This window comes from Genypterus blacodes, unplaced genomic scaffold (assembly GCF_046128005.1).
Source record: "Genypterus blacodes isolate CSIRO-AG114 ecotype Tasmania unplaced genomic scaffold, CSIRO-AGI_Gbla_v1 ptg000112l_1, whole genome shotgun sequence".
Taxonomy (NCBI): Eukaryota; Metazoa; Chordata; class Actinopteri; order Ophidiiformes; family Ophidiidae; genus Genypterus; species Genypterus blacodes.
The window spans coordinates 2,304,141-2,585,843 of record NW_027466916.1 but is presented as its reverse complement, the minus strand read 5'-3'; the positions used below and the strand labels follow the sequence as shown (position 1 = coordinate 2,585,843).

Below are 281,703 nucleotides of genomic sequence, written 5' to 3'. Positions count from 1 at the left end.
GCGGAGCGTCTGATGCCACCATCCACTTCGGTGAATACTTCTGATAAAAAAATGTCTCCTCCTCCTCCTCCTTGTCTCCTAGGTGACCGGCGATTACACGGACGAGGAAGACCCTTGGAACGGTCGTGGTCGAGGCGGGGAGGAGGAAGAGGAAGGAGCCCTGGAGTACTTTGTTCTGCAGGAGAGCACGGGCTACATGGCGCCCACGCTGAGGTTTCTGGCCATATTACACACCCTCATATCCTTCCTGTGTGTGGTGGGATATTACTACCTAAAGGTACAGTAACACACAGTCACACACACACCTCAGCACACACATCAGCACATGTTGAGCTTGATCACCGCGTGTGTGTGTATGTTATTGTTATCAAGGTGCCCCTGGTGGTGTTCAAGCGGGAGAAGGAGATCGCCAGGAAGCTGGAGTTCGCCGGCCTCTACATCACTGAGCAGCCGTCTGACGATGACATCAAGGGACAATGGGACAGGCTGGTCATCAACACCCCGTAAGTCCTCACAATGCTGTCTATCAGTTCTGAATCTGTACGTGTCATGACCTCTGAACTCTGACCTCTAACCTCTGTCTGCGTTTGGTGTTTAACAGCTCCTTCCCCAACAACTACTGGGATAAATTTGTCAAACGCAAAGTAAGCAGCTTCTAAGATCTCACTGTTGTCGTCTATTTAAAACAAACCTGCAGATGTTTTGATACGAGTGTCGTCCATTTTCTCCATCAGGTGATTAAAAAGTACGGCGACCTGTACGGAGCAGAGAGGATAGCAGAGCTGCTGGGCATGGACAAGAGCGCGCTGGACTTCAACCCCACGGAGGAGGCCGTCGCCAAGGAGGCCTCGCTGGTGTCATGGTGAGCCAGGCACAGAGGCCATGCAGGTCTAAGTAGAGCTCAGATTAGATTAGAGACCTCACATGGACTCGTCTCTGTCCACAGGTTGAGCTGCATCGACACTAAATACCACATCTGGAAGCTGGGCGTGGTTTTCACCGACAACGTGAGTCCAATCGCTCGCTTTGCGTTACATTGTGTTTGGTGGACAGCGTTCCAGTGATTGATGGATCCTTTGTTCCCCCTAACAGTCGTTCCTGTATCTGGTCTGGTACACCACCATGTCCATCCTGGGCCACTACAACAACTTCTTCTTCGCCGCTCACTTGCTGGACATCGCCATGGGCTTCAAGACGCTGCGCACCATCCTGTCCTCCGTCACGCACAACGGCAAACAGGTGGGGGAGGAGCAGAGGCTGCAGGTTTCAGGCTGCAGGTTGCAGCTCTTTGTTTAGAGCAGCAGGGGTGGCTGCAGAGTGGAGGTTTGGGTGTAACAGCAGGTGCAGCTCGGTCAGGCTTTCTTCTTCATTTGTTCGTACTGATGCATTTCAAAGCAAAACCAGTATCGATTTCTTTCTTCCTTTTAGAAATATTGTAACACGAGTCATCAACAACATGTCACTGTTTCACCACAGGGGGCAGCACTGAGTCTAATGTTGATCTGCTGGCTGATTTATTATTCAACTTGAGTGAGAAATTACATAATTACATGAAAGTTTAAAGCGGATCAGATAAATATAGCAGCACTCCGGCGAGGGTTCACCTGCGTTTGTATACGTTTGGTCTCATGTTTAGGCTAAATGCTGCAGGGACTCTATTCTATCTATTTACATATGTTAATCTGGCCAGTGTTTATACGCTGTGTGCCTGTGTGTGTGTGTGAGTGTGTGTGTGTGTGTGTGTGTGTTTGCTCCAAATATGTTTTGCCAGTGTTTATGCTGCAACACTGAGCCACAGACAGATTTCCCTGCAGGGGCAGTAAAGTGGAATCTGCAGCCTGATCATGAGACTGGAGGCTCCGCTCTTCTTCAGGCTTTGTTCTTTGCTCCTCTTCACCTTCACAAATCCATCAAAGGCCACCAAAGATTTACTGAAATCCCAGAGGAGGGAAGGAGCGAGGGAGATATGAGCATAAATCCATATACATATTTCAAAAAATAGCTTTTGATTGACACTCATATCTGTTCTGTTCTTGGGCTGGGAGACGCTTTATGCTACAGAACAATCAGGAAGGTGTCTTAGATTGATGAAGGTCGTGTCGTCTTCCTATCTAATCTTTCCATCTCTTCCCAGCTTTGGAACATGAGGGAGAAGATGAATAAAGGGGAATTGAGATGCGCCAACATGAGCGACATTTAATTCAATCTAAATTCAGGATTAAAGCTTTGTGTTGATCATTAGTATGTTGTTTTGTTTGTGTTCGTGTGTAGCTGGTGTTGACGGTGGGCCTGCTGGCGGTGGTGGTCTATCTCTACACCGTGGTGGCCTTCAACTTCTTCAGGAAGTTCTACAACAAGAGCGAGGACGAGGACGAGCCCGACATGAAGTGTGACGACATGATGACTGTAAGCCTCCAGGTTTACAGGATGATGAGATTGTGTGTTGAGTTCAGTCGTTGTTGTGAAGTGAAGCTGAGGGACTCTCTCTCCTCAGTGTTACCTGTTCCACATGTACGTGGGCGTGAGAGCCGGCGGAGGAATCGGCGACGAGATCGAAGACCCAGCGGGCGATCCCTACGAACTCTACCGCATCCTCTTTGACATCACCTTCTTCTTCTTCGTCATCGTCATCCTCCTGGCCATCATCCAGGGTGGGTAACTCTCTTCTCTCTCCTCTCTTCTTCTCTCTCTCCTCTCTTCTCTCTTCTCTCTCCTCTCTTCTTCTCTCTCCTCTCTTCTTCTTCTGCTGCCGTACCTCTGCTGCTCTCCTGCTGTGAGTGTGTACATTATGCTGTGTGTGTGCAGGTTTGATCATCGACGCCTTTGGAGAGCTCAGAGACCAGCAGGAGCAAGTGAAGGAGGACATGGAGGTGAGAGCAGATCTCACTCTCAACGTTTTCAAAAATCTGGGAATGTTGGCAGGAAGCACAAAGTTCCAGGCCAAACGTCCCGGACCGACCGCGTCTGCTCATGTGTCCTCTCTCTGTCCGCTCTCTGTCCTCCTCCACAGACGAAGTGTTTCATCTGCGGGATCGGGAACGACTACTTCGACACGACGCCTCACGGCTTTGAGACTCACACTTTACAAGAGCACAATCTCGCCAACTACCTGTGAGTATCCTTCCTTCCTTCCTTCCCTCCTTCCTTCCTGCCTGCCAGCACTAAATCCGATCTGCCGCCGCTTCCCTTTTACTTTCTGGGCGCCATAACAAAATCATTTTGTCTCTCTCCCTATTCTTCACGCGCCTCACTAATTTAGCCGCCTGGTTGATGGCTTCAGTGCGTTACAGTGGCGCCGAGGCCCCCAGTGATCCGGAACGCCGGCTTCCCTTCAGGCGCCTGTTCTGTCCCTCCTCGTGTCTCATCCTGCGCTCCATCTCTCCCCTCTGGTCCCTCTCCTTCCATAATACAGAGCGTCTCAGTCCATTTGCACTGGCAGTCACCCGGCGCTGAGAGGAAGCGAGGCCGACCTCATTATGTAGCTTCCATTACTATTTAATGCCGGCGAACTTCATTGGAAAATAGGTTTGCGATAGCGCGCCCTCATACAGTATTCATCGCGATTTGGCACGCTGCGATGCCCACTGAGATACGACGGAGGCCTGTTGCCATTTGCACAGGATTTTTCGGTGGCCGGGCGGGCGGGGAGGGGAAACAAAAAGGTGATTCGGCGATGGAAATAGGACGAGACGTGTCAGAGAGCATGAGGCCTGCCGGTAACACGGAATGTTGATTTGTGAATGCCGTCACAAACGCAGAAAGTATGTGTGTGTGTGTGTGTGTGTGTGTGTGTGTGTGTGTGTGTGTGTGTGTGTGTGTGTGTGTGTGACTAAGCAGATTGATCTCCTCTGTGGTTTGACTGCGAGATCGGCGCTTTTGGATGTGACAGAACTGCTGAGAATGTTTGTTTGATTTTGTCTCACTTGCTTTTCATTGGAATCTCTCCAAAGGTTTTTCCTGATGTACCTCATCAACAAGGATGAGACAGAACACACTGGCCAGGTGCAGTACTCATGCTCCCAAAAAACACCTTAATACACAATGAATTGTTGACTAATCTGATGACTTTGATGTTTCCCGTGCCTCCAGGAATCCTACGTGTGGAAGATGTACCAGGAGCGCTGCTGGGACTTCTTCCCGGCAGGAGATTGCTTCCGTAAACAGTACGAGGATCAGCTCGGGTAGTGAAGACGTTTAGTTTTCCTCTCTACATAACGACAACAGAAAACGGGGCTTATGGGAAATCTCTCACACTCACACACGCACAGCTGCAGGACTAACACAACACACCGTCGCTCCACACTGGCAGCACGTGTGTGTGTGTGTGTGTGTCCTGGGCGGGACGAGAGACATGTCCCCCGTTCTGTCCTCACCTAATTTGGTGCGGCGTTCCCGTCAGTGAGACAAACGTTGGACATTTTTGTGGGTTTTTTCATTTTTGGACAGCGTGTTGCCTTTTTACTCCACATAACAACGGAAAATACATCATCGCACAATTTTACTTTGAGTCTTTTCTGGACAAACACTGGGTTGTGTGGCGTTTACGGGACAATGTGTGAGTCATATTATGCACAAAAATCTTAAATTTAATATTTTTTGAGAATGTTGAACTTGAGACTTAATGCCAAAACACGAGCGGGGGAGGACAGAAGAAGAAGAAGAAGAAGTATATAGTGCGCAGAAATGTGATTTGTTTTCTCTTCCAGATGTTGTAATCTTGCATATTGAGATGTCTACGAATAAAAAGGTGAAAGGTTTATTTATTATATAGGGTCAAATGCCTAAAATGTCTCATGAAGTGCCTTACAGAACTGTATCTACATTACAATGAAGCTATGCAAAACCTTTGTTCTTTTCTTTATTGGATGTAAGAACAGTCGTTTTCTGGATCAGTAGACGTGTGGAAATTTGGAACGAGCAGCATCGGTTTGAATCTTTCCTTTTCCTTTTCTTTTCTTTGCTGAATGCAGCATAACAGCAAATGTTTAAGGTACAAAGAGGAAACACGTCACAGAGATCAAACCCCCGCAACCACAATTCACTGAGGACCTTCAAACTAAATATGAACTTTGCTCTTGTATGGCCATTTGTATGTAGTCGCTTTGCTGATGTGTGCATTTGTTTTGATGGAAAAATAAAGAAATGAACGCAGAGCACGTCTGTGTGGCTGAGGTCAAACAAGCTGAACCTTCATCACAGCTGGAGAGGATGATGATGAGGATGCTGGAGGATGCAGTAATGGATGTGTGTGTCTCTGCTCAGGTCTCAGCAGGCTGCATGATGGGAGTTTTAGCCTCATTCCCCACAGTGCCACCTGTCAGCTGGCATCAGGCGGCCTAACCTGAGGCGTCACGCAGGGCCGCAGGGGGCCACTGGGGGCAGCGTTAGCTCAGTCCAGCCCTTTTTACCGCCTCGTCTGTAGTAAAACCTGAGCGATTGCAGCCATTTGTTTCCGTGTAAACAAAAGCAGCACTCGCATTAATAAGACCACATCCCTCACACGCCGCATCATCATTTAACCGTTATTGTTTTAGTTCCAGCAAAGGCAACGACGCAGGAAACTCAATTTCAAAGTTTTTGATGTTCCACGCTTGATGAATGGAGGTCTTCCTGCATTATTTAGCATATGTGACTTTTATGGCAATGAGGGAAAACAATAGCGTTGAAGAATGGCAGACGTGATCCTTCTCAATAATACCACTTAATGAAAACTGTGGGAAGTCGTTCTCAACGTGAAACGCCGACGATTAAGCAATTAAATATCTGGAGACAAATTACACCTATTAAATCAGATTCATTGTAAAGAGGCTGCGGATGATGAAGAGCTCACAGCAGCTGCTTTACTCTCACACACTTTCTGCACATACACAAACACACACACACACACACACACACACACACACACACACACACATTATTGACCATCAGTCTAAAGTGCACCTTCACTTTTGCTTTTCACTCCGGCTCCCTAAAAATGCCTTCAAGCACCTCTGCGCAGTTTTGACATCATGGCGGCGTGTTTGTTCAGGGAAATTGGACAAGATAAGAGACGGAGTGTCGGAGGGATATTCAGCGGGCAGCTTCAGAGCTCCTGACACGTGGACACCTGCGGCTGGACACGTTTTAAAGCGACACCCGAGCAGTTTCAGGTCGTTTACGAGAGACGAGGTCACCGATGTTGTTCTTTTTGTAGGTGGCAGCAGCACTGTGGAGGAGTTTGGTCTTTGAATGCCTCGTTCGTCCATGTGAAGCCCGCTGAGGTGTTCAACAGTTCATACAGCTCTGGTTTTGTGTTTCTCTTTTGCTTTACATGTCTGGTTGAAGCTCTTTATTAAATCGCAGTGGGGTGAGTGTAAGTTTGGACACGCTGCCTCCCTCCTGCACCGGTCGACCCCTGTTCACCTTCCCTCCACAGGTGCTCCAAGTCATTTACTGCTGATTTAAGGTGGCGGCAAGCTGTCCTCGCTAATGACACATAGGCCTGCCGTCTCTGGGGCTCGGCGTGGTGCACCGTCCACTGTGGAGTGACGGATAGGCTGAGAGGAAGAGAGAGAGAGAGAGAGAGAGAGAGAGAGACTTGAGATGCATATTACGTGCGGTCACCTGCAGCTGGCGACCTGCAGAGAGGCGAGACTCGGCGCTGCATATGCTCCTGTTGATGCGTCCTGCCGGTTTGATCCGGTTACGTGTCATCACGCCACAAACAACACCTCACAGCCCCACCGGGCGCAGAGGTTGATGGTCCATCTCCTTCTGTCTTTAAATGAACGTAATCAGCTCTGATGCTCTTTGCAGCGTTGATTGCATTTCTGAACTCCAAGATTAAAGCTGAGAGCTTAATTTTCATCAAAACGGATGGCCGGCCGCTGTGACCTTTAAGAAATCCCCCGCCGTGCTTAGATGGAGATTTGCATATGTATTTATCATTCAGCTCCACGTTGGCTCTAAGGTTGGTTGCCAGGTTCGTGAGTTTCAATGAGAAGGAGAATAATGAGATGGATTTATAAAATGATTTCATTCTACTTTTTAAAACAATATTCATCTCTGATCAATGCAAGTGATCAAATCAGAGGACAAACGGCATGCTCATCGTATAGAGCAGGAGTGTGTGTGTGTGTGTGTGTGAGGGTTTAATCTGTGTAGAGTGCAGTGAGAGCAGATGAACACTCAGCTGAGATCTGCTGTAAAAACATGTTAAGCACTTTTACCACTAAATAGGCAAAATTAGAAAAGCACTTCTACTGTGTGTGTGTGTGTGTGTGTGTGTGTGTGTGTGTGTGTGTGTGTGTGTGTGTGTCAGTGAGTGTTCTTCCACAATAACAGAATTCCCCTCAGTTCACACGCTGTTGTGCTGCGCTGGCATCCACTTCTTTGACAGATGTGTTCCCCTCTGAAGCACACGCATCAGCACAGAGGGGGGGTGTGTATGTGTGTGTGTGTGTTTATTATGTGTGTGTCAGAGAGCGAGAGAGAGAGGTAGAGAGAGAGAGGAGCATCCAGCCTCATATCAGCAGGACCCTTCCTCAGCAGCTTCACTCTGGATCCCATGCAGCTTTGTCACAGTTCATCTGAATGACGGATGAAACATCTCCGGGTTGTTTTGTTTCCTTTGTAGCCGGTAAATCACCACGGTGACGGATGGACACACATATCTGAGCAGAAGGTGCAGCAAAGCTCAAATTTGGGCTTAAACACAGCTGGGGAAGTTTCTCCCCACAGTTTTCTGGCACTCACATGCTGAACTAAAGCACTTTGCTGAATGATTTGGAGTGAAACGCCTCTAACGCTCATTCAAAGCATCAAACTGAGCTCAGTGTGAGATGTTTATGTGCATGGAAACAGAAAGAAAGCACATTTACTCTTGAAGCACTGAAATTAGATGATTAAACAGCCTATTTTCATCATTCTGTGCCTGAAATCATCTCTGCTCTGACGCTCGATCCTGTCCTTGGATCAGGCCTGGAGCAGGGAATCCGGGGCCCTCTGCACCTGGCGGATCCGTTACAGGTTCCCAAGGTCAAGCGGAGGTGGCAGGGGCCGGCGGTGGGGAGAGCGGCGAGCTGAGCCGGGCCGTGCTGAGCTGGGCTGCTCTCCTCGGGGTGTTCTATTGCGCTGATGTGGCAGCAGGCGAGTGTGAGTGTGAAGCCTCAGTGTGACAGAGCGCCAGACGCACCTGCAGAGGACAGAGAGCCACCACAGTGCCAAAGTCTGACTTTAAATATGGATGTCTGGGCTGAGGTATGGATTATAGAGGAGCGCATTATGCATACAGGCGTGCGTCTGTTTCTGGTGCAGCTCTGCTCCTCAGCCTGTGATCTCCAGAGACACACGGGTGCAGCATCAGAGCAGCAGAAGATGAAGGTGATAGTGAAGGAGAGGATGAGAGAGAGAGATAAGGCATGTGAAGAGTGACTCCAGCTTTAACTTCTGTTTCTATCTGGAAACTATCTATGATGTATGAGCCAAAACCTTCTCCTCCAGATAACAGAAGGGATTTGATGTCTGAAGGTCTGGGTTTTGATGGGATGAGCTTATCAAATGTTTGGTTACGATTCATCCCAGATCCTCACATTCCAATACAAATTTATTTAGTTATTTTATTAAAGTTATTTTTAGGATTTTCTAGAAACGAGGGTAAATAATATAAACAGTGTAGATGGCTGCAATAGAATCAAAAAACGTTTAATTTGATTGTGACTCGTTTTAGATCAAATCCCTCCTGCTGTTGCTTTTGAAGTTAACCTTTAAACCCTAAACATGCATTCATTCAATCTTAGTTTGTTTGACTGTTTTTATTCATTAATTCTCCATTTTAACGGTAGATTCTGTTGATCTGAACCGAGATTCCAGCTTCTTCTGCAGCACAAATCTATGTTCTGTGTTCTTCAGAGGAGTTTGGATCCCATTAACATACAGCGGCTGATAGACGCGTCAGAGTGATCTCCTGCCTGCCTGGGAAACAATTGGCCGGCTCTGATCAAGGTAATGACGGGGGAGGATATAAGCAATTAGCATAAACATGTCATTTGCCAGTTGGTTCTCATCACCTGGGTGTCATTCAGGATGGAGCCTCTTCTCATAAACACACTCACACTCACCGTGGAGGATTGGCTGAGTGGTAGCAAAAAAATCTGCAATAGCACTCGACGCAAAGCAGATAGAGGTGATTGTATAATTTCATCCCGAATTCTGCCTCCTTATGTATGAATAATGCACGAGGTAATCAGCGCTGGAAACGAATGAGGGCGACACCGATGCTGACTGATGGGAGCCGTCTGCGGAGCGGCTCCTCCTCCTCCTCCTCCTCCTCCATACTGTGCACCTCTGGACTGACACCTCGCCACATGTTTCCAAACAGAATCAGCTGTAGATGCATGTGTGGGCTGGATATGGGGGAAAGTGGAGCCAGCGGAGCGTCTGCAGGCTCAAAGTGCTCGACCTTTGACCGCACGATCTGATCAAAGTGGTTTGCAGAAAGTAAATAAGGTGATATTTGTCCTATTATTGTATTTTTACTACAAACTGCTCATTCTGGTGCAAACACCCACAGTCTGCAGTTTGTTCTCCACCCGAGGCTCCGACACTCTGAGTGATGGATGTCAAAAGGGACAAGTGAGCCTGGAAAACCCGGCACGGTGGATCGGCTCCGGCTCCGGCTGAGCCTGACACCCCAGAGCCCGTAAAGAAGCGCGTGATTTAATGTTATTTAGCCCTCGACGGCACAGAAAAGGGAAAAGAGAGCGGATAATGTCATCAGGTCGTTAGGTGGGAGCCTGCGGTTTGTTCCACAGGTGATTTCAGAAAGATATGAGGTTACAAAGGCAATTTACTGTTGTTTTTCACTCAGCTTTATTAGATTTGGTGCCCTAGGAGTTAATGCAGCGGTTGTTAGCTCACACAGCTTTAGGTTATTGTGCACATTAAAAATAAAACAGCCAGTCGTCTCCCAACCCAAAGTCAGCGTTGCTTATCTGAAACAGAACTGAAGACAAATGGAATGAGACGTTACGCCTGCAAGATACAATCACCCACTTGTGAATCTTGTACTTTTATTTTATTTACTTTATTTTTTTGGACAGGGGATGAAACATGAACATCTCAGGCAGCAATCAGCGTCAGATTGGGGACTGGTGCCTTCCACTCCATCTCCGCTCGGCTCGGATAAACGACCTGCGGTGATTTGCTCTGTAATCGCTGCTGCTCCGCCTCTGATTTTGACCTCCGCTGATCAAATGATGCAGGAGGGGGGCTGAAGGTGGACACGACACGACGAGCCCGGGAGGAACGGACCGCCAAATCTGTCCTCTGCTCCATAAACCTTCTCATCCAAAACAAACACCCAATGCAAACAGCTGACAGATCAAATGAAAAGTTAAGATCTTTATCCTCCAGGTTGATATAAAGCACGAAAGCGAGCGAGCGTGTGGGTGTGTGTGCGTGTGTGTATGTGTGTGTGTTCAAATCAAGTCCAACCCAGGCCTCACACTTGCCTCTTTACTTTGGTGTGGCCCTGATTTGTGTGTATGTGTGTGTGTGTGTGTGTGTTCAAATCAAGTCTAAACCAGGCCTCACACTCGCCTCTTTACTTTGGTGCGGCCCTGATCTGAGTGTATGTGTGTGTGTGTGTTCAAATCAAGTCTAAACCAGGCCTCACACTCGCCTCTTTACTTTGGTGCGGCCCTGATCAATTAGCACACAGCACCGCAGGAAAGAGACGCTCATGAATAAACCACCTCACGTTATTTAGGATGAAATTAAACATTAATGCTCTGAAACTCCTATAAAAGACAAGTTTAGCACCACAAACCATAAACTGAACTTTTACCAAAGAAGCATCCCGGAGCGTCGATGCAGCTTTCATATGAGATGTCACGTTTTATATTATTGCATCATCGGGGCTGAATGACTGACAGGTGGCGAGCAGCAGAGGAAGCCGTCTGTGTTTGTTTTCCATTAAGTCCATTAATCTCTCATCTCATCTCATCTCTCTCTGCTCTTATCAGGCCTTCACTCTATGATATCCGTATTGATTAATTAATTATTCAAGCACGTACAGAAAGTGTACCGCTGATCCCGCTGTAATTGTTTTGCTGCCGTGGCCTCGGGCAGGAGAGCCGGAGAGCCGGAGAGCCCAACGACACGCTGAGACAATACGCACCCGAATCAGCGGTTTGCCCTGAGTGTGGAATTCAAAAGGGCTTTGTGTGATTTAAAACCAAATTATGAGTGATGAGCGAGACACCGGCGTGTGTGTGTGTGTGTGCGCGTCGAGCCTGATCGGAGCGCGTGACGGGGGGAAAGGCCCAAAATAAACACCCCACCAGAGAGTTTGGGTGAAGCGGGGTAAACAGCCTGCAGGCGTCGGCCCGCTGAGGACTCCTGACAGACATCCGCTCCAATTAGCATACGGCACCTCGCCTGCCGCTTCAGGCTGCAATGAACTACTATTTTAAAAACAACACAAATATACTTCAAGAACAAATAGGGAGACTGCAGTTTGAGCTCAGAGTGAAGGGGAGTTCTGTGTGTGTTGGTGAAGGGGTCAAAGGGCGGGTGTTTACAGTGGTGAAGGTTCAATCTACCCACTACGTTTCATGAAAATTGGTAGTGGTGCATTCAAGCTAGCTCCGACGCCTGAGGATTTGAGAGGTTGGATCTTTCGTGACGGAGGTTCCTTGAAGGCAGCAGCAGTGAGGGAGACTTAATAATAAAGCAGATGACCTCTCCGCTGGTTGACCTTCACACCGCGGCGATATGAAACCCAGTGGCCGCCTGAAAGCTTCCTATCTGCAGAGGTTTAGTCCATTTTCTTTCCCCTTATATGGGAATTCTCAGAGCCTTTTTCTTGTTTTCCTGGAGAGCTCCGGCTTCATTCTCAGTATTCACACGTGCTGCTAATCCATTTCATCTTTCACCTTCGGGATTGAACTCAAATTGTTTTGTTCTGAGTCTGTGAGAGACGGCAGAGAGATCGGAGGTCGGGGAAAAGTTATTATTTTGTCTGAAACGCCAGCGTCTGCCTCATTCATTGTTGTTTAATAAAACAATAGTCGGGTTAATTAAGCTGTGGGCTCTTCACAAATTAGGAAATGTTCAATCTGAGCAGCTGGAGGAGCCTGATGACATAACAGCAACCTGAGTTTAACAGTGGGTGAAGCGTATTAATTGAATTATGTTGACTGAGCTGTGCTGTTGTGCCTGTATGAAGACTGTGAACGCCTCACGTCCCAAACTTTGCTCTAACGCGACATATAAAGTCGATCCTTCATCCCTTGGGCGCCATTAGAAATTTAGGCTGACTAAGTTGCTCCCCCGGCCGCAGTGAGGGGCTAAGCTGCAGTAATCTGTGGCCCGGGTGTAGCGAGCGGAGGAGCCAGGGCCCCGCCGCCGCTGTGTGGCCCCGCCTGATGGCCCCGCCTGATGGCCCCACCTGGGCCTCTCAGAGCTCTGATAATGAGGCTGGGTGTCTCATTAAAAGCCATGCAGCCGGCACACAAAGGGAGCTGACATCAAAAGCCTTCACATGGCTCCACGCACGCACGCACGCACGCACGCACGCACGCACGCACGCACGCACGCACGCACGCACGCACGCACCCCTCCAAAGCTACAGTATTAAAGTCCAGCACACACCTCTCAGTTTCGGCTCCTGCTCTCCTTTCTTGTGGTCTGGCACCCAAACACAGGCGTGGAAATAATGACTCAGTGTTTGACATTTTTTTCCACTGAGAGTAGAAAGAATTGAATGTTGTAAGAACTTTAGGGCCTTTGTGTGTTTTGTCGTCTTCTTCATGGTAACACAGCTTAGATTCCCTCTGTGATCCGGAGGAAGAAAAGGTCTTCACTGCCAGTTGCTGAGCTTTTAAAGAATGACTCTGTCTTCTTCTTCTCCTTCTTCTTCTTCTCTGTTTGCCATTGAGCTGTATGGCGTCGTGAGGGGGATTGATGCGGCCCGAGTGTGTGACAGGGAGCAGATGAGATGCGGTCTGACAGCTCAGCTCCACCACGGCTGGACGGCAAATGTCAGGAGCCAGACAGCATATGTGGGAGCGAGGCCTGTGTGTGTGTGTGTGTGTGTGTGTGTGTGTGTGTGTTCTGTTAGTTTTAAAAGAGCATGTGTGTGTGTGTGTGTGTGTCTGTGTGTGTGTGTGTGTGTGCTTGTCATCTGTGTGTGTTTTTGACAAAAGCGTGGTGCGGTTCCCAGTGTGTTTCAGCTCAGCAGCTCATGTGGGACTTTGTTAGAGAAGTCAGGTAAAGTGATGGCAGACACGTCGCAGACCGAACCTCAGACTGGGTACGATGCGCTCGGACGCAGATGGAAAGACAGAGAATGGAAGTGACAGAGAGAGGAGGAAGGAGAAGAGAGAAAGAGAGAGACAGAGTGAGTCACCGCGCAGGACACGAAACATATTCTATCTGCTCTCCTGCGGATGAGTCACGGTGAATAAATCCACGCTGCCATTTTTAACTTATTTTCCCCCTTTTGTCACGTTGTAGGTCTGTGGCGTTCACCCGAAACAGGTCAGATGTCACCGTGCCAACGCCGCTGTTAGAGGGCGAATGGCTGCACGCTGTGATTCAACGTCACACACACACACACACACACACACACGGCAAATGTTCATCTGTCTGATTGAGTCTTTACTCATCTGGAGACGACATGAGGCAAAGAGTAACGAGAACTGATGAGAGCAGAACAATAGGAAGCCTCGTCATGGCCTGTGTGTGTGTGTGTGTGTGTATGTGTGTTTGCTTCTGCCTTCATGTCTCAGCTGGAGGCCAAAGGGAAATCATCCATGCCGGTACACAAACATTGTTGTTGTGCGCTCCCAATCGTCCCATTGACGTGATTTCTGTGGATGCCTGACTGTGTGTGATGATGATGATGAAGATGAATATACCAAGGAAAGCAACAGCACTTTGCTCCTTTGTTTCTCATTGAAAGGTAGGAAACTGCGGCAGTAGGCGAATCAGCTAAATAACTTTCCCAGCTCGTTCTGTGCCTCTTCCACATCCATCCCGACGACATCACGGCGCTGCGATCCGCTTGTAGAGAAAGTGGCAAAAGTGAAAAATACTTCTTACCGTGAAATGAAATGTGACCCCTGTTCAAAATCCTCCGGCAGTCAATTTAGCAAACAATCTGCAGATCCTTGAACGCAGCGCAGTCAACAGAAAGCAATCACTGAGGGAATATATCGGAATGATTTCAGACGGGAGAGACGCCTTTCCCGAAAACTGCATTCCACTTTATAAATGGCACCGGAACGTTTTGATGCACTCTCGGATTTCTGCCTTTATGGGGATTTGTGCTGTTGAGGAAGAGGAGGCACTAATGGATGAGATACAAAAGTGCCAGTTGGAGCCTGGTATGCATTTACACACACACGGGCACCTACGATCTAAATATTTTATAGGTTTCATTTCGGGGTAATTACAATCGGAACGTTTGGCTCTACAAACAAATTGAAAACTTTATTGTAGTGCGTCGTAGCCGGAGACGGATGGCTGCGAAGAAGAAGACGACTCCTCCATGGTTTTCCACCACGGGGCATCACGCCTGTTCCATTCATCCCCATTGATTAAACCATTAGATCAAGAAGAGGGAACGGACGTTGTAATCTCGCCGCTAAATCACTGCCGCTGCGTTTGTCTCCCTCACCTCCCCCCTCGTCCTCCTCTTCCTCGTCTCCCCGCCGTACCTGTCCGTGGCGTCTCCCGCTCTGGGTGTGTTATGTATGTTGCACACTTCTGCTCATGTGTCCCCACGTGGCCCTGGAGGTTTTTTTTTTCTCGCAGCTCGTAAATGGAATCACCGCCGAGTGTTTCCACCTCATCCCTGCTGAGTCGTGAGCCTTTCGCTGCCTGCTTTCGTCGTATAATCGCCCCGAGAGAGAGAGAGAGAGAGAGAGAGAGAGAGAGAGAGAGAGAGAGAGAAACGTTATTCTGACAAAAGCGTGAACCGTTTGATGCCACAAATGGTTGGATTTCCCTGATAAGCGTGAAAATGAAACATCTGAAGGCAAATATGATTATGATTATGCAAATGTAGCCGTAGCTCTTTGGATATTGTCGGCGGGTGTGTGTCAGGTGTGTGTTCCGCACAAACTGACCAATCAATCCACCGAAGAAGAACGACAAACAGGACATAGGAGCAGCGATGAAGACATCAGAGTGCGTTAGATGCTCCGGCTCAGGCGGTGGAGGCAGTTTGATGGCAGGTTAATGGTGTTGACGGCTCACGCTCACCTCTCGTCACACTCACCTCTCTCTCTCTCTCTCTCTCCTTGTCTTTGCAGAGCGGACACGCCCTTTTGTTCTCCGCTCTCCAACCAAATCCTTTACCACAGTTGTCAAATTCTTTAATGTGGAAAGTTTGTGCAGAAACTGAGGAGTCCACTGGCTGTTTGGGTTGTTTTGTAAACTTTGATATTCCGTGGCAGTGACTGTGGTCTCTTGGTTGTGAGTAACAGTGAGGGAGCAGGAAGCTTAACCTCACCTTACCAAACGCCTTGACTCCCTAAATGTAATTGATCTCAAATCGGAACGACAACAATCAATCATCATCAATCGCTGGATCGTGCGGACTCACATTTAAAATCAAGTGATTGAAAAATGACATATTTTGGGCCGTGTGAGTGTGTGTGAGTGTGTGTGACAGTGAGTGATGCTTAGCCGGCTGCTTGTAGGCGGTGGGTGGACTCAGTCAGGGAGTTGACGGTGCTAATGTGCCATAAATCTGTCATAAAATATATGAACTGCCTCACTTAGGCGGGAGAACAATATGAGGCGTTTAGTCCTGTTTCACATTCTGATAGATGTGAAGCAACCACAAAGGGGTCGATGCCCACACACACCCACACACACCTACAGCTGCACCGCCCCGTCAGGCTAAAGATTGTGTTTTGAGTTACATATTGATTGTAACATTTCCTTACTTACAATTGAGGGATTCAAATGACAACAAGCAGGAAAACTGGATTCAGGAAGAAATAAAAAAAAGTTGAAACAGCAGGTGAAATAAAAGTCAGGAAAATGATAAAATAAAATGGAATAGGCTAAAATAAAATAAAATAAAATAAAATAAAATAAAATAAAATAAAATAAAATAAAATAAAATAAAATAAAATAAAATAAATAGAGCAGACCAAACTCATTTGCATCTTAGGTGTGTTTCTGACTTTGTGCCTCCACACTCGTGTTCTTCTTCAAGTGAAACTAAAACACCTGTTGGGGGAGACACACATCCTGCCCGTCCTTCATCTTGACTCATCCTTGTTAATGCAGCTGGAGTCTGTCAGAACTGGCAACGCTGGCAAAGAGAATATCCCAGGATGTGTGTTTGTGAATGAGTGTGTGTGCAGATCAGAACCGTCTGAAGTCTCTCAGTGTGGGAGTGTGAAGGTTCCAAACCCAGATTCTAAACTGGGTCGGGCTGTTTTCGGTTGCAGGATCTAATGAGACGGAGTGGGTGTTTACATTGAAACGCTGATGAGAAGGTAGAGACTGTGTGTTTGTGTGTGTGTGTGTGTGTGTGTGTGTGTGTGTGTGTGTGTGTGTGTGTGTGTGTGTGTGCATGTCAATTGTACCTTTAGTGTATCAGTAGCGGCAGAAATAAAGTAGAGGTGTAAGAAGTTGAGATAAAAAACGAAAAGTTCCCAAATAACTCGCACTTAACAACACTTGGTGTCCACTTCTTGAAGTTGAAGCTCCAGATTCTCATCATGGTGAAATAAAGGAAAAATCAGCAGAGAGTAAAATTAAAAACATTGGCTGGCCCGCACAGGTGATGCCAATTATTCTGCTGACTGGATGTTTCCTCAAGCTTGAATTGGTTTCTCAGCGTGTAAACTCAGCTTGAGAGGATCTGAGGAGGTAATCGTGACGACCACCTCCACACCGCGCTCACCTTCATCCTCTTATTCCTCGTCTCGTCCAGCTTCCTAGGCAAACACGGATTGAATCCTCCCAACATGGGATCAAATCAAATCCCTCACTAACCTGTTATCATCGCCTGCATTCTACAGATCAGCCCGCAATCTCATCGCCTGAGCTTAAGGTTAACATATTGCCTCCAGCACGCGAATGAAGCAGATGAGATTAGAACTCATTCTCACTCAGGGAAGAATAGGACTAGTTTGAGTCCCTTTTGTCCCCAGTAGATGATTAATGAACATGTTTTGTCAGAGGATCTATTTTGGTTCTGCATGGAGGGTTTTGTCTCTTGGCGGATCCTCTCGGTGCACAGCGAGGCAGATGGACGCCGGTCCTGGAAGCGGCGTCGTTAGAGGACGCAGACGGGCCGAGACATCAGATATTGACCCAACCTTTATCAATTTATGTCCCGTCGCTTTCCCTCCCTCCTTCCTCCCCCGGGGGGGTCGAGCGAGGGTCAGCCCGGTTGTTAAAGCTTTTTTAATTTCTCTCCCTCGCACGGTGGAAATTTGCCTGCGGCTGATAAGATTCTCTGCAGCGTTCGGCTCGAGCTCATCTGAAGCCTTTACAGCTTCTGTGTTTTAGGAGACGGTGCGGCAATTAGGATGGACAGCGACTGGTCCAGCTGATAGGGAGTCTGGACGTTTGTGTGCGTGTATAACATGCGAGCACGTACATGCCTAGATTAGGACGCGGAGATGTCGTCGGTGACAAATGTGAGAAGAAATCCAATTTCAGCCCCGCTCGGTTATTAGATGAAGCTTTTCTCTGGTGTTGTTCTTTCATATTCTGTCTTGTCCAGGGACCCGGGGTGGAATTTACTTTATGCTATAATCTCAATGTGCAGGACATCTTTTATTCCCCCGATCACCTATTCACCTACTGGCACAAACAAACAAGCAGAGATGTCAATAAATAAATAAATACATTCATTTCCTTTATATATAGACTCATTTCCCCTGATGGCGGCAGTAAAATCCAAAGAACAAAATGGATATGGATGTCATCTAAATGTAAATCTATCAGTAATAAAATTGCTCTCCACAGTGTCTCGATAGGTAATTATAGTATTTGGCTCAAATGGGCAAATTCTATTAGTATTTCATTTATATATCCATTTTTTGTTACACATTCATCAACTTTATGATGGAAAGAATTGCGGTTTATATTGAAATACTTTAAAACACAAACTTTCTTATATGCGTGTTTGATTGAACTCTTCAGACAATGGATGAACATATCTTTCTCTCTCTCACACACACACACACACACACACACACACACACACACAGAGTTTTCCCTGATGCCCGGGCCAGACAAGGTCAGTGTTGTTGACGCAGGCGTGTCTGAGGAGTGAGTGTTGGGTGTCCTTAAAGGAGAGCACGCCGCCCGCCCATAATAACAGCTCAATCAAAACAGCAACCACCTAATCCGCGCTGCCATGGCAACATTAAAGTTGCATTGCCGGCTCGTGTGGTGCAAACTGAGGCTCTGAGAAGACTCATGTCCACTCAGTTGCGTTTTGGGATCTGGGTGACATGGATACTACACGGATGATTACGTATTCATGAGCCTGAAAATAGCTTTGACTGAGGAGCTTTGATCAAACACAAACTTTAGATTTAGGCTTTTATAACCATAATTTAATAGAGTACAGTTTAAAGGGATTTCAGATGTCAGGCAGTGGCTTTAATCATGGTTAATAAATATTTCATTAAAGCCTAATAGATGTTTCATTAACTATTCAGTACAAGGATGAAATAAATGTATAATAAGTAAATGTAATAAAGGGATTCCACTGAGAATCTACCAGTAAATTATAATCGTTAACAGATTATCAAAAGTTATTGGCCCATCTGTCATATCCCCATAGTGGCACTGAGTTTGTAAACAGGGTATTTGTACAGAAAATTGGCTGTAATAGGAAGTAAGTTTTGTGCTGTGTGTCGATCAAACTGGCCTTTTTCTTTTTCCAGAAAGTTGCACAGCGGGGGGGGACTTGTAAATCCACTGAACCAGTCCAAGGTATTGGCAAAGCGTTATGTCAAACCCAAGCTGCTGCTCGGGGGCTCACAGGGGGAGGGGAGGCGAGGGGAGGCGAAGGGAGGGAGGCAGAGGGAGTCGATTCCACCAGACGGCGAGTGGAGATACGGCCAGGATCAACCAAGATTAAAAAGCGTCTCTATCATCGGAGGAATATAACACATATGCATTGTAGCGCTGGAGCTTTTCTGCCAACATATGGGTGCACAATTGGGTCACAAGATGAGAGAGCGAGTGAGCGGGCGAGTGAGGGGGCGGACGAGCATCTGTAGGGACAGATGCGGACAGATGAGATCCAAACCCGCCCCACCGTCCCCTCCTCCTCCATCTTTTTCTCACTCCCTCAGATTGCAACCTGGGGGGACAAACAGGAAGCAGATCCATCTTGTTACCTGTCCAACCAGAGAGAACGACATTGAGTGGGCGGCATCAGAACTGCCTTGTTTCTTTGGGCTGTAATGTCAAAGGTCACACGGCCCATTTCTGCTGCTGATCTGTTATCAATTCTCACTGGCAAATTTCATTAGCAGAGTTAATAATGCATGAGATAATCAATATTTCATAATGACTTTAAATGGCAGAAAAGTTCTAATCAATAAGCGGCTTGTAATGGGTTTTGATGCAGGAGGAGAATTGGGAGGAATGCGTTTTCTGACATGCATACATATCTGTCAGTGTGTGTGTGTGTGTGTGTGTGTGTGTGTGTGTGTGTGTGTGTGTGTCTGTGTGTGTGTGTTTGTTATCATGTGGAATGCGATCATGCTGCGGCCTTTGCAGCAGGTCGGGGATAATGATGATCCAGGTGTCTGCCTCTTGGCCCGCCGCCTGGGAGCCGCATTAGATTAGACTGTCAGGCGGCGTGGAAGGTAAAGGTTGGGAAGAAGAGGGATGTACTGTACACACGCACACACACACACACACACACACACACACACACACACACACACACACACACACACACCCTGCCACTCTGGGATAGATGCATGGAACGCATCAATCATGTCATTGGTGTGACCTAGTGAGGGAATCACTCCTATGCAAAATGTGACTTTGATTGACAGGAGGGGCGGAGCTTTGATTGTCATGTGTGGCTTGGTAGGATTCATATTTGTGTTTCTTCTCTCTATCGTGTGTGTTTCTACTGACACTACTGCGACCGTGATGTGTCTGAGACCGCAAAACACCCAAACCGTCTGTTGACACTTAATCTTAAACTTCTGTCTGTCCGGAATGCCACAGAATTCCATCCTTGCTCAGTCTGGACTGGAGCTCCTCTGCCTGCTCTGTAACCTGCAGCTGCACCTGCCTCTGTGTATTTCTGCTCCTTTTCCTCTTCCTCCCTCACTATTTTTACCTCCCAGCCTCTCCCATTCTCTCGCTCCTCTGTACTCTCAGCACTAACTCCACAGTTACCTACCTACCTCTCTGACACACACACACACACACACACACACACACCTTCCGACCTACCGGGGTTGGGTTTCGCTGACGCCTAACGTGCCACACTTTGGCAGGTAGCACCTCTTGCACTTTATGAAGCCTCAGCGAGCGGATGAGAGGATGGGAGGAGGAGAGGAGGAGAGGAGGAGAGGAGGAGAGGAGGAGAGGAGGAGAAACCCCCCCTTGGCCAGATTCCCGCGCTGGGGAGACACGACCAATTATGTTCATTTGAATTCCCTGTTAATTAGAAAGCCCAGAGGCATGGCTGGTGTGGTGTGTGTGCTTCTGCTTCATGTTCATCAGCCAGATGTTGATGTCATTCCCTGTTGGGTTTGGATCTTTAACATTAATGCTACAATAACTTTATTCACCTGTAGTATGTCCTTTAACATGGCAGCTGATGATGATGATGATGATGATGATGATGATGATGATGATGATGATGATGATGATGATGATGGTGATGGTGATGATGATGATGAAGATGATGGTGATTTAGACGGAAGCTGGTCAGGGAGAGATGATCCGGATTAGAATGATCTAAGGACACAATGCCAGAGCGTCTGCCTAATTCCAAATGGACAGTTCGCCAATCACCTGAATGACATACATGCTGCACACACACACACACACACACACACACAGACACACACACACACACACACACACACACACACACACACACACACACACACACACACACACACATACAAAGGTCCCCAATGAAAAATGTCTGTCACTTCAGCAGTCTGCTTATCTGGTCGGGCCACGGCGGCTCCCCCCCACCCACACACACACACACACTCCTGTCCCCCCCCCCCCTCCGCTGTGTGAGCACAAAGGGGCGGCGGTGAGTTTTTTTTTAATGCCGCACAGATGAGTTTGCCGATAGCCACAGTGCCTTTGAGCCTGAACGCTGCTTAAACAGTGACAGAAAGTGTGTGGAGGCGATAACCCCAGCCTCTGTTCATACCTGCTGCTTTGTCACACACACAAAAGACGTCGGAGGTAATTAATGTTTGGTGTCACACACAAACAAGCGCACAAAGACGACTGATCTGATCTGACTAACGCCAACTCCACCACGCTCAAACTCCTCCTCTCTCTCTTCCACCCACACCTTCCAAAATGAACCCCTCCTCCTCCTCTCCCTCCTCCTCTTCCTCCTCCTCTTCCTCCTCCCTCCCTCACACTCACTGGCCTGAGCTGCATGCTCACTGCCCCGAAACATGATGAACCACACAGTCCTGTGGGAATTTCTCCTCCCAGCAAGCAAGCAAGCGTCAGCTACATCTGTGTGTGTGTGCTTGTGTGTGTGTGTGTGTGTGTGTAAGCTGGAGTAGAGGCAGCAGCGGCGGCGGCAGCAGCAGTAGATGAGGCAGTGGCTTGGCTCAGGCGGCAGGCAGCCTCTCTGTGACGTCCGGCTCTAACCTGACACACATTTACATCAGGAGGGAAAGTTCTCTGGTTTCTTCTCTCCTGCCGCTCTGTCGTTGCCTTCTGACGGATGCTCTGTAACTTAAGGATACTTTCCTCCTCTGGTCTGTCGATGGCTGTTCTGAAAGGATGAGGGGCACCTGGACCTGCTGATGTCCTCTCCTCCTGAGCAGGGATGACCAAACGCCTCCCGCCCTCTATCCTCCTCCTGCTCTTCGTCCTCTCTTTCCCCTCTAACACCTCCGACCTCTCTGGCACGCAGGGGTCAAGCCGGTAGGATTTGTCATCCACTTCAATCCCCCTCTCCAACTGTGTTATGATCCCGTTCCTCAGCGCCACACTTGACCCGGCGGCTTCTCAGGCAAAACAAAGGGATTAACCATGAACTTTGTTCTCAGCAGGGGGCAGCGCCTGCCTGCACCCAGACGCCTGTGAGAGCTGCTGAAGTGCACGGTGAGTACACACGTCTTTATCAATCAGCGGCTTGTTCGGAGTCAGGAGTGATTGAATAAGCATTTTCTGATTAATGCACAAAAGTGCGACCCGGATTGAACAGGAAGCAGCAGCATCATGTGCATGTCTGAGAGGTCTCAGCATGTATTTTTAATGTCGCCTTTTACCTTAATGAAAGCAGCAGAGAGGATGTGACTCAGAAAGCACGGATGTATGTGTGTGTGTGTGTGTGTGTGTGTGTGTGTGTGCGTGTGTGTGTGTGTGTGTGTGTGTGTGTGTGTGTGTGTGTGTGTGTGTGTGCGCACGAGTCTGTTCTTCTGGAAGACTGGCTGAAGAGCAGAGCACCATAAACCAAAGCCCATATGGATCTGTGTTTGGTCACATATTGCTCCATGAATTATTGGTAAATAAATGGCAGAAAGGTCCAGGTGTGTTGTGATGACATTAACGCTCAGCTGTCTGACTCCATATGTGTGTTATGATCATATTGCAGTTCATTCTGTTGATGTCTCCAGTAGTTCAGAAGCATGCAGCATCATCTCCCCCCCCCACTTCTCTCTAAATGAAATTGTGCTGATAATTGTGTGCACAGTCAGACGGCGGCTTCAGTCTGTTGCCTTCATCAAAGTTGACATTTAAACATGTTAATTCACCCCCCCTCTCCCCCCAGACACCCCCGCCCCCGCCCCCACCCCCTCCCCCTCCCCTCCCAATAGTCATTCAGTGCTGATCTCAGGAGGTGAACTCACCCTGGCTCTCACCTCCTTTCCCCCCCATCGTCCCCCTCCACCATCTTTGATTAAGTGGAAATGACAAAACAGGAAAGGATTAAGCAGCGGAGCGTGACTTTAACGAGACCGTGCAGTCCCCAGAGACGCTTTGGGGCCTTTCAGCAAATCAGGAAAATTCTGGTACGCAGGTGAGACACACAAACAATCGGCTGAGCTGAGGAGGGAAGAAGTCGTGACCGGGAGAGACGGAACAGTTTAGCACCAAGCCCAGGGAGTCCAGAGCTGGGTTCAGTTAATGTGGTGTGGTGCCTGTGTGTGTGTGTGTGTATGTGTGTGTGTGTGTCGGGATGCCGCTGTGCCTTAAGATTCATGTTGTTACAAATTTGATACCACAGAATAATGATGTCAGCAGAGATGAATAGCGAGCAAATGGAGGACTGAGATTGCATCGTGTCAGGGAGGAATATGAAAGAGAATGTGCTGATGTGTGTGTGTGTGAGTGTATGTGTGTGTGTGTGTGTGTGTGAGATGCTGACATGTGATAATTCCAGGTGTTTGTGTGCAGCCTCTGGTGGGTTTGTGCACATCTGGCTGTTTGGGAATAAAACCACACACAGAGAGAAGAAGAAGAATGAAGAATCATATTTAGGACAAAAACACTGTCGGGTGATTTTCTAAATGATGGGACAATAAGCAGAGTTTATTCTCTCAAACCTGCATAAATGGAACATAAACGCCGTCTAATGATCACATTCATTATGTCCCATCGGAAATAAGACGGCGTGTAAGTCTCAGTGTGTTTGAAACGGTGTGTGAGGGGCACACAGAGGCAGAGACACACACACAGAGATTACGCTCCATTCCTCATCCTCCATCATCATTTCCAGGAATGGCGTGCCAAGCACAGGAACCAAACTCATCATCATAAACGCTGGGAAACATTTAGTGTTCTCATGTTTCGGGGGCAGAGCTGATTTCTTTTACATATTCATCATCTCCTCTTTCTTTCACTTCCAATTACTGAGATTCCTCTGTTTTGTAGTTTGTTTCTCGGAGAACGCCATGTATGCAGGCGTCTCATCCACGGGTCACTGCACACACACACACACACACACACACACACACGGACAAGCCGCCTTTTGCCTTATTTTGCTTCTACTCTATCAGAGTTGCTCTCTCTCTCTGTCCCTCTCTCTCTGTCTCTCTCTGTCTCTCTTTCTCTCTCTCTCTCTCTCTCTCTCTCTCTATCTCTCTTTCTCTCTCTCTCATCAAAATGCCATGCATTGCTATTCACGCTCATAGTGCCGCCGTGCAGACGAGTTTGCTGTGCCTCGGCCAAAGGAGAGAGCAGAGAAAGGTTATGTGTGACCGCAAGGCTTAGTGGGGGTCATTAGTGTGTGTGTGTGTGTGTGTGTGTGTGGAGCCGATGGCCGGGCGCCAGAGGACCTGCAGGAGGACGGCCTCGCTCTCTAACACGTCCCGGTTCCTTCCGTGCCACTACGCACACCGGGAAGCGTTAATCACTGGATCAGTGACCATTACTTATGCATGCCGAGCTAACAGGATATTTCATAGTGTAGTTTGATACTTAAAGGGTGAACATAAAGTAATGTAGCTCTCTTATTGCTCCTCTCTTTGGCAGCCTTTCCTGGTGACGCCCCGGTTTGGGTGTTTTGCGGTCTCAGACACATCGCGCTCGCAGACGTGGATCGAATCTCTCGGCTGAGTATTGGGGAAAAGATGCAAAGCTAAAGTTCTGCAGCCGTATCGGGTTTTCCCAAAAAGCTCCTGTCTTCTTCTCTCCCTCTGCCTCGCTCCGCTCTCTCTCCCCTCTGCTTCACATTCGATACCAGGCCACACCTGCGATAAAACCCCCAAAAAACAAGAGCGGGTTCACTATTTATAGCCATGCGGCGTCCACGTTCACACACACACACACACACACAAAGAGTCTGAGAGCTTCAAAGCAAACATGCCTGCAGAGAGAAAAGGAAATTAGAACACGAACTGGAACGGCAACACATATATATACTGTCACGACTCAAGCTGCCATTTTACCTCATCAATAAATCTGTGGCTGTGTTTCCACGTCGGTAAGCAACGGATCAGAAAATGGCAAAAGAATACATTTGTGCGTTAAATGAAAGAAGAAGGATTTTCGTTATTTTCTCCAGACATTCTAAAGATGAAGGGATCTGAGTGATGTGATGTGAGACACGGCGGCGATGGCGGTGGCGTAACGAGCTGAGGGACAATCGTAGGAGCCTGGAGGAGTTTACCCCCCGCTGTGACCAGAATGCTATTTGTGTGGGCCTCAGGCTGCCTCTGGCACTCCTGCTATCCTGGCACCATCAAACGGACGCCGACGAGCGGGAAGTTATTTCTAAAGCGCCGGCTTAATGCTGAGCCACATTTCCCTGAGGTGTGGAAGAAGCTCTGTAGGTGAGCGGGCGCGTACACGGAGCTAAAAGCGCCCCGGAACGGCTGCACACGTGTGAGCCAACCAAGTGTATTAACGCAGTGACACAGGCGGCTCCATCTGAGGCAGGGGGAAGCATTAAATATGCAACAGGAGTATTTAACGTAAGCGTGCAGTCCTACTTTGGCATTGTGAGGTCCAGCATAACCACCACACACACACACACACAGACACACACACACGCACACACACGCACCACGCCGGCCTCATTACGTTGCCGTGGCACCTGGGAGCCTCTGTGTGCCTTAGATAAAACGCTTCTCTCTGCTCCGTGAGAAGGAGGGACGTGCAGTACATCACAGCGTTATGAAGGAGCCGGGGAAACATAAAGTTGCCTACATAATGGCCGCAGTCCATCATTTGTGTCGCGGCGCACATAAGGAGCTACACGGGAGCTGGGGCGATGCAGGCAGAGCCCACAGATCTGTGCATAAAGGGAGCAAGCGGGGCAGTTTGGCCTGAGCCCATCCTTCCACACCATAATGGAGCTAATAAAATCACTGACAGCTTGCATTGCTCCGCTCTCGCCAAGGTTGAGGGAGGGGGGCGGCAGGATTTGAGCCTGTGTGTGTGTGTATGCGCGTGTGTAAAGCAATATATCTGTCAACATGTGTGCCAGTGGGCATCGTCCACACACCCAACAGCCATTTGCCAGCTCTGTCTGATGGCCTGAAGGTCCAACTGCTGTTCTCCATATGGTGGATTGTCTCCAGAGGGATTCACTTCACACACACACACACACACACACACACACACACACACACACACACAAACACACACACTCTCGCTCACCGCATCTATAGAAAAGATGAACACCACCTCACATTAATCTGTGTGTGTGTGTGTGTGTGTGTGTGTGTGTGTGTGTGTGTGTGTGTGTGTGTCTCCCTCCCTGAAGGTTGATTTGTGCCACTGTCGCCCATTTTCAATAGAAATAGGAGACAGACGACGCTAGAGAGTCATTATTGATCCTTATTGGCTTCTGGACAGATCCATCAGTGGAGTGTTTAATATCACTACAATCTGTGTTTTTGACTCTTTGTTGTATTCATAGTTTCTCTAACCGTGTCTAAGGAAGTTTAAAATGTAACTTTCAACTCTATTAGGTTGGCGTTTGATCCTCAGCTTCAAAGCCGTCGCGTCTCTTCTTTCACAACATTAGTCGTGATTGTGCTGCTTTCATTTACTTTGTCATTACAAAGCTTGATTACTTTTAACCGCGTTTCTGTCTTTGAGGGAAAATGGCGAGAGAACACAGAAATCACAGCAATTTCTGCCGATCATTTCATCTAATTTGACGCTATGATTGCTGCTGTGGGACTCGCCCGTCTGTGATCATGAGGTCAATGTAATCACATGGTTTCCCTTTGATGTGGACGCTGTTTTGATTGGTCGGGTCAAGATGTGCATGCTGCATGCTGCATGTCCCGGGAGGCGTCGAGATGAACTGGGACCCCAATTAAGTCAAACTGGTGGATCTGAAGCTCTAACTGGAGACTGGAGTCTGTGTAAATCATGATCATCCTGTGAGGTCTCAAGTGGGCGTATGAGAATAAGAGATTAGTTGGAGGATTGGAATTTTTGCCACCAATTTTCTGATTTTGTGGATTCACCTTGCGCATGTTGAAGCCTGAAACACTTTGTCTCTGATTCATACTGAAATGATGTCACCTAGTGGTCATTAGTGGAACTTCTCCTTGCTGATATAAAGAACTTGAACCACATTTTCTCTCTGTTTCCAGGATATCTCACTGTAAAAACAATGATAAATCCAAACACTCTGGTCGTGGTTGGATGCCAGTAAACACGAGACGATGGAGGGCGAGAACCTGCTCAACTCCACCAGGAACGCCAGCGCCGCGGACATCCACCTGGTCACACACAGCCTCTGGGAGGTGATCGCCATCGCCACCGTGTCGGCCGTCGTCAGCCTCATCACCGTCGTGGGGAACATCCTGGTCATGCTCTCCTTCAAAGTCAACAGCCAGCTGAAAACTGTGAATAACTATTACCTGCTGAGTCTGGCTGCCGCAGACCTCATCATCGGCGTATTCTCCATGAACCTCTATACCTCCTACATCCTGATGGGCTACTGGGCCTTAGGGAACCTGGCCTGTGACCTGTGGCTGGCGCTGGACTACGTAGCCAGTAACGCCTCCGTCATGAACCTGTTGGTGATTAGTTTTGACAGATATTTCTCCATTACCAGGCCGCTGACCTACAGGGCCAAGCGGACTCCCAAACGTGCTGGCATCATGATCGGTTTGGCCTGGCTGGTGTCGCTGGTTTTGTGGGCACCGCCGATCCTCTGCTGGCAGTATTTTGTGGGTAAGAGGACGGTCCCTGAGAGACAGTGCCAGATCCAGTTTTTCTCCGAGCCTGTGATCACATTTGGCACGGCGATTGCTGCCTTTTACGTTCCTGTTTCAGTCATGACAATCCTATACTGTCGGATCTACAAGGAGACAGAGAAGAGGACCAAAGACCTGGCAGAGCTTCAGGGGGTGTCCCATCCTGCAGAACCTGGGGTGGTCCGGCCCCAGAAAGCAGTGATCAGATCTTGTTTTAGCTGCAAACTAAGATCCACGTCACACGACCAGAACCAAGCCTCGTGGTCCTCCTCCAGCAGGAGCAATGCTGCCAAATCAGCAGCCACCACTAACGATGAATGGTCCAGAGCTGGACACATGACCAACTTCAACAGCTATGCGTCCTCAGAGGACGAGGAGAAGCCAGTGTCTCCGGCGGGCTTCCAGTCGTCCTTCAGGAACCAGGCCTGCGAGACCAGCAAGGGGGCGGTGGGCGGCGGAGGTCAGCAGCTCAGCACCTATGAAGAGGACAGCTTCTTCCAGACGCCGCCCAAGAGCAGCTCGCAGAAGAGCGGCAAGTGTGTGTCGTACAAGTTCAAACCTGTGGCCAAAGACGCTCAGGTGGAGCAACAGAACAAGAACGGAGACACCAAAATGGCCACGTCCACGTTCTCCTCGGCCGAATCCATGAGCGTCCCGTCCATGTCCTCCACGTCTAAGCCGATGGACGCCACGCTGAAGAACCAAATCACCAAGAGGAAGAGGATGGTGCTGATCAAGGAGAGGAAGGCAGCTCAGACTCTCAGTGCTATTCTACTGGCCTTCATCATAACGTGGACTCCTTACAACATCATGGTTCTCATCTCCACCTTCTGCTCAGACTGCATCCCTCTCTCCCTCTGGCATCTGGGCTACTGGCTGTGCTACGTCAACAGCACCATCAACCCCATGTGCTACGCCCTCTGCAACAAGACCTTTCAGAAGACCTTCCGCATGCTGCTCCTCTGTCAGTGGAAGAAGAAGAGGATCGAGGAGAAGCTGTACTGGTATGGACAAAACCCTGTGGTCAGCTCCAAACTGACATGAAGCTCTGGATCCTCTCAGCAGGAATGAATAAATGAATGACGGTGGCTGTAAATCTGATAGGAAGATGTTTGTGGATAGTCTTGGATTTCTGGAGGTAAATGATACATATTTAGACGATAGTGAGGGTAAAAACAAACTGTTGGATGATTTATTGTGTTACAAAATTACAAAAGATGTAAAAGATCATCATGAAATTGCTTTATCTGGGCTCAAAAACATTTAAAAATACCAGTATGTCCCCCAAAAGGTGACGCTCTTACACACAAAATATCATATAAAATCAGAGTAACACAGTATTTATGTTGTAAGTATGTTCGTACTCAAAAAGCACAATTTGACCTTGGAAATTGGCCAAATTGGATCATTTACATTGTATACAGGTTGAAATGTTTAAAAAAATGTGTCCATGTTGGAAGTGAAGCACACAAGCTGTTTATGTGTATGTTCCTCTGTGAGTGTCGTGTTTGTACTGAGAATGCACATGTGGGACTTGTGGCTGTTTCATCTTAAAGGGCTAATACGTGTCGTCATGGTGTCAGAATCTGCTTGCAAAGTCACGATTGTAACGACGCCTCTTCATGTTGTCACTGTCATCGGTCCGGTTACGTTCTCAGCACTGTTTTCTGTCATTTTCTGTCCAAAGACTCATCATTCCCTCAACTCCACTACAGGATAAACACACGTAAACAAACTCAGTGTTACAAAGTTAATGAAGTGGAGCGTTTAAGAGCAAACTGTTCATCTGATCTTCATCGCCATGGTTTTATTTCTCTCCATTCTCAGGATTTTCCTTTTTTCTTTGTGCGTTGAAATACAAATTTTGGATTTTTCTGAATTGGCTTCGTATGTTCTCTGTATTTCTGGCAGTTTTGTATCGTAGTGTGGCAAAAATGCTGGTTGTTTGTGAAATGGGCCATTGAACCTCTGTACGCACTGGAGGGAGGAGGACATGCAGGGGACGTCTGAACTGATACATGTGACTGTCTGCACTTGCAATTTGGGAAATGAAACAGTTGCTTCGCTTCAGTATTGATACAATGTTTGATGATTAAGATAAAAAAAGAAGAAGTCTACAGCTAAAACACCCTGAAATGCATTTTGATACTGTCTTGCAATTTGTGATGAATTCGCTCTTTTTCTTTTCAGTATTTTGCCATCATGTCCATGGATTCCTCAATAAAATGTGGTGAAGTGTATGTGGACCATAACAGTGATGAAGAGTAAACATGGCGTCTTTCCCTCTCAGTCCATAGTGAGACACTCTGTCCATCTTTACTTAGTAGGACAAAGTTTGTCCTCTCATAGCTCGTCCTTCTTGCAGTCTGCACCCTGAATGAGCTTCACAGTGTCTGAGGGTCTCACCATCATCCAGGCGTATTTACACAGCCGCTCCTTGTTGCAGTCCTTCTGCCAGTAAATCACGTTCCTGCGGTTGAGATTGGCGCCGGCGCAGGCGTCGTACCACCAGCCGCCCCCCGGCACACCCTGGAACTCCAGCTTGGCGCAATTCTGAAAGTAGTTATCGTTGTCTCGGTCTTTGGTGGTGAACTTCTGGTTGTCGTGCAGGTAGTTCTCCGTGTCCTGGGTGAGGGCGTCCACAGCCGTGCCCTGGAACAAGCCCAGCCTCAGCCTGTACGCCGAGGCCTCGTCCTCCACCAGGAACGGGTCGTACTCGCCCGTCTTGGTGATGGCGTCTCGATCCACCAGCTTTACCCCCAGCTTATGGCGCCCGGGGCCTGTGGTGAGCTGGTGCAGGTACTCGTTCCCCAGCCAGTGGTCCCCTGTGAGGACCCCGAAGCCGCGCTTGTACTCATCCCAGGTCCGATCGAAGCTGACGCTGCTGTTGACGGTGATGTGCTGCACCACGGTCCAGCCGCCCTCCTGCATGGAACAGTAGGCCAAGAAGGAGGCATCAGCTGGCCGGATGATGTAGACTCCATCTCTAGCCTGGCCAGCAGACATCATCAGCATGTCATGGCAGTCTCTGGGCAGCACTGAGGACATAGGGACACATCAGACATAATGTTTGGGCCTGTCTCAGTGTAGTCTTAAGGAGGCCAGAGTGGATTATAGATTGCAAAACAGGCTTAACACACTCAAACCATTACAACTGTTTGTCGGGGGATGATACTTATCACCAGTGAGTCATCTTGTTATTGAGGCGTGGAATTTGACCCACACTCTCAGGAGAATCAAAACAGATAATGTGAGACAAAGGTGATTCTACTGTTTAAAGCAATCACAGTGATTGTCTCACACATCATTAGTCATTGATTCTTATCTTTGAGTGCCCAGTTAGTGACATTCTCCATGCCTCCTGCTCGCAGAATCTTCCTCAAAAACGCGCAATAACGGGCATTTACAGCATTTTGAACAAAGGCGACATAATAAAAGTGAAATCCTCACCTCTCATTCCACGGTTCAGCACCAGGTTGTGCTCCTCAGGGGGGAGCAGATTGAGGTTCTCAGCTTGGAGATGCTCCGTGTTCACTCCAGCCAGACTGAGCAGCAGTGGGACCAACAAGCATCTCAAACCAGCCATCCTTTACTTTCCTTTGGCAGAACAAAAACAAATACTGTCAGGGATAGAGTCCTGCTACAAACGGACAACAGGTAGAATGTATTTGGGAATATAAAACAATGTTCTCACCTTCAGAAGCAGATCTTCTCTGTAGTACCTGGGTCTTCTCCCAGGCTCCTACCTGCTCTGTGCTGACTGAAAACAGAGCAAACAGGTCTGCAGCTCCTTCCACACAAGCCTCTGCAGCCCTATCACCGCTGGACTTCAGCCCCCAGGTCCACATCGCACAGGGAGGGGGACAAACCTCCACTTATCTCTGTCAAGGCAGATAGTAAACCCGTCGCTCTCGCTCACTCAAAACGCTTCAAACAGGAGTGAGGCTGAAGTCCGGCTGTGCTTAGATGTACTTTGATTTCTATAGGTACTGTGTATGTGCTTGTGTTCTTGTTCCAAGGCAAGTGTGCTCAGTGATTCTGCTGCTGTCTGATTGCACAAACTTTATTGGTCTTTATTACATTACCAGCAGAGGGCAGCATTTACATTCTTACATTAGCAAAAAGCTTCAAAAATCAATGCAGGACACTCATTTAGCTGATGATTATTTGTGTAACATCCCTGCAGTTAAAGCACGAGGTGACTGAAGACACTTCGTTAATACACACACATTACACATGTACAGTCCATGATCTGGCTCCAAACAATACATTTAATATGAGGTTAAATTCAGGCCTGTGGTTCGTTTCATTGGTTCCGATTTGGGCAATGATGTTTACAAACACTCCTTGATTGGATTAGTGTTCACACGTGGACGTTTACCGGCGGTCCAGAATTAGTACACAAACGCCACGCGCTTGCAAACTGTTATTTGATTGGTCAGATTTGTGCAGGAAGTGACCCCCTCACCTGGAACACGTTTTTTTTCCACGACAAAAATCACAAACACAACCGGAAATTGATCATCAGCACCATGTGTGTATAATTAATTTGCTTGACATTGTCTCGTTGATTTAACGACGTTTGATCGCGACTGAGGAATAGAGGCGCTCTGATGGATTCAAACTAACAAAGATTCACACACACTTTCTCTTCTGAAGACGGATCAGGTAAGATTGTTTAGATATTTATGTTTATCAGCTTGTACACATGATCAACAAACTCTTTCATAGCATTTTCAGTACAGGAAGTGATTCGGTTATTCAGTCTGTTGCGTTCAATACAGCCTCAATGTTCTTCATTGCCTCTTGATCCGTGATTCTGCGGCTGATTGAAGCCACTCAGCTTATCAGGCTTCTTGTTTGCTTTTAAAGCTGATTTTGTCTGGTGCATTCCTTTTCCATCTTCTCTTATTGTTTAGTCCTCTTGTATCCTTTTCTCTGGTTCTTCCATTTTCATTCTTCTTCCAATCAAATGTTTTCTCTCTTTCGCTCATGTCTTGATGTTGACCTCCAGCCTCAGCATTTCTTTCTTCTTTTCCATCTTCATGTTCCTCCATCTTCTCATATCCTCTCTCCTCCTCTCAGTGTGGTCCTTCAACCTCTTGATTGCACTTCTTTGCTGCTGCACTTCTGGTTTGCTGCTCAATCCAGCCACCATGTGTTTTCCCTCATATATATATATATATGTTATCAAATCCCTCCTGACGAAATTCGAACACTGACTACAACAATCACACAAGGACACTTAATACAAATAATGTTTCTATGGAAACAAAAGCAGCGGCTGTTTATCAGTCAGCGACTGTGTTATGTGGCTCTTCATTACCACGAGAGTTGAGACAGGAAAGAATCAATGACCTGTGGGAAAGAGGATGATGAACTTGAGATTGGATGGTAAAATCATTGACATTTCTGATTGTCTCGTCATGGTAACAGTGCTGACCTTTGCCATGTCTCCTGTGACTCCCGGGAGGGATTTGAAAAAAGGTTCCTGGTGCCACAACTCCAAAAGCTGCTTATTGAAGATCTGGAAGTTTCTGTAAATAAAATTAAGGTCATAATGATGACCATCATGGTCATATTCAACCATCATTAGCTCTCATTAGAACTTGTTGTTATCCTGTTTTACTGTATCTATGATGTCATCACTTACTTATCCAACAGCTGATTAGTTGATCCACTGAAGCCACTTGCTCTAAGTTGCTCCGACCAGTTTTTTAGAACTGCATTTATCCATTTAAACCCGACTATAAGATACCTGTGAGATCAAACGTTAGCCTCAGTATTGTATATAGCTGCATTGTATTGCAGAAAGGTTCACTGTAATCAGGAATACTCACTCTTCATACGGACTGGTCAGGACTTTCTTAACTAATGGGAAGAGGTCGACACAGCAGCCAATGGTGACACCACGAGAGTCCTCATCAATGCTGTGGGGACAATGAAATAGAATAACAGTTGTAGTCCACATGTAGTTGGTATTATGGCAGCCAAACCCAAGTTGCTCACCATCTGGTTATCAACGGTAGGAAATCCACAAATACGCCAGTGTCTTGGATCCTGTAGAAAGATGATGAAATGTCATTTTTGAAACATGAGCGAATGTTTCATTGTGTGGCTTCTAAGTGAAACCAGCTACAAGGAGCCTCTCAGAGTACGTACCTCAGAAAATATGTCAGCACTTCTCCAACATTTCTTTTCCACAAGGTTAAAGCTACTTTCAGTCTCAGGTTTCTTCCAAACAGCACGTCAGTCATGCTGCCGTGGTCTCTTGCGAGCTGAAATGCATTGTCCAGTTGAGATTGCTTTACATGCATATTAGTAGCACAGTGAATCATAACACAGCAGCTATACACTGAACAGGACAGTGGATTGTTACATCGTTTCTGACCTCAGCGAGTGCAGAGCCGTCAGTCTGACTGGAACCAGTTCTTCCAGTTCTGTGGTTATTATTGACATTTGGTGGGAACTCCCAAGGGTCCATTTCAAATATCTCCGGTTGCACGTCCTGTACGGAGTTCCTCTCATTCTCCTTGTTGGCTGTATCATAAGTCTTCCCAGACACGACCTGCTTCTTCCTCGCCACCGTCAGATGATGGGTCTTCCTCTTACAGGACACAACCCGCTTCACTCTGCCTGGGTTGTTGCCAGAGCGACCGACTGGACACCTGGGTGTGAAGTGTTCAAACATACTGTGGGAAATGAAAGCACACAATCCACGCTTTAATCGTGATGTAACCAACAAAACATGACCTACCTCTTTTTGTTGAACTCATCCTTTCTGTCGTAATCCACCTGGAGTGGTAAACAATACGGTTATATGGAGCAGAGGAGGTGTGGCACACAGGCATACATGCGTGGATTAGTGTAAAGTAAAGCGCTCACCTCCCTGGTGGTTCTCCCACGAGGGTAACTCACTCTGTACTGGGCCGCCTCCTGATCTAGACTTTTATACTGCTCCTCTTCACTGTCGGAGTCCATTAGACCTGGGAAAACATGAAACCACTTATTGTCAATTCGTGCCATCATAATGAATAATAAGTGACCTGGACTACTTTTGTAATAATGAAAAGATGACAGGTTTACAAATGACAAATTATTTCATTAAGAACAAGAAATTATCCTGTGAGAAGCTGCAGCACTGAATATAAGAGACGGGTAATATAATATTAATAATAATGATGATAATAATAGAAATAAAATACATGAATTGTGTTTTTGAAAACCTATATTAGATTCTTGCAGACATTCCAGGAGAATAACACCAACAGATAATAAAGTAAAAACAAATTAATATAAATGTCAATAAAAATGGAAGAAAAAAATTGTGGAAAATAAAGTGGGAAAACACAATTACCCACAATTCACGTGGTCATCGTTGTTTTGGTCATACAGTGACGTAGACAGGAAGCGTTCCTGAGCCAAACAGCTGAGAAATGTCGTGAGTGTTTACATCGCCGCCTTTACGTTAGCAGAGCCGCTACCTCCGCTCATATGTGCACTACGGCGTCCTCTCTGCCTGAGGAGACGAACAGACTGACTGTCCGTTGAATACAAGCAGCGAACGTTTAACGCTAAAAAGAATAACTTGGAAGAGCTAAGCTAAGACTCAATCAGAAGTTGTCGGTTTGTGGCTCGCGACGATGCCAACAGCGACATTTAAATCCATGAATATATGAACTTACCCCGGATAGTTTAGCTGCTGAGTAGCTGTTCACCTTATTCTCCTCTGCCGTGACGCTTTTAATAGAATTAAACTTCCACCTTTTGCTCATTTAGACTGCGACTAACTACCGGTTTGAACTGAAGGGCAGACTATAAAGCGTTCTATTCATATTCATGCAGATTAGGTCATTTGCGCCCCCTAGCGGCCGTTGACACACGTGGCGTAAACAATAGTGGCTTTCTTGGCTCCTTACAGTCACCACAGCTGCTGATCGCCCACTGATGCATAATCAAACATCTCCAACAAGAGTGTGAAGCCATGGGAGAACATATTGTTTGGTCCCTAATCAAGTCCAGTATGTGCTCTAGTCCCGATGACAACATCTGAGTCCTGATTAATGAAGCATCTGAACATTGTGTTGATTAGAGACAGGTCTGCGTTGTTGTTGTTGACGTGCACCATGACAGCAGAGCCTCTGAACGCACCACGAGAAACAACATCAGCTGCTTTTATTGAAACGTCATCTGTTTCCCTGTAGCTCTTGCTGACTCGCTGCTTTTGCCGTTGCAGTTTCATCATTCCAGATGACTGATTTAGAGCTGCTCTTCAGAGACACAAACACTGTCTGCGTGTGTGTCTGTGTGCCTGTGTGAGCCTCTGTTGCCGTCCTTGAGGTCAGGTAGGTTACTGGAGGGCTCTAACCCACACTTTGTTAGGGAGGCAAAGTACATTCATCCGCTTTGTTTGCACATTGTGTCGTATGACTAAGCTTATAAAGTCATGTGACTGCAAAGATGTAATTGTTTTATTTCCTGTTTGCTAAGATACTTTAACCAGTGTTGTGTTCCTGCAGTCCAGTGTGATCATGGTGCCTGCTTGTGTTGTGTACACCGTGCTGATCCTGGCACCCATGCTGGTGCTGGGTGTTCCTCCTATCTGGACCCAGCCGGAGCAGGTCCACCTCTCTTATCCTGGTAAGTGTTCCGGTGGAAGCACTTTGCCTCACACTGCTACAAACCAGGCTCTAGCTCATATCGATTTGCATTGTATCTTTTAATAATTCAATCTCTGAGAGTACCGGTGCTGTCGGGAAGTTGAACCTTTCTCTTACGGTGCCGTCGCTCTCAATCGGCAATAGAAAGAGAATTGTGTTCATCAGTTCTCCTGCTGTTAATCTAAAGGAGTTTCACATGGAGTCAGATTGGAGGCTTTGAGTGTCCCAGCATAATGAAACTCTACCTTGGCAGTATTTGTTAGCCATCCGGGCTGAAATGCTCCTGTTCATTCCTTGTGAAGGTGAAACATGTGGTCTCAATGAAAGCGCGTACCTGGCCAGTGAGTTGTTTTTGTGCTGGTTGTGTCTGGCCAAAGGCGAGATCAAAAGCAACGCTCTTATGCAATGTCAGCCTTTTCATGAGCGTCTCCTGGCTCTCACAAATGTATCAGTAAGTGAATCCAGTAGTTCTGTCGGATTCATCTTCTTCATTCTCCTAACCATTGTTTTCTTCACAGGAGTTCCGGGCTCCATGGTGGTGACCTGGACCACCTTTAGCGAGGCGGAGAGCACGGTGGAGTACGACCTGCTGGGGGGTCTGCTCTTCAACATGACCGCTAAAGGCCACGCAACTCTGTTTGTGGACTCTGGGAAAGAGAAAAGGAAAATGTACATCCACAGAGTCGCACTCACGGGCCTCAAACCCGCTGCTACATACGGTGAGTGGCCTCCTCTGGGCTCGTCACAGAGGTAATACGTCACATCCTCGTCCGTAAACACTTAACAGAATCTGTCCTCGTCCGTGTGAAATCTCAGTGTACCACTGCGGCAGCGACGCGGGCTGGAGCGACGTATTCTCCTTCACGGCCCTGAACGACAGCCTCGGCTTTAGCCCCAGGTTTGCCCTCTATGGCGACCTAGGCAACGAGAACCCGCAGTCTCTGGCCCGACTGCAGAAGGAGACGCAGCTCAGCATGTACGACGCCGTCCTGCATATAGGTGAGTGAGGCTGATCATCATCTGGTCCTTTATCATCAAGGCCGTATATATGTGAGTTGGCAGGAAGGGACCGGAGTCCTTGGATCTCTCACTAAGTCTTTGTTGATTTTATGCCAGCAAAGAGTAAACATCTATTTCATTTAGCTCTATTCCTGGATTTTCATCGTAAAACCTCACTTGTATGCCTTCATCATGTCCTGTCTTTGTCTTGCTGCCTCACAGGGGACTTTGCCTACGACATGCATGAGGTAAGTCTCTCTCTCTCCTCTCTTCCCATTATCATGAACCCTGATTGAATTAGTGCCCGGTTAAGAAACATTGACAGCAAATGTCTTTCATCAGAGGGTTTAAGTCTGAAAAACCGCTCAGATATTCGGCTAATTCCCACAATGACAGACGAGAGAAAACAATTCACCTTTTCTCTGGCGCTCCCGCTTTCCCCAGGACTCTCTGCTGTTTATTATCAAGAGCCTGGGCTGTGGTTAGGACACACAGCATTACAGTGAAACGCCATAATCCCGTGGTGAGAGACGAGAGACGCGGTCAATGTCACCCAAGTATTCGGGTGAATAAAAATAGGAGCATTAAAAACCTCAAATTAGAAGTCCAAATAACATATTGCCTCATCTGAATGCCTCCTGGGTGCCATATTTGATATTCAGAGGACAAAACTCGGTTTCTGGATGACAAATATCAACTAATATCCCCTTTCCTGACATGAGATACCAAATTACTAACTTCCTGTGCTGCCTGTGCTGCTTGTCACATATGGAGAAAAGGATAATGCAGCCGGCAGATGACTGAAAGAACTAATTACCATCATTCATTCTGTGATTTTTGTGTAACGTCCAAGAACGTCCTGCGGCTTCACTGAGATTCCAAATAGAAAAACAGGAAAAGGGGGGAAATGTCGTCTGTAACGCTTCCGTGCGATGACGTGTAAACGGCTGACTGATCGTTCTGATACTGTTCACAGGACAATGCCAGGATCGGAGACGAGTTCATGAGGCAGATCCAGTCCATCGCCGCCTACGTGCCCTACATGACCTGCCCCGGCAACCACGAAGCCACATAGTAGGTGGAACGCAGAATGAGGGGGGGGAGTGTGTGTGTGTGTGTGTGTGTGTGTGTGTGTGTGTGTGTATGTGTGTGTGTGTGCAGTCAAGACGCACGTGTTGCTCATATTGGTGTGCAGCAGATGCGTTTCTCAGCAGTGACAGCAGCGTGTCTAAAGAATTCACAGGCTGAGTTAATCAACATGGACCCGTCTGTCTGTCTGTCTGTCTGTCTGTCTGTCTTCTGCTCCTTATTAGTCAACCCCCCCGCCCCCGACAGGATTTATTGACAATAGGCTACTTTAAGTGTGTGTGTGTGTGTGTGTGTGTGTGTGTGTGTGTGTGTGTGTGTGTGTGTGTGTGTGTGTGTGTGTGTGTGTGTGTGTGTGTGTGTGTGTGTGTGTGTGTGTGTGTGTGTGTGTGTGTGTGTGTGTGTGTGTGTGTGTGTGTGTGTGTGTGTGTGTGTGTGTGTGTGTGTGTCTTTTTTTTCCTACAGTCGAGAACACATTGCTCTGTCGAAAACGATCCAGCGGGAACAGACGGGAGTTATTTCAGTGTTCCGAAAAAGCTGGAGCGGCGTCAGGAACCGCCAACATCTAAACAAGTCCACGTCCTCCAAAACAAACATTTATCCCACCGCGAATCATCGCCTCTCTATCTGTTTTCCTGCTCTGTAAAGACGGCCGGGGGAGGCGGGACGCAGCTCTCGTCACTCCAAATGGATTCTCACTGTAAATCTGAGGCCTGAACTTTGACTTAATGTAAGGAGAGCAGAATCTGAGTCCAGACCAAACCCCCACACACACTCAGCTAACGTGTGTGAGAATTATAGAAGCCTCCAAATGCCACATTTTGCTTACTGTCTCTAATTTAGAATTCAAAACAAGCTGATTCCTTCATAATCATGAGTTCATATCATGTTTTTGCTTCCTTATTTGAGTTTTATGGGTAAAAATGTGGCGCAAGTCATTTCCTTCACTGACACAGCTCCATTAAAATGAAAGAAGTGAGCTGGAGACCATTAATCGGGACATGTGGCTAACATGACAGCGGCCTTGATTGTGTTTGAACCCAACATGGTTTCCTTGGGGCTAAATACAATACGGCACCTTGTCTGTCAGATAGTCTCGATCCATTTCAGACTGGAGCTCAATGTTGGTTGTAAAAACCGGCAAGGGTGAGTTTGTGTCCTCTCAGGATGAATCGCAACGTAATCCTGCTGGAATGGCTTGTGTTTGTGCTTTAATGCATTGCGGAGGATTTCTTGGTGCTATAATATCAGCATGTCGCTGGCTGGAACCCTTAGGCGGTCCTGGTCCTGGTCCTGGTCCTGGTCCTGGTCCTGGTCCTGGTCCTGGTCCTGGTCCTGGTCCTGGTCCTTCCATGTGTTACGTGACTATACTGCCTGGACTTAATCAAGGAGCTGCTAACAGTAGCCTCTTTTTCTTGGCCCTGTGTCGCGACATAAGAACCCGATATGAGGCAGCAGCAGCTCGGTGCATTACATAAGCAGAGATCTTAGCTCCTGTCTCGCTCTCCTCCATGTAAATGTGTGTTTGGTTCTGCGGTGCTGTAAAGAATCTACATTTCCCAGCAGCTGCTCTCCGCTGCTTCCCTCCCTCCCTCGCCCGCCTTGCTCAAACTTCTCCTCTCTCTTTCCAACCTCAGAACCAAACGGGGTAAATAAAAAGCGATTTGAAAAACGGGGGCCGACCGCAAAAGTTTTCAGTCAGCATTCCAGCAGAATGAGAGCAGTGTTTTCTGGAGAAGATGCTGAGGCTCCAATCAAGACCGTCTTTGTTCACCCAGCACAATGAATATCTCATCCAGCCTCAGAGGGGATGGGAAGTAAACGGTTGCCATGTGCAACAATGGCCTCAGATGGGACCCAGAGATACGCTTCCTGCAGACTGCAACTGGTTCCTGTAATTTCACTAACTGCCTGGATTAAGTGACGATCCCGTGGACTCTAAAGCTCATCAGATGATGAAAGGGAAGATCTGATGAGGAGGGAAAGTCCTGCTGCGTCGATTTAGCGCCGCGTCGGGCCGTATTGGAGTTGACATCTCCCAAAGCTTGGAAACGTGGGGCGGATTTTGATCTCAATCTCGTTTTTATGGAAAAGCAAACACACATGGAAACAAGCGTGCGGAGGGTTGGAGAGTTAGTGACTCACGTGTTATGTTAAGGTCCCGTAATGCAGATTAATCAAACAAATAGAAGCTTATTGTATTTGTACTCAATCAGATTTTCCACCGCCGAGCCACTAAATGAGACTTTGAGGCCTCGTGTTTGGTTTCTGTGGACAGCCTGGTCCTCTGCCTCTGTTTGGCTCCCTGGTGGGGCTGAGCTGCTTCACAGAACCAGACATTGATTGTTTGTAGAGATTCCACCCAGACGACCACCAAAGACCCTTTTAAACACACACTGCTCTGTGAAGTAAAGGTGCTGATTGGAGGTCAACGCTTTCACGTCTGAAGTGTCGTTAAGCAAACTGAGGCTGCTGCTATTCCTGACCACAAGATGGCAGTATGAACCCAGGGACACATGACTCTTTCTGCTGTCACACTCTGGCTGTATTTTAGTTTGCATAGGGCAAATGTCTCGTTGGTTATAAATGTAACAATTCTGGTTAGTGTATCATAGTTGAAAGATATGGAGAACTGACACCAACAGACACAAACAAAGAGCTGCTGACCTCAACACTTCTCTCCTCTTCATGTGCTGATGAAGGAGAAGTGTCGAGTGATCACAGATCACAAGATGACCTGCGAGCATTATGACACCGGCCTCACCCGTCTAATCTTGACCTCCAGATCCATAGAAGTCCACACGTCTCGTTACTTTGTAGATGTATTTAGCATCAAGTCTCTGTGATCCTCCCCCTCCCCCTTTCTGACCTTTGACCTCTGACCCAGCTTTCTTCTGATCACCCCAAAACCTACCTTAGCCCAGTCACATGACTTTTCAATCCAGCATCAATGCTTGTTACTCGGCTTTGCCACAGAACTCTTTTCATGTACAAGATCTTCTGTGTTGTAAAATGCAAAAGTTGATAAATCAGTAATAGCCGACGTGGCATTAGGAGTGATGATCTATCTGGAGGACTTGTTGTAATTTGTATGATGGCGGTCAAGTGGTTAAGAGGGGACATGCGGAGACTCCGACCTCAGCTCCTCCCAGGCCTCCACCATCCCTCAAATTTAGATGTTCGGAATCAAGAAACTGACAAAAAATGGCGGCAAGTGAGTGATACGCCCAGATCCAAAGCTTTAAAAATACCCCCTGTGATGTCACTGAGGCCGCGTCCATGTTTTTCTGCAGTCTCTAATCTGCGCCAGCTGATAGTTTGGCCGCGGCGCTGTGTACCTTTTTCCGACGCATGTCTAAATCGGGCTTGCGTACGTGCGTACGTGCGTACGTGCGTACGTGCGTGCCATGATCTACCATCCTGCAGCTCGGCTCAAGGGAAGACTGAAAAAGTGAGGATAACAAAAGGTGCTCAACCAAACTTAGAACTTTCCAAAACCATGGCGGCGATGTTCCGTGTGTTTTGAGTGGATCATTGTAGCTCAGCTGTCACAAAATGAGGCAGAAGCTTTGTGGTGTTTCTTAGATATTCAGGGATTGCAGATTGCACAGTCGCTCCATCCAGTGACTGAGTCTGTTTGTTTGTCTGTTTGTTTCTTTGCAGCAATTTCTCCAACTACAGAAACCGCTTCAGCATGCCAGGTCAGACGGAGAGCCTGTGGTACAGGTGAGCAACTTTCTATTCTTCCTATTTTCTATGAGAATGCTTCATATATCACACAACAGATCGTGGAAAGAGAAACGTTGCCTCTATGTAACGTATCACGTGAAAGTCGACCGCACCTCCCGCTGCGTTTCAGTAACCAGTAATGAGCCCAGAGAGGCGACCCCAGAAGGATTGGCTCCATCTCTCTCTCTCTCTCTCTCTCTCTGTCTCTGTCTCTGTCTCTGTCTCTCTGTCTCTTGGTTTAAGTTTGCCTCTCCCTATCTGGGGGGACGAGGCGGCCACACAAAGACGCTATACATCTGCCCGGGGTGACTCATACAGCCGCTGCAGGCCTCATTCTCTCAGACAGTAAGATAATACGGCGGTAAACCACAGGCCGGCTGCCCACTCCCTGGTCCCTGCAGGCAGACGGGGCCCGCTGGCAGAGAGCCCCTCCGTCACGTGCACAGATAAGCACACGGTGGGAGGCAGAGGCTATACGTTTCATGACATTACACACAGAACACACGCGTTTCCACGAACCCCGCGGCTACCCAGTGTAAACATGTGAAATTTAAAGAAAAAATGAATGAGACAAGTTGGGGATTTCGCACGGCGGTGATTTATCTCTCACAGCGTGCGGAGGGGAGAGAGTGAAGCCCGGCGTTTGTTTATGTCGGCGCTATTTGCACGCACGCTTCCTCTCGCCCCGTGTATCATTTTAACAACGTGTGTCCGCAGCTGGAACCTGGGCCCCGCCCACATCGTCTCCCTGTCCACCGAGGTCTACTTCTATCTCGAGTTCGGCCAGGAGCTTCTCTTCAGGCAGTACGAGTGGCTGAAGAAAGACCTGGAGGTGAAATACCACACAAAGTCGCATCAAGGACTCACAGCTGAATTCACACACACAGACAAACACACACACACACACACACACACACGACTGAGGTACAGAATAGACTAATTTTTCCTCCTCTTTCATCTTCATCTCATTCATACACTCTCATCCAGGAGGCCAACAAGCCAGAGAACCGAGCGGCTCGTCCGTGGATCATCACCATGGGACACAGACCGATGTACTGCTCAGACGACGACCAAGATGACTGCACCAAGTTCGACTCCTATGTACGTTGCTGCATGATATGATATTATAAAGCACATTGAATGAGTAGATGGAGAGTTTACAGCTTACATAGAGGGGAATGTAGAGAGCTCAGGAAGTGGCGAGGAGCTCTAGAGTCTCGGCCGGGTTTAGGGCCGAGCCCCCGCGTCCCTGCTTGGTCCTCAAGTGTGATCATTCCTGTTTTGATGGCTAAACTTAATTACCTCTAACACCTTATTATTTGCACAGGCCAAGCAGGGGAAATGATGTCATTGCAATCACACATTTAGTTCGTAACTGGTTAAAGGTTTTTGCTTCGATACGTAAACATATTTGTACTTTAATTGCCCCTCGGTAGCAAAGCCGTGGTGCCCAGTCGCAGTGGCCTGGCCAGTCTGGAGCTGCGGCCCCTTAACGCTGTCGTAATCACCGCAATTTGGAACAAATAGTTTCCACTTGGACCCGGCCGCCCTCAGGCTTGGCTCTGCTCTGGAACCAGGCTGGCAGGGTCGTAACCGCTCAGGGTACCTGCTGGAGCCTTTCCTCCGATGTTAACGTGCCAGGTTAGGCTGATGTTTGTCCCTCTCTGGTCCGTCTCAGGTCCGACTGGGACGAAACGACACCAAACCTCCGGCTCCTGGTCTAGAGGATCTATTTTACCGCCACGGTACGATTCTCTCATTTCACAACCAGCTGTGCGTGCTGCTAATGGGTGTTTAAGATTGCAAATTTGCATGCTCAGACAGACTAATGCCCCAACAGTTTCAGGGAGCGGCACAATCCAAGCAAGTTCCTTATTAAGAAAGCAGGCCCTCGGTCTGGAAGACGTCCAAACTGCACATGTCCAAATGTTTTCCCTGCATTACCTCTCTCACGTTTCACATTTGTTTGTTGCTCTAAAGGGTTTAAATAGTGTATTTTGATGGTAGTGATGGCTGAGGAGGATTAAAATGAAATGGGCTGGAGATCTGAGAAAGTGACATCACGCTACAAATCAATGGATCCGCTGTCGTCTGTAATTCTTTCAATGACGAGACTTGTGTTTGTGTGTGAAGTGGCTGTCTCTCATCAAATGTCTCTTCCCAGGAGTGGACGTGGAGTTGTGGGCTCATGAGCACACATACGAGAGGCTTTGGCCCGTCTATGGAGACAAGGTCAGGTCCCGTGTCCTTAAAGGGCCGCATTCTTTAAATGTTTATCATTCCCTCTGGAGCCTCACCGTCCCTCTCTATGTGTAGGTGTACAATGGGAGCAGGCAGCAGCCTTACGTGAACCCCAAAGCTCCGGTGCACATCATCACAGGCTCGGCTGTAAGTACGCTCACGCTGCTGATCCACGCATCTGTTGACCTCAACATAATCAAAAAATAATGTTATGCATATTCTACTGCGGCGCTGTCTGTGCAGCAGCTGCTCTGCCCCGTGAGTTCAGTACCAGCTGTTCCTCTAGTTAAGTGTTTTCTGATGTGGTATTCAGCGGCACAGGGCATGTGTCGTCATCAGACCGCAGATGGATTAGTCACTGGCACATCAGACACGAGGCACTGCACGGTTGTAAATGTCACACACACGACTGTGTGGAGAGAAAGGATTCAGTCTAATCACGGCTGATTCCTCCTTAGGGCTGCAAAGAGAGGACAGACAAGTTCAATCCAAACCCCAAAGACTGGAGCGCTTTCCGCAGCACGGACTACGGCTACGCCCGCATGCAGGTGGTTAACTCCACCCACCTGTACCTGGAGCAGGTCTCTGACGACCAGGTGAGGTTACACGGGATAGACGCACGATCAGGTCAGGAGTGTTTTCCTCTTCTGCTAACGATGTCTGTTTGTCACAGAACGGAGATGTGATTGACAGCATCTGGGTGGTGAAGGAGAGACACGGCTTCTCCGCCTGGTTCTGATGTCCGCCGCTTTGGATGGAGACGACACACTCAGGAAAATGCACAAGCTCAAGCACCTTTTCTCCCGCCGCAGAACAACTACAAGCCATTCATGATATTTCAAGCATGTGCAGCTCTTCAACCTAATCAGTAGTGAATCCTTTACTTTCCACAGTGTCCAGACACGACCAAGCAAACTGCATGTGAGCCAATGTAACATGTAAATCAAAAGTCTATGTATATATTAAAGGCCTGTAACTGTAATTTTCCGCATGTCTATACATTCTCTTACGTCTTAATAAATCCTGCTTTTTCTATTCATTCCTGGATGGGATTCTCCTGAAACTTCATCCCACACATCTCATTTCCTTGGCAGTGAATAATGGTCAGTATAGATTTGGCACTGAGCTCTATCTTATTAGATAGATGGAGAAACCAGGTGGCGTTTGTGTCACCACATCAAGATGACAGATTGTCCCCCGAGCAATGAGGATATTGGATATTTGTTGCGATCGCAGGGTTCAAGAGACAGAGACACGTGGAAAGTGTGTGTGCAAGTGTGTGTATGTGTGCTCAAAGGCCTGTTGTGTAACGCAGGGGATGCTTGTGGCTATGGGCGCATCCAGAGCGGGAGATGTTCGCACTGTGACTTTCACCGCTTTGCTGGTATTCATTCCTAATAGCATCAATCTGCCCACATGAATAGCGACAGATGAGCAATGTGTGTCTGGTTTCAGTTGTGGAAATGCGATTGTCTCTTTTTGCTTGATGCTGTCGGCACAATCCAGAACACATACACAAAGCCAGTGATGGTCCACACATCAGCTCACACACACACACAAACGTCAGGTGTCAGTGTTGGAGTGTAATCTGGGCCACGGCTGTGTTGAACTTCACTTCACTTCACATGTGGAAGCTCCCGCGGCGTTGTGGTGTCTGTCTGAAGCCGCTGCGGCACTCACGCCTCACGCTCACGTGCTCCCGGTGCGCTGACACGCTGGTAGCTGCCAGTAAAATGTGCTGAAGCTTTGTGGCCAGGAAGGCGGCGTACCACTGAGTTCTGACCTTTTGACTCGCTGGTGTTGTACTCGGTGTACTGCAGTATCCCACTGAGTGAGAACGGCGGAGTGTGGACCTAAGAGGAGCCGCTGCCAGAACCTTTATACTTCATTAAGCTACAGATTCATTACTTTAAATTTAACTGAAAAGCTGAAAGCAGCTTTAATGTAGTTGGCTAATTTCGCTCAACGGGCTTGTAGTGTATCTAACTACATTCTTAAGAGAGTAGCTTGTCTACAGCTTCACTACTTAAAATGTTGTTAAAAAGCTTAAAGGAGCATTAATGTTGTTGGCTACTTTCACTCAAGGGGCTTGTAGTGTAGCTAACTACTTCAGTAAGAGTAGTTTGCTGTAGCTTAGTAGCTTGTCTCCACCTCAACTACTTTGTATTTACTTGAAAAGCTGCAGTTAGCTGAAAGTAGCTTCCCTGTCTCTTTGTATTGGGCACCAGTATCCACTCTGAATCCGTCTGCCTTGCATGAGGATCTTTCCCTTAATAGAGAGAACATCCCGTGCCCACAACACGTTCCTTCATTATTGGGTTCATGTGATCTTTACAAAAAGCAGAAAGAACATTGATGGCAATCCAGGAAAAAGGAGCAGCGGGAAAATAACATGTCGCTTCAGCTAGTCTGCCTGTAGCTGAAACCTGATGTGCTTATTACCCGACATGATAGGGACACAGCAGGTCTGTGGTGTTGAGGTTCAAGAGCCTTTGTTGACAGATGTGGATTCTTGCCCTCGTCGGGACAACGTCTTTTCTAATACTGTCACCTCTGCTCCTCATTGGTCTGTTGGTTTCTGGAAAGCCACGATTTTATCAGGTCAGAGGTCAGATCTATTTGCAAGAGCGAGTCAGACAGGCGGCGATCCTCTGCGGTCTCGCCATTGGGTTTGCTGTGGCCTGTGTTGTAAGACCGGCGAGCAGATATGATGCCTTCATGCACGCTGACACTCCTCCTTGATTGATGTGTTACATTTGGCTGGACTTGTCCTGTTCGCCTTGATCCTGCAAGCTTGACTTTAGAATCCGTTCCCAAATAGAGACTCACTGCCTTGTTTGACTCGTGACCTTCCTCGACGTATCGCCCTCTTCCCTACAGTTGTCTTCATCTTAGCGGCATGCTGATTTGTAATGACACATCTTTAGTAATTTCCTTTTCCCGGGCTTATGGCTTCATAAACCCAAAAGGTAATGAATCCTCATGAACCCACATGTGAGCTCAGGAAGCAGATGTCTCCTTCTTGACAAAGAACATGAAGGCTGAGTGTAAGAACACTCAGGCTTTGTGGCTTACCAACGTGATTTATCTATTTTCAAGAGTCTCGAGTCGCTCTCACACTCCACACAACAAATTCCCTCTGTAGACGGGAGATGGCTTCTGTGTGGTATTTCTCTCCACGGGCGACCGAGGAGGCGGCGCTCGATCACGGGGCTTAACTGTGGATACCGGGAGGGGGACACGTGTAATGAATTCAATGCCTGGGATGCCGGGGACGGTTCATCAATCCAGAATCTCGGTGTTCTTCCAGAACCAAAGCGCCACTGTTAAGAAGCCTCAGACGACCACCAAGACAAACAGCCGAGCGTACAGGCTGCTCAGGCACACTGCTGCACATTCTTGCTATGGTTCCACTCACAACATCAACACCACAATGACTTACAGGACTGGAGGATCGGGCAACGCCGCAGTAAATTTGCAAAGTAAATCAGAGATGGTGGTTTAGAAAATCCAAAACACGTGTAAAGTGATATCGATTTAAATTGGGATTTGATGAAAGCTGTGCATTAGCTGTGCAGAACGGGGAAGCGGGCTGCCTGCAGGTCAGAATAACACGGAGAGCTCGTCAGAACCGTCCCTGATAAGCCGCTGACGGGGAGGCGTGCCGCACGTGTCCCGTCTCCTGGCAGCACACAGGGTTTAAATCACATCTGTACAACGGGGAGACGTCCACTTTCAAATCACGCATTGTTTTGATTGATTGTCTCAAACATGTGCAAGTTGTTACCATTAGTACGTAGCAGTCAAGGATAACGTTGTTGTAGTATAAATGTCAGTGCGCTAAATGCTACGGTTAGCTTCCCTTGTTAACCTTCAGCTTCAGCAGAGAGTAATGCACAGGAGCGACGTGTGGAGTGTAACGTGCTGCGGGTGATTGTTTACAGATGGAGAAGTTTCCGAGGCAACTCAAACCCAAAATGGAGCTAGCGGGTGTCTGGCGTTGAGATATAAGGTTAACTGCTCACGTTTAGCCATGCAGCAAGAGCCATTAGCTTGCACGGCGCTAATTACCGACACCTCGCAGATCGATGGTGAAAGGGATTCCTCCTTCACCCCTCCTCTCCCTTCCTCTCCTCTCCCTCGTCTTCTCAGTTTCAAGTCATCTATCTTCCCTCCCACGGCCGGGCAGAAGAATCGCAGGAGACATTTGGCCGCGTCGCCGCTACATGAGCGTCGTCCTGAGAAGCTGCGGCGGGCCAACCTGAGACTCCTCTTAGTCTGCAGGAAGCGGCGGCTTGTGCCAAAGGGCCGCGATGCAACTCATTAACGTTGAGCCTCAACACTTGAGAGCTGAGCGACAACAGTGGTTGGCTACCTACTTAGCTGCTTGTTGGCAGGCAGCGTTGGGTCGCGTCCCTCTTGCTTCAAGGAGGCCATGTTGGGTTTGTGTTTGAGCCTGGAAGATTCTCATTCAGCTGCCTGAGATGAAATATGCCGAAGTAAGCTGAAATAAGCTTCTTTCTTCCGTACTTTCAAGATCCCGTGTGTGTGTCTCTGTGTGTGTCTGTTTGCATGAATCAGCTGATCACATTGTCCCTAAAATGTTCCGAGTAGAAGCTTAATGTCTATGACTCACTGCTCCTCACAAATTCTCCGGATCTGGACTCCAGAAGCCAGAGGGTTAATGGTTCAAATCCCAGCTCAGTTACTTCCTTCCCCCAGCTTCACAAAGAGCTGATTGAGGTGCAGTTTCTACATCATTCTTGTGATCCCGTCCTTCTGCGGTACATATAGTTTAATCGTGTCTTCATTTAAATCAAACATGTTGCTTGTATCTCTCTGTACTCATGTTTCCATAGCTCTTCTGAGAGTTCCTTCCTGCACTGAGACACTGCGTTTTCTCTCAGCCTGGCACAGCTGAGCAGAATGCTTTCACTGCGGCTCTGAGAATAAGGCCAGACTCATTATACATATCCTGTGTCCTATATGTTGCTGCAGCCAGGTAGTCTGTCTGTCTCCATTACCTCCGGTCACTGTTCTGTCCTCACGCTTGGCTCCAAACATAAACGGTGGAAATTTAGCTTGCTGTGTAATGCATTTGTTGATCACCGTCCATTTCAGAGGTGAACGGAGGTGACCGGTCCTCCTTTGATTGATCTGGTATCTGAGCTGTTGTGTAGGAGAGTTCAGTGGGTGGCGAGTGTTTTGGGATTGGAACACAATACGCCCTGCAGACTCTGATTTATAAAACCATTCAGATAGGAATGAGGTGATAACGATCCATAATGGATTTCGTCCTTGAATCTCTCAACATTCCAATTTTGAATGTTCAGTCTGAGGATTTCTTGGAGTGGCTGCAGTGTCCCGGGCACGTGTGGAGGCCACGCTTCATCCTCCTCACTCTGGGAAAGGAACATTTTGAACATTTTTAAACACTGCCTGCTGCCACGATTTGACACAACACTCATCCACTGGTAAGCAGTCCCAGAGCAGTGCCCAGAGGAAACCGTTTAGCTCTGTAAGAGTGTTATGACAAGGCCATAACCCGACTCTCCACATTAGGCCGTGTTTCAACACCTTCTATCCCCTCGGGGAGTCCATTTGGACTCTAGCGGTATCCACCGTGCTACTGGCCGGGGCGAGCAGCTACTGATGGATCTTTTTGAGCCTGCAATTGTGATCATAGCCCCTCCAGTCCACCTGAGGTCGAAGTCGAGAATATATGAACGTCCCTTCGTCACCACAGACCGATTCATGTGTCAATAGAAGAGGCCTCCACTGGTTTGAAGGAGTGTGTTCTAGTGGAGACACGGGTCGAATGGGATGAAGGTGTCTCAGAAATGTAAGCATGTGTGTGTGTTTTTGTGGGTGGACACACGTTTCTTGTAAATGAGCAAAGGGGGGAAAATAAAAAGGGATGAAGTGCAACGCTGAAAGCCGGCTCTGTCCTCAAAGCCACATTTGGGGCTGTGAAGGTAATCATCTCCAGGAGACAGTATCCAGTGTTGTTTTTGAATGGGTGTGATCACACTCGACTGTCTCGCTGATGGTAAGGTGGTTTTCAGTGTTTACGGAGAGCTCAGAGGTCCAGAGGAATGGGACGGGTAGACCTGCAGTGTACCGTCCTCAACAGGCTTCTGCGCGGTGACGAAGTGACTGGATCGCTGCAAAAACACAGATGTCTCAAATCCCAGAAGAGAAAATATTCAGAGAATCCGTCCAATACTGGCAGGCGCTTTTGTCGTCAGAGCACCTTGATGTCTTTGGCCTTTTGGACTCAGTCAGACAGACAGACAGGCAGGTATGTCCCCTAGTCTAGACCCCGGGCGGCTACTTTACATGCGTCTATACCTGCACCATCTGGATGAATCGGGATAGGATTTCTCATGGCCTTTATTGGCATTTATTGACAGAAGTGCAGCAGACGTGGTGGTATTTTCTACGGTTGAGTTTCATTCTCTTGAACTCTGCAGCAGTTAAGCCAGTAAATCGTCTGTAAACGTCTCAAAGTGACTGAAATTGGCACAAATCAACGTGTGATTAGTGCGAGTAACCGACCTGGATTATGTGACATTAAATCTGTGCACTCAGGCATGTAAACATCTTAAATTAATTGTGCTGCGATTACGCAACACATCATGTGTATTCAGAGCGGCAGAATCCTATTGAATGTGTGGTTTAAAGGATAAGTTTTGTTTTTTTCCTTTCTCTATAGCTCAGTGTCGATCGGGTAAAAGATTACAGTGGTTGGACCGCAAAGTGCAAAGAGTACAATTTCATAAATGATGTAATCAAAATGCTTTCAATGTCCACGGAAAGTAGTAGAAGGGATTTGTGAGCACACGTTTTTTCAGCAGTTTTGTAGGAGTTTTAGAGAACTCATTGAATCACATTGTTTGGCTTTAAGCGCTGTAATCCCTGCATGTCAGCTTCCGTCAGTCTGGGTTCTGTTTTCAGGTTACTAATAAACGATCAGATCAGATGTAAACATTTGGGTTTCGAACAGAATCTGCAAACACGGCGTTCACCCACACACAGACAGGATCACATTCCTCTGTGGTGATAGCAGAAGCAGGTGGTTTCAGCCTTTGTATCCTTTCAAGAAAGCGAACAAAACCACGGCGCGCAGTGTTTGTTCTATACTTACAGTAAGTACGTTTGACGAACCATTAAATGGACCCAGAACGCGAATCGGAGTGGATTGAGGCAAACCTCCGCGTGCCTGGGATCTGGCCCTGCGTGGCCACCAGAGGAGCTTGTTTAAACAGAGGCAGACTGAGAGACTTAATGGCCACGCTGACAGCAGCCATACAAGATGTAGTGTCTGCTGAGGCCGAGGTGCTGCGGTCCAGAGTGCTAAACCAGGAGGGAGAGAAAAGCGATGGTGTGGTCGGCGTCTCAAATGCGTAAGCTAGACATCCTTTCTTAAAAACCCGTCTTTAATATTTGTTCTCCTGTTCGACCAAAACCAAAAGAGTTATAGGATCCACGGCCCAAAAGCAGCCTGCTGTGTTTTTCTTGCCACCTCAAACCGGTTCCATCGTTGGCTCTGATGTCACCTCAATTAAATCAGAGTTTGCAGAGAAAGAACATCGTGGAGTTAAAAAGTAGGTTTTGTGTTTTTGTAAGGTAGTGGTGAGTTTGGATCCCGTCCTAAACACCTTCAAACACATGTTTCAGAATGCATTTGGCTGAATGATTTACCAAAACCCAGGAGCCGTTTACACGTGCGCGACACGTGCGGGCGGCCGGCGCATGATCGTGCACGTGTAGGAAATAGAGACATTTAGAAGAGAGAGAGAGATGATGGATGATGGAACAATTCTGTGAATGGCTCAGTAACCTCACTCATGGTGCCTGAGACGTTATATCTTGTCCTCTGGGTTCTCTCCTCAGACCACATGTGAGTCCGAGCCCCCCAAAATGACCTCAGGTCTTCGGTTATCACACAGAGACGGTTTGTTGCTGTTTTGATCCCTCAGACATGGACCCGGCTGGATGGAAAGACAACATTCCGGATATCAAAAGCACTGATGATCCACTTCATCCGCTCTCAACCTCGCTGGATATTGAGGAAATCAAACCTTTTCGTTGCAACAAGATGTTATTGATTCCATGCCAAGTTCAAGTCAAGTCAAGTCCATCACTGAGCAGTGACAGAGCAATGCAATGTGGAGATTCTGTCTGTGTAAAGAAAGATTCTGTCTGAGGCCCTGTGCATCTTCTTTGTGCAGTTATCTAGAGCAGCTGTGAACACAACGGCTGCTGCGAATCACAAAATCTTACCAGAGACGTGCCGCAATAACAGCTCAGGTCAGCGTCAGTGCGGCGTAACGGACGATAGTGCAAAGGCACGAAAAGGGAGAATAAACAGAGGAGAGTGAAAACATGAGTCTGCAGAATATCTGTTGGTGATTTAAGACTTCCCAGTCTGCACAACCACACGGCTACTAGCCACATTCCAGCCAGAACCAGAGCCAGACTTTGGGAGATGGATGCTGGCTGTCCCTTTGTGCCGTCGCCTTCAAAAAGAATTGAAGGTTTTTGTGATAAAAGTCAAATCTGTTTTGCTTTAGTTTCGATAGTGAGTAAGCGTCTGTCTCAGTGCGACGCCCCCCGACCAACAATCAGGCTGATTCTACATTTGATTCTGCATTTAAGATCTAACAACAGATTTAAAATTGTACAGTTAAAACACACACAAGCAGCTTTAGGAAGTAACGGAGGAAACAACCCTGTCCTCTCAGCTTGTCAGCAATGTGTCTGCTCCAATCAGAGAGCAGCTCAGGGGTCAGACTGTGGCCTAGCGTGAAGGTAAGATCTTCCCCCTGTGTTTGGCTTCATGCTTCCTGTCTGCTCTCCGTGTCCACATCATCTGTCTCCTCTTCGGTATGTAAACTATGATAGATGATAGATGACCGACACACTCGTCTCACAAGAACTGAAGGCAGTTAATGTCAGAAGTATGGATTATATCCAACACCCGGCGAGCAGCTTCAGAGGATGAAAAGATCAGATGGCCTCGCTTATCACTTTCAACGACAGGATTCGTGGCCCAATAAGGGGAAGAAAAACTCCAAAAAAAAGCCGACACACAGTCCTGACGTAACCCCGCAGGGCCGTGTCGTGACTCAGCTGACTCAGAGCAACATGAACCACGCTTCAGTCCACTCCACCAAACCATGAATGACCAATACTCACTCTACCGTTTCAGCTCTGTTTTGATCTCCACCAACTCCTGATTACAAAACACAAATCTTCCCTCTCTAACCTTCTTCACCAACTTTCACCTGGTTCTGGTTTTTAACTCACTGTGGGTTCACGATTTGATTCAGTGTGAACGTTTTACACAACACTCATTGGGAGTTTAATTAGCATTTCTATTAGCATGCATGAGAAATCAATATGCTGGTGCAACATTCATCACCGGAGACACGTGTGCATATTCATGTGCACACACGGTCGTATGTTTTGACTGAAAGAGTGTGTGGGCTCATCAGCGCACACTCCCGTCAAGTATACACATGTGCAGCCATGTGGAGTGGCTCTCCGGCCGTGGCTCAGATTCCCATCTTTTCCACGGCTGGGATGGATCCAAACACCAGTCACTCAGCCGGCTCTGCACAGGCGTGATTCACTCCTTTGTACTGCGTGACTCAAAGCTGCAACCCTCCCCTCTCCTCCCCCTCTCGTCCCCTTCCCGTTCCCGCCGTTCCCCGCAGAGATTAGGCTCGCCATCTGACCCGCCGCCAGCCCTCCGACATCCTTCCCCGCATTCATCTGTGTGTGGGATTGTACGATGTATTTCTGCATAGCAACATTATACAAATAAAAGGCGCTGACTTCCTGTTTTAGCACACAGCTTCCATATCTCCTTAATCGATAATGAACCAAAGTCCCTAAGTCCCTCTGATACAGGCGCAGCTCTGTCAGCTCCAGTCAGCCTCAACACGTGCGTCTTGTTGCCTTTGGAGAGCGAAGAACTGAGTCTTTCATGAGGTGGCAGCCGAGAAACAGTCAGTGAAATTCCTTCAAATTGGTCCAACAATGAAGAAAAAAAAACAGGAAAAGCCAAATATTAAAGAGTCCAGCTGAAGTATCACACGAGACTGAACCCAAAAGCGGGAGGATCTGCTGCTGGGTGTTAAGGAGGACCAGATGAGGAGGCAAAGGTGTTTTCAGCCACGGGGTTTCCGATTGCCTTATTTCTGAGAAGATGGGAAGAGAGCTGCAGATGTTTGGGCTCTGCTGCCCTGAGGTCCTGCTTGTGTTTGTCTCCATCCAGCCTGGAGCCCGAGGCGGATTATGCAACGCCGGCGGCTTTTTTTACTGATCTACCACTTTAACATGGGCGTGAGGTGATGAGACAGATGAGAGTCCAGAGATGGTAAAAGTTTGCGTCCCGAGTTCCTAATGAGACATTTTTGAAAGCTTTCCTGTTTGGTTCCTCAAGAGCTTTAAGGTCATTTCATCACTTGTCACCAGTAAAGCACTAAATGGACGGTAGAGCTGTCATAAAAAGCAACAAGCCAAAGGGGAAAGGGTCTGGTCAGCATACAGGGAGATGGTGTCACCTTGGCCCGGGAGCCAAGGGCTACACGGCAGCACGGCCCAGCCAAGGAGGGAGGGGCACCCGAGGCTCCACACAGGCCCAGAAGTCCCCTTAAACTCTGGTAATGGCCCACATTAGGCTATTATTTAAGTTAGTCAACATCCAACAATAACATCAGGATTATCAGTAACCGTTGCTGATTGAGATCTCGACACAATCAGCGTCCCCGAGTCCCGAAAATTACACTTAAGCCACCATTACGTGTTAATGGAGTAGCCATTACTGCTGAGAACAAGCTTTAACTGGAGAAACGCGGCCAAGCCGGTTTTCGTCTGAAATCCACCCAGATGTCGTCGTGATCAAACCCAGACTGAGGTCAAATTATGCTTTAATGTAGCCGTTAATGCAGATTCTCTCATTCTGTCAGCGTTGCGACCCAGAGGAACTGTTTATAGACGTGGAATAGTTCCTGGCACGAGTCATCAGAGTGGATAAGCAGAGAATGTTGTGTGTGTCTCAGCGCTGGGAAACAGAATCCAACATAGTTTATGATTAATTACAAACTGTTGCATAATGTAAATGGGATTATAGAGAATCTAACGGGGCTCCCTTTCTGGCAGACGGCGCTCCGGCCTGAGTGATTGATTTATCCGCTCGCTGCAGGTTAACAGCGTAGCATTTTCATTCATCACAGACTCTCTGACAAAGGAACGATCTGTTGAAATGAAACGGCGCCCAGTCATCCTCAAACTTAATTTTTTGGATCAACGACTTGTCTTGGCTCCGGGGGGAACATGGGCTCGCTAACAATGGTGCCCTGTATTCCGACGCTGAGATGCCTTCAATTTGCCAAAGTCAATTGCAGAGAAAACTTCAGTTAACCAGCAGAAGGTCCAAAGAAACATTTTGTAACAATGTTAGCGATTTTTTATCTCCGGCGCTCCAGAAACCAAAACACTTTCAGGTTCTTTCCAGTACTTTTTGTCTGAACACTTCACTTGAGGTGACGGCTGATGAGGCGAGGAGATAAACTGCCCAAAGAAAAGTGGAGGGAGAGAGAGAAAAGAAGAAGGTGAAGAGGAAGAGGAAGAGGGAGAGGGGCATCTGGTAGGTCTGAACAGAGCTCTACCTGGAAAATAAAACAGGTGAGAGGATGGAGAAGAGCTCATTCTGTATTTTCCACCAGGTCCCGTGGATAAACACGTGGCCGCCCCTCCCTCCCTCTCTCCCTCTCTTTCTCTCTCTACCAAAACAGAAGGGACAGGAGATTCCACCACGACTCCTCAAATAAGCAGAGTATGGATAGAGAGAGAGAGAGAGAGAGAGAGAGAGAGAGAGAGAGAGAGAGAGAGAGAGAGAGAGAGAGAGAGAGAGAGAGAGAGAGAGAGAGAGAGAGAGAGAGAGAGAGAGAGAGAGAGAGAGAGAGAGAGAGAGAGTGGAAGTTGAGATGGGAGCGAGACAGAGACCCGACTGTCCTCTCAGGCCGGCTGGAATGGGAAAACTAAACACCTCGGGTCTAAACATTCAATAATGGAGCCCACTCATCCGTAATCAACAGACCAAAGACCCGGAGGCCTCGCTTGTTTTCACGACTGCTTTTAGGAGCCTGTGCGGGAAAATCTCCCACCAAAAAAAATGTAACACAATTTTCCAACTCTTATAAAAATGCCGGGAAGATTGTTTATCTGTGTGACCTGGCATGGGAAAGTATTCAAGTACAAGTCCAGGGTAGCTTACTTGAGTATTTGGGGTATTCCACTGCATTTATCTGATGGTCATAGCAAGAATAAAGTCAATTGAGTGGTTAAGTTGTGAAGCCAGTGCAAAATTCCGAGCACATGAACAATAAAAGAACAAAAAAAGTAAGAATAATATCATACTGACGGTCCCCAGTGTATTGAAAAGACTTTCTCATTTGACTTATTATACACTTGAAATTCCAACGTGAGGACAGCCTGTAACACACACATACACACACAATTTCTATTTGGGAATTTGCAGACGTTCGGGAATTTTCATGATGTAATTTACAGCTATCAGGAAACTCTCTTTGAAATACGAAATCTTTCACGCTGTAAAAAGCTCCAAATTTGGGAATTTCCGTCACTGATGCTTGAATCAATACATGAGCAATACAGGAAATGTGTCCTGGGATTATTGGGGTGATTCTTTACATTCCAGAGTTCATGCTCAGTTACTCTGCAGGACTTTTAATTTGAAATCAACACATTTTGGTTTTATACAAAGTAAACCACAAGCTGCGCAGTCAGTGTGTGTGTGTGTGTGTGTGTGTGTGTGTGTGTGTGTGTGTGTGTGTGTGTGTGTGTGTGTGTTGTGTGTAGGTGGGCTGAGGGACAAACACCGTCTGGTCTGCGTGATGTCGCCGTTACCTCGAGGGAAACAAACTGTGCGAGGAGGCGATAAATCACCGAGCCTATGACCGTTTCCCACGGAGAACACACGCAGGATTCGTTTGAACAAACAAAACAAAAGAAGCTATTTAATCTTCAACAAAACAACTCATACCCATACATCAAATCCCTTTTTTTGGGATGAGAAGAAGAAGAAGACTTTGTCCATACAAGGATAAAGAGGAAGTGATGTTGTCAGAGTGCAGCGATTTCGGCAGCTGGTGTTCTATGGAGTCCTGGGAGATATTGGGGGAATGACGAAGACCAGCTGCTGAGTCAGTGACTCATATTTACCTCAGCGGGGAGAGAGGGAGCGAAGAGGAGGAGGAGGAGGAGGAGGAGGAGGAGGAGGAGGAGGAGGAGGAAACAGCAGCAGCAGCAGCAGCAGCAGCAGCTCTGACCCAGACAAAGAACAGACGCGGGCGGTTCCAAATCGAGGGACACAGGGCCAAGACGACGCTCTGGTCTGCTGTATCAGTTTGTCCCGTCCTCTTCCTCCTCTGGCATCGCCATCTGAACATTTCTCCCTAGCCGTTACTCACTACATAAACACGATACGTCGACATGTCACCTTCTTCTTCATCTATTTTGCTTACTGTTGGTGACATTTCGTGTTTTCGTGTCAGCACAAACACCCTCAAACATCTCTGGCTCTACTTCTTCTTCTAAGTCTGTGAATGAGTTTATGAGCGAAGGCCGCCGGCTCCACGCGGTCATTAGATTCTGGCAGATGAAGGCAGGATTAGCGGTTCTGGATCTCCGCGCCAAGGCGGCAGTGGCGTAGAAGCGCAGGTCAAAGTCCGATCAGGATACAGCAAAGAAATCGACTCTAGTAGAAGCAGAAAGCAGAATAATATTGACAGTAATACGTCTGGAGGTCCCAGATGTTGTGGAATGGCAGCTGTCTTCTTCTACTGCGAGAAAGCTTTTTCGCAGATTTCCTTACGAGGGGAAAAAAAGGGAAGATTTATAGCAAAATTAACTTAAAATGGAATATCCTCCTGCCTGCCATGGCAGCGTTTCCACAGGCTCCTCTGTCATCGGCGGCCCTCTCAGAAGTCGCCGGGCCTGACACCTCGTAAAGATCTATTTGCGTAGACGTCCAGTGACTTTGAGAGGTGAGAGAGAAAATGTTTGGGTGTCGTTTACGGTAACTGGAGTGTCTGCAGGCCTGCGGAGCCGCTTTGTCCCGTTTGTAAATCAGTCCCCTGGTTTAAAAGTTGAGAATGAGAACAGCAGGAGAACCCAAACACCCTACCTGAACCCTGGAACACCTCACACACACAGACACACACGTCACATGAACCTTGAAATCGTTCCCGCAAAGACTTCCGTACGTGTTTGGACCGCAGCTCTGGCTTGGCTTTAGAGTTGATTTCTTCATTCCTCTGCGATGGCGTTTGCCCCAGATTCAGGACAGACCTCATCAGGTCACTCGAGGTCAACGCTCATCTTTGTCCAGCGGTGACTTTCCCTCACACTCTCATCCGCACCCCAGCCGCTTCCCCTTTACACCGAGCTGACCAAGCCACTTTAGAAACCCCAAAGTCGTCCAACGACTCAAATTGCACAACGGTCATTCCTGTAATGGTACGACTTGGCAAGGTCGTGCCGAGGTCGTGATGAGGTTGTGGCATCTGAGGTCGTCAGATTGTCCTGGTTGTCGTGTGTTCATACTTGAAGCATCTGTTCTGGTTTCCTTCCTGTTTGAGTTGTTTGACTTCTGTTTTTCTGCGTCCCTGCATGTTGTAATTTTGCTCATTATCTTGAGCTCCTCTGAATTGTTATCCCGTTAAAGCAGCAGACAGAAATGACGACCGACTCCCTCTTTCCTCCTTCCTACCTGCTGCACCCGCCACCCAACCTGAGCGTCTCCTATTGATCAATCATTAGGAGATGCTACAGGGACATGATACATTTCACATTACGCTCAATGTAAGGATTCCTATCAGGATGACGTCATCTATAAAAATCATTACCCAGCCTGTATTTGACTTTAAATTTGCCTAATTTGATCACTTTGATTAATATCCACTAAATCAATTCTGAGATCTTGATTTCTGCATTTGGACACATTGATTCTCATCTTTACAGATTCTAAAATAAATTTGCTATTAATCAGAGTGCAAGCCTCCTTCTTTGGGGCCCATGTGGGTCCTGCAGCCTGAGGCATCGGAGCATTTCGCCTGATTGATGACCGTGTGTCCGGGAAGTAAGTTAGTGTTCGTGTGAGTGTGTGTGTGAGTCTGTGTGTGAGTGTGTGTCTCTGAAAATGAAGCCAAATGATCTTTGCTGAACTTTGGTCCCGCAGACATAAATAAAGCCAGAGTGAAGCTGTGATTGCAGACGTGGACTTTTTTAAGGGATTAAACACTTTTCCACTGCTGGGGGAGTTCATCGCTAAAACACGCACGACTTCATCATCTTTAGACAGAGCGGCGAAATGTCGCTGCAGCTCAGCAGCTCAACTCCAACAACCACTGTGAGCGCAACTCCAGAGATGATTTATCGCCGCGTTCACGCAGGGAAACTGTCATGACATCAGCTGAGGTTCTGAGGAAAATGCTCCTCATAAATAAACAACACATTCCAAGACCAAACTTCAATCGCTGCTCACAGCCCAACACACACACACACACCCACACACACACACACAAGCATAAACAGATGCAAAACACATAGAACACCAGTACACAGATAAGAGCGATGCAGAGGCGGAGGAAAGAGGAAGTGGTCATTTTTTCCGGGTACATACCTTTCCTGTCTGGGGAATTATGGGAAAAGATGTGTGATGATGCTGTGGCATCTACGCCCTTATATGGCAGCCGGTGTCCTTGGATTTTGTGGTGCTTCCAAGAGGGCCCGCCACTCTCTGTGACGGCAGGAAACGACAGAGTGTCCTTATGTAACACGGCTTGGCAGCGGAGGGGTTTTGAACCTTGAACCCGCAGGCAGACTTGTTAATGGCTGAGGCTGGAATGTGAGGAATGGCTGGTAGCACCAAGCGGCACACAAACACACAACAAATCTGCTGTTTGTTAATCCTGCAAAGAACAAACAAGCCTGTATTGTGGGCTGATGTGAATTATCGAGGCTCGTTGAACCAACGAAGACACAAACAAAGACAGGAGATGGATCAGATATGAGAGCAGATGCCTTCGGTCATCCACACCCCCAGACATCAACGGACAGTAATGTCTCGAAATTCAAACAAAGCTTTTCCACTTTCGTCTGGCGAGGCCCTTTCACTGCGTGATTAACCTGATGATGATGATGATGCTGCGTTTACAGAAAGCGCTGTGACTCAGAGGGTTTTTCACAGAGGCAGAGCAGGTTTTCATTATTTATTCCCGCTCACAACAAGCATCTTTGCAAATTTGCCGATCAGAGAAAAGACATGAGACGTTGGAGTTCATGACATCAATTATAAATGCCAACACGTTCAATGGAGCGTGTGGTTGTTTAGTGCCAGACAGAAGAATGTATGAAATTCTAATGTCTTGTCACACATCTGCATCTAATTGACAATAAAACACAAAGTCATCAAAGCACATGGCCAGTTTATCCATCTAAGTTTATACCCTTACATCATATTTAACAATCAAACACTGAATTTCATCTGAACAACATCTGGAGAGCAGCAGATGTGCGGCGTGCTTGGTTATAAATAACATCGTCTTCTGATTAACAATAGACAAAACAAGATGGGAGAGTTTGTGTGGGATCTGATACTTTAACAATACAGCTAAACTAACTTTAAGACAACATCGGTCAAGGTATGTCTATAATAATAAGGCTGTTAGAGGAAGACGGTATTAAGCTGTAATCTTTGATTCATGGTTCCTGCCTGAATTGGTTTTGTAACTGTTGGATAGGCGATGTTGCACTCGGGCCAACAGGAACACGCTCCAGAGCAGAGATCTCGGAACACTCGCAAGCGCTCCGTTATAAGTGGCATGCAACTCTCCGTGACCTCGCGGGGTTGGAGCATAATTTGTCCTTATCCAACGCTGGACATCCCTGAGTGGACACAGACCGGGAACATCAGCTGGTGTGTTCCCGCTCGAGATGCTGGCGTTTCGTAAAAGCCAATCAATGGAAAACATGTTCCATCTTTTTATTGCAGAAGTCACTGGTGTGGAATTCAGCCGCAGGACTGGCAGACGTTTGATGAAGAGGCAGAGCTCGGCTGGCCGCTTGTCATGGCTTTATTGATCACTGGAGCTGATTTCCCTCCGTGTTTCAGCCACTTTGTAAAGCGTCCTGAGTGTGAGATCATTAAAAGTTCACAGTGTTCTTGTACGCGTGCGTTGAGTGACAGCAGGATTAACTGCGCATGTTGAATAACAGATCCCATAAATTGTTCTCAGAGTATGAGTTACTTCCTCTCTGAGTATCAGAGTACTGCAGGAACAGTCAACATCATTCGTAAGTGTTTATGAAAACTGACTTTGCATGATAATGACTTTAAACATCTTTAATTCATCCACATTTCTCTCTGTCGTGCAGCTGAGCCCAATAAGACGTCACGTTACACTTTGCAAATGAAAGAAACGTTTACCAGACAACCTCAAACATTATAAAGGAGCAGAGACTGGGTCAGATCATGACTTTGAGACTTTGAGTTTTAACAAACCAAACAGTGAAACGGGAAGCAGGATTGTCACACATATATTATATAGATGTGATGTCATACTTGGTGTGTAGTGGAAGTCTCTGTTGTGCTTATGATTATGATGAATTTTATCATCACCAACACTGTGTGTGTTGGCGCCGTGTTTGTTCCTCCTCCTGGCTCAGCCTCTATGAAGCCCATGCAGCTGATGTTTGAACCCTGGGCTGTGACCCACAAACTCTGGTGGGTCCTTGAAAGGGTGCTGGTGTAATTCTCAGCCTGACAGTTTGCTCGGTGGCAGAGGTTGTTGCTGATCTGAATTGGAGAAATAATGTTAAGATCTGCAGAATTGGAACCGTTGCTTTATGAGAGGTCGAGTGAGTCAAAGCCCTCAGATGGGCCTGTGAGGTAATGACTGTATTAAAGCCGTTTTGTTTAAAATGTATAAAGTCTGATTAAAACAAGCGCGCTTTGTTTATGTGAGGTCTGCTCTCTGCTCTCATAGCTGTGGTTCACCGCAGTGTCCTCACCACAGATTCACTTTTTAGTCATACCTGCTGCCATGCACGAGCCAGACAGACAGAGAAGCAGCAACACAAATAATGATCCCATTTATCCAGATGACTAAACCATGAAACCACCCAAGAAACCAAGACTGAAGACACCTCAGTACTTAGAAAGTCTATGTATCAGCCATTTAGAATGAGTTACATTCATTTTGTGTTTTTGCCTAATTAAGAAATGACCCAGATTTGTATTTATCAAAGGTCCAAGGTCACTGTTTATGGTTAAGTTGCATCTTATGAAGTGCGTCAGAGGTCTTATTTGATGGATTGACCGTCTTCAAAACTGCTGTTTTACGTGGAACTTTCTCACAGGGACACAATGGGTTTATAGCAATGAGACTTTAACACTTTAATCTGTGTGAACCGCCAGTGTGAAGGGGAAAAATCAATCTGTGCGGTTTGATACGCCTTCGCTTTAAAGACGCGGTGGGCCTGTTAATCTGCTATTATCGGGCCAATAAAACACGATTCCTCCCAAACGATTGTGTAAACGTTATGCAACAGCCTGAGATTCCGTCTCCAAATTGAAATGAAGCAGAGAAAAGGAAGAGCAATGAGTTCAAACAGGCTCCTGCAGAAGTACTTGTAACGTCTAATATTACAAGTAAAACTCACACAGTTTCTCTCTTCTGTCTTTAATCACGCAGCTCACTCCTCTCAGAATCCAGTTTGATGCAAATGAGGATGCTGATGATCTAATACTCTTCATCTTCATCATATTTATCGATGTGGACAATCTATGGAAGTGGTTTGACTCGTTAGCTGTGATTAGTCTCAAACGTCTCCGTCTGTCCCGTGTTGGATTTCGTCTCCTGCTACAGAACGCGCTCGTATTGTCGGAGGTTCTGATGGACTTTGCTTTGGCTTAAGCAGGGTAAATATCTCAGGAGGAGTATCGAGTAACATCCTCCAGACATTTTTATTTCTGTAATACAACACTTTTATGTACAAAAAATATTTTTCCAAAGCAGCCGTCATGGCAGGTCGCAGGTTTTCTCTTATTCCTCTTGCTTATGTTCAGCGTCACATGCAGGCCGAGTCCAAGCACACATGTTATTAGTTCAACTTTAACATGACCGGGTTTTTATTCGCTCCTCGCGTGATTAATGTGGATATTTGAATAAAATTTACTCCCCTAAACAGGCCGACGGTGTTTTGCTGGGGTCGCCAGGCAACCTGAGGAGAGATACAGTGGGTCATTTATCCTGAAAGTAATATCACACACGCCTGTTCCTCATCATTTGGTTCAGATGGGCTTTGAAGTTTCTACTGATGACACTTTGGAGCTGTGAAAGCTGTTTGAGGAGACGTCCTTATCTTACAGAGACACAGAGGAGACAGGTTAATATGGACTCGTGAGACGGACACATTATTACTCTGTTTGCTCTTTGATTGATTGTTAAAGAGATCGATTGACAGTTTAGCTCATGATTCCTCTTGTGGTAGATGATGGAATGTTCTGGCCTATTGTTTTTTCTGCAAATCATATGCCACCAGATTGGAGCAAAGACACATGAACTCTGTCCGACTGTGAATATGACAGACAAGAGAGGGGTTGATGACTTTGTATTGTGTCACATGACCGATAAAGAGCGAGACACAAAGAACAGATAGTTATGATCCGGGCAGGAACAAACACAGCGTCCACATGATTAAGGCCCAAGGTGAAGAGCCTGAGGGCGGCACAATAACTCAGAACCGTCACCACGACCACAACCACCACGGATGAGACAGCGGAATCTAAACTGTTCATTTTAAACTACTTGATTCATTCATTCTTAATTTGTCATTCATCATCAATGCGGTGCCACTTATTGCCCCCACAAACCTTCACTGATGGTTTCTCCCAATACCTTGGGCCTAAACCCCAGTGTGCACACAGGCAGCCTAATGGTTACGTAACGGGCCGGCCCAGACATCTAATTAAATCCTTTCAGAAGCTCCTCGTGACGATGCTCCACTCGAGAGCGGCGAGCCAGAGAGCGTTCGCGTGATAAAGTGGAGATACGTTTTCATGGTGGAAAAAGAGGACAATTAAGCTCCCGCGGTCGTCTCAGTTTACTTCCTCTGTTGTGTTTGTTTGCCACAAAGCCGTCCTCAGAGACAGTGAGACATTTGGCTGTCGATGTGAAACTTTGACCAAATTCTGATGTCTTTGTAGCAGACGGCTCTTATTTTAGTGTCTGAAATAAATGCAGTGGGTGAACGCAATGAAAAGGCCAAACCACCGGCCTGCAGAAGAAGTGATGAGATCCTAAAAGGTAAAAAGGTGACACAAGAGGTAAAAGTTCATCATATTTGATATTCTCTATTGTCTGTCTTTTGCCCCTTTTATTGCTTTATAGGCAAATTTGTTGTCCATTTATAAGCTTATTTTTGGAGATTGTGAAACGCAATATTGGAACTATAGTTTTGTTTTTTGGATTCAACTGTTAGTATTGATAATCATATTATCATAATATATGAATTATTCGTGAACCATTGTTGTTAATGCAGAAGTTGAGGCTCTAGTCTGGCTTTAGCTGCATTATGAATACATAAGATGAATGTTTTTATTCATAGTTGATTCTTTTTATCTTAGTCTTGTGACTATTTTGAGGTGAATGACGTCATCATCAGTGATACTGTATCTCCTTCCTCACCATTTGAAGTGTGTCAGCTAAACACAGAACACGGCAAAGGCAACATTTCCTCTTTCATGAATGAGTCAAAATGTCAAAGTTGTGTGTCACTTTAATGAGCTTTGCATTTCCCTAATGTATTGAACTCTTTTCTCCTCAACATCACATTTGACTAGTAGACAACAGATGGAAACTGATCCACACTCTCTCTTGATGTTGTCTGTCGGCGGCAACGTGTGCCGTCTTTTATCAAAGTCGCGTTGTTGCAGCCGCAGAGTGGAAAAGCGGCGCTGAGTGAGGCTGCTGGACGTGATAAAGTATCCTCCCGGCCTCAGACATGACGTGTTTGAGACAACCTGGTCATTGAGAAGGCTTCAAATCTACATTAATGAGCCCCTAACACAGACCACAGTTATGCTGCTGGATGTTTATGAAGACATGAGCTAAGTCTGCAACCTTCCCCAGCCCCTCACATTACAGCTCCACGCCGCTCTGTGCATCCTGCAAATCGCTTTGTAACATCATCTAAAGCCGTATTGTGACAGATGTTGGTCGTCATAATGCGTCGGGGCTGTTTGGAGAGTGAGATAGTTGTCATTAAGTTCTTTTGGCGCACTTAGAAAGTTGTGCAGGAAGTATGAGAGGCGGCGAGGCCAAAAACAAGCCAGAATCATTAACGGTCCGATACCCAGCATTTGTGGTATGGATATCTCTTTCTCTGCGTCTCAAGAGCCAGATCAACACAAAGCACTGAAGCTATCAGCATGCTAAGTGATTTAGCAGAAGGAAGTTGGTTGTCTCATGTCTACAGAGGGTTGCACAGAGGTATGCTGCTCAGTTTTCCATGATTGCATGTTCAAATCACAATAAATATCCCCCTCTGTTAATCTGCTGAGACCAAGGTAAAATGTTGTGTAGCACCGCCAGATGCGTTTGCCATTCAAAGCGCCTGGCAAGGTGCTCACACACACACATACCTGCAGTGGAGTCGGCTCACACCACCAGAGGGGGAAGCTGGGGTCCCGAGGCCGCACGGTGAAGAGTGTGTGTGAGTGTATCAAAGCTGAATATATGAAAACAGGCTGTCTGAGAGCAGCACAAGGCAGGGAAAGGTATTTGTGTTTAAATGACTGAAGTCCTCAAGTCTTATTTTCAAAACAAGGATAAAAACAAGAGCGGCAAGAAATTCTGCCAGTACATTTAAATAAATTTACAGTCTAACAAATCTACTTATGTTAAGAATTTCCTAGCCAGCATCTTAAAACGAGACGAAGAAGCAGATCACTGCACTAAACTCAAGAACACGATGTTTGATTCCACAAAATTCCGGCACAGATGGTTTTTAATGGGATTCCTTTTGTGACAGACACTTTCTCAGTAAACACTAACGATTCCTCGAAAACAGCGATCGATCTGCCATGTTGTCATTTATGGCCCAGACACGATTTGTTGCATATCTGGTGGATAAAGCAAACAAACAAACTTTTGCCATATCGGAAGCCAGGGGGTTGTAAAGATAAAGAAAAAGCATTCTTTTGACGAACGTTTTTGTAGTTTTGGGCCGTCGCTCAAAATCGGGTTGTTTGGGGGAAACGTATCGACTGAAGCGCTCCTTGTGCCAGGGCAGGAGGCCGTTGGTCAAATTTGGAGGATCCATTATGCTTGCAGGATGCAGCTGCATTTCAACCACTAGGAAGCAGAAAACATATTTATTTGTTTCTCTACTACTACAATAGCAGACTCAATATTTAGCTTGTTTCTAGTATTACATTTCTTTCCAGTGAAAGTATTTTGCATGTCTCCCTCTCTCACTCACACACACACACGCGCGCGCGCACACACACACACACACACACACACACACATACAGACACACAGACACACACATACATACAGGCACGTTCACATACAGAGCAGCTGCGATCCTGATGGTTGTTCGGTTTCACCTGAGTTTACATCTGTAACTGGTGACCCTGATTTCTCTGTGTGCTCACATTGAAGTGAATTGACTTCCTTGTCAACATCCCAGCTTTGTTATAAACTGTGTCATTCGCGTCTCGTCACTTGTGTGTGTGTGTATATAGACACACATTCTTTTGGTTTTACAGACTCTGCAGTGTAGTCAGCCAACATGTGAAATCTACTTTCTGGGGTTAAAATCCCAACACAGCTACTGCTTGACATACGACAGTGAATTCTTGCTTTTTGCGTGTTCCAACCTTGCATGTAACACAGAGATCAGACAAAAGCCTTTTACCTCAATTTAGAAATCATGCTTAGAAGACCCACAAGGTCAACACAGCTGCAGAAAAAAGGCTTGACGCTGGAGTCTGCCCCGAAGTGTTTCAGTCCCACAACTTTCCAGAGGTATTTTTCAGCTCTGCTGAGCAGACTCTTGGCTGGTGGATCCTCTCTTACTGTAGTAGAGGTAAAGGCACAATCAGCTTTTCCATGTGGTGGACATTCCAAGCCACATCTGCTTTCTATATATGCACATGTCCAGCTGTTTCAAACCTATAGGCTACCACTCTTTTCACAATCATTCAAATGAAGCTGGAAGTATGAATGGATGACATTTACAGCATTGGCATTGGAATCTGCAATGTTATTTTGGCACGTGGGCTCATTTTGGTTTGAAAGAATTAAAACAAAAACATGCACAACCTTCCATCCAGTGGAACATGTGACACGATGTTATGTTTGACCCATGTAGTAGATTTGCTTAAATGAATGAGAATAATGATGCACTTCAGCTTAAAGGCACTGCAAATATTAGCTTTTGCTGACTTACTGTCACAGAGCTGAACATACATCTGTATGGCCACACGCAAACAAAAACACAAGAGGAGAAAAAAACCTAATTTCAGTGTCAAATGCAGGTCGGAAAAGTCCTTTGAGAAGCTCCCATAACTGTATAAATAAGCAAGAGCAAAGAAGAGTTTCTGCAGGGTTTAAGCTGCATAGACTGCACCAATGCATGCTGGGAAGTGTAGGCTAAGTGAGTCCTCATTGGGGCTATTTGTTCTTAATAGTGCATGAGTTAATGATGATGAATTATTTGATTAGTGTTCCTATTTCCCAATTTATCATTATTCCATTATGATGAATGTTAATCAAAACATCTTTTTGACTCAAAGTTGTCAATATAAATGTATATTCCTTGTATAAATATTTGAAATCCTTACTTTTGAGGTCTTGAGGTCACCATCATAGGAACATTCTCATGGGCCAGAGATCAGTTATTCACTTCCAGACCGCAAAGTACTGCAGTAATATTGTCGAATCTGAAATATGGCTGTAGACAGCAGAGTGTCAGGGGCGATTACTCATTAGTTTGCTCTTGTTTACACGCTACATAATGCAATCGCTGTCTTTATGATTGAACGTGTGTCCAGAGGATTCTCACTTGCCAGCAGATGTTGGAGATATCACCGCACACATCCTGGTGATACATCTGTAACTGATGCACAGTTTAAATCAACACTGTAAAGTAAATAAACATGGCTTTGCTGGTTCAGTCCCATGATGAGGATCTCATTCCCTCAGCGTGTTTCTTCCCTCCTCGCTCATCCATTTCCACACGTGCGCTACAACTGCTCTGGGACTTTGCCGTGAGGAAGCCAGTGAAGGAGGCGCAGCACGTGAAAGCCACCGCGTGCTGACAGTCACACACCCACACAGAGCTACTGCCTGGCTGCTGTCAGAAACCATGGAGATAATATAGTTCATTATTGATGTGAAACAATCTGATAAATAAGGGGTATTACAAGCACATACAATTTAAACAATTTATTGATATTTTTCATTTGTATTTTGAGTCTATTTTGCATTTAAAGGCCAATAAAATTAAATAAACATATAATCAAAACACAAATAAATACAGCTTCACCGATTTCACTCTCAGTATATTCTTTAAAAAAATAAAAAACTCAATTATTGTTTTTTGCAAAGGAAATTTTGCAGTTCTCGGCTTGTTTATGAAAATTCTCTGATAAGGTTTGACCAGGATTTAGGTTTCTGGGTGAGTATCTGTTGGAGTTTTGCCGCAGTTTTGATCATGGCACCAGAGTTTCAGGCTCTCATCGGCATCCTGCTGGCCAGACTCAGATCATCTGGGTCTGCCAGCTGTTGCTGAAGATAAACACCCTCACAGTCATGACTGCTGTTTTCAGACCACCCAGTCAATAACACGCCCCCTCAGTTCACACAGAGCATTACACTGCCTTCAAAGATTCAATTCAAAATCACAAATCGTGTGACCTGTTAAGCACCAAAGAGCAAAAATGTCTTGTCTGGTTAACATCTACAGTGTCTTAAGTGAGCTTTACACTCTCCATGACCAACTCTATCTTTTCTGTTTATCTCGGCTGTCAAACAAATGTCCCCCCCCCCCCCCACCAGCCAAAAATAGCTTTTTGCCATCGTGTTGAGTTCATGTGGTGATAGAATCTGGTCTTTCTACAGAGAAATGACCAGTTTTTCCATAGACGTCCATTTGTCAAGTAATCTATTAATTTCCAGATAAGTGTAATTATAACATTCCTCTGCCCACTGAAGAAAATGTCTGTATTTAATCATCTGGTGGTCAGTTTGTTGTTGGGTCTAAATCACAGGAGCCTCAGCCCAGGGACTCCTGCCCTGATTTACAGTAGTAGACAAGCTCAGCAAATATACATCCAACTGCTAAAGTCAATAATGCCTTGATCTGCTTCCAGCACAGCCTCCTGATGCTAAACTGTTTCACAGACCAGGAGCACAATTCTGTTTCTCAGCAGATGCGTTTGCCCCCTGGAGCAGTGTCAGCATATTTCAACTGACAGCTGACGCTCACAGGTCAAGTTCTCTTGTGTGTTTAAACCATCCCCTTCGATCAAAGGGGTCAAACCCCTCACAAACCCCTCAGGCCAGAAGCCTGCTGCAGCTTCCACTGGTCAGTGAAGATGACTAGGAGTCACGCAATGGTATTCACAGAGTTTCATCTGACAGGCTTGATCTAAGGCAAACATAATAAACTCTCTAACTCTAACTGTCCCGGAAATAATGTTATATGGACAAAACATCCCCAGGCAGATCAGAAGAAATGTCTGATTTAGGCTCCACTTACAGCATATAAGATTTGTGAACATGAACAAGTTTTATCTTGAACTGGTATGGATGTCAAATCTTACACAGTTCTATGTGCAAAATGGGTTCAAATCATTTTGAACTGCAAAATGAAACATGAAGAACGATAAAACTGCTGTGCTGTGTCAGCGATTTTAAAAACTCACATTCCCAACATACTTTGTTCCCACAAGGTGGCTTTGATTTCCAGTTTGGAAACAACATTTGGATTCCTTTAATTTCATGCAATGTGGAAAAATGTACATTATCACCATTTACCTATTGCTGTGTGTGAGAACATACCATGTGTAAACACAAGACATCATCTTACATAATAAAGTGGGAAATGTTGAGTAAAATGATATAAAAGTTATAATGTGCAGCTTGGCATTAGTGAGGGGAAAATGACGGCATATGGTTTACACTTCCATATACCATGACCAGCATATTTCATCAATTATATGCTCTTTAAACATTCTTTCAATGCATGCCCCAGATATGCCAAATACAGTAGAAGATACATGGCGTGTAGTTTAACGACTCGCTCTATTCTCATGTATGTGATTTTCCACTTTGTGTCCATTTCTGCTGTTTTGTTTGGATCCTTTAGGTTTCTCTCCTTTGTAACCAAACAGAGTTCCCTTGCATTCACATATTTTGTGTGTACATATAGAGAGAGAATTGAACAGCCACAGGTTGAAGCTATGTACAAAATCCGTTTTAAATCCAGCAGAAATCCCTCAGCTTAATCGCAGAGGTACTCCCAGTAATCAAGCATCAGTCACCGCTGCCTTTTCTTTTCTGTCAGCATAAGACGGTTTTTCCAGAACAGTTTGTAACATTTCCATCCCTCAATCTGTGATTCTGTCCCGGTTGGCATTTCAGCAGGAGCTGTTCCAGCTATTGTGTACTGTTGTCATCCCAAAGTCGAGAACGTCCAGAACTGTACTTTGTGAATTCTTCTTTTTTTCATCTAGATTAAGAACCAAAACCACATTAAATCACATCCCCACATTTCTACAATTGCATGAAAGCATCACTCACTCCTGACCACAATCCCTCAATGGGCTTAAAACAATATTATGATGGAAACTGAGCAAAACTGCCCTGTCTAAATGCTAAACTTCAAAGCTGTGCAATTTAAGGCAACATTTTCCAGTTACACTCACCAAAGAGAAACTTTGGGAAAGATACTGCCCACATTCTTATGAGTTCGGGACAATTTTCTCATGGCAGGCGTGTTGATGATATTGTCTCTTGGCAGATGGAGAGCTGGGTTTGTTTGCCAGAACCGACTTGGTCAAAGCTGTCGACGATCCCGTGAGCAAATTTAAACATCACACATCTGTCAGAAGTGTTGCTTGGTGCTGAAAGAGGCGTGGGCAGAAGCAGAAGTCAGTGCGGAGGGTAAAGAGCTCTTATTGTCTGCAAGGTCACAACAACAGATGTTAAAGTGATTCATTGTGTTCGATCAGGGACATGAAGGACGTTTATTTGTCTGCTCTAACCAGCCTCTCTGGTCTCTGTCCTGCTGAATTACTGGCATTCCTGTCTGTCTCTTAGATCTCGGATCAGTCAGACAGACACACACTCTGACAATGCCCTCCCCCTTTATCCCTCGTGACCAGGAGCATTTGTGTGCTAAGATCCCATTTTATTTTATAAACTGCACATGGTCAAGGGAGAGGATCAATGACTCAGATTCCCTTTGTGATGTCTGGGAACCTTTTCCTTGTGTTGTTGGTGGCGACTGAGGTCATATCGTGTGGAGAGACGCTCCCTGAGTGCTCTGAGAGGAGCTTTAGAGATACCTGACACTGCTGTTTGCTTTGAGATTCACTAAACTATTTACGCCGTCTTAACAAAGTGTAACAAAGGGCCCCATGCACCCAGTTTGGAGGCCTGACCTATATTGGGCTTGCGTGCTTTCACTTTGACATACTATCTATGTACATTTTCACTGCCACACTGACATTACACATTGTATCTACCAGTGAAACACTGTTAAAATGTACTAAAGTATAAAGCATTTACTAATTCTACACCAAGAGCTGTCAGCATTCCTAGCTAGCTTGCATCCACAAACTAGCATTGCAAACTCCTGTTGTTATCTGACAAGAAAGTGTGTGATGTCTTCAAACCTACAAGCAACAAGACGTCAACATAAACTTCCTATTCAGTATTATAATTGGAAATGAAAATGTGTAATTCAACTTGAACTAGCTACCGTGTAACTAGCAAGAAGGCTCGACTCCCACCATTGTTTACATAGCAGCTCCACTACAAAGTAGCAGCAATGGGACTATTTTTCTCTGCAGAAACTGTAATGAGTAATAAATAGCCATATAAGTAAGTGCGATAACGTGATAATTGTGGCATAAACCAGCTTCAGAGTGATGCTATTTGTCATTTATTGCATGATAACCACTCACTGATGATACTTTATTCCTTACGTGTCCCACACTTGTGTTTAAATCTGTCTGGACCTGAAGCATCTTTTAAAGTACCAACAAATTAATCATATTTTATAGCAGTGAGGAAAGATTAGTGCACATGTTGCATCCGTACGCAGGTTTACTGCCACACAGTCGCTGTATTTCAGCCAACTTCCTCATTGGGCTTTTTAAGTGAGTGTACTGCACTTTATGACATGTTGAGTTGTAATAGCAAGGAAATTCCGAGCTTTGTGTTTAGATTACACACAATGGCAAATATCCTTTCCACATACAAACGTAGCCCAAATGGATCTTAGCGTGTCCAATTTACTGTTGTTGTTGTTTTACTGTTTTCACGTTCACAATGCTGATCCAATATGTGCAACATATGAGGGGAAAATCCCTCAGCCTGACCACAGCCTCCACAGGGGATCACACAGTGGGGTCTCACATGTTCACACACACACACACACACACACACACACACACACACACACACACACACACACACACACACACACACACACCTACCAGCACATACACAAACTGCATTTCCCTACAAATTATAACTTAGTACAACTACCACTACACAGTTTTGGATTCAGTAGAGCGTTATTGTTTATAATAGGATCCTGACAGAAAAGTGATTTGTTTGATGGGACTCATCATTCAAAAGACCAAACTTTATCGTCTCGTTAAATGCGTCAGTTTAAATGCCACGCAAGCAGTTTACAAGGGTTTGTGACTCCTCATTTACTACCTCCTCAACAACACACTCTCACACACGTACACACAGAGAGAGTTATGTTTGTGTTGCTGAAGTGTGTAGCAATGGCCTGGTACATACAACAGAGGCAGTGGTGCTGGCCTGGAAACATGAGGAGGCCCTCAGGAGGAAAATGGGATTCTAATAAATCCATCAGCCCGTGGAGAAGCAGCTCTATAAAAACTCCCCCCCATTAAAAACACTCAACTGTCATGACTTGTCTTTGAACACATCTCCATGAGTGATTTCTGTGTCACCCACTTTTAACCCCGTGACCAAAAAGCAGAAGGAGCAATTTAAATGTCATTTAGTTTAGGCACTGCTCAGTCACAGTTTGGACAAAATTAATATTTACTGGTGATGAATAAAGTGAAAATCTATCTTCAGTAAAGGATCATGTGACTGAAGCGTTATGTTGTTCATGCATATTTTTGATACATTGCAAGGAAACGTGGCGCACAGAGTGGAACATGTAGACAACATTAAACATTTGTCTTCCTGTTTATCTCACAACATTTGAGAGATTATAGAGGCTGTTGACAACATGCCAAGTAATCCTTCCGATGTTTCAAACTCAGAGGGCTAATTTTTGCTTTGGTGTGGGTCAGCCAGGGCAGGATTTAACGCTTTGAGGGCTGTTTGGGGTTATCCAACACGTCAAATGTCAATGGTCAGCTTTTCAAGTGCTCAGATCAAATTACCGCATCAGAACCTTGAAGTGTTTCTTCCTCTTTTCGCCTTGCTGCTCTATTGTGACAATACAATTTGCGTGTTTCCATATCAGCTTGCTCCATGACTCAGTGTCCTGTTGTCAGTTTTTTGAGTAACAGAGTCATTGTTTTTTCCTGCCAGTCACCAATCTAGAGAGTCAAGCAGTAGGAAAGTAACCACAGTTTCCCTGATTCCCAAATATGGTGTGGTGGTCGTGTTGAGGATATTCTCTCTAAAACTGAGCAACAAAGACTACATTTTTTTAATATAATATGCAAAGTTGTATTCAGATTATTGTATTTATGGCCTGCAGTTGTCTTTCTTTGTCCATATATGAATTAAATTGGTACCATGTGGGCTTGTATTTGAGTGCTCTAGGATGAGAAAATACATACTGATCATTATCGTATTCAGCATTTTCACTGAACCGCCTTCTGGAGTGTTTCCATTCAGTATGCTTTCATAGTTTCAAATCATGGTCCATTATTGTGACATTTCTCTATGTGAGACCTTACTCATTCAGGAAATACCCGATTAGCTGCATTATCACGCACGCTGTTCTAATCCTGAGAGACTGAGAGCAAATTAATGAAAATGGAATAATAAGGGCCCTTTAAATTTTCTGCAGGGCCTCCAAGCCCAGCAGCTTTTCTTGGCTGAGCTTCTGGCTCCTGATAGGGTCTGGAAAACATATATCCCTGCAAGGGGCTCCGCTAGATGCTGCCGCTCACTGCCGCAACCCAGCAGGGAATGCACCCCTGTATTATGCCTCCCAATGGGAGCGCCGCCGGAAAGTGTCAGTCACGAGATTTTGCCATCTGCAGCCCAAAGGACCCTAAACACTTAGCTTCTGTTTCTCCACTTTCACTGACGCAGCACATTGCCAAGGGCGCGAGCCGACTGAGTAGGACCTCCAGCGTAGCCTCACGGAGAGCAGGGGAGCCGTCGCTTTAACCACAGTGAGAGCTGGATGGGAATAAGCTGGGAAGTATGAGACTGGCTCTGTGTTGTGTCATGTCAAATTCAGAGTCTCATCTATCAGGCTCGGTTGGCTTGTTCCACGTGTCCTTTTGGTACATGACTTGTGCAAGGCCAAGACTCACAGTCCGAGCTATCTGCTAACAGAGCGCGGGTACTGTTGCATGCTAAAGCTGTCAGCTACACTCCTTCTTGTGTATCTCTGGCACAAACTGAAGCGGTAATGTTGGTTCTGGTACACAGTGTGGAAAGCCTCAAAGCTGTTTGATGCAAATATCAAAATTAAACTGACATTTTGGAGGAAATATCTCAAATAAATGACATGGCAGTTAGGAGATATTTCCTGGCACATTTCTTGTCCAATCAGCTCTGTCTGAGTATGTGTCAAGGAAACAAAAGGGCTTCAGTGCCTGAGTGCCATGCGATCTCTGATTGATTCACCAGTTCACCTTCATCAGCACTTAGAGGAGTTTGATGAAAGAGGCTTTGACCTTTCTGCTGATTTGGAACATTACTCATCCCTTACAATTTCTTTCTTAAAGTTCTCAGTGGACTTCTGCTTTCTTTTAGTTTGCTATCTGCTCAAAATGTTTCCGTATAAATCGCTGGGGGCAGATTTCATGTGTGGTGGTTTATGTTTGAGGCAGTGCTTAATGCAGGTGACGCTAAATAAGCAGAACAATTATGAGACATAAGGAAGTCAGGAATGTGTCCTAGCAGATGGTTCTGTTTAGAGACTATCTGTGGCCTTTGACGAAAAGGAGACAGGGATTAGACTGATCCCTTTGCAACATCCCATGTCAACCTGCATCAAGATTTAATTGAGTAAATGCTCATGCGATTCTTAAATCTGTTCAATGAGTTTAAGGTTGATTCATGTTTAGATTACACAAGCTCCCGATTGGAAAATGTTGCATGCAGCTGCGTGTGCTGAACAAATCACACAACTGAATACAATTCTTAACATTTGTGCTTGGCAGCTCATCAAAGATGCGCTGATTGCTTGTAGGAAGTGCATCGTTCCAAATGGAGATTGTCGCCGATAAACTGTCATGAAACATCACAGCAGGTTACAAGTAAGAAGATGTGTTACAGTTGTGAGATAAAGACCCCGACCTTCAATGTACAGGAGCAGTTACTTTCCATCAACACTTGTTTATGTAACTAGTCTAGTCTGAGGCAGCTGCAGCGAACCCCTTCTTCTGTTCAGCGGGGGAAGCCTCATGTTTTGTCCAGAATCATCCAGACAGACGCCCACGTTACTTTAAAACAGCCAGACAAAAACTCAGAGTCTCCATTTGGTCCCCAGAGGCGCAGCTTACTCATGCTTCAGCTTTACCGTAAATGCTCAGACATGACAACAAGATTTATATCTCCACAAGTGGAGGGAACCTCCAGTTTTGGCGAGAGAGAGGAGAAAAAGCCAGGTTGGAACAAAAGGGGTGGGGGGGGGGGGAGAAGGTTCCCGGCACTCTTAAAGGGTGATGAACCCACATTTCACCTCCTATTCTGAGAAATCACCATTTTGGAAAGTCAGCGAAGGGAGAAACACCAAAACGTGTCGGAAATTTTTCACATTCTTGCTTGTAAATCTAGCGAGGTGTTCAGCCAGTTCTTTTTTTGTTTCCTGCATTTGAGCAAACGTGGATCTCTTGTTTCTTCACCATACTGACTATCTAAAGTAGAAAATATCTTATTTATTAATCGTCTGATTCAGGCATGTGGGAGACACATGGGCTCAGACTTAATCACTCAAAAATGTGTAAACAACTGTGTTCATGACTCTTGAGACAAACATTTACATGATTTTAATGGCTTGTAATAATGATTAGATATGAAAGGACACATTTGAAAATAATAATTACAACATAATTTCCTTACAGGCGTCTCAGTCGGTCCGTGGTTCAGGATCCTGCACATGAGCTGTAAACCGAACAACTTCACTGTTCCAGGCTTCAAAGAGCTTGTTAGGGTTTTCAGAGAAAGAATCTGTCAGTACGAAGCTGTAGATTTTACTGCATGATGTACGGCACAGATGCACCCAGGGAACATCTGCCTGAGCTGGCGTGGCCCACATTAGGAATGACTGGAAGTGATGCACAGTCCCCGTGAGACCTTTGCAGAAACTCGAAACAGTTTACACAACATGGATTATGGAGTCACCTTTACCGGTTTGAAGCATTATGACTGGAAACTACACTTGACACTCATAAAGTGCTTATTCATGGACATGCATGATAAATATATATCAGACAGAAGCAGCAAGACTTTTCCTTTCCACCAGGAAACTAACACAATGTCATGTAACAGCCTGCACCTGTTGTTTTTATCCGTTACATGGGTTCAATGTGTCATATGAAGACATGGTGTGTATTTATGGCAGCCAGTGTGGCAAGTTAGGATATCAGGTAATTCTATATTCACCACACACGTCTTGCATAAAATTAACATTGTTTAAAAAACATGAAGACATACAAAGTGCTGCTCTGTGTTCTTCACGTGAACATGACTGATTACCGCCAAGGCCCCCCAAAACTGTATTTACTGCATGGTTGTTGTTGAAACAGTGCGTAGTGGTTCACCAAGCATGAGCCACAGGAAATATAATCAGAAGTCTTCTGTTTTAGTGCCCTCCTGAGCAACCGAAGCAACATGTGGCAAAGCTCCAACCCCAAGCTAGAGGAGAACGGGGCATTAACATACTGTATATAATAACTCGCATCCATCTGGCTGAGCAATCTATTTTGGAGTCATTGTAGCAGCACAGTACTCCACACTCAGCATGTTGCTCAATAAGCCCAAACTATACAGGGCCTATCGGAAAATATAAAAATGTATACCTTTAAAGTCGATGTAATGACTCTCCCTAACTTGCACTTAGACGCCTACAGATGAGAACCCTCTTCTTCACTTTCACTGTTTTATTCGCTCAACAACCCCCCGCAGCCTCAGCTACAGAGAGAACGCTAAGGGAAATGCAGTGATGGATTTCCAAGATGTTGGGACTACAAACAGAAGTCAGCACTTCCTTTAAGTGCTCTCCAAGCTGTGAGTGAGGACCTCACAGGCCCAAATGTAACAGATTCAATGGAAGTCAAGAAAGCCAAGACTTTATCTGTGTTTGGGTACATTCTTAGGCAGCATTTCCAGACACCAACACTGGCTTCTGATCAGGGACACTGTGTTGACTTTACCAATTGTATTCAAAATAGAAGAATGGGTTAAAGGGAGTAGAAGAAGATGATGGAGGTGAGCGTGATGGATGTTTTACCCTTTACCCTGTGAACAGTCACATAGTTATAGTGTATGTTATGTGCGTCACGCTCCATAAAGAGAGAAATCCCTTTGGAGTTGACGGTGGCCGTGGCTGCGCTGGCTTGGCAGACCTTTGGCCATTGCTTGGAAAGATCAACACCGCAGGCTGTAAATAAAGGCGGCTCTTCTCTTTATAAAGAGCAAAAACAGATAATAAAAAAGTGCTGTCATTAATTAGATTCCTCGCTATGACCCTGACAGACTCTACTGATTAGTTTCCAAGAGAGCAGCAGTGGAATGACTTGATGGCACACTCCCCAGAAGCCTGCACACACGGCAGCCAGAGCAGTAAATAATGCATGCTACATTTTCAGACTTTAACGTAACACAAAAAGGAAGAAAACCCTTACAGCGTAACAAGAATGCATGGAGTCTGTATACAAGTTGTGGCAAAAAACTGCGTTCAAATCATACATTTTTGCAATGCTTGAGAAATTTACTGCTGTTTTGTGGGAGACAGACGTGGACTCGTGCAGAGCCTAAGCTGGGAATTCCACCACAGCTCATGTTTAAGTGTGTAAGCGACGCTGTAGCTTAAGGCAAATCTGAGCAATAAAGCTACTGGAAAATATTGAAATAACACCTGGTTCTACTCAGCAAAAACATGTGCAAGAATGTAAAGAATTCCAAAGATAGAGCAGATTTAGCTCAAAAACTGAGAGTGTATCATAAAATAAGATTTTAATCAGTGGCTCATATATACACAAGCTTTGTTATCAGTCGTCTTACTCATGCAGGCAGAGAGACCCAGAGATGCATTCAGGTCAACAATGAAAATGTAGGTTGTTGTCTGGTTACCTCCGAAGTAGGTCAGTCATATGAAGACGCCGTCTCACCTCCAATAGTCCTGAGGGCTTTGGTGGTGAGACAGGAGGAGATTCCTGCCTCAGTGGGGATCTTCCCTGATCCTCTCACCCCAATAACAAAAAATGTGCTTCCTGCGGATGTTTGCACGAGTGAGTCCCAATAAACGATCAATAAATTATAGCTTTGATTGTAAGGATGAAGGCAACAAATAGATCTTCGATGTTGTCTCCTAAACACCATAATCGTATTGATATCTGCATAAATTAACTTTAGTATAACAAATCAATCTGATAAAGTTTTGGTGTTTTTTTGTGTTTTTTTTACCCAAGAAAACTTTGATTAAACAATGAGTCGGTTCAGTGAACAGAGGAATCCAATATTCCTCTGTTCCTCTCTCCATCCATGGGAGCACAGTACGGACAGTGACTGACGCCTAGAAGGGTACGTTCCTACATATAGAGGTTTTAAAGTACAGACAGCCACTCCACTGAGTTGTTCTTTTCTGGTTAATACCATTTTTTACATTTGAAAAGAAATAAGGTCATGGTTCCACAGTTGAACTTCTTTTACTCCACAGTTTGCTGCTCCTGTAAAGAGCCAAATAGAAAGCAGCCGGCCTCCCTGTGGATTCGTATTCAGGTCCATTAACTGATTTTGACAGAACTAGACCCTCTGCATCAGTGCAAAGCCATGATGTCATTTGAATGATGCAAACTGGCGCACTGTGGAGCGTTGTGTTTGAAACGGCTGCTCAATGTCTGTGGGAAGTGGCAGCATGGGGAGGTTTGGTCTCACCCAGCTGCCATCAGTGAATCTGATGCGCTACATCGCTAAAAGCCCTTCGAGGGGTTCATAAAGAGCACGCTTCCTAAAATCACAGCGCAGTTTGGATGGGAGACAGCCAAGAAAAGCAGAGCTGCATTGCAAACCAAACTGGAAGTGGGAGTGGGAGGTTGGAATAGTGCTGCTGACCTTTAGCTTGTTCTGCAAACCCCAATGCACAATGCCATCAGTGCAGTATTTTCAATTTAAAGCTACTATTTCCTATTGAGGAAATTTGGGAGAGACAGGCTCCGATGGTGCTCGGGCTCGCCTGGGTTCTCCTCGTGCATCCTCAGATCAAGTTCAAGTGCAGTGAAACTTTACTCTCAAATCTCTGGTGGGCTTCCTGGATGAGAGAGAAAAAGTACAAAATCGCCATAATCGTCCGGGAATATTTCTTCCTGGAATGAGATATGTGCCAAACAACCAATGATTCTAGCTGAAGGAACCTCAGCCGCCAGTCATGGGGGTCGGATTGCACAAACAGTGCTGAGCTTGAGAAATGAGTGTAACATTGTGATATGCCACTGTATGTTTCCACTGAGCATCAGAATGTTCTATGTTCAATGGTCAGTAATGAGTAAGCAATAAATGAAAAGTAATGAGTTTCATCACATCCTGCTACTTGGCTCAGTGCCAGGTATGAAGACAACAACGGAAACTTCCACTTAAGAATGTCAAGACTTCATATGTCAACAAATGAAAGTAAAACTCCCCTGCAGATTGCTTAGAAATGAGAGATAAACTTCTTAACTGACTTCACTAACCGCTCCATTAGGCTTTTTACACCTCTTTCTTATTAGATGTGTGTGTGTGACTTTAACAGCGACTTCTATTCTCTTTATCTCTTTTCATTAAGGCGGATACAAATATGGCACCAGTAAATGTGCATGGGGCTTTCATGCTGTTTTACTGAAACCAGGTGACTTCTACTTGAGTAAACTGTAAACTTGAGTTACTGGAGTCTTGCTGTCAGACTCAGTGCTATGTTCTCCTGTTAGCCTCTCTTACAACTCCCAGGCTCTGCAGATTACAATCATATTACACGTGATCTAAGTTGAATGTACCATCATTTCCAAACAAGATAGACTTTCCGTGAAGTCGTTATCCACTTGTGTGGCCACCAAGAACTCCCATGTTGGCTGATGACTCCCTTTGCTTTCACAGACAGCTAACAGCTCTTTGCTGTGCCTCTTTCAAAAGTCCTTTAACATTCCTGGCACAGTTTTGGAGCTGAGTGGCGTGTGATCTGTCAGCTCATTAGTCAAAGGTGTGCATTTAGCCAGAGAGACAAGTCGCCGCTCGGTGCAACGGCCCGGCCTTCCTGCATTACCGCCATCACTCAGCAGACCTGAGCGGTTCTGTGCTTGTGTAACTGGCGTGTAAGGAGCAGCATGGATGAGTTGGTGTTTCTCCGTGCACAGTAAGTGAAGACAAGCTTTCAGAGCGCCGCATCCATCCAACATAATCAGACTCTGACATCACTTACCGGAATCGAGCGGCGTCGCTGCAACCAATTAATCATTTTCTTCCATGCATGAATCCAAGGATGAGCGAGCTTCATGCCACCCCAAGATGATTTCATTTGTCTCCAGCTCCCAGCAGATTGGTTAGCCGCAAAGAGGCTCTAAATGTGGTTGTTTTTGTACCGTAGTCCCAATGACACCAGGAGTAAGCTCAGGCTAAAGTGTGGCTCAAACACAAAGTGACATCATCAACATAACAAGGAGCCCTTAGTCGACCAAAAGTGCAGCTTTAGTGAGTTTTGAGCTAAAGCTACAGTCAGTTCACAGGTGATGTTGATTCTACGCTTATGCAGGAGTTGAATGGGCCTTTCAGAGTAGTTAAGCAAAACAAAACAGTGAGTTCAGTGTACATTCAACATCAGCGAGGCTAGCTTTAGCTTTAGCTTAGGCTATGCTTTGTGAGGGCTTGGGGCCTTTTGACATCTTCAGTCATTCCAATTGAGCTACAGACCAACGAGGAAGAGAGGAAGTTTGGGCCATTTGGAAGATAGATTAGAATTCACTAGTTGACTGTTTCTTTCCTTGAGAATCTAAAATTGCACACCAGAAACAAAGCCTCCTTGAGTCCCTCTGAATTTAAGATTAGCGGCAAAGGAATCTGCATACAGCTTGTTTCAGAGAGCGTTTCTACCGTAGACAGAGAGCAGGTTATTATGTCTTTTAACAGAACATCGTTTCTGCTGAGCAATGCCAACTCCAAAGCCGCCGGTAATATCTGTGCTTCCCTCTATCCTTCAGAGGCTAAGGGTGGATTATGATCAAATTGGCTGAGGGTTACAGTCAATTCTCGTGTGCTGGCATCTGCAGGAGACAAAACAGCTGAAAGAAAATCTTCTCTGGCAAAACACTGCCATCAGTTCCCAAGAAATGATAACTTTTGCTTACCAAACCCTTTTGAAAGGGAATTCGGGCCTTTTGTTGTGCGAGACAGCAGATGACTGATCGGGTCCACAGTGATACTCTTGGCTGTGACTATAAGAAATTATTTGATCTGGATTATAACCTGTAACTTACTGTGTATTGCAAAGAGATAGTCAGCCATTGCAGGTTCTGATGTGTTAGAATAGTAGTGACTCATCACTGACATGTTAGCCTGCGGTAGCCACAAAGGCCTCTTATTCATGCTTTTCACTGAAAGTTCCTGACCATTCGTACTTTCTTTTCCAAGGAGATTGTTGCTTAAGTGTTCACAGTGAAGCTCAAGCCCCGGAGCTATTTTGTGACAGATGGAGTGAAGAAAAATGCGTTGAAACACGGCCCTCGCGCCAAAACAAAGTTGTTGATACACACCGGCCGTTGTTGCACTCCCTTCTTTGAACTCATCACAGATACGTGTTACGAGTTCTGCAAATAAAAATTACAGCTGCAGGGGACAACAATGGATCCGTTCCAGGTTGAGGATGGAAGGGAGTTAAAATGTTTGACAACTTACTCATAATGATTAATGTTCAATTATAGGTGAAAGTCTTAAAAACAGCAGCGCGATAAAGCCGGATCGCTGCGTCATCCACTAAAAGCGAAGCCATAAACCGCCATCCTTTACGTTCTGTTCCAATTCAGCATTCTGTTTCCATTCTGTCATAAAACGTGAACTTCAAGCGTTTGCCTTGACGATGGAAATCTGCATTGGCCGATCCTGTTGGCGTGGAAGAATCAAGGAGACAGCTTTTCAATACACCGTAAAATGCCTCAGTCAACAGTCAACAGCGTCTTGCATGGTTTTATCACAAATGTTAACTCGTCCCATCTTTTATCTATCATATGTGGTGCTGAAACAGTGTGCCACAAAAGTCAAAGTGCACAGCGAGCAGGTCAGACGAACATTTATTATTTGCTGGTCGCCATTCAGCCTGTCTTCATGGGTGAAGGAAAGAGTTTGTGCTCTGTCCTGTGCTGTTTGTGAATGTTGATGCACCCCTGCAGCTTTCACAGTTGGTACCTCCCATGTCTTAATTGGATAAGAACCCCTGAATTAATATAATAAGCATACTAAAAATATATTCCAGCGGCATTTTGTTTACAGTCTGTGCAGCCGTGTGACCAGATGGACTCTGCGACAAAACTGAGTGAGTGGAGAGGAAAGTATTCAGATCAAACCCAGCAGGAATGATGGTCAAAATGACAAAAAATAGGACCCAGGTTATAAAAATCTATAAAAATAGTTTTCCTTAATAAACTCTCTGGCTGTAACGACGCACCAAGGAAAAGACTGGAAAAGCCTAAATATACACAGGGTAACAGTTGCCAATGTGCTCGTAAAACGTATTTGAGGTCATTCTTGCCTGTTTACATCAGGTATTTTATATGAAGGAACGGAACACTACTGACGTGTGGATAAGCAGACATGGGCAGGCAAGCGGCAGCGGCGGCAGGGATCACAGCAGGGTAAACTTTTGCTATCTGCAGCCTGTTTCCGCCGCAGCGTTTGGCTCCGAGTTTGCGGGCACTCTTCAGAGCTTGGCACATCTCTGCACCGCCAGAGCTCACTCCCTGTTCTCCATCACCATCTTGCCAACTACACCTCCCACGCTGTGAGGTCACTGCCACACCCACAGAGATGTACGCAGTCACACCTGCCCATGAAACCCTTTCCCACGAAAAAAGGTTGAATCCCGACTCCTTCCTGACAGCTTGACCCTGTGAAGCGTCATTACGACCTTCCTGTCTGTTTCACCCAGGTACCTGCTGCTGTAAATCCTGCATGTCACAGAATCACCTGAGGTCCTAAAGAGCCTGCATTCCTCCAGTATGTATCTATACCTATTTTATGAGTATAAATCACAAGAGTGTGTAGGTGGCTCTTTGCTCTCTCTCTCTCTCTCTTTTTTCCAGAAGGCTTTCACCTCTCACACACATTCACTGTCCTTCCTCGGCTTTGCTCTCCAGCCACACATCTGCACTGTAGTGTGATTCCAAGAGTTGGAACACTGTTTTCCACTGAAAAAAAAAAGAAGAGAAGATTCTATCATTGGCCAGCGGAACAACACGGAGAATGTGCTCTCAGGACATGGCGGCGGTGTGGGAGGGAGGGAGGAGAGGTTAAAGGTTAAACGCTCAGCCATAAACTTTGACCTGACGTCACAATATGGAAAGAATCTATAAGCAAGTGAGAGCATGATCAAATATGTGACCTCATCAGAACAGAATGTATACCACAAGTCCATCCACCCTCCAGATAAGGATAGTGATGAAGAGAACGAACGTAAACCTGCGCACACACACACAAACAATCATTTACTAGATGTGTCCTCCTTCTCAGGGAGACTCAGACTCTCCCGGTGCGTTCTCTCTCTCATTCATTACTCAAGGAGTCCCCTAGTGGCCAATATGGGAACAGCAGGATGAGGACCACTCACACACACACACCGCAGCTGCATGTCATCACTAAAATATGAACTTCTCTTGTAAAAATACTTGAATGAAGGCGAGGAAATATAAATCAGTATGTTTAAGCAGTTTTCATCGGGACTTTACATCCACTCAAACTGGATTTTGTATTGGAAATTTCGACACTTTATTTCTTGATTTTGGATTATAGTAAAATAAATCTATCTTTTTATTGTATTTATCTCTAATGAAATGACAGGCACAGAAATTAAGAATGTTTAACGATTATTTCTTGTTTTTATTTAGCCGGAAACGATCACTTGGCAACGGCGTGTCGCTGACATATTTGTCCGGTGATGGTAATTCAGCTCTGGAATGCATTTTTTTCCGTGTTCCCCTCTTCGTGCGTCTCGGATGTTGCTCTGACTGGCTGTGAGGTAAGACAACAAGCCCGGCCCCCTTTTCTCCTGCGCGGCTCTGATTGGTCGAGACGGGACCTTAGGAATGTCCTTCAACTATTTAAATAGCTCCTGTATTCAAAGCTTCAGTAGAATAACTCTAAAGCGGAATAATAAGGTTTGGACTGAGCGCAGAATCATTTATAGAGACTCCACTTCTACAAATCGATGAGTTTCTTCACACTGAAGGAGGAGAAAAGAGGATAATTTACCACACAAGAGAGGACTTTCTTCATCATTTTACCTCTGACAAACTTCTTATTTTTCATTTTAAAGGTTTGTATAGGCTGAGATTTTATTTCCATAGATGAGCAGATTTAGGAGTGTTTTTTTAACTTTAAATGTGTAACTTTGTGTGTTGTTCTTTGGCTGGAACAGGGTTCATTTGAGACATTTGGACATGATGCTGTGTGGCATCTTTCTGCTGTTGATGCTTTGGAGTTGTGAAGGAGCAAGACTGGCAGGTGAGAGTGAAAGATTGATATGATGCTTTTGTTATATTCCGGAATTGTTTATTCCTCTAGTAATGATGTCATCAGTTTGATTGTATTTCGGTAATAATTAAATGAGGATTTCTGTAATGTAAGTCTGTTCACAGGGCTTGAAGTGTGTTTAAAGGGTTTTGATGTCCATTCTAATTCTGCCTTCTCCCTGTGGTCCTCAGAGAGCCGGGATGATAACAGTGTGTATGACTTATTCGAGCTCGCTCGGGTAAACAAGAGGAACCACGGAGTGAGTCCGGTCAAAGGCGCAGACCCGTACAGCCCCGCATACAAGATCCTGAACGCAGACCTGATCCCCCACGTTCCCGACAACTCCTTCAGGGACTTGCTCGACTCCATCCAGGCTGAGAGAGGCTTCCTCCTCCTAGCCAACCTCAAGCAGTTCAAGAAGACGCGGGGCAGCATTCTCACCATCGAGAAGAACGACGGATCCGGACCCGTCTTTGAGCTCATCTCCAACGGGAAGGCAAACACCTTGGACGTGGTCTACTCCACGGTGAGGCAGCAGCAGCTCGTCTCCATCGAGGATGCGGACTTGGCCACGGGACACTGGAAGAACCTCACGCTGTTCGTTCAGGATGATCGCGCTCAGCTCTTCGTGGGCTGCGAGGAGATCAACGTGTCCGAGCTGGACGTGCCCATCCAGAGGGTCCTGACCCAGGAGGTCGCAGACATTGCCCGGCTCAGGATTGCAAAGGGAGCGAGGGACAGATTCATGGTGAGTTCTTTATTGTTTTGTATTTACAGTATTACGATTTTTGAATATTTACTATATTTCTTTGTCTCTTATTTTTACATAATTTGTGTAAATAAATTAATTTGGCTTTTCTCCTCCTACAGGGAGTGCTTCAGAATGTGCGCTTTGTCTTTGGGACCACACTGGATGCCATACTGAGGAATAAGGGATGCAAAACTGGAGGTCAGTCTGAAAAATAAATGTATACATTTGCAAAATATACTTTAAGCATGTAGGAATACAAATATCACTTCTATTGGGACATATGTCTTCATCTGTGCTCCTGAAATTGTGAATGAACGTGTCTCCTCTCCTCTTTCCTCTTGCAGCGACCCTGACAGATGTCCTGACCCTTGACAACCCAGTCAACGGTTCCAGTCCGGCCATTAGGACAGATTACACCGGCCACAAAACCAAAGGTGAGACCTCTTCACTCCTAGAAAGCATTTTCTGCACTTTACGGGTCAGTTGTAAAATTTTATAGGTGGTGTAATTGACTGGACTCTTCCCTCCTTTTCTCAGACCCGCAGTCAGTCTGTGGCTTCACTTGTGAGGACATCGCCAGCATGTTCAAGGAGTTCAAGGGACTCGGTTTGGTTGTCAGGCAGCTGTCACTCGAGATCAACAGAGTGGTAAGCATCCAGAGCCGTCTGAGTCTGCTCTGTGTCATCCTTCAGTCTGGCTCTCTTACCCTTCTCTCTTACTCTCCCCCTGCTTCAATCTAACACATTCCCCGTGCATAGCCACTTGTCGCTGTAATGGCGGTCCCTAGCCAAGTCGCTAATGAGACCCATGTGAATACACAAATATGTTTGGCTGTCGTTTGCGTTTGCACTGCTTCACTAGAGTCAAGCAATGTCTTAATCACGCTCGGTGGATGAATCATTTGTATTGGAACCTTGGCAGTGTGAATGTTTTCCATCCTTGCGAACAACCCCTTTCTCTCTCCTTTTCCCACCAGTCTGAGGACAGCCTGCAGCTCAGATATGAAATGAACAACCACAGTGGAGTTTGCATCCACAACGGCATCGTGCATAAGGACAATGATGAGTGGACGGTGGACGACTGCACCGAGTGCACTTGTCAGGTGAGCATCATCACACCTGCTGGAATGTGAGCCAGGAATCAGATGAGGAAAACACAGCCTCATTTCCCTTATCCCTGCTGTAATGAAGTGATAATCATGTTTATGTTAGGGCCTTGCATCAACATAGCAGCATGGGGCATTCTTTCCTACCAACATGTATTGTAATTTGGTGTTAGTGATGGGAGGATGTAGTGAGGTTTATGTTTCCATCAACGCAGCAGGAGGACTATCCCTCATAAACATTATTCCATTAAGAAATATAGCAATTAGACTTGGAAGAGCACCAGCTGAGCAAATTTGTTCTTGCTGTGGTCAGTCAACCACGGCAAGACAGCACAGGCACAAGGCATTATTCTTATACTATAACAACCATTTCCCCATGCAGAAATCTGCTACTGTGTGCCGCAAAATTTCCTGCCCTCTGATCTCCTGTGCCAACGTCACCGTGGCCGATGGCGAGTGCTGCCCCCGCTGCATGCGTAAGTGTTGATTCACAATTAGTATTTGTCACATTTCATTTCTTTCTCCTCAAGTGAGGATGCTCATAGTTCATCTCTTCTCCTCATCCAGCTAATGATGGCGTAGAGGACGGCTGGTCTCCTTGGTCTGAATGGACCCCTTGTTCGGTGACATGCGGCCGGGGCATCCAGCAGCGTGGACGCTCCTGTGACCGCATCAACAGCAACTGTGAGGGCACCTCTGTCCAGACCCGTGACTGCTACCCCCAGGAATGTGACAAACGCTGTAAGTCACCGATCCTTTTCTTTAGCCCTGACACTATGATAATGCATATTCTCATTCTGACAGCATGATGGATTATGTGTGTGTTTGTTACTCACAGTCAAACAGGACGGTGGTTGGAGCCATTGGTCTCCCTGGTCCTCCTGCTCTGTGACCTGTGGTGAGGGCAACATCACCCGTATCCGCCTCTGCAACTCTCCCACGCCCCAGATGGGTGGCATGGACTGCCAGGGACAAGGACGTCAAACTGAAATCTGCAGAAAGTCACCTTGTCCTAGTAAGTCAAATAAGTCTTTATGATGAGCTGATTTGCTATATATAATTTATTTGGATTAGTTTGTTTATGTAAATGCCTTTTTAAAAATCATTCTTTTAGTTGATGGAGGCTGGGGACCCTGGTCACCATGGGACACCTGCACTGTTACCTGTGGAGGAGGAATCCAGACCAGGAAACGTTTATGTTCTGACCCTGTGCCTAAATTCGGAGGACGTGATTGTGGCAGTGATCGCACAATGTCACAGGTGTGCAACAAGAAGGACTGCCCGATTGGTAAGCACCCAAGATTTTATTATTGAATAAAATACATAATAATAAGGCACAATTTACAACAGACTGACCATTTAATCAACTAATTCCTCCCCTGTACAGATGGTTGTCTGTCCAATCCTTGCTTCCCCGGCTCAAAGTGCACCAGCTCCCCCGATGGCTCTTTCACTTGTGGCAAGTGTCCACTCGGCTACAGCGGGAATGGACTCACCTGCAAAGACATCGACGAGTGCAACGAGGTCTCTGATGCTTGCCATGTGCACAATGGGGTCCATCGCTGTCAGAACACTGAGCCAGGTTACAACTGTCTGCCCTGCCCGCAACGGTTCTCTGGCCCTCAGCCCTTTGGAAGAGGAGTGGAACAGGCCACTGCCAAAAAACAGGTTGGTGTTTTTACATTTTAGCTCTTCTCAGTTTGGATTTGGATGTGTGTTTGGGCCCCAAGGGCTTGCATTTCCTAACACTCTGTGTGTCTTCTGTAGGTTTGCACACCCCGTAACCCTTGTCAGGATGGCAGCCACGATTGCAACAAAAACGCCAGATGCATCTACCTCGGCATCTTCTCTGATTCCATGTTCCGCTGTGAGTGCCGACCAGGATACGCTGGGAATGGCCGCATCTGCGGAGAGGACAGCGACTTGGATGGATGGCCTAACACCGGCCTGGTCTGTGTGTTGAACGCAACCTACCACTGCAAGAAGGTAGCCAGACCTCACTTGGACATAAATACAAAAGGCCATTATTACCAATCTCCAAACTGTTATTGTGACGATTGCCTCCCTCACCACTCTTTTGTTTCCTTACAGGATAATTGCCCCAACCTTCCCAACTCTGGCCAGGAAGATCACGACAAAGATGGTCTGGGTGACGAATGTGACCACGATGATGACAATGATGGGATCCCCGATGATAGGGTGAGTCACGACAACAGCTTTTTTTACTCCACATTCCTGGTTTTCTCAGTGACCAAGAAGTAGCACTTAGCTGCAGCCCTCCTTCCTCTGGGCAACAGGAATGTTAGTCTAAGATGTTTCCATGCTTTCACCAGAGAGGCAAAGTGGAAAGCCAGCAGAATATGATATAAATAAAAAAAGTATCGTTTCGGCCTAAGGCCAGACTTTAGGACAGGGTGGCTTATTGCCTGTAATTCTTAGTGTGGATTGGAAAAGTCGGCAAGAAAAACGCTGTGGTAAAAATAGCAGCTCATTTGCAGCGGAATATTACAATCCAGCCTGAGAAACGTTTTCTCTCAGTGGAATAACTTCACTTGATGACATTTTTATCATGATATATTTCAGTAATCAAAATTAAATGTTTCTCCATGATTTTAGGACAACTGTCCAAGAGTGTACAACCCTGCCCAGTATGATGCCGACAGAGACGACGTGGGTGACAGCTGTGATAACTGTGTGTTTGAGGCGAACACTGACCAAACCGACACAGACAACAACGGAGAGGGCGACGCCTGTGCTGTTGACATTGACGGAGATGGTAAGCAACCATGTCCAAATTCAAACTTGACTTCCACTCAGCCTGACTCCCTTTTATCCAGCGAACCTAAGAGATGTTTTCACTCAACAGGCGTTCTGAATGAGAATGACAACTGCCCATATGTTTACAACGTTGACCAGAGAGACACCGATAGGGATGGAGTGGGTGACCATTGTGACAACTGTCCTCTCGAGCACAACCCCGATCAGGTAACGTCCTTACCTTTCACCTTTCACCTCAGGGGACATAGGGTGACCTGTCATGTAACTATGTCGAGGCTCCCTCTGAAAACAGGATCAAGGCCACAAGCTGCACCTGTATTCTGCTTTATTGAAAGAGAGGAATGTTACCTCTTTGAGGGGAAAGAGTGTAACGCTCCCTATTCATCCAGAGATATAAATGCATGTGTGTGATGTTGCAGAGGTGCAAGGACACTGAACATTTGTCTGAAAGGACATTGCTTGCATACTTGACAAGAGGCCACATTTGAATTACGTTCAGAGTTGCACCTCTGATGTTGTGGCTGGTGAAAAATTGCGAGGGGTTATTTGAAGTGAGGACAAGCATCATACAGTGTAGGAGTCTCGCCTTTGGGAAATCTCATCGTGAAGGAATTCTCTTCTCTACAGATCGACTCAGACTCGGATCTCGTAGGAGACAAGTGCGACAACAACCAGGACATTGACGAGGACGGTCACCAGAACAACTTGGACAACTGCCCCTACATCCCCAACGCCAACCAGGCCGACCACGACAAAGATGGCAAGGGTGACGCCTGCGACCACGATGACGACAATGACGGCATTCCTGATGACAAAGACAACTGCAGGCTGGCCTTTAACCCTGATCAGCTTGACTCTGATGGTGAGTCACACTCAGCACTGGATCTAACGAAACACTGCTGTCATTCATTGGCACAATGCAGGAAATACCTCACATCACTGAATATCCTCCTACAGGAAATCTGGGTCAGCTTCATAGAGACTAGCTCCTTCTTTGTGGTCTTTTTGACTTTCATGTCTAAATATTTATTTCTTCCTCTCAGGCGATGGCCGTGGTGATGTGTGCAAAGATGATTTCGACCAGGATAATGTTCTGGATATTCATGACGTGTGCCCGGAGAACTTCGCCATCAGTGAAACAGACTTCCGCAGGTTCCAGATGGTTCCTCTGGACCCCAAGGGAACATCCCAGATTGACCCTAACTGGGTGGTCCGTCATCAGGGCAAGGAGTTGGTGCAGACTGTCAACTGCGACCCTGGCATTGCTGTTGGTGCGTAACACAGGAGCTGATTTTTGAGTCACCTCAAAAATTATGTTTCATAAACATGCAAACTGGCAGCTAACCAATTCTAAACCATCTGTCTCCATTCAGGCTTTGATGAGTTCAGCGCAGTGGATTTCAAGGGAACATTCTTCATCAACACCGACAGAGATGATGACTATGCTGGATTTGTGTTTGGCTATCAGTCCAGCTCTCGCTTCTACACGGTGATGTGGAAACAGATCACACAGACCTACTGGTCCCACACACCCACAAGAGCTCAAGGCTACTCAGGTCTCTCCATCAAAGTGGTCAACTCCACCACCGGGCCTGGTGAGCACCTGAGGAATGCCCTGTGGCACACTGGAGACACTGCCGGACAGGTGAGCATAGAGTTGGTGGCACACGCTTAGAGAAAAATCACACACGTTAATACAGCTGGAGACAATTTTCCAATTTTGACCTTTGCAATCCCTCCTGTCCAGGTGCGCACTCTGTGGCATGACCCCAAGAACATTGGCTGGAAGGACTTCACAGCCTACAGGTGGCATCTGATCCACAGACCCAAGACTGGACTCATTAGGTAAGCTCAGTCCTATATGCTTGCTAAAGCAACTCTTACAAGCGCAAAACCAGGCAAGGAACTCACGTGATTACATTTTTTCTCTCATTTAGAGTGATAATGTTCGAAGGCAAGAGAATCATGGCTGATTCTGGAAACATCTTTGACAAGACGTATGCTGGCGGACGACTAGGCCTGTACGTCTTCTCCCAGGAGATGGTTTACTTCTCAGATCTCAAATATGAATGCAGAGGTGAGATATTTGCACAGCACATAAACGATGGCTTGACATTGAAAACATTCACCTAGGATGTTGACCCTAACATGTCTCCTTCATTTCTTTCAGACACATAATCGGACCAGTGAGCCTTCCAGACAAACCCATCAGTCTGTCGGTATGAATATATAGTTTAAGGACTTGGACGATATCTTTTTAACTTTTCCTTGTGAGAGAAATGCACATTGGTGGAATGACAAGGAAGTGATCTAAAGTGAGGTGAAGCAACCTCAGGACTTAAAGCCAAATGAAAGTTCAATGACGATTCTGCACCACTGCACCAAACTCAAATTGTGAGCACAGCACAGCTCCGAAGAAATTGGCCCTCTCACTTTGTTGCTCTGATCTGCGTTGACGGAGGGCCACAGTAATTGCTTTGCACACCTGAACTGTTGTTGGTTTGGCGGTATTCCTCTGTGGATTCCACAAAGGGAAGAGTTTTTATTAGTTAGTTTTATTTTTATTTTTGAGCATTAATACACTTCTGCTGTGGACTCAGAGATACTCGTTTCGATATGAAGAAAGCAGTAGGAGAACTTTCTTAGGTCGGGGATGTATTGTCCCTTGAAGGAACTGTTGAGGGACCATGGACAGTATGGACTGACTGTTACGATCTAAGAGTGAATGATGTTTGTGTGTGCGTGCATGTGTGTTACCCAACGAGCACAGGTATGAAGACGACCAAGTGAAATTTTATTGTTTTCTTTCGATGACCCCCTGACCCCACACGCTTGTAGACCTATATATGCACAGTCATGCATTTAGCCGAGGCTTAGGGCTGGCCCACAGGATTATAAGTAGACTCCTCAGGAAAGAACACTCGAAGAAATGGGACGAGAGCACAAAATTCAGGACAGCACAGGGCCCCAAAGCAAATATAAACTGCTTTGGGACAGTAGTAATGCCAATATGGTGTCTGTAATCTTTACTGAAACTGTCATGGGACGTAAAAAGTGAGGGCCAGTCTATTTCCTGCCACAAGTAAGCCATTAAATATGGCTGTACTTAATCATCTTTGCATTTGAAAGCTGTCAGTAGCCCATTTCAAATAACTGGAATATTCTTCTTTTAATTCTTTTTTTTAATTATTCTTTTTGAGGTAGGCAAAGTGTATTTACAGCATGTCCAGAGATCAAACATGTAGACAGAATTATGGCTCAAATACAGAAATACAAGATACATTTCCAAAATGTACAGATTACACTTATATTACACTTCTCTTAGTGAACAGAAAGCAGATATTCATAGGTGAAATAAATTGAGGAAAAGTGTTGCTGTTTATGTTGCACTTAATGGTAAAAAACAAAAAAATCCAGTCCAGATTTTCGAAACAACCCAACTAGAGGGCGCGCGCTTTCCCTGGCACCTGTGGTGTGTTTACGTGCGCTCTGCTTGGGTCGAGCTAAGTTGTCGTCATCGTTGTTGAGGAGACACGGTAACGTAACTTTAAATCTTTTATTAGAAACCAATTGTACAGATTTAGAAAATTATTTGTTCGGGGGGAAAAATCTGCGTTGCTTCAAAGAGTGTCTCAACTCCGCAGCTGGTTTACTCAACAATATGGCGCCACCAAACTAACGACGTTACAACATTGATGTCACATATATACATAACGAAATTAAGCGGTTTATAGTGCTTCTAAGGTCCTCGAATGGTAAGAATACAGCATCAAATCTGACGAAAGCAGTGAAAGAAAGCAGAAGATTTATCTGTTAACATCGTTCTGCTTCTAATTTGCGTGACTCTGGGCATGTGTGTACATTTCTGACGAGGGAAAATCAAAAGGAAACCCTTAATGTACAAAGATTACCTCATTAATTCTTTTTGTATTGAGGCCAGCAATACACAAGAATATCTTGTCTTAGCAACAGAGTTTAAATTGGGTTGGCTTCTTTTATTTTCTTTCTTTCAAGCAAGACTTTTAAGTACAATCATTTATATGCTGTATATAAGATATTTTTGTAGCAAAAGAAGCCCCAACAGGATCGTAAAGGATGAAAGATTTGTTGTCGTGACTGTTTGTGCTATATGTATTTCCTGTGCAGTTTTGATAAATTATTGTGTTTGTTTAATGTTGAGGTTATTTCATTTGTGTAGATACATGCTATTTAAATAATTTATCTAGAAGCGTGGCCTTATATGGAAGCGTTTCTGTCTGTATAAACTTATTTGCACACTGACACGAGGATGTCTTTGTTGTTTTGGTTTTGTATGTCTTTTGTATTATTAGTGAAGCTTTTCTATAAACATTTGTACCATAGTTTCTACCCAAAGTTCTGTTTATACTCCTATCTGTTATTTTGTAATGTCAAGTGAACAATAAACACTTAAGGAAAAAACTACTGAAGGCTGTTGCCATCTTTTGGGGATGATAAATCACGTTTAAACTCTCTCCTGCAGGGATTTGTGTGCTTGATATCTAATTTAATCAAAGTCTTCTCCCTGGAAAAGCAAAGGGAGTTGAACCATGCTGTGTCAAATGACTGGAATCCATTAGCGGAGTCTAGCGAAGTCTTGGAGAGGGGGAGTATCCTTGGGAGTCAACAGCAGGAAAACTCAACATGAGCTATCGCTGCCTTAACAGCACATCCATACAGATATGATTACACATTACACGGCGGCATCTGCTCACACCTTCAAACAAATCTCCACGTGAACAGCCGACATCAGGAATTCTGCACCGTTGAGTGATAAATTCCCTCACTTAAAGGAAATGTCAGTCTGGGCTAGCTGTAGGTTACTCTAGAAGGCAGAAAAAGAAATTGAAAATCAAATGAAATGTATGGATAAAGCTAAAAGAAGGATCCACAGTGGGGATTTGCAGGCTTAAGACCCTGGTCTGATTTATCATCCCCACTAATTTGGATCTTTCACGGGCTCAAAAAGAGCTCTAACTTAAAGCACCAATAAGGGCCGTGCCAGAAATCCCAGACAGCCCCAGTTTGCTCCAGGTCTCTTTATGTTAGAACTGACCTCATTCTTATGGAATGGAGGTTAGTAGACCATGAACAGAGCTCATTGTGTTTCCATTACTTCAAATGAACAATGTAGCTTCCCTTTTGCAAATATAGATCAAATGTGCTGCTGACCGGTAAAGAGATGTACAGTATGTTTTGGTTAGGACCTCTGCTGGGTTGCGATGTATATTCCTGGACAGATCCTGCTGCGGGTTTTGCTGGTAACTGGGCTCAAGCTGGGATTTGACCTTGGATGTTCACCTGGGCGATGTGTTTTTCAGCGCAGTGGAATGTGAGATAATTCCTGTAGTGTGCACGGGGTCAGACTGTGTGGGCGAGGTGACGAGTAAGGTGTACTGGCCTGTAGGTGTCCAGCAGCAGGAGAGAGGGAAAGCAGGAGCTGTGGGCTGAGTTCAGCCAGGTGCAGACCGATTATTGACACTGCAAGTAGCAGCACATAGGAACCATGTCAACAGATCCACAAATCTCCAAAGCAAACCAAAAGGATCGTGTCCAAAGCAGGACATCTTGTTACTGGGACTGTTTTTTTAAATAAACAATATAAAGATATATGGATGTTGCACAGGATCCAGTTTGAGGAGATCATAAAAATCTGATCCCACTCTGAAGCAGATCACCTAGATGGAGGAATAATTGGAATGCTTTGCATATTATGTGATAGGACCTGAACTGGATCTCTCCTGTGGTGCACATCATCAGACACAGTGTTTTATAGGAGAAGACTTCCGTTTGTGTGTTGCAGCGTTCAGACGTCTCCCCACAGACCCACTGCGACGGCTCTGGCTTTATGTGTGCAGTGAGAACATTCTGCGGTCATCATACCCTGCTATTAGATTTAATGCCAGCAATTTTCTGTTCTCATCTATGATACTTTGGTTCAAACAAAGGGTGGCCCTGCTGCTTTGTTTCCTTGTGCAGCGCCATCATTACAAATAAAAACAATGGGACACAATCCAACAACATAAAAAACTTTATTTCAGACTTTTTGGAAACTGAAAACAACCTCAAGGAAATTTTTCCTACAACTACAACCAATTCTATATTATGTAAGATGAAGGTTACTTCTACACAAACATCAGTATAGCATTACAGTTTCCTAGTCTTTTGAATAGCCAGTTATGTCGTATCTATGCTTAAGTCTATTGGTGGAGACAGAACAGTGGAATCCCATGAGTAAGCTTCATTTACTGGAATTCTCACACCACTGTCTTGACGTAACAAGGCCTTAGATGGATTTCGGACTATCAGTCTCTTTTAGGACAGATTCTCTCATGGCGTTCGGCTGCTTGTGTCCATGTCCTCAATCCTCCAGCTCTGTGTCAGCTCGCATTGATTCAGCAGGCTGCGTAACTGCTCCTCTGTAAGCTCTGGTGATTCATCCTACAAGAGAGCATGACGTGATTTAACAGGGATTTATGAGGTGTGCACATCAGGCTAAGAATGTGTGTGTGTTTGTATGTGGAAAAATGCATATATCCATCCATGCCACTCTCTCACACACACTCCCGTAATAACTAAAGACAGAGAACTTTTCAGCTGAAATCTAACTTCCGATGCATAACATCCTCCTCAAATTTGTTCATTTTAGAAAGATCCTTCATCGAGCTTGAAGACCGATAAATCCAGATCAAGCATTCGGTTCCTGCATGACCTGCGATAACAGCACTATGTCGCTATGATATATTGCACTGCTGTGGAAGTCCTCTGTGCAGAGTTGGACGGGGTTCCCGAAAGCACTTCCAGTTGGACAGGACTGTTGTTTTTCTACTGATAAGTCAGAGGCTTCACATGGAGCCTTCAGGGACGTCTTAGAGTTCAAGGAGGAAAACCAAGCGCAGGATACCGTGTTGAGTAAAAGTGTCATAACTACCATGTCAGAGTTCACTGTCGCAAGTGATTTGTTACTTGGCAAAAGTGATTGTAATTTCTGATTTATATTTGTTTGGATACGGAAACCTTCAATCCATTTTCCATCACTTGGCAGGGTTCAAGTTGCAGACAGGCAACAGGTTAAGGAAAATAAGATGTCCCTCTTCCTAGCTGTGTCCTACAGTCTCTCCTGGGATGTCCTTTAAGCTGTCCCAAAGACAGATGGAACCTTTATTCAGTGACTACCCAGAACTCATGACCAGAAGTAAGCATTGCAATGTAGATTGGGCAGAAAATAAGATCTTCATCCCTGTACACTCGCATGACTGCAGATGCTGCACCACCTCACCTATCCTGATCGCTTTGCTTCAACAAGAATAAGATCCAGCCAGAGGTGTTTGAACTCTGCTTAGGGAAGCCACTCAATCCCGGCCTGGAGGGGACAAACGGCTCCTTTCAGGCAGGGTAACATGACCTCATATCTGGAGGAGGAGGAACAAGCCCATCATCTGTAAGAAGCAGAGACGCTTCATCTTAATTCATGTAAGGGAGGACCAATTCACCAAATGAGTCTTTGTAGTCGGTTGCCATGTCTCAGTGTGGGAATGCGATCCAAACTGAAAATAATCTGTTTAGAGTTGTCACTTAACAGACAATTTGTAACAATAACTCCGGATTACTGTTAGTGACCAATGGCATTGTGTGAAAATGTAGAGGAGGAGTAGAATATTGTCATCCTTTAAACATTCTGCGGTGTTACTCATCTCAGAGGCAGACATGTATTATGGCCGTGCAGTTGCATTCACCCCTTCCCCACATCCCGCTGAGTCACTCAAGACAGAATCGCATTCCTGTCCCTGCCAGCTGAGGCTAATACTCTTCATCGATCATCTACACCTCCTATGACCGGACCTCCCTCTGAACCTCTGCAGCCTCGTCTCTGATAGACATCTCCATCACACTGGCATGTCCGCACTTAATGTCCTACAGAATGTAACGGCACCCGCGAGGTCACCGATGGACTGGCTTCTGTTATTCATTTTCAACTCCCGCAATTACCCAGATGCTGCATATCATCTTCTACCAACTGACAGGAGACCACAGGCACCACGGACACATTCCTGCCTTGATGTCCCCTGCAGCACTCCATGTTTTTGTCCTTTGACATACAAAGACATGCCCCCTAGCCTGTAGACTTGACCTTCACCTCTCAGTGGCAAAGGAAGATGAAAAACGTTCACTGAAAGCACAGGATACACAAAACACACAGATTCTGTTCTGTAAGTGGAAACTGACACCTTGAAATTCCTGCAACGGCATCTCAGACATAAAGTTGCTCAAACATGAGCAAGCATTTACTGCAGTTCGAGACCCATTCCAGAAAAAAAATACACCGGCCATTTACAGGCATGTGAGTGTGTGGTGTGTTCTCGAATGAGGCAATAAAAAGGTGTCCCACAGGCCTGCACACTAATGGCTAGAGATTCCTTTAACCACTACCAGCCGTCTCAGACATGGGAACTATATGTTGGCAAGAAAGGAGAAAAAGATGCTGGAAATCTGAAAATCCTGCGACCCCTCTAAAGTGGTTGACCTCAAGTGACCTGAGTGCAAGGAATGCCGAGGGACTCCTGTGTGTGACTGATGTGCTTTTCCCCCTGTATGTCTCTTCATACGAAGGAGACCTTTCAGGGGAAAAAGACATTTCTCCAGCCTCAAATTTCAGGTGATTCAGACTGTTTCTGTGTTCTTTGTACAAGAACCAAAAAAGAGAGTTTGTCCTGTCTACTCCTCAGACGTCCCCCCGGCTTTCATCGGTCCAAATATCACAAGAATGGTTGAGCCACCAGTGAGGAGCCAGTGAGCAGTGCTTGAATTTTGTTTTAGTTTATTCGCTACTCTGATTTAGAGGAAGAATGTACCAACATCTTCTTCTTCTTCTTCTTCTTCTTCTTCATCTTTGCTTTCTTTTGATAGCTAAAATAATTGAGAGAGACTAATGCTCTCTCTAGTTTATTTTACCTATCAAAAGAAGGTGGACACCTGTCAAATTTGCCAGCCATTTATAGTAAAACAGTAAGAAATATTTTGAAAGAACAAAGGTTAAATTTCTCTGGCATGGTCCAGACATTAATCATATAAAATTTTGTGACAATTGACCCAAAACTGTAGGAGGAGTTACAACAGGTGGTCAGGTGCAAATGGGTGTGGCCTAAATTGCTGAATGGTAATCGACACAAAGAATCCAGTGCCAACATCAAGCTGACTGATACCAAAATCAGTCAGCTTGATGTTGGCTTCTGTCAGACAGATTCAGATCTTTACTCAAATCTGCAGACTGAACAGAAACAGAGTTACCAGATTACATGTGGAATTTTAGTAAAATCTTGCTCTGTGCATAAAATATTTAAAATGTTAGCATATATTTAGTATGTGTTGTTTGAAATAAACGTAGAAACAATCAGGCTGATGAAAAGGCTGTTTCAATTGTCAATATGAGATTATCACATGTGACTAGTGATGTCTCACATGTGAAAAGTGATGTGTGTTAATGTTACACAGCTGCCAGCATCTCCATCTTATCAAGTCTGTTGTTGAGTCTCAGGGGTTTGTGGAAAAAATATATGCCAGTGCACTGAGATTATTTCAACCTGTTTCCAATCAATCATTAATCAACTTGTTTGAAGAATCTTTGACAAATGAGCGTCAGGGCCTGGAAACAAGACAGAATGAGTCAGATCCCTTCATGTGATTCTAGAGAATTCTTCAACAATGTCGGCCATGTGTGCAGATTTTCACAAGCTTAAATATTTTGGAGAAGACATTTTTTGGTCGCAAATTTGGTGAAAGACACAATATTTAGAAAATGACACCAAAGTGCTAAAGCCTTCCAGCTATTCAGAGCCGTTTCTAGGTCGAGTCTCAGCTGGCTGGACACCACATTCATTTTGGTAAACAGCAATTGAAAAGCGCTGCGTTCACAGGAAAGCCATCCAAAGGCAATAAATGATTTGTTTCACAGTGAAACTCTCCCATGCTGCTTATCAGTGACTTGGGAACAATGAAGGTGGGACGCTTGTAAAACAGAGGTATTATCTGACCGAAACCAACAGGAAATAGAGGATTAGGGCAGGAAAAGATAGAACCCTCAGCTCAGAATCCATACACACAACTAAAAGATTTTTGTTTGTTGCTCGCATGTCAGGTTCGTCTTCGAACTGGCCTCATATTGTCTCTTTACATGTTCACAGCTTTGCTTCATATAAAATTATGTACTCTCATTTGATGGCTTATTTCTCTACGTCCCTTGCTAGATTCTGGGCCAGCTCATATTTCCACATTGAGAGCGTCAGAGCTGAGTCAGAGTGCTGAGTTAAATACGTAAATCAGTAAATTTTCTTGACCGGGACTTGTGCAGCTTTGAGAGTTGCTATGCTTGGCAGCCTTCCTCCCAGCCATACATCCTCTGGCATAAACGTGAAACACAAGCTGGAGGTCCAGATCCTCTTACCACCGATAATTCCTTTAGGGGAAACTCGCGAGCCTTGACTGTCAGCTTTCTAGAAAGACTGTTTATCACCTTGTGCTAAACAGTCAGCGAACAAGACTCATACGGTCACAAAAACACAAAACGGTTGTTCTGGGACGTATGGGTGGCTGATTTAATAACTTCTAGACATGGGTTAATCTATTGAGAAATGGGCAGTGTGCCTGAATAGTCAAATTAATCCTTACGTCTTGTCTGTCTGGTGGTTATTGGCAGAATCATAGCTCGTCCAGACGTCTGGAAATGCTCCCTGCGCTCTACCTCCCCCACCTGCTGTCCAGACCCAGCTGGCTCTGCCTATACCTTCATATTTCAACCTGAGTTTATGTTATATAATTCAGTCAGGTCAGTAAAGCTTTGTGTAAGAGTATATACATGAGCTTACAGAGCAACATCAGCACTGCTTAGCAACTCCTAGCTGCATTCTATCAATTATTTTCAAAATTGATTCATTAACTGATTTTTGAATATTGATCAAGTGGATTGTAAAGAAACATCAGCCCTTTTCTTAACGTAAGAGGGACAACTAATAATCATTTAAATACATATTGGGCCGATTTGATGTGGATGCAGAGAATAAAGTTGTAAAGGGAATAAGAGCTGTTGTCTTAGCTGGAGTGGGCAGCACAGCTTTGGTGTTCTGTCGCCGTGACTATGACTGCAGAATCTCATCTTAGCTCAGCACTGGACACTGTGGAGTATTTCTCCCTGTGTGTTTGAGGTTAACGTGTTATTTGCTCTCCAGACGGGAGAGTCCAGTTCCTCTCAGGGTGGGCCAACCTTAGACCTTTGGCAGGAGATGAAGCCTCTCGGCCGCTGTCCTGTCTCAGTTTCCCACAATGAGACAAAACGCCAAAGCTGTTCGGCCTCTGGCTATGTGTCCTGCAATGTCCACTTCTGTATAGCTCACTGTTGGGCTCCTGTACGTACACATTTCAAGCCCAAGTGTAGGCGTCTCATGTTACAGGGTCACTGACTTCAGTCACATACCTGAGCTTTATCAAGCAAAAAGACCCAGGGGCCACAGCCAGAGGAATTCTATTCATCGGCTCCTATGTGCGCAGGTTTGTCTGTGCGGCCTCACTCACAAGACAAACACTGCTTTCCACCCTCGTAGCTACACCTATGACATCACTGTGAATGGATGTAACCCTGTCAAATAATGTGCTCAGGGGCCATTTGGCGTGGCTCAAAAAAGTCATTACATCACTCATCACATCGTCTTTTCGAAGCCATCAGCTCTTTAGTGTATCAACAATGGAGGTGGGGAGACGATCCACAGAGGCGATCATCAGTAAATCATTCATATTGTCTTGCAGGTGCAGCTTCATGTTGTGAAGTGACATCATCTAAAGGCGTTATCAGATTTTTTTTTCACCTGAGCCCATTTAGCAATTTGAGTAGCTGGGGTTGAACTTCACTTTTAATGCATCGGTGTGTGAGGCAGAGCTACAGTATATGCTTTACTTTAAGAGTTGATACAGCAGCAGATGGGGGCAGACAGTGTAAGAAGCCAACAGCTATCAGCCCGTAGCTGTGGAAGGAATGAAGCAGACCAGAGGATGAGAGAAGTGCAGAGGAGAATCCCTTTTTCTCCCTGGCTGCTATTTTCTGGCAAACTTCATCTGCTGTGGAAAAAGTGTTGCGAAACTGCAGAGTTGGCAGAACAAAGGGGCCCAGCAATGTCTGAATAGTGAATCTAAGAGCTGCAGGCCAGGTTTAACCTGCCACGGGTGGATGCCCACTGTGAAAGTACTGTGTGTAATGCCCCGCTATGCTGTCAAGTATCATCGAGCTGGATCCTGTTTGTTAACAATTTCATCCCGATGCTCTGGGGTTATTCAGGCATGCAGTATTACTTCCAGATTCAACGTGAGGTTTTCTGTGAGATCTTTGAATCCACCGGGTCAGGAGTGGTAATGTAAACATTTTCCACCTGATCCTTAAAATCAGACTCAAATATATTTTCAAATATAATGTGTTAAAATACTCATCTGATTAGTGTTAAAGTTCAGCCCCATTACAGAATCCAAGGATGATGTGCGAGTATGATTGATGGCCTGATTAGAGCAAGTGGGTCATCCTGTCACCCTGGGATTGTCCTTCCTTTTCTAGTTGATATAGGAAAGCAGCCAGCTGAGGCCTGTAGCCCCTGTGATCTGCCTCTTCTTTATTTTAGCCCAAAAGAAATTAATCATCACACGGTGTAGAGTAAGGACAGCCCAGGCAAGGACTTGCATGGGGACAACGCCCTGCTTTGTATATATGTCAAGGCCCTGCAGCATGAGGCAAAATATTATCAACCGTAAATGATGGAAAATTGGAGGCGTTAGGAGAGATTCCTTGGAAGGTGGGGATGGGGGGGGGACTATGTTAGGATTGTAGTGAGGAGCAACAGCGTTGACGCACAAAATGTGTGTCTCAGATCTGAATCCAGCGCAACACAGCTTCAGTTTTAAATAAATCACAGCAAAAAAAGTAAATCACATTGATCGTTGTCTACACTAACGCTTGAATTCTCAAGGTGAAGAAGAGCACGGATCTGTCGTCCCCCACTAAATTATATCAACAACCGGGAAACCCTTGACTTTTAACCTTAACATTTTCCACCTCTACAGTGGCTGAGACTAAACATCGTTGCTAGGGGTAAAACATCAAATATTTAATCTGTCTTACAGGTTTATGGAGATTTTTGTCTTAAATGTCTAAACACATTCCTGAAACAGATGAGTGAAGCGCTTACATTAGCTGCCTTCTCTGGAACGCAGTCTTGGACCACATTATCATAGTTTATATGTGTTTAACTTTATGGACTGGAGTGTCCAAAAGAGGGATATCGCCTCATACAAGGTGGTATTAGTGGTTAGAGTTTATGAAGTGCAACTAAGCAAGTGTAAATGTGTTACCGCAGTATACAACCCTACATCACTGGTGATAATTGGTGTGGATTTATTCATCTAAAAGGCTGTTCCAGACTAAATCTTTCTTTTCTTGCTCTTCTCAGACTAAAGACTAATGTCACGCCCCTTGGCACACACACACAAGGTGCACAAACATGTTAACATTTGAGTTATGGATGTTATGCAAATCAAAGTTCTCCATTTTACGAGTATGCTTGCGCTTGTAAAGCTGCTTAAGAATTGCTCCCAGAGACATGCCAATACGAATAAATCTTCTGTAGCCACAACACTGGCCTTATAGTGCTAAGAATACACACGTGCCGTTCACATGGCACCCGCTGGGTTCATTTCGTCTCTTATAAAATTCTGTAACAGAGCTCGATGCAAAGATCACGTCGCTGCACTTGTGGTTCAGAGACTGGCGGTTTTGATGTTTTGAGATCATAATGACATAACAGTTTCCTCAAACGAAGCTCAAGTTAATATGCAAAGAAAATCCATTTGCTTTTCCTTAATGAGGACAAAAATAGGTTGCGCGGCATGGTGTCGTGTTTGATGTGAGGGCGTGGCTGTCACTGTAACTCTTTTACTACCTGACCATTCTGTGAGTAACAGAGGGACATCTTTTATGTTTAAATTAGGCTTATACGCATCATGTTGTGGTTCATCACTGTGAGAACCAATGTGTCGGTTAAATGATGGAATAAAACACACTTGAAGTTCCATGTGAAGAAGTAAAAGCAGGGCCTAGCCAGTGCCTCTTTGCACAATGACAAAGACAAACTACTAAATTTATTCTTTAATGTCCTCCCCTCATGCACACAAAAACTCACAAATGTCAGGGAAAGCAGAAATCAGACTGATCCACCTTTGTTCGTGGAACATTCTTGTGTTGCGCCTTTAGCTACAGGGTTTTGGGGGGAGTGTGACTCTCTTGAGGTTGTAACTCTGCCGAGGCTCCTAAAACTAGACAGGGTTCAATGGTTTCCAGGGAACGATGTGGACATCGAATCCCCTGAAAGAAAGGTATAAAGTCATGAAACTCTAACAGTGGACAAAAGCCTATCAGCGGATTTATCCATGTCTTCTGATCAAACCCAAGAACAAAACAAAGCAGAGCGAGGAATGTAACTCCTGACGGAATGCATTAAAAGCTAAGATAAACATGGTATTAAGCTGTAAAATTGTATCAAAGTCAGTGAGTGAGGGAGTGAGTCACTCCTGAGACATAATTCATTTGCGTCCAGGGAGATAAAAGAAAAACAGCGAGAAACATAGAGAAACTATCGGCCTGCAGAGACATGAATATTGCTTGTGATCCAGCATCTCTGAGAAGCTATGTGAGAATGAGATGAGAGCTTGTATTCATTTGTCATACACGTGTCTGTTGATGGGAGCATTTGGGAGTACGACACATAGATTGTGTGTGTGTGTGTGTGTAGAAGAGGTTGCGTGTGTGTTCATGTGTGAACAAACGTAGCTGCTTTGAACTCACAGTCATCTCCTGGCCCTGCTCCAGCATCTCCAGCTGCTGTTGGATCTCGTGAAGGCGCCTCTCTTGCCCTCTCCATTCCTTCATATCCTGCAGGACCTTCTCTCCTGGCTGCAGGTCCCCTTCACAGTTCCAGCCAACCTCTGAGCCACGGCCCTGATACACAACAGGCACGACACACGGTGCTTACAGGGAGAAAACAACTCATCTCAGATGTGGATGTGTGTATCTGACCAAAGAGGTGCTGGAGTCCTTGTGGTTGCCACTCAGAAACATTGAAATTTGGATCATAACCATCAAGCAATTCATCGTAAGTAATCTGTATGTTTTCCATTCCAGCCAGACTTCTAACTTGATACCCCGTCTCCATCTTTGGAGTATCAAACCCTCAACCCCCTGTAGGCTGGAAACCTGGCTCAGAAGAACTTCTAATTTCCTCATCGGGGGAGAGCAGCAGCTTTGGTCTGCTTGAATTTAGTTGACATGGATTCCAATGGATACCAGAGGAAATTCACAGAAGAAAAAAGTGAACAAACATCCATGGAAACATTTTGAACCAACCCAAAGTATAATACACTGGTGTCCATTCATGTGATCCACTTCTGCACAAGATCAGCAAATTTTGAATTAGTCTGGTTGGTTAAGAGTTTGGTGAGACATTGAAGGCACATTTTTAAAAATGTTTTGCTGAGATTTCAATATTCTTGCAAACTAACTATACCGTCTTATTGTCTCATCAGAGATCAACAATATTCTGGCTGATGCGCAAACAGAAGTTTGTCTCTTATTTTTGGTTAAATGTTTATGTAAAAAATCTTTATCAAAAGTTTGATCTTGAAATCATTGCTGGACTGTTGTCTGTAACCAACTGAGCAAACAGAGAGCAGAGAAGAGGATTACACTGCAGGAGTAATTTGAGAAGATTCTATGGCGATTATATTGTCTGGCTTTGTTCCTACTGCCAGAGCTGGTAACCAATGGACTCCATTGTAGTGACAAGAACAACCTGCTGAGGAAAGAACAAACCTTTGTAGGCCTTCAGGCAATGAATGTTTCAATTGATATTATCGAGGAGCAACAATGTGCTTATCATAAAATCTTAATATTGCGGCATGTCCTCAAACAAATACTTTGATGTAGAGACAAATTTGGACTTTTCTTGTTCCTGTAGTTCAGTGCTAATGCAAAACAGAGTAAATATCCTCATTACAAGGGTTGAGAAAGCCCCATACGTCAGCTTTAGTTACAGCTTTACAAGAGGTCCAACATAAATCACACGTTTATGGCATCCACATGCAGTGGGTTGACACCAAAAACATTAAGGTACATCCAAAGCAAATGCTGAAAATGGGTCAGAGGGAAATGGGAGAGTCACGCCTGGAGGATGGACAGATGAGAGGAGCTGGAGAGCTTGTCTTTCTGACCAGAGGATGGGTTATTTTCACTGGGGTATGGCTACAGACAGAACATTCTGAACTTCATTATGATACTTAAGATGCCATGGAGAAGGAACAAGCTCAACAGATGTAGAAGTGTTGCGTCAAATCAGGTTATGGTGGAAAAAACAAGGCAGAGTGAAGTGTAGACTGACCAATAAATGACCTGTGGTAAGGTCACGTTTTGACCTCTAAAAATATACAGCTCCTCTATAATAGCAGCAGCTGGGTCAGAAAATGGTGGGTCTGGGAGGATGTTGTCAACCACAGGGTTGTTTTGGAGTTGTCAGCCCTGTGCCATGTAGTTGAAATCTCCATCTCTGTTGGTTAGTCTGGTTGCCAGGCAGCATATATGATCAAATAATGTTGAAATTGATGGATAGTTCATGAAATGCTGACATGTCAGTCCGGACGTGCTTACTGAAATAGTAGGTTACTGGAGACAGCGGTATCCATAGAAATGATGTGCTTAAACGCTAAGTTACTAAATCCATATGACACATTTATAATAGAATGTAATCACAGTTAAACCCAGAGTGAGTGGAGAGTTCGGTGAGGTTGGCCAGTATGGTTAAGCAAATGAATAGATGCTTTTCCTTTTTTGTGTGTGGAATAGTTTTGTTGGTGAACGCCATTAAATGATATAAAGTGCATCGCTATACATGTTGCCTAGTGTATGTAGCTTAAGTTTGGAGATGGAGTTCATATATTTTGCAGAAACAGGAATCTCCGAAGATTTTCCGAGCACATTCTGCCAAAGTGTGTGTGGCCTCACCTACCAGTGGCCTACAGTACGTCTCCCTAAGGGAAATAATGACAGCTTCTATCTGAAGCCTCTTTTAAGTGGTCGTTACTAGAGCCCTTCAGTTAAGACTCACTCATCCAGACTACAAAAGCCAGGACCACAACAGGATTGGGCCCCTGTCATGCACCAGAGTGAGAAACGTGGGATTCCAAGCAGGCAAAATAAAAATTAAAGTCTAGCTTTACCACTCTCCTCACACCACTAAATGCATGTTTCTAAAAAAAGTCCCAATCTTTGGGAGAAACAGTTTATTTCATTTGGAAATGATAGTTGCCCCACTTTTGAAGAACTGTATAGAAAAGTGCAAAATTGGATGCAGGCATAGCGCTAATAAAGCGATCAGTGTCCCAATTCTGAATGAATTCGGGATTTTATATGTTCATTAACCCAACTCTCTCTGTCTGAATTACTAGCATATTAAGTCTGGTAAATGTAATTAAAGGGTATGTCCACAGTCTGTTAGTGTATATACAATACTGGTATGACTAATTATAGACAGACAGATGGTCTCAACAAATTGCACATGTTCTTTGCTCACTTTATGCTCTTGGTGTCTGGGCCCTGGATCTTCAAATTCACGAACATACAAAGAGCCTCTTAACAGCAAGATCGGAGAAACTCAAATAGATTTATGACATTTGTAATACATCCTGCTTTTGTGTTTTGGTTTGCTGAGTCATCTGGCACCAGTAGTTCAGGACAACAGGACTTGCTTTTAGGCTTAAAAGACATTTCGTCACTCATCCAAATAGCTGTTATCGTGGAATAAATCCTGAAAGGGTGATCAGGTATCGTATCACTTATTACACAGCCACTTATCAGAGAAGAAGTTGTCATTATTCAGCATATTCTTTTAAAAATGAATCATTTTAGTAATGAATTTATTACTATTTACATGCTTCCCTTGAGTCCCATTGTGTTACTCTGTACCAGCCTAGCAACCACGCTGATAAACAAACAATGGCAGCAGAGTCGAACCTACTAACTATCTACTTAATATTAGCCTGTTTAGAGTTAAAGTTGAATTTCACATTTCCATTATATATGAAATGTGACGTAGTAAATGTGATACGCACTGGGACATTGATCTTGACGTCTTGTTGGCGTAGGACCTGTAGAGATGTATTGCTCATGCAGACTCTTGCAGAGTCAAAAGGATATAACTCCTCTCCAATGCTGCTTGAGTAAAAGCAGCACAGTTACGTATTTATTTTTACTTTGATACCAGGTTTGTTTTGCCCCTCCTCATACAAATCTAAATGGCGTGTAACTTCTTCATTACAAAGGTTTGCTCAATGCAATTACAAGAAATGAGCACAACAAGTTCAGATTTTGTTCCCAGGCACAGGCGAGGATGCACACTAAATACTCTTTGCTCTTGTGCCAGTCAGATTGTAGTAGTGATTCATTTCTTGGACAAGACTAAAGGAATATGGTTTCTTGGGGCTTAACAGGCTCCAGCTATTGTTGTTGTCATAATTATGGTATTTCAGCTTCTCTTCCTAGAACGTGTAAAAGATTTAACTCAATATGGGGTCAGACTTAGTGTCAAAAAGACTGCAAAGGAGAGACTTGGGTTTGTGTTATCTGACCATCAGAAAAATGCTAGTAATTGGTTCTCCACTGAGTAGCCACTTGAGTTGGTGGCAAGCTGAAAATCTCCAATAAACACATCACCTGCTGTATGTAGGTCAAAACGTCCCCAGGAGGTTCACAAGGATCTGGACTTTGTTTTCTTTAACTATGGAAAACATGTCAAATATAATTACTATTTTAGATCAAAGTATGTCAACCTATTGATGAAATATGAAATGAGTCTTGGAATTTCACAATGCATTATCGTCAGGAGTTGATAATAAGAATGGAATTGTAGATTAAGAGTAGGAAAAACTGTATGTAAGGTAGAGTATACTATCTGCCAAGTGCAACAAACTTGAATGCAAAGAATGTTATAAAAACAAAGGGAAAGGCCAGACATGCACGCTATAAGGACCTCTGGGAATGTAGCACTATGCTGCTTCGATATGAAAACCTGAAAAATAGGAAAAGGACTAAAAAATAATGGTTTAATAAATGTATTAAATGGTTGCTGACACCTTGCAATCAATTTTAGTACATCAAAAAGCACCAAAACATTCCATCCCGACAGTGTCATGGTGTCTAACCATGAAACAGCTGCTTTGCGTGATGGATGATCCCCCGTTGTCCAAATGGGAGAAAATTGTAAGTGAACTTTGGATGCCTAACAGTGAAGTCGTATAACAATATTACATTGACTTTGTGAGACACTGGAGGGAGCCACTGAGACTAGTAGCCTGGAACTTCTCTGCTTTAATGCGAGTTAATACTTTGCGATTTGCCAAATCAAACAGCTGGATCCCTTTGCAGACGCTTTCTTTCACCAACAGCAACACAAACAGGTCAAACAATTAGGTCAGCTACATGTATTGCTGGTCTTTTGCGTCCTGCCATGATTTGTATATTTACAAGTTAACAAGGCTGCTGATTGTGTGTGCCATTAGGAGTTTACGAGAACTGTCGGTAGCGAGACTAAGCAAAACAGGGCCAGCACATTCTGAAGCAACTAATTGATGGATTGTCAATGAATAAGACTCCACACAAACTGATTCTTACGAAGAGTGTGCTGACCACATCTTCATACCTTTACTGATCTAAATTCAAAGGCGATAAGTCATGGAGAGGATTCTTCTAGGTATTTTCGTACTCACAATATGAAGGGTCATAAAAATTCAAATGAGGGGGAACAGTCACATTCAACATGGTGGCCAAAGTCAGCAACCCTTGCCAATCACTGCAGAAAGTGGGACAAGGCTCCAGAAGGGTCGTTTTTTAAGAATGTTACAAAAACATTCAGAAAGCCAGTATCCAACCCTTGACACTATCCAACATTCCAGGAATCAATGTGGTTGAAGCATGAAGCAGCCATAAAACAACACAGCACCCGTGACGAGGAGCCCTAAATTATATGTAAAATGTCTGCCGGTCATTTCGAGTGACTCATTTTACCTTAAGATATAATGAAACCCATGTCTGTATTTGGTATCGCCACATATTGCTTCTCGAGCAATTAATTTCTATTGACTGGAAAATATAGTCCATACTCCACTTGCAAACCTAATTGACAAAAGATTCAACTGTGATGGTGTTTTCTTTGTGTCTCCTTTATGGCCTTTGCACATTGTAAAAGGATGGCGCTGCTGTGAAAAGTAGAGCCAGCCATGCTGACTCACACAGAGATGCCTGGTGTTGTTCAGACCAGCATGCTGCTCTCTCTGGCTCTCTCTGACTGTTTCACTCCCCCCGTCTCTCCTCATATCTGAGGTTGTGTTGTAGAAACGGGCTGTGCCACGTGGACCCAGGCTACCTGCCAAATCCTGTCTGCATGCCTTGCCACGAGCACTCCCTGTGAGAGCTCAGGAGTGAGCTGTTCGGAAGCAATGGCTGAGAGACTGTTGACTCCTCTCCCCCCCTTTGTTTGTCTCTGTCTCGCTGGGCTGACATTTTGCAAAGCTATGGCCTTGTATGTACTCATACGGACAGCTCAGAGACACAGACTGTCAACCTGCCACAGATGTGGAGAGGCAGTGGCTCAGCGGGTAGTGCTTCCGCTTGGGAACCGGAGGGTCGCCGGTTGGAGCCCCTGCCGAGGTGCCCCTGAGCAAGGCACCGAACCCTCAATTGCTCCCCCCTCTGCGAAGGGTGGTAATGTAATGTAAGTCGCTTTGGATAAAAGCGTCTGCCAAATGATCGTAATGTAATGTACATAATGAAGAGCATAATAATCTCTTTCTGTCTCCTCTGTGAAGGTAGACACACGTAGATCTGTCCAGTGCAAAGAAAAAAGTTGGAAAAATATTGCCCCAGGAGACACAATGTCAAGTATGCACAGTATATCATCCTCTTATGTCCCACAAATGATATTTGCTTATATCCAAGTAATTTCTCCTGTCCGGTTACAATTTTGCAATAGTGTGTTGGATCACTTGTAGATGGCTTGATGATTGCTGAGCATTCCTGAGGTATTAGAAGATTCACATTTGGGTCATCTGGACTTTTTGTTTTAGGACTGAGGGTGGTCTGGAACAATCACTGTTGCACAGATCAAAACCTCATGATGGATCCAACAATCAAACAGGCATATTGAATGCAACACTGCACTTAAATGTGTTCTTTACATCTAATGAAAACGATTAGAGACGATTAGTAAGTTGAAGGCGTCACTGTTCAGGTTGTGAAAATTCAGAGCTGCAGCACAATCAGCTTTGTAAAATAATCTTGTACATGTGTGTGATTTTCACACAACAGAAGACTCTCTGAGTATAATGTCTGCTCTTTGCGGTATTATAAAGAAGTTTAAATATTTGCCAAATAATGACACAGTCACAGTAAATGTGAGGACAGGGCTTAAGAGTCAGACTGTGCTAAAAAATTATTGAAAGCATCTGGAGGGGAAAAGGTCCAAGCCTATTTTTTTGCATTTCTTTTCCAACAGTGACATGTACTGTGTAGTATCAAGCAACGTAGCTGACCTACATTTCAGATGCCTCTCACTTAGTCAGCATTGTCCACAGATACAAACTGTTGTGGCAATATTCTCTCCTGCTATTGTGATGTTAGACCAGTGGCTGCTAGAGCAGATGAGCATTGTGCCTAAATAATTCTCAATGATACAGTTTATGAAACTAATGAGTGTAACTTTCAGACTTGAGAGCTCAACTCATGACAAGGGGAAAACAACTCCAAACTGCTTCTTAACTGCTTAACACCCCTTAGAGAGATGTTTATAAGAAGACAATAAACTGGGTCTCACGGGAATTATAGGGATGGGAAGGGTGTGGAGGCTTCTGAGTCAAGTTCTCCTTGTAAAAAACACCCCGCAAGCCACATGACAACCTGACATCTCAATTTGCGCCAAAAAGACATATTACCAGACATTTTGATTTTCAGTGAATGAATTCCATTGAATTTTAAGATAACATACAGCATATTACATATCCTCTTACTGCTAAGTGGTTTACCAGTGTAGCGAGTGCTGAACATTGGACCCAGCCAAGCCTCAGACATTTGTACAGGGACGACATGAATTCACTTCTATTTTGAATTGTCAGTTAGCGTCCTTTAAACATTTCTGTGGAAACAAAGTCTTCATGTTTTAGAAGTACAGTTTCCTCCTCATCCTCACGGGTAAAATTGAATTCCTATTTTCCGCTGCCTTCGGTAGCAAAACATGCTGTTCAATTTAAAATTACAGAGACTCTTTTTTTAGTGTCTCTGTAGTTTTGTTCCAATTTTAAAGCCAATGAACACAAAGCATCTGGAAAACGATTACAGATTGAGCTGAATCGTTAGGGTAAGAGGTCAAAAAGGTCGAAATCTGACTTAAACATGTAAACAGGGCAGTTCACAACTAATTGTCATGAACTCTGCTGTCACTTTTGGACTTCTGTTCTTCTTAACCAATCTACGTTGATTCAAAATGCAATTGAAGGATCTTGTTTGAGGTTGTCCTGTACTACATTATTACAGTGCGCTCTTACTTTGAAATAACAGTGGCTTTTTACAGCAGCTGTGCAGCAGCAGCAGCACATTTAAAGCTCTTGAGTGTTACTTACAAGCTACTTACTGACTTAAGTCTTAAGTATTTAATATTGTAAAAACAAAAAGTGAATTTTATAGGAATCTCAAGGAAATATGAGAGCCAAACTTGCCAACCCTGGTGATTTTAACAATGTTTTGCTTCGGGATGGACTGTTGCCTCCGCTTTTCCCGACTATAATAAGGTACCATAACTTTGCACACTGCAGTCCACAACTCCTGCATGCCGGCCACACTGTGATGGTCAAAGGGCGTTTTCGACCCCAAACTCCGCTCTCTGACTCAACGTTGGTTCTCATCAGAAACCACATAAAGTGCCTAAGTGACCTCATAGCCTTCCATCAAAACGTAGACAACAACACAGCTGGAGTTACTATGCAAACAGTAGAATTCAAACCTTGTTGATTAGGGGAGGGATCTTCTGCAGCCAAAGCTGGACAGTGACTGAAACCTATTATCCCATGCATGCCTTTTTCTTGTAACCACGCTCACCAAAGTCACATTTGAAAGAACACAGACACACAAAAAAAACATCAGCAGCTATTCTGATGAGAAAATCTCCTCTTTTGGCTTCAAAATGTGGGTGGTGCAGGCATTACCGCACGTTGGTACAGTAGGAGGGCTGTACTGTACATTAACTATGTGCACCAACAGCTGTTTGTAATGATTAAAAAAAAGCTACTTCAGCTGAAGCATGAAAATGGAGGAAAAAATGAAGAGGGAGCAGTGCTGTCAAAAGTACAAGAGTGTCCAAGGAAAACAGTGTGCAAAGTTTGTGTTTTGATTCTATCCAGTGGATGGCTTGATCTTTTCCCAAAAATCAGAAGAATCATACAGATCTTTTTCTCATAAAGACGCTGCAATGTGGCCATGTGGAGCGGCCAGTGAGGAGTTCTACACAGCATCAGCAAATACTGAGCTCCTCTGGGTTCAGAAGATTAGGTTACAGCATGGACATGTGCACCTCTCATGCAGTCCATGCAGTATGATCTCCACCTGCCAGTGGTTTGTATTCCAGCGATAGAATGAGAAAGGACTTCAAAGACAAAACAGCGGTGCATTGGTATGGGTTTTATCGCTAAAGATCTTATGTCTGACCACCTCTGTGCTCGCCTCCTTCACCTGCTACCATCAAACAAAATGCAAATATCTGCAGTCGAGAACAAGTCCAAACAATGATCCAAGTTGATGATTAGCTGCAGTATCAGCTAGAAGGACTGCTGGACGCCCATCAGCCCTCTGTCAGCTTCACATGTTCAGTGCAGCAGTGCGCCATACTGCACGTGTTAATGTCCAAATGAAAGGGAAAGCCTGAGCCTTTTCTGGGGCTGGCACTCCTCCATCTTGACCAGCCTTGTAATTATGCTCTAATGGGGGGGCTGACTGTCCTCTGTGGCAGTATCCCGGCCGGTGCCAGGCCCCACAGACTGGATCCACCCTTGCAGGCTCAAACCAGGACCTACTTAACCCGGAGAGGTTAAGACTTGGGTGATTTCACATTTCACAGGGACATGTTGGCTGTTTGTATCAGTTTATGAATCATGACTTATTGGGAAGTTGGAGCCAAGATCTACAGTCACAGAATCAAGTCCTGACTGATCCTTTATGAGTGACTCCTCAGTAGGGAGTGGTGAATATTTCCCTCTCCCATGTAAAACGTGACAGATCATCGATCTGACATTGCCAAGCCCAGGAGACAACAGCAAACTTGGAAATCTGGGTCATGGTGTAACATCATGGAAAAAAAATAAGTTAGAGAGGTGTTGAAACAGAGATATGATGATCTCCTTCTCTTCTGTGCTTGCATTGGAATGAACCAGCACACAAACAGGTTCCAGTGCTTTCCAAATGGCTTCAGTTAGGAAAGCTGACTGGTGCGCGCTACTGCTGAGAAGAAAGGTAACCGCAAAACAAAAGCATATTTACTTTTATGACCACCTTTAGGATTTATGGCCACTGATCTGGAATGAATGACTGGCTCTGAAAGAGATTTATGATGTGTGCAGTCCATCTTTAATGTATGCCACAATAGTAAAACATGATTAAGGTCGGGTAAAGAAATGTCCACTTTTGAAGCCGCTCAGGTGTGGGATTCATCAACTTTCTAGTTTTTGGTTCACATACTGTGTGAAACGATACGCAGCTTGATTATCCAAACAGAATGTTTTGTGAAAAAAATATTTTTTTAGCAGCTCGAAGGCAAATCCTCTAAAAGCCACCAGAGAGACAAAGGTTTCGCCTCAATGTTTGATTCATATTTAACAACTTTTGTAAAGTAGGAGTTCAGCGCTAATGGGGAGCAGATGACAGTTAGATGATGGGGAATTGTAAAACTAAAGCTCTCTTAACTACACAAGATGATTAAAGGGAGGCGATGTAAGTAACACATCCAGGCTGCCCAGTAATATCACAGCGTGTACTGTGGGCCAAACTGACACTCCCTCTCATTTGGAGGATTAGAGTTTTATTACAGAGAGGAAGATCGACTTATTTTAAAGAAAAGTCCCACTTAAAGCAACAACAACGACAACGGCTATTGAGGCATCACAGTGGGAGTCTCATTCACTTCAACTATCTGGATTTTTCCAACTGATCGTGCGGACTAAATGGCTTCACTGCATGATGTCACTTCTCTCACTGTGGGCTCAGAGGGCTCAGTGGGTTTTTCACTGAGACCACGACATCAGCTTGTTTTCTTCTTCTCCACTTTGACGGATACATTGCTTCCATCAACAGCACACAACTGTCGCCAATAGTCAGTATGCATATCCGCCATCTGTCCTCGGCAGAAATACAAGTTGCTAGAACACCAGATACAAACAATATAGGGACACTCTCACCAAAGCTTTGCTCTTCGGCGCCACTAGTGGTCAAAAACAACACATGACACTTATACTTGGAAACTTGGAAAAAGGCTAAACTAAGGATTGTGACTTTCAGTAATGACAACAATAATGTGCAATTACAACCCTGGAACTGATGGATTGTTGCTTTTCTCCGTCTAAATCCAAAATGTGATTGCGATAAAAGGCACTCTGAATTCACTAAACTCCATTGTAAAGTATTTACGACTTAAAAAACATCTTTTTCCACTGACAAGCTTTGCTAATGATGAGCATGCCATCTGGTGCTGGAAACGTAGTGAGATAAGGTCCTGAGATAACTCACTGAGCTCATGTCTAGGAGTCGTCCCAAACCCAGGACTGAGGCCTGGAAAAATAATATTATGGTTATAAATATCTGTTAAGTTGGTTCTGCACAGTTCAAACCGCCTACTGATGTGGTAATGATGTACAGATCATATGCTAAACTTGGACTATATGTTTGAAAGGGTGAACATTACCCGTTGTGGTAGTGGTCAAAGTTTAATTTTACAGTACACACATGTAGCTTTGGGAATGGATCACAAATTAGCAATCACAACTTCACAAATAAGGATATTCCCACCATGGCCTTTTAGAATAAATAACAACGTGCATTAAATGTACCTCTGCCCATTTAGATATCTCATTATTAACACCACATGTGAAGCAAATTTCTCAATATTTCTTTACATTGTTGTTTGCTATAGGCGACTGTGGGGCCTGAGGCAACACTGTATAGCCTTCATGTGGAAACAGTGAGGTAACCTTAAATTCTAAATTGCAGCCGTCTACACATTACCATTTTCCACTTAAAAAGAGAGGTAAGACTCCCTGAGGAGCAATAACAAGACATTTTACATGCTGCTTCCATCGATGCCCTACTGAGTTGACCTTGTAATAAGTCTTAATGACCTCAGGGCAGCCCGGGATGGTGCCTTGATGAGTTAATGGCGTTCCAGGAAAATGCGTAGCGATCATTGAATAGGACTCGTGGGTGCATACCTGAGACATGCTGAGGTTTGTGTAGGAGCTTTGTAACGAGGGAAGTTCTTCAGCAGGAAAGAGTAGGCGAATTTTGGAGTCGATTTCAATCAGCTGCTGCATTTCGGACGGCTCCGGGGTGTAACCATGGCCTCTAGGGACAGACGCAGCCCACTTGTCCTGCTGGAAGAGAATAATCAGTGAAATAACTGATGACTCGCTAACTAAATGACCCTGCTTTATTTTGTGGCAACCTAAATCACGGTAACTGATAAACATTTCAATTGAATTGGGAAAGAGGTACAAGTGTGACTCTAGCACTTGGTATTCACTTCTGGATGGTGAACAGGAAGCTGATCACTCTTCTCCACTGAGTCTGCCAAAGTATTAGGTCCAATACCAAAAATTGAACAACTGCCTCGTCCTCACAATGAGTTGCTGTCCCTCTAGTCTCCCATTATATTCTAAAGAACACAGTGTGTCGGTGGAGAGTGATCAGGGCCCAGCAGGGAGGTGGGAGAGAAATGAGAAACCGGTGCTTGTCTCTGAAGCCAGAGAAGCTCACACATCTACAGAAGGAGGAGCTGTGACCGCAGACCATGAAGATCTATCAGGTAGAAGAGAACAGTCAGTGATGATGGTGGGTGGTATTCATTGAGTAGTGCCATCAGTGAGAGTATCATAACAATGCTTTAGGTAGCAGATTTGTACAGGTCAGTCAAATAGATGACATCACAGACTAAAGAGCCAACATCATCACAAATAAATGATCTTGCAGAATCACAAAAGTGTGTGAGACAAACAGTGAGCAGCAGCTTGTGGCTGATGTGGGATTTTGGTGAAGTCCACAAAAACTTGCAGCAGCCAAAGATTCTGTTGTCATAATTATTGTGCTTACGGTTCTATGATCATTCCTAACAGCAATGCCTTGCAATAACAGGATGTCTTCCTCTGGCCAATAAGAAACCCAGAGCATCTACTTGTCCCTCACTTTGGTATCTGCCACCACAATTATTGCAGTATTGTTCTAAAAGTCAAGGCAAACATCATAAATAGAGTGGCCAGACATGCAAAAATTCTGGCAAGCTGTCTCACGGATGTAGAGTTGTCGGGGTCAAACTAAATGGAACCGTATGTGTAAGGTAAGTGCTTCACTGTGTTCCCTCTCACTTCCCAAAAGGCTTCATCCCATCTGACTTCAAACTGGCCTCCGAGCTGCCAAATGAGCCATTAAAGCAAATTCAAACTGAAAATAAAAACATTTGAAGTTTGCATGGTGCAGGTGAGTGCACAGTGGAACAGTCTGCTGCTCCAGGTGGTCTCTGATGAATCATCAAAGGAAAACAAGAGGCCTCAGTCTCTTGGCTTTGGTTGCTTTGAGTTTTACTGCACGTTTAGCACCTAAAAGTCAGCTATATGAAGAATCCTGACCTCTGAATTTCACGCAAAACTCCACATAGGGTGATCAATAAAACTGATCCGTAACATTCAGAATTCTTTGTGAGTTGCATGTGACACTTGACATCTGGTTCATCGTCTGAAAGGCTTTGAGGCCTCGGACTTCTGCCCAGAGGCCGTGGGAGCTGCCAAGTAGTCATTAAAACAGGGATATCAGACAGATGTTACGCTGCGTGCTCATGTGAGGACCAAAATGTGTGTGTGAGTTATTGTGCCTCTTCAAATGTAACGATGTGATTCAATAAGCCAATTCCTCAAAATAATAAGAATTTCCAATAATAACATAAGAAGATGGGAGCCATTGTATAAATCTCTTGACTTGTTGTAAAATGCGGCCCAATATCTCCTGCTTATAAAAAAATGAATACACAGTGTTTAAAAACAGGCAAGCAGGGAGAGTGCAGTGGACAGACCTCCACCCATGAGGGGAAGTATTAAGACACTTGAAAATGAGAGACACTCATCCTACAGCATATGTTGTCTATTAGACTTCCAAGTCAGTCTACCTCGCTGTCTGCACCCCTGGAACCGTCCTCTTCCTCTTGGTCTATTTCTCTGAGGAGCTCGGCCAGACGCTCTTTCTGTCTCTGGGTCATCAACACTTCACCCCTCTCACCACTTGTCAGCTATTTAAGCAAAACGATAAAGACATTTTAAATCATTAATCACTAGATATTGCAAATCTCTTCATTGGTGCCCAGGCAGGCTTAAGGCATTTCTTTTTCATGAACTGGAGACAGATACTTTCCACCCTGGAAAAACAAACAGACAGGAGACTCGCTCAGTTATGTGATATACCCCCGGATTGCATTTGGCCTAACATGAACTTTGACATACCTTAATGTTTCTCCTGACAAAGTCCTTTTGTTTTTCCTTGCCGCTGCCTTCACTTTGTTGTTGCTCTGTCCCCTCCTGGCCAACTTCAAATGGTTCTGGGGAGCTGTTTCGCCTCCTTTTACCGACTGGAGAAGTCATGCAAGTCAATATAAAGATAAAGAAAGAAGAAAATGAAGAAATCTATGGGAGAGTAGAACCACAAGTTCATAGTTCATACAGTATATTATAATTTGATTCTTGTGATCAAAGAGAGATTAATATCTATAGTTATTTTCAAATGACAAATCAATTGGCAAATGCTTGTTTGTGAGATCATGGTAAACTGTTCATTCATATTTGGAAAGTTGCTGTAATGTCAGAATTTGGACGCTGCTGCCTGTAATAGTCTGAACACACAAGTGGAAAGCTCGTTTCCTTAGCTTATGGCGCCATCTTGTGCACAGTCCCCAGAAAACACCATCAACACTGACCAGAACAGGCATAATGCATTTTCTGTGACTCTTATACTCACTTTGCTCCATGTTTCTGTCATTTTCAAGGTAAAGACACTGAGTTTGAAACATGGACAGAAAGTCATCCTCCGCCTCAGGCTCTGTGGAGTAAAAGAAGACATAAAGATGAGTCTGATAAGTGCCTTAATGTAGAACACCTTGTGATATATGATATACAGTATAATGCTAATGTGCTTTTACCATTACTGGGTGCTTCCAGAGCCAAAAATAGCCTTGTGTTCACAGCCTCGGCATCACGCTCAGAGTAGCTTTTGGGCTTATTTTCCTGAAGAAACAGGCAAAAATGTGGCATCATGGACATCTGAGCACAGGAGGTGTAACGCAAACACAAACACAAAAACACAGACTGCGTGTACCTCCAGCTCCTGCCAGAGGTTTGCTTTGAGTTCCAACCGACGGCGCTTGATCCCTTTTTCGTTGAGGATCTCAGCAGACAGTATTTCATCCAGTCTTCTCATTTCCACGATGGCTCTTTGTAGTTTAGAATCTTGGATGGATGGAAGGGAGAGAGATAAGGGGTGGGGTAGGTATGTAGGTAGGTATTTAAAGTTCAAATTTAAAGTTTAATGTTTTGCCTAATAGTGGACATCTTCTACTCACCTGTGTCATTCTCTTCAGAGCTGCTCTTGGCCTAAATGAAAACGTTTGTTATCTCAGGGTAAATGTGTCATTTTAAAGTGTTGTACCGCTAATGTGTGTCGTCTCATTCATTACCTTAATATCTGCATCGTCGTTGGTCAGAACAACGAGGCTAAACGGAGAAGTTGGAGTAATTCTGTCATTATGCGGTAATGACACACTCGTCACACGGCTGCCTATTTGCTCACTCGATGCGGGCCGCGAAATGTCATCTAAACTACCTTTGATAATTTCCATGGTTTGAAGGAAAACACGCCAAAGCGACGTTTATCCGAGTAGTTTGAGTCGTCTTGTACCTAAAACAACACGAAGTTTCCCTGCGCGTGTTTGGTTACTAAGGAAGCACAAGTACCCGGATGTTGTATCTACGAACTGAGGCTGCTCAGCTGACGCTCCAACACAGCGCAGCTAGGCTAGCGCAGCGGGCAACAAGCTAGTGGGTAGCGGTATTAGCTCGTTATTTCCGCATTTCTACGATGTTTCCCCGGTGAAAGTGTTCGGTGAAGCGGATATTTTTGGATTCCTAACAAATGTCGTCATTGTGAGAGAGCGACGGTGGAGAATCTTAGTCAGCGTTTCCGTGGTAGGTGACAACGCGAACATTTGGCAGGCTAACACGGCTAAAAGCTAATAAACAATGACAGCTAGGTGTGATGCCTTACAATGGGGCTTGTGTTATTGTATGTAGAATTCGACGCTAGTGGTTTGTTGTCGTTACTTTGGTGTGTGTTTTGAAATGTTGTGACTATTGTTTTGTCCTTTTTGTCGTGACGGTATTAGTTGTGTGAGAAGATCAGGGAAGCGCTGAAAATGGGCGTGTAGCTGCTGAGAACGGACCAGCACAGTGAGAGAAACAGGATGGAAGATGAGATGATGGTTCATTCATCTGACGAGCAGCCATTAGCTATCTGCAAAATAATTCAGCCTGTTAAAAAAGCCGCTTCAGTTATTATTTCCTAATTGTTTTCTTAGTCGTTTTATGAAGGCTCCACACTCACGCCCACTTCACTGGCAGCAGTCCAGCCTCTGCAGAATAATACCTGCACCAGGGAGGCAGGTGTCAGCATATGGACCAAGCTACGGGGGGCGGGCTTTCATCCATGCATTATTTATAATCTTTGTAATGAAATGCATTTCTCTCCAGGTTCAGTTGACTCTGCGGGGGAAGATGTGCAATGGAATGATCGAGTCAATATCAAGCTCCTTTTGGGCCTCGGACACCAAATGGTCCCTCTCCCTGCTGCTGCTACTGACTGCTGTTTCCACTGGCAAAGGCTCAGGTAAGAGGCACACATGCATTCAATCTCAGATGAAATGGAACAAAATACGTGTTGTTAATGTGGAGTTTGTCAAAAAAAAGTTAAACGTTCACTGTTTATAAGGAGATTGCAGCTGTTGTTTGTCGTCGTCGTCGTCGTCTTCTTCTTCTTCAAAGTTTTTATAATGTATATGTAAATGGAGTTGATTTTGCATGCTGCTTAAGAACTGACATACTGTGTTGATGTTTTGTCCCTGCTGTGTGTTTGAGGAGTGAGAATAGTATGAACACAATGCAACACAACATCATCACTAACTGTAGTTTAAACATTAACTATAGTAACTAATTACAGATGAATCACCAATCTGTGACAAGCTCTTCTACCTTTGAATACAGGTTTAATACAGGTTATTGCATCATGTATGGGTTTCAACGGTAATTCCTCTCCTGATGGTTACCATAGGTCATTCTATTGCTGTTTCTTGTGGGTTGGGTGTTGGGTAACACTTCTCAAATCAGAATGAAAATATTTATGGAATTACTTCAAGTGAAAACCCGAGCAGTTAATTCAAATGTCTGTTTTTCTGTCCCCAGGATGTGTGAGGCCATATATGGTTCAGAACAGCTGGGTAAACCTCACAGAGACCAACAGGGGCCTGTTCCCTGTGGGCACAGTGCTGCAGTACAGCTGTGACCCAAGTTACCTGCCAGATGGACCCAGCATCCTCACCTGCACCCCACTGGGCCGCTGGTCCTCTGAACCACCGCACTGTATCCGCAGTGGTGGTAAGAAGTCCTGTCTCTACCTATGATCTGTAATATTGAGTCACTGTGTGTGAAACAGCCCAGCATATTTAGACTGTTAGGGACTCTGGTGTTTCATAACACAGAAGTCAAGGACATATGTATCTTTTCTTTGATCAAAGTCAAATCTGTGAAGGCTACAGCAGAAACATCTCAAATAACAGGCTGCTGTGTGCTGAACTGTATTTGTTTCCTCCTCAGCATGTCTGCCCCTCTCTGAACCTGAGCATGGGGGCTACACCTGCCACCCGTCCCCCTGTCGAATGTTCTCCCACGGCACTGTGATTGAGTTCTATTGTGATGAAGGCTTTGTCCTGAAGGGAGAGTACAGCTACCTGACCTGTCAGGACGGACAGTGGGACGGCCCTGTGGAGATCAGCTGTGTGAGCCAAGGTGGGTCAGATCTCCAAGCTGAGTCCATCACAAGGTCGCCTTACATTAAAGATAACCAGACAGTTTTATTTGCTGACTTCCTGTCTAAGGAGAGTGAGTGAGTGAGGGAGTGTGAGAGAGAGAGAGCATAGGAAATGAAACTGTCACTGAACTTAACGTGCTCTGTGTGTGGTTCCTTGTTATTTTACAGACAGACCTTGCCAGTCTAACAGTCTCAGTTTTTATCCACCATTGTCTCCATAGCAAACATTCATTCAAACACCATAGTCACACATAACAGAAATTACAAAGATTAACATACCAGGATTTTATGTGTCAGCTCTCTTTAACATAAATCAATGCTTTCCTTTGCCTTACGCAGTTGTTTATTTGTCAATATTGTGTCTTTTCAGGTTGTGTCCGACCCTTCATGGTGCAGCATGGCACAACTAATCTGACAGAGACCAACAGAGGCTCGTTCACTGTGGGCACGGTGCTGCAGTACAGCTGTGACCCTGGTTACCTGCCAGATGGACCCAGCATCCTCACCTGTTCTGCACTGGGACACTGGTCCTCTGAGCCGCCTCGCTGCATACGCAGTGATGGTAAGGACCAACCTCTTTAAAGTGCTGTGTTCATTGCTTACTCCTGCATGTAGCCAGACAGACGATCAGAGAACCAGAAGTCGATCTCATTATCCTTCATTTTATTCTTTTCTTTCTTTCCACGGGCAGTATGCCAGCCTCCTTATCAGCCAGAGAACGGGGGCTTCACCTGCCACCCGTCACCGTGCCGACGGCTTTCCCATGGAACTGTGATTGAATATTTCTGCAATGAAGGCTTTATTCTTAAGGGAGAATATAAATACCTCACCTGTCAGTATGGAGAGTGGGACAGCCTGATGCAGATCAGCTGCATCATGGAAGAAGGTACAGTGGAGCGATCACATTAATATGACACAGGTGTGCCCCCGAGAAGAGGAACTACATATTTTAACTAATAGGTTTCTCTTCATCCTTCTCACAGACGGTGATTCATCTTTACCATTGGGGATGCCTGCCTTGTCCATAGTGGCATCCACAGCCAGTTCAGTGGCCCTCATCCTGCTCCTGGTGGTGCTGTTTGTGCTCCTGCAGCCAAAACTCAAGACCTTCCATCGGTGAGACTATACATGAAGTAATAACTAGATTTAGAATGCATTCATCTGCTCATGCCACTCATGATGTAACTAGCAACTAGGTACATGGAGAATAGATTTTTGATTGACAGCAGTGGAGCAGTGTTAAAAGTCCTCTGGCTCTCCACACCTAGGCGTGACCAGGGGGTCTCCGGCCAGCCTGTGTCAATCATGGTGGAGGGCGTCCAGGTGACTCTCCCCTCGTACGAGGAGGCCGTGAATTGCTCAAGCGGCCCGGCCTCAGCCTCGGCTCTCAGCTCGGAGTCCCGTGTTCAGATAGTGCTGTCTGAGGGTCAGCACGCCACAGTGTCAGAAGCTGGCCCCTCCAGGCCTTCCTCCCTCAAACCGCAGCATTCGGAGATGGCTGTGGTCCACCATGCACCGCTGTCTTCATCCTCCTCCTCCTCACCCTCACCTTCATCCTCAAACTGGGTTCTGGAGCATGCAGGCGCCGCAGCTCCTCTAAGCTCTCAAAGTAGGTCACCTGCAGGCAGCGACCAGCACAGCTTGGCCCTATTGGACTCTGAGATGGACTTCTCTGATGGTGAAACTCTCTTCATATCAACTTCTTTCACTTGTTTAAAAGTTCCTCTCTCTAAAGGTGCTGACTTTTGTCTCTTGTCTACAGATATGCCGTTACTGAAGGAGGCCTGAAACTCGCTGCGGCCTTTGGATTAACCTGAGACAACAGCGTCACCGGCCTGTAGCAGTGAGCTGGATGTCATTTAGGAGCTTAGCTCTACAGTTGCCGTCGCACACAGAGAAGCCCAGCTGAAGAGGCCCGGGCTGATGCTGCGGCTGAGCCACAGTGCTTCTTTCTGTCATCCCAAAGGAGAGGAGGGAGGGAACACATGTACATACACATTTAGAATTTTATAGGAATTTCAACACCGTGTTTGTCTAATGTCTGACACGCATATTTATTTGCTCTTTTAACCATCAACTCAGCTTGAAGATAGGCAGAAAAGAAAGGGCAGCTCTGAGGGAATGTGTCTTAATAACGGCTCTTAAAAAAACGATGATTTAACTCCGATTGGGGAATTTTGGGAGGAAATCATTTCTTATTCACTGTTTGTTATTGTATCAAAGATGCATGAAGGCCGGCTAACCCACTCAACATTTCCTTTGACTACTTTTGTGATTAATTAGAGGTTATTAATCATAACTCGCGTCACGTGTAAGGCTTCATCTATAAGGCTGCTTCTCCACCTAAAGGTTGGGATTTTTCAGACTCACGTTGTCTCTTCTATTTAAGTGACTTATTGCTCCACATGTACTCTCTTCATACTCACCGTGCCCCAATGGCCTTAGCTTTCCACTTCTATGCACAGGCGTCTCTCAAATGTACAATAAGGACTTTTAAAAGTGAACGTGGGTTAAACGGCTCCACTGCTTGGTGTTCGTATGTGTGGCTTCGTCTGACACGTTACCTGTATACCTGGGAAATATGATATTGTTAATTTATTCAGGCTTCTTGGGAAATCTCCAATGGGATAACAGGAGTGAGTGTTTAATTTATTTGTCCAGAATGCTGTTGACCAGCATTGGCTCCTTTTTAACGCTTCCACAACTCACAGAAACCTTACTTTGAGGGATTATAGGTCTTTTCACTTTACACGTTTTCTCGATCTACGGCAGGCACGTTATTACGCGACACTGTATCATTGATCATGTGACTCCAGTACAAATAATAGGAGGTTGTACAGCGTATTGTAATGTCAGTGTTCATTTAGTTGGGCATTCCTTTGAATTTACTTTTGGGCTTTCTTGTGAATACGGCATTTTAATACATGTATAAAGTACTTTCCTCTGTATGCACCGTTCAGTTCATTTTGATTAAATATTATTTGAGATGTGCAATCTCTCTGCATCTTTGAGCTTTCTGCATCTTTGTGTGTCTACCTGGCACAAAACAGATTGTGTTAAGAAAGATAGATAGATAGATAGATACTTTATTAATCTCCAAGAGAGATTGATATTAACTGAGATGACAGATTAACTGTCATTTAATCAAATTGCTGTGATATTCATACTCAGTTTTATTGATATAAAACTTCTCATTTCATTCTTACAGCTGAATATAAAAATTAATGTTATTTCTACTTCAAAAATGAGTTAGTCTTCATTTGAAATTCTGTATCGCAAGAGTGAGAATCATGCAAATAGTGTTTTCGTGAGTGTGCGACAGCGAGGCTTCTGATTGGCTCCGTCCTCGGCTTTCAGGATTCCGCTCCCCTTCACTTCTCTGCTGTGCTGGGTTGTGGTCTGTGACGTTGCGATCTTAGGTGGTGTTTGATTTTCTGCCCCCGAGCTGCTCTGAGACTAAGGCTGTTTCACTTCCTCTCCTTTCCCATCAGCAGACTGTCTCTTCTGTGTGAGAGGAAAGAGCGACATATTGCCTGTTTGTGTGGTATGAATGCTCATTGCTAAAATATGTAAAATGTCTGTTTTTGACCCCTCCACCTCCCAGGCCTGACTGCTGTGACATTTACCTTCAGCGGATGGCTTGAGTCTGTGGTACCATCTGAAGCACAGGATGAGAAGAGAGGCCACAGTGCACTGTATTATCATGTACAACAAAGGGAAGAGGTACATGGCTCCGATTACATGAAGGGGAAAGGCCACTGACAATATGGTGGCACACAGCTGGATGTTCTGACAGCCCGTCTCCATGCAGATGGTTCTGCTGCATCTAAACAGAAGAAGGAGTTCAGTAGTTGAAGAACAAGATAAGATAATTTAGTTAAAAAATAAGCACGTCTTTTTCTGGGTCGTATGGTTTATCTGACTTCTTTAAGCTTTCACTGTACAAGCAAAGATTTATCTATGAGTATTTGGAGAACATACTGTACAATGGGTTATCAACACTTGCTTGTAAAGCCTGAGGTGACTTTTGACATTGATTAGGGCCAGGACCTGCATTAAGAGGCATGTCGATTGGTGCATTTTCACTTACGGAGGATCCATTTTGCAGATGATGGACAAAACATATCCAAGAGTGAATCCAGTCAGTGACAGCAGCACTGCCACACTCAAGAGTTTAGGCGTGAACACAAGCAATATTGTTGAGCCAACGAAGATGGCAGACAGGATGCCAACTATCACCGCAGAAATGAGCAAGATGATGATGCCAACCTGAGGAAACACATCACAGACGTCATTATCTTCCCCCAATTATATTTGAACATGGGCATCAAAGCATGAAACCTTCTTTTGAGACTACAAGATACAGTAGACGGTGAATTTCAACTCATCCCTTTAGCCCAATTGTTTTAAAAGTTATCACAAAGCATTAGCCTCTTTTTCCTGAATATCTTGACCCAACCAGGAGGCTCACCTTCAAGATGACGGGTGAATACTTTGGTCTGTAGTGATTAATGGTGATACCAATGCTACATGGCACCAGGCTTAATGTGAGAGCGATTAAGATGCCTATGTATGGAACAGCATTTTCCGGGCTGGGAAAGCCTTGGCAGTAGACAAAGAGAAGCAGAGGCATCATACCCAGAGCCAGAACAGAGGAGCATGTGGTCATTGTGATGCTGGAAGGGTAGCAGAGAGAGAAAACACTGTTGACTCTGTTACATTTGTGCAAAAGGGTAAATTTGTCGTAGAACATCTGACATTTGCCCTGAGCAATCTTGTGCTGATACAGCCAAGTTGCATACAAGCAGGGATCAATACATCAATGAGGGTTTACCTGAGGTTCATGTCACCTTTTATGGCCAGCGAAAAAATGTTTGATAAGGTTCCCCCTGGACAGCAGCCACAGATGAGCACCGTCACTGCCTGCATGGGCTCCAGCTGAAAGACTTTTCCAAGGCAAAAAGCAGTCATGGGCATGATGCCAAACTGGGCCAGGAGTCCAATGGTCACCGCTTTTGGCCGGAGGATGTGGCTCTTAATTTTGGAAATCTCCATCTTGCAGCCAAGGGATATCATAGTCATGAAGAGGATTACAACTGTAAAGATTTCAATGGCAGTGCTCATGGTCCGGTTCCTGGAGGAGGGCAGCAGGAAAACGGAAGTCCCATTAAGAGAAACATTCTCTCCACTGTAGACAGGAGTTGTTCCAGTGTAGTGTTCCTCTGTCATGTTCATGGCGGCACTGACCAGCACTGGGTTTACTGTGCTGTGGCTTTCACCTGTCACACAAACCAAATACATCAGCCAGTCTGACATTCTTCCTTTAATGACTACATCTGTTACACATTTGTATTATTATACTCATCTAAAAGAGTTGTGTGTGTTAAGCAGTGTGGTGAAAGGAGTTACGCAATACCTTTGGATTAGTGGCTGAAATGATTACACAAAGATTAAAGCCACAGTAACTAAAACTCCCCAAATCCATTTGTTAATCTAGTCAATGTTTTCCAAGTATCTGTTACTTTGAACGCTCATACTGGTACATACAGCGACTTCATGGCAGTGCTGAACACCTGCATGCACGTGGTTTTCCTCTCATTGTTCTAAGTGCTGTTGGTTTATTAGTGAAGTGTGTTGGTTCAAAAACTTTGCCAATAATCTGCTTTGTGTCGTATCTAACTGACAGATCCAAATCCAGTTTCATTACTGTGGATCCCGTGGAAGTTATTTTTGTGCCACAATATGCTCAGTAAAATAAACAGGTACAAAAATAAATAACTTTCACGCACGTTTGTATTATGTAGATGGGATAAAGTGCGCTGAAGTGAAGAGGAGGAGGATCATTGAAGAAGGATAATGACACTAGAGAGTAAGAAACATTGCCTACCTTCATTTGAGACCAGCTTCTGCCGCTTCAGTCTTGTGGTGTTGCCTTTTTCTCACAGGCAGTTTACCCATCGCTGCTCACATGTTTTATCCTCATCCCCTTTTCATTGTGTTTCCCCTCCCCATTTCTGTCACATGGCAACTTGGTGGTTGTAAATACTGAAATAGACTCCCTCAGAACTGTTTTGGGGGGAATTACTTGCACATCTGAAGCTAAACAACACAATTCCTGTGAAACCAGCATCCCGGGGTGTTACTGGAATTCCAGTTCCCTTTTGACACCAGCTGAAATACTGAGGTGCTTCCTTGGTTCCACACTTTCAGGGCAGCGTGGGAAAAGCCCTATTTGGCTTGGCTTGATTATGTGGACAGAATGTAATTGTTGCTGCGGCACAAAAAGGGGCCCTGATTCCACTTTGCCTCGCTTACACATGCAGACGTCAATTAATATTATGAAACACGGCAGAGGGTTAAGTTCACCACGCAGTCTTTTCAGCCCGGCCTCTTGCTTGTTGAGAGGCTGGGCTTCATTTGCAAAGCCAAGACCTCTGCTTAGGAGTCACATGGTGCAAAAGGCTGAAATGTTGTTTTGCCTTAAGCTCTGCTGCAGATTTAAATCTCCACACACCTTGTGTAAAACAGCAGCATAAGTCATAGTGACAAGCTCAACAAGTTCAGTCTGGCTTGTTATGTTCTTTAGCTTGCATGCTGCCCTCTCCAGACATTTTGTGTAATAACTTATTTGTCTATTAATGGATAGATGGATGGATTTTTGATGCCGGCTGACCTCCCCTATTTACCAACATCATGAATGGTTATTCTTGTTTGGCATTTATAATCATTATTTATTTGGCATTTTCAGTGCTTAAAATGTTTCATAAAAATGCCTTTATGTGGGATTACTGTGGAGCTGAGTTTCAATGACTGAATGATTATTGTGTTTGCAGCTTGCACACATAGGCACGTGCATCTGGAATGCTTTCCTTGAGGTCAGGCAAGCAGTGGACGCCTCCACAGGCTGTTTACAAAAAAAGCAGCATTAATTGCTTTTGATCCTTGTTGCTTCCCTTCAATAAATCTGACAATATTCATCTTTTGATATTTGAATTATGTGAACGAGTTTCTGTTTTTCTATGGTGTTTATACAGTTTTTTTGTGCTGTCTCTACAGAAAAGGGGTTCTTGTACAGAACATTGAAACATCACGTGCATGTAGTCATATGCTGGAGAAATAAAGGATGTATAGAATACAGAATAGGGGGCTGAGCAATTTTTCCTTCTTGTACCCTCTGGTGTATTACATGGTAACCTGATTAATGTGTCTGTATCTTTAGCAGGAAATGGAAACGATGGCATGTTTTATGAATACAAAACAGCCATGATTTTGCTTAGTTTCATGCACATGAAAGCTACGGACATTTGCATTGCTGCAGCCGGTTTATAACCAGTGATGAGCTTTATGCAGAAGCTGTTAAAGGTCCAATGAGAGGAAAGTGTGCGTAACCATCGAAGGGTAGTGGGGGAGGGCAGCCAAACTGAGCTCGGCCACCATCTGGCCCCATAATCATATACTGGGAGAAGAGCCGAGATTTTGCAGTGCAGAATCAGAGAGCAGCAGACTTTCTCCTGCTGGCTTCCTACCACACAATCACACAGGCCTGCAGTGTTAGAGGAAAATATCTTCCACATATTATCTTACAAATGTGGATTGATACATTTGGGGCAATTGAGTGTCAATTGCACACGACAATTTCCTGATTTGTAGTTTTAAATCTTGTGTTTATAACAGTGAAAAAGTCAACATTAGACTGTAAACTGTGTTTGCCACTGGCAGAATAGCAACGACCTCCGTAGGCGCGTCCGACCCGTTTGGCTTGTGGTAAATGAAGTTCAAACTCCAAACAGCTCCGGTGCGAACAGCAGGTCGTGTCCTGATATTTCCTACATTTCCCACAATGCTTCCGTTCGATGCGCCTGCGCTGTCTGTGTTTTTCCGTCCATGTGTAGGCGAATCACGTGTAGACAAGCCGTTGCTCGTCATGTCTCTGCTGTAGCTAGCAGAGCTTCGTGCTACTCTTTATTTTTTGCCTCCTGTTGTCACTGCACTTTTGTTTTGACAGCTGCTTCGTTCCTTTCTTGTACTCGTTACCGAAGAATGAGCGAAAACGATGACATCGAAGTCGACAGCGATGTATGTGGTTTGGTATTTTCCTCTCGAAGCAGAAGCTAGTCAGTTTAACGTTAGCTAAACAGCGACTCAAACATTTCTGTCAGCCTGTGTTAGCCGAGCCAGCTAGCACGCTAACGGGGCTGATTAGCTCGCGTTTGATTTCAAAGAAGATTAACAAATATTTAATGGTTATACATTTCTGACGTTTGAATGAAAATTGTGCGTCTTTTGTCTTATTAAAGCTGGTCAACAATTATCGCTCCTTTTGGACAGTGAAGGACAGGAACTAATTCCGTAAATTCGTAAGTTTAGGGCCGTTCATCGATGCTAAACTGATTATAATAACGTTTTCATAAAATCACAATTGTTCATTAGTTGTTTTGTCTAAGTCGACGCTGGCTAAAACGATAAACATAATGCGACAATCGAGAATCGTTAGCTAGCAAGGTCAGCTCGTTTGATAGGTGAACGCAGCGATGAATGTTTCGACATAATCTGACGTTATCTCACACATTTACCTTATTTTATGTTGAATTAATGTTAAATATGCTGCGTTTATGATTCGAGGGGTTTTGTTTGTTATCTTTCGTGGGTATTGAAGCCATGAAACTCTTAATATACGGATAAAATAATCCCATCACGACACCCTGAACGCGTCCTTGCTGTGTTTAAATCTGGGTAGATGATCACTTCTATTTCCTACTATTTTAACTCTTAATTCATGCAGATAATGTGTTTACTGGTACTTGGCGTCGGTTTGAATTCATATATTTACACTCAGACCTGTAGATTTTTTGACATTAGCTCATTTCCGCCATCTCTAAATCTGTTCTCCTACTAAATGGTTCAACTAGACTTCATGCTGCGTTTGAAACATCCGTGGTTCCGTGTCAAAGAGGTCCACTCGGTCCAAACAGGCCGTGATGATGTATCAATCTGATGTGTGTGTCCGTGCCGTCATGTCGCGGATGTGCTCATATCTGTCAGAGGCTTCCCCTCCCCCCGCCTGATCGAGCTGCAGCTCAGAGCTTTAGGTTCTGTGGCCATGTTGGCTCAGTGATGCTCAGTGCCGGAGATGGATACAGAGATAAATGATAATGTTTTGTCTTCCTCTGTCCAGGCCAGATTTGTTTCAGATTATCCTGACGGGTCAAATACGAATTTTAAATCCATCTATAGCAGAATGTAATGCAAACTGAGCCACTATATGTCCACAGATCATCTTAAATCAATGTATAATACAGTAAAAATGTGAAAAATCAAAGCAGAGAATTTTCATCAGTCTTTAGTGTGATCGGGAAGATGTAAAGAAAAAAGAATGATCACTTCAGTCATTATAACGCTTTGTGGCTTGTATCATATCATATAGTCTGAAGCAGGAGTGTGGTATCTGTGTGGTAATGTAAGTGTACGTCATGCTCCATAGGAACGAAGGGTCTGCTGTCAAATGGGCCGTGATATTGCGCTGGATTTGACATTTTCAGTAATGCAATTGGTCCAACATGCTTGTTTGTATTTAGTTAGCAGGGAACACTCGGTCCTTCTGGTGTTCTTACAAGGTGTTTCTACCACAGAACAGCCAGTGAGCCCTGAAGAGAATAACAGCGTTATTATGGCGCCGCTGATATGTAGGGTTAGTGGCGGAATCATAAAAACCCTGAAGAAGTTCCTGTAAACATAACCAGAATAAAAAGACACAGAGATGCAAATTTTGTCAGGTCACGTGATGGTAAAGTCGGTGTCATTCATGTGTCGTTTTTTTAAATAATATTACTAAACTGTCTTTGTATTTGTTTACTTTGCAGGCAGACAAGCGAGCACATCACAACGCGCTGGAACGCAAACGCAGGGACCACATCAAAGACAGCTTCCACAGCCTACGCGACTCCGTGCCCGCCTTACAGGGGGAGAAGGTGAGCGGAAAAGATGTTAGTGCCCCACTTTTTTACTCTTCCAAAAATAAATGTTGCATGTTTCCCAGGGGTCGGCAAGCTGAAGTGCCAGGTTTGCTGATGTGCCACATTTACATATCTGACTCACAAATACTAACTAAAACTACAAAAAGATATTAGTAATGGACAAGAGCTGCTGAATGGGACACCAGGCCATTGCATAATTGTGAGCTTATAACAGCTTTGGGTGATGAATATCGTCACAGGTGGGAAAACAAACAAACGATGCCAGTCACTGCGATTCTGCTCAGAGTTTCAGTCCTCCAATTCATTGCCACCCGTGCCCCTCTGAGACCTTAGCTGAACCTCTGATAGCCGGTCAGTCACATGAGGGAGGTACAAACACATTCTCCTGATATGTGAGAGTATCCGCTCACTTCCAAGCCATTGCAAAGTTCAAGAAAGGATCGACCTCCATCATCCAGCAGATGGACGCTGCTTTCTTGACGTTACACTGCTGCTGTTTCTGCAGGTTTGCCTTCGTGGTCACCCACTGTGCGAAACCCTCGGCTCAGTCAGCCGCCATTTCCGGCGTTGTCATATTCAGCCACACCGTTGAGTCAGACTCCATGTTGTGGCCATAAAAGCCATCGGGCCTCCTAGGTTTTGCATATTTCTGCTTATCTGATGGCGTGCTGTTTGGACAGCTCCCTTTCGGTCCAAAGCTGTGGAAAAGGGAGGTCACAATCAGAATGTTTACTTGCATAGCAAAACCTGGATTTCACTCTCGTTAAGGTGATGAATCAATCAATCATCTTGTAAACTTGATAAGACTGATATTGGACTAAATCAATGTTGACTAAGTGACGGATGTAAATGATTATTAATTTGTATAAGCTCTAAGCTTGCGGATGTCATTCTGTGCTCATATGACTCATAAACAGATTTAACAAGTGGCGTTTTAAGACAGAATCCTATTCATTCGGTCCCCGTAAATGTTTTTCTTTGTCTGCTCCCCCACCCGTCACTGCTCCACCCGGCTGTCTGGGCAGAGTGAACCCAGAGTCGTGCCCGTATGTCTGGCATCTCCAAAACGCACGTCTTCACTCTGTCTTTCAGCTGCAAGATCGTTTTGACCAAGGTGTGAGAATCAGTTTCAAAACCCACTATGTGTTCGTGCGGGTATTTTATAACCCAGGTGTCATTATCATAACAGCATCCTTTCTACATTTAAGCAGATAACGACTTAGCTGCTCACACGCTCGCATGATAGTCAGACAAATTCGGCACAAGTAAGTTGCCGACCCCTGGCCTTGTTTATATTGTATTGAAATGTAAAAGCATGCCATGATGTTTGTTGTAACTGGAATGCTTACAGCTTTGTTGAGACTTTTTTCAGTCAGTGGGAACTGCAGTGCTGCCTCATTGCTGACAGAATTCTGTCTGAACAGGCTTCCCGAGCACAGATTCTAGACAAAGCCACAGAGTACATTCAGTTCATGAGGCGGAAAAACCACACTCACCAGCAAGACATTGATGACCTGAAGAAGCAGAATGCACTGCTGGAGCAGCAGGGTAAGTGCAAGTTCAGAAAAGGCACCGGATTGTCAGGGGAAAAGACGTCCTTAAATGTTGTGGCAAGACGACAGTCAGATGAGTCTTTCTAACTGGCTGAGAGCGGTACTAATCTGTTTGCTCTTGTGTCGTTGCTCTGTCTCATGGCTCTCGCTACAGTTCGTGCACTGGAGAAGGCAAAGGGGAACAATCAGCTCCAGACAAACCACTCCTCAGACAGCAACCTGTACACAAACCGGAAAGGGAGCGCCGTGTCCGCCTTCGACGGCGGCTCCGACTCCAGCTCCGAGTCGGAGCCGGAGGAGCCCCCCAACAGAAAGAAGCTACGCGTGGAGCCCAGCTAGACCCGGGTGGCCCCCGGCTCGTCGAACAGACTGTCGTGCCCACTAGCCTCGACTCCTCGTACGTGTCCACACTCGGTCCGGCAGCCTGTCCACCGCGCGTCAGTCAAGGACACAAGGTGGAGAACGTGTGAGAGAGGTGCTACTATGTATAGAAAGCTTCCTTTTTCCTGGCAAAAAAAATATCCTCTCGCTCCTTTTGTGGCCCAGCAACAACTCCAACGACCCCCCCTCCCTCCTCAAATAAGGCAGCTCTGCAGTTTTGAAGGATTTGAACCTCATAATAATCATTTATAATCAGACGTGGAGGTGACATGGTATAAATCTTTAGTAAAGCTTCTCTACATGACCTGATTTCTTTTCCTTGACTTGTTTCGGACGGCTTCTGTTGGAATAGTTCAGAGACTTTCAGGACCTTTTGAGAATGGTCCTTTAGAAATAGTTTACCATTTTAATATTCGTACTTTTCCAGAAATGAATGTGAAACAGAATTCTGCCACCCGAGATGCAGCCCTCCTTATTCAGTGTAGGTCGCTCAAGTTTTTTTTTGTATTTTGAGTCGTTTGTGTAATCAAATGAATCCTTCTATTTAAAATGTGTTTTGGGGTTTTTTTCAGCAATTTGTTTTTTTTTGGATTGACAATTTTCAGGGACTGCAGGAAGACGGCATTGACCTTGATTGTTTAAGTGTCGTCGCTCACAGGTTAAACTTAAATTTCTACTGTTATCAGATAAAATGTGGGTGCAAGAGAAAGCTCCCCAATTGGATACTGGAATGTTACATAACACAGGCAGGGCAGTGACATTTTATTTTTGTGGATGGAAGTCAATTTCAGTGTGTAGTAGGTAACACTGTATACTCTTAAATGGTGTCAGGTCTGTAAAGGAAAGCCTTCCCTGGAAATATTTGCCTGTGCTGGGAACATTTCTCTTTTTTTTCCTTTTTGCAGAGGTAACTTAGTGTGTACGTAATCAATATTTGTTTATTCCATTCCATGGAAATTACAGGTATGTTGTACATACTGCCAATTGTCTTGCAAGTTAAGGCGTACCTTTATCATGAAACTATAAATAAAACTATTTTATCCTTTTGGGACATATTTGTGATTGCGTGTTTGTAAAGGGCGGCATCCCAACGCACGTGCACCATTGAGAGATGTAAATAAAGGGTCCGTTGCTTTTAAACGAGTAAAAATGTAAGAAATCGAGCATGAACACTAAAAAAATCAACCGAGAGCAAACATTCACTGGAGTATTTGATGGTGCATCGATCTCATCCATGTAGTCTGAGACAGAGAGCCGCGTTAGTGCAGCTTTGGGCTCAGTTAGCTGCTTAGCTCACCATCATCCCAGGAACGAGAATGGCGGCATGATGCGTTGCAGGACTGTAGGGAATTTGTTAGCGCACGCTAAGCTTTTTTACGTTTCAAACATTATTCTGAATCAGTTAAGAAATTTATATTGAAGCCACAATTCACGGAATTAAGAAGTGTAAAGATAAGAACATCCGTAAGCTTTGCCAATCGTTAAGTGTTATTGGAGATCACGTTGAGGATTTAAATTGGCTAATGATGGGAGGTTGATTGCAGTTGTGCTTTAATTGTCATAAGAAACTGTTTTAGCGGATAGTCTGTATTGCTCTGACCGTTGTTGGCTACATTTACTTAATATTTCTATCTACTGCTTTTGGAGGAAATTGATCAAATTAAAATCGATAATTAAAAAAAAAAAAAAATCCGCTGTATCTTGTAATATTAACTAACCATTCCAAATCAATGGATCTGCACGAGAATTTACGTGTCCAGTTTCTGCTGGTTAAAATCGGCTTAGAAACTTTCGGAATAATCCGTAAACTAAAACACAAAAAACACCGTCGGAATTGAGCGTTGGTAGTTTCCTACGAGCAGTGAACGCAGCACCGGGCTTCGTGACTGAGGAGGTTTGAGTGAGCTGAGGCGACATCCAGCTGATCTCGGAGTCATGCTGCTCTCTGAAACACTTTAACCGACACCGTCATGGCGAAGCAGTACGACGTGCTGTTCAGGCTGCTGATGCTGGGAGACTCCGGGGTGGGGAAGACCTGCATGCTGCGCCGATTCACGGACACGGAGTTTGATCCCTCACACGTTTCCACCATTGGTAAGAACTGTTTTCCCAGCTGTCACTCTGTCTGTTCGTCCGTGTAGGCAAACTCCCAGCAAATTCAATTAATGACTGATCGATCAATGGCATTTTTCCAACAGAATTCCCACTTGGCTTTAGTATAACTTTGTTTTAGTCTACGTGTACGCGCCCTTTTTGTAGCAGGATTTGCCTCAGGACAAACTGGGAAACCTGTCAACACGCTGGGAGTTAAAGGGGATTATTTAGCATCTCACATTGTTCCACATGTGTGTGTTATTTCCTGCCACTTAATGAAACCGACGACCGATATCACTTAATTATTCCAACATGGAGCAACTGGAGTCAGGGTGGGATCCAGTATGGTTGGAAAAGCTCTGTTGTTGTGTCTCGGAAATTCTCAGGAAAGCTTGTGTTTCCCCTTTTTCCCTGCTGGAACGCTGAGTCGAAGGGATTTACGCCTAATTATGGAGAGAAAGTGGCACCAAACAATCTGCTTTTGATACTGTGGTAGATGGAAAACAGGAGGCTTTCGCCCTCTGCTCTAATGAGCCTGGGTGTGTGTACTGAAGGCATCGGCAGAGTGTTTGAACAGCCACACCTCTAATGAATTATGAATTGTTTTGCATATATTACATTAACACTCGCACATCTCAACAAGGTAAACGTTGGTTTAGTATTATTTCTCCTGAAATCTTGTCCTTATGGCACCCAAGGAAATCTGCGTCTAATCTAATTTATGTCCTTTATAAAGTGCTGTAAAGTCTGAAAACCTGTATTCATATTTAGTAAAACTCACTTGAATGTTGTCAGTCTCAGTCAAATGCCATTTTGGATTGTTTACCATCCAAAATACAGTGTTCAGTCTGTTGTAGAGAGAGTTTCTATTTTTAGATCATATGAATGTCTATAGTTTTCTTATGGAATATAGTTAACTGATTTAAATATACAAACATATATTCATTTTGTCAAACACTGTCAGTGTTGACATTTGTGTAGTGAATTGACTTTTCAGTGTAATGCATACATCACAGCTTACCAGAAACTAAAGCAATGTCCTCAAAGATTTCTTTAACGATCATTAATGTGTTTTCATACTTTTTCTGCTGATTATACTAACTGATTGATCAGATAAACATGTCAGCACATTGTTTCAAACTTTAAACTATATAAAGCTGTATTCATTTGTGAGTAAATTACATTTGTCTTGATCTGTGCGTTCCTTTTTTTGTGTGTAGGTGTTGATTTTAAAATGAAAACCCTAGAAATAGATGGAGTCAAGGTGCGGGTACAGATCTGGTAAGAGAGGCAGTTCCCACTTTGGATCAGTTCCATGTAACTATATTGCTGGTGTATGTACACACTGAGTCGCCCTGTTTGGTGTTGTCATGTCTTCTCTGCAGGGACACCGCTGGCCAGGAACGCTATCAGACGATTACCAAGCAGTACTACCGGCGGGCCCAGGTGATCCTTCACATACCTGTCACATGTTAACATAACGTTAGGTTATTAACCCTTTAAAGTGCAATGATCTGAAGTCGCTCTATTTTCTTCAATCTTATCCAGGGTATTGTCCTTGTATATGACATCACTAGTGAGCAATCGTTTCAGCACATAGCGAAGTGGACCAGTGACGTGGACGAAGTATGTAGAAAGCCTTTGTCTCCCCTTTCCTCATTGCTCTTTGTGACCCATGTTGTGTTTTGCATTCCCTCTCAGTCAAGTGTGGTTGTCTGATGCAAGCCCAGTGGCTCATAGCCACACACTGCCAAAGACTCTCATCCTTGTGCCTGTCTGTCTTGTTTTTTGTCAGTATGCCCTCGACGAGGTGCAGAGGATCCTAGTGGGAAACAAGTCTGACGAGGAGCAGAAGAGGCAGGTGACTAAGGAACAAGGAAGCAAGGTGTGAATGGCTGTTTGTGATGATTGAAATGTAAAAGGTTATGAGGTCAGACAGTAGGTGAAAGGTCAGATCAATTGAAGTGTCATTTCTTTTACATAAGTAGTTAATGCACGTCAGCTAAATTGGATTAGCGGAGACTAATTCATTCTTGAGATACGTCACTTTTTGAACAATGAGCCACGCCCACTCAGATTTTGTAAGGAATATCAAATACAGAGATATAATTTTTCTGCAGCTTGTCCAGACATTGTACGTGTAAACCCTGGTGGGAATTGACCCCAAATTGTAGGAGGGGATGCAAAAAACAGGGAAATCAACCAAATGCTGGAAAATCTATAGTAGTTGTGCACACATCACCTATAGTATGTGAATGTAAATAGATCCAACAAATCCAGGAAAGGTTCAGAGCTTATTGGCTAAAACATAAAACTGGTCATCAAAGCACAGAAATGAATGAATAATCTATGACATGCTTATGGATTACTAACCCATGTGCTACTGAATTCTACAGTTGGCAGCAAACTATGGCATAGATTTCTATGAGACCAGCGCCTCCACCAGCAGTAACCTCAGTGAGGTAGGATGCAGAGTGTGGTAGACGTGCGTAAACCTCAAGGGGGAAACTCCCCTTAATGTTCTTTCTTCAAAATAATTTCCGTATTCTCTTTCCTCCTTCTTTCAGGCTTTCACTCATCTGACAGAGCTGGTGCTGCAGGCTCACAAGAGAGACGTGGCCAGGCTGCTGGGATCCCTGGACGATTACCTGGACATGGCCGCTCTGGAGGAGGTGAAGGCGACGGAGGACACTAGTGAAAAGCCTCAGAAGGCCTGCGCCTGTTAGCGACGAGGGCGGCCACAGTGCCATCGGCTGATTACTAAAGACGCTGTTTCTCCTAATGTGGCTTACACTGCCATCCTGTGCCTTCTTTGTGCTACTGAACGGTGTTGGAATTAGGACTTTTGAACCTTTTATGGAAGCTACATGGACATAAATGAGTAGCTGCCAGCATGTGGACACTTATGTTGCATAGTCGCTGAAAATTGCTGCAATTATATGAATCAGTGGTTCTCAAACGTTTTGAGCCAAGTACCACGTCTGAGAACAACAGAAGGCCTCACCAACAGGCCACCAACACATCAAATCAATCAATCTCAAACAGTACATGGGTGCTGTACGTAAATTGAGAGGTTAAACCATCTTATTTGTGAATAATTTGGCCAAAATTAAACAATGACCTTACATTTACTATTGTTTTGATTTTGAAATGCGGGGGGTGCCTCAAGTACCACCGATGGTATGTGACTCAATGTTTGAGAACCGCTGGTATGAAGCTCGGCTATGGTTCATACAGGCAGGTCTGGGTTATCCATGAATTCTATTTTGCGCATTTTCCCTGTCAGAAAGCTGCATTGCATTTCTTTTGCTTTCTTATTTACTTTAGTGCGTATAAATCTACAATATGTGGGTCCATATCAGCGTAATCTTCAAGGATTTATTAGGGTCAGAAGAGCAAGGGGGCGTTTGCAAGCTATTCAGAGGAATGAAGTTGAATTATTTAAATGGAGTAACTCAAAACCAAGTGGAGGTCCGTTTACACAGTTTACTGAAAGGAGTGTTGTGCCATGTGCCTTTGACGTATTCCTTTGCCGTCCTGAATGTATGTGCACAGTTAGTTTTATGAGTTTCGCCGGCATGGCCTGCTTATGATGTGTATGTGTCTCAGGGTCAGCTGGAGTACCACACGCCTTATTTAACTGTATTAACTATCCAGGTGAATGCAAAACAAATCAAGCCATGTTAAATGTAAGGAGGTAAATAAATGGGATCTTCATATTTAAGAAGAATGAATTGGGTGTGTAAGACTTGCTGAGTCACTCATTTTGTGTGGAGTCAAGTGAAGTCTACTGAGAGTTCAGGCGGTTGATGAATTATTCATCCCGTGCTGTGAACGACAGGTAATCACTTGTTCAATATTTTATAGCTGGGAAACTGATATAGGTCAGAGATGAAGAAGAATGCCATAAAACGTGCACATGTCCCCTCTCAACAACCTTTGCATACTCATAATACATTTTTAAAGGTTTCCAGTGATGGGTAAAACAGGGAAGTTGCATCTCAACAAATCCTAACAAGATTAAGGCATTTATGAGCTTAGATAAACAAAAGAATTATGCAAAATATGCTTGATTAACACAACCCCATTTTCTTTTTTTCTTACATACTCCAATAGCAGTCTATGTGAAACTTCAAGTGAGGAGTGTTGTATGTCAGGTGTAGATCAGTTTCATGTTACATGTCATTTGACACCTATGAAAGGCAGCTCTCCAAGAGTCAGGTGACCACAGGTTGGATACAGCCAGGGGATGAGATCCAGTCTGCCTGCAGTGTGGAAGCAGAGGAGACAAGATGACGTTCATCGCCAAGACCTTCTACGACCTGAAAGCCACCACGCTGGAGGGCGACTCGGTGGACTTCAACGTGTTCAGGGGACGGGTGGTCCTGATAGAGAATGTGGCCTCGCTCTGAGGTACCACCACCCGGGACTACAGTGAGCTCAACCAGCTTCAGAGCAAGTACCCCCATCGGCTGGTGGTCCTGGGTTTCCCCTGTAACCAGTTTGGATACCAGGTATGTTGAGCATCCTTGATTGTACAGTTACAGCTTAAGCATCTGGCTGGAGCTTAAATGTGTCGTGTGTGTGTAAAACAGCAGAACCACACAAATGTATTAATTCTTACGCAATACAGTGAAAATGACTTCTTGTTGCTTTGCAGGAGAATTGCACCAATCCTGAGATCCTGAATGCCCTGATGCATGTGCGACCAGGAGGCGGCTTTCAGCCCATCTTCACCGTCTTTGAGAAGTGCGACGTCAACGGAACAAACACACATCCTGTCTTTGCCTATCTGAAAGACAAACTCCCCTACCCTGACGATGACCCCAGTTCCCTCATGGGGGATCCCAAATTCCTGGTTTGGAGTCCCATATGCAGGTCAGACATCTCTTGGAACTTTGAGAAATTCGTCATCGGACCAGAGGGGGAACCGTTTAAAAGATACAGCAAAAAGTTCCCCACCATTGACATAGAGCCTGACATTCAGAGACTGTTGAGATTAACTAAAACCTAAGTCAAGGCTGATGCTGTCCTCCACCCTCTTAAACCTTATTTAATGATGCTGGTATTCTAAAACTACTGTGGGAATATCATCTGAGGCCTTATAAGGGTTTAAGAGTTGTGGATGATTACATTGGTTGTATTTTTACACTTCAAGGAAATGTCAGCACATATACACAAATTTAAATAAAATGTGCGTTTACTTTATTTTTAAACCAAAACACAATAAATATTATTCGGGAAGAAAAACGAAAGATCATTTCACATCTACTGTATGTTCTTTTCTCTCGTCCTGTGTTATTTTGGCCAGCAGGTGGTGCTATATATTTGATTATACTCAAGGACTTATGCCATGCACGTCTGTAAATTGGCATTCACGACATAAAAAAATGATGTTGGAGTTGAAATAAAGCTTAATCTCTCAATAAATGCGTCCTTTGTGATGAAGTTTTTGATGACTCTTGAAGAGCTCTGTTTGAGTCGGCTACAAATATGAGGGGAACAGAATACAGGAAACAATTCATTCATTCATCATTCTAATGCCATCCAATACAAGACGATAATATCCTGACTCAAATCCACTTCATGCAAGACAATCATCAAAAAAAGCTGATCTAGAGTTTCCCTTTTATATTCCAAATGTTCACTGTGTATTTTGTCTGCAGATAAGGGACACCACAGCTGCTCAGAATCACATCTTCTGCTGGCTACCAGGGTAACCACTGTCCTAATGTAATTTCTCTGGACGGTTGTCGTGGAGACCCGTAGTGAAAGGATGGGTCATCTGACACTGGCTGGCTTCTGTTCCGCCTTGTAGTTGTGACAGCGGAACTCACATGACTCATGTGGCTCAAAGTCCCACTGCAGGTTCTGGACTCTCTCAGGTAAATCAACCAGCCCACCAGCAAACATCCACCCATTGAGAAGGAAAACGAGGGGCCTCTCTGCTCTGCGCTGTCTTCCTCCTACTGTCTGCAGAAAAATGCCTCCAAAGATCATCTATGTTTATAATGATGAATCACTCAATAAATTAAAATAAAATGGCTTTAGAAAATGTATGGAATCAGCGTTTAACAAAAAGACAGCGGGGGTATGAAACAGTTAACAGCATAAAAAATGAATGAAACAAATTGTAATATTATGAAAAAACTCAATTGTGTGATTAATAAACGTTACATCGTTTTATTTCAAATGTCAACTGCGTGAATACTGTACATTACATGGAATAGTATAGGGGGTAAAATACTCAAAACTCTCAAACGTACACAAAATGTAGCCACACTGAATTTGTAACATTAAAAACTGCTCGTAAAAACAAATATATTGTTGTGCTAAAGCAACTGGCTGTATCTCTATGTAATTCCAATAAATGAAAAGAATATATTAATACAATAAATCTCTGGTATCAAAAACGCAGAGTAAGACCTCTTGTTTTTTCACATCTTGGTCTGCCCACTACAGGTGAGCGCTGTTGCCAAGGAAACGTTTGCTTTCTCCACTTCTCGCGAGAGCTCGGTGCAGCGAGCGAGCAGGGGGAGGCTGCCTGAATGATCTCATCCTCCAGCAGCTGCATAGCGCAGCGAGGCAAAGCCGTAACTTTCTATCAAACTTCCCAAGTTGCGTTTCGGACGGAGACGCCGGCGACATTTCGGCGTCAAACCGAGCGAACACGTCCCTGGTGAGGATAAAGGACGAGGGCCGAGCGGCGTGTTCGGGATTTAGGAGCTGCTACGAGTTAAACAAAAGGGGGGAAAGACGCTTCGGTGTTGCGTGACATCCAGCGCTCGAGGCGGAGAGGAGGAAAGGTGAGTCTGAAACATGGAGCCCCGCTCATGTGCGAACAAGGTGTCCGACCCTAACATCTGTCTGCCCCCGTGTGAGGGGCACACAGCGGCTCTTTGTGCCGTGCGAATGCGGCGCAAAGCCAGTGCGCAATCAGTGCCGGTGCTTGTTTAATTAGTGGGCAGAGGCGGCGGCAGGCGGGCGGAGGTGAACTCGATAAGAAAATGTGTTTCCGATCCGAAGCTGTCAAAAGGTATTGTTGCGTCGTTGTGTCTCAGCTGGCCCGCTGGTGGGGCCGTCGATTCACAGGTGGCACCGTGCTCATCACGCCGCTGTGTCGCGCGTGTGTGTGTGTACGTGTGTACGTGTGTGTGTTGTCGTTAATGTCAGCAGCTATGATCAGCATTTCCAGCATGTTTCGCTTCACGTTTTGTCACATGATGAGGTATGTCGGGCTTTCAGGTGAGCTCATCTGATTTGTTTACCCGTTTACCATTTGCTTAAACAGATTAGCAGATTTGAGCCTCTACTGCTCCACCGGATCATATGTATATAACCTGCTATATGTCTGAGTCTATGCATCACTGTGCCTGTTATTAAGTCAGAGGCTGTATATCCTTCTGTAACTGCTTGTTTGGTGATAAAACGCCCATCCAGACCCCTCATCTGCTCATTTATGGATCCCAATTGAGCCTAATTTACAATAAAACAATCTCTTCTCATGGAATTACTGAGCTGGAGCAGAGAATCCAGAGTATTTGGCAAAACGTGGCCTAGGAATCCACATCTGTCCACTGGATTGGCGGTGACTGGAGTTCAATCACAGGCTGTAAGTAGTTTGAAAGGATCATATGCGCAGGATGGATCAGTACCAAGTAGCCACAGGTATGCAGACGGGTCATCAGGAAGAGATGGACTCCCCGCTACTCAATCCCAGATTCTGTTGCAGTGGTTGGGCTGCGATTAATCAGCATGAGTCAGGTGACAAAAGGAAGCTTTGAAGATTAACTTTGGGCAAGGATGGAGGATTGTTAGCATTCTCAATAGGCTTAAGTGACCTACAGGGACAATCATAGAGCTGCACAGTCATTTTCTCTCCTAACTTTAAAGTCTCATCTCAGCTTCTTTACCACCGTTTCACAGAATTCACGCTTATTCTTCACACTAAACTTCCTGTTTCCCTCTGTGAGGCGATTCAGATGATTGTTCCAGCTCCTGTTTACTTCCTAATGGACAAAAGCCCGATGATTCTAGTTCTTGTTGATCCAGTTTTGTGTTTTAGCCAACTGACAAAAGCCAAATGGAGATCAAGATGCCGTGATAGCGTGTGCCTACAAAACGGTGAAGGGATCACTTGCATCCCACAAGGAGGTTGAGCTGTCACCTGATAGTGTTTGGGAACGGTTGTTGTTGTATTGTGTAGCAGGATTACTGGAAAAGTTGTGAACTGATTTTGACAGAACTCAATAAGGAGCTTTAAGATGATTCAACATAGAGATTTCTGCAGGATAGACAATGGCAGATCAGTGTGACCAGTTTGGAATGAGTCTAACCCGAAGATCCTGTCCATGCATCAGCTCAAATATATGCTGGGTTAGAGGGGGGGGGGGCACATTAAAGGAATTGCAAGAGAGTAACAAATAGAAGAAACGTGCAACAACTGCTAATGTGAAGCTGAGACGGTGCTGATTCAGCAGTTTGCAAATGCTTTGGATACATCTTGGATAGTCACAGAGAGAAACTGTAGATCCAGCACCACTCTATCATTTCTTCCTCTTTAGGCCGGTATATTATTAGCACAAAGAGCAGTTTTTGCCTGGGCTTGTTTGGCCTTGGCAGGAGAGCTCTTGTGAGTGTCCTTGTTCCCATCCAGACCTACCTGCATTCAGATTCTCAAGTGTGTGTGTGTGTGTGTGTGTGTGTGTGAAGAAAATCCGCCGGCTTCTTTTGTTTACTAACAAAGGGGTTCTCCCTCTCTTTCTCTCCAAGGTCTTCTGCTTCTCATGGTGTCACAGATCTTACTGAGCTTCATTTGTAACCGTGCCTCTCTAACGTGCCCACGTAGCCACACAGGGACGTTTCCTGTTGCTAAGTTAAGCTTGTGTTTCTATTGTCTCCTGAGCTGGAGCTGAAAGGGAATAGCACCAGCAGACATGAGGGACGACAACAAGAGGGGCATTGTGCTGCTTTAGACATTTCCAGTCTGGAATGTGCACGTTGAAATTATGTTAAGTGGCCATCATGGAATACTCAAACAACGGATTACTTTAGTGTAAATAATGAAATTATTGGGACATTGTTATTCTGAACATCAGTTATTCTTTAGTGATTTAATGACCTTCAGATGCTCACATCACTACGAGCTTCACAGCTCACACTCTTTAACTGTAAAGGTTACAGAATTTCTCCCAAATCTTGATCTAATTTTAGCAGTGCTGCGTGAGGCCTGACTTGTTGCTATGGCGCCTGTACCCCCCCGCCCCCCCCCTTTCCTCCATCACCTCTAACAGCATATTTACTGATGGATGAGGACGAACTAAGCAGTCCTTGAGATGCGTCCCCGGATGGTCCGGCGTAGCAACAGGCCCAGTCTGAGCTGAGTCCTCGCCGCTCCTGACGGGAACCACAATTGCACAACAATCAAATTTACCGTGAAATATTTCACTGTTGTCAAAAAAGGGAAGTTGTGTCAGCTTTCAGATGACTGATTTAGTATGATCAACGTTAGTCAGGCTGTAGTCACAAGTCAAATGACTTCACGGTAATCCGGCCTCGGGGGGATTTTGGTGCCGGTGTCACGGCCGCTGTGACTGAGGGGGCAGATGAGTTTGAGTCTAATGAGGTGTGACTGTGGCTCTGCGTTTCCTGTTGCCGCTAAACTGTTGGAATGCGCCGTCTTTGTCTGGATTGGACCGTCCACTGTATCCCGGGCCAATAGACGAAACCAGAGGGCTGAGAGGGTACAATGGTGATGATGTAATCCCTTTCAGTCGGGCTGTCGCAGGGTAAATGCGTGCGGACAAAGAAAAAGTCCCCTCGTTTCCACCGCACCTGCCACTAAAGTTTTTGGAGAATTCTGACCCCACAAAAATGCACGACACTCCCGCCTGTGTAATTATCTTTGTGGGAGATATTTAACAGCTCACGCTCGCTCACTCTGAGGGAGCTCAGACGTGGGGCAGGTGCAAAGTGTTGGCTTTGGCTCCGATCCCAATCGTACCTGACTGACAGTTGTGTCTCGTAGATTTCATCATCCTGCCGTTTTCTTTGTTATCGGCCCGTTGCCGATACGTCCGTGAACTAAGGGAACCTCTTGTTGACTTGGACGTTCCTGACATTCAGCTCCCAGCTCACAACCCCAAACCAAAAGCCACAGTCACGCAGAGATCAGACAGTGTGTAATTCCCCTTTTTTCCGCTCCCCCTCAAACCTCACAGGGGCTGAAAATAGGCCCGGCGTAGATTGGAAGACGAAGGAGGGGGACAAAGCATTCAGACAACCACTTCAATTACAATAAAAAAAAAGGTTGGAATGAAGAGGAGGAAGGGAAGAAAAAAAAAAAAACTTTCCATAATGAAATCTGGGATTGTGCTGATGATGTGTTGCTGCAGGCTATCTCCGCTGACTGATGACGTGCTTGGCATTGTCTGGACACGTCTTCCAGTGGCTGCTCTGTATCTCTGCATGGCTATGCACCCTCTCTCTCTCTCTCTCTCTCTCTCTCTCTCTCTGGAACACATTTACAGAACTCCCAGTGCAATCCAAACACGGAGCTTAGGCCTAGTTTGGGGCCTGGTACCCCATGCGGAGCGTATGTGGGCAGCGGTGGAAATACTTCCACAGACAGAAAACCACAGAGGTTTACAGTCGTCCGTCCTGTGGACAGAAATCTGAGACTTAGGGAGGAATGTATGTGGGCTGGGTCGTGGCTGAGCTCTGAGTAGATCTCCACGCATAGACAGGTCCGTTCAGCTTATCCTCATTCCTGCTCCCGCTTACAACTGTTTTCGTTACTTTCCGGAGCCATGTGCAGTCAAACAGGAATGCTGGCATAACAAGGCCCTGCACCACAAGTTCACTTTCGAAGGAAAACTGCAGACACATGCTGAACTGGAGGAGGTATGCTGTCTGTGTTTTTGTGTCGGGCTTTGTTTCCTGCACTGCAACGCAGAAATCCCTCCTCATATTGCTTCAATATTCCACATCCTCCGCTTTGGAACCTGGGAATCCATTCCCACCCCGAGAGTTCCTGCGCTGGGAGGAAAGAATGAGACGCTGTGAGCTTCCTTATCCTGGTTCCAAAACGACATTCGTACTGCTTTGAAACACAAAGACAAGTCAGGTGGGCCGGCTACAGACGTGCCGATGTCACAGTGTGGGAATTGTGTCATTATCTTTTACTGTTGGTTCGAGGATGAGGTCACAATGCATCAGCGTCTGATGAATAAGGCCCTAGTCATGACTGTGGTGTGTGTGTGTGTGTGTGTGTGTGACAGTGAGGCTGACTTTTCCCATGTTGCTCCAGGTGCAAAGGGCAGATAGGGTTGGCCAATAACAAACATGGCTCCTTTCCCAGCCTTTCCGCTCCCCCCGCCTGTTTCCTGTGTATTTTCATTGATGTATTCCTGGATACACCAGCTGCTACAATGCAACACAGGCAGATCAGGCTTATGCTTTACACGTGAAGCCGAATATTGAAGTGGCGGACATTAAAGCTCTGTACCTGTTAGACCAGGTATTAACCCCCTCCTGTGTTACCTGTGAGAGGTAATGATGGGAATGATTCTGTGTGTCTCTTTGCTTTGTTTACGATCCGTGCCAGGAAGGAGGTGAAGGTGTTTTTGGGAGACTGTTGCCGTGTTTGTGTACGTCGTGCTCGTTCTTGCCTGGAATACTGATGAGGAGATGGATGCTTTTTAACCCTTAAAGTTAACCAGAAAATGATCAAAAGAGTTGGACACCACGTTTTAAAAGATCAGTTCTGGGCTGAAGATGAATCTGTAACTGTGCTTTTCTTTAGTGAGCTGTTGACGTTGATAGAGTAACACACATTTGCTTATTAAAGAGTTGATGGAAGTATATTTTGCAGTAGAACTCGCACATTACTGGAAAATTGCATACTAGCAGTATATTTTGAAGTGTACACATATTGCATATAACAGAACACGAGCCAATGCCAAGGAATCCCTGCGAGTCGCGACGCAGACATTTCCCTGCTCCATTAAACAAAAGCAGGAAACCCGGATCAGCAGCTCATTTACTCAACACAAGCTGGAAACATGTCTTTGAAGATGCAAAAGAAGTGTAGATCTGAAATAAGAGCTCCATACTGAGGTTGCATTTTTCCCTCCTCTGTCACTTGTGATCATTGCCAGCCGTGGGGATGAAGAGGAGCCACTTAATTCATTCTGCATCCATGAACCAAGGCTAAAACAGAAGATTTATTTGGACAACTGGGGGATGTTGTCTGCTTAATAAAGCATCCATTAATCTGCTCTCTGCTGTGCATTCCCCAGTCGGTCGGCTGTGCTCTGATCTGAAATCGGTGAATGCAAACACTTGCTCGCATGGGGAAGCAGTTTGGAGGAGAGTGGAGCTGCAGAGTTGCAGTGCAGGCTGCAGCAGCACGCTCTGCAGGTTTGCACTGTGGCTCTTTGGCACAGGCTGTGATTTAGCAGGGCACCGCTGTTATGCAACACTAGCTGAGTTATCGCAGTCCAAATGACTCTGTATGAATTGATTAACTTTGCGGCCTGCCTGTTTATAATTGGACTAGAAGTGCAGCGGGCCGTGAGCTGGACACGTGCCAAAATCAATGACTGGAAGTGGTTTACGTGTAGGACCCGGCCACGCCGCTGTGGAGCCCGTGTCTGCATTAAGCCGCTGTGTCCACAGGATTACTGCAGATACTCATCTGCCCTGGCTGAAAGTGTGTATGTGTGTATGTGAACTGGCCACTGTTGCGGCACACCTGTGTTTCCCACCGAGTCCTGGGCTGAGGAGTGAAGCTGCAGGGCACAGCACAGGCAGCAGGGCTCCTCTGGAGACACCGAACAAACTCTCCCCCTGAGGTCTGTTGCCAAGATAGTAAGCTCTTCCTCTGTTGTCTCCTTCTCTCACAACACCGGTCCTCTCTCTAGGTGCTGTCTGTCTGTCTGTCTGTCTGTCTGTCTGTCTGGCTGTTAGCAGGATCTCTCAAGGAGTTATTGGCAGATTTCAGTGAAACCTGATGGAGACGTTGGACATGAGAAGAATCTATTACACTTTGGTATCAGTCGGCCTGTATAGACCACGCCCCTTTCTCCTCACTACATCTTCTGCCATGATTTGTTTTATTCCAAAATAGTGTCTCCTCTTACAACGTGGGGTCAATCGTCTCTTTGGAGCTGAAAGTGGTAGAGTCAAAGGTTTATTGGTTTGTCATTTGGGCTGAAGAGGTTTAATCACGTCTAGTTCTTAACCTTTTAGACGGCGCCATAACTGGAGGCGTACTCTCCTATGGCCTCTCTTACTGCCTTCTACTTCACTGTAGTTTCGGTTTCTCTTTGGCCTCTCATCTCGTCCTCTGATCCTCTCGCCCCGGCCTCTAGTATTTATAATGCCTTCACCGTTTTAGATCTCACCTCTCTGTCCTTAACTCGCCTGGTCCCGTGTTCCATGCGGGCCTGAGAGTTAGTTGCAGGGACACAGGATGAATGTGTGTGTGACGGTAGAGCGGCTGTGTCGGAGGATATTAATCAAGATTTCACCTTGACTCGGTTCTTCCAGGATGGCTGAATGTGTTTAACTCTGGGCTGTAGAGACGCACGGTCACGCTCCTGTGTTAATGATCTGGTTCTGTCAGATACCCTGGTGCATTGTGGGCCTCTTCATCTATGTAATGGAATGGGTTATGTCCTTTACTGTATGGTGACGAGGAGTATATTTCAGAATAACTCTCTCAAATGAGTGAAAAGGCTGAGCAGTGATTTTATTTCGTGGCTGGTCTGTGGTGCTGCAGCCTCATCCAGCATGAAGGCTGATTGATCAGATAAGGAAGGGAGCCAGGGCTGTAATATATTTGAAGCAATGATTTTTGCCGCATTAATTGGAGCTTAGTGATTATAAGTCCCAGGCTGAAGCTCTGCGACGTCCTCCGTCTGGATAAACTCGGGACGCTGCACAATTAATTGAATTCAAATCGAAGCTGCCATTATCAGAATTGCGAGACACCGCAACGATGAGAGGAGCTCAGAATGCAGCGTGTTGTGCCTGAGGACTTTGTAGTTTGTTGTTCTACAGTGTAACCACAGAAAACATCTCTGGGTGTGTGAGTCAAAGGGGCTGCAGTGAAATTTGTTTTGCGTCCGACGAGCATCAGATCCCCGGAGGCGAATCGCTGTGGTGATGTTTAGGTTTGATCTCATCTGCTGACACGGCACAAGCAATAAGGTTTTCATCCTTATTATCATGAGCTGATATGAGAAGAATCCATCCTGATCTGTTGTGACTTCAGCTCAGTAATCTGTGTGTGTGTGTGTGTGCGGCTAAGAGATGTTCAACACGGAACTTATCAATCAATCCCTGTTGTGTTTGCTCGGAATGTTCCCGGGCAGAAAATGTCACAGCTGATCTTCTCCCCTCCTCCCCCCTCCCCCTCCTCCCTCGTCAGACGCTGCTTTAGCAAAGAGCAGACGTGTTTTGGTAGTCGGCTGGTGTGTAACCTGTGTACCCGAGCAGAGGAGGAGGAGGAGGAGGTGGGAGGACATGCAAATATCGCAGAGGTTTGCCGTATCGACTCCTCGGCCGTGAGAATCTGTCAGCCTGCTGTCGAATGACCTCGCTGTTTATCACCTAGGCTCAGCTGCTCACTACAGGCTGCATAGTGTACACACACACACACACACACACACACACACACACACACACACACACACACACACACACACACACACACACACACACACACACACACACACACACAGTAAAAAGATCACCAATCATCGTCAGTAGGAACGTTTTTTTTTTACATATCTGAGATGAAATGTGTGTGTGGTTATTTTCCCTCTATCCAGACTGCAGATGAGCCGGCTGCACCCACTTAATGTGGCGCCTGTTAAAACTGGTTTATTATTGTCAGAGAAAATCTTTAGTCTTTATTGTGTTAAGAGAAGAGAAGAACCCAAAGATATTTTCCCTTTTATTGGATTTATTTCTGCTGATTAAAACTTCACATGGGAATCATCTGGATTCTTTTGCCGCCTTTATATCAATATACTGTTAGATATGAGAGCGTTGGTTCCCTACATGTTTAACCCTGCAGGCTGGGAACAGTTTGAGCTGAATCACTCTCACTGTCGTCCTCTGAGCTCTGATGGATCCATCTGTTTTCCAATAACATGACAGCGCTGCCATGTGAGAGGGAGTTCACTAAAGATCACTGATCCTTCCTGCTTATGCTCTCTCTCTCCGTGATCTTTGTTTAGGAGTTGTATTGAACGCCTCCATTTGCTGCCGTGGGTCCATAAGTGTAAACAAAAGCATTGCTGCCTTCTCAGTTTGGCACCAACAACCACTGAAGGCCTCACATGTGCCCCGGCTCAGTCACAGGCAGCAGGCGGTGCGAGCTACTCCACCCGCCGTCACGTTTTCCGCCTGCTCCACCACTCTCTGCTCCTCCGGGCAGCGACGGGGCATTGATCTGATGCAGCAGCCTGAATGAGCCTGTACATCACACATCCACGAGGGGTGTGTGTGTGTGTGTGTGTGTGTGTGTGTGTGTGTGTGTGTGTGAGCAGCGCTGTGGGCTTGCTCTGATTTGTCTCGCTTGTGAGGAGCTGTGATCTGGAGGATGAAGTAATATCTGGCTCTGAAGTGTTGGCAGCCCCCCGGCGGAGCCACGGGCCCCTCCAGTCTCTGGCACGAGGAGATGCTGAATTACAGGACGCAAACGCACAAACTATTTACCTTCTCCCCTCCCTCGCATCCAAACTGTTAATTATACAGCTGCTACGCTCGCTTCCCTTCTATTTTAATCTTCCGCCGATGTAGGCTGCTCCCCCCCCCCCTCATGCAGGCGTGTGGCGGCCCCATGCTGAGCGGGGAGGGTTTGTTTAGGAACAAACAGGTTTACCTTCTTTTCAGCCTCCGGTCTTTACGGGGCTTCTGTTGATCTTTTTTATAGGGAGAACAGGGGAGAACAGAGGAGAACAGGGGAGTCGAAAAAGAAAGTCCACTTTGACAAGACACACTGCTGCTAGATGCTCTTTGTGCTCAGGGGTCACGGCCCTGGCATACTTCCACGTCAGGGCGTCAAAAGCCATCAACCTGGCTCCCGCAGGTCTGTTCCCTCTGGACACATCAGCCTCGCTGTCATGCACATCGACAAAATCTCAACATGGGTTTATCTGAAGGGCCTGTAACTGAGACAAGCTTTTGTTTTCCTCACTTTCTCTTTGTTTTGCTGCACTTTATTGGCTATTTTTAGTTTATTTCAGTTTCAATATGAATGCCAAGCGACTCTACACTACTGCCATTACTCAGGGTGGCGGCTTATGGGAGCTGTGGTTGCATGGAAAGGTTAAGCAGGTTAATTGTGCTTGTAAACACACAACACATCTGGTTAGCAGCTTTGAAAGGCCTGATTTCCTTCTCTGCAGATGTCTTGATCTCTGTACTTAATGTGTTTTAAAGGAGGGAGGATAGGAGAGGATACCAGAAGAAGAATCTGCTTGATGTGCTCTGACAGAGTGTCATTTCATAGATGTGTTCCTTTGTGCCGTGTGTGTTTTGCTGCGTTTTATTCTAAATTAATTCTTGTATTTTCCTTTAAAGCCAAATCGGTTTCACTGCAGTATTTTGGTGTGTGTAGTGTCCTCCTATTTATTCAGGCTGTGCTTTGTTGGGGACTGTGTGTGTGTGTGTGTGCCTGCGTCTGGGTCTTTGTCACTGTGTGTATGTGTGTGTGTGTGTGTGTGTGTGTACACCTGTCTGTGTGCGGCAGGAACCCACCGTCTCTCTAATGGAGTGGTATTGTCGGAGGCAAGCAGGCAGCGAGAGCAGAAGTGCAGCCCGGAGCAGACTTCCACTTTCCCACTGCGGCCGCCTCATTAGAATATTTTACATTCCACTCCAGGCGGCGGTGCTCTGCTTCCTCTGCCTCTGCTCTTTAGAACACACAACCCCCAAAAGCTGAAATCTCCATAAAGACCAGTCATATGTAACTGCGCCTCAGACCCCAGACATTGGGACGATTCAGTGCTTGGAGCCTGTAAAGTTGTACAAATCATCTTAAATCAGTAGAATTTAAGGGTGTTAAAAGATTTCCGCCCTGTCTAATCATCCTCAGCCATCAGATTATGGAGTTTATTGGTCAATACACTACTCAGGACAGGAGACCACCTAAGATGACGGCAGTGTAATCAGCTCTCTTAGTGGTAAACGGCCCTCAGCTGCTTGGACACAGGCCTTCATTGTCTCGGCTCCTGGCCCACCCACATAATCACATCGACATAAATTGTTTTAACATTGCTGACTTTAGAATAAGTGTCTCAAGTGCCAATTCATCACGCCGTCTCTCTCCGGTGTGAAATGTGAAGCCCTGATGGAGAGCTTTAAGGACGAGAGCAGAGGAGAGAGGAGAGGAGGGACGGAGGACAGCCGGCTGGAGGTGAACACGGCCGTCTGCTCCTGTGGACGTCGGCGGTCCCATTACTCACTGAGCTCTGCTGCGGCGATAGCGAGGGGCCCCGAGCGAGGAGCGTCGCCCCCAACAATGCAGATGGAAGAACTTGGAATCACTGCCAGCGTTTGTGCTCTGAGAACACATGTTGTGTTTGCGTTGCGTCCGTGGTCAACGGAGCAATTTGTCGGTCCAATTAGTGTTTGGCTCTGGCTGGGTTAACCTTCTGAAAGATCAAAGCTGTCAGCGGACGCCTGTAGCTGTGAAGCGATGACGGCCAGCAGCACTTTAGAGGCAAAGAAATGTTTTGAGCAGTCAGTGTTGCGATTCTCCTCAAGTATTTGCCTGAACATGCCCTGTTGCTCTCTCTCTCTCTCGCTCTCTCTCTCTCTCTCTCTCTCTCTCTCCCCCCTCTGCTCGCTCAGACGCTCACCACTTCCTCCGCTGGTATTGGTGGAATTCCAGGATCTCGGCTCACGGTTGGATGATGTCTGTATCGTTTGCCTGCCAGCAGGCACGGCTGTTTTCCTCCAAAGGTGTCGGGTTCTCAGGTTTGCTCAATCGGACAGGTTTGCGGCTGGTCGTGAGCCAGCTGCACATTCAGGAGGAGGGCGCAGACAGACACCCAGGCGTCCTGGAGATGCTTTAGATACTTCCCCGTGTCTGTGTTGTGATCAGGGCACAGTCGGGCTCGGCGGTCTGTGGTCTTGCGGGGACCTGGCTTCACCCCTTCCTCCTTAACGCTCCCACCACTACAGTGAAGGATGACGTGTAGGAGTCAGAGCTCTCTAATATATATCACAGCTACATTTCTGTCATTCTTTCCCACAGCAGTAACGCTCTATCTGGCCAGCGTTTGACCTTGCGACCCCCAAGTTTGAGATCTAACGGCGGTTCTTACAGGCTTTGGTTATTGTTATTGTTGTACGAAATTCCTCAGAAAGACGAAAGGTTGAAGGAAAGGTCTCATTCTTCCTCGCCGTCTGGTTGTCTGGCTCACCAGGTGTTTGCAGGAGATTATACGGCAGTGAGTCAGCAGGGGTGGCACGCTCACACACACACACACGCTCACACACACCAGCGCGTCACACTCCAAACTTTGATGAGATGCTTTTGATAACCTGGTATTGAGTTTAATTCTTAAAAAACGGGTAAACATTCCAGCTTTTTTTACAACAAATTCTATTCTCTTTAGAGTCGGCTTTTCTTCAATAAATTGCAAAAACAGGCCTAAGCTCTTAATCTCATTTTCTGTCCACGTCAGCTGTTCTCTCCATCCTCCAAGTCTTTTTAATACTCTTTCACTTTGCTTCCTATTTATCTTTTCAGTGTTTTCGCTTCATCTGTATCTCTGCAGCCCCCCCCCCCCCCCCCCCAACTAATTCATTAGATTTTCCTGGCAGACTCGAGACACACACACACACACACACACACACACACACACACACACACACACACACACACACACACACACACACACACACACACACACACACACACAGCTATAGCGAGGTTCCTGTGCCAGGCAATTTTCAAAGGCCTCTCTGTTTTGGAAAAGGGCCCCAGTCTTGCCCGGGCCAGGACAGAGGGACCTTTGTGCCGGCTGCCCAACAGCCCAGTCAGCCCTCAGAGCAGGAAGAGATTATGAGACAGGAGAGCCGATGGGCTGAACGGGGGGGACGCCTGTTTGAGGGCCACTGGTGTCGGCCAAACAGGCCCTTACCCCCATTCAACCAGGCAGTAATTACAAGCTTGTAGGGCAATCCCATGGCTCCTTTGTCGGGGGCTTTGGAAACACTCGCTCAGTCTACTGGGAAACTTTGAGCCCTCACGCCCCCCAAAACACACACACACACACAGCCACAGACACACACATCCAGCATGTTGTCCTTTCTCCCCGGGATGCCAAGGAGTTCCCTTAAGGAGACCCCCGGCTGTGAGAACGTCTCAAAAGCCAAACTGACAGCGCCACAGATGACTCAGGCCTTCGTCTCTTGCACTCGCCCGGTCCGCTTTGCTCGCTCAGTTGTTTTGGGTGAGTCACGTTTCAAAGGCCCACGTTTGAGAAGCCAGGGTTTGTGCGTCTGAGTCACCACATCAGCCGCTCGTCTGTCCTCCACGTCTGCAGTTTACGTCTTTGTTTCTCTGAGTCACCTGCCTGCACGCCGAGCCCTCAGAGGGGCAGAACGAACGGAGCAGAGCGCCGTCGCTGTGTGCCCAGACTCGTCCTCGCAGCCGCAACAACAAGCCATCCTTCCTCAGAGGGCATGCCGTGATGTCACCAGGGCCTCGTCTGCGCCTGTACCGCCGCTTCGCTCTTCCCTCCACGGGCCAATCCCAGCAGCCAGCGAGGTCAGAGCACGCAATTACAGGAAGTTAACGGCATTTAGGCGACGGACCCGAGCTGTCCCAACATGTCGCACAGGCGTGTGAACAAAAAGAAAGAGCCATTCAGTTCTATAGGGGATGATGGGAGTCGGTAGCATGGGGATGTTATCTCGCGGGTGTCTTTTTCCCTTTCTCACACACACACACACACACACACACACACACACACACACACACACACACACACACACACACACACACACACACACACACACACACACACACACACCACTTAAGGCACACACACAAGGCACCCTCTCAGTGTCCGTGTCAGACTCTTCCTCTTGATCTGACAACACCACGAAGCCAGGCCCCCGTGTCTGCATATCTGTCAGTGGAGATTAGTTTTCTGGGGCATGCGTGTGTGTGAGCGTTCGTGTGTGTGTGTGTGTGTGTGTGTGTCTTTTCCTTTCATCTGTCCCCCCCTTGCACACTCATCAGCAGTGGGAACGAGGCCCAGCACTTGGGGATTTGACGTGTTCAGTTCATCTCTCGTATGTTCGCCGCCTGTTTCCATCCCGTGTTGTCAGTCAAAGCGTTTGTATTGGTTAAAGAGGAAACCGTTTTATAATCTGCTCCCGACTTTTACTTGATTTTTTGGCGACGTTAACTTTGTGCCCGTTCATTCGAGGAGCGGCGATGCTGACGGATACATGCAAATGTATCCAGGGAGGCAGTGGCTCAGTGGGTAGTGCTTCCGCTTGGGAACCGGAGGGTTGCCGGTTCGAGCCCCTGCCGAGGTGCCCCTGAGCAAGGCACCGAACCCTCAATTGCTCCCCTCTGCGTAGGGTGGTAATGTAATGTAAGTCGCTTTGGATAACAGCGTCTGCCAAAATGCTCGTAATGTAAAAAAATGCCCGATCTCATCTTTATGAATCTTGCATGATTCCCTTGTGTTGTCTTCTTCACTCTCATGTTAGTCCTGATGTGGCCAGATTGAAATGAGTTCCCCTTTATTGTCGTATGCAGTTTAATGTAATGGATCAATAAGAGCCGGATGTTGTATCGGAGGATGTCGGTCCGACTCTGCTGCATAATCCGCTCCAGTCTGGCTGTGTTGATGTGATTGAACTCCTCTCTGATTTGAAACAGAGCTGATGTTGTGGATGCGTCGCCTCAGGCTCTCTGCAAACTCCTTCCTCTCTTGGGCTTCCAGATTTTACACTCGCACTATTTTCCCCTGACTGATGTTGATATTTGTCGACCAAACTGCATTATTTAGGCAGAGTTTGGTGATTGAACGTCTCAGTATTCGGCGGTTTCACACAGAGCTCAGATGTTTTCAAAGCTTCGTGTTCTCTTAGGTCGACTCCGAGCCCCTGGTTGCAGTTTTCCAGTGTTATGCTAAGGATGCGTTGTGCTGTTGAGGCATGGAAACAAGCGATCACAGCACAGATGAGTTGCTCCTCTCCACCGGCGAGCACCGTGCGTCTCGTGTGATTTCTCCCTGATGACGGGATGCCTTGTGAAGGTGGCTCTGCTAAACGCCTGTCACACTGCGCCGAACGCCAGTGGCTAATGTGATCACAGCCGCGGCCGGGCAGCGCTCGACTGCGAGAGGAGCCTTAATCTCCGCCGCTGTCTCTCTGCCAAATTGGCCCGATTTGTCAGGCGGAGAGGAGCATCACCCACTTCTCCGACGACTTTCAAAGGACCCCCTCCCTCTTTCATGTGCGGCTCGGGGGATATTCCATCCAGAGAAAGTGGAAAAAGTGCAACTCGGCGTTCCCGTTCACCAGTGTTGGCTGCCGGGCGGCACGTGAGGAGACGTCTGACGAGAAGCCTGGAGTCGGTGATGAGAAGGAGCTGAAGAGACAGATTTATTGATTGTAGAGTTTTCTCTCACTCATATGACAGCAATTATATATTACATAAGTCCTGAACAGATGTATTAGATTACCGGCAAAAGCTGTCAGTGCTGCTCTGCTGAGAACCCGGCTCTGCTCCCGTACTCTGGAGTGAAAAACAGACGATGAACTCATTCTGAATTTAGCTGAGCCTTTATGATTCCTATGCGGAAATTGGTGGGAAAAGTAGGGCCCCTTATCTGAAATTGAACATGTCAGACTTTTCACTGATTTGTGAAAAAAAAAAGCTGTCAGATGGGGAAAAAAACCTCCAGCATCCCGATTCTGTTCTGCTGGCAGTTTTGTGAAATCCTTACATCCCTGTCACTTCCTGCTGAGAGGGAGCGTCTGCAGATGTGTGAAGATGTTCCAGGTGCTCCAAAACGAGCCGCAGCCGCCCGCCGCTGCCGCCGCCGCAGCTCAATCCTGCACCTCACATGTTTTCATCAGGAGTGTTGCCTGTTCGGTGATGCTCCATTGTGTGAGAACAGATACTAGCTTTCATTTATTCCACAACCCCCCAGAACAAACCGCCGCTGTTTAGGTTCCACCGGGCTCAGACGCAGCGCTGGGCTCAGTATAGAGTTAATATGCGGGCTGAGAGACGCTGGAGTGCAGTGAAAACGAGTGGAGAAATATTCCTGCTCTCCTTAATAAATAACAGTTGGTAATTACATTAAGCGTTTTGCTCTCTGCGATGTGAAGGTAGGAAGGTAGTCTGGTTTTACAACACTTGGCTCCCGTTTCAACAACTTTATAATTCAAGAGCCGCCGTCCTGCTCGGCTTCCATTTCCATTTCCACTCTTATTCATGTCAGCCAAAGTCGGATAAGTCGGTGCCATTATCTGCTCTCAGCGTTTTGCTCTGAAAAGAATGTTTTTAATTGAATCACACTAATAGATTTGGGTTTCATTTCTTCCTTCACCAACCTGTGTGAAAGTAGAGTTAAAGTGCAAACTGATCAGAACGTCTACAGGGAGGTTTGGCTTCTGCTGTGACTCATGGAGGAGTCTTCAGTCTTCAGTCCTCAGTCTTCAGTCTTCAGTCTGGAGTCTTGTTCACTAACCGTTTTTATTTTCCGTTCCAGGATTTGACGTTGGGCTGTTGCAGAATGCCAGGCGGTGGCGCTGACGCAGTCGCTGAGGAGCTGGACTGTCGCTCCTTCCTCTCCTGTTGATCCAGACGAACGACCTGCTCATGAAGTCAGGGAACAGCGTGGCCCCCCTGAGGCAGCCATGTCTGCCTGCTGAGTGCCTTTAGCCTCTGGCCCTGGTGTTATGACCAGCCTGACGCACCCACCCATGGAGCGCACCGTTGGGGGTTCCGTCCCCGCCACTGATGAGTTTTACACCCGGCACCTCCGTATGGTCAATGGAGTGGCGGTGCCGACCCGCACAGATAATGTCCACGCCACTGTGAGCACAGGAGTGCCTAAGATGGGCGTACGGGCCAGGGTGGCAGACTGGCCCCCCAGGAAAGAGATGGGAGGGGCTTTGTGGCAACCGACGATGGAGCCCGAGAGCTCCGGAGGGCCGTCTGCTGGGAAGAGCCATGTAAAGTTAGGCCATCATCTAATCAGCCCTCAGGACTCGTCCATGCTGCGGAACATACACAACTCTTTGAAGAACCGAACACAGGCCCAAGGGAACAATTACAGCCCCGACAGCCGTTACCTGGCCCCGGGAGACTACAGGGGGCCGGCCTACAGGAACCCACGGCAGAGACGCATTCGCCAACGTAGCAACAGTGACATGACCATCAGCGAGCTGGAGGGCAGCGGGGACAGCGGGGAGGAGTGGGGCTCACAGATGGGAGCTAAATGGTCGCCTCTCCACCGCGAGTATGGGAGCACCTCCTCCATAGACCAGCACGGAGTATCTGGAGACGGCTTCTTTGAAATGCTTAAGAACTATCAGGGGGCAAAGGTCGACCAGCGAAGTCCGGCTCCGGAGCAGTTGGAGGACATGCTGAATGTTGGGCCACAGCAGTCCAGCTTGGACCTTCAGGAGGACGTGTCAGAGACTCAGCCTCACAAAGCCCGAGACAAGCCTCCTAAGAGACGCACTAAATCAGAGACGGGGGGCGAATCTATATTCCGTAAACTGCGTAACGTACGGGGGGAGTCGGACTCCCCTAAAGGTGGATCTGATGCGGAGGACAGCCGGACAGAGGACGTGGGTCCCCCCCTCAAGCCCTGGCTGTGTCAGAGAGGCTTCGCCCACTACGATGTTCAAAGCATGCTGTTTGATCTCAATGAGGTCATTCAGTTGCGTCAGACTGCGGGCAAGAGGAAAAACACCACAACAGGAGCGTCCGCCGCCGCTGTGGCCTCAGCTACCTCCACCCTCTCCTCCACCCACAGCTTACCTTACAGCTCGCCCAGCGGCAGCCAGGAGGAGCTGAGCGCCCGGGACAGCCCCGGCCTGGACTCGGGGGAGGAACAGAGCAACGAAATGCTCCTCAGCTGCCCCTGCTTCCGCAACGAGATCGGCGCCGACGGGAACGGGAGGCGGCGTATAGGAGTGGGCGGGGCGGCGTACCACGGGGCGGGGAACGGCGGCTCCGGGACCCTGGGAGGGGAGGGAAACCTGTACGAAACATCTGTGAGCCCACACTGCACCAACGCCGGAGTGGCGGTGCTAGAAGGACCAAAGGAGAGCGCCAGCACGCTCAGTGAGAGGGGCAAGCAGTACATCGTGGAGCACGTGGACCTGGGAGCGTACTACTACAGGAAACTCTTCTACCTTAGAGGTGAGACGCGTTTATCTGCTTTAATGTTTACCTATAAGCACACAGTGAAGTAAATCCTCCCTTATGTAAGAGACTGTAATGTAATAACACTCTGCCACTTCCTCCACTACAGAACACTGGAACTACTTTGGGGTGGACGAGTCGGCCGGTCCCGTGGCGATAAGTCTGCGGCGAGAGAAGCTGGAGGAGGAGAAGGAGCACGGCCAGCAGTATAACTACCGCCTCATCTTCAGGACGAGCGAGGTCAGCAGGCAATCCTGTCCGCCGATGCAGACCAGCGTCGTGCTTCCACTCTTTGCTCTAATCACCATTAAAAAGAAGGAGCACTAAAGGGATTTATTGTCGCTGCAAACCTCTCAGTCTGTATCATATCTGTGGCTTTATGGAAGGTGTGTTTACCGCTATGCATGCTGGGATAACGGGACGCCGGAGGGAGAAGGAGTCTCAGTCCTACATTCGCTGTGATGTAGTCGGCCCCGGGGCTGCTCAGCTGTCGCCCCGTATCAGCTGTGTGTGTGTGTGTGTGTGTGTGTGTGTGTGTGTGTGTGTGTGTGTGTGTGTGTGTGTGTGTGTGTGTGTGTGTGTGTGTGTGTGTGTGTGTGTGTGTGTGTGTGTGTGTGTGTGTGTGTGTGTGTGTGTGTGTGTGTGTGTGTGTGTGTGTGTGTGTGTGTGTGTGTGTGTGTGACAGAAACTTCAGGAGGAAGTGCACTTATCTTCCAGCCTCTGAGGCCTGTCAGTGCCACACAACCTCAGATCACCTTGCAGAGACATCGACGTCTCTGTTTCAGTGAAAAAGGGGGCGGTTGTATTCAGTTGCCACGTCGGCTCCTGGTCTGGTGTTTGGTTTGGAATTTTTGTGGCGAGGCGACTCGATTGTAACGCCGGCATTCCCAGACGAAAGGCGAAAGGCTTCCCTCCACTGTTTGTTGTGTGAATTTCCCTCCTGGAGTTGAGTCAGACAGGTGCATGCCATTAAACCCCCCACCTTCCAGACTCAAATACCTCAGGACCCCCGCCTCATATCCCACCTTCAAAACACAGGGAACACAGCGCCATTGTTACGGCCCCGCCCCGAGCCTGCAGGAGAGAAAGTCTCCGTCCGTTCCAGCTGCTTATGATAGGCGAGTGATTGAGTTCACTCCCAGATCCCTGAACAATGCCGAGTCTGTGTGTACACAGAACGCCGGGTCCAACCCTTTCCACCGCCTCTTCCTCAGCTCCACTCTCTGTTTTCCCCAGGCCAGGGCTCCATCATACCTCCCTCCTCCTTTCATGTCAGCTTCTTTAAGAATAAAAACAGAGGATGGAATTACTTTGGGAAGACCACTTTGTTTGCACGTCTGTTTTCCGTCTCCCGTCTTTCCGCACATGCGTGTTTCTGCCAGCTATCTGTGTGTTCCATCTACAGAAGAAAGTTCAAAGCGCTCCAAGCATTCCTGAGGTGCGCTCCCTCTCCTCCTCCTCCTCCTTTTTTAATCTTCTCTTACTCTCCGCCTCCATCCCTTCAGCTGACCACTCTTCGGGGTTCTATCCTGGAGGATGCGGTGCCTTCCACCTCGAAGCACGGCACCGGCCGCGGGCTCCCCGTGAAGGAGGTGTTGGAGTATCTCCTGCCCGAGCTGGACCTGTCCTGCCTCAGGCTGGCCCTCAACACGCCCAAGGTCACTGAGCAGCTGATGAAGCTGGATGAGCAAGGGGTAGGAGGACAAAAAGCACAAAATCATAGCAGTTGGAGAAAAGGAGAATATTTACAGTTGGCTAAGAGACAAAATAAGACGATACACACATACTGCTACATATCTAAAGGATGGTGTTCAGCTGTGTGCACCTCTTTGCCCGCATTTGTTATATATATGGAAAGAGCTTTGTCAGTGTTTTGGGCTTCTTTGATGTTTTGAGTCTCTACATTTACATGCAGGCCATACAGCAGTTTGTGTGTGTGCTGCAGATAAGGCAGGAGTGCAGACTAAGCCTTATGCTACGTTTGGAATTAATAGGATTCCATCGTTCACTGAATATACATGACTCCTAACTTAATTGGCTCGTAAGTTAATTCTTCTGAAGTTACGGTGAGGAAATGCGTCCGGCTCGGGTCGATTACCAGCCCAGGGAGTGTTTACACGCCGGAAGGAATTGACTTACAAACGCATAATGTGGCCGCTTGACACTGATTCATGTCAATTTCAATCCGATTATGTGTGTCGTGCCTCACCCTGTATGCGCGCTTGCTTGTCGATCCCCAGCTGAGTTTCCAGGTCAAAGTGGGCGTGATGTACTGCCGAGCGGGCCAGAGCAGCGAGGAGGAGATGTACAACAACGAGACGGCCGGGCCCGCCCTGGAGGAGTTCCTCCAGCTGCTGGGGGAGAAGATCCGCCTCAAGGGCTTCACCAAGTACAGAGCCCAGCTGGACACCAAAAGTAAACATTCTCCAACAGAAAACAAACACACACACACACACACACTGGCCCCATCTCATATAAACCATTAACCCATTAACCACAGAGCCCATTGTTCCCCCCTCTTCATCTTCTTTATAGCACCTAGACTTTGCCCTTTAATCTGGCATTAGTCAAATATTTCCTTTGGCTGTCCTTCATCTCATTCTTTATTGTGAGAGTCTTTCATACACTTGCTACCTTGTGTGTGTCCACTGCAAACCCCCCCTCAGTGGTCCTCCCCAGGTGCAGGAAGCTGCCGTATCATATCAGTGGACGGACGAGCTGTAATTTCAAGCCTGGCCGTTTGTCCGACTTGACAGAAATACAATCTGCAGATGAGTCAGATGAATGGAGTCGCACACCTCGGGCTCCCGGCTTCATTGTTTAAGCAAACATTGAAATGAAATTGAAAGTGCGCGGCCAAGCGGTCGACTTTGCGCTGGTTGACTCAAACATCAAACGAGCTGCACACCGCTTCACTTACACCTCGTCTGAGTGAAGCACTTTAGGCTTCTCATTGTTTCTGACACTCGTCTCATCCAGGCTGACATTGATCCACGCTCCACTATTGTCTCTTTGTTTTGGCTCTGGGGGAAATTGTGTCCCTTCCTTTCACAGCACACACACACACACTGAATGTACATGTGAGAGAGATTTATGACACGATAATGGCTCACAACATTGTATCGCTATTTTTCCCCCAGCGGATTCCACGGGCACCCATTCCCTCTACACCACATACAAGGACTATGAGATCATGTTCCATGTGACCACTCTGCTGCCGTACACACCCAACAATAAACAGCAGGTACAGCACAACAACTACTGCCATATTTCATGGAGCAATTAGCGGCTAAGCTCTCAGATTTGATGGTTCTGAACATTTTATTGTTTTCATATTGTAGATGGAATGTAAGGTATGTTTGGTATGTCTGCGTCCCCCACCTGTCCTAGCACATGCTTTGTTGTCCTCCACTGTCTAGTTGCTGAGGAAGCGCCACATAGGGAACGACATCGTGACCATTGTGTTCCAGGAGCCGGGCTCTCACCCCTTCACCCCCAAGGCCGTCCGCTCTCACTTCCAGCACGTCTTCATCATCGTCCGCGTGCACAACCCGTGTTCTGACAGCACGTGCTACAGGTGAGTCTGGATTTAAACTAGACTGAAAGAGCGCCTAGGTTTCAAGATGTCTGTGGTTGGAGTCGATAACCTGAAGGCATGGGATTAGATTCTGGGACCAAGCATGAAAACACTCGCCGCTCTCTCAGAGGGATCTGTTGTTCCCGATGAGCAGCGAGACAAATCGGGGGAATAACTTGAACCAAAGCCAGGAGTGATGTGGACTATAAACCCGGCTCCACACACACACACACACACACACTGCTCAGAGTAAACCTAAAAGCTCCTCAGCCTCGCTCTTCACACGGCCCCAGCAGGTACCGAGCACTAAGACAAAAGCATTGACCAGAGGCCATGGGTCACAGCAGAACATAAAGCCTGTTGCGTGACCGTGGTCTCCTCTCTGCGGTGGGCGTGTGTGTTGCTTACGTGCCGGCGTGAGTATAAATTTGTGTGATTACGCTCAGCGGGGAGAGTGGCTGTCTGAGCTGATGAGAGTTCTCCTCCTTTTCCCTTTTGGATGCTTCTTGACGTTGTGATGATCAGACTCAGTGGAGTTCACACTCACAGTATGCATCACCACACACAGACACACACACTCACACATTCTTTGCTCTGTGTACACACACATTATGCACACATAACTTGCTCCCTCTCCATCTCCTTCTCTCTCCTTTCCTCCTTTTGCCTCTTTCTCATGCTCACTTACGCATGCACACGCACACACACACACAGTTTCCCATAATCCACATACAAAAGCTAACTCTTCACACACTCACAGATATAATACAACTCCCCCCTCGTCCTCCTCCTCCCCCTGCCTGCCTGCCTGCCACTTTGCCTTTGGGCAGTGGGAGCCGGAGTGGTCTGAAGGAGTTAGCTCCACGCACATGAAGAGCTCCCTCCACCCGGACATGCATGCGAGTGGGCGAGATCGTCGAGTCCCTCAGAGCTCACAGAGTCGTCCTGGGGATCGGACGGGTCAGTGTCGCATTCCGTGAACACCCGCGTCCAGTTGGGCTCCGTTTATTTGAAAGCTGGAGCTTGGAACCTGCGTGTTTTTGGTTTTGTAAAGGGAGAGGCGCGGGACAGAGCGGCTGTGAGGAGGATCTGGCAACTCCACCCAGGGTCGCTTACACACTCTCTCCTCTCCTTTACCTTCTACCTGTACTGTATGCTGTGGATCTATACGCTGTACATCTAGACCGCACCGGTGTCTGTTCTGTCCCAAGGCTTTTTCCTCGGCATGGCTTTTTCTCTTCGTGATTTGGAGGGAAGTGGTGGGTCCCTGATGAAAACACTGGAAGGGCATTCAAGAGCTACAAGAGCTTGAGCTATTCCTGCCTTGTGTCACAGCAGCGCCTCAGCAACCGCCTTTTCCTCTTGCATTCATTGTGACAAGCATTCAGAGTATTCAGCAGTTTATCATCTGAAAGGCATGGCTGCTACTTGGTGAAGTCAGGAGGTAAGGTTTCTTGTATTGTGTTATTGCTTGAAACCTGTGCGACTTGTGAATCTTACGGGACTGCAGGTTTACATCTCGTCTCCGTCTCCTGTCACATGTGATTTTTTCTACGTCGTGATTTGTTGAGTCATCCACTTCCTTAGCGGTCTGTTGTTGAGGTTCGGATCATGCCGGGGTCATTTTGAGTCAGAGAGTGGAGCATTAGTGGAGTAAGAGGCCCCGGGGCCAATCCAGTGCTAATCTGCTGCTTTTAAGCGCTGCCTCAAAGTCACATTGGGCCAGAAAGTCAGATTGCATAACTCGCTCTTTGTTTGGGAAAAGCAGGCGGATCATTCCTGCCATTCCGTTTGGAGCTGCATCCACTTCTCCTCTCTGTGATGGAGCAGAGTGACAGTGACAGCGTGGCAGAGCGTCAAATGTGTGTGTGTGGATTTATGTTATTTATACGCCGCAGTCATGGAGATGCACAGATGAGTGTGACTGTGCTGTCTGCTGTCAAAACTGTCACATCACTTTATTTAATTGTTATTCAAATTTTGATCTCTGCTTAGTCATAAATCTTCTGTGTGTGTGTGTGTGTGTGTGTGTGTGTGTGTGTGTGTGTGTGTGTGTGTGTGTGTGTGTGTGTGTGTGTGTGTGTGTGTGTGTGTGTGTGTGTGTGTGTGTGTGTGTGTGTGTGTGTGTGTGTGTGTGTGCATTCAGAGCTGTCCTAAAGGATGCATGCATGTCAAATATAAACTCCTGCAGCCCGTTCACTCAATTAGCCCCGAATTTTGTAAATGAAACTCTTCTGCATTCCAAAGCTTTAACACCAGATTGGAGACAGCAGAACACACTGTGTATCCCTGTTTACTAATTTATAGAAATCCAACATTGGAGCAGCTATTGTGGAGGTGGAATAGGAGCGTTGGAGGGTAACAGGAGGAGAGTTTAGCCCATAGGAAGTCTCACGCCCTCCTTTATGCTGGGAAGCTAAACAGGTCAAAGGCAACAATACCTCAGGGGAAACTGCTGAGACGTCCCTGCTATTCTTTACCAGGCCGTATTCTGTTTGTCCTCACAGTGTTTGTCCCTCTGAGCTGTGCATTCCCCTCTTACACTTAAAGCACACTGATGCAAATCCATGGGAGAAATACTTATGGCTTACAAGTCATTTTATTTCTATATTACTTGCTCCTCAACCCTCCCTGCTCTTCTTCCCCTGCAGTGTGGCCGTCACCCGTTCACAAGACGTTCCATCCTTCGGTCCGCCGATCCCCAAGGGTGTCACCTTCCCCAAGTCCACCGTCTTCAGGGACTTCCTGCTGGCCAAGGTCGTTAACGCCGAGAACGCAGCCCACAAGTCGGAGAAGTTTGGAGCCATGGCGACGCGCACGCGGCAGGAGTACCTGCGGGACCTGGCGGAGCGTCACGTGACAAACACACCGGTGGAGCCCACAGGGAAGTTCCCCTTCATCTCCCTGGCTCACAAGCGACGGGAGAAGGTGCGTCCGTACAGCGGAGCCGAGCTTCGCAGCCTCGGGGCCGTGACCTGGCAGGTTCACGCCGAAGACCAGGTGGCGGGCGCCGAGCGGGAGTGCCTGCTGGCCATCTCCAGCGACTTCATCATCCTGCTGGATCAGGAGGCCAAGGCGGTCGTGTTTAACTGCGCCACGCGCGATGTGATCGGCTGGTCGACCGGGAGTCCCGCCTCCATGAAGATCTTCTACGAGCGAGGCGAGAGCGTGTCCCTGCGCTCCATCAACAACAACACGGAGGACTTTGGTGAGGTCGTCAAGAGACTGGAGGTCAGTGGAGCGACGCTGCTGTCTCATTAGCATACACACCATCTGCTGGAGCTGCCACACAGGCTGCGCCGCCTCTGATGACATCACTGTTTCACTGTGTTTATTATCATATTTACAATTTGCCCTCTAATCCTGAACACACAACACTGACAGAAGGGGGGGGGGGGGGGGGGGAGCCACGCTGCGTTTGGGTGGGATGGGAAATTGGGCAAAAACCAATTTGGAAATTACAATGGAGCGGCCGCCAAAGTCGTATTTACAACTCGTAAACTTCAGGATTATTGCTGCTACTTAACCAGTTGCGCTGTGTAACTTGCCCTCTTCACCCTCTGGGCTGGAGAAAATGGCGGCCGTGCCTATAAAACAGAACAAAAGCAGTATTATAGTTTTACACCGCACTTCCCTGTTGCAGCTGAATCTTCCGATCAGCACTCGAACGCAGCATTCATTTCTAAATTACGCAGGAGCAAAGTGTTTAGCGAAGTGTTCTGGTAGTTTAATCTTTACGGTTGACTGTTTAAACATGTTGTGCCCTCTGTCCAGCTCCCCCGACAGCAGAGTGAAATCATATTGTGCGTGTTATTACAGCAACACGAGGGCGTAGCCTGGAATTATACTGCCCACCAAAGCCACCGCTGTTGTGTTGTAAACTCCATGATTATAAGCCGTCCTAAACACAACACACAGCAATCAGTGATACGAGACAATTACCGGCGTATTTGAAATAGCGCAGGTAAGGCAACGCTTTGATGGCAAGGAATTTTGGCTCGTTCTGTCTGACGGCTTAAGATTTAGACGGCGGTAAACAAGGTGAAGAATGAATGCAGGTACAGACACGTGTTTTGGGATCTTGGGAGAAGTCAGCCGGATCCCGATGGAGCTCGGCTGCTGCGGTTCACTTCCAGGTCACTGTAACCGCCATTTAGTCCTCAGGTAGCAGCAGGGAGAGACGGGGTGTGTGTCGTTTATACGGGATGTGAAACGTATCTTTTGGAAATTAAAGGCTTCTGTGTTCATAGGGTTGTGATGGATAGATTTAGATCCTGTTCCAGCTTGTGACAGGAAGCTGCGGTTGTAGAGAAGAATCTGTCAGTAAATCTTTACGTCTCAGTCATTTCCACTTCTCCACTCTGTCCTCTAGCTGTTGACCAAAGGCAGTCAGACCACAGAGATGACCCTGCGCCGCAACGCCCTGGGCCAGCTGGGCTTCCACGTCAACTTTGAGGGCATCGTGGCCGAGGTGGAGCCGTACGGATACGCCTGGCAGGCCGGACTCAGGCAGGGCAGCCGCCTGGTGGAGATCTGCAAGGTGGCGGTGGCCTCACTGTCCCACGAGCAGATGATCGACCTCCTCCGGACCTCCGTCACAGTCAAAGTGGTCATCATTCCTCCCCACGAGGACTCCACGCCACGCAGGTAGACGGACATGTTTGTTTCACTTCATCTGTCTGTCGCCTTTTAAAGCCACCCGTGAAGTATTGTGACCGCAAGTGGTTGTTATGCCAACAGGGGCTTCTCAGAGATGTACCACATGCCACTGGTGGATTACAAGAACCACAAAGAGGGAATGCCTTACGAGCTCAAGTTCCCCTTCCGCACCAACAACAACGCCAACGCCACCAAGTGGCCACGGACCTCATCCAGCCCTCAAACGCGTCCCGGCGGCATTGGAGGGACGCTGATCAAGGCCCCGCCTGCAGACTTCGCTGAGCGCACGTCAGCCGTCATGCCCCGCAGCGTCTCCAGCGACGGGCGGCCCCTCAACCCTAAAAGGTCAGAGAATGTCTCAAATATGTTGTGGCTTTTCTTGCGGCCAAGTGTTTCCTCACAGCATCAATCAGAAGATCTAAGAGAATGCAGACAAATTGAATTCCTAGCTGCAGGCCGCCTGCCTGACGTCTGTGTCGTCTCTCTGTCGCTGTAGATATTCCCCAGGGAACGACAACTACGCTCTCGCCTGCTCCATTGCGATGGGTCGATCCATGCACAACACAAACTCCCCCTCCAGTCTCCCGTACGGTGAAAGCGGCACCATGAACTCCATCCAGTGGAGACAGAAGTGTACACCTGACGGGTACGGACGTCATTTAAAGTTCCTGCTATTGGCCTGTTGAACGTAGTGTTTGGTACGTTAGGTGACCTCCTTCGTCTGCCTCTCAGGTTTAACAACAACAACTGCCAGTCTCCTGCGTTGTCGGGGCGGCAGGTGGTGGGCGACGGCGTCAATGGGATCAAAATGAGCGGCGGCACGGTCGCCGGCTGGCCCAGAGTCGCAGAGGGAGAAGCGGGTGGCAGAAGCGGGGACAAACCAAGCACAGGTAAGAAGATGGGATCCAACACTTCAACATGTCTTTGATAAACATAACAACTTGTCTACATATCTGATGTGTGTGTGTGTTTGTGTTTGCTTGATTCAGACTCTGTGGTTTCCAAGGCAGTGATCCCTCGCATGCCGTCTCCTAACAAGAGCACAAAGGTGAGGCTGCATTTATTTCAGAACTCAATTCGACAGTTTGAGTTTTCAGATTCTAAATCAGCAGCAAGCTCCATGTCATTTCAGTTCCCAGCGTGTAAAGGGTTAATCAGCTCTCTCCTCTCAGGCGGACGCTCCGTACTCATCCAGCCAGTCCAGCAGCAACACGCTCTCCAGCAACGCCTCAAGCTCCGCCCACAGCGACGAGAAGTGGTACGAGGTAGGCTCTCGGGCGGGGGTCCGCGGCGAGCTGGAGCTCAACGGCTACCTGCAGGGCGTCTCCACCGACAGCGGCATCGACGCCACCTCCTTCACCGCCACCCAGAGCAGCACGGCGTCCTCCACCGGCGCCTTCAGGGCCAAAGACAAAGTCCCCTGGCAGGAGGACCCGGCGGGCGACCACAGGGCGTCTGACGCTTCGCCTCCCTCGCCCGACTCCCTGGGCCCCGGCGGAGGGGCGGAGGTGCCGGCCAGGGCTCCCGACAGCGGCTCCTACCCCCTGAGTGACGCGGCCTCCCACTCCAGGTGCGCTGCTGCTCTGCTTGTAGGCAGCGAGGGGATTTGTTCCCTCGCATCAAACGTTTCACTAACAGACACTGATGCATTGTAGTCCACATATATCCTGCAACGCCCCAGATGGAAAAGTCCAAAGGTTTGCGGTTCGGCTTTGGCAGAGGGAGAGACTTTGTGTGTGTGTCTGTGTGTGTGTGTGTGTGTGTGTGTGTGTGTGTGTGTGTGGCTTTGCATTTGTACATATCCCGGTGTCAATGATAGAAAGGAAGTGCTTGAAGCTGCTAGATGTGCAAACTGTGAGCTCAGCACTGTTCCCTCCTCTTTTAAATCCCACTTCCTGTGAATCAACTGCAGCTTTCCTCTCTTCTTCACTCAGCCAGAAATAACTCAGCACCAAAAAGCTCCGTGCATGGGCAACTTTGCTGTATACGGCTCGGAAAGTTACAGTTTCAAAACTTTTCAAAAACCTTTGTGTTGAACAACTGGAGTGTGTGTGTGTGTGTGGAGTTATAACTTTAGACGTATGAGTGACAGAATCAAACCTATTTGTTCCTGGATTCCTTCTGTCTGTCTTCATCTTCTGTCTTCATGGTGGCGCTATGACAACAGTGAATTGTTATTAGTAACCTCTGAACCTGCCACAGTAAACTTGTGACGCAGGTGTAGAGCCTGTCTGTCTCATCCATCGTCTATATGAATGGAAATGTGAACGTAACATCATATTCATGCAGTAAACTGTTACATAAGTGTGTGTTTCTCATATTCTGCACTCCCAGTCTTCTTCCCTTTGGATGTCCTGCTGGGATGTCAACCTCTGTGTCATGTTTTCCAATGTCTCTGTCCTCTGTCTCCAGCACGCTGAGCTCTGGACACTCGGGGAGTCCGGTGGGCCCGGCCTGCAGCTCCACATCCCCCCAGGAGGAGCGAGCCTCCTCCCCTTCCTCCCCTTCCTCCCCCAACTCCCAATCCCCCGGGCCCAAGAGCTTCTACCCCCGCCAAGGAGCCACCTCCAAGTACCTGATTGGCTGGAAGAAACCAGGGGGTACCGTCAACCCTGTGGACTTTGGCAGCAGTCGGAAGTAAGAATCCACGCCGGCGGCACATGAGCGATGTTTTCTCGCAGCATCTGTGAATGTTTAAAGGTTCTGTCTGGTGCTGGGCTGGGTGTTGTGAAAGGATTTGGTTTCGGTGCACAAATTCATCTTGTTGTCTGTGTTGTTGATGATTGAGAGGCGGAGGAGAGGAGAGACTGATGGCTTGTGGAGTTTGAGCAGCACTGCCCCCATGTGGCCCAGCTTGGTTTTGAAGCTTATGCATTCAGAAGAAGTTTAGAATATTCGTCCATTATTAATCATTGTTGTGGTAAATAACGTTTACATTTGCTTCCTTCTGGGTCTCACTGTTCTCACTTGCTTCTGTCTTCAGGCGTCACCAGAGCGACGGCCTGCTGGGCGGTCAGCCACAGCTCAGGGCAAACCTCCGAGGCTCCCAGTCCCCTCAGCGCCAAGCTGCCAAATCCAGCCTGGAAGAAGATCTGAAGAAGCTCATCACACTTGACAGCCCTCCACCTTCTGCCTGCATGGAGAAGGTACTGAGGCAGGCTGGGGGACATGTGGCAGTCAGTCAGTCAGTCAGGCAGTGTAGATGTAAACTTCTGCAATACATTTTTTATGAATCTCTGTTTCCTTCTCTCTGCAGCCTTTGTTTCCAGCCCCGTCCTCCCGGCGTCGCTCCCTCCACAGAACCTTCTCAGATGAGAGCATCTACAGCGGGCAGAGGGAGCCATCTTGCAGCGGACAGGGTGACACACCCACAGACCTTCTCTTCAGCTCCTCCACCATTCCTCGCTCACCTGCTCGCCACGGGCCGAGCCGCCGCCCTTCGCACAAGTCACTAGGTAATCCTGCATGCACCTCTCACTGCTGGCTGGATGACAGCTTCATGCCTGTCTTTATAGTGTTTATTATAGTGTTTTCACCGTCCTGTTCTGTTGCCATGCAGGAGACCTGTCAGCTCCAGAGAGCTCAGCCCTGGAGCAGGAGAAGAAGATGCAGCAGCTCCAGGATCCTGCCCTCATGCCCCTGCCTGACAGCGGGGCAGATGGCCCTCTGGACTGGGCCCATCTGGTGGACGCAGCCAAGGCCTTCGAGGGTAAACACACCCTCTCCTTATCAATACTCCACATTACTAGAGCCAATGGTTAGTTACTGCGAGTACTGGAGGATTAAAAGGGGGCAGAGCAGATAAACTCAACTGTCATCTTTGTTGCGGCCTGAAGAGGGCAGTGTTATTCTAGCATTCTTCATCGTCTCTCAATGTGTTGCATCCAGAGCAGAGACTGGTCTTCCTCGCGGCCCAGGAGGAGAGCGCCATGGCTGAGAGCACAACCACCAGCGCCCCCCAGCAGGCGGAGCCTCAGGCAGCCCCCCTGAGGCAGCCCTCGCCTGGGTAAGAGCCCTCAGGTCATGGCCAGGGGAACAGTGTTTCCTGATCTCGTTTCCAACGTAGCAAACTACACTGCCACAGCTGACGAGACAAATCAATCCTCCCCTCAGGTTAACCACATACAGATCAGTAAACACAATAAACTAAAACCTGAGTACGCCGTTATCAAACATGACCATCAGCGGGTTAAAGAGCTCATAGAGCAGCAGTGGCAGTGTGTGCCTGTGTGTGCCTGGTGCCTAATGTTGTGGACGTGTCGCCTCACAGAGAGGATCCTGCCTGTCTGATGGGGAAGGTGAGCCAGTTGGAGTCGATGGTGAAGGCTCTACAGGACGATCTAAAGAAGGTGAGAGCTCCTCTAATGTCTTCATCCATCCTGTCCTCCATGGGTTTCACACGTTTTGTATGCTGCACACACACACACACAAAAGGCATCACAGGATCAATCCACTTTCCTTGAACAATCAACAGATGAAAGTAAATGAGGAACCTTGAACCTCAGAAGGTTCTGCTTGTTGCTAGGCAGATTCTTCACCAGCTTCTGGTTAAATCCGTCATCCTTCAAAAGGTCATAAACTGTGTGTGTGTGTGTGTGTGTTTGTCACCACCAGGAGATGGATGCCAAGGCGTCGCTGCAGGCTCAGGTCCAGAACCTGCGAGAGGACAACCAGCGCCTCCTGGAGGAGTCCTACAGCGCCTCCACCAAGCTCAAGAAGTTCACCGAGTGGGTCTTCAACACCATCGACATGAACTGACGCCCGCAGCCACCGACGGCTCTCCGGCGGACATTTGACCGCAACACAAGCTGATCACAAACGCAGCCGTTTCTTACTGTGCACACGATGTAACGTCCGTCATCACCCAGAAAAGACTCCTGCTTATGAAACGTGATCGTGTGAAGCGATTGGCCCTCGGGCTTTTTACCGAAATGCCAACGCAGACTTGACTGCCGCCGTTCAGCTTTGTGGACCTGTGATGTAATCGTGAAATACTGAAGCATAATCATGGAAAGGTCAGGGGTAATGTGGAGGAAAGAGAAGAGAAGTGGCAGATTTGATCAGCATGCAGTCTCTTCCTTAAACAATGTTGATGCTTTGTGTCCAATCTAACAGACTGTAGGCCCTCCTGCATGTTGGCGTGAAACTTTAAGGCGTCCCCATTTAACTCCCGGGATTTGACCTCCAACTTAACCATTTTTTAATCACAAATTGACAAAATCTTCACCCCATGTGAGAGTTTGGTATCGTCCTATATTCCTCTGATGGAGTGTGACGCTCTGAGTGTGTGTGTGTGCGTCGATTTTATTCAATTTTGACATTTTTATTACTACAGAAAAACAAATCAAGCTATCAGAGATTATGAGATCATGAGGGACTTTGACCCCCGGTAAAACGCTATGCTTTCAAAAACAAAGCATTAAGTGGACGCAGACTGGAGAGTACGTACTGTAAACACTGTAAGGTCGAGTGCCTGTGTAAAAGATTGTACAAGTGTAGAAAATGTGTGATTTCTAGAGGGTTAACGCGAGGAAAAGCTTGTATAGGATTACAGCTCGGAGACGACGGAAGAAGAAAATATATATTGTAAAAAACACAAAAGAGTATTGGTGCCATAAAGGGAAAGCAGATATTCAGATTTGTCTTGTAAATGTATCATATGTTTATTTTCTCACCTCTGCCCTTGATATTATATGTAAAGAGTATTTATGAGGAAGATTAGGGCCAATAACAGACAAACTTCTGACCTAATTATTGAATTTTACCCTGAAAAATGTTTAACCGTTCTCTCCCAACCTTTGCCTGCTGCGGTAGATTGAGCAACAGTGCCACCTAGTGTCGGTAACATGTAAAATGTTACATGGAACCGACGATCCCTAGCATGCTGAGAGGCCTCGCCAGAGAAACCTGATCCCTAATTTGAGGTTGAATCAGTTGTGTTGGGTGTATAGAGATGTAAAGTTCCAGATACAGACGACCTGTAGACCTGTAGGTGACCTGGCATAACACGAGTCCCTGTTTAAGCCTCATTGCTGTTTCCTTTTATACTCTCTCACTGTGCAACTGTATATAAGGAGACTTTGATATTCATCTGGATTTGCACCTTCTTTTTAAGATTATTTTTGATGCTTTGTTTTTTTTTTTTTTTTTTGCTTTTGCGGCAATGATACACAGGAGAGGGGCGGGAAAGACAAAACCCGAGTCCGGGGCAGCGTGTCGTAGCTCCTGCACCTCCATCCTTTAACACGTGTGGCAGCATGTGATTCTGTTTCTGTTGAGCTGTGATGATGTGTAAAAGAAAATGTTTATATCTATTAAAGATATTTTGTTGAATTACACTTTGGGCGTTTTGGGAGCCAGATGTGTGTGTGTGTGTGAAGGACGTGTGGTGAGAACGTGAGTTTGGCCAACATTAAATACTGTGCTGTTAATGTTTAATAAGACAAACAGGAAATTAATATGTATGTGCTGGTGGCTTAGAGAGTAAACAGATACCCGCTGGTGGAGCTCCTGCCCGCTGATGTGTTGTGATTAACAGGGAGCTGCTGTTTTTCCACCCAGGCGTGATTACACAAGGCAGCCGCCCAGACAGAGACGAGCCCGACTGGGCAGCCTTGATGGATGAGGATGACCGGAGATGCACAGCAGGAGTGGAGAGGCTAAGGAGAACCATTATGGATCCAAGTAAACCACTGTAACAGCTGGGTTAGGGCTCCGATTTGGAACAGGCCTGAAAATGCTTCAAAATGTAATGTAATGAGTGACTAAGTGCTTATTTGAACTACAAATACTAAATTCCAATTCAAACCCTTTGTAATAAATCAAAATGAAATGCTGAAAAACATAAATGTGTACAATAACGCAACAAATGTCTTAATGAAGGATACTTTACAGCTCTTAATGAGACCCACAATCCAATAACTGCACATTTTCATATAACAATTTGTATTTAAATGTGCAGCCCTTGATGGCGGAGCTGCAGGTGTCTCTTCATGGGCGACCGGTGCTGCTCTCTGGCAGTGGCGTGACGGCTGTGTGTGAACAGGCGGTTTAATAATTTAGCAGTAATACAGATTATGGCAGCGCTGGCCCCCTTAAAGCAGATTACACAAGTGTCTGTCTGCCTGCACGCCTGTCTGTCACCTTGTTAATGTCTGCAGCTGTGTTGTTTGTGTGTGTGCGAGCAGTTTGTGATTAACGGGGGGCGGGGGAGGGGGATGGGGTGCTAAGGTATTGCCACAGCAGATGTATAGAGGAGCGGAGATTGATTTGGCAGGCCTGTGATTATGTGAGGTGAGAAGGAGAGGATGTAATGTGCAGCCTTGCTATTTTCAGGCTGAAAGGTCTATGTAAGAAACCTGCTTGCTAAGCACTGTGGGCCCATATTGGTTTGATACTCGCACCACTCACACGAGCGTGTTGACCTCAGTTTCCCCCGGTTACAGCGTTTACTCACAGCAGACGGCTCTGGAGCTGTTTGTTGTTGTTTTCTGGCTGGAGCAGTAGAGGGGAAGCGCTGGACACACACAGCTCAGTGGTTCTCAAACTGTGGACTGAGCACAACTGGTGGTAGTTGAAGCGCCCCCTGGTGGTACAACCTGATTAATTTGTCATTTTTCTTTTAATGAATTAGATGTGTTTATCTATTTAATTGAAAATCTATGCAGACTTTGATTTGTGTCTAAATCATTCACATGCATTTCTGATATCTGTTAGTTGAGGAAAGGCAACATCATCCACGCTGTTTTCTGATCTGGATTGATTTTGGTTTATTGCGTGTGGTTCAGCACAGCCCGGGTGAGTTTTTCCACTCACTCGGTTGCCTTGTCAGTCAGATGCCGCTTACTCGCAAAATCAGCTTTCGAGATCAGTGCGAGAGAACAAGTGGAGCTCCTAACTCCCTCAAATCGCTGGATAAGCAACGCGCGGCTCTGGCAGGAGGCGCGGACATGACAGGAGAGCTCTGCGACGGATAACACCGCGGGGGGGCGAACGCGCCGCGGGGTCTCTGTGTGATTGCTGCTCAGACGAAACAACAACAACAACAATAACGGCAACAAACAGCAGCGGCAGCGGCATGCGCGTTCGGCCGCGCGTCTACATCCGCGTTCGCTCCGCTGGCGCGCGCTCCCGCTCCGGCCGCGCCGCGCGCCTCTTCGGGGGCTTTCGGGATCTCGCGCACCGCAGAGAGGAAGCGGCTGCTCGGCTGAACACTTAGAGCTCGGACCCTTCCGGAGAAAGAAGGAGGATGAGGAGGATGGAAGGAGACAACCAAGTGAATACTCATACATTTATAAAAGGATGTGAAGTTTTATAAATGTAAATGGAGTAAAAGTTGAGGGAGAAAATTGGGATTCCAGCCTGACTGAAGCAACAAGAAACAACCGGTAGAATATGTGAATTAAATTACAGCCACAGATTCAAACAGATGAAATGTTTTGTGTGTACAGGCTGTGAGCACCAAAGCAACATCCTCCTAGTGAAATGTTTCTTATTTTCAGCATCAGTGGGCACTGCTGCAGTGTGACTCTCTCTGTCCTCGTTTCCTCTACACTCTGCATCTCTCTCTCTCTCTCTCTCTCTCTCTCTCTCTCTCTCTCTCTCTCACACACATACACACACACACACACACACACACACACACATATTCTCTCTCTATCTCTCTCTCACGCACCCTCGCTTGTCCATCTTTCTCCTCCTGCTATTTTCCTCTTTATATTCTCTCTAATTCCTTCATCCCTCCCCCTTTTCAAACTTGATCTCCCTCACTGACTCACTCACGCTCTCTCTCTCTCTCTCTCTCTCTCCCTCCCTCTCTCTCTCTCATCCTCGCTCAGACTCCAGCACATGCATCCAGGAGGAGAGGGGTATGAACGTGCTGCACACATGTGAGGATCTCCTGAGCTGCCGGGGCAAGGCAGGACTGCTGAAGAGAGAAGAGGAGGAATAGAGGAGGAATACTGCAGTGAGCTTCTCTCTCTTCTCATCTCTCTCTCTCTCTCTCTCTCTCTCTCTCATCCCCTGCCTTCTTCATCCCCTTCTCTCCCCCTCCACCAATTACACCATGAACCTGCCCGCTGCTTGTTGCTAAGGGGGAGCCAAACGGGGGAGCAGAGTGGACCAGGAGGCATTATTTTGTTTCTAAGGTAATGAACGCTTCAGTAACGGCAGCTGTCAAGGTGTCACACATGTTATCGTTGCAGCTCGACTCCTCACACCGCTGAGACTGAGGCTTGTGCTCAGGACTCAAACACACCACTCCACCAGTTTGTGTGCCTCGTTTGGTGCATGTTTGTGTGTGAACTTCAGCTGACTGTGGTCTCTGCTGGTTTGCTTATTTGAGCCATTGAATGGGACTCTGCTCACTGTGGGTGTATGTGTGTGTGTGTTTGCAGTGTCTGTTTGTATTTGTGTACCTAACAAATTGGTTAATGTTGGGATCTGATCATATCTGCGCTCTCTGCCTGTGTTTCAGTCTCTGTTCCGTCCAGGTCACTTGATGCGAGCGCTCAGTTAACATCCTGCCCGGGTTGCTGCTGTGGACTTTGATTTGCATGCTGGACGGGAGGAAGTTGTTCTCTAAAATTACAGCTTCCTGCGTCCACTGGGGACCTCTTGGCACACCATTGTTTTCTTTAAGTAGGTGCTATGTAATCTATACTGCCTGGCTTTGTATGTGGCCCCTGAGGTGGATACAAAGATTAGCTGTCTACTGTGCACTCACAGACTTGCCAGCCAACGGGGAGTGCTGCACTCCGCACTTCTGGTGACAATAACAAACAGCGAGGCGAGAGCGGGTGATTACTTATTCACTGGTGCACATCGCCGTGCTGTGTGGTGTAACAGATTGAAGTGTTCAGCGATGGTGATGAAGCCACCTCGCTCGTCTGCAGCTGTGCGAGCTGGTGGCACGTCGGAGATTGACTGATGTAATTTAAATTTTCCCCTTTTTTCACCCCAAAGCAGATCTTAAGGGGGCATACCTCCGCCAAGGCACCGACTTGAAGAGAGAGAGCGAGAGAGAGAGGAAAGTATGATCAAACATTGGTCATCTGAGACCCGGATTCCCCTTAAAAGCCCAATTATAGTGTGCAAACAGAAAGAGCTGAGGTCATTTCATAGCTTGTTTGGTCGATTTAAGAGGAACTACACAGTTTGTGAAGATGCCCTCAGACACTCGGCACCACAGCAGCCCTTAGGCGCTTCGTTTAGCTGATTCACCACTTGGCATTGATTCGAGGCGACTTCTTTTCAGAATATTTCTATTTGTGGCTGTTGCATGATTCCTTCTCTGTTTGTTGCTGTGTAGGAATTCGTACTAATGGACCCCCGACCAAGTCTGTGTTGTAGTCCACTGCCTTGGATCTAGACTTCTGTGGACCTACTTTGCTGTAGGACCTTCACCAAAATTTAAGTTTCATCCAAATTGGTTTATAATCCTGCAAACAAACAAAAAAAGATGCAGGTTAAACCTTAAAATCTGCTGCCTCTGTTCTGTCCTCAGAAGGTCATCGTAGAAAACGATAATTGCAGTGAGTTGTAGGCTTTTTTTGAAACACACACAAACACACACACACACACACACACACACACACACACACACACACACACTCCTCTAGTCTCTTCTCTTTCGTTCACCAGATTAAAGCACTCACGAATGCTTTAACCCATTTCATACAGACAGGGGCCTTCAACGTCAAAGGCGAGATGGGGCGACGGGTCCAGCGGGCATCAACGTGTTTAGTTAAGAGGAGACTGGGGGGGGGGTCTGTTTCTGTTTCGGTTGTATCACAGCAGTTGCTAATGCCAATGGAACACTTACAAATCTACACGCGTGTAGTTTCTGTGTTGATCAGGTGGAAACACAAACGGAGGTTTCATTCAGGAGATGATCAGATCAGAGCTTGTCTGCTGTAAACATGATCACTGGCAGCCGGGCGTCCCCGAGCAGATTCACGATGTGGCTCTGTAGCTTAGTCGATACTCGCTGTAGATCTCATCTGTCCATATTGTGACGGACGTCTCCTTTCTCACACTGCTGCAGCTGAAAGTCACACTGATAATATTCTGCAGGAGATTCCCCCTAACTCAATGCTGCTATGACGTCTGATGAAAATCTTTTGATTCAGCAAAAGATCTACATAACCACAAGTCAGTTGTAGTTAATGATTATGAAATGGAAAAGTCACAAAATTAAATACAGAGGAAATGAAGCAACACTGTCGAGATTAAAAGATTGCTACCAAGACTTCTTTTCATTTTAGCAGCAGAATCCCAGACTGTGATACATGCTGTTGTTGGCTCCTGCTAATGTTTCAGAATGGGAAACTGTTTCAATTGAAGGACTTGTTGGAGGAATTTTACATTCAAATGAGATCTCTGTACCCTGTATGTCGTGAATAATAATGATAAATACATCACAGTGGCCCCAGGTGGTGATCAAGAACAACAGCACAACTACAAAGATGGCCTGAATACATCTAACAATAGACGGAGACAACATGGCAGATTTCCCAAAATGCTTTGTGTGCTTTACACAACATCAAATTGCAATATTCAAAAATGTCAAATATCCCATTGTGGGTTTTTTTTTCTCTTCCTTTTATCTAGATTTTGTGCTCAGCAGCTGTGTTTGCTTTGTGTTTTGCGGGCAGGAGCGAGCGAACATGGCAGAGGGCTACCGTGAGCAGGGAGCGGCGGGCAGCACTGATCCAGAGGAGGACTCCCCCAACATGATCGTCTACAGAAAGGCAAGGCTGCATGTGTGTGTGTGTGTGTGTGTGTGAGTGAGTGAGTGAGAGTGTGTGCTTACAGTGTGGCACCGTGCGATAGAGGAAAGTTTCTCTGAGAGGCAATGACCCGTACACAGAGGCTCTCACAGGCCGCTGACAGCCCAGTGGAGCGTATCAGAGTGTGTGTGTGTGTGTCTGAATGCCGCAATCCTATCGCTGTCAGACTCGGGTGTCAGAAAGCCTCTCTTACAACCACCTTAAAGCAAGACTCCACTTTTTCTCTCCCTCCCTCTTTCTTCCTTTCCTCTTTTTTCCGTCCATCTCCCCCCCTTCAGGACCCCCCTGCCTTCAATCCCTCACCAAGCCTGCCAGGTTTCAGCTCCCCAACGTTTTAATAAGCTCCCGATCCCCCTCGCTGAGGGTTCGGGCAGCGCGAGGTCTTTTCCATGTCAAGGGTAATTACATCGTACCCACGGTGCCTCTCTTTCAATGGGCGCTAGCTGATTGGAGCGAGTGAGCGGCATTGGTGGCTAATTACACAGGGGAGGAGGAAGTTTCTGATTCTCTGAGACTCCGGTTGGGAACTGCCAACTGAGGGGGTTGCTATGTCTCCACAACCAGCGAAGAAGAGCTTGTTATTTCCCTGGCGGCGCTGTGACAGCCCCACTCAAGAAAAGCAGTTTTTGATCACTTCTAAAAACCAGCCAATCTTCTGCTGCCAGCGGATTCAAGCTTGCGGTCTTGATTAATAATTAAGGTAAAAGTGACCGGCTCTTCCCCCAAATCCGTTGAGTCTTCCCGCTGCTAATGAGCCTCCATTCATGTGGAGATTTAAACGGATAAGTGCGAGAGTGGAGGAGGCGGGTGACGTCTGTAGAATAACCCGGATAAATAAACTGTCAGGGCCTGTTTTTAGTCTTTTCAAGTCATTTTAGTCTATTGCTGAGTCACACATCAGCAGTTTCACCTGTCGGCTGTAAATACTCCGTCTGTTAGGGTAGCGCTGGGCATTTCCACGCTCCCTCTGCCAGCAATCCTGCAGGCTTTGACAGCCACGCCGCTGCCAGAGAAGAGCCCGGAATAATCCAATCACAGCCACGCATCTCTCGTGTCCTTCAACGGCGTTCTGTGAGAGGTGTCACATAGCTGTCAGTGATGTGTGTGTGTGTGTGTGTGTGGCATGGAAGTGATTTCATTATCTTTTCATGTATTATAAGAATCTGTCATGCTGCAGATGGAACACAATGTTTGAAGCCGGATGCATGTAACCATGGATATCTGCATGGATTTTCAGAGCGCGGCTTCATTATGTAACGCCACATGTGCCCGCAGGCGCTGCATTTCAGCAGGATGTTTTCGCTTGTTGTGATCAGAGCTGAAAGAGCTACTCAAATCCTTCATTCAGTGAAAGGAGCGGTGCAACAATGGGGAAAGACGCCATCATACGTAAACCTCATACATTCAAACGCTAAGTACACATGAACTTAAACCGGATTTAGCAGCTTAAAGCACCACAGCGACCACACATCATTGGTTGTTGCATATCTTTAAACTTCTTTGTTATTACCAAGAATGTACAGAAATGAATTCCAACCCGCTCCAGATTCTGATCGGTTATTTTAGAAGAAACCGTCTTTTATGTTAAGAAATTTCCTGGCTCTGTTCCAGTGTCAGGATCCGGCTCAGAAATTCAATTGGTTCTTCCCTGGAAATCATTTGAGTCAGGTGAGCCGAAATACCAGGAATGTCGGATTCTGTCCTTCTGTTCTTGATCAGCTGATCAAGAACAGGAAGTCAGAGTCTCATGGTGTTTGTAAAATCTGAATCTGATAAATGTAGTGGAGTAAGAAGTTGCAGCGTTTCTTTCTTAAATTTAGTGGAATAAATGTAGAACGTCTTCCAAAATGGAAAAACTCAAGCATCTCAAATCAGTGCTTAAGTGCACATGTTCATTAGTGTCAATTAGTTGTGAGTCACAGCGATGGAGCTCAACAGACGCTTTCAAGATGGATTTCCACATCAAAAGAAGAAAACGTTAGAGGCCAAATATCCGCCGGTACTTAATTGGCTCACTGTGGGGCGAGCATCCTGAGGAGAGGGGGGGGGATGGTGTCTGCGTCTTTGGAGACCGCAGCACCCATGGGCTCTCGCCTGTGTGGGTGGGCGGCATGGCGCAGAGCGAAGTGGCTGCTTGGCAAGTGAGGCAGATGGCCGCCAATACGCTCCTCCGCCTGGGAAAACGCTCACCCCCAGAGGTCCCGGGCCTCCTGTCTGCCGGAAGACATATCGGCGGCTTCGGCGGCGGCGAGAGATAAAAATATTCCGTAATGTGTGAAGTTATAGAAGGTAAAAGCTCAAATGCAATGACTTCCAGCATCTGTAGGAGTAATAGCTGCTCGCAGGAGTGTTATCTTACCTGTGTAGGCAGACGGGTGACGGTGATGTATTTGGCCATTAGAGGAGCTAAGGGCTCAGGAGGAGAGAGCGTCATCTGTTATGTCTGTTTCTGAGGGGAAGAAGGAGAGAAACGCACCGCCTCAACGTACATTTTCACCCCGATCGTTACGTCAAAGGGACAGAACCTAAGTGGTGATTTAGTACAGGACACTTCGCTTTGTGATCAGCGATGAGTCACATCTCTCCAGGTGTCACTGCAATCATGCCTGCAGCTGGATCGTGTTGGTGATGACAACGACCCCCCCCCCCCCCCCCCCCCCCCATGCCCCCTCCTCCTCCCCCTCAATTGAAAACAAGACACGCCTCTCACTCTGGTTAATGTGAGTAATTTTGTGTTAACGCCCGACTCGCCACATCACAGCATAGCCTGAATCAGACGTCACTGTGCAGGCGATGGAACGTGTTTGCATGCAGAGATGAAAATGATCTAAGCACCATCATCCGATTTGACAGGGAAATTTGTTGCCCGTTTTAAAGTGAATTAGTTTGTTCTGTCCAAATCGAGAAAACAAACCAAAAATCCAGGTTTGAAGGTTGTTTAACTTAAAATTCGGATTTTTTCAAACTCTTTCAAATGAAAATCCATTTCATTGCTTTCAAGGTGACAAGCTGACAGTGTTTCCTACTGGCTCCATTTTTTTACGACTCCCACAGAATCTGACTAAACCTTTTTTCTCTGTGCCCATTGGCAGACATTAGCAGCATTACGTTGGTCGAGACACACACACACAGTAAAAACGAGGAGGTCAAACCACTGCCAGACGCAGAGTTTTGCTGTAAAAGGCAGAGATGTCTGTGCTGCTTCCTGCTGTGGTCGTGTGAAGGTCATTGAATGGATGTTGAGCGAATTTAGTAGAATTTAGCTGGCAAATTTAAAAGATTTTTGTGAAAAAAGTGTCCAAACTTGTATGTTGGAGTATATTTGAGGGTATGTGGCGTTCACTTACCGGAACTACAGTAGGTGGAATGGACTCAAGATCTAAGTTTGGGGATCATCATGCAGAAGAAGACAGAGGGGAAGATTGAACTGCAACACAGCCAGGAGGAAAGCATAAAGACAAAAAGAACAAGGAATGATTTACTTTCCTCTTTATTCCAAATCCTCAAAAAATTACAGTTTGTCTGACATAATCGAGTAATTTCCACACTCGCAGTACAAACCGTTCGTTCCTGACAGAACAAACTCTCTGCTAACAAATGGCTCCCAAACTTTCATCCCTGAGATAAATCAGACCCGAAAATCTATTTTTTCATTTTCCGCTTCCTCTCCTCCCCTCTCCTCTCCTGTCTCCTTCCTCTGCTCCTCGCTCGCTAATTAATAAGTGAAGCTCATTTGAAACGTTCCATCTTTAGGAAAGTATCTTCTTCGCTGAGACGCACCATCGCCTCCATTCTTTGATTCCAATCAGCACATTTGTCTCATCGCTGGCTCGCTGTCTTCGTCTGTTTATGCTCAAAGTTTAAGCTTTTAACAAAACACTACAGCGCCCACATCGCAGGAAAAGTACAACTTTGAAGTACAATCCAGAGAGAAGTACTGTACATGTAACTATTCCACGTGTGAGAGGTTTTACCTTTGATGCTTGAGCCCAATTTACTTCGTTAGAACCATTAATTGAAGGTAGAAGACGTGATTTGGAGATAATAAAGAACGAGTCCAGTCCGCTGCTAAACTGGGGATGAGACCAGAATACTGCAGATCTGCATAAATTACTGCTGTCCAGCTTCCTGAGAGATATTAAATCTGCTTTGATCAGCAGTCTAATGCGCTTTAAGTGGCGGTAGAAGGAGAATATCGCCCCCCCTTTCAAGCCTAACCTCCATCCGAGGCGTCTATGGGCCCATTATTCACTCGTTCTGTGTGCACTTAAGATAGCGTGGCCCAGCTGATGGCTCTGGACGTCTCCCAGCTCTTTATCCAGCACGAGCGGTTTAACGCCATCTCCTCTGGCACCGCGGGAGCCGTTATCTGAGGCGCCGGCATGGACCCAACCGCCAGGGTCACGATGAGGACCCGTGTGCTAAGTGCCAGAGTGGGTCGCTTTCCTAGTTGGGTCAATACGATCTTCACCATCAGTGCAGAGCTCAATCTGTTATATAACCCAATTCTCTGGCCAGAGCGGCGGTCAGTCTCTCTCTGTCCCGCCGCCGCAGAGGGGGCGACACGCGGAAATACTGGAAGAGGGATCTTAAAAACAAACTGTAATTGGATAATTCAGTGTGTTGGCAGCTTTGTGCACTGTGTTGACAGGATTTTTTCATCCTTGGAGAAACGCTGTGACTGAAAATAAAAGGCGAGGAAAGTCCTTCCTGTGCCAACGCTACACACACACACACACACACACACACACACACACACACACACACACACACACACACACACTGCTGCTGTCTCTCAGTGTTGACGATGTGTTTTAAAGGAGCATTTTTTTCAAACACTGCCAGGGTTTGGTGTGTGTGCCTGTGAAGCGTGGTGCTAATGGGGAGTTAGCTGACTGACTGTCCACTTAGTACAGGGGACAGAGTAACTCCTTTCCTTTCTTTCCTTTCTTTTCCTTTCCTGGGTCCTGGGTCTGGGTCACTAAGGCAACATGCTGAGATCATCCCTCTCCCAGGGCATGTTCTCCCAAATGGGATGTATAATAATCCCTCCATTGTATTCTGGGTCGGCCCTGTTGTCCCAGTTGGACGTCCCTGGAGCGACACCCTGATTAGACGTCTGAACCGCGTCGGCTAGCATCGGTTCTTCATCGAGCTCCTCCGCTCGTCCCTACGGGCGAGTCCCGACGCCCTGCGGAGGAAACTAAATCCAGCCACTTGTTTCCATGATCTCATTCTTCAGGGTACTACTCAGAGCTCGTGACCCTGAGGTACGATTTGGAATGTAGATCTCGTAAATTGAGAGTTTTGACACCAGCTCAGCGCTAATCCATCCATCACTCCAACAAGTCTCAAGGTTCCTTTAAGTGAATGAAGTTAAGCACATTTTACTTTCTAACTCCCGTCTGAGTCCCCAGTTGTTACCTTGAGGTGTTGATAACATGAAGCACATTAATCCCATTCAGCTGTGCTTGCGTAAGCTCGTTAATGATTCCAAACATACTGCAGCAAAGAGTCAAAAGGCTTTCAGTTTCATTGCTGTTCCCTCGATTCAGACTCGCTCGGGCTTCTTCGCTTCACCCCGAGCGCAGCGTTGAGTCTCTGAGTCACAAGCCTCATCTTTAGCACCCATCCCGCCCTGTAGAAGTCGGCCTGTGGCACCGGTGAAGCCCCGCATGTACAACGTCAACAAAGGCCTTCAGCTGCAGGCGCCGACGTCTGCCCACACAAACTCCAGAATGTCAGAATGTGCTATTTTATCTCCAGAGTGGGGGCGCTGCAAAAGAAAGCCCAACAAATGTCCTAAAACTTTCATTTCTATGTAAAACTGAAAGTTAGTCTGACTCATTTGCGTTTCCACTTTGGATAGACACCGACTCATGTGTCATCTGCTGCATCTCGTACGTATACGATTACAGCAAATGACTCTGAGTGGGGCCGGTTTCCATTAACGCTGCTTAGATTGATGCGTAACGTTACATTAGTGGTGCTGATAAAGAATAAAGCTTGTCTCAGTGTGAAAACTGAAAGGACACTGGAGCCCGATGTGACCGATGCTGGATGGAGGAAATGTTTTGGTAATGGCTGCTGGTTCTGTGTGGTCGACATGCTTCATAGTGACAGTCTGACGTGTGTGACAGACCGCAGCCCCGCAGTGCTGCTGACACACTGAATTAGTATGAATGTGATGGAAGGAGCTGTTACAGCCGCACATGCTTTAGTGATTTTGGTCATGGTCAGAGAGTTTCACCTCTGAGCAGAACAGAGTGAGGCCGCCGGGGTTAAACGGCTGCGTTTACGTTACAGCAGAGACAAAGAATAGAAGGAAAACGGTCCTGATTCACACTGCCACGCCCACTTCTGCCCTAACTACTTGTGAATTTCTTCCAAAACAGTTTTTTTGCATTTCCACCTACAGTTTGGGATCAAATGTCATCAAACTTTACATGTAGAAAGTCTGGACCAAGTCAGGCAAAAGTTATATTTTATTTTTCTCTATATTCATTTCCGCTTTGCCTTAATTGGCCGCCAAAGTTGAGTGGGCGTGGCTTATTATTCAAAAAGTTGGTTGTCATTGTCTTGTTGAGCTATTGAGTCATAATTGGAGGACGCCTCATCCTTGGCGGAGGTATGGGCTCGCTGAGGGATTTGTTGTTTACGTCTTTATTGCCTCCAGCAAACTGCACATCACATTTACACGTTGATGGGAAGAGAAAAAGGCAATAAATGAAGATAAAAAACCCTCCTGTACGTCATCATAAATATTCAAGCGTTCCAGTTCTAAACAGCTTCGTCTGCGCACTCTCACATGTTCCGGCTCTCTGCTAATGAATACGAGCTCTCTCCGTCTTCCTCTGGGGAGCCGTGAACATGGGAGCTGTAGGAGGTTTTCACAGTCTATCGCTCTGAACCCTGGAGTCATGAGGCGCTCTGAGATATCAGCTCATCGCACCGACTCAAGCACACAGTCTGATAACCATCTGTAATAATATAAAAAATATTTGCGAGGAGATTTATCTTCTAATTGCATTAAGCTTTTCTGCGCTCTCTTTATAGGACCTCTGCTGCGTCATTAAGCCCTGGAGATGGATTAACCATGCAAACTGATCTGGTTTTCAAGGGTGTAGTAGCATCCTCGGCTGATGAGCATAGGTCATTAAAGTGCCTAACCAAATCATTTGTCCGTGCACTCTACACGCAGAATCAGCCATAAGTCTGCTTCTTCTCAATTCGGACGATGAAAATTTAATAGCTGATTGACCATTAAGGATGCAGGAGCAGATGGTTGGTTTCTCTTGTAAAATAACACGTTTAAAAGTAACAGGACACACGGCACACATCAGAGCCTCGCTATGCTGTCTTTCATCCCATTCAATGCAATGAAATAGTGATTTATAATAAATAAGAATTATTATCAATATGAATTCTGGAATACAAACAATGACAAATCATTTTGCCACCACAGACTTTGGAGCCGTTTCCTGTGCAGTTGAGTTGAAATTGATAAATGATAAATGGCTCTCAGCACCAACATGAGACTCGTATCTGTCTCACTGCTGCTCCACTCTGCCTCTCTCGTAGATGTACAGTACGTTCCTCATGCATCAACTCAATCGTGCCCCGTCTAACCTCTGGGGACCTTGACCATGAATGTTCCTCGCCTTGTCCCATTTTCACTGCCAGTCAGTAGAAAGCAGCGTTCTGTCACAGCTGATGTGTACATTTTGTTCTTCTTAAGAGGGAAAAGGCTCTGAATAGGCTGAATGGAAGTGATGAAGTACGCTTCTTCATATTTTAGTGTTTGAATGCTTCGTTAGGCTGCTCCTTTTCTTGTTCTCTGCAAATGAAATCTAACGTAACAATCACCGTCTAACATGTTCCGTTATGAATCTAACGCGACTTTGAAATAGCTGCTAATTACCTCTGATACACACAAAGAACATAATCCCATACAGCTCGTCAGACATCGCAGTGATTATACGTGGAATGTTTATATGGGCTCTGAGCAACCGCACCCGTGTGACTGCGGCACCATCTGCCATGTCTACAATAACCTCTGATAGGTTCAGATGTAGAAATGCGTTCTGGCTCAGATGAGAGAGGCGGAGGGGGAAATGGTGTGTTGAGCGGCAAGGTAACGACACAGCGTCTGTTACCGTGACTCTGGGTGTGTCTGTGGGTCGAGGAGGAGGCAGAGATGAGTCACCCCAGGCCTGAATGTTAATCAGCAACGGCCAGCTCATCTGACCAAACAGCCCTGGGAGATACCAGAGCGTTTGGCCGTGATCCAGAGCATGGATCTGCATCAACAACAACAACAACAGCATTCCCAGTCTCAGGTCAGGGTCGGTCCACCACTTTGGCTCTGACCCTGAGGCTTACTGTACTGGGTTTGCAGCTTTGTGAAGGGGGCTGGATAATGCAAAGTGATGCAGGCTGGTGAACACATCACAAAACACTTTAAGGTCCCTTCCTTTCATGCCACTTCATGCCCATAGGGTGTGCAGACCCTGTGTGTGTGTTTGTCTGGTTTAGTCACAGTCTTGGTGAGGTAACAGAGGTCTAAAGAAAACCTATTTCTGTGTTTAATAACTCCGGCTTGGTCGTGATCGCCCTTGTCTGTGGGTGGGAATGCGGCTGAAGTATCTTGTCCTTGTCGCTGCACCGCCCACTGTCCAACCCCACTGTCCACTCCTAATTGGGGAGAAAAAGTGTCAAACAAAATCCAGGATTGGATTAAAATAATGAGTGTTCATCCTCTGGCACGCAGGAAAGGCTCAACCTGATTCTGTCGCGTTAGTTACGGCACCGTGTGAGCGAATCAGGATAATCAGTGGCAGCTTTTCATCTTCAGGAAGCTTGAAAGTAATAGAAGTGTCCTTGTGGGAGACCTTGCTGTGAGCAGACTGCCATTTCCACTCCAATTGTTCTGTCAATAACTCATGAGGCAGAGGGTGAATCCATAACAAAGACTTGATTGCTTTCATCAAATGGAACACGCAGACTTGCTGGTTGACTCGACTCGTCGCGTCAGCTGGGACTTTTGATGAAGGTTGAACCTGCTGACATATTTAAGAGCCGAGGCTGTTAGCTGCTTCCATTAACTGAGACGAGAATGAGGGTGGTCTCGCTTCCCTGCAACAAGTAAGCAACCAGAGACATGAAGGAGCAAACCCGCCCTCCTCCTCCTCCTCAACTGCCTGCACGAGTGAGGCATCATGGGATTCATTTATCAAGACGCGGCCTTGAATTTGACACCGCTGCATTTGCATTAAAACGGAGATTGGTCTTTGTTAAGGGAGAAAGACAGGGAGGACGTAAGTGCCGGAGCCTTTTAAGCTTGTAATAATCATCAGAATCGATGGAGCGCGGGGCAGCGGAGAGGCTGTGACGGCGCCGCAGCAGGGCGGTAACACGAGAAGAGGCTAACGTGGTTTATTCCCACGCTTTGCAGGCACAGCTGGCAGCCATGCACATTCATAAAGGCATGATTCTGTTTCCGCGGCAGGCCTCCGCAGCTTGAATATTGCATTGAAAAGTTAATGCATGTGCTGATCTTCATTTGATGTTGCTGTGGGCGTGACGGTTGTGTTCTCCTGTGACCGCAGACCACCAAACACAGTTAGGTCTGGTGCTTCTTATCTGTGTGGTGATAGTGAGTTTCACTGCACAAGGAGCTCAAACTTATAGAATCTCAGCCCATTAAAGCCGGACTGACTGATGGCTCAATGAAGTCTAATTGGTGCTTCTGTTTTGTTTTTTTTACAGCCGTTAAACAAACTAAGAGCTCAATAAAGAAACAACAAGGAAGACAATAACAATTTCACCTAATCACATCTTTACATTAGCTTACAGGCCAGTGTGTGAACATCCCTTATTGCCTCAGTGTGTCCACAACAAACCAACCTTGTTACCGACCTTGGCAGGGGCTGAATCAAATATAAATTCTATTAATATAATGGTAATAAACACACACATTAGTCAGCTTTAGCCACCCTGCCAGGCTACAACCAGCGGCTCTCACACTCCTTTGACACACGTGATTGTGTCCGTGTTATTGGAAAGCACCCAGACTCACGGGGTTAATCTGCTCTTCTTACCGAGCGACGTCGGCTAAACCTGGATCTTGAGCTAAATTCCGCCATTCAACTTAACAACTAACAAAGTGATTGTGTGACGTCCCAGATGGAAGCTGCTGTGTTAACAAAGCTGAATTACATATTTGAAAAAAGGTTTTAATTCTTGCTGCTGAATGTATTACGCAATCAGAATCCATTAACGGTAAAAGCACTTGCATGATAAGAAAGTAGGCACATTAGCAGATATTAAAGCAGCCGCGGTCTGCAATCTCTACATAAGCCTTCACAGAATTTACTCAGTAATAAAAGGTCATCTGTGTCCTGCTCAGAGTCCAATACCTCCATCTGCAAACTGCACACTCAGTGGAGAGACGAGTTTATAGTTTTCATAGAAATATTGTGACACAGTTACGGTTCCCTTTATTTTGAGATATAATGCGAGGACATTAGATCACAAAGAATGGCTCGTTCCTTTCCGCGTTCAATAATTCAAGGGGTCGGTGGTTAGGTTGCAAAATCCAGCTTTGCAGAGATAATAGATGGTTCATTTTGGCTCCCCGGCGGTAAAAGTATAAAAGATTCATGAGCAATTTTGAGCGTTTTGGTCACAGCCTAGCCCTGCATTAGCCAGCTCTGTAGGTGGTCTGTTGATTTAATAGATTTACAACATTATAAATCAGTGATTAGAGTTGGTGGTGGTCTAAACTACCTTTGCTTTCCTTTCATTTCTCCTTAAAATCCCCAAAAGCTGCAGCGAATCTTTAAGATCACAGGGCCTGTTATTGAAAACTTTTTTTTTCTAAATCCTGTGGTGCAGTAGTAGGAGCTTCCCCCAGCGCCTCGGGCCTCATTCAGATTCATTAAAAGATGATTAGAGGATGATAATTGGATGAGAGGCGTGCCAGGGAGAGGATGACAGTGTGAAAAAGGCCAGCGCTGCAGACATCTCCTCTGCAGCTCCCTATCAGGAAGAAGAGTCCTGTGAGCTGTAAAGCCCATCAAGGGTGTGTGAGTGTGGAGCTGCCTGCTGCCTGGTGGCACCGTGAGATGAGATTTTCCCTCCACATGTCAGCCCCGGCCTGCTGAATTTCATTACCTTTACCTGCGACTTGAAAGTAACGAGGCTTTATTGCCAGCATGGGAAATCTGTCACCCAGTGAGGACGGAGTTGTTTTCATAACGCCTCCCCCACCTCTGAAACTCGGAACAATATCCCGACGCTGCTCTGTATTACACACAGCACGCGCGCTGGCTTCTGAATGCCGCCTGACAGCAGATTTTTGGCTCGTGTGAGTTTCTGCACGCTGAAGGCTCAGGCGCACATTTCCCTTGTGCTCCACTAGCCAGACGCCTCCTCTCTCTTTCATAACAGCTCTTTTCACTTAGTCCTCTTGTTGTCACAGTAACACTCCTTGCCCCTAAAAGCCTGTCAGGAATCTAACACTCGAGAGGAGAGCCAGCACAGGTAATGGGGACGACAGGTCTGCGTTAAGAGCAGTGTGTGGGTGAGAGTCAGGCGGCGGTGGGAAGGGGGATGGAATGAAGCTTAATGATATACGGCAACGCTATAAAATATCTGCTGTTGCACTCCTGTATCCATGACGGGAAGTCTATGCATCTTCGAAAGGTCAGCGGCCTCTCTTAGGCGCTTTCTGCAAATTTGATCTGCTGCATATATGTATATTTTTCATGTGTGGGATGAATTGGCTGCGGTTTTCATTATAAAGAAAGAGCAAACATTCCTTTAAATCGAGACAGAGATATGACTCATCATGTGGCTGCGAGGAGCCTCACACTCACGCTCTTGCATTATCACATTCTCCATTCAGCGGTTTACAAATGACAGGCCAAAGAACCATCTGTGTGTGTGTGTTGTAATGGACGGATACAAGCACAGATGGCCCACCTCTTTGGGTTTTACTAGACGCGTCTCATCTCAAATAACCGTCTCACATGCTGGCATCAACCGTGTCGCCTGTGGTTACATCAATCCCATCAATTATCACGAGTCACTGCTTAGTAGTGTACTAAACAGATACATGAAGGACACACTGGTCGGCACATAAGGAGAAATGAGGAGCTTTATTTGTTGAGAACCAACATCCTCTCCTCCCTGAGTGCTGCAGTGAGACAGTTTGTCTCCTGAGTCTTAAGACATCAAGAACGGGCTTGTGGGCCCGCTGAGGTTGTGGCGAACCAGGGCTTGAAGAAGGATCCTCCTGCTAACCCAATTACCACCAAGCCTTAAGGAATGAGACTGAGGCGGACTGAGGCGGCGTGTCGGGGGACGGCAATGTCAACATCAAAGCGTGTCAGATGGTTTTGAACTGCTGCAGACACCGTTACATGATAAACTAGTGCGCTGCTCCAGAATTGTAGCCAAAAATATGATATTTACAAGGAAATGTGAATAATTCAGTCTGAAATTCCAAGATTACATTGTGGAAAACACATTTGTTATTCCTGCTGCTTCAATGGCAAAGTCTGCAATAGGAGTCATTGATGTGGAAAGGGGAACAAAACAGTGTAACAATCCACAAAGATACCATATATGGGACAACATATTGTCAGTGGTGTTTATTATACAGCTGAGACAAATGGTTTCATAAATGTATTACTATTTACAACCTTCTGCTGAGGAAAATGGCGTCATTGCTGTAGCTGTTGTAAGTGTAGTGACACTTCTTGCTTCCTCCTAAAGATGTGTCACTTCTCAGAACTTCTCAGTATAATCAGACGAGGTAACTTATTTTAAATGTTCATTAGAAAACATTTGATTACAAAGTCAAATATTGGATCAAAAACGATGTTGCTTACAACAGTGTCGGACTCTAAAGCTACTAAATTACCAGTGGTGATGTCATTAGACTAGCAAAATATATTGATGTCATCCAAGCCAACAAATTTGCAACATAATTATACCAAATCTTTGATCATCTTTGCCTCTTAAGTGGTTAGGCAGGAGGATTAAGCAATAACCAAATTTAAACTTGAAGAGCCAAACTACCTTTGATGTACATGAACATAACCTTGTTGTGATTCTTCTTTTTTCTCAAATCCTCTTCCTTGCCTTCACTTTTTCATCCAAACTGTCTTCAGAAATCTTCCTCTTCTCCTTTGAGCGCAAGTGGAGGTTAAGGAAGTACTCAAAGTCGCCCACTATAGTACTGAAGAGACGGTCGTTATTGGAGTCCTGAAGGAATCGCTCAAAACGTGTCTTCAATTCCACCAAATCCTTGATGTAGTCTACAGGGTTCCTTCCTTCTCCCTCCTCGGACACTAGAACTTTGCCTTGTTCCTGCAGGTAGGAGCTCATACACTCGCACATGGTCTTCAGTCCGTTGGGAACCCTGCTAAACATCTTGTACATGTAGGCCAAGTCGTCTGTCTTGCCGTTCTTGAGCATGTATACCAAGCCTGAGTTCTCCGTCTCTGCAATGGTCTTCATGTGTTTGGAGATGAGCTCCCTTTCCACCACCTTAACAATCGGCTCCACTGTGGTCTTATCCAAGTAGTCCGTCACCCGCTTGATCTCCTCGTTGATCCTGGCCTCCACCTTTTTTATGTATGCGCTGGCACCATTTTCTGCCAGCAACTCTTGACTCTCCATCTTGAAAAATTCTGCAGACATTTCAAGGAACGGTTCCTCAAAGTCCTCTTCATAGACAAATCTCCCGTCAATGCCAAGGATCATCAACATTTGGCAGGCATCTCTGATTGCACTCCTGTCCACCACTTCCCCCTTCCTTTCGCGTGCGATCATATCCAGTAGGGTCTGTTGGAGATGATCTCTGATGGAGCTATATCGAACCACCTCATTCCTAAAGATGATCAGACCCAGGTTGTAGACGTTCTCAACATTATTCTGCTGTACGTACACATGGTCCATATACATCAGAATACTTCTGATCATCACCATTGCTGTCTGATGGTCAATCCACGCCTGGTTCAGGGTCTGGAGAAAGTTATTGTTTAGAGAGTTGAGGACTTCCTCTCGTACTTTGTGGACTAGATGCTCAGTGACGACCTCTTGTAGGCCCACGTAGAGCTTCTCTCCTTGTTTGTGCACCACCATGGTGTAGGCAGTCCTGTACAGCGCCTCACAGCTCAGTCCAGCATTGTTCTTCCTCTGAATCTCCTGGATTGCATTCTTCAGAGGGTCCCATAAACCTTTGATATTCCCCTCATCCGTTGTCATAGGAGAGGCCTGTATCCTGATTTTGGTCTCCTCCTTGGTGCGTCTTTGGCTGACAGACACGGTTGCCTCGCCTAAGGGCTCTTTCAATTCCACAGTCGTAACTACAGGTGGCTTTGGCTTAGACATTTTTTTGACTGTTGTGTCACTGCTCAGGTAGGCCTGGTAAACAGGACGGGATGAGGTAACTTTCCTGTAAATGCTGAATAAGAAAACACAAAATTACAAAGTCCAAATTTGTAAATGTTTAAAAACTGTTGCTGGCAGCCTTGCTCACAACAATGTCAGAAAGCTACCTAAATAAACAATGGTGATGTCATCAACCCAGCAACATTACAACATTGATGTCATCCAAACTACCAAAGTGTCAACAGTGATGTCATTCAAACTAAACAAAGTACTTATTGGTACAATATGGTCTTATTAAGTGTAATTTTCATGCATAGTTTCATGTCCAAGGTCAATGGTAGAGTGGAGGAAGGTCTACGGATGGGGCAGCTTGTAGGATGTGTGAGGTGGTGGTGGTGCTTGGCTGTGGGTAACGTGAGGAGGGATCCGGGAATGAAGAAGCACAGATGAAACTGATATACATTTGACTCCTGGTACTTCATTTCAAGACTCTTTCACATTTTCAGCGCTCTCTACATTCTCTGTTGCTGTGGAAAATCGGTGATTTTAGCCGTCCATTGTGTTGACAGTGTTGCAGTAACGGCCTCAGAGCTCCTAAATTGGCAGCAGCGGGGGTTTGTGCACGGACCAAAGTGACACGGGTGGGTGGGAGGGGGGGCTCTAAACTGTCAACATCCTCAAAATAGAAAGCCGTTATCCGCTGCCTCTCACCATGCCATCACTCCACTGCTGCTAGCCACTTTGCCTGTGTCACATTTGAGCGGTTCACCTCGGCCACACATAGCAGCAGTGACTCAGAAGTGAGGCCTATCCAAAATGTAGATACTTCCAGATGCACAGATGGGCTTTATAGAAATAAAGAGGTGATAATAGAATGTAAACGTCACTTTTTTTTGTCTACCTCTCCCTCTCTTTGTTTTTCCATGACTAAGCATGCAAATGGCCTCGCTTTGCCTTTCTTCCCTAATTACAGCGAGGTAAGAAAACCTCATTAGCATCTGAAGCTTCACAGTCCCACTGGCACTCAAAATTCAGGTGTTGTGAAGCGTGTTTGCTGGAAGCGTCACACTCTTTGTGTTGATGCTTTCCCGTAACACCTTAGAGCAAAGGACTTCTAAGGCAGAGCTTTCCTGCAGGTGATTGTGATTTTCCCTCTGGAGCAAATCGGGGGTTTTACCTCTACCAAGGTGGTAAAACCTTTCTCCTGCACCTGTTTGTTTTGCGGCTTAAGCAATGTTACGAAAACCTTGGTGGCACTGGGAAGAAGTCATTGAATTAATTGTAGACCATATTTTATGTCGAGTAAACAACTTTTCTTTAGCATCATTTTAATGATGGTATGAGATGGATTGCAGCTACAGTCTAATGTTTTGACTGGAATTATCATCCTTTAGTAAATAGCAGAATATTGCTACATTGATATGAACAGCTGTAGCTAGAAAAATGTGACTGTTTGTCCATAGCTGGTCGAAATATTATTTGAAAAATATACTTTTTGTCTCGGCCTTGGCGGAGGTATGAGCTCTGACGATGTGCCCTTTGAGTTCTCGCCGATGTTTGACATGAAATGGCAAGCAATCTCAAGCACGACGGAGCGAAAGCCTATAAAAAGGAACCTGTCAGATGTGAGATTGCCGATGCCCTTCATGAGTGCCCTTCTTTTCAGACGCTGTCCTTTTAAAAGTAGACCCTGTATCTGTACGGAGCACTTCGTTGTAGAGCGACTAATCTATTCGCCGGAGCAGGGCCTTGTTTTTCCTGCACTCGAGCCCATAGCAACCCGTAGAGTGTCTAACAACAGACGTTTATAAGAGCAGAGATGATGTTTTTCTGTCCTCCTCGAGTCTCGTCGACAGAAAGTGACCCGGTGAGTCACTGTGGTGTGTTGGTGTGCATACCTCCTCCTGGGTAAAGCCGTCTTTGTCCTGCTGCACAATTCAGCAGAACAACTGTCTCCATCTTACAAGAATTTTATACATAGTTCCCAAAACCAAAGCTTTGATTTAGTGGAGCATAAAGAAAGCTTGTTAATTCCTCTTTTTTTCTTTAATAAAGTTGCAAAGCACTGAAGACAAGATTATCCCTTCCCTCTGACGAGCCTGATCTGTAATTGTAATTCAGACAAGCTGGGTGGCTATACAAGCTGGTCCAGAACTTGACAAACTTTTAATTGCTTAGTTCCACTTCGTCTTTGTGTTGCCATGGAGATGGAGACTCTTGAGTAGACACCCACAGACACACAAGCCAGCACGGACCCATCCCATCTCCGAAATGTCTTCATCACACCCATGTCGGCAACCATATGAAGACTTTGTCAACCGGCCCAAACAAGTGACAAACATCCTCATCAACACTTTTTGTGCCAACGTATGGTCCTGATTGGTTCAAAATGAGGCAGCAGAATCACGAGTGGACAGTTCTGATCTCAGTGTGGGTCCCAGAGGTGCATCCAGCTGGTGAGCAATCAGGCGGCGGCTAATTGGACTCTTCAAAGCTGTACCTCTGGGCTGCAGTGTGAGGACGGGCTTTCTGTTGTGTTTAGGCTGGCCAAAGTCTCAAAAGACGGCTTAGCTTTGATGACATAATGTACCTTAAATTATGATTTAAAGTGATAATCCCTAGTTTTGCTTGTTCTTTTCTTTTTACCTCCTGACTGAAAGGTGAAGGATTTTCAACTATCGCAGATAAAGTGATGTCACTCGTTCACACGTCCAAACAAATCGATGTGAAAGTTATTTTCAGTACCCACCAAGACTAAATCCAAATAACAAACCTAAATCAGTCAATGTAAAATTGTAATATTTTTAACACAACAAATGTTAACAATCGTCGCTTTCAATGATTTCTTTGAAACACAAACCTAAAGAGGCACTTGGCCAGATGTTCTCACCCGCATGTTTAAGCCCCAGCAGGCTTCTCTCTAAATGATTTCCGCCCAGGGAGAAACCGGATTTGAGTGATTAGGATTTGTTTCCTCCACGTATGAACAATTAACTTTAGTGCGTTTACAATCCGGCGCTGCTAATGTTTATGGGGATTACATGTGAAAGGCATTGGACAAAAGGAAAATGGCTTCACTGGAGTGTATAAGCCTTTTTTAGCTGCAGCAACTGATGTTTCATCACACAAAAAAGAAAGCGAAGGCTCTACCTTGAGGGCATTCCTATGGAGACGGCAATTTGGAGAAGAAATGAATGGGCAACCGTGTCTCTTTCAAAACTATTTGTTTGTTATTGTTGTTGCTCCACTGGAATGCCATGTTAGACCTAGCAGGCAAATTGGTTATGGAAATTATTAGATTGGCCAAGAGCTGTGAAATAAATATTCATGTGCAGAAAGGTGTGAATGTGCATAGGTATGAGTGTGTGTTTGACCTCTGTCAGTATGTGTCAGCGTGTGCCTGCTTATGTGCAAATGTGATTGATTCACACGTCGGCAGATCAGTGTAACTTTCCGAGCTCTGTCATTGGACGACGGGGCTTTTCCAGCCCATCTCGTCGCTCCTTTGCACGGCCTGTCGCCGTCTCTCCCCTTTGTGTCAGATCGCCGGAGAATCACGCAGCTCCCTTCATCATGACTTGGCACGCAAAGAGTGTTGGGATGGAACACAGGCAGAGGGGGAGGAGGGGTCTCTCTCCAGCAGGACTTATTCTCACCTCCTTCCCCCGGGCACGGCACACCAGCTGGAGCTCACTTAATTATGCACCCAGTATGGCGTAGAGGTCAAAGTACTGTGTGAAGTATTGTGAGACAGGCTGTGTGTACTTTCCACAGAAGTTTCACCATTTTCTACGTACAGCTTCTTTTATACTCTCCAGCCCATGAATTGGCCATTTTGCCAGAGAAGACGCTTGCACTTTCCAAACTAGGTCAGACATTCGTCTTTTTGGACATTTTTTCTCACAGACCCAAAATGTCTTTCATCAATGATGAAGTGTCTCTACGTCAACTGATGAGTGCTGAATCATTAATGGTCCCATTACCGTCTGATCCATCTTTCAGCAGACAGTGGTCTCATTTCTGAAGATGGGATGGGATGGTTTTTAATAGCGTCTCTTCAGCCATTTTCGTGCTTCAGTTAGTTGGAGGAGGGAATTTTAGAGCCCTTTCATTCTGGATAAGAAAAGCTTTGATGGTTGATCAACACTCATTTTCCTTCTTTAAAGCTACAGGATGGAACTTTTTGTATAATTGCTGAACCCCTCATTACATCCTAATGGAGGAAACTTTTGAGCCCAGGAAAATCCGTTCTTTACTCACAGGGGGAATCACTACCTCTACTGTCAAACATGTTCAGTGTTGCATAAAGTATCCAGAAGTAAAATTCAACTACTAGTAGAAAATACTTCAGTAAAACGTATTTAGCTGCTGCGTTTTTTTTTTTAACTGATGTATCAAAGTAGTTTTCTCAATTAAAAAATGTGCTTAAGTCTTTATAGTCAAATACATTCTCACTGTGGCATTTATACCCTTTGAAACTTCAGATGAACAAAATTTGTATTCTTGAAATATTTCGACTTTAGTCCTCTATATTTATTTATTTTTCAACAGCATTAGGACTTCCTTCTTCAAATCTCTCTCCTTTTAAAAACCTCACTATGAATAAACCAAAATAGAGTCAGAATGTAGCAGCATTTTGTAGCAATGTAGAATTTTAGGATAAATGAACAATTAAAATCTGCAGCTGACAGATAAATGTAGTTCAGTAAAAAAGTACATTTCCCACTGGTATATAGTAAAATAGTAAAGTGTAGTACAAAAGGGGAATGTACCTTAAATTTGTACTGATGTCCAGTATTTAAGTGAATGTATTCCTTAATTTGTATTGTGTACTTGTACTCAGTTGTTCCCAAACCTTTGCCCTGCATGTCCCTTACAGAAAGATAGAACGGGACAAGCGGCCCCACATACTGTACACATGCACATGCACATGTACTCACAGCCATACATCGATAGGAACATACACACATACTGCAAATGTAACTATACAGTGACAAGATACATGAGGGGTCTCCTGATAATCATTTATAGAGCTTGGTGGTGAGGGGCAAAGTGCTCTTATCGCAGCCTAGCAGCAACGTGGGGCTCTCAAAGACCCTCCACACCAAGCTGCAAACACCATTAGCTCCTCCAGGCAGGAGATACCACGCAGGCTCGCCACGGCTGTGCCAAGGACTTCTTGTTTGCTGTCATCCTATAGAGAGATAATGAGTTCTGTTTCTACGTGGCTACACAGTCCACAGTCCATTATTACACCGGAACAAAAGGACTTAATCCTCTCCGTGTTGTTGTGTCCCGTGGGGGGATTGGGGGGATGTGTGTGTGTGTGTGTGGACACGTGGAGTCCTGCGCTGCTGGATGGAGTGAAGCTGATTTCAAAGCTTTGTTTTTGGACAAGGTCTTTGTCTTCAAAGGGAAGATTGGACTGTTTCTGTGCTAATCTGTTGTGTTCATGTTCAACATTTTGGCTCGCATGTAGGCGAGAGCAGGCCTGAAAATACCAAGGCTCTGTTTAAAACATACAGGGCAGATGCTGTGTGTTGCTCTCTCCCTCTCTCCCACCCTGTCTTTCTCTATCAAACACATACACACACACACACCCTCCCTCCTGTGAGATTCATCAACAGAGTTGAGGCCGTAATTCTCCATAGTGGATGTTCAATAATTCATGCCAAGACACTCTCTCAAGCTTACGGTGAGAAATTTGTAATTGTCTTGCGATGTGGTTCTCTCCCCCTCTCTTCTCTGCATTATATCTATTATTCAATCCATATACAGGTTTTTTTGCTGGATATTTATGGAGAGGCTGTGTGAATCATGCATTTAATGCATTGCCAGGCAGGATGATTACCTCTCACTGTGATGCTGCTGGAGTAAAGACGCTTCACTCGCCGCTTCTTGTCCTTCTGGCCCATTATCCTCTGATGAAGCACAACATCACATAACTATCCTCAATTTAAAGCTATACGGCCGTATTATATGAGAGTATATACAAAATATATATGAGAGGAAAGTGGATTAAAGATCCCAAAGTCATGCCGGCAAATAAACAGGCAAGTGGTGGATTTTTCTTCGATAAATAAGGAAAAAGAAACAACTGCTGGAGCCTGAAGAAAAAGGTTCACACATGAACACACACGCAGCAACTGGAAGGTATGCAAGCAGATTGCACTAGTACAAATCCGGCATCGCCATTGGCTGAGTGTGACTGGTGCAGTGTGTCTGTGTGTTTGTGTGTGTGTGTAGATGTAAAACTGTGTATCATCATGTGCAAGCTGACATACATAAAAACTGATGCCGTTTCTATGTGGGTCAGTGAATTTGCATTTGCATCAGATAACAGATGGAATATCAAAAGAACATTAACATGCGAGAATAACAAGCAAACGCATAAACACGTGCGGCCCTGCGTGAAGAAGGGACGGAGCTGACATGGAGAACTGCTGTATGTAAATGATGGATGAAGGGAGTGACGGTGGGAGGGAAGAGGGTCCAGAAATGTGCGAGAATGGCACCAAGTGGAGCGCGGCGTGATGCTTTCAAGTGCTGCCTATCTCACGGTTGTGGTATTTTACTGAAGTCAACTGTAAAAACGGCACAAGTGTGGAGTGTGTCAAGCGAGGGCTACTGTGTGTGTGTGTGTGTGTGCGCGCGTGCGTGTGTTTATCTTAACTGTGCTTACTTTACTAGGCAGAAGCTTAGGGAGCCATAAAGAATTTAATAGGCGCCAACAACAGCCATAGCTGCTATATGGCTCCTGATAATACAGCTAAGTGTGCTAAATCAGGCTCTTTTTTATGCAGATTGATTTTTGGTGGGAGACGCCATCGGGCCATGAGAGCACCGGCTAAGCTGGATCACATCAATACCTGACCCGACTGCTTCTGCTTATATACGTAGGCTACGACCACAGATTATTCGGCCGCCATATGTTCTTCTGTGTCTGCCTGTGTGTGTGTGTGCTTGTTTAGGTCTTAGGACGCCGGTGTGCGATGTGCTCGGGGTTCTGGCTGAGTCACAGGTGCCGTGTTTACCTCGGCCTCTGGGGGCAGAGCTCTGTCAGCCTTTTTTAAAACGGGCCAAACCTCCCTGACCGGCCTCATAAATCAACCTAATGTGCAAAACACATTAACCTCCTGCATTGTGTGTGTTCCCTGGACTTACAATCGAGTGTGTTCTAGTGATAACTTGCAATATTTTGTGATAACAATTATTTAAAATCCTTGTATTTTCTTCTGCAGGTTCAGATTTACTCAATGATCCTCAGATCTTATACATAAAATGTTCAGTTTTGGAGTTTGGAGCGTCGGTGTCTTTCTTTGTGTAAATGTTAAAGGCACCTGATGCATGTGCGGTCCTTCCCACATCGTACTTCACGTTAGCGACGGCACGCTGAGCTGCATGTCATAAACATCATCATCATCATTTAAAACATCATTCTGGTCTTTTTGCAGATTGAAGACATCGTCACACGAATACAAGATGAGAAAGCAGGAGGCGTGGCCATCCGGACGGTCAAAAGCTTCCTCTCCAAGATCCCGAGTGTGGTGTCAGGTAGGTAAAAGTTACTGTGTGTATGTGTGTGTTGGACTGTGCTGCTGTTGTGTGCTTCTCATGTGTGTGTTTGTATGCTATGTTGTCTCGCACAATGAACAAAAGCAAATCCGGCCTTGTTATACCGTATTTAAACTGCTGCTGAGACGGTTGTTAGCAGAAGACGCCTTTGCCAATATGTGATGCTGCGTTCGTCACATTACAGGAAAGCTTCTCTCGCTCTTTTGTGTTTTCCCCCAGTGTATATATACATGCATCTTCTTCATGCATATGAAATCTGTTCGTGTCCACAAGCTTGTGAGTCAGCGGCGTGGGATGGGGGTTGGGGGGGGGACTGAGTCACTCCTCCTCGAGCCTCCTCGGCCTCGATGGCCTCGCTTCCTCCCTCAGCCTCTGCCGCACACAAACACTGGCCAAATGCTGACAGAGACAGAGAGACAGAGACAGAGAGAGAGAGAAAGGGCTGCAAACCAAACTGTCACATTGTGTCGTATGGTGTACAGACCAGCGATGTTCGACAGGAGAGGAGTCACAAAGACGGCGTCAAAACTCATTTATGTTTGCAGATTGCAGCTTTTGTAGGAACGATTGCGCGTCACGGTTTTAACCAATGTCCCTCTCTGAATGCCAGGAGCGGACATTGTTCAGTGGCTGATGAAAAACCTCTGCATTGACGATCCAGGTATGCCTGCTGAGAAATCTCTCCATCTTTGTTCAATAGAACTCAATTGTTGAAGAGGCCAATTTCAACTTCCCCCTCCTCTCCCCCATCTGTCTCCTGTCCACAGCTGAGGCCATCCACCTTGGAAGTCTAGTTGCCGCCCATGGCTACATCTTCCCCATTTCTGACCACGTGCTGACGCTGAAAGATGACGGAACCCTTTATCGCTTTCAGGTACACACAAACACACACACAGACAAACAGAGGGTCTGTGCTTGTAGGGCCTTTGATGAGCCGATACAGAATGATAAGATGGTGGTAGTTTATCAGAGGGATGTATTTATTGCATGATGCTAATAAAAGCAATCCCTCTTAAGCCTATTAGTCACCCTACCAAGGTCGACACTGTATATCCCTGCTGGACGCCGTGTCGGAGCAGGAGGTGGGGCGTCTACAGGGGAGAAACCTTCACAGGAGCGCTTTTGCTTCGTTCCATCTGATCCGCCGTGGATCTAGACAGGAAGCTACGACCTCTGTGATGACTCATCACTGTGACTGGGCCGTCTCTCAATCCAGCTACAGTAGACAGACCAAACCCCACCCCCCTCATTCAGCCCCCTCCCCCCTTTGGTGCTTTTCCCCCCTCCTCCTCCTCCTCTTCCCCCCACCCTCGATCTACCTCGCAATCCATTTATCCACACCTCTGTTGCTCAAGATTAAAAGCCGTTATTGTGGCTGCGTTGCCGGGAGGCCAGAGTGTGTCACAACTGCTCATTCAGGCTGGAGCTAAAAATATTCTCTCTGATGTCGCTGTGATGTAACGTTCCCCACGTCATCACAACCTTCTAAAAGAAGAGTCCACGATGCATTTTGAAACGTAATTGCTGTGACAGGGGAACGTTGTGCACCAGGCAGGCGTCTATAAATAGAAACGATACAGGTAGAAGCCCCTCATTGAATGACAGCTGCCTTTTGTTGTGTGTGAGTATTGATTGCAGCGGTGAAATCTTACGGTACAGATCAGAAAATGATGAATTATAAACCAGCATGGCTCCTCATTAATAGGACTCATGACACTCGCACTCAAATAAATCACATTCATCAGTGTCGGGCTAATTATAATTTTGAGTAATAGTGGAAATGAAATACGCGCTCTAATTCTGTCCACTATAAATGCATGATAGATGTGAGCGTTCCATTATTAATAGACCATGGGAATGAACTTTGAATTGGTAATATCAGTTGCAATAGAATAGACAATTAAGTATGGATAGAGAGAATCGTGTGGACATCGTGGATCATCATCAAACCACCAGTGTTCTCTTGACTTTACGGACGAATGTAGCGTATAAAAATGGTTCTTGCAAAGTAAATGAACAAATACTTCTGCTTTGTCCCCCATCAGTCTCCATACTTCTGGCCTTCAAACTGTTGGGAGCCTGAGAACACAGATTACGGTGAGATTCCCATTTCCCGAACACCATTTCACCTCTACGTCTCCTCTATGACGGAGACGCAGTGTGTATAGTTTATTTGTCGTCGACCCCCAGACCGCATCGATCCACAGTAACTTACCTAAGTGAATCCTGTGGGAAGGAATTAAAGTTTTGTTTCTTTACTGACATCTAGTGGTATTAGGGGGTAAAAATAGCAAGGGCACCCATACGAAACGCATTCTGTCACATTCGTTTTTTTACTCCTAAACTACAACAGCATCTGCAAAAGCCTCTTTGTTGTTATACTTGATTTTTGAATTATTTCGTGTTTACCCTCTTGCAGATGTGTCGTGCAAAGTGCTGATGTACTGTATGTATGACATGCATATTAATACTGTTATCATAACATGTGTTCTTCTTCTGCAGCCATTTACCTGTGCAAGCGAACCATGCAGAACAAGGCCAGGCTGGAGCTGGCCGACTACGAGGCTGTAAGTACCTTGTCATTTGCTTTAGCAGTTTGCCAGGAAGACTCCCTACTTCCTTCTCGTCACTGTGCAAACAAGCCGTGATATACAACTTTACTTCACTGAAGAAAAATGAAAAAATGCAGCAATAAAACGCCAAAATCAATCATCCCCTGCAAAAAGCTGTTAGCGCACTACAGCCTGTCTAAACGTTGTTTGGTCGAGCACGACGCAGTGTTTACCGGTCCCAAAATGTAAACTTAATTATTGATGGGCCAATTTGGTATCAGCAGATCAATACGGTCTCAGGAGAGTCGTTACTTTAATGCAGATCTCTTTTGATTTGTTTATCCACTCTCAGCCATCTACAGCACTTTAACATTTTAACATCACTCTGCAGTGACGCTCCAGTGGACTTTCCCTCCTCTGCTATTCGGGTCACTTTATGTCTCCAGGCCTCATCGCTCGCACTGTTACATCGCTGCTGGTTGCTACCCGCAGCTTTGTAACGAGGTCACCAATCTTTGACAAGAAAACTTTAACAATGCCAGGCAGTGTGTGTATGTGAGTCTTGACCTTTTGTTAGGGAATTATCCTCCCCTGGTCTAACCTCAGAAATGTCCTAATGGAATGACTTTAAATCACGTTAAAGGCCTTAAATTCAAATATCACGCTCCCTGAAATGCTGCCTCTGCTTGGTTCCTCCAGGAGAACCTTGCCAGGCTGCAGAGGGCTTTCGCCAGGAAGTGGGAATTTATCTTCATGCAAGCTGAGGCTCAAGTCAAGTGAGTGTGTGATTCTGTACATGCACAATCTCTGACCTGCAGCCGTGGGTTGATCAGGTCAGGTTTATACATATTCACATGGTCATACACACACGCACACACACACTAACCTTTAGCTGTATGCATGATTTGAATGTTATTTCCTAGAGCAAGAAATTAAGTTGTAGTTAAGTCATTCATGCTGTTCTCATGAACTATGTTTGGTGCCTTTGCTTCAAATCAGCCATCATGTATATTGCATATGCCAAGTGTTCCTTTGTGGACATTTCCTTGTGACACACACGATTCTCTTTGTAAGACTCCCACCTGGTGGTTGGCATGTGTAAGCACAACATTAATCCCACCTGATCATTTAAAAGTAAAGCTGCCTCAGACCTTTTATTGGTCATGATGTGTAACCCAGGCCAGAGATCGATCAGTGTTCTGACAAACAAGAGCCAATCAGTGCATCTCAGTTATGTAAGAGTTTGGGCACACCATCTGCAAAACCAGATTTGTTTGGTGAGGGCTGGTCGGCTAGTTGGTGAATGTGTGTTGAGGTTTGACCTGATATCTGTGTCCAGGATCGACAGGAAGAAAGACAAGGCAGAGAGGAAGATCCTGGACAGCCAGGAGAGGGCGTTCTGGGATGTCCACCGACCAGTGGTGAGTCGTGACTAAAGGAAGGCTGAAGGGGGAAAGAGAGAGAGAGTCGACATGTGAATCCACAGTGTTTCCATTAACCGACGTTAGTTATGTGAGGATTTCCTGCTGTTTCCACGCTGCACACACATATACAGAAAGTACAGGAGGTAATTAAATACAATTAAGAGGAATTAGACGCCTCATTTCACTTGCTTACTGTCTGGTCTTGTGATAAACACAAACCTGGCAAACATGGAGCCACCTTCTTGTGAATGAAAGCTTATCGACATCACAAACAATAAAGCTTTTGCTGCATTTTTTATATTTGCATTTTTTATATTTGCAGAACACATTTTCCAATTTGCAACTTCAAAAGGCGCAAAATAAAAGTCATTGGACACCCGGCTACAGTCAGATGAATCAAAAAGAGAAACACCTGATTTTGCTCCACACACTGATTTGTTATCGCTACTTAGATTTGCATAGAAGCATATGACTGTGACAAATATAAATGGAGAAGCCTTGCTGCGTTGTGTGAGCAGGTCAGACACAGACAAAGCTTTGTGAATCATTGTTATCTGTTCAAGAAACAAACACACATCACACACTCTCTCCCTCTCACAGCCAGGCTGTGTCAACACTACAGAGATGGACATCCGCAAGTGCCGAAGAGAGAGGAACCCACACCGGGTGAAGAAGGTGAGCAGGTCTCAGACACCAGAATAGATTTCATTACACACACACACACACACACACACACACACACACACACACACACACACACACACACAGTAATGTTATCAATATCAGTTCATTTCCCTTCATGTTTGTGTTTTCCTTCCTTGTTGGACACTGTAGTTGAGGTTTTTCATCAGCATTAGGCTGATAGCATTAGGCTGAACCTTTGCTCTCCCCCCTCCAGTCGGTGTATGGGGTACCAGACGAGAGCCAGAGCCAGCCGAGCCCCGTCCACATCTCCTCCCAGCCGGCCAGGAAGACCACCAAAGAGGATATTCAGAAGGAGGTAACTCGGCCGTCACCATAACGACAGCAATACTCTGACAATCGAGCCATGACCTTATTTAACCTTGACCTAACTCTCTCTCTCTCTCCCTGTCAGATTACCTTCCTGAACATCCAGCTGGACAGACACTGCATGAAAGTATCCAAAGTGGCCGACAGCCTGATGGCCTACACCGAGCAGTTTATGGAGTATGACTCCTTTGTGTCGCCCGCCGAAACCGCAAACCCCTGGATCGGCGATGACGCTTCCTTCTGGGATTTGGAGGCGAGGTGAGGCCGCTGTGGGATGTTGGGCATGCTGGGGTACGGACAGTGGGCGGATGATGCCAAGGTCAAGGGGAGAGTGGACGCCTCGGGTCCTGAGAAAATGTGTTGTTGTTGTTGTTGTTGGCACCAGACCTAGGAATCAGTAAGGCGAGGAAAAGGGTAAACCTTTTGCTCCGGGCGCAGCTCATTCATTTCAGAATCTAAATGTTATGCATTTTCTGAAGACCTTCAAATTTAGAGTGCTTTACAATTATTCAGTTCCAATCAACACATTCAGAATTCACTGGACCATTTATGTAACCACAATGATACAAATATAAAACATTCACGCCGAAAATAATGTACAAATTAAGTACAACTGACGCTAAATTAATTAAAATACATTCCACATAAATTACAATAAATTACACATTTACCCAGCACTCTCACATTTATTATTTATTTCACCATGTTTACATTTTTAAAACATCCTTTGCATAACCACATGACGTAGCGCCGCCATTTTACAAGTGACCAACACACTACCAAGGCAACTTAATGAGCCGATGGAAGCACGTGGCTACTGGACAATGGGCTCCAAAACTCGTGTCTAAAATGCAAAAACAGTCCCCCAAAGCTTTAATGCTGCTTTTCCATTATGTCTAGATCGAATTTCAACATAATACATTCACAAATTACCATACCTGTGGCTGAATAAGAGGAGGACGAAGGGTTAACGTCGCTCTCCTTACAGAATCCACATCCACACCAATGCGCCATCTAGTGACGTTTTTAGTAAATTACACCGGTGTTAAAGACAATGAACAAAACAATGGCGGGTGTATGTTCAAATGTACAGATGTAGCCTACTATACTGGCCTAAAATGGAAGCAGCTCCATCTGTTTGTATCCCATATCATATGTATAACAACAGATGTTACTAGAAATTCATTTCATTCTCAAGAACAAGAACTATTTCTTTAAATTGGGAAGCATTTTAAACCAGCACCATCTGAAAAACCATGAAATATGTGGAAAATACTTAAGACAACCTGAAAGAATGAAGCCTGAAGGTGAAACATGTCTGAATAGTTTCTGTAGTGAATAAATCAAGTTACAAGCAGTGTGAGTGACGGCTAAAGTTCAAATCCTTTGAAGCTGCCTATTGTTTGTAAACAACAGATTTTTGTTCCATTCCATTCTGAGCAGTCGTGACCCCAGCCAGCAGCGTGTAAAGAAATGGGGCTTCTCTCTGGAGGAGGCGCTGAAGGACCCGGCAGGACGAGACCAGTTCCTCAAGTTCCTGGAGTCGGAGTTCAGCTCTGAAAACTTGCGGTGAGGCCTTGGTCTTTTTTATGGATTTGACAAACTGATTATAGAAGTCGGGAATGTGTGTCTTCTACAAAATAAAGATGGGGTGTGATGCTTCTCTAGGTTCTGGCTGGCAGTGCAGGATCTGAAGCGGCGGCCCTTACAGGAAGTCCCCACCAGGGCTCAGGAGATCTGGCAGGAGTTTCTGGCCGAGGGCGCGCCGAGCTCCATCAACCTGGACTCTCACAGCTACGAGCGCACGAGCCAGAACCTCAAAGATCCTGGACGATACAGCTTTGAGGACGCTCAGGTGGGCAAATGTGTTTGTTTACCACAGGAAAAGATGTAGATATCAGTTTGCTGTAAGGTGGACTAGGAAGACAAAGGAGAGCAGGAGAAGGGATAAGTTTGTGTGTGTGCGCCAGGGTCTAATGAGGCGAATAATGGAGCGGTGGCTCAATTTGTGTGTTTGGGCTGTCGATGTGACGGGGCATTACTCAGGTCTGTCTCGTAGGACTCTTGTGTTTAGGTGCTTTCATACATTTGGTTTTCCTTTCCTCCCCGTACCAGGAGCACATATTCAAGCTGATGAAAAGTGACAGCTATGCACGCTTCCTTCGGTCCAACATCTACCAAGACCTCCTGCTTGCCAGAAAGAAGGTAAGCAGCATTTCACACCACACCGAGACGTCTTAATGCTTCTGTCTGCTGTACGTCTGCGGTCATGACTAAAACGCTCGCACACCACAATGTGATGAATGCCGTCTGACTAATACCAACATGGGAGAGAGAAGGTTGTTCCATTATACGATACGATTAGTGATCTTATCCGGTATTCAGTCTGTCATTGAGAAGCATTTGTGAGCCATTACAGTAGTTCCACACAGGAGGAAACAGAGTTAACAACATTGCATCGTTAGTTCAGTATGCAATCTTGACAATTGGGACGACAAGTAGGACAGCAGTCGTAAGTAGAAACCTAACCTACAGGTATATAACAGATACTAAAATGGCCGCCTTTCCTCCACCCATCATCCATCTCACTCCATTTCCTAAAATGCGACCTCCATGCTGTTCTCGGCCCCCTTTTTGTTTTGCAATGCTCCACCCCTTCTCCTCACTAACGACATCATCACTCTGAACCTCCCTCATCAACATCCTTACGTGACCCCCCCCCACCTTGCTCCCCCCTACCCCTCCTAAAACAGCTGCCAGCAGACACTGAACAGGGTCGCCGCACCTCCTTGGAGAAGTTCACCCGCAGTGTGGTAAGTTTGTTTTTGCCGCTGGGGTTTTAACCACATCACAAACCACACTGACTGGCTCACTCCTGTGGCTTTTGCATTTGTACCCATGGTCTATTAAGGCTCAATGTGTCTAATATACTACTTGAGTGGGATTTCAGCATCTCAGTCCAGTAATGAGGTGTTTTCATTGTAATTCTAGGGAAAGTCATTGACAGGAAAGCGCCTGACAGGCCTGATGCAGTCATCCTGACACAGCCTGGGCTGCAGGGCGACATTCACATCACGGACCAGAGCGGTGGAGGTGTGCTGGACAGGGCTGCTGTGCTGCTGGAGGTCGTCAGATGCGTCCCTGTGGACTATTGCCAATCTGGGCGTGCGACAGTTGGCCTGCTGGGGTCAACTCCCCAAGTGGAGAGAAGACGAAAGCAAAGGGAACCTCAGCTAACACCGCACGGCATGCAGTGTTGCAGTACAAACACATTCAGATTAGGGCTGCCTGCTCGTCCATTTACCTGGCGGACTGGTTGCTAAGGGTGTTGTGTCCACCTTAGATGATTGAAGGTTTTATCTTGCTTTGTACATTTCTGGGATTTTAAAGCAAGTCTCTGGTATTTGAACAATATTGTTTCACTGATGCAGCATTTTAGGAGTGATTCGGCCCAAATGTAAACATTCAATAGTGTGAGAGTCATTTCAAAAGTCCAATTCACTTTGGTGATTTCAGGCTCATCCCGAATCAAAGACAACATACAGTACTTGATTATATAGAAGATCAAAGATGCACATCGATTTACACAGAAACATTGTGCTTATGCCTCTGTATTCAGAACAGCCAGCAATAAAGAGAGCAGAAGACCATTTTTTTTTAGAACTTTAACTAATCTTGTTTTATATCCTTGAAATTTCTATTATTTGTGTTTGTTATAAAAGCACATAAACTTGTCACTTCACCGACAAACACAATCGACTAAAATCTCGGTCTGTTTCCTCATAATGAAGTCCGACTACAGAACTGATTTGATGGTATTATCCATGCTTCATTACATTCCAAAATCTGGCATAAGGGCTTAATGTAGCATTGACAATGCACCATTGCATGTCTCATCAAAATGTCTTTGTTGAGAATTAATGTTTCGTTTCAACAACAGTACTTTGGCCTTATGGTACAAGAGGGCAGGGAGGATAAGACACATTGGCTTTTCCAGTTGCATGGCTCTAACTGAAGCCTTGACAAATTTAGTCCACATCTGACAGATTTCAAGCTCTGACTTTTTGAGGCTCTACCACTCTATTGCAATTGTGTGAAAAGCTGGGAGGTTTAAGAACCATCAGTCATGTTATAAACATGAGGAATTTCAGGATTTATTTTTGTACGGTCACAGAAATGCAACATGTCTAATTGCATCCAACGATGGTGTACTTTCTGAAGGTTTCCAGTGCCATGGGTCCATGTGGTGGTGGAGGCACTACTGCTTGTGGACCAACAAGTGTTACAGGACGTCATAATGCTGTGTTCATGTCACATGGAAGATTTCATCATTTCAGAGAGAATATACAGCCTGCTACCCACTAAGGGGTCATTTTTGTTTTTGTACTGCATGATTATCTCATCTTATTTTCTCAAAACATGAGAACTTGCTCATTTTGTTTATGTAAAATGTAGGTCATAACCAATTATCTACAGTTTATTCATCATTAGGAAATGGTGCATGTCGGACCATTGTGGAGTGTGTTACTTTAAGGGACGATTGTTTAAATGACTCAGCAGGTTGCTGTACTCTCCAAAGACTGCACACAAACAGGGACAAGCCCTTTAAAACTGAACTCAAGCAACATCTGCAAGTTTATGGACATCAAACGCCTACAGACAAATGGGACAAATATTTCAGCCATGGCTGCCACGTGCTGAACATGCACAAGGCCTCTGCAGCTTCATCGTGTTCTACAGAGAGAAAAGTGCTTGGACTGAGACTTCACAGTCTCACAGCTCCACCATGAGGCCATAGTGCCAACTGCCAGTGACCGCTACAGTGACAGCCTACACTGCTGAATGATAGGATGAGCTATTCTATTCTAGTCTATTGATTTATATTTAAAATCATTGCAATGCACTGTACAGGTCACATTTATAGTTATTGTAAACACATAACCTGCTAATTATAAAGGTAGACAGATGCTTAACTCATGAAGTCAGTGTACCAAATATTATTCAACATTATTCTGAGCACAAACACAGTGGCACTACGTACAGTGTGCATTGGAGACACAAATTGGCTCTAGGTTTTCATTATTCTAAAGCACACTTTATAATATGGGCACATTACTATGCATGTAATATATTCAGGGCATTTTGTGCTTTTAGTTAGCAAGATAACTATTGGCACTAACACACAAGCACCTGATAATCTTATCGGTACCAAATAAAAATGTCTGGAGGTGACTGCTTCACTCTGTTTACTCTGCTGCATCATAAAGCATGAAGAACATGTCTTCCCTTGCTGAGATCATCTTCACAGACTGAGTCGCTGCCCTCATCAGGTGCATCACAATGCAAAACTGCAAGCATTTTACAGAAAGGCTAGAAAATGATGACTGATTATTTGTAGACTGTAGGATCATCTGCAATGTTCCATTACAAAAAAAACATCAAAATCATTATTACTGCTTGAATAATGTCGACATATACATGCACACGCACACAAAGACAACTCGACCTGATAAATGCCCATGTCTTGTCCTAGTATTAGCTTTTTCTCTCTTTCTGACCAAGATATCCAGATATGGTCTATTCCAAATTTGTATAATTTGGTAACACCAAGTCCCTTTTGGAGCACAGAAACCAAATATGAGACATTTTGGCAAACAGCAGAGCAAGACACCCAGATTGACTCCAGCAAAGACTTGAGTTTGGTGTGGGCTTCCTGTCGTATTCTACAGTGGAATGACTGTTGAATGAATGTTATTATCAGGTGGTTTAAAGAAAAAGTGATTAAATTGACAAGTCATAATATAGCAGAAGGCGCATGCAGCATGGTGCTGTGCTCTGGAAATGATTTGTCAGATTGTTTTTCTTTTGTGTGGTTTCATTCGGAGAAGGAATAGCACTTGAGTGGGCGTTTGTCTGTTCTACCCAGCATGAAAAGCTGGGTAGAACAATAAAAGATAGGAGGCAGTAAAACTTAAAGAAAGAGAAATAGAAATGTAGCAATAACACAATACAACACGTTAAGGAGAAAAAGGAGAACATGGAGGTGAAGAAAATGAACAAGAGAATAGAAAATGGAGAAAATGGAGGTGAAGAAAATGAACGAGAGTAGAAAAACGGAAAAATTAGATAAGGGAGGTGAAGAAAACGAACGAGAGAATAGGAAGTGGAGAAAATGGAGGTGAAGAAAATGAACAAGAGAATAGGATATGGAGAAAATGGAGGTGAAGAAAATGAACAAGAGAATAGAAAAATGAAAAAATGAAAAAAGGGAGGTGAAGAAAATGAACAAGAGAATAGGAAATTGAGAAAATGGAGGTGAATAAAATGAAGGAGAGAATAGAAAATGGAGAAAATGGAGGTGATGGAAAAGAACGAGAGAATAGAAAAATTTAAAAAATGAGAAAAAGGGAGGTGGGAGGTAGGTGAGGAAAAAAAGATGACCATTGGGGGACTTTGCTTGAGTGCACTAAAGTGCAAGCTCCAGTGCACCTTCAAGTGAACTTTTTCACTTCATTCTGTTCCTTTTCTTCGCCATTTCTTTCACATTCTGTCATTCCTTGACATAGCGATGACAAAATGCACTGCAGTGCCGTCTAGATGTTGTGTTTGAAATTCTAGAACTCCTTTCTTGGTCAAGATATGGGCTTTTCACAAAAATTACCAATTTGGTCCATGGGACGTGTAACACTGGTTTACAACCAACTGGTGCCAATTTTGACCAGAAGTATCAAACGTACTTGGAAGTATAACGATACACGCTAAAGGGGGAAAAGGAAGTGAGGCTACATTCAGGTAGGTATCAAACATTTTTCAGGCTTTCACACTTCTTCAATCCTTCAGGCACTTCTTCACCTTTCGCAAACCCTTTCAGCAATTGTAATCACAGCACATTTCCTCCAGGATATAATTCAGCAAATCATTGTTAAGAAATAATTTAAACAAGTACAAACATTTAAAAAATTTGGTTCCAAGATGTTTTTTTACTAAACCTTATCTGGTGAAAAATGGCACCAGACATCACCGAGGAGAAAGATTCATTCTTTATTTTTTCAGAACAATAAAAATAGTTTAACAAACAAAAGACTTCATTCTCTCCATTTTTGACTTGGTATTTACAGCTGAAGACGAAACAAAACGCCCAGTCGTGTCCATTTCATCTCCTCTTGGCTCCGTTTCAACACCAATCCTTCCTTTCCACCCTCCAACAGGCTTGACAAGAGAGTACCGGGGCCTATTGCTGTGTCTTTGACGAGGTATACAGGCTTTTCAATGATTGGTGATACCTTTCTTACAAGCAGACATCGGCCACTTTGCATTAGGAGCTTTTTTTCCTTTGTTCATATACCTGCACCACATCAGGCCTGTTCGTAGACTAACAATTTTTTGAAGACTGCGATTGACGACACATGCGTTCACTTATTGACATGACTTTGGAGCGTAGACACAGTTGACCCATATTATTGTGGAAAACGCCACATAACTGACACAGAGAGAGAGAGAGAGAGAGAGAGAGAGAGAGAGAGAGAGAGAGAGGAGAGGATGGATGAGTCTCACATCCGTTCCAGAGGAGAGAAGCTGTGTGGAGGGTCCCTGAGGGAACTTATTGTTGAGGAAAAGGTCTGAATGCACAAGCACTTATACAGGTCATCATAGACACATAAAAGTGATGTTAAATACGCCTCATTCTGACAGGGTTAATGTTATCTTCAAAAACAGAGCCACTATTATTACATTGCAGCATACTGAATCAACACATGTAAGGACACTGACCTCTTACACAGTACGCACAGCCTATGGACCTAAAAGGCTCGTTGATACAGTACTTCCAAGCACCTTCTAAATGCCATAAAGCAATTAGGCCCACTAAAGCACTAAAATGAAATGTCACAGATAACATGGATTTATAGCTTTCATTTCATAGCGTTTGAAATATCTGAGCAAAAATGATGTCCCAATAGCAACAACATTGTTTCCAGATGCGTCGGAGACAAAACACACTTGAAAAGAAAGTGTGATGCCACATAAATCAACAGAGAGCAGTCAAAGCTGAAGCTTGTTATTGCAATGTTTTCCTATAGCGTGAGACACCGCAGCCTCCCGGTTCCCTCCGAGGAGTTGATTATGACGGGATCGCTGCGAGGCGTGCTTGCCAATTTAATACAATCACATGAATCAGGGCTAAGTGGCAGAACAATCAACAGCAGAGGAAATGAAAGATGCCTGAGTAGTTGTGGCTATTGTGCACCTGATCAGGACAGAGGTATCAATACAATCCGAACTAATCCAAGAAGTCAGTCATACTAATACCAAACCCAAGCTTTAAACAGCTGAAAACGAAGAAATATCATACAAGGATGCAAAAATCAGCAAAGTTACTGTGATCCATTCAAGTCATAATGAGATCAGAGAGGCAGAGGAGGACGAGAGCTGAAAAAACAAAACAAAGAGAGAGGGACGTAAGCAGAAGGAGAAAACATTGGAGTCCATGTCTGGGAATTAATACAGTAAGTAGTCCAGAGGTGTGTGCGTGATAGTGGTGGAGATGTGCACCATCTCTATGGCTGGGGTCAGGGGTCACTGGTCCAATCAGGTTGGAGGGTCATGGCTGTCGGAGCTGGTTTCCAGTGCAGGGCAGCAGGCTGGCACAGTGATGAGGACAATGATGTGGTAGTGTCACATTAGCTCGCACAGCAGTCGCAGAGCTGGATCGGGCAAGGCTGAGTGAACCCCTCGGGCACAAACAGTCCAAATGGCCTGGCCTTTAGTGTTCCCATAGTCCAGTGGAGCTCCAGCAGAGTGCAGAGAGGACAGAACGAAGCTGGGTGTACTCACATTTCAAATGTTCAGAAGTGATCGATATTTATCATCGAGGGAGTAGTTGCTTCAAGCAGGCCACGTGCGCGGCCTGCAGAAGTGGCGGACGCTTATCCGACCGCATCAGTCAGTTAGTTCGGGCCCAGTTCAGGAGGGACATGAAAGCTCATTAGTTCTGTGGGGTTAAATCTTGATCTTCACCGGTCCTTCAATCCCTTGGGCCACATGTGCTGGGTACTCCTACACAGCAGACAACAAGGTCAAGACTCACACCTTTGAAAAGCTCTGCAGTCCATTTACACTGAACTATTCCAACAAAGCATTATTTTGAGACAAATGTTGACAGAAAAGCAGATAAGCCTCTTTGCTTACCTTTCATCATCTATGCAGCACCTCATATTTACGTTTAAGCTCCTTCATATCCATAACTGATTGTGTGTTTTGTGGCAGTCCTTTCATCGGTTCCTTCATTTTCATACAATTTGAAATCCGGGAGACCTTCATTCGCGGGAAAAAAAGCTGAAGTACGGGTCTGCAGTGACATTCAATCATCTTTACAAACTCATCATTCACGCCTTTACAAAATGTGAGATAACTGTTCTAATGTCCGTGTTCTCCAGTGTTGTTTTGTTCATAACGTGTACGCTGCTTCTGCTCCAGTGAGGAAAAACAAAAAACAAAGAGAGACTTCACTGCAAAAACTTCTGCTTTGCATGGAGGCCGAGTCAGCTGTCAACAACACTGACAGTCATTCATAGCCTTTAAAGTTAATATATATTTATATAAAAAAGGGTTCATAAATTATTCAACAATGTTCAGTAGATAAAATACCACTTGCATTTCTGTCCTGAAATCATTACTTTGTGCTTTCTGCAAACAAACAAACGAGAAAAACAAAAAAAAACCATCAGAAAAGAAGCAGCAGATTTTTGCTGAGGTTCATCCATATAAAAACAGTCTCTGGAGATCTAGCAGACGCTCTCTATCTGTGGCGGTTGGATATTCCGTTGCTGTTGGCGGCGGGCTCTTCTAGCTCGTCGTCTTCAAAGCCGTGAAAGGTGGACGTGTCGCTCTCCGAGGTGGTGCCGAAAAGCTCCTCGGCCCCGGCCAAAGCCCCGTCCTCCTTCTGCTTTCGGCGGTTAGCTGGCGTGGCGGACAGGAGAGGGAAAGAGTCACCGGAGCCCAGAGGACGTACCAAAATCTACAACTACACATCGTAGGAGCTCAAGCCGAAGAAAAACTAAGTTGCGGCGCTCAAACTGCTACATTCAAAAAGCATGGAGGCTGCATGTTCCCGTCTGTGTTCTTCCTGTTGCTTGAGTTCTCATGAGGTGGAACAAGCTGACATTACAGAACAAATCACCAGATTTTACTGTACAGGTTTGCATACAGGAAGGAAACAGAAGCTCCTGCACACTATTAACGCACACAACTGAAGACTGCACAGTGAGGAGATTTTGCATACGTACTAAGTTTGGATAAACAAATGAAGAGATTGTGTTGTGCTGCGTCTCACATGTCAGGGGAGGAAACTGTGTGTGGACTCACTTGTGCATTGGCAGGCTGAGCAGGGAGATTTACCCGTTTTCTTGTTTGAGCCCTGGCATTTATTACAGTAGTTATTGGGAATGTTGGTCCCACCTGGACCCTTTGGACCTTTAAGGAAATGCCAAAGAAAAAAAAAACTTTTTTAGAGGCAATTTCACGTAAAATGAGCGAAAAACAGATATATGATGGGAAATCAAAACAGGTTTCTTCTGAAGGCTTTGGACCCGACACAGCTGCTCACCAGCGTACGCTCGCTTGATGATAAAGTGGAATAAATCAGGCTTAGGAGAGCTACTCTGGGAACGTTGTGTATTCTGCTTTTTCACAGGGACAGGCCTGAGAGTGACAACATCCTGGACATCGTTCCGCCGAGCCCGCACACTGCAGACACAGTGGCATCACTGTCCGGCAAGACTCGTGGGGGCGGCCCGCGTGTTTACATCAACGAGTGGCGGTGTCAAGCTGTTGCCGTCTCCGAACGCTGCTCGTCTCCAGTGGACGTTATGGTCACCAAGCGCCAGCACACACTGTCTGTCCTGACAATTGATACTGTGCCCGTGTTTATATCCTGCGTCGTTAACAAGACTAAGAATGTGAGCAGACATTCAGCTCCTATGTGTTTGAAATTAAAGGGAATTTGACAAAGCAGACTTCATTTAAATATTTCCTGATAACGCATTGTGTGTAGACTTTCATTTAATATCACTTGGGTTCCCTGAAGCTAGAGTCTTAACAGCTTTTCATATCCATCACCCCTGACATGTTCCAGGTCCTTGTCCTCTTCAGTCACTCAGTGTCCCTGTGTGTACGCTCACCTGTCATACACTGCTGCACATCAACTACCAAACGTCCTGCCTTCCTTTAAAAGCCTCTCACCACACAGGAATAATGAATAATGTGTCTTTAACCCTAAGATGGCCGCACGTACAGGCGGAGTCAAGTTCACGGTTTGGAAACCAGGTGCACTGTTACTGCTAAAGCTACTTAAGTTAATTGATTAGCTTCACCCGAGCATCAGAGTAAATGTCTCTGCTGCTCTTAACAGGACTGTCGGCAAATTCAGATGCGTTTGTTGCGTTTCTTTTGTGGTCCCACAGTCAGCAGGGAGTCACACTTACGTTTGGGTCTGTCCGTCTGTTGTGCGGAGGGAGATCGGGATGAGACGGAGCCCCTCTCCCCGGCCCGCTCCTCCTCTGCCAGGTGGGGGTGGGTGTAGTGGTAGCTGAGACCCGCACGGTTCCTGTAGCGCCTCCCACAGACTGCAAAAGCCACCACAAGACACATAAGACACACAGCCTCTTCTTTTCACTGCTTTAATGATGTAACATTTATTTCTGCAAGATAGAGCTCTTGTAGTTCTTCATATGCTTTGACTGTGAAATAGAATGTGGCAAACTGCCCACAAGTTAGAAAGCAACTAAACTAAAGTTGAGTGTAATTTCATTTGCTGGGATCAAAAACGGGGAAATGATCTCAATTGTTTGGACTCGCAGCGTTCGATTCGATTTCCAAAAGGAGAGTAATGGAGACTGTAGGAGCTCCAATTGTTGGTTAGTGGAATGAAACTCAAATAGGGGAGACAACACATCCTGCCCTGACGAGCGACGCCTGGAGAGCAGGGTCGATTTTTCAGCTTGAGAAAAGAAAGAAAACATCGAGTCTAAATCAATAATCACGCCACTCGCAACGCTATCGCACAACAATCCATCACACCGCTCCAAACACAGGAAGAGACAGGAAGCTGACGTACCTGAGGTCGAAGACTTTGAGTTATGCTTTTGTTTGTATCTGTCTGAAACGGAGAAAACAAAGAAAATGTCAAAAAAAAGGGCTCCAGCTTGAGTGTGCTTGAGTGAGTGTGTGTGTGTGTGTGTGTGTGTGTGTGTGTGTGTGTGTGTGTGTGTTTGTGTGTGTGTGTGTGTTGTTCCAGCACAGTTAAAACCAATAAAACAAGTTATCTAAGTTATGAAAACACTGTTCCCAATGTCAGTCAGTTCACTTGAGCATTAACACACACACACACAAGACACACAACATACAGTTTACAAATGTGCACAGTAAAACGACGAGACACTAACACACACGCATACACACACACTTGACTTACTGTCACAGACGTATGGCTTGTCGTGGTCGTCCAGATCCGCCCTCCTGCGGCCCGGACCGCGACCCTGAGGACACACGCTCGGTAAGAGGGCCAAACAGGAAACAAGGAGTGGAGAGACGTTCAACAACACACACACACACAAAAGCTGCAACGTGGCCCCTTCATTCTACATTTTGTCCCACTCAGTCCCATACATACAGGACGGGGGCGTCGCACTGGAAACACGATCAATACGACACAGTTTTATTTAACAGCGCCACAACAATTACCACCGAGCTGAATCGACATCTCTGACACCACGGCGACATAAACTGAAGGCAGATTGTTTGTGTGTGTGTGTGTGATAAGCCAGAGCAAAGTCAGGGAGTTTATTGTGATTTCATGTAATCCCACTGCTGTAATTTGCATAAGGAAAATAGTCTAAATGCTTGTTAATGTGTGGCGATCGCTCCTGTTTCAGTTCACTTAAAACGGTTTGGGACAAATTTGCATTAAACTAAAAATGCAGACGTATTTGCTTGGGGAAGGCAGATAAACAAAGGATAAGCAAATGAGTTTGGTCTTCACAGCTACGAACACACACAATTTACCAACGGCTGTGAGACTAAAGCAGTTGCACGTATCCGCCGGTATGTCCACTTCTCTGTCGCAGCGCCGGATGAGACCCGTGAGGACGACAGACGGTGTAAAAACGCTTCTACAGACGGATTGAGAGTCTTATTTCATTTACAACTGAGTTCCTATTTAATAGGCAGAGCCCGTCGGTAATTATGTGGCTACTTAAGCGCGTAACAAGTGTCCTCCTGCTGCTCACTTACTCTTCCTTTGCCCCGGTATCTCCTCTTGGGAGTGTCCACTTCATAGTCATTGTCGTCGTTGAAAGGATCTTCGGCTGCGTCAGCCTCCAGAACCCTCTGTGTCACAGACAGGAAAGGACCGTTTCAACACACTTCTATTATTAAACCCCGGAGAAAAACACATCCGGGCAGAGTGGAAAACAAAATCAATTCTTCTCCATTCAGCCAACAAACTTTACATTTGATGTTGAGTTAAGTCGGAGTTATTTTGTTTTAAATAAATGTGCTTTAGACTCGGCAGAGTTCAGACCTCCTACATCTGAATCCATGAATAACTGAACTATTATTGTCCCCAGTCCCTGTTTTATGATTTAAGGCACATTAATGTATAATGGAGGATATTAGAACCCTGCAATTGCATAAACTGAATTTAATTACCGGTAGTAATAATAAATTATAAATGGGGCGTTAACAGTTGAAGTAGCTCACTCATCTAAATGCTTTAGAGAATGACACTCAGCCAACAAGCCACTTTGAATGCCAAGACCCTCCATCATTCCAATGATGACTGCTGAGAATTTACATTTGAACCATTTGGCTGAAGCTCTCATCCATCCAACATGCACACAAACGCCCCTACCTGGATCTCCAGCAGGCTCTCCTCGTCGTTCTTGGAGTTGCTCCTCTTGTCTAGGCCCTCTCCTCGCAGCAGAGCCTCCAGCGTGGTGCTCTGGGTGGGTAAGGTGTCCTTGGACATGAGGCCACCGTCTAGACAGAAGGAAAAAAAACAAGGATTTCCTGTGACTGAGCAGGAGGGAGTACATTTTTCTGTCTTTTTTTTTCTCACATCACCATCCAGCGAGTGTGATGAGAACCATCCATGTCACTCTATGTGACCTTTGTGAGCAGACATGTTTCTATTACTCCTCCACTCTTCCACACCCAGACCAACGTGTGGGCAAATTCGTAATAACTGCCGTCACCCTTTCCGTTTGTAATAGACGTTTTCTTCATCACAACTATTTTCACAGCTCTATGTTCATGATAACATCTCAGACATTCTTTCCCCCCCATTGTTGTCAATAGTGCAGGGCCATGAATAAATGAGGCCCCTGACTTTAGCAGTAGGAATCTTTCTAACTCGATACAAGAAGTGGCTTATCACTTTAAGGCGACCACATCATGCATATTTACTCCCACGCTGTTGAGCTGAAGATCTAAACAAACAGTGTAGGAGGCAAGCAGGTTGAGCAGACAAAGCAGAGCAAACAGAAGCTTTGACAGTCAGTCAGATCTCTACATGTTATTTACACTCCTCCAGAGAGAGCTTTGTGTCCATGTTGGTGCTTTGGCGGATGTTTGAAAAAGAGCAGTTCAAAGCCGCCTGACTCCAGCTTTCTATCGGCTCTTTCATCTCTGTTCATCCCACCACTACACATAGTTAAATGACTTTCAGAGGACTGAACAAGAGCTGCTGAAGCCACGCGAGCCTCCATAGTTGGGAGGCAGGCGCGAGAACGTGCTTCTCCAACGACGCCCCTCCACCATGCGGCGGCAGCCCCTCACCATTGTGTCTGCACACGTTGACTTTCAACTCTCCGCGACGAGACAGCCCCCCTCTTCCTCCCAGCCCATGGGAGCTCGGGGGCTAAAAATAGAGCCGGCAGCAGCCTGCAGCAGCGAGCTGATTCTGCATGCAGCCCCAGTCTCTAGCACACCAACAGCTAGACAGGCTGCCGAGCCAGCGAGACAGCCAGCCAGCACAACTCGGAGCCACCTCTGGCCAGCTGCACAACTGGCTACATACAAGAGACGCCAGGTTAAATCAGACTTTCCCCTGTGCTAGGGCGTCCGCACACAATGCTGTTGTTGAAGAAGTGAGGGGACGGTGGGGCGGTGGTGGAGTTCAGTGGGAAACAATAGGCAACAATAGGGTGCGATTGGGAAACAATGGCTTGGTTCATATGCTGCCCAAGCTCACTCTCTCTCCCTCTCTCTCTCCCTCTCTCTCTCTCTCTCCCTCTCAGCTCTTCCCTCTTGCTGACTTTCGGAGCACAGCAAACCTTCATTCTTCCAGTATGCAAAGCAGAAATTCAACTCAGATCTGAGCTGAGGTATGAACCGGTATCAAACACATGCTGACTTTGACACGAGTAGCAGGGAATGAAAGGTGCAGCATAATGTTTCCATCAAAGAAAGCACAGATTCCTCCTTCTTTTGTGGAGTTCATTCCTCTGGATACTGTAACATCCCAGTGGGTAAGCCAGCCTTGGGCACAGAGCGGACAAGTTACTGGAGCTCAGAAACACTGAGCGCATACAGGCACTGCCTGCATGGCAGATTAAAGGGAACGATTGGGGGATGAAAGAGCAGCGAGAGAGAAAGAGACAAACTCAATCAGCGATGGATGTGGCAGGGAAACAAGGGAGACCAAAGTGTTGAGTGAGCAGGGAGAGATTCCAAGCGGCAGCCAGGAGTCCAAACTCCATTCCATAACATTTATTAAATAGCGTCTGCATTGGCCGTACTCCGTCTCTCTGCTCCCAGCAATAGTAAATGTCATTACATGTTCTACTCCTCACAAAACAAGTTTATCAGCCGGGGTGAACATAGCCACATTTCATCTGCTGAAAAATGACTGGCAGCCTGTTTTTGCTCAGTGTGCCGAGACAACGTGATATGCTTTTAGCCAGATTATTCCAGATCATCACCACTAATCACATGAGCTGACGGGAGGTGGCGAGTGGGAGATGAGGAGGAGGAGGAGGAGGAGGAGCAAGAGGAGGAAGTGAGAGGAGCAGAGGGTGAGGGGCAGGTGGCTCCAGGAGAGGGAGAAGCTTCAGGTGTTGCAGGTTCTCACCAATCTGCAGGCCGTAGATGCCCAGCCTGGGGTCTGTGGCCGTGTGCAGCCGTCTCTTTTTCCTCCAGCAGCGGGCGGGGTATGTGTACATCTGCCCGGCTGCAACCCCTGTACAAGAGAACACACATACACCACACACACAGAGTTCCAGCATCAGCCACATATAAAAATCTCTATATCCTCATCATAACACTTTTTTTAATAAGTTGAAGCTTTGTTCTTCAGCAGCGCAAAGACAGAAGCTATGAACGAAACAAATGAAGCTAAATATATCTTATGGATTCTCCAATATAACTGAATTATGCTTGCAACGCCTTATGAGATAACATTTCCTTGGGTAAAATATTTCTTTACAATGCCTGCGACATTCTCTCAGCTACTTTACTCTATGGGGAGACTTCCTACACTCAGAAACAACATACAAATGTATAAAAGTATCACTTTTAAGTCAAAAGTCAAAAACAGTTAGTTCATTATCTGTTAGGTTTCTTTAATTTACAAAAGCCTCTGATAAAACTGCTCAAAATGTCAAAAGCAACTTCTACAATCCACCTCATGTTGTATTTGTGTACTATACGCGTGTGTGTGTGTGTGAGCATGCAGTGTTTGCGCACCGGGGCTGCGGTGGTGGCGTTCCATCCAGATGTAGCAGTTGTTCTGGGCCACGCCGGTTTGCGAGTCCAGGAATGGCAGGCGTACGCTGCGTTCGGCACACAGGCGGGCATTGTAGCTGCGGCACTGCTCGATGGCGTCCTTGTAGAACTGGTCTCCCAACCTGCGGGGGGCAACAGGGGTCGCAGCAGAGGTCAAGAGTTGGCCAACCATGCGTGCAAAATCACCAGCAGCCATTCACACCATTTTGCATGTGTATTAACATCTGGACAAAGGCCACCAACATCTGTTCGCCACCACTGGATCATTAACTCAATTTGTTGGTAGATAGAAGTATGATTGATAGAACGGGAGGAAGCTCCTTCTTTGAGACCAAAGCGTTTCATACTACACACCCATTGAGAATTGAGAATGCAAAGCCATCCCCTTAGCAACAGTCCCCTATACAAATGATGCTGGTGAACATCTGCCTGTGCGTATCCAGCTGCTAACCCAGCCTCTCCCTCTCCCTCTCCTCTTCCTGGCTCGCCATTGGAGAGAATTTGTGTAAAGGGGGGTGAAAAAAAAAGAAAAAGAGTGCGATGTAGTTACAGCACCGCAATGACTCCCACTCCTGAACTTAAATGTGTTATTACCTCTGTGGGCTTTTTATGTGATCTGATTCTAGACAGGATGTGAGCTGTGGTCATGCTGCTGCACCAAGGGGGGGTACTTTCAATACAATGCAATCCAATACAGCCCCACTAACAAACTGCCAAGGGCCAAACATTTCTCACTAGCTTGCCAGAACAGCCAGAATATGCATTTCTGTGTACATTTGACGTTTATAATCTGGCTCCTTACCCTTGGAAAGCTCCCCCATGTAACTTGAGTGATCTCTCTTTTAATTACTGGAGGAGATATTAATGGAAATAGATATTATGATAAAGGCGGGACATTTATGGATCCTGCTCTGATGCTGTCGACTATACATTAAACTGTATATGCATGAATTAGCTCACTCTCAACGAGTTAGATATTTGAAGCCCTGCTAGGCGCCTGGTGTAGTGGCCTGTCTCACTTCCTCTGCAGTGTAGATGTGTGACTTCTTGGCTAAATCTGGCACACAGCGTTTGTCATAACTTCGCTTTAGGTGTTTATGAGAAAACACAAAATGTATAACGCTGTACTCACATTGGGATTTACAATGATGTGATTTACCAATTCGCACTGCTTGCAGGGGAACCAACAGCTATTTACAATGAACAAAAATATACTGTAAACTCAACACTTTTATTTTTGAGGCCATTTCCATTCTTCTACATATTACCTGAAAGATTTGTTCTATCAACTCAAAGATTTAATTTCTCTCAAATTTGCCCAAAAACGTGTTTATAGCTCTGTTTAGTTAGCATTTCTCCTTTGTCCTGATAATCCATCTCCTACACAGGTGTTACCTATAATGGGCTCAATAAACGGGCTCTCTAAAATGGCTTTCTGTTTTTCCAACACCACGCCACAGATGCCTCAAGATTTACGTGATCATCCGATTGGCATGCAAAGTGCAGGAGTGTCCAGACCGAGTGTGTAACCACGCCTGCCCATGACCGCTACACCTGACTGCTTCACCTGACTGCTTCACCTGTGGGATCGTCTGAGGTCAACAACAAGGACAGCTGATGACACAGTTGGATGCCACAAGTGAAGAATTTCAGCAGAAACTGTCAGAAATGGCCTCAGGGAAACTCATCTGCATGCTCGCCGCACTCACTGGGGTCTTGGTTTGTCTGCAGTTCGGCAGCCACGCTTGCAGGCCGGAGGACGGACCTCTTCCCCAATGAATCACATGTTCAGCTGTTGTGCACAGAGGCCCATGGTGTGGTGGGGTTATGGTATGGGCAGGCGGATCCTACAGGCAGCGAACTCAACTGCATTTTCTCCACGGCAATGTGACTGCACAGATATTGTGACGGCCCATTGCTGTGCCATTCATCCACCGCCATCACCTCATGTTTCAGCATGACAATACACCGCCCCACGTTGCAGGGATCTGTAAACAACCGCTCAAAGCTGAACATGTTCCAGTCCTTCCATGGCCTGCATACTGACCAGACATGTCACTTATTGAGCATGTTTGGGATTCTCTGGAATGCTGGCATACGGCAGCGTGTTCCACCAATGTCCAGCAACTTTGTACAGCTACTGAAGAAGAGTGGGAGAATAGTCCACAGGCTGCAATCAACTATTTAATTCATTCAATGTGAAGGAGATGTGTTGCATTTGGCAAATGGTGGACACAGAAGATACTGAACAGTAGAGGAGACTGCTCTGTTTGTTTCATGGTAGCTTCTTTTGTGTGGAATCTGTGACTAACAAAGTCTCAGAAACCATCTAGTGGTAAGCTTGGGTTAACTAAACAATCAGTCTCAATGGTTGTCCATGGTCTAGAATTTAAATAACATTAAAACTATGATCCAGATCTTAAAATCTACTAAAATGTTGCTTTGCCTACAACCCACCTCTCCACAAAATGTTATTTAAAACAATTTGCCAATAAACTAATTTTAGCTACCTCTCCAAAAGACACACAGCAACACAAATCAACACACACAAGCAGAAGCAAATACCTTCCTGGCGGTAAAGGAGTACTACAGAGTTGAATCAACACCTCTCTGACACAGGAGGAAGACAGACGGAGCAGTGTGTGTTTCACAACGCATTAGATTCCCTTAAATCTTAGCGGTGTAGCGAATGAAATGATACGTTATAATAAAGTGGTAAGTCTGTGTGTTATTTTTCATGAAATAAAGATTTGCCTCTCCAAAGCGAGCAGCAAGCAGATAAGACTCTCACACTTAGCTCCACTTTTCTAAGTGCCAGTGAGATTTTGGCAGTCCCTCAGGGTTTCAATGTTAATATTCAGAGTGAAATGGGGGAGGATATTTCACATTCAAGCCCTCAATCGCTGCCACACGCCTGGTATGATAATTAGCCCAGTTAATTAATCTCAGCAGAGAGCCTAGCACAAGGGCAGGTTCTAATTTGACAAAATCAAAGGTGGGGGTAAAAGCTGGAGCCTGTGATGAAGGCGACAAGGTAGCACGTATAAGACGTGTGCAGCTTACCGCTACATCACAGGGTCAATAACAGTCATGAGTTCCTCCGGTCTGAACATGCAATCTCCACATCCATGTAATGAACTTCCTCCACGTGTTCTTAATTACATTAGCAGACCGCCATCTTGTAATGGAACTAATGAGCTGCTGGCTACAACTCGAGCCTGGAATCTTAAACTAGACTTGGAAGGTGGGAGACCGACTCGTCGTCTTCACCCTCCTCCTTAAGGAGACGCCGTGCAGCAGACGAACAGACCCACACAAAGCCAACGGCTCCACAGCTCAGACAAAAACCACAGTGTGTGAGAGGCTTCTGGGAAAGAGCGGCTTCATGTCAGTGTGACTGGGAAGAGTAAACACTGACAGGTACCCAGCACAGGGAGGGGAGGAAACGTGTGGGACACAGAAATGAGCTAAAACAAAAACAAGGTAGCAGGAACAAACCAGAGCAAGGGAGGGAGAGAAGGAAGGAGGAAGGGAGGGAGGGAGAAAGAGAAAGAGAGCAAGAGAGAGCAAGAGCGATAGAGAGTGAGCGAGAGAGACAGAGCCAACAGAGGTTAAAAGCCAGCAGATAAAGACTGGACTTTTCTTCCTCATGTTTCAAGCTAACTAAGTTAGCGGTTTCATTGTAGTTAATAATCATGTCAATACCACTTTTGGCCTTGTAAAGATGTCATATAGTGTTAGTATATAACAGCCTTCTCTGAGATGTAATCACTCCCCTTTTAAAGCGCAGGAATTTTTACAAGAGGAATCACACCAGGACACACTCAAAACAAATCCTCACACACAACATCAGAGGTTTGGCGCCTTCACCGGTAGCTTGTTCGCAGGAGTCCCTTTGAAGATAATGACTAGGCACGGGTAAAATCATCACACACAGCTATAAAATGCATATATTAATGAATTGTGATCCTCATGGTGCATCTTTACCACATGTAGACTAGGTGTAATGGTCTCACAGCCAATACCAATCAAACTAACCGCTGTAGTTCAGCGTCATTCACTTTATATCAACATACAGCTCTGATGGGACGCCGTGTGACATATCAGCTTACTGAAAGCAGGCCAGTCGTAAAAGGTCCCTGAAGTAGTCTCAGCTACGAGTGTGTGCTCAGAGGTTACGCACTGTGGAGCGCAAAGAAAACAGCACTCCTGAGATTACTCAAGTCGAACAGACAAAGAGCTGATCTGGCTCAGTGAAACATGTTTAGGGGGTTGGGTGGGGGAAAATAATCAGCTGAGGTCTTTGGGTGGGTGCTGGCTGTCTATGCAAGCAACGTGCCCTCCATCACAGCCCTGCCACCCCCATCAGCAGGTGCGCCGGCTGAGGTGAGAGATCTTTCTGACACTTGTAATGAGTGGCAAGAGCGACACATCCAGCAGCACAGGAGGGGAGAAAGTCATGCCTTTCTCTCACCCCCCACACACATAAACACATCGCCCCTATATGAGCTCCCTGCATATTTGTAACAAGTCACATGCGATCCAGAACGGACCAAAAACATTTTTAAAAAAGCACCTGAGAGACAGGAGCAACACGCTATCAATGTCTTACCAATGAGAAGAGAAGTAGAGTGTGTGTGCGCATAAGGGCGAGGAACCAAAGCAAATCTTGTGGCCAGTGGGGCCTCTGCTATCAGTGTGTTCCTGTCAACGGTTCACCGTGTCACATGGCAGTATCCGTGATGTGAGCATGTGTCAACATGCATTTTGCATATCTGACGACAAACTTCACATTGCAGTTAGAGGGTACTATATAAAAACAACTTGTTAGTCGTTTTAATGGAAAGTAAGATAGAGATCTGAAGACCCAACTTCAGTCCCTTACACTCGCTACAGAAAGTCCTTCAAATTTGCAAGTGCACTGCTTCTTCACAGGAAGCTAGAGGCACCACATAACAAGGGAGGAGGAGGAAGAGGAGGAGGAAGATGAGGAGGAGGAGGAGGGGGAGGAGGGCCTACACAGTGACTGCATCCTGACAACAACCTCCTGATTACACCAATCAGAACAACGTGGCCTTACCAGACCATACACCTCCACACTGCACGTCCAATAAACAGCAGATGTGAGTCACTCAAATTCTACTCAACCCCAGGGACAAGGTAGCTGACAATCTGGAAGACCTAAAGGGTGTGTGATGTCAGGAGAGATGTGATAGAACAGAAATAATACTCCAGCTGTGGCCACCCTTTAATGAGTGGCTTTATGGGATCCTTTATTAATTAAATATTCCAGACTCCATTTTATCAGCAGCTTCTAGAGACTATTGTCTTCCCATCGACGCAACAGAGCAGACACACACACACTGACAGCGTTGCAAGCCGTTTCTTCATCCTCCACATCTCTATGACAAAGTCGAAACCAGCATTTCATTCCCCTAAAGTGAATCATCTTAATACAAAAAAGGTCAAACTGGTCCACAGGAGGAACATCCAATTAGTGTCAAGTGTGACTAATTATAATCTGACAAACGTGTGAAATGAAGTCAGAAACCAGAGACAGAGGCTAATTATAGCAGATTGAAACACTTCATTAAGCACAGCTTATAGCAAGGAGACATTCTTCATCAGAATACTAAAACGTCCAAGATGAAACAGCAACTCAACAGCAGAGACGCACAGGAGCTTGTTGCCATACAAAAAGGGGAAGTGGTCCAACATTAAACTAAGGAAACACACTTTCCTACATCATTCTGCACCATGTGACGAGTGAACGGAATAAACTCTGGTTATATATTCCATATTTAACATTTCACACTTAACATTTGAACACCAACTGCACCACTGGAGCTGCTCAGAGGCCCGAGGCAGAAGACTATACAGGGTAATATCCAGGTGCATCGCAAGAGCAACCAAGCTTGATATAGAAGTTTAAGCGACACAGCCATACAACGTGTGTGTAGGTTGGGTAATAACTGCTTTAAACAAGGATAGTTGGAGATAAATTATGACTTTTGAGAAGATATAGACCACAGACACTAATTATTACTATGTCCCAAGCCTTGGACGTGATTAGTGACATTATTACATCATATATTTGCTCGTCCATGGCCCTAATCCCACATCCTTTCCTGGGTGTAACAACAATATCATCTCAGCATAGCGATCGAGCGTGTGTGGGTGCTGTGTGGTCCACTCGTGGTGCTGCAGTCCGTGGAGGTGCCAGCGTACCTCCATGGAGGAGCAGATGGTTCTCCTGCTTGTGCCCAACACTTCCTCTCTGTCGGAGCATCTCTCTGACAGATGGGCCCAGGATCCTGGACCAAGCTAATCTCCAGCACTCCTCCACTTAAAGGCACAGTGGAGTGCACGGACCCACAGAACCATCATAACCTATTAATACAGCCTCAATGCTCGTTCTGCCATATGCCCACCTGGATGTACATCAACACATCCACATAATCAACCTACATAAACATGAAAATAGATGCAAAGTCAAGACTCGTTGGGTCTATTTCAACTTACATGTCTAACCAGTGGAATTGGTGAAACAACACAGAGGAACAAAGGAGAATGGTTGGAGAAAAAGGTGGAGCAGGGCTGTAAGTTGGAGGATGAAGACCTTTCCACGCACACACGGGCTGTGCGAACACACGCTGACAGTGTGTTTCCAGCACGGGGCTCAAATTGCTGTCACTTTTGTCGAATTCGCCCAGCAAGCAAGCATGCAAATACAAAATGCCTCCTCCCTTTGCTTTACCGGGTCCTGACCACGTCTGCGCACGGAGCAGCCAAAGTTGACATGTCGACAATTTACACCAACTGTAAACGACTTTAGGAATGCCAAACATATTCCGCCGCTGCGCCCGTCCAAGCACGAAGAGAATCGGCTTTTAAATGATTCGGTGCAGCGCCGAGGCACGTTGTCGACAGTTTTCTAATAGATTTACAGCCCAGGAAAGGCGACACTCTGTTCTGAATGCAAGATCGTAGCGGGGGGAAAAGCTCCGGTAGTGCATTGAAAAGCGCCACACAACACCGCGAACGTGTTCAAGACTAAATGTTGAAATCTAGTGAAATAAAAGAACTGTACGAGGCGACTTTACCATGCAAGAAGTACACAAAATGAATTCGGACAGCTTAATCTGCCATATGCACACGGCCGACGCTCACATGCACGAGCAGCCGGTTTTAATATACGACTTGGCACAAAAGTAATAAGTGAGAATTTCCTAAATGTCTAAATTACTTACGCTTTTAGTGGATTCTGAATGACAGCCGCCATTTTGCTACAATGTAACGCAATATCGGCGTCTTGCAGTTCTGAGGGAAACCTACGGGAACAGACCAATCGGAGGTCGGGTTGAAATCGTGGACCAATGGCAGCGCGGCCTACGCGCACGGGGCGTGGCTTCTGTGGTAAACTGTCAAAATTATTTTAAAGGGTTTTCCCTTGTATTTATATTGTCCACACTTGAAACACATCGCTTTTAAAGAGACCCTTACTGTAGCTGGGGCTGATCCACAGAGCTGCTCCCCCCCGCCCCCCCCCCTACAGGGCTGAGGCCCGGCAGTGCAAATGGCACAGAATATCAACATGGAAGCATGTGTTTAATTATTTATTAAATTAATTATAAATCATTCATTATCATCAATAAGCACCAAACAAATCCTTTCCCCTCCGGTTTCTCTGAGGCTGCAGCCGTGGAGAGGAATGGAAGCAATGCTCATAATACACAGGCATGCACGCTGTCTTCCACCCACATAAGTGGCTTGACACAAGGACACGCACACACACACTCATACACATGCATGCACACAGAAAAGATACGGAGGCAATTCCAGAGAATGGTTTGACAGACGAAGCTGAAACACTTTTAATTTTAGGTTCCTCCACCAGTTCAGCAAGCATCCACACATCATTGCTGCAAGTTAACAGGGTAAAAGGGGAAATTCCTTCTTGATTTTTAGGTAGGAAAGGAATGCTGATGACAGCACCCAACCCTACCAAATACTGGACAGCCTGGTTACAGAGTTTATCTCTCAAACACCACAAGGATATTTGAAGCAACAGACTGCACAGATTTGCAAGGGAATGAACTTCAGTACGAGTCATCTGACACTATCTATTTCCTATTCTATCCTGTGCAATATTGGCATGTCAAAGGAGGATGGCTGTGATGCAACATTCAGACGGATAAATCTATTTTGAGACAAGGGAGACACGTCATCTCTGCAGACAATAGAACCATGAGTTCCAAGTTGGGAACAATAGGAGGAGAACTATCTACAAAGCTTACATTTGACAAAGACAATTTTCTCACTTGAAAAAACTAAATGTTGAAGGCATCTCCATGTGCTTTGTATTATAATCAGATGTAACACTCTTATTACAGAAGCAATAAAACTTATGATGCAAGACGTAGTGTTAAAAAACAAAAACTAGTTAAAGCTTTCAGTTGCTAAATATGGTTTAGCATCTCATCGTTTCCACATTTGAGCATTTGTCTTACTAAGGTTGAAATACATAGGGGGGTTAAATGTCACAGGTTTAGACAGAAACAATATAAAGGGAAGGGATGGCTCACTTACAATAACTACAAAGTGTATAAATATCCTTAACTAATAACTAATATCACACGAAATAATACATGTATGAACAAACAGTAATTTGATACAACAGCTTTCAAGAATGCATCACACCAGTCCAAAACAACCTGTTATAGTGAAATGAAGCAGCAGAAATGTGTTGAGTTGAGTCAGTAGTCCTAATCCTGTGCCTACCGAGACCTGGAAGCATGAATGAGATGTGGAAAACTGGTTTGGAGACCAATTTGGATATGAATTGCTTCTGCGAATCATTATCCATTTAACTAAACTGACAGCAACTTTAAATACTTGGAAATGGTTTAAACAAACAAACGCGGTGCGTCGAGAAAGAACACAATATGGAACATGAAATGGGCGCCCTTTATACTGTTACATGTGCACAGTCAAGATGACGCACAGTATAAGAGATAGTGAGGTTTAATCAGAGATCTTCCTCTGAACAACTAAAGGCCATGGATCTCTCAGACTGTCATGCATGCCAGAGTGCTAATAAGTACCCCCCATCTCCGATACATAAATAATCTTCCAACATCTCAAATGTACACCCTTCTTACATATTTCCTGTCATCACACAACCTCAAATCACGTGATAAAATATAAAAATCATACCAGCACAGACACAGTGACCTGAATGATTTTTGGCACTACAGATATCCACAATCTGGACCTAGATTTCAAATCAGTTTTCATGTGACTCCATCACCTGGATATCCGCTCGTGGCCGTGATAAGCAACAGCCTATAACAGCTGGAAAAGGCTTAGTGCAAAAACTAAAATGATGCAATACAGCATGCAATGGAACCTGTGGTTGTGTCTGCATGGATAAAAATATCTCCGTATCGTTACACATAGGACATCAAACCAACAATGCTTAATAAGAATTCCTTAAAACTAATCACACAACCCCACAGGGTTCTCAGCTAACTAATAATATTTTTTTTAAATGATACATTTTATATATTTTCCCAAAGTAGAAAAATAGCTCCATAGCCATATGTAACATAAAATTTAGTGATTTGTGTCAGTGAGGATCAAAATATTCACTCTGTCAATAACCAGAGTGGAAATTTATCTTTTCACACTCAGTCATGTAACTCATACTTATACTCTGGCTGTTCTACAAGGCCACGGGAACTCGCAAGTCCCAAATCTGCTATATGTCCTATACTGACTAAAAGCCTCCTTGCCACAGATAAAGGACAGAACCGTGTGAGTAACAGAGGTACAGCAGTGACAGACTGCCGGCTGAGTGGTTCTCTCTGCTGCTCTGAGGAAGGAAGGCCTGCCCTTGTTAAAGTTCTCCCGGTTTCTGGTTGCAGCCAGTGCAAACGCGTACGGGGTGGTCCCAGCCCCGCGACGGGACGGCTCGGCGCTCCGGCGAGCAGTCGTCGCACACGCCCTGGCCACAGGCACGGCAGTGGTGCTTGGACAGTTTGGCAGTGAACTCACGCTGGCAGTTGTGGCAGGACAGAATATCCTGGTCAGGCACCCAGTAGGCAGGACGGGCTGCATCTTTCACAAGACCTAAGAGGACACACAGCGTACACACACACACACACACACACACACACACACACACACACACACACACACACACACACACACACACACACACACACACACACACACACACACACACACACACACACACACACACACACACACACACACACACACACACACACACACACACACAAGCACTTGTAGTAAGGATTGTGGTAAGGCAACGTTTTGTCATTAACAACATACGGCTCATTGCTAATGTCCATACTGTTCAGACAGCAATAATAACTTATATGATCTTATCTTATCTACTTATCTCCACTTAAATTCTAAAAGTATCAATGTGTAGTGAAACGACATGCTGCTGTTTCCTCATTATTGTTTGCAAAGCACCCACGAACACAAGAAAATAAAACAAAGTGCCAGCTGCCCTGGGTAGTGTAACCATGGAAACATGAAAACAAGATTGGGATTTGGAAATAAGGAGGCAGATTTTGTTGTGATTGGAACAGGGCTTGCTCAAGGGTATTTTGGGCGTGGTGTGTGTGTGTGTGCGGGAGAGGGAGGGGGGTTTAGGGGGTATGGACAAGATCCGCACGAGGCTTCAACAAGCTATCAGGTTATCAAAAGAGTTATTAGCTGTGAATGTAAGCCTGATATCATCATACAGTGAAAGGGTTCAGACGACAGAATGCTTCAACTTCTATAAATGTGATGGAGACGTTCCTGAAATAATAACTGACAGAATACACAACTTCAACCTGAGGCGACGTCTCATCAGTCAAATATCTTTAAAGGCCCTTTAAATGCAAATCAGGTGGAGTCAGCTTGTTTCAATTCACCTGCTAAACGTAAATGAAATCCAGATAAACTGACTGAAGTAAACCTTTTTTCTGCTCACTTTACTCGCTGGCACTCACTGTCAGTGTGGAAATGAATTAAAACTGTGGCCTGCTGTTTATTTGATCATGACACTCCACAGTCTAGTCGCCCACTACGCTTTGTGTCAGGAATATATTACAGTGATATCTAACACTCTGTGTCACAGTACTTCTGTACCAAGGTGCGGCGACGGAATTGTAGTGAAAAGATTCTCTGTTGCCAGCGTGTGTGGGAGGATTTCAATTTTCTAGCCTACAATCACTTTCGCTGGCTAGAAGAGCAACTTACACACACAAACACACACATTTAGCACCTTCTTCATCCTCTCTTTTCATATTATATCTTCCTAGCTGAACATGGTACAAATTAATCGATTGGCCCTTAATGAATTTGACTGATCAGTCACAAGTACTGATGGATGACATTAAATTTTCTTAAAATATCTGTGAAATCTGAATGATTAACACAGAGTTGGGAAAAGGTGAGGATGGGAGTCTCTACAGGAGAGATTCCTGTATAGAACATCAATGAGAGTTTGCTTCTCTTTCTAATAGTAAACAAGCAAGATGCACCTCTGCCACTAGGGGGCAACGTAACCCTACACTCCCATTTACTGGGTCATTGAGTCCCATTACACAACATTCCTCCTTAGGTTATGCTTGGGGCAACACTCACCAAGTGGGATGTCAATCGCAGTAACCACAACCCCCAGGGTGTTGGTCACTGCCTCTCCAACCTTCCTGGCAAGGGTTCCACCTTCGTCCTCCTCAAGCTCCGCCTCAAGCAGCTCTGAAAGAAGAAGGAACCCCTTGCTAAAGTCAGAGCTTCACTAAATGTTAAATGGCACAGACAGAGAAGAAGAACAGCGGCCTCTGACATTTGACACACTGGCTTTGTGTGTGTGTACCTGCATATGAGGCTCTCTGATCAAAACAGATATCACAGACTCTGACAGGGGCAGGACCCCAGCCTCTCTCAGGGACGGGCGCAGCTTTGGAAGAGCAGCCATCACAGAAACCCTCCCCGCAGGCACGGCAGTGATGTTTGGTGTCGTTGTCCTGGAAGACTGTGTGACATTTATGGCACACCTTATGTAAGACAACGACAAGAACAAGAAAATGTGTTATTCAAGAAGCACTGCAGGGAAGAAGAGGAAACTATCAAAGAGACTATCAACGTTTTTACCGCGACCTGCAAACATTAGTTGTGTAATAGCCACCGAGCGGCATAGACAGGAGGTAAACATCTCTGTGGGCATGAAAGTGTTGACTCGGCAGGGGGTGTGGAGGCGAGTGTCACTCACTAAGATGAGGGAGTTGGGTTTCCAGTAGGCTGGGGCGATCTGATCTGTCAGCCATGAGCCGACGGCCTTGGCAGGTTTGACACTGAGCTCTGACACAGATTGGGCCACCAAGTTGACTCCATCCAACAGACGCTGCGCTGCGTTGCTATTGTCCTTCAAAAACCCATCTGACTGCAAAAAGCAGAGACATAATGTTCTTTACCTCAGGTGCAGATCCATACGTGAGAAGAATGGAGGATATTGAAGCAAATACAGCACACGTATGATGAATTAAGTGTTTGCTTATTTGTCTTACTCCTGGCCAGACGTGCTGGATCTCAGTGCGGACAACTGTATCCACAGGGTCCTGGTTCCCGTACCAGTATTGGCGGCTTCGATAAATCACTCCGCAGGTTGGACATTCAATGACATACCTACAAATAAATCATTTTTTAAATACATTTGTGTCAGCTGTATTACTGGCTGGGGAACATCTATTTTTATGTATTGATTGTAGGCCACACTTTGGCACACCAGGGCTAAATTTAGGGTGCGTACAGGGAACCTAACCCTAACCAAAGGACCCGGCAGGTCAGTCCACTCACCCAGACCAGGCATATTTGGCAAGGCCCATCCATGGAGAGTCAGAGGAAGCTGAAGTCTTAGGGATGACTATCACTTCCTTCCCTCCTTCATAGCAAGCCTAAAATGATGGCAGACACGGTTCTAACTTTATAGCTGTACATCATGCAGGGACAGGAAACACAGGCTGCAGAGGAGCGCCGCCACGCTTACCTTACAGGTGTAAATGCGATTATCATACTGAACAGAGTAACGACAACGGTGCTTCGCCTCATGGCAAACGCCTTCTCCTACGTGGTTCATGCTGTTCTTGCAGCCGGATCTGGGAGGAAAAACAACACAACAGATGCTCTGTAACAGCAGGAGATATCAGCAAAGATGACAACGCATAAAAGAAAAGGAATTAATAAATGTGCAAAGAAAATAAAGGCAGGAGAGCACTGACCCACAACTGAGACAGAGGGTGGAGCAAGTGAAGTACTCATCAGGAAAGAAGCAGCTGTGGGCCACAAGCTCATCTGCAATTTCCCCATTGAAGCGCTCACTCAGCGCCTGCAGGGAAAGCAGAGAAGTACAGATATTTACATACAAACAGGAAACGAGTATACTTCAAATTTGAGCTGCACAAGTGGATACAAGATGGCTTTTAATGCGATTCCGGTGTAGATGTCACGTGATATCAGTGGATCTATAACTTTCCAGACAGTTTGAGGAGGACTGGAAGACAATGCTGAACTTTTCCGAGCCCTACCTGCAGGGCTTTGAAGATGACCAAAGGGGTGCGTGGGGACCGGGTGGCGTTGTTATCCAGGAGCCTCTCCAGGATATTTTGCAGGCCGCGAAAATCAGTCGGGGGGCTGAGAGTCTGCGTTCCCCAATACTGGACAGAGCTGAAGGCCTCTGGGAAGCGGCCCAGCTTCCTGAAGCGCTCCAGCAGCAGCCGGTCCACTGACTCAGACGAGTTATCTAAAACAAGAGACACACAGTATATGAATGCAGTATAAAGCATAAAGGGTGGAGTTGGGTGGAGTCATGCTGTCAGTCTGAGGAGGTCACCAAACAGTGTATGTAAAGAATGTGAGGCAAACGGTGTGAAACAGGTCGTTTACTGGCACATCAGACAGTCAGACTTGTCATAGCAGGAAAAGTGTCACTGACAAGATCTATGACACCATCACACCAGGGGAGCAGGCATACACAACAAAAGGGCCAAACATAAAGGAAGCTACGCTATTATTAATGTTATTAGTTCTCCATTATATGTGGAACATTTGATATTACAATGTCTAAACTTGCCCTGTGCAATTTTGAATTCAAGCAATATATACCCCTTTCCCCTCTCTCTGCATTATTTCCCATTTGTTTGTACACTGTATGGCATCATCAGCCCAACAAATAGACCAACAAATTGAGGTTGAAAAATGGCAGAGTACGGTTGAAGCCTTTAAGTGTGTTATTACAGCTATAAATCTGACATTTTTCAGATTGTGGTATGCTGGTTATTTCCTTTCCAGTGCAAAAAGGTGTGTTTACACATTTCACAAACATCTGACATGCCAACACCTAACCCAGCTGGTGCAGAACAAAGAATCAGCTGAGGGAAACACTATAGGTTGATACTTGTTAAACCTGTAATAACCTGAAGTGTTGCGTCACCCTCTGTTTACTTTGAAGGTATTACAACATTCTGTTTCTGACCTAAATTCAACTTGACACAGTTCAAGTTGTGTACTGGTGGAAGCCTTCAAGCACAGTTAGTACTCAGCACCCACAAATACGGACATTTATGTGTAACAGACGTATAGAGATGCTTTACCTGCACTCATACCTGACCCAAGCAGCTTAGTGTGAACGGTTTCATGGAAGATGACCACCGCAGGACCCAAGGTGGACAGGGGGACATCCAGACCGCAGCGGGCCGTCGTGGCCTTCAGCTCCTTGGTGAAGTGCTTCAAGTAAGCCTCAGAGGCATCGCCCAGGAACTTGAAAAGGTCATCGTGGAGACGGTCGGCGTGGGTGCGGTAAATGATGAGGTCGGAGATGGCGAGCACCTTGAGCAAGAGGCGGGTTCTCTGACCCTGTTTGGAACTGTTCCCGAGAAGCCCCTCTGTGTCGATGACCACCACCTTATGGATGGGATCGAAGGCCGCCCACACCCCCACCGTGCAGGACTCCTGTGCAGGAGATGTCTTGAACACCTCTCTGCCCGTGAAGAACACGTGGTTTAAGGTGTGAGACTTGCCCTCACCTGTGTTCCCAAAGATGGACACCACCTTCAGCAGCTGGTCAGGCTTGCAGCTCAGGTTCTTCATAAACATGGCTTCATCTTTTATCTTCGGGGGAAAAGAGTAAACTGGTGAAAATACTTTCCACAGATTTATGACTTGAAAGTTTTGACGATGGCAAAAACGACTCACCTGCATTTCCTCATTCTCGTCCACCAGGAGAAAACTGGCCACCTTCTCTAGAAGCTTTGCTTTCTGGGATTTAGCCTCATTGGTTATTTGGACAGGTGCTTGGTCGGGCGCGGGGACGGAGATGACCTCGGCAGGTTTGGGCGGTGGAGGATAGGAGGTGAGCTGGTGTTTCTTCTTGTTCCCTCCACTGTGGGTGCGTTTCTGACAGTCTTGGCATAAGTTAACTTTGCAGTTCTGGCAGCGGACCACAGACCTGAGCCGTTTGCTGCTGTCTCCATTGCTTCCTTTACAGTTGTCACAATGGGGGACGTGACCTGGGCCTATCTGAACCCGCTCGTGGTTCTTCAGACGCTCCTGACTGTGGAGCTCGAGCTCACACCGCACACACTGTAAACTTCTGCATTCATTACATTCATATGCAGCCTCCTCCGAGCCACCGCACACGTAACTCTCCTGGCATATCAAACTAGTATTGACTCCCTTTTCTGAGGATGAGCCATGGCCACTCATCGTTTCTACAAAGTAAACCTGAACACACACACGCCTATTGGAACAGCTTTGACTACAACGCCAGCAACTTCCAATAACAGTTAATTCAAAACACAAACATGAAATAATACTGAGAACTGTGCTTTGCAGGATATGACAACTGGCCAAATACAATAGCTACAATAACCTGACAATAACAATAACTTAGAACAGCTGCATGGTGACAGGGCTGGTGACTAGATGCTGTAAATGACTAATTAAAGTTCCACAAATACGTACAACTCATCTAATGTCCGTTCACAGCGTGCATTTCAAACACTATCTTATTAATAAACGATTTAGTGCAAGTACAGCGAGACAACACGGTGAGTTATGCGTCCCCTTCGGCGAACCTGATAAGTATTTCAACACAATCTTGCTCAAGTTGTTTTGCTACAGCTGCCACACAGACACAGGACGCGTCTTGGGTTAGTAAATCAAATTTTTAGCGACGAAATGACACACACATATGAGCGGATAATCAGCACCAGCAGAGACAATGAACTTTCCCTGAAAAGATGAATGTGCAAAGGGTAACGCTAACAGGCTAGCTAGTAAACTCGGCAGCTGATGTAGCATCCAAACATCAACATTAGTCTGCTGCTAGCTTCGACGCCTCCAGCTTTATTCCGAGGAGCGACCGTGTTATTACCGAGCCAGCGAACCTCAGCAGCTCACAATCGGTCAACGACACAGCTGAGCTAACCTCCACTTTGTCAACTGAGCTGCAACAACATATCAGCAACAACAACAGCAGCCAGTCGATGTCAAACGCTCGGATGTCTGCGGTTCGTCGGACGACTTAAATGCTACACGGGAGGCAGATCCGCACGGAGACGCCGACAGAGTCTTTAAAAAGTGTTAGTGCATTAAAATCCTTCCGAGCAGTGTCATTGTTTTGTTCTTCAGCCCCCTCCCAGCCTGAGCGTTCTGGCTGCGTTATTTTGTTGCCAGGTCAGATCAGCTGATCAGATTATTTTCAGGGACGTCAGAGGAGGCCGAGGTGCATCATGGGAAATATAGTCCAGTAACCAGACTTCTATACGATGCTATTTTTGATCGATACCAAGTAATTTACGGCACTAACTTACGAGTGACCTTGAGAGAGAAAATCGTGCGTCACTCACCCACTTCCGCCATTGCGTCAGACGAGTGACGGAGCAAACATGGGTCTTATTATATGGTTAACCTGAATTATATGGTTACAATATGTGCCATCCAGATTATTGTTCATCATCATTTCACTGTGGTGGCTCTTTTTTGTAGGCTGAGACCACATCACTCTTTATTGTCAGCCATGTAAAGGGAGAAAGTGTTGTCGAACCAAACTTAACTTTACTATCCAACAAATGTAGTTCAGACAAACATGCACCCAGTGAACCGGAGCTCTGTTAAGCAAAGGTGAAAGTTCATTTGTAACCAAATTATCCGCTTACATCATTCATAAATATTTTTGCTAAAAATGTAAATACCCTTTTTTTTTTTGCATCAGAACAAATTCGCCAGACAAACGTGGTTCAATTTTTTATTTATACCCCTAAGAGCAAGTACTTTTGTGCCCTGAAGACTTTGTATTCTTGAAAGAATTCAAAGTTTAGTCTTGATATATTGAACAGGTACAAAATGCATTTGAGAAATTTAAAACCTCCAAAGTGGTGTTGTGACTCATGATGTGGGTGAAGTCATTGTATACTTCTCTATGGGACTCATGCAGCCTAAAAGGATCAGATAAACGGCTTTTAAACATCTAGGAAGATTACATTACACATTTGTTTAGGACTTCTAATCATCTCAGTTCCTGAATATCTGACATAATAAATTCTGCACAGCCTTGTAAGAGGTCAGAAAGTTTGCAGGATGTTGTAAAAAAACAGTACTCCCACCAGGGTTCAAACCTGGTACTTCCATCCGGAGATGGACGTGTTGCCATATTACACCATAGGAGTTTGAGAGGTTCTACAACGCCTTACAGTGGAGACATGACAGAGTGTAAAGAAATAAGTTTTACCTTCAGACTGTTGTTGGGCAGAGCAATGCTGAAATCAAATGGGAGAAAGTCGGTAAATCAGGCTGTAGAGATGGTTACTTCACTTGTTAATGCTAAAGACTAGCCAACCTAAATTTAACTTTGATGAAAATTGGACATTTCAGTACAAAAATCAAGAGTAACATGTGAAATATTATAATGTTTATGTGTGTGTGTGTGTGTGTGTGTGTGTGTGTGTGTGTGTGTTTATCTATGGGGCCAGGTTTATGTTTGTGAGTGAATTTCCTGAGCTTGGTTTAGTCCACACACGGTGCGCGTAGCTGTAGAGCATTTTGATCGACGCACTCAGCCTAGACACAAATGCGCATGCGTTGTTACAGAGTGAAGGAACGGACTTGTTTTGATAAATGTTTGAATTAATATTTAGTTTATTAATAATTAGTCGTCTGTTTCACACATCTGTTTTCATGCATTCTAGTTATTTTATTGAAAAAAATAGGAATACAAGTTTTGTGAATAGTCAAACGTTTTATTTAATATTTATTGTACTCTAATAGTTTATCTTTATCAACACTTATTTAGATTTATCTACATTTTCGAGGTTAGACGACATAAACATCCATTAACCATTTGGATGACTGAAAAGTACTATAAGTAGTAAATCTGCTTCACTTAAAGCTTTTAAGAAGGTTGATTTTAATTCCCCCTTTGTCGTGTAAACAAGCAGTTCAAAGTACCAGCAGGTGACCATTTGTTCTTTCACACAGCTCTGTAGAATTGCCAATTTGGGGTTTCCCTCCATTTTTACAGTAGTATCACTTTCTACTGCAGCAGCCTCAGACAGGATCCTTTCAGATTTCAGATTTTGCTGAAGAATGAATGAAACACAACCAACTGACCTGAATATTCTATACTGTATGTAATTTATTTTAAAACAAACAAACAAACATTGATAGGGAGAACAAACAACACACAAACCCAAAAGAGATAATGACAGCAGCAGAACATGAATATGAAGTGATTTTGCTAGATTTGAGACAAGATGTCACATTTTCTCCTCTAGGCAGAATGACAGGGTTTTTTCAATCCCATGGCTCCTGCTGCTTTAGTGCAGAAATCATATTCTGCAGAAAGCTAGTTTCTTTGAAAAGCTATTTTGTACATCAACCAAGCTGTGCTCCATCCAAACTCCCCGTCAGATGAAATAGAAGAGTTTCCTCCACCCGCCACGGGAAAAAGTCTTTAAACACTTCAGTAGGTCGAGTTTATGGGATTTCCTGCCAGAGTTCTGCTCCATGGCCGCAAATACAGCACAATCAAACACTTCTTTGAGGTTCTGTTGTGTCAGAGCTGAACACTCCACATACTCATGGGCTCCTATCCTCCTTGCCAGCCTTCTGGCCTTAGAGAAGCGCACAGGTTTGCTGTTGCACTGAGACAGATGAATGAGGATGTTCACATTGTGACGAAGGTCTGACTGAGTCCCAACCAGAACGATGGGAGAGGTTGAGTTGCCCGCACGGATCTGTGGGATCCATTTGGACGTGATGTTATCAAAGGACAGCGGGTTGACAACGCTGAAGCAGAGGATGAAGACGTCCACGTGGGCATAGCACAGAGAGCGCATGTGGCCAAACTCCTCCTGCCACAGATTGAAGAAGTGAGTTTAGAGAAAAGCAAACAGTGAGGTCTCTTAATGAAACCATGAGTCAGATTGGAACGTTTACCTGTCCAGCAGTGTCGATTAGTTTCATACGAGTTGGAATTCCATCCACATGAACTAAACCTGGAAGTCAATGAAACAGAAATCCGTCAAATCCCTCAGGCAAACCAGCTGCTCCCCTTCAAACAAGAAACTCACTTACCAGAAAACACATCAAAAGCTGTCTGTTTGTACTCGCTGTTGTATCCGTTGAAGATGTAACTGATGATCATGCTGGTCTTCCCCACAGCTCCATCCCCGATTAGCATGCAGCTCAGCGCTTCCTTCCGTCTGTTTGGTTTATGGGAGGCCATGATTTCTCATATTATTCCATTCTCCAGGCAGTTTGAACATCCACACAGGAAGGCAGTGCTGTTAATAACACCAGAATCTTCCTGTTGTTCCCCAAAGAGACAGTAAAGGGGGCACCTCTAGTTTGAAAGAACAAAGGCGCCCAATCAGACGAGTCCTCTAAGAACTCTCTGTTTCCATTTGATGTCAATTGACACGGTCACTCCCACAGAGATGGCTCAACCATTTGGAAAGGTCAGCTGATTTGACCTCAAAGAACAATGAATGAAAGAGAAACATTACTGTAGTTCTATACAGACACAGTGTGGCCATGCAAACTCCAGAACACACACAAATATTATGTTTTACACAAAATGAAACTACTATAGATGACATTTACAGTATATTTAATAATTCTGCTGCAGTTTGTGATAAGAATATAAAGCTGGATTAGTAGTAGCTAATCAATAGTATTGATCTAAAGGCTTTAGAATTTTAATCAAAAATTATATTTATAGGAACATTACAGGATTGTTATTGGGGTTTTGATTTTTCTGAAGATGGAAATCAGTTTATCTCTGTCTCACAATTTTATCTGTGATCTTTGTTCAGTTCAGCGCCTGCTAAATTCAGTGTGTTACTGGTTTAGGGCAGTAGAGGGAGCTGTTGCTCCAGCTCCACTCCTGACCACTGTGGGCTTCAATCTAAACTCTTAGTCTTCTGCGCTGCACAATAATATTCCAACTCAAACCCAAGTACACAAAATTATTTGTTGTCCAGGTGTCAATGGAATACACAATATTACAATACAAATATGAATACAAGTACCAACATGAACATCTGAGTTCCACATCAAGAAAACAATATACATGCATTTACAATTAACAGGATGTGTGTGTGTATTCAGATATATATACACACACATATACACACACAATAGCTATACAATACAATACGCACTGTTCATATGAATGGGATGGACACTGTCAACATAACTTCTTGACTGCAGAAGCATTGATAGACCACAGCTTCAGTTTTTGAGCAGGAATCTTCTCTGTGTGAATCATGCTCAGGGGTGAATGAGTTCATAAATAAAAAACAATGGCAAATATTGACAATTTGTCTATGTAATTTATTTATTTATTCATTATAAGCAAGTTTTGGCCCAGAGGAGATGTTGGACATTTTGATCACTGGCCTCTGGTAAATTAAAGGTTAACATTTTCACGCTTCCACAGCTGTACTGCAGGAGAGTTTGTGTGGGCATTGTAAGAAGTGGATTTATAGGGAAACGTTTGGGTTTTAAAATACAGCTTTAAACAAAGTGTTGTTTCTTATCTGTCTGAGCCTGCAGGAAACACGGCGAGCATTGTGTTGCTGGGGCTCTGCTTCCTGTTTGCCTCTGTTTCTCACTCACTCCTTCTCTTCTCCCTTTCCCACCACCTGCGGCGAGAGCGATAGGGTTTTATTCCCCTCGGCAGGAAGACAACATCTGGTCCCCCCCCTCCCTGACATACACACACACACACACACGATGCTACCAGCTCCCATGTTGCACCTCTGACAGCTGTGAGTCACAATGCTGTTCCTTAACCCAAGGTAAATGTCAAACACAGGAAACGGTCTTTAAATATCCAAAGATCTTTTCCTGTGACGGACATTTTTAACATCACACATCAACAAAGCTGTCCTTCAATGCTGCTGATGCAAATACAGACGCCGTTTGACCACTTGCCAGTATTTCTATCCGAAGTAGTACAAAAGGGAAATAAAGGATTAAAGAAGCTCTAAATGTTTCCTTATTGCAGCTTCTTCTCCTTATTGCAGATGTGCTGAGCAGAGTCGCACGCCTTCACCCGGGCAGCAGATGTCAGCAGAGCACTGAGAACCGTTTGGTCAGCGGGAACGGTTTTCCTCGTAAACATGTTTTGTTTCTGCAACCGCCGACTCTGTGCAAAGGGTGATTATTAGCTTTGCATGATGGGAAATACAGAAATGTTTCCTGACACAGATCTGTATCGGTAATCTGCTTAGTATATTGTGTCTCTTTAAGGTTTAGAGGCGCGTGTCCTGATACAGATCCACACACAGTGTAAACCTACACTGCCCTCTGAACCTTCTCCTTAACCTCTGTGCTGACTTGTCTGACCCCTTTGGATTTACATCTGTTAACATGTAAATACCTGAGGAGATCACTTCAAGACCAGCACACACACACACACACACACACACACGCACACACGCACGCACGCACGCACGCACGCACGCACGCACGCACGCACACACACACACACACACACACACACACACACACACAAGCCCCCCAAAGAGACCCCTCCACCTACGCCCCGTTTTTGAAGTAAACATTGTAACCGACTCAATTTCCTGCCTCGCTGCAAATCTGACAACAATAGAGAATCTGTCGGAGAGGTGTTAAAAGATTACGCTCCTCCCTAAGCCTGAGATCAGTGTGTCGCAGACAGACAGGACTGAAAACAAGTGGCTCACACAGAGATGAAGCGATAAACAAGCCATTTGCATAGGATTTCCTGCATAATGTCCCTTTAAGTAGATACTGTCCGAGCTCTTAAGTGGTGAGGATTAGAGGAGATCCCCTGATGGAGACCCTTTCCCCTTCCCCCTTTCCCTTTTTTTAGTCCCTAGGTGTGATTTACACCCTGACACGCTATTAAATACCTTTCAGATGCTGTCTGCGCCTAAAAACCAAAGGTCCCAACCTGCTTATCTGAAGGCAACATCAACATACATCAGTTCTAGCACCTCAGTCTAGTCACCGCACCCAGTGAATCATGGGAAGTCCGACTTATGTGGCTCTCACCCGGCCTTGCTCATGTTCTTGTCTTTCCAGTGGTTGCAGTTGTTATCGTGACAAATTTTCCACAACATCTCGCCATCTTGCGTTAGATCAGTGTGTTTGGATTTATGTCTCCAGCAGCATTATGATATTAGGTTAGGTTAAGTCACCGCGTCCCCATTTCTAAGTAAAGCCTAAGTGTTTCTGGGCTCGGCTTTTGTCCGTCGGCGTGCATCCCCGACAATTTAGTTACTCCTGCTCCATTAAACACTGGCGGGGGTCCAGGGGGCAGCGGGCCTAATCCCACTTTACCCTCCAGAGAGCTATGCGGGGGGGGGGGGGGAGCTCCCTTGTGGGATATACATAGCCCTGCTCCAGAACTGTCAAACAACTATTTTATCCCCATCAAGACGGTGATGTTTACGTCCCTGGTGGTCTCATATAGCAGTGTAACTCAAAAAGGTATTGACAGATTTCAGTGAAGGCAGATTGGACGTGATCGAGATTGGACGTGATCGATTAACTAAAATAGTTATTGGTTCCCACTTATCTGTCTATCTGTCTGTCTGTCTGTCTGTCTGTATACCTGGACATGTTTTCGCAAGTTGTAGGTCGGTGACGACACACTTATGGAATGTCCCAAGCTAAATGCCAGAGCATTCTGTACGTAGGTGTGTCAGATGATGATTCTTTATCCAATGTACAGTTAATGACCCATCGCTTTGTATAAATGTGTCACAACTGAATTCCCCCAGAGACAAAGACAAACACAAAACCACGTCATTGCCTTGCCATCACAATGTTTGATGCGATGCGTTACAAACATTGAACCAGGACCAGCAGGGCTCTCTGCCTTTGGCCTTTGAAGTTTACTTCTTCTCCAGTTTGAACTGGCGTCACATCAGTCCACACAGCAGCACATGTTCTTCTAGAGCGCCATCAGGATCTATTTCAACAGGAAACTTTGCAGCAATAGGCGGACTGCTCTCCAAACAAACACACATCATCACTCTTTGCCATTACACACATGCAATAAGTAGGAGTGCTGGAAAGCCATATCGTAATTATGCAAACAAACTAAAGTTATGCAAACAAACAATGCAGACCTCAGGCTAACGCCACACAATGTTCTAGTTGAACAAGCTCTTTTGTTATGATTACCACCGCATAAATGTCAGCCATTTGTACATTAAGGTCACAACAATACAGAACGTATCTGTATTCTAAAGCAGTGGTTCTCAAACTGGGTTAAATGTACCAGAGATGGAAGGTGGAGTCAGAATCAATGGAAATCCTGCCACAGATAAAAACAGTTGGCCTTAGAAACAGATAAGCTGTCTTATATTAATTAATGGTTATTGGTTCTTTGGTGAGGCGGCGATATGAGGAGGATGTTTTGCTTTGAGAACAACGGCAACAGCCTTCATTTTACTCCATAAAGCATCACAATGACTCTGAATCTGCCTTATTGTGTCCTGCAGAGGCTATACACTATGAAATGGCATCGATATCCGACCTCTGCGAGTGTGTGGGAAACGCAGCAGCCTTTTTCCTGTTCTTTGAGAGAGGACATTCTAGAGAAAAATGGCAGGAAATCTCCAGGGCCTTTTGATTCAGGCCCGGTGAGTGAGTCAGAGCACTGAACAACACGCCGCCAGAGCTCGCAGTGCTCATAACGCCGGGGCCTTGATAATGATTTAAACACTCAAAGAAGCATCTGAAAATGATCCACGGCATTAATTTACATTCATAATGTTGTGATTTTAATATTTCTATCCCACTCTTTCCTTTGCAGGTTCACTTCAGCTCAGTTTAAATTATTAGGCATATTCTTGTGTAGCATCATGACATCATGAAGTTGTGCATATTTACTCCATGGATTAATGACTGGCATATCACGCCTGCCATCTCCTCCTCCTTACATCTTCATCGCACACATTTCAGTCTTTTGTCCACAGGGTGTGGCTCTGAGCGAAAAAATGCTGACGCCTGAAATACATTCTGTCTCTCCGTCTGTCTCTCTATCTCTCTCTCTCTCTCCACAGTGTGTGATAACTATACACAGCTGAGGAAAATACTGGGAATACTGACAGTGGAGTCATCAAAGTTTGAGAAGGAGGAGGGTGAGGAAACACTGAGCGAGGACATGAGTGTTTGAAAGAAGACCGGGAGTAAGAATATTAATGTGAAATAATAATAGCAGAGGTGCACGACAAAGAGAAAGGAGTGAAATTTCAGAATAATAGTAGAAACTTTGTCGTCTGATGTTGTCATGTCATGTCTATACTTGTCTATGTTGTTTCTGCCTTTGCATCCTTATGACAACTAATATATGAAGCAACAACCTTCCTGTTTTGTAATGTTCCACTCCGGAGGATGCAGGTGGAACAACGGCCCAAATCACCACAATAAAGCGATGTCATTTCAATCCACTGTCAATAAATGTATGACAACAATAGAGAGGTACATTTGATTCTTCTGTAGCTGAATAGGCAATAAATGTTTTTGTATTATAATGATCCCTTTCCTCCAAAAAGACAAAGCTGACTCTACAGTTCATGTTTTCACTCCACACATTATACCGCAGGCCATGTGCAGTTTCAAAACACGTCAAGGTTTCAAGTCTAAACAAATACAGAGACGATTTCAAAGTGCTGTTTCACCTTCGGGGCCCGAAACGAAACGCCCAGGCAGCTGCGGTGTGTAAATGAGATGAAGGAAATGAAATTAAGAGCAGTAAAAGTGTCATTCCTCAGGGACGGGCCAGGCTAATGAAGGAGGGGGAAGGGGGGAGGCCCGGACTTTAATTGGGTGAGACCCTGTAACAGTCCTCCGTCCCCCACGTAAACAGATTGGATTAGAAACTGCAGCGGGTGTGAGTCATGAGAAGAAAAGACTCTTTGATCGACCAACAGCCATGACGAATAGATTCATAAAGGCGTTTATCATTGCACAATGATTGAGAGACTTGGACTGGATGTTCTTTTCTCGTCGGTACACAAACACATGCACACACCCAAATCTGCACAAACACATGCTCACACCTAAATCATTCTGTTCTGCGTGGGTCAGAGTGCAACATCAAGCAGAATATTGGCCAGATTTGCAGTGCAGGATGCAGGTCTTCCAGTCTGACATATGGATCATTTGTTTAAGGCTCTGCTGTGTTGACGGATAGATGGTTGAAAGAAGCCCTGTGGTTTACTGCAAAATCATTATCCATTGTTTGTGTCTCAGTGATGGACACTGTTAGTGGCCGCACAGCACTCGTGTGCGCTGGCACGAGCCCACAGAGGGGTGAGGCGGCCCTTAGTGGGCAGAGCTGACCTGAGGTTACGGCCCCAAATGGAAATGCTATGCTCTAAAGTGGAAGGAACCATTACAGGCCCAATCAGTTTCTCTTTAACGCTCTTCAGCCCTCGAATGACCAACCCAAGGTCATGGGTCGTAGTTCAGTCTGGGTACACATTAGCATGCAGGTGGAGGCCCAGGCTGGATGAGTGGTGGTGATGCTTTCAGAGTCGTGGGATGACGACACACATCCAGGGGACTTGACCCCAGTCCCCACTTTGCGACCTCAGCATAATCAATAATAATGATTTTGACGAGCATACAAAGCACAGTATAACCATCTATATCTTTATCTATATTTATTGCATAGCTTCATATCCACTGAGAATAAGCTAATAAAAATCATCTATCACATCGTCCTCATATCTCCCCTGTGGTTTCTCCAAGGAGCCTGATCAGTTTTGAGAGGAGCTTTTATTGATTGACTAATCTCTATTGATTGATTCTACAGGAGCTGCCTCATCCAGGTTTTAAATAAGAAGAAATGAAAAAATTTGAATATTTTTCCAGATTTGTTTTAAACGTTTTAAATTAGTGATATTTCAGCCTTTGTAAATGTCATTGTTACTATTTTAATTATTATGTATCATGTATCATGTATACGTATCTCAGGTGATAAAGGCTGCAGAGCAGCTGGTCTGACACAGCTCTAAAAATAGAGTTCTTGTCAAACAATCAAGACAATAAGGGAACCTGTGAGCAAGGCAGCAGGAGAGAGAGCCCACATGCATCACAAAGTGGATGCATGTAGTGGATCTACTTAAAGAGTAATGGAGTCCATGTAGCACCTTGGACCAAATTCAATTTGAATGGAAATGTAAGATTAGAGGCACCAACTAAAAAATCTTCGACTAACATTAAAGATTGATAATACGCCCATGAGAAACACATTCAAATCATAAAGCTTTTCTTTCTTAATGCCCTGCCATAAACATTACATTACATAACGATCATTTGGCAGACGCTTTTATCCAAAGCGACTTACATTACGTTACGTTACCACCCTTCGCAGAGGGGGGAGCAATTGAGGATTCGGTGCCTTGCTCAGGGGCACCTCGGCAGGGGCTCGAACCGGCGACCCTCTGGTTCCCAAGCGGAAGCTCTACCCAGTGAGCCACTGCCTCCCAAAACATTTATCAAATAACATATATTATAGGTTTTCCTTTCTTATAGAGAAATCGATTCTGTATTAACACTGTACAACACCCACTTAAGTTATCGCAAGGTTCTTGTCCTTCGTCATGAACAAAACAAATACAGGCGACTCAGAGGTAAACACTAGGTAACCTGGTGGTGCCTTTCCTGGAATGGTACACACACACACACATACACAAAAACATACACGTTTGTGGTTGCCAGACTGTGATCTCATGGCAGTAGTTGGGCTGCTGTGACATTCTGTGCTGTTCCTTGTCTGCTCATCAGCTGACCACAGCAAAAGAAGGCACCACCTCACAACACGCCTCTTACGTAACACTGGTTAATATAGATTGTGCACACACGAGGAGTAGTCTTGACCGTTGCACCATACATGTGCTGCTGTGCTGTACATGTATTTATTTACTCGCTGAACTGCACGTTTTCCCATTTTCACCTCATGGACCTTTAGCCCAGTTTCTGCTGCTTCAAATGAAACTCTGTGCATTTTGCAACCTGGGATGGAACGTCTCTCCTTTTTTTCTTTCTCCTGGTATGTGGCACATGCACGTGTTGGAGCAACGTGACCAAACCTCAGACAGGGAGAGAAAAACCTGCCTGCACCCCCACCAACACCCGTGACCCATATACTGTATGCTCTGTCTTTACTTCTTGCACAGTGTGAGAGACTTCCAGCACTGAAACCACAATCTGTGTTTGTTTCTGCTTATCTGGCATGTTTGGGGCATTCCCCTTCCCACAGAAATCACAAAAAGCTCTGTAAGTTTGATCAAAGCCTGGACACACAACACAACTTATAGACTGAGGCCAGGCCAGAGGTTAATGAGCTGATCAGAACATCTGCCGACAACTAAAAGGACTTACTGCATGGACTTTTGCAGTGTGTTTTGGCTCTGTGTGTGTGTGCCTGCCCTCAGCTCAGTCAGGATACGGCAGTAATTCCTAGAAACCAGCTGTACATTCAGACAAACGTTAGTCAATACTGTCTATAGGGAAACCACAGGGACATAAATGGAGTATTATGGAAGTAACTGATGAAGAGTGTTTACTGTACCTGCATGTCAGTATTTAAATACACAAAGCAACATTCTACCAATTATTGTTTTATTCAAACAAACAGGTAGAAAAAAAGAACATTCAGTTGTTTCTAAGTTCCTTTTATAACAAAGGTTTAAGTAAATCATTTTAAGGCACCCAAACATTAAAGTAACATCATTTGCATACATTAGCTTATGAAGAAGAGAATACAGACTACACATTTGGAAAACATTTCTTCTAGTTGCAGCAATAAAATGGCAAAAATAAAACATCAAATGTAAAGTGCGGAGGACCATGGGATAACGTTGTATGGTTACCTAGCAACCTCAGGACTGTTTCCCACCTAAAGCATCACTACCGTCCACCAACATTTAATGGAACAAAGTCACAATAATTTGATTATTAAAAACCTGTCTGCATTTCCCTTTTTGCGCGTTAAAGAACAGGATATTGCTGTTTCAATCCCTTTTCAAGATTGGAGTGTTTTTCTTTGGTACCCAGCATGTGAAGGATTATTGGTCAGGGGACTTGAGCCCCTGTGAGTTCAATGTAAAGGCTAAAGCGGCGGCCTCGATGGAGAAGAGGTGGTCGTCCTCCACCTCGGGACAGTGACGTCTCATGAAGTCTGCCAGGCGGAGCAGGTACTCGATGTTGTGGCCCGTGTTGCCGCTGCAGATGGCGATCTGGGCGCCAATCTCCATGTTGGAGGCCGGGCCGAGGTAGATGGGGTTATCAGAGTCGGCGATGTAGACGAGGGCCAGTAGCGAGCCCTGACCTTTCTCTCTGGGGTTGAACTCCACCATTTCGGAGAAGTAACCCCCCTTTTCATTCTCTCTCATATTCAGGTACTTAAGGCACTCTTCCATATGGGAGTCAGTCACTTCATAGGCCACTCCCCATGTGCAAGCCTGCAAGGAGAAACACACACATGTGAGTGTTTGCCGGTCAGTGTCCACGTCTGATTGGCAAGTGCCACATGTGCAAGATAACTTCTGTTTGGTTGACGAGTTTGGTTTGCAGTTTTGAAGGAGATAAAGATGAGCTCATCACACAATCAGTTTGAGAACTGACTGTCATATGATTAACAGTCATATCTAAGTTGTAATTAAATTGATGTGAATCATACAAATCAAACACGGAGCTCCTATCTTCCTGAGGATCTTCAAAATCTACAAACTGGTTCATCCGGTTCTGAGTTTGACAGTGTACATATATTAAACTCAAGTGTCCTCACTTTTCCGCTTGACTTAACATCTGACATACAGCCACTCTATGCATATTTAGGTTTCATATTCAGCACGAGATGTACAGAACACACCATGAACACTATTTGCATGTTTGTTTTCGTCCTGCTGTCCTCCTTCAGTCCCAATCCTACTTCTCACTCACTCACTCTTTCCCTTTCTTGTGTTCTTTCTCCTCTGTCTTTCCTTCTTTCTTTCATCCAACCCTTCCCCTCTACTTATATGTTTGTTGTTCTCACTTGAATATGTGAATAAATCTCTCCACACTCTAATGTTGTACTGCTACTGTCTTTCTGACTTCTTCCAGCTGCACTGATGCAACTCCTGTTGCATGTTGTGAAGTATTAAAATAGCCTTTGAGCTTTGAGAACAAGACACATACATACCTCCTGATCCTGTAACAGTGTCACCACCCTGCCAGGCTTTGGGGGAACAAACACACACACACGCCAGGTTAGCACACCACACCAGCAGAACAATTAGATATTCCAGCAAAATTTGCAACAATAAAGCCAGAGGAATGCAAGGCTACACAACCTTTTCATTGTCTCCTCGATAGAAATTGTCCCCGTGCCAGAATCGTCTTTTATATCCTCTAATGTAGCCGACTTTCCTCCTCTTGAAGGGGAAACCAGGATTCCACACTAAGGATCCATAGCCAAATATCCACAGCCCGCTCTTTCTAAACTCAGAAATCTCCTGTCGCTTCATCCTTCGCCTGGCTGCGACTCAAAACGACTCAGACGCTGTTGTGTTGAAGTTTTTCTTCAAGAATCTACACGTGTCTGTCCCCGATCATCCTCCCCCCCGCTGTGCATTAAGGTCTAAGTCTGAGTCTTGGCTGGGACGGCGGAGGGAACAGCTGTGTGTATTATTGCGCCCCGTGCAGCTCAAACACCACTTGAGTCTCTGGGTATTTACCGCTTCTCTGCCGGCTCAAGATGCGCCAACACGTGTATTTGTTGTTCGGGGCGAGTCAGGGGCGACAGCTCCCGGCCAATGAGATGGGAGAGGGGCGGGGTTTATATGTACGAACGGGCCAATCAGGAATGAGTGGGGACCTCGTGAGCTCGGCCAAGGAAAGAAAAGGAACATCCAAGAAAACAATCAGGAATATTTCAAAATGTTCTCTCTCTCTCTCTCTCTCTCTCTCTCTCTCTCTCTCTCTCTCTCTCTCTCTCTCTCTCTCTCTCTCTCTCTCTCTCTCTCTCTCTCTCTCTCTCTCTCTCTCTCTCACACACACACACACTATTTTTAACCCGGGTCTATCTTTCTCTGCATCTAATCCCATTAGTTATAAACAGAGCCGTTAATCCGGTTGTGTGTTCCTTGGTTCAAGATCATTGCCAGTCTGCAGGGTGCCGAGGTGTGTGTGACACCCTGTAAGCTTGTTCACCCACAGGCCCGGTACTCATCAGCGCCGCTTTGAAATCATGTTTGCTCTGCTTAACTGGATTGATGACATACTGTAAGTAGTGGATGAATGGCATGATGGCAACAATGGTATAGGATGAGTTTGATCCTCCTCAACTCAACTCACACCGAGCGAAGTGCCCCCAAGTGGTAGTGAAGGACATTGCTCCATTCTGCAGGCAGCCTGATGCTGTATACAGGATTAGAGGCACTCAGGATTGTGGATTTGACCAAAAAGTGCAAGTTATGCTCAACGTGCAATGACCGTTTGTCTCATCTCATTTTATCATATGTTCAATACCTATCGGCGCATTCACTGACCCCCCCATGCAGCAATAATGGGGTGTGGGGGGCTGTCCAGTCCCTCCAGCAGATCCAGAGACTTGGAAGTGCTGGAGGGACCATCAGTCCTGCAGCAGCAACAAATCACACGCCGAGTTTGTCCTTACACCTTGTCCTAACGACCGCCCGCGATGATAAACTGTGGAGATAATTCATCATATCTACTCTGGTCCTTTCTGCCAGCGAGTCTCAGTTATCAGAGATGTGACAGCTGGAGATACTGCAGCCCAGTGGAAGTAATGAGTCTATTTCCAGAGCGGTTACGTAAAAAGACCACAAGAACTCTTTTATTTTCACATACAAATCTTTTTTTTTTCTTTTTTCTTTTTTAAATATATGTCTTTTGTTTGAGCAATTCCTTTACAATTGCTGCCAATTACAATGCTGTCCACTGAATGATTGCTAGCACATTGATTTCACATCACACCGACACAGACATGGAATCATGTTACAATGCCAAATATCACCGAGACAATGAAGCCACTTCCACACCAGCTGAAACTAAGTCAGGATCCTAGATGATTCCAACATTTACTCTATCTGACCACTTAGTCAACCACCAACAAACAGACAGTGTACCAGATATGTATTCTTTGTTGTTTTTCTTGTAAAAAATAAAATAAAACACTAACAAACGCTTTAAAAATAAATTCACCTTTTTGGGGTATCAACTTAAGAACAAATGTACAATTCATACTTCTAATCTCAATGTATAAATATACATTATATACAAAATAATCTTATAAAACATAGAAAGAGAAAGATCAGTGCTTCATATTCTTAAATTACTAATGAAATACTAATCTTACAAAATAACATTATTGGTTCAGTAATTTTAGTTGAAGGCGTCCTTGGTACGATAGTCACTTCCTGTGTGTCTTTGTCTCTATGGGTCATCTTGCATATGAGGCCCCATCATGAATTGCATCAACTGATTTTTTCCATTCCCCCGTCTTGTTGTGCAAAGGAATCAAGATAAACTGGGCCACAATGTTTTGTTGTCCTCCATTTTAAGGCGTCGTGATCTGGGCTGCATACATTCTTTATAAAACAAAAAAAAAAGGTTTTGATTTACAAAATTGAGAAGCCTAAAATATTCCTCAAAAATGAACCGTTTTCAGTAGTTTCTTTTTGTTGTTGTTGTCGTCTCTTTTTGATTTAGCACAATTCTCATTTTTGCTTGCATAGCGCATCGCCAGGCCACTAAAACAGGAAAAGGCTCGCTCCTTCCTCAGGCTTGTTGGCAGTAAAGTTGATTTGTTTGATTGCCGATTACTGCAGTAAGCTGGACAGGAGCGCGTGGAGAAAGTAGCTCTCCTGCTAATCAACACACAGGTATAAACATCTTGGCTTGTTGCCCTTGGAGTCCGACTTGCTCGTGAGCCGCCGCAGTCCTTTCAGTCTTTTACATTCTAATAAAAACTAGTAGCTTCAGTTCTATTGCATTCAAAGAGCTCACTGGCTCCGTCCAGTTATCAAGTTTTCAAGAGCAGCAACTTGCATTTAAATAAATCCCAGTCTCTCCACACTTGTAAACAGTCTGCAAGAGATCCAACGCCGACAATTAATCCCGTCTTCCATTTATTATACCTGAGGGAGAGCGAGAGAGAGAGAGCAACTGGGTGATTATCTCAGCAGGAGAACATCATGTCGTACACACATGTGCAGGGGTAATTAATACTTCATGATGAAAGAGGCTCATGCACAGAATAAACAGGAAAACGGATTCATTATATTCTGTGTGTAGAAACATAAACGCTTACCTCGGTTGCTATGATGCATTCGTTTTTCTCCTCTGCTATTACAAACACAGACTGGTAGACTGAATTTCTGGAAGAACATATTGTTGATATTGTACACTCCGGCCTTTCACTGTGGAGCAAAGAGAGTTCATGTCGGTTATTTAGCACAAAAACAGAAAGGATACTGAAGGTTACAATCACCCGTAACACTATAAAAAGATTAAACGGGAGGAGGAAGAAAAAGAATTGGACATAAAAACTTCAACGGCTGCTTCTCTTTGATCTTACCTGTACTTTCTACTCAAAGTCTTTTTGTCTTCTATTGTCTTTTCACAGTTTTCATCTTTGTCCAAAAGGGACAGTTCATCCTTGTACCCCGTGGAGGCTTTGTAGTCTAGGTGGTAGTGGTTGATGTGTTTGTGGTTGGACTTTTCTCTGGGACAGTCCACCTCCAGATCTATCTTTTTATTGGTGTTCTTGAGCTCCAGAGTAGAGATCAGGTTCTCCCTCTGGAAGTCAACCTTAGAGAGGTTGTTCATGGTCTCCGCGTCCTGCTCCAGGTTCCTCTGCTTCCTGACGTGGCGGATTAAGACCACGACCATGCAGAGAAGCACCAGGAGGGCCACCAAGCCTATTCCCAACATGATGGCCGCCAAACTCAGCCCCTCGATGGGCTCCGGGCTTCTGTTGGGGCTGGGTGCGTTGGCTGAAGGCACGTCGGCCAACTGGCACTGGGTGCCGTTGTAGTGGGCGGGGCAGACACAGACGGGCTTCCCTTTGGGTCCGGCGGCGCAGGTCCCTCCGTTCAGGCAGGGCTGAGAGGCACAGCGGTCCGTGGGCCGGTCGCAGTGATGGCCCGTGTACCCCTGCGGGCAGGTGCAGGTGTAGCCGTTGATGCGGTCTATGCAGGTGGAGCCGTTGGCGCAGGGGTTGGTGGCACACTCGTTGATGTTGATCTCGCAGCGCAGACCGGCAAATCCAGAGCGGCAGCTGCACTGTCGGAGGTTACCATTGATCACGCAATGTCCACCTGCGCAACACAAAACAGTCCATGTAATCCCTCTTCGCTTTAGATCATTTCAAATTTGAGGAAATGCAGAAAATGCTGATTTACCATTGGTGCATTGCAGTGAAGTACATTTATCCACCTTCTTCTCACAGTTGAGCCCAGTGTATCCTGCTTGACATTCACACACGTAGCTTTGCCCGTTTCCCTGCTCTGCGCACTTCCCCCCATGGAAGCACGGCGTATCCGCACAGGTCAGCTTCTTGTGTTCACAATGTGATGTCTCCTCAAAGCCCGGCGGGCACTTGCACCTAAATCCACTCTCCGTCTCCTGCAGGCACAGAGATATGAACTTTATCACCAAGTGTCAGATTTTGCTTATCACACAAAATTCACGACAAAATTCATGCATTAATTTGTCCTCCGTTTGAATTCTATTTACAGTACAGACTCTGTGAACTGGGTCATCCACTGACTCGACAATTGGCAGCATCCTCCTGGACTTGCAGATAGACCGAGGCAAAAACAAAAACAGGAAAGCCTGTGTTGTGGGAAAGGAGAGAGAGAGACTTCCGGACTCACCAGGCAGTGGCCTCCGTTGCGACAGGGCTGGCTGTCACACTGCCTGACCTCAGAGTCACAGTTAACCCCGGTGAAGCCTGGCAGGCAGGTGCAGGTGTAGCTCCCCTGGCCTGTGTTCAGACACGTGGCCCCGTTGGCACAGGGTTTGTGATGGGTGCAGTAGTTCAAATCTGTAAACAAACGGGTGGAAATATGACTAACCGCTCCTGCTTTGAGGCAACAGAGATTTGTTGTCTAACAACACAGCGGCAATTCATCAACGAGCATCATTCGTGTAGTTATTACTTTCTTGTTTTCGAAGAAAAGCGACTCACCTTGGTCACAGAACATGCCTCCCCAGCCCTCTTTGCAGGTGCACTGGCCCGGCTTGTCGCAGGTGCCGTGTTTGCAGGAGGGATGGCGTTTACACACATCACAAAACAGGCCTTGCCAGCCCTCTCTGCATCTGTCTCACACAAACAATATACAATATAACTGTGGGTTCCAACCAACAAAGGGCTCTTTCTGTAGTAAAAGCTGCACACATGCCGCTTGCTTTCATGACAAAAGAAAAAGTCTAATCATTGTTACTATGAAAATAGCAATATTTCAACACATGGTCAAATATGTGGAGGGTTGTTTTAATCACTATAATTACTTGTAGTTACTATAATATACATATATAGAAATGGTTATATGTCTGTAACTTCTTATGGTTAAGATTAATATCAAGAGGGTAATTATACTAAAAATTAAATGAATACTCACTTGCACTCTCCAGGTAATGTGCAATTTCCATTATTTTCACTGCAGCCCTCAAGACATATCGCTGTAGATAAAAAGAGAGGGAGAAAAGGGAAAGAGAGATAAGGCTCAGGATCTACCAAAACTCAATTTAGCATTAATAAAAAGCACTTAATGTGGCACTTATCACCTGTAAATGTGTTCTCCCCTCAGTAAAACCTATTACCTGCTCGTTTTAATGAAAAACACCCCCCTCCCATTCCGTGTGCGTGTGTGTTTGTGAGACATTGATTTCGCGCGGTTAGCAGCGTTAACCCGGCTGGTTAGCGCGGAGCAGATGCTTTACTCTGTAAAAAGCAGGACAGCTGCTCCATTGTTGTCGGTGGGCAGTTCGAGTCCCGCGTGCAGCTGCCGCCAGGCCGCTTTAACAATAGAGCCGCAATTTGGTGGCGCGTGGCGGCCGATAATGCCGCGATTAACCCCGGCGCGTGCTGCCGCGCGACCAACGCCCCGGATTATAGGTGGCTAGCACGCGCCGGGGGAGCAGGCACAGCCAGGTAGCCCCCCCCACGCCCTCCTCGCGTGACACTTTACTCAAATCTGATTGGCTGACACACAAACGCTCGCGCAGGTAGGCTTCTTTTGATGTGTATGTGGGGAAGAATAACAAAAACAAAAACGTAAATAAATGCCCTAAGTCTACCCAAACAGGTACAGCAGAGAAAACAGACAAGACTGAACAGTGAATTATTTTCTCCTAAATGTTCCTTATTTAAGCAACGTTACAACTTTCTTGAATCAAAACCTCATTTTCTCACGCTACTTTCCTTTACATTCAAGGAGAATAGGCATTAATTAACCCATTTCCTCTAAAACAGCTGAGTAAGAGGTTTTGCATTATGTATAACAATGGTGTTTTGTAAAGAGGGTCATAGGTCTACAGTATATTGCCTTTCTGCTTATCACACATATACTTCACAGGAGACATTTTGACAAATCAAAACACATTAAGGATGGTTGCATTCCATTTAGTTGGGAGCACAGTTCGTAGGCCTTAACAGTGCAACTTCTAAATAGAATCCAGCCATTGAAAATCATCTAAATTACACAGAAAGCTGTCGGCCTATCTCTCTCCCTCCCTCTCTCTCAGGCGTGTCTCATTCTGAAGCACACTTGAGGAAACAATGTGGGCCCTCACCTATACTCTGACTTTGTGACCTTTCATGAGAAACAAAGATAAGTGTCCATATGGTGTCTTTACTCTGATTGCTTACGTTCTTGGCAGTATTCTCCCTTCCATCCTGGCAGACAGGCTTTTTGCCCGTCGGGCTTGCAGGTGTAGTGGCCAAAATGGTCGTCCCTTGGAGCACATATTTTGGAACAAGTGTCCCCGTAGTAATTTTCATTGCAGATGAAGCGGTATGAGTACCTTAGCTCCGTCTGCATCCTGCTCTGCACATCCTGGGACCACTCATGCCCTATTCCCAACTTTTTTTGGATGGCAAATGAACTAATCAAGAAATCAGGGTTGGTGGTATCTGTGAGGAACACAACAGCATGTATGAGTTTAAAGTTGACATCCATGAATTATTCTTTCAATGATTTGTGTGTAATTCATTCAAATGTCCTGTTCCCTTCACATGTTTATTCTCCTGTTATGAAGGACTTAGCATAAAGGTGTAAAATCCAGGAAAAGGCTGTCAAAGGATTTTTGGCAACGCTTCACATTCTCACTTAAGCCTGTACACTTTCCCATGCCAAAAATAAACTACGGGAAGTGCAATTGTGTTGGAGAGATTCGACTGTAATGAATTGCTGTGTGACTCATTTGACATCCTAATAAACACGAATCCATGACGCCGGGAGTACAGATACATTTTCCAGCACTTTATAGGTTAAGTGGGGGTTGTTGGTGATATAAGTCACATAGCCTCCTACAGTACACCGACATGTCTCCCTCTAGTGGTGAGAGTAAAACGTGCATCTCCTCACCTCCAGGCTGATCCGATGCAGGAGAATACCAGGCTTCAGTAACTAAAGAGAAAGCGCCCTGTGGGGACAATTCAGGGAATTAGCGTCACCAGAAAAGTGAAATTATATAAATGACACAATTCATTTGCACATTGTTTTGCACTAAACATTTTTTGGATTAAAATATTTTTTGATTGTGTGTTGATTTCTTCTTTTTCTACCCTGTCAAAGCCAACAGGAGAGACTTGGAAAAGGTTCCAAAGTGTTCCCATTGCAATTAAATTTCACCATAATTTACGAGAAATTATTCTAATTAAATGACACTATATCTCATTATATCTCCAAATAAACCATGTATAAGGATGCAAACACAATAAAATTGAGTAGTTGAAATGGAAAAAGTCATGCATTAGAATCATAAAAAGAAATAAATAGATGTTTACAGTTCGCTTCCCTCACCTCCTTCTTTCATCTAAATTCTTTGCAAATTAAACAACAAAAATGCGCGTTAAAATCCCACTAGATGGTGTTTACAGCAGTACAGGCGCTCTTACCGGCCAGGTGAAGTTGAGCGGCAGACGCAGCCTGCCGTGCTGCTGGATGCTGAAGGAGTCGGTGCCCAAAGTAGGTGTGGTGACGGAGCCGAACAGATAGTCCCCGGGGGAGACTACAGTCTGGTAGTTCTTCAAGTAAACCCTGAAAAAGGTCCTGCAGCCCGACGCGCCGCAACTGAGTCCGTTTGCCAGCAAACCGTTAGTATTCTGAAAGTGATGGAGCTCGATCTCGAACACACCTGATCCCAGAACCTGAAAGACACACACAGTGAGCACGGCACACACACACACATGGAACATCATGGGGTGTATGGAGTAAAAACTTCCCAGTTTGCATGAAAATTTAGAAATATATACCTGAGTAAATAATGTTACAACGATTGCGAGGATAGAGGTGAACCAAACGGCCATTCTTTAGCGTTTGATGTGCGTATCCTTTAAAAATCAAGCTGACCTCCTGCAGAAAAAAAGCCGCTATTCCAACGAAAACGAAGGTTTAAAAAAATAAAGCGATGAGAATAAATATAATCCTTCCTCCAAAGCTTGTGTTTGGAATAAGATGCAGCTCCACAATCCGTATCCAGAAGTTGGGAAAGACCAAGTTATCCAGAGGTTAGACAAGTGTCAGTAACGTCAATATCCACAAGTTAGTCATTCTTCTGTCTTTCTGTTGTCCGTCCATCGTGCCGATATGCTGCGTGAGTTCAGTGTGCTGGTGCGTGTGGTGCAGAGATGCGCGCATATGGTGGAGCATCGGCGCAAACTGACGCCTAATGAAGGATGTTTGACGTCCCTCCCAGCTTATATAGCGGGGTGTAGTGTCATTAGAGACACTGTCTGTCAGCACTAAGCCCCGCCCACTCTCTGCCCCCCGCACAGGCCTGCTTACTCGGGTTTTAATTCAGTCTTCATTCATAATCATGCAGAGGTAGAGATAATGTAGAATGGGACTCACCGGATCTAGGATGGACATGGAGCAAGATCAACACATGCTGAATGTAAAACAAAGCTGGAACACACATTTTTAGTTCACAGATTATGTCAAATTAGGTCAGTGAGTCATTTTTGGGGCTTTTTTTTTCGTTAGGAATGGATGATCATCGTACATCATGCCAACTCTTCCTCTCTTGTTTCTGTTATTTGCTTTAGATAGAGAGAAGATAACATCACAGCTGAATGATAATGAATCCACAACCACAACACTTCAATTTATACACATTAATGAATTCAAACATTGAAATTACTAAATTTTTGGAAACATTTGAATATAACATTTGACTATTTTTGTTTCTATTGGGGAATGTATTCAGAGACGCTTACACAACATGAACACACACACACACGCACACACATTGAATGTCGGAATGAGTACGTCACGTGAAACACACACTAACATATAAGGAAGGAAGGCAGACCATTATTTGACTTTATACCCATTGTTTGTATATCTAAGACGAAATATCATAACATACACAGCCACTCGTCTGTTCGGGCCATTTATTTTAGATTATAGCTCATATTCCCTCAATTCAAAGCACAAATGTGTACATTAAAGTGGAGATTGTATCCTAAATGTAACATAGGAATGTTTGTTGAACTAACATCCACCGAGCGAACAACTTTCTTCTCCTTTCAAGTTTTCTGTGATTGTCCTAAGAGCGACACACCAAATGAAGTGCAGACAGTATATAGAGGTTGTTGAGTAAATAAATTGAAATGCCATATACATTTTTATCACAGGTAAACTCACGCTGGGTGGAGGCATTGTTGCCTTAATCTCGCTTGTGACAGGCCAACTTGTCTGGGAGGATTTACAGTGGCAGTGTGAGGGAACAGGATTTAGCAGCCGTTCCCTGGCCGCGGAGGTGTCTGGCTGTACGGCTCTCCTGCCGAGATGACTTCATCTGCAGCCGCCCGCCTTTGACTTATGGGTTTGAGGTTCCATTCCGCAGCAGAGACAATGGTCTATTGAGTCCAGAGCAGCGTGAGTAAGAGGGCCCGGACATCTCATCCACCTCCACTGCATTGAAGGAATTGCTGTTCCCACCATTGACTGTATCGCAGAGATCCTGTGGAGAATAAATGCAAGATTAACCCCATATTCCTTTCCCTTTTATTCAATTTAACCTTCTATTCCCCAGAGTGCACACTGGGAGCAGACAGACCTGGCCTAATTCACTTTTTAATGGCTGTTTTGTCCCGTTAATAAGGCTTTAATAGTCTCTAGAGCCCTGCAGTCTCTTTTGTACAGAAATCCTATAGAGCCATGATGCCTCTTCCCTTCATAAATGTCAAAACATCCATACACTTTAATATTTGATGGTCCGTGGTTAATGTTTCCTCTCTGCATCTCGGGTGTCGAAGTCTCGCAAAGTTGTGGAGCGAGCCAAAAAAGCTGCCGGGTCTGAATCAGGACTGGTGGTTGCTGCTGATGATGCATTTAGCAGCCGCTCTTAATATTTACATCACAATCTCCCCATTTGAGCTTTTTGCGCCCTTATTTACTTTTGTGTATTTAAAGATTGAAAACCTGGCCTGAAATAATAGCACATTTCAGTCCTTAGCTGTACGGTTATTTACTCTTGGCCAGTGCAAACAATAACGGAGCGGGCTCTTTTCTGCTGAGTCGCTCTAGAGTAAACACAGCCTTGGCCCTCCACAGTTCCATCTGCAGCCTTCTTCTATAGGACGTCATTTTTCTTTGTGACAGTGTTTTGTAAAGCAGACCTCTGATTGTTCTGTGGCTTTTCAGCTGGCATCCTAAGCATAAAAATAACATTTTGATTGGTGAGTGAAGAGGTCTGAGAGTGTTTTTGGATTAGAAATTATTAGACAAGCTTGCTATTTATGAGGGAATGTGTTGGGTTTGTTTGGACGCTTGGCAGCCTTTGTTACCGTCGCCACTCCCAGGAAACTTTACTATCGCGAAAGTTGATCATAAATTGCAGATTGTAATGTAAAGTTTGAAATCTCATCGCTCACAATGTTCCATGACGGTATGTGCTCTTCTTCTCCCCTACACATTCGGCCTTAGATCACACCGTAAGGCCGTGACCTTGATACCCATTTATTTCCACAACACACAAGCGTTATTTTGTCCCTCAGCGATGTAGCAGGGATCAAAACCCGTCTGTAATTAAACTGCCTTCAGCGGAATGTCAGTTTTGTCTTTACTGTAAATTTGAATTGGACAGAAAGTGACTCATGACACTGATCCAGATGACCTAAGTGAAAAGTCAAAGCCACGTGCTATCAGATGGTGACAGCATCAAGGCCAGAGATCAAACCACTGTAACCATTGTGGCTCATTTAACAAAGCACAGCAACGTTTATCTTTTTCACTGGTATCTTTCATGTTGCGCTCCTATCTAACCTCCAGTGACAGTCGGCTGTAGCGCCTGATACGCCTTCTCTGGCCACAGCGCGATAACATCAACAATGTGGGCAAGTGCAATAGGAAATTAGCTACAGTGCTAACAGATGGCCTCTTTTAGTCCAGAAATCTGCCCCCGGTTTTAATGCGCAGCAGTTTAACACGTCTTTACACAGCATTTGATCTCTATGCCCCAATCTGCCCAGGAAATCAATGGGGCTTTTGATGTGCGCTGCCAATGCATCTGAGGCATCTTACCATGTCACCCTCAGAGGAGAACCTGCTGCCGTAATTAGAAAGACAGCAGAGGGGTGTTTGCCCTCTTTCATAGCACCGAGCTGTCCCGTCTTAACTCACTTGGACACAGATACAGGAAGTGCTCGAGGTGTTTGGTTCAACCACACATAAAAATAGAATAATAAAAGCTGAAATATGTTCAGATCAAAGATTAAATTGTTAGATTACAGCCAAATGACTTTCTTTCTAGTCAGAGTAGAATTATTCGATTCATATTATTATATTTGTACATTTTGGGAGTTTAAGTGATACAGATAAGAACATACTATGTATATATTAAATAGTTACAGTTGCCTGTTTTGCATCAGTTAAAGCTTAAAAACCTTCAGGTGACATTCGGGGTTTGGAGCCCCTGACATTACGGTTGCCGGGGCTGTTTTGGAACTTTCCAGCTGCCCTGTTGCAACAGTGTTGACACAACACGGCGGCGTCAGCACTCCGCCACCCTTACAGAGCAACCAACAACACACGTCCATCGCTGACACCATTCAGTGAAGCGTGCCGGTGTCGCCACACTTGTGTAAAGATGCGGGCGGGTTAAAAAAATGTCCGTGCATGAAGTCGGACTCGGGCCATGTGTGTGACAGCTGCCCGTGTGCCCATGTGCCAAGAGACACACCCCAGACAACAGGGACCAACCGTCCCCTCAATGTACTACGCTATTGATCCGAACAGAGCAGCTCCACCTTTGACACACGGAGCACCACCACATCTGTCACTCCGGCTTTATGATGTCACATCCCGCTCACATTCAGCAGACAGATTTCCGGTTCGTAGCGTCCCTCTGTCATTGTCCCACTTTCGCATGTATTTTTACAGAAGAAGGAATACGTGAAGGACGCACACGGCACATGAAAGACAAACATGTTTTTGTGCTCTGGGAACTTTTGGAATGATTACCGGAGCTGAGGCTAATTGTGTGCACGGAAGAAGCTAGCCTTGAGGAAATCCTTCCTCGCAAAGGAGTCAAAGCATCGTCACTTCACACCAGACAAAACCGCATGGCAGGAAATGGAAAGAGATAATGGAGGCGAGGGAAGGGAGCGCTGGTGTGAAGAGGCTTTTAAAATCGCACCGTTCAGCTTCTTTGGCCTCGCTGACCTGCCACACACACACACACACACACACACACACACACACACACATCTACCTGTAAGCACGATTTCAGAACAGGTGCAGGCTTTGTGTGTCGCACAGTGGGGTGGTGTGTGTGTGTACGAAGGGGGGGGGGGGGTCTCTCTCTCCCTCTCTGTCCTCAAGTGACTGCACACACACACGCTACACACCCAGAAAAACACTCAGGCGCCATTTTAAATTGCTCCTTTCAATCGAGGAGATTTTGTTTTAAAGCAATCGTCAACGTTTTTCCCTGAAAGTAGTTTGTGGGGATTTTTGCTCTCACAGCGTCACAATGGGGGGAATTTCACCATAATGGCTGAACACAGTCACAGCGATTAGCATGCGGCAATTTCACCCCAGAATGCTGAAACGCTGTTAGATGGCGTGATATGAGGGTGATAAGGTTCCCTGATTCTGCTTTAATTATCCAGACACTTAATGATCTCTTATCTGCTGTTCTTCCTCCACTTCCTGGCCCGGACCATGTGACCCCCACAGTACACAAAGCTTATTATTGTTTATTTATACAGACGGGACAGGAGGTATTTTAGGAGGGTCGGCTGTTTTTTCCTTTGACGATTTGAAATTCCTATTTTGTCCCTTTTCCCATTCGGGTCTACGCTTGGGTATAGTTCCTATCTTTGCCTCCGACTGATGAGTAGTGATTCCTGGGGGTTTGCTTTGCTGTGTTGTGGGAGTGTGTGTGTGTGTGTGTGTTAGGTTAGTGTGTCTTTATCGGTGTAAGAGAGTGGATTCCACTTGTTTCTACCTATCGAGGTTGCTTTTGTGTGAAACGCTGACCTTATGACTGCGTACACGTGTGTACACACACACACACACACACACACACACCTCCACTTTACAGGACAAACAGCAGATGCAATTCCTTTTGTAATCAATCCCCGTCCCATGATATGAGCAGCACAGATGGAAGGTGTATACTTCTCCATGTCCAGTTTATGTTCCTGCAGCCAATGAGTGGGCTTCCTGCCATGTTTGACTTCATTTAGACCTTCACCCGTGATTACTCAGCCTTGCAGCGAGACAACAGGAGCTGACTGGGTGTCGGGTGATTAATTCTCTCAGTGGGAGACTCCTGTTTGTCTAGTGAAGCCTCATTGAGGTTGAATCTTCTCTAATTAGATTGGGGAGAGGAGATTGATGTTTACAGTGATTAATATTTTCAGGCTGGCAGACTGCAGCAGAGACTTTCAGAAGTCCACCCTGTGGCCCAGGAGGAGCCCCCAGGCTGCCAAGCACCCAGGGCTGTGAACTGTTGTTCCAGCGTGACCCCCTGACTCCCAACTTGTCCCAGTTCTTACTTTTGTAATTTTGCTCTCACAGGCAATTTTCTTGTCTCTGTCGTATTTGGCATCTCCTGAGAGCTCTGTGCTCTCCAGGCTGTATTCATAGAATGAATGTCATACTTTTAATATTCCATAATTTGAGAAATGCATCCCCCTGTGCCACGCTCACATTGGAAATCTCTACATTTCTTCCTTATGAGGGAACATCAGCGTGTAATACTAAGTGATATCTCATTGCTGTCTGATGCCATATTGACTCCTGGATGCAGACATATGGATTTTTGATGTTTTCTTTCAAAGCTCGGGCACTTCTAATGGATTTAGGTGAATAGTTTACTGCGCCATGCTAATTAATCTTTCTGTGCAGAGTTTGTGTTCTCACACATCCAATGATGATTTATTAGTCTCAGTGATGAATGACACTGATAATGCGAGTGCAGACCGAGCACGCTGGAGCAGCTGTAATTTGTTTATGTTGTAGCACTACGGTGCAGGATCAGAGCCAGATGGATGTGTGAGGCAGCACATGATGATGTCACACATAGAATTCTGTATATTTATGTATGTAAGCACATACAAGTATATGGAAGCAAGAATGTGCATGGAAGTTCCCAATATAGTTGAATTTTCGTGCCTATTTCCAATGAAGAAAATGGTCTGCAGGCACAATGTGTCACTGAATTTTCAAAATAAAAGCCCCAAATCCATTTATCAACACAATTCAAATATTCAACAATTGCAAACCTGATGGATTAATGGAACAGAAAAATTTTTCATAAATGTATGCACAAGCTACAAAGACAGAAAGGTTATACAGGAGGACTTAAAGCCAAAAAGACTGAATCTGGACTGAAATACAATACCTACATAGCCATCCTGTCATCTTTCATCTCCTACTTACAGCAACTTAACCAGATTATTGTCAGAGGAAAACGCCAAAACACACTCAGAGGTCAGAACCACAAAGCTACAAAGCACAAACTCGCTCAAGTCGTCATGTCAAGCTATCATGTGTCATTTATAATAATAATTTTATCAGTGTGTGCAAACTATTCTGCAGATAAATCACAGTAGATTTTCTTCCCTGCATGACATACAGCAGCACCCTGCAGCCTGATGGCAAACGCATCATTACAGACCACAGGTGTGTAAATGCTGCTGTAGGGTCGCACAGCGCTGAGCCACATGTGAGCCCTCGCACACGCCGCCTCTGCACGATGTGTTGGCGCTGATAAGGCTCTGAGAGAGCAGCAGTGTGTACCCTCTCACGGTAATTACAAACACGGTGCTATGAGAAGCTTATATAACCCCCGAGGTGCATTCACAGACAATACAGCGCAGCCGGCCTTTTATCTGTGCGCGCGCAAGCCGGCTGGACGGGACAGAGAGCGGTGGCGTCTGCAGGGAGAGGGGGGGGGGAACATCAGCGACTGCATGGAAGTGATTGAGACTCAGTCGTGGGGTCGAATCTGACCACTCCACTCTGCGTGAGGACTTTGTTTTATAGGGATTCAGTAATGCGTCAGTCATACTTTCAATATTTGTCTTGGGTCAACCGGTTCAGTAAATCAAGCCTGTGTTTTGTTGACGCTCCCGTATTTTGCACGCGAATACGGAATCTGTGATTTAATTTCCACAGTTGAGTTGTTCTGACAGTGACAAGTGTCCATTGGTCGGCTCTTACAGCCGTCACCCTCCCGCCCTCCACCTCCCGCCCTCTCACCCTCACCCCATCCTCGGCCTTACCCTGAGCCTGGGAGCGGAATTCTGGGAACATTTTTCCATGTGAAATGCCGAGGTCCAGTCGAGGGGTGTGACGCCAGTTCATTGTTCCAGCAGCAAAAAAAGGAACCGCTTGTGATGAGGCCAATTCCTGTTGGTCCCAAAAAAACAGGCACTTTCTCACACCGACTTCCTTCCTCAATGGACAGCACAAAACAATCCCAGACTAACCAGCAGAGCGAAAAAGAAAGAGAGAGAGAGCTGGGGGAAGAGAGGGAGAGAGAGAGAGAGAAGGGGATAAAGGGAGGAGGGCAGGGGGGTGGAGAGGTGTTGGTATCGGGCCGTGCAGGTTGTGTGTGTGTTTGCAATCTGCAGCGTTCACCTGAATGGCTCTTTCAAAGGTGACGGCACTTTATCTGCACACACAGACGCCGCAAACGTGTTTACCAGCACGCACTGAATGCATCCGTGTGACAAACAGCAACTGGTGCTTATCTTTACTGCGAGTATGATCGTCATCACTGCACACACACACACACACACATTGCTTTTTACTGTCCCAGAATGTGTGTGTTTGGACCCAGTGAGAGGCGATTGTGGCGCCGATGTTCAGCCTCGCTCTCGTGCCGTGAATGATATTTTCATGGAAACCGTTTTTCCCGTGACAGAATGAGAGAACAGAGAGAACAGAACGAGGGAAGCAAGACCGGACTGATTGAGAGAGCAGGACTCAGGAAGCACCTGCCCGTGTGGAGGGCCGTGCATTTATCTGACCCCCGCTCACATCAGGTGGTTTCCTTATTTACGTTATATCCCCCCCTCACCCCCCATCTCCCTGTGGCCCAGCCCCTATTGGCTGCCCTGGGCCACTCCCTTTTCCACCAGAGTCATTGATCTTAAGAGGATTTGCCACTTCCCCCTCTCTCGCTCCTTTCCCACCAGGGCCACTACACAGAGGAGAAAATCTGCTGGCGTGTCGAAGGCCTGCGTGCGTGCCTGCGTATGCGTCGCCGCCACTGACCCGGCTACACGTTCGCTCTGCGCCCTCGCAACCTCCCTCTCTCACCCTCCATCGGTTTAATAAAAGCAAATGAAAGCTCTTCTTGACCTCTCGCCTCCGTCCTCCAAACGTAAACACGGGAGCCTTGAAGATGGCTTTCCTGTTCCTCGCCCTGGCTTTGCTCTTTGCTCGCCGCTCTGTGAAAACAAGTCGGCTCATCAATTAGCCTGACTGATGGCCCCCCGATCCTGCTGTCCCCCGTGTCACCCGTATTGCTCAACCCTCGCCCAGCAAGCAAGATTTAAGCTCCAATACGTCCTGGGGTCAGGATTTTCACATCTTTTCACACACTGCCCTAGAGTTGTTCATCATCCCTGTGCCCTGGGTCAGACAGCATTCGTTCGCTCCCTCAGTCAGAGCGCCGTAGTGAAGTTATTGAGCTGTTCTCTTGCTCAATATTTCCTTTTTCCCATGTTGGTATAATTATGTGTTAAATTGCTGCTTGGCTCTCAGGGTAATGGCTGCAGGTGGGCCAGGCACAGGTGCTGCCTGTAATTATAGTGCACACGAGATCATTACGGGAGATAAATATATATAATCAACCTCTGCAGATGCATCTCTAAGCTGGTTTATGAAACGTTACTTCTCATTTGGAGACAGAGGCGAGCACGGCGTGTGTGTGTGTGTGTGCTCCACAGCGTCAAGCAGTCAAAACAAATGTAACGGTTCTCCTACAGTGACTAAGCTCATGATACACAGACAGGATACACACATCTTGAGCTCATGTACAGGAGGTCAAGTGTTACACAGAGGATTTCATACACAAAATGAGTTCTGTGTCAGGAACTTTCAGAGCATTTCAACCACAAAATGACGTTTGAGAGACGTTTGTATTTCATTCACAGGAATGTTTAGACTTCCTGACATGCAGGAAGTGATAAAACAACTGCATGTTTCAATTAAGTTCTTCTTTTATCAATTTAAAGACGAAACACAAACGTCTCTTTGTCAATTTGTCCAAAAATGCATGATTTTGTCATCTTTGAACATCTTGTATCTGAGATCCTCCGTGTTCCACTCTCCTCTCCACACTCGCTGTATTTGCACAACTGTGATGCTCAGCTTTGGTGGTCAGTCAAAAGGGCCCCCGCACCCTGGACCCCCCCCCGCCCCAAGGTCCAGTCCCCTGCATGGCCTTTCAGTGGCCCTGCTTTCCTTACTATCTTGTTATCTCAGCAAGTGTTTCCTGTGAGCACCTCTCTCTTCTCGGGGACATGTGGTAGAGCTTGCTTGCGCTGTGTTATGTCCGCGGGGTATTGTTCTCCCACAGTTTGACCATCGTAAATTAGCTGGAAACGATTTGTCAGACATAAGAAGGGGAGAGGGGGGGGCAGGAAAAGGGAAAAAAACAACAACAAAATCTGGACCCTGATGTGGCCCCGCCGCTGAACCGTACACTGAACAGATATGTTAATGGCTCTAATTGCTGCAATCCAGGCCGTTAAGAGACGTATTACCCAGAGCACACAGCTACGGGCCCACTGGGAGGAATTCTCTCATTTTATGTTGCCGTCAAAATGCTTGACACCACCACGGCACTGTACACTGCACTGTCATCACTTGGACTTAAAGGACTAAAGGAGGACGAGGAGCTAAACAGGAATTAGTGCGATTAGGAAATGTATGTCACAACACATCCAGGTTGAGTAAATGAAAAGAGTGTTTATTTGAAATGGCTGGAGGAAACTCCCCTGTTTATTCCTCAGGCTGATTCCTATTGACCATCAACATGACCCTCTTTAATGAGGGAATTCCTGAACATCAGAGGATGTCTCACGCACATCCTGGCCCTTAATCAGTCCTCATGCTCTCATCTATATCATCAATGTCCCACAGCGGTAAGCCTACTCCACAAAGCAGTGACGCATCCTCATCCTCCTCCTCTTCCGCTTCCTCCTCCTCACTGAGCCTCCTGGTAGACATGCAGAGCTGCAGGTTAGACACGTCACTCTAACATACGTTCCTCCCCCTCTATGAAACTTTGCCTTTTCTGGCATCGCTCATGATTTTCTGTCAGACCTCTCCATGTGCCATCCCCTTTAGGAATCCCTCTGTCACACACACACACCGTTCCCATGGATGTAAAAGACCCCCAGGGAGGCAGAGATTGACAGTGAGCAGAGCGGGACCACAAATTAAAGGTCTCTTAACAGTCAAGAGGCTTGTCAGAGGAGGAAAAGTAAAAACATACAGTAAAATATATTTGCAGCATCAGCATGCCCCTCAGCTGTGACATGGGAACCCCCCAAAAACTTCGCCTGCAGTCATCCCCCACAGGGCAGATCATACATGAGGCCCGGGCCAGCAGCTGGGCCCCTCCCTGATACCTCATGCCAGGCCAAATCATGCTGGGAACCAACTAACTTCAGCACTCAGCCTGGAGGTTACTCACAAAACCGCAGCTTCTGACACAAAGCCAAACAAGTAACGATTTTACAAAATTGCTTTGATAAGGAAATGTTGCAAGGCGAGGGAACGGGGACCCTGGTAGTCATCAGGAAGATGAAAAATGACTGTGAATCAGAGCGAAAACAACTTCCCGCTCTGTAAAATAACAGTAATCCTGTAAAGTGTAGGGGAAATCAAAAGGAAGTTCCTCCCTTATAGGAGAGAGGATTGTTCTCCTGCTTTGATTGTTTATGCAAAGCTAAGCATGTTTGCTTTAAATTCTGTCACAATGTATCACAGGCATGTTTCCAGGTTTGTACAGGAACAAATACAGAATGCCTCATTAGGAATCAGTCTAGGTTTGTTTAGATCTGACTTCTCTTTATTTCCTTGTCAGCAAAGATTAATCAGAGAGGACACGGGAAACATACAAACTGCCGCTCATCACCAGAATAATAAATATAGATTCATGTCACGCAGCTTGTTTGTATTCTCTCTAAATTCTAAAGAAGATGAGAAGTCATAACCCCTCTGCCTCCTTATGCCAGGACTATTCTGTCCCGTCATCGTTCTGTTTGAAGCACCGTTACCATGGCACCCACTATTCTGCAGGCAAAGATGGCAACATTAAAGAGATGTTTTGTGTGATAAAGAACATTTGTTGGCTCCGTGTCTGTTTTTCTGCAGGTGTTTCTGGGCGCCAAACAAACCGATTCAAAGGGAACACAAATACTGATTCTGATCTGGGATCTTTGAACATCCTGAATAAGGGAGGTGGGAGTTTTAATCATCCTGACAAAACACACTGTCAAAACAGAATTAGAGGCTTTTAATTTAGGTATTTATCTTTGTACACATGTTGTGAAGACGATGATAAACATCTGGGTCACATTCAGGCTGGTTCCTGTTTGTCCTGAGAGAGAGAGAGAGTGACTCCTCACTGTGTGCTACAGAATGAGACTGTGTAGACAACATGTCTCCTCCTGAGACAATGAGGCTCTCCTACAGACAGAGGTGTCCAACTGGAGGTCCCACCACGCCTTTAAAGTCTTAACCTACATACTCTAACTACTGCGCATGATGACTTATTAGGAATCTGTGTTATTAGGTGAATTCATAAAAAGCACATAGAAAAATGGATGATTGTACTCGATGATGTCATGTTACTATAGAAACCCACTGACCTGAACCCAAACACTCTCAGATCCCTGCTGTAGGTTTGTCAGTGGCACACAATTAAATTTGGAAGTTGTGTCATTTCCCCTCCTAATCTACACCCATTTCCCCCCGTGTGGGTGTCATCTCCCAGTGTGACCCATTCGTCCGACGGCGGGGGTTTGTCACTGTCAGACATCACAATGCGCATTGTTCTAATGGCTGGCAGGCTGAGAATGATACACCAAGGACTGATATACGGCTGATAAAATGAGACAGAAATGGGTTTCGTTTTTTTTGCATAATGTGCAGGGAAGAGCCGCTCTGTCTCAGGTTGTGTCACTGTGACCTGTGGCCGCTCTGCCCCCATTCCTTGTTGGTTTCCCACAGCCGAGCGTCTCGTCACAGTTGATTTAGTTACCTGTGAACGAGCGGCCGACACCCCTCGCCCCCAAACTCTAACCCTCTTCAGGATAAAGTTTAAAAACCTGGAAGCCATTTGCTTGACCTCTCATAATGACGGCACAGAGCTCTGGCCCTGCTGCTGCACAGAGCATCGATGGGAAACTGTGAGCTTCTGCAAAAATGTCTCCTTTTAGGGCTCTGTGAGCTCTGTGAGCTCCGCTACACCCACACTTCCCAACGCAACATAAATTTCAAAGATGAAATAGCATGTGGCCCTTATCTTTATTTGTACAATATAAAGTATTTTTTCTCCTTGAGGGAGAATGAAAAAAAGTGAGCCTCCAGAGCCAGAGCAGCTCGGAATTCTCATGGAGGAATTCAACTGGAAATGGATCTATATTTCCACTTTGTTGAAACGAACACAGTTTCTTTTGCCCGGCGCTGTGTTGATCCAGGTGCGTGCTGCTAAACTGCATGTTTCCACGCGGGGAAAATGACATGTTTATGCCTGCGGTGACAGATTTAGGCAGACAGGTGCTGGTTTGGCAGGTGGATCAGGTGCAGACGCAGGACACGTTCCTAATGTTTACATTTCCAACAAAGGCGCAAGAATAATAACACACTGCGGGCGGGTGTGCACGTTTTTGGAAATGAATTTACTGAATTCACTGCTCATTACACCCTGATAGGGATCTAGAGGTCTGTTTGTTGTTAATATATATTTTTTTTACACCGGTTAGACTCACAAATATCTTTAATTAGAGACACAAAAGGTCTGTTTATGTGTCGTCCCCACTCAGCACAGCTCTGGAAGGGCAATCACAGCTATTGAGTTTGATTCTGCCCGGCCAGCAGGACAGCAATCACTGCTGGAGCTCGTGGTTGATGAGGAGAGAGAGGGGGAGAGAGGGAGAGAGAGGCAGAGAAGCAGAGACAGAGAGAGCGAGAGAGAGAGAGGGAGCTTGTGCTGCTTATCCACCATTTCACCCACTTGGTAATCAACCGATCGTCAATCAAGTTGTGGGAGCAGAGTCGGTAATAATCCAGCTCCTTATCAGAAATCATTACTGAGTCATTACGGCGGAGCAAAATGTAATGCATCATACGTGGAAAGCAAAATAAAGTCTTTAACAACACATTCAAACTGCTGTGATTAATGTCTGACTGCAGAGGGCTTCATACATTGTGTTACGCAACCGACTGACCGAATAGTTTGTTTGCTAAGCATTTGTAATACTGTATGGCTTTGAGACATCAGAGAGAGGCTGTGGAGGACTGGGACACACACACACACACACACACACACACACACACACACACACACACACACACACAGGCCAATTGAGCTAATTTACATTATTGATGTTATTTAAAAGCACATTTTTGTGTAAGTGAAAGATAGAAGACAACAACGTGTGTGAAATGTCTGCTTTTCTCTCCCTCACACCGTTGCATGATTAGCTGACCCACTTCATCCTCATTATACCAGCAGCACCATAACACTTCGCTCTCATTAGGACCAAGCCATTGTCTGTCCACAGTTAGCAACCATTTTGCTTCCCCCATTATAACACAAAGAGAGGGGAGGTAAAACAGTTTACCCACAAATCTCCCTCTGTGTGCCCACTGGTTCACTCCTCTTATTCAGCCGTGGAAGTAAAGACCATCTGCTCATTTTTATACAACTACAATCTCGAAAACACACATTCACCGCTCCCCATTACTGCTGGCCAGCAGATTACTTGACCAAACACCGACCCAAACTCCCTCCGACACAAAGGGCATTTTTCAAATCTGAAAAAGGGCCGAGGTCAACCGAGCCACTGCTGCCGGGGACAGAGACCGGGGCTTTGAATGGGAACGTAGGAGCCAGCGCGTCTTTGCTCCACGTCTCCCACTGGCACCAGATGAATGCAGGAAGAAGTTGGACAGAGCGAGAGCTGAGGCGTTACAGCTACAAGAGAGTAGCCGCTGGTAAAAGGACGGGCAGCTGCTCTCCCGTATTCCCACAGCCAGAGACCAAACGGGGGAAAGTACACACCCGGTTAACACACCATACAACACCACACCACACCACACCACACAGCACATATGACTCATTTATGCACTGGTATGGAACAGTGACTACAGCCCTGCCTCAGTCTGGATCAGCTCTGCTCCTGGACTCTCTCCTCCTTCCTGTCCTGTGACTTGTGGAGGTACTGAGTCTTGTCGCCGGGCACATCAGGTGGGGCCGAGCAAACACGCACATTAATCTGCACTTTTCTTTTAATGAATATTCACATCCAGCTGTCTGTGACAAGGAGATAGCAGCTGGTGAGCTCGGGCCCCACAGATATCCCTGTGCCATGCCTGGACAGAAGCCCCTGCATCTGGGCCAAGGCGGGCCCAGCCGGCCCTGGCAGGCCCGTCCTGGTCCTGGATCTCCCTAAATCCCACAGGTGACACCCTCCACATAAGGGTGGTCAAAGACTATATAGAAACCTTTAGCGGCCTGCTGCTAATGGAGGAGGACATTTTCAATAAGCCACTGCTGACACTGGGAATGACAGACTGAAAGTATATTGCTTTAAATATCTCTTAGTGCAAAGCCTTTGTTTTCTGTCTTATCTATAGTTAATTGAAAAATGTGCATCAGCAAATATTTATCTCCCCCGTCACTTAAGGCAGAGAGCTTTGATTCTCTTCAATAACACTGTAAAGTGTGTATGAGTGGTGAGATGGCTTTCATATTGCTGCACTTAGAAGCCGTTTATTGGAGCAGATGGCTTTGCTTTGCTTATCATATTAAATTTCCTTTTGTTTTTGTGCACTCTTGACAAAGGAGATTGACTCAAATTAATTTTCCCTTAAAGATCACACAGACGTTCTTTACTTTAGCCCACCAAGAGGTGAGACACAGAGCTGTGAGTGTGTGTGTGAGAGGCAATAACCACCCAGAACACACAATGGTCACATCTTTCATTATGGTTAAATGTCATAACTGGCTTAAGAGGCATTTTCATCCGTGATGACATGAATGTAATTTGCCCTTTTTAATTACCAAACATAATCTCATACTAATCCAATCATATTGCCATAACAAATAATGCTAGTATGGCAAGCTGGTGCAAAGACAAAGCTCTGCTCTGGTGAAAGAGTTTGTTTGGTGTGCCTGGCGTTGCCGCCTCCCACAGTCTGCTGGTTGGCCCTGACAACACAGCATCACAGTGCCAGGCTGTCAGTCTGCCAGGCTCAGAGAGCAGCTGCCAGGCAAACCAGCGGGCACTAATTCAGCCAACCACAGGGAGCCCCTCTGCCCCAACTCCTCTCTGTGCCTCCCTGTGGCTACAACTACCCCTCATCCATGTGTACGCACACACACACCTTGTACAATGCAGGCTTTAATTATATCAAACTTGCCAAAAGCTAATCTGCCATCTTTGTAATCAAAGATGTTTGTAGCTGAAGGTTCTGCCAGTATTCTGATAACTAATTACCAGATATTCTTGTGGATAAACACCTTTTCCTTTGACCGACGACGCCTTAATCAATCAAGTAAAGCCTGGAAATCTCTCAAAGCCACTGATCTCAAATCTGGAAGGCGGTTTTTCCTTTTGTAGAAACTGAAACTCTAACAAAAAGATGAATAACAGCGACACAAAGCGAACTTTAAACTCTCTTCCAACGCGACATCATCATAATGCTTTGCGATCATCTCCGTGTCATAAATCATAACAAAGCACGGCCATCACAGGCTTGTTGGGGGGCTTGCATCATTCATTTGCATGCTTGTCATCGACACATGTCCACGTTCGTCGCACAAATCATTAACATCCAGCTCGTCGTGCCATTATGTTTCATGAATGAACATGGATTGAGGGAGCAGCGGGGATGAGAGCCAGGCCTGTTACTCTGCGGTGGGTTAAGTGACGGCCAAAACGCTCCCAAGCCGTTCAGCTGTTCGTCTGCAGTGTCCTCAGTTTCTCCCCCTGAGCTAAGCTTGGAATTGGAAGGTCAAACTGTTTTATCTCTCTCAAAAGAGGCGAGGGAATGAGTGTCTTTGAGGCTGAAGTCTTTCCTGCCTTTCTCTGTTTTACACCACAAAAAGAAGAAACCACTTGGAAGGAAGCCGGTCCCTGCGCTTCTGCCAATCCGGTCCAGATATTAAAGCATCTCTGTCGGTCACAGCCTCTTTCCAATCTATTTAGATTTATATAAATAGTACACTGCATCCCCCCTCTCTCTCTCTCTCTGTCTCTTTGTCGTAGACTGACATTCCAAACTGCTGCTCCCTCTGCACCACACACACACACACACACACACTCGTCTGCTCCCTCCGCTGACAATCATCCTGCGTCTGAGCTCCTCCGCTCCAGCCGAAGGTCACAACATGGCTGATTCCTTTAGAGGGAGGCCTCTCCGGGTCCCTGAGTAAACAAGCCGCAGCACTTCATAAAGATGCTTATTGTGTGTGTGTGTGTTTGTGTGTGTCTAAATGCGTTTTCCATGCCGTTTCCTCAGAACACTGACTGCAGAGACGCACACGTGCCATTAGTGAAATATTGATGCTGTGTTTTGTTCTCATTTTTGCTCTACCTGAGTGGCCATCTGGACAGGTTTGCCGTTCCCACGTTAAATATTCATCCTCCTGTTGAATATGACCAGGGAAGAGACGAAGAGGCTGAGAGAGAGAGAGGCAGACAGGGGGTGGGGCGGGCGTGCGAGCAGGGTTCAACAATAGGTTTTCCTAGCAGATGGAAGATTGCTTAGGGATACAGTTCAGTGTCATAGAGGAAGGCTGATATTGCCCCCGTCTCACACACACACACAACCACACACACACACACACACAAAGAGTGATTACATGTGCTGACATAAATAATGAAACTTATTTGGTTGGCATGAATCTAATCTGTTGTCGAAGCGCTGACCGCTCTTTGTGCGGCGAGGCTCAGGTCCGTCCGGCAGATCGTCTTCCTCCAACAAGCCAATCAAAATGAGTCGCTTCTGGCTGACGCTGCCACAAGTCAAACACAACACGGCAACTCCCCGATGAGTTGTGGTCAGTAATTATCTGTGTCAGGACAGGCCAGGGGACGGCCACGTGGCTCCACACACACTCGTTATGGCAGAAAGTACAAGAGAGAGCGTGCGGAGGCGGCTCACAAACAACGCCATTACTGACGCTCCGCTGCTTTCCTCTGCCATCAGCTTTATGCCTCAACAGAGAAATATTCACTCGGCAATACATTTTAATGATGTGTTTTCGCAGTGTGAGCCAGCCGACGCGGCAACGCAGACAAGAGCACCGTGGCAGGGGAGTGGTTTCAGTAAATTATCCCTCCATTTTTAATAATTGATGAAAGTCTATTAATTATGAACAAATCTGTAGCCTAACACTGGTGGGGAGGAGGGCCGGTTGCCGGGGAGCGTTGGCCTGTGCTTAGGACCTTGTCCCTGCAGCCTTCTGGGTAATGTGAGCTCTGGCAGTATGGCGGTAATATGGTGGAAAGTAAATAAAGCAGCGGCTCGGGGGACACAATACCTTTGTTTGGGGTTCTGACACAAGGGGGACACAAGCCCAGGTGATCAATAATGCAGTCCAGCACGTGTGTGTGCGTGTGTGTGTGTGTGTGTGTGTGTGTGTGTGTGGCATTGACATGCGCCTGCCCAACCACAGCACCATGCCTTTGAATAATGGGGAAATAAAAAGGATCCAACTGTTTTCATTCTGAGGCAATAATCATTATTGATC

At 45.7% G+C, this 281,703-nt stretch overlaps 20 protein-coding genes across 27 annotated transcripts in view; 10 read left to right on the top strand and 10 right to left on the bottom strand.

The window, feature by feature from the left end:
• LOC143009537 (ryanodine receptor 3) overlaps window positions 1-4,438 on the top strand; it is a 73,910-nt gene extending 69,472 nt beyond the window's left edge. Inside the window, exons 96-107 of the mRNA XM_076161540.1 lie at window positions 83-277; window positions 373-503; window positions 602-644; window positions 735-862; window positions 947-1,007; window positions 1,093-1,239; window positions 2,272-2,406; window positions 2,495-2,651; window positions 2,806-2,870; window positions 3,011-3,111; window positions 3,951-4,002; window positions 4,090-4,438. Coding sequence (XP_076017655.1) covers window positions 83-277; window positions 373-503; window positions 602-644; window positions 735-862; window positions 947-1,007; window positions 1,093-1,239; window positions 2,272-2,406; window positions 2,495-2,651; window positions 2,806-2,870; window positions 3,011-3,111; window positions 3,951-4,002; window positions 4,090-4,185 — 1,311 coding nt within the window. The 3' untranslated portion in view covers window positions 4,186-4,438. The remainder of the gene's footprint in view (window positions 1-82; window positions 278-372; window positions 504-601; window positions 645-734; window positions 863-946; window positions 1,008-1,092; window positions 1,240-2,271; window positions 2,407-2,494; window positions 2,652-2,805; window positions 2,871-3,010; window positions 3,112-3,950; window positions 4,003-4,089) is intronic.
• Window positions 4,439-27,332: 22,894 nt separating this feature from the next.
• Window positions 27,333-28,913, top strand: chrm5a (cholinergic receptor, muscarinic 5a). Its single transcript, XM_076161719.1, has one exon. The coding sequence runs from the start codon at window positions 27,333-27,335 to the stop codon at window positions 28,911-28,913; it is 1,581 nt and encodes a 526-aa protein (XP_076017834.1).
• A 761-nt stretch (window positions 28,914-29,674) lies between these two features.
• On the bottom strand, window positions 29,675-31,682 carry LOC143009648 (fibrinogen-like protein 1-like protein). The gene is made up of 3 exons (XM_076161702.1): window positions 31,564-31,682; window positions 31,320-31,466; window positions 29,675-30,907 (listed from the first exon to the last, which is right to left on the bottom strand). Exons 2-3 carry the CDS (start codon window positions 31,453-31,455, stop codon window positions 30,213-30,215), a joined length of 831 nt encoding a protein of 276 aa, XP_076017817.1. The 5' UTR covers window positions 31,456-31,466; window positions 31,564-31,682; the 3' UTR covers window positions 29,675-30,212.
• A 767-nt stretch (window positions 31,683-32,449) lies between these two features.
• acp7 (acid phosphatase 7, tartrate resistant (putative)) lies at window positions 32,450-45,623 on the top strand. Of its 5 annotated transcripts, none has more exons than XM_076161715.1 (15): window positions 32,450-32,537; window positions 36,074-36,214; window positions 36,389-36,509; window positions 37,048-37,248; window positions 37,346-37,528; window positions 37,751-37,776; window positions 38,505-38,602; window positions 42,278-42,340; window positions 43,061-43,175; window positions 43,331-43,444; window positions 44,022-44,088; window positions 44,508-44,575; window positions 44,660-44,731; window positions 45,043-45,180; window positions 45,258-45,623. In XM_076161715.1, the coding sequence occupies exons 3-15, from the start codon at window positions 36,401-36,403 to the stop codon at window positions 45,321-45,323; spliced, it is 1,320 nt and encodes a 439-aa protein (XP_076017830.1). In that variant the 5' UTR covers window positions 32,450-32,537; window positions 36,074-36,214; window positions 36,389-36,400; the 3' UTR covers window positions 45,324-45,623. The 5 variants fall into 5 exon arrangements, with proteins under 5 accessions (XP_076017830.1, XP_076017831.1, XP_076017827.1 ...); XM_076161716.1 differs by lacking the exon at window positions 32,450-32,537 and adding an exon at window positions 35,258-35,310 and having other exon boundaries at window positions 36,106-36,214; XM_076161712.1 differs by lacking the exon at window positions 32,450-32,537 and adding an exon at window positions 35,258-35,310.
• Window positions 32,546-35,686, bottom strand: LOC143009657 (KATNB1-like protein 1). The gene is made up of 10 exons (XM_076161717.1): window positions 35,555-35,686; window positions 34,755-34,855; window positions 34,627-34,664; window positions 34,261-34,537; window positions 34,032-34,147; window positions 33,879-33,929; window positions 33,710-33,799; window positions 33,523-33,627; window positions 33,313-33,406; window positions 32,546-33,227 (listed from the first exon to the last, which is right to left on the bottom strand). The coding sequence occupies exons 2-10, from the start codon at window positions 34,848-34,850 to the stop codon at window positions 33,192-33,194; spliced, it is 903 nt and encodes a 300-aa protein (XP_076017832.1). The 5' UTR covers window positions 34,851-34,855; window positions 35,555-35,686; the 3' UTR covers window positions 32,546-33,191.
• A 40,078-nt stretch (window positions 45,624-85,701) lies between the features above and the next one.
• Window positions 85,702-95,147, top strand: thbs1a (thrombospondin 1a). Its single transcript, XM_076161605.1, has 22 exons — window positions 85,702-85,873; window positions 85,976-86,061; window positions 86,262-86,818; window positions 86,941-87,019; window positions 87,166-87,255; window positions 87,359-87,468; window positions 87,798-87,923; window positions 88,309-88,402; window positions 88,494-88,667; window positions 88,765-88,941; window positions 89,041-89,214; window positions 89,314-89,594; window positions 89,694-89,912; window positions 90,018-90,125; window positions 90,543-90,702; window positions 90,793-90,911; window positions 91,332-91,566; window positions 91,748-91,975; window positions 92,078-92,349; window positions 92,452-92,549; window positions 92,642-92,781; window positions 92,875-95,147. The coding sequence occupies exons 2-22, from the start codon at window positions 85,998-86,000 to the stop codon at window positions 92,880-92,882; spliced, it is 3,513 nt and encodes a 1,170-aa protein (XP_076017720.1). The 5' UTR covers window positions 85,702-85,873; window positions 85,976-85,997; the 3' UTR covers window positions 92,883-95,147.
• A 1,683-nt stretch (window positions 95,148-96,830) lies between these two features.
• Window positions 96,831-121,091, bottom strand: fsip1 (fibrous sheath interacting protein 1). The gene is made up of 10 exons (XM_076161722.1): window positions 120,815-121,091; window positions 120,701-120,731; window positions 120,457-120,587; window positions 120,281-120,365; window positions 120,100-120,180; window positions 119,589-119,713; window positions 119,258-119,377; window positions 117,315-117,476; window positions 105,595-105,747; window positions 96,831-97,163 (listed from the first exon to the last, which is right to left on the bottom strand). The coding sequence occupies exons 1-10, from the start codon at window positions 120,974-120,976 to the stop codon at window positions 97,053-97,055; spliced, it is 1,161 nt and encodes a 386-aa protein (XP_076017837.1). The 5' UTR covers window positions 120,977-121,091; the 3' UTR covers window positions 96,831-97,052.
• A 39-nt stretch (window positions 121,092-121,130) lies between these two features.
• LOC143009662 (sushi domain-containing protein 6-like) lies at window positions 121,131-126,220 on the top strand. The gene is made up of 9 exons (XM_076161721.1): window positions 121,131-121,322; window positions 121,884-122,019; window positions 122,592-122,783; window positions 123,003-123,194; window positions 123,587-123,778; window positions 123,908-124,102; window positions 124,200-124,332; window positions 124,485-124,894; window positions 124,979-126,220. Exons 2-9 carry the CDS (start codon window positions 121,908-121,910, stop codon window positions 125,002-125,004), a joined length of 1,452 nt encoding a protein of 483 aa, XP_076017836.1. The 5' UTR covers window positions 121,131-121,322; window positions 121,884-121,907; the 3' UTR covers window positions 125,005-126,220.
• Window positions 126,221-126,293: 73 nt separating this feature from the next.
• On the bottom strand, window positions 126,294-129,894 carry LOC143009664 (hepatic sodium/bile acid cotransporter-like). Its single transcript, XM_076161724.1, has 4 exons — window positions 128,051-129,894; window positions 127,688-127,892; window positions 127,307-127,485; window positions 126,294-127,042 (listed from the first exon to the last, which is right to left on the bottom strand). The coding sequence occupies exons 1-4, from the start codon at window positions 128,530-128,532 to the stop codon at window positions 126,673-126,675; spliced, it is 1,236 nt and encodes a 411-aa protein (XP_076017839.1). The 5' UTR covers window positions 128,533-129,894; the 3' UTR covers window positions 126,294-126,672.
• Window positions 129,895-131,110: 1,216 nt separating this feature from the next.
• On the top strand, window positions 131,111-136,175 carry LOC143009646 (protein max-like). Of its 2 annotated transcripts, none has more exons than XM_076161699.1 (4): window positions 131,111-131,292; window positions 133,077-133,184; window positions 134,615-134,738; window positions 134,898-136,175. In XM_076161699.1, the coding sequence occupies exons 1-4, from the start codon at window positions 131,257-131,259 to the stop codon at window positions 135,080-135,082; spliced, it is 453 nt and encodes a 150-aa protein (XP_076017814.1). In that variant the 5' UTR covers window positions 131,111-131,256; the 3' UTR covers window positions 135,083-136,175. The 2 variants fall into 2 exon arrangements, with proteins under 2 accessions (XP_076017814.1, XP_076017813.1); XM_076161698.1 differs by having other exon boundaries at window positions 131,113-131,292; window positions 133,077-133,199.
• Window positions 136,176-137,000: 825 nt separating this feature from the next.
• Window positions 137,001-140,952, top strand: LOC143009615 (ras-related protein Rab-15-like). The gene is made up of 7 exons (XM_076161663.1): window positions 137,001-137,218; window positions 138,439-138,499; window positions 138,604-138,664; window positions 138,767-138,844; window positions 139,014-139,103; window positions 139,615-139,680; window positions 139,786-140,952. The coding sequence occupies exons 1-7, from the start codon at window positions 137,095-137,097 to the stop codon at window positions 139,942-139,944; spliced, it is 639 nt and encodes a 212-aa protein (XP_076017778.1). The 5' UTR covers window positions 137,001-137,094; the 3' UTR covers window positions 139,945-140,952.
• A 558-nt stretch (window positions 140,953-141,510) lies between these two features.
• gpx2 (glutathione peroxidase 2) lies at window positions 141,511-142,232 on the top strand. Its single transcript, XM_076161594.1, has 2 exons — window positions 141,511-141,732; window positions 141,879-142,232. Exons 1-2 carry the CDS (start codon window positions 141,511-141,513, stop codon window positions 142,230-142,232), a joined length of 576 nt encoding a protein of 191 aa, XP_076017709.1.
• Window positions 142,233-143,747: 1,515 nt separating this feature from the next.
• On the top strand, window positions 143,748-176,225 carry LOC143009571 (signal-induced proliferation-associated 1-like protein 1). Its single transcript, XM_076161592.1, has 21 exons — window positions 143,748-144,024; window positions 159,985-161,648; window positions 161,761-161,891; window positions 163,157-163,345; window positions 163,892-164,066; window positions 164,792-164,895; window positions 165,071-165,228; window positions 167,880-168,459; window positions 169,601-169,875; window positions 169,969-170,232; window positions 170,384-170,533; window positions 170,620-170,777; window positions 170,877-170,935; window positions 171,060-171,457; window positions 172,300-172,524; window positions 172,871-173,033; window positions 173,144-173,342; window positions 173,447-173,596; window positions 173,776-173,893; window positions 174,158-174,236; window positions 174,502-176,225. Exons 2-21 carry the CDS (start codon window positions 160,175-160,177, stop codon window positions 174,643-174,645), a joined length of 5,193 nt encoding a protein of 1,730 aa, XP_076017707.1. The 5' UTR covers window positions 143,748-144,024; window positions 159,985-160,174; the 3' UTR covers window positions 174,646-176,225.
• A 5,328-nt stretch (window positions 176,226-181,553) lies between these two features.
• Window positions 181,554-211,683, top strand: LOC143009620 (regulator of G-protein signaling 6-like). 2 transcript variants are annotated; one of them, XM_076161668.1, is made up of 16 exons: window positions 181,554-181,637; window positions 203,534-203,633; window positions 204,265-204,315; window positions 204,422-204,528; window positions 205,700-205,751; window positions 206,157-206,221; window positions 206,906-206,982; window positions 207,546-207,627; window positions 208,231-208,305; window positions 208,529-208,630; window positions 208,727-208,899; window positions 210,085-210,210; window positions 210,310-210,496; window positions 210,757-210,846; window positions 211,395-211,454; window positions 211,633-211,683. In XM_076161668.1, the coding sequence occupies exons 1-16, from the start codon at window positions 181,554-181,556 to the stop codon at window positions 211,681-211,683; spliced, it is 1,482 nt and encodes a 493-aa protein (XP_076017783.1). The 2 variants fall into 2 exon arrangements, with proteins under 2 accessions (XP_076017783.1, XP_076017784.1); XM_076161669.1 differs by having other exon boundaries at window positions 210,757-210,850; window positions 211,405-211,454.
• LOC143009661 (cullin-3-like) lies at window positions 194,808-196,016 on the bottom strand. Its single transcript, XM_076161720.1, has one exon. The coding sequence runs from the start codon at window positions 195,951-195,953 to the stop codon at window positions 194,808-194,810; it is 1,146 nt and encodes a 381-aa protein (XP_076017835.1). The 5' UTR covers window positions 195,954-196,016.
• Window positions 211,684-215,663: 3,980 nt separating the features above from the next.
• LOC143009647 (zinc finger protein DPF3-like) lies at window positions 215,664-232,727 on the bottom strand. Its single transcript, XM_076161701.1, has 11 exons — window positions 232,671-232,727; window positions 225,382-225,542; window positions 224,768-224,875; window positions 222,548-222,675; window positions 221,929-222,024; window positions 221,111-221,174; window positions 220,754-220,795; window positions 220,122-220,262; window positions 219,004-219,111; window positions 217,828-218,598; window positions 215,664-217,695 (listed from the first exon to the last, which is right to left on the bottom strand). The coding sequence occupies exons 1-10, from the start codon at window positions 232,700-232,702 to the stop codon at window positions 218,438-218,440; spliced, it is 1,041 nt and encodes a 346-aa protein (XP_076017816.1). The 5' UTR covers window positions 232,703-232,727; the 3' UTR covers window positions 215,664-217,695; window positions 217,828-218,437.
• Window positions 232,728-233,269: 542 nt separating this feature from the next.
• Window positions 233,270-242,181, bottom strand: LOC143009578 (zinc finger FYVE domain-containing protein 1-like). 2 transcript variants are annotated; one of them, XM_076161606.1, is made up of 11 exons: window positions 240,694-242,181; window positions 240,093-240,609; window positions 239,028-239,242; window positions 238,722-238,828; window positions 238,490-238,598; window positions 238,300-238,397; window positions 238,011-238,128; window positions 237,716-237,886; window positions 237,320-237,500; window positions 237,088-237,201; window positions 233,270-235,551 (listed from the first exon to the last, which is right to left on the bottom strand). In XM_076161606.1, the coding sequence occupies exons 1-11, from the start codon at window positions 241,201-241,203 to the stop codon at window positions 235,319-235,321; spliced, it is 2,373 nt and encodes a 790-aa protein (XP_076017721.1). In that variant the 5' UTR covers window positions 241,204-242,181; the 3' UTR covers window positions 233,270-235,318. The 2 variants fall into 2 exon arrangements, with proteins under 2 accessions (XP_076017721.1, XP_076017722.1); XM_076161607.1 differs by having other exon boundaries at window positions 240,105-240,609.
• Window positions 242,182-244,403: 2,222 nt separating this feature from the next.
• On the bottom strand, window positions 244,404-245,260 carry LOC143009579 (rho-related GTP-binding protein RhoU-like). The gene is made up of 3 exons (XM_076161608.1): window positions 245,074-245,260; window positions 244,936-244,994; window positions 244,404-244,850 (listed from the first exon to the last, which is right to left on the bottom strand). The coding sequence occupies exons 1-3, from the start codon at window positions 245,222-245,224 to the stop codon at window positions 244,404-244,406; spliced, it is 657 nt and encodes a 218-aa protein (XP_076017723.1). The 5' UTR covers window positions 245,225-245,260.
• An 8,744-nt stretch (window positions 245,261-254,004) lies between these two features.
• On the bottom strand, window positions 254,005-255,740 carry LOC143009496 (glutathione-specific gamma-glutamylcyclotransferase 1-like). The gene is made up of 3 exons (XM_076161492.1): window positions 255,345-255,740; window positions 255,194-255,229; window positions 254,005-254,471 (listed from the first exon to the last, which is right to left on the bottom strand). Exons 1-3 carry the CDS (start codon window positions 255,516-255,518, stop codon window positions 254,076-254,078), a joined length of 606 nt encoding a protein of 201 aa, XP_076017607.1. The 5' UTR covers window positions 255,519-255,740; the 3' UTR covers window positions 254,005-254,075.
• Window positions 255,741-256,917: 1,177 nt separating this feature from the next.
• On the bottom strand, window positions 256,918-263,903 carry LOC143009665 (delta-like protein 4). The gene is made up of 11 exons (XM_076161725.1): window positions 263,498-263,903; window positions 263,141-263,392; window positions 262,608-262,665; window positions 261,890-262,153; window positions 260,640-260,700; window positions 260,207-260,337; window positions 259,893-260,062; window positions 259,419-259,641; window positions 258,593-259,334; window positions 258,326-258,434; window positions 256,918-258,152 (listed from the first exon to the last, which is right to left on the bottom strand). The coding sequence occupies exons 1-11, from the start codon at window positions 263,549-263,551 to the stop codon at window positions 258,147-258,149; spliced, it is 2,070 nt and encodes a 689-aa protein (XP_076017840.1). The 5' UTR covers window positions 263,552-263,903; the 3' UTR covers window positions 256,918-258,146.
• Between the last annotated feature and the right edge of the window lie 17,800 nt (window positions 263,904-281,703).

Coding starts and splice junctions, on each gene's coding strand:
- LOC143009648 (XM_076161702.1), bottom strand. CDS start 31,455: ATGGCTGGTTTGAGATGCTTGTTGGTCCCACTGCTGCTCAGTCTGGCT. Junction 30,908..31,319: donor GCTGAACCGTGGAATGAGAG/GTGAGGATTTCA, acceptor CTATGTCCTCAG/TGCTGCCCAGAGACTGCCAT.
- chrm5a (XM_076161719.1), top strand. CDS start 27,333: ATGGAGGGCGAGAACCTGCTCAACTCCACCAGGAACGCCAGCGCCGCG.
- LOC143009646 (XM_076161698.1), top strand. CDS start 131,257: ATGAGCGAAAACGATGACATCGAAGTCGACAGCGAT. Junction 131,293..133,076: donor ACATCGAAGTCGACAGCGAT/GTATGTGGTTTG, acceptor TTTACTTTGCAG/GCAGACAAGCGAGCACATCA. Junction 133,200..134,614: donor AGAAGGTGAGCGGAAAAGAT/GTTAGTGCCCCA, acceptor CTGTCTGAACAG/GCTTCCCGAGCACAGATTCT.
- LOC143009615 (XM_076161663.1), top strand. CDS start 137,095: ATGGCGAAGCAGTACGACGTGCTGTTCAGGCTGCTGATGCTGGGAGAC. Junction 138,665..138,766: donor AGTACTACCGGCGGGCCCAG/GTGATCCTTCAC, acceptor AATCTTATCCAG/GGTATTGTCCTTGTATATGA. Junction 139,681..139,785: donor CCAGCAGTAACCTCAGTGAG/GTAGGATGCAGA, acceptor TCCTTCTTTCAG/GCTTTCACTCATCTGACAGA.
- LOC143009662 (XM_076161721.1), top strand. CDS start 121,908: ATGTGCAATGGAATGATCGAGTCAATATCAAGCTCCTTTTGGGCCTCG. Junction 123,195..123,586: donor GATCAGCTGTGTGAGCCAAG/GTGGGTCAGATC, acceptor GTGTCTTTTCAG/GTTGTGTCCGACCCTTCATG. Junction 124,333..124,484: donor AAACTCAAGACCTTCCATCG/GTGAGACTATAC, acceptor CTCCACACCTAG/GCGTGACCAGGGGGTCTCCG.
- LOC143009620 (XM_076161668.1), top strand. CDS start 181,554: ATGGCAGAGGGCTACCGTGAGCAGGGAGCGGCGGGCAGCACTGATCCA. Junction 206,983..207,545: donor CAAGCTGAGGCTCAAGTCAA/GTGAGTGTGTGA, acceptor ATCTGTGTCCAG/GATCGACAGGAAGAAAGACA. Junction 210,847..211,394: donor TCCTGCTTGCCAGAAAGAAG/GTAAGCAGCATT, acceptor CTCCTAAAACAG/CTGCCAGCAGACACTGAACA.
- LOC143009647 (XM_076161701.1), bottom strand. CDS start 232,702: ATGGCGGCTGTCATTCAGAATCCACTAAAAGC. Junction 224,876..225,381: donor ACGCCACCACCGCAGCCCCG/GTGCGCAAACAC, acceptor TCTCTTGTACAG/GGGTTGCAGCCGGGCAGATG. Junction 220,796..221,110: donor CAAGCCATACGTCTGTGACA/GTAAGTCAAGTG, acceptor TCTCCGTTTCAG/ACAGATACAAACAAAAGCAT.
- LOC143009657 (XM_076161717.1), bottom strand. CDS start 34,850: ATGGACTCCGACAGTGAAGAGGAGCAGTATAAAAGTCTAGATCAGGAG. Junction 33,628..33,709: donor CTGACCAGTCCGTATGAAGA/GTGAGTATTCCT, acceptor TTGATCTCACAG/GTATCTTATAGTCGGGTTTA. Junction 33,407..33,522: donor ACTAATCAGCTGTTGGATAA/GTAAGTGATGAC, acceptor TTTTATTTACAG/AAACTTCCAGATCTTCAATA.
- acp7 (XM_076161715.1), top strand. CDS start 36,401: ATGGTGCCTGCTTGTGTTGTGTACACCGTGCTGATCCTGGCACCCATG. Junction 37,249..37,345: donor CAAACCCGCTGCTACATACG/GTGAGTGGCCTC, acceptor GTGAAATCTCAG/TGTACCACTGCGGCAGCGAC. Junction 37,777..38,504: donor TTGCCTACGACATGCATGAG/GTAAGTCTCTCT, acceptor TACTGTTCACAG/GACAATGCCAGGATCGGAGA.
- LOC143009496 (XM_076161492.1), bottom strand. CDS start 255,518: ATGAAGCGACAGGAGATTTCTGAGTTTAGAAAGAGCGGGCTGTGGATA. Junction 255,230..255,344: donor ATCGAGGAGACAATGAAAAG/GTTGTGTAGCCT, acceptor GTTCCCCCAAAG/CCTGGCAGGGTGGTGACACT. Junction 254,472..255,193: donor CACTGTTACAGGATCAGGAG/GTATGTATGTGT, acceptor TTCTCCTTGCAG/GCTTGCACATGGGGAGTGGC.
- LOC143009661 (XM_076161720.1), bottom strand. CDS start 195,953: ATGACAACGGATGAGGGGAATATCAAAGGTTTATGGGACCCTCTGAAG.
- LOC143009578 (XM_076161606.1), bottom strand. CDS start 241,203: ATGAGTGGCCATGGCTCATCCTCAGAAAAGGGAGTCAATACTAGTTTG. Junction 238,129..238,299: donor GCCAAATATGCCTGGTCTGG/GTGAGTGGACTG, acceptor ATTTATTTGTAG/GTATGTCATTGAATGTCCAA. Junction 237,501..237,715: donor AACCCAACTCCCTCATCTTA/GTGAGTGACACT, acceptor GTCTTACATAAG/GTGTGCCATAAATGTCACAC.
- LOC143009664 (XM_076161724.1), bottom strand. CDS start 128,532: ATGTCAGACTGGCTGATGTATTTGGTTTGTGTGACAGGTGAAAGCCAC. Junction 127,893..128,050: donor AAAGGTGACATGAACCTCAG/GTAAACCCTCAT, acceptor CTACCCTTCCAG/CATCACAATGACCACATGCT. Junction 127,043..127,306: donor ATCTGCAAAATGGATCCTCC/GTAAGTGAAAAT, acceptor TCTTCTGTTTAG/ATGCAGCAGAACCATCTGCA.
- LOC143009665 (XM_076161725.1), bottom strand. CDS start 263,551: ATGGCCGTTTGGTTCACCTCTATCCTCGCAATCGTTGTAACATTATTT. Junction 262,666..263,140: donor CGCTCAACTTCACCTGGCCG/GTAAGAGCGCCT, acceptor TTGTCCCCACAG/GGCGCTTTCTCTTTAGTTAC. Junction 260,701..261,889: donor GGGAGAATACTGCCAAGAAC/GTAAGCAATCAG, acceptor TTTTATCTACAG/CGATATGTCTTGAGGGCTGC.
- fsip1 (XM_076161722.1), bottom strand. CDS start 120,976: ATGGAAATTATCAAAGGTAGTTTAGATGACATTTCGCGGCCCGCATCG. Junction 119,378..119,588: donor TTGTCAGGAGAAACATTAAG/GTATGTCAAAGT, acceptor TTGCTTAAATAG/CTGACAAGTGGTGAGAGGGG. Junction 117,477..119,257: donor CCAGGGGTGCAGACAGCGAG/GTAGACTGACTT, acceptor ATTCTCTTCCAG/CAGGACAAGTGGGCTGCGTC.
- LOC143009571 (XM_076161592.1), top strand. CDS start 160,175: ATGACCAGCCTGACGCACCCACCCATGGAGCGCACCGTTGGGGGTTCC. Junction 163,346..163,891: donor TGAAGCTGGATGAGCAAGGG/GTAGGAGGACAA, acceptor GTCGATCCCCAG/CTGAGTTTCCAGGTCAAAGT. Junction 164,067..164,791: donor AGCCCAGCTGGACACCAAAA/GTAAACATTCTC, acceptor TTTTTCCCCCAG/CGGATTCCACGGGCACCCAT.
- thbs1a (XM_076161605.1), top strand. CDS start 85,998: ATGATGCTGTGTGGCATCTTTCTGCTGTTGATGCTTTGGAGTTGTGAA. Junction 89,595..89,693: donor AGGCCACTGCCAAAAAACAG/GTTGGTGTTTTT, acceptor TGTCTTCTGTAG/GTTTGCACACCCCGTAACCC. Junction 91,976..92,077: donor CGACCCTGGCATTGCTGTTG/GTGCGTAACACA, acceptor GTCTCCATTCAG/GCTTTGATGAGTTCAGCGCA.
- LOC143009579 (XM_076161608.1), bottom strand. CDS start 245,224: ATGGCCTCCCATAAACCAAACAGACGGAAGGAAGCGCTGAGCTGCATG. Junction 244,995..245,073: donor AGCTTTTGATGTGTTTTCTG/GTAAGTGAGTTT, acceptor ATTGACTTCCAG/GTTTAGTTCATGTGGATGGA. Junction 244,851..244,935: donor TAATCGACACTGCTGGACAG/GTAAACGTTCCA, acceptor AATCTGTGGCAG/GAGGAGTTTGGCCACATGCG.